Source organism: Maniola jurtina, chromosome 20 (assembly GCF_905333055.1).
Source record: "Maniola jurtina chromosome 20, ilManJurt1.1, whole genome shotgun sequence".
Lineage (NCBI taxonomy): Eukaryota > Metazoa > Arthropoda > Insecta > Lepidoptera > Nymphalidae > Maniola > Maniola jurtina.
The window spans coordinates 4,884,908-5,148,057 of record NC_060048.1 but is presented as its reverse complement, the minus strand read 5'-3'; the positions used below and the strand labels follow the sequence as shown (position 1 = coordinate 5,148,057).

Here is a 263,150-nt window from a genome sequence, read left to right as displayed (position 1 = left end):
TCAGCTTTTATAAAATAACGAAGGTCTGGCTGTCGCCGCCTTAACCTTAGTCCATACGACTTCTGTCAATTAGATTACCTACCTAATTTCTTAACCCAAATAATATTATTAATCGGTATGTACCTATTGCCACAAAAGACAGTTTCTTTCGCCCGCGTGCCACCTCGCCGCTTGCTCCAACAATCGGATATCAAACGCAGCTTTATCCGCCCTCTGCCATCCCGCCTTTGATCCGCCGCCACTTTGAAGTGCCGCCTTTGTGGAACCTGCACAGATTGAGATAACGTTAGAACACTATTTTTCTGTGATATTACGGAGACTTTGGGAATAATTATGTTACTTATTGTGATTACGTACTGGTTTAACGGATTAAAAACTCTATTCATTGCATTTTAAATTAGTTTTTTATCAACCCCCGACCCAAAAGAAGGGGGTGTTATAAGTTTGACGTGTGTATCTGTCTGTGGCATCGCAGCTCCTAAACTAATGAACCGATTTTAATTTAGTTTTTTTTTTGTTTGAAAGGTGGCTTGATCGAAGTAATCTTAGCTATAATCCAAGAAAATTGGTTCAGCCGTTTTAAAGTTATCAGCTCTTTTCTAGTTACTGTAACCTTCACTTGTCGGGGGTGTTATAAACTAATTTACACTTGTTCGTACCATAGTTCGGTGTAGATTTCATTATACACCGAAGCTAAGCGTGTTATAAACCTATCGCCCATCCACTACTGAGCACGGGTCTACGCTCAGAATTAAAAAGGCTATAAATTCACCACGCTAGCCAAGTGCAGATTGACTGACTTCGCACACCTTTGAGAGCATTATGGACAACTCTCAGGCATGCAGATGTCCTCACAACGATGTTTTCCTTCACTGTCTGCAAGTGATATGTAATTTCTTAAAGTTGACTTATTTCTGCGTGCCCGGGATCGAACCTCTGACTTCTCGAGTAAAAGGTGGGCATCGTTGCCGCTAGGCTATCACGGCCTATCCTAAATTTTGATTTAGGATATGCCGAGATGCTTTATATACGAGAGAACCTATATGCATTGCCTTCTATTGAAATCAACACATTAAAGTTAAAAAAATGTTTGATAAATTGCAAATGAAACCTCCCACGATAAAAATTAAAAGAAAAGAACAGGACAGAGTAAAAGATTTAATGTCGGGCGCAGAGCAGACAGTCGCAAACAAAAGCTCCCATAAATATGAAGTACAATTAGACGGCAAACAGTCTGGCGGTTACTGGCCACCTGTTGGAAAACTACGAGGAACCAAGAGTACGTATCCTACACCGCACGCTACTCTTTCCTTTCTTTTTCTTTTTAAAATACTTTTGTTATTTTGTTAAAGATTTTGTGTAACTGCCGTGTGTGAAGCATTTGGTTATGGTTTCTATCATCTATTTATTAAATTAAGGTATCTTTGATATAATTTCGCCTAAGCCACGGTAGCTGCATAATCTACATTGTTCGCGACAGGTCGACATAGCAATCGGGGTATGAAGTGAGTCGTGCAGGTGGAAGATCCATACACCCGCGCTGTCATGGTTTAGTGTTGAACGAGTCTGTATCGACCGTTTATCGATATCGTCGTTGCTTTTAGTTTTGTGTAATGGAAAATATATCTTCAGTTAAAATAACCAATGAGCCATTCTCAAACACGTTAATTAGCCTGAAAAGTGTTAGAATATTGTGACATGATGGAAAAATAATTGTTATAAATACACTGAATATGTATGGGGTACGTTTACACTAGTAGCATATCGAAAAGAAGTCTATGTCCAGAATGAAATCCGATTCAGAATCAGTAGGACCACATGAATAAATAATTTAAATCACTTTCACAGTTTATACCAAGTGTTTGTAGCTATGTTAGTTGTTTATGATGAATAAAATATCATTTTTAAAGAAGGCGCTCTCATTTTGTTGCATACCAAAAAATAGTCGATATCGACTACCCGATAGGTGATGTTGCTTCACTAGAAAACTGCCATGTCGACCTGTCGTGAACTATAGTTATAACTTCAAACAATGTCATACTACTATTCTAGATTTGCCCCGTTTGGATAAAGGCTCGGCGTTTGATACATCATATACAGCCATACGGTCTTTTCATTTTAAAGTTTGTTCTTACTTGCGGTACTTATGCTGTGTTTCAATCGTCAAATAGCTTTTATCCATCTTTTATCTGAAAATTAATTGACCGTTTTTGTATAGGAAACCTGTCCAAAGTACATTGTGCTGATTTGACACCAAAAAAGGCCCCAAGTCAAGAGAAGAAGAAGCAAACTAGACAAAACAAAACTTCAAAATTCGGCAGTTAAAGTTATCTGGTGAACAAAAAATCTGCTGTTAGTATAAAAAAAATTTTGCAATAAAAATGGATTTATTTAGAGTTCATCGATTGCCAACATTTTCATTTGATGCATTTTTTTACCCGGTGTAGCAAAAAAGCTTTCGAATAAATTCTATTGTTTCGTGAATCGTAGCACTCCGTAGCTATTGCGTAGCCGTAGCATAATAAAATTCTGGTGCAGAGTGTGGGCGATGGTTTTTCAATTTGTTCAGTAAATATTTGCAACAAACGATTGTTACACATATCTACGTGTTACAAAAAATAATGTAGGGAGGTCGCGGGCTTAGTTCCCAGAACAATTTATATTGGAGTCGTCTCAGGTCTAGTCAGGTGGGAGGCTTCGGTTGCGGCTAGTTATCACTTTACCTAGATTTAGTGATCCGCTTTGACACCAAGTAGTAAAATATGAAGGTACTATAGTAATCTTTCCAGCTAGAGCACTTCTGATCATATCACCACTTTACATCAGGTGAGAATTGCAGTCATACAATAAGTTGTAGTCTACTAAGAGATAAAGTATGTAATAAGTATAGCTAAGTAATCTCCAAAACAATCGATCCGATTTCAAATAATCTTTCACGGGTAGATAGAGAGATTAACCCCAAATTAATAGGTTGTAAAATATATATGTGTATCGCAGACGAAGCCACGAGCAAAAGCTAGTAAAATTTAAAAAAGTAAAAATACTGAAAGAATTTCAGCAATTTTTCCCGCAATATAATAAGCAAAAGTGAAAGCTTTCGGCTTACAATTCGTCCTGAGGCGAGTGGTCGTACAAAGCGAAATTAATTTTAAAATACACCAAAAGAAATTAACTTTCAGCCGCGACGGGGGAAGGTGAAACTTTCGAACAAGGGAACACTTGAAATACTTAAAAATAATAAGCAGACGTTATGTCTGTGGAAATTCCCACCTTCATTCAGTTCCTTGCTTTGGCATCCATTAGAGTTCGATTATAGGTTTTGCTGACAATTTTTTGCCAACTGCTATAACTGACGGATACCCCTTGCATGACAAACATCTGGAAAATTCTTTACTCTCTGTCATTCATCAGGTGATGAATGACTGATAGATGAGAGAATCAGTTCTTAATCATGACTGATAGAATTGTCTGTTTCTAACAGTCTAAGGTTTGTATTCCACTAGAGATGAACGATGTAGCTAAGCGGTGAGCAAAGTTAAAGATAAGCTACAAAAATATGCTATAGCATATATCTAATTCCACCAATTCTAAATGAGCACTAAGTAAACAGAGCGGGTAAGATCTCTAAGAAGATGCACTTAGCGCGAGATAGCTGTACAAGGAAAGTAGGCTTAGTCATCGGCTGCTCTACAGACATTCCACAGCTACTCCACTCATGCATCCCTAACTCACATCCTTACCTGGTGTCCTTAGCTCACATCCCTCGCTTCAGCTTATATATGTAAAAGACTTAGCTTTGTTCAAGCCCTTTCCATCAGAGCTAAAGTAAGCTATGCTATGAAAATTAAACGATGCTATTGGTGGGCTTACATACATCCGTAGATTAGTTGCACACCATTGGTGGACAGGCACCCATATAAATGTTTTACCGTGGGTAAAAACATGGCTGATTAATAATATAATTATTATTTCAAAGACAAATTATAATCAGTTTGAATTATAAAGGATAAGAAGAAAAATCTTAGTAAGTATAAACGAAAGAGTGTTTGTTAACTTTGACGAGTAGTACTTTTGCTATACCTATTTACCTAAAATGTTACAAATGTTAAATGATAGTTGTAATCATCTCTGAAAATGAAAACACAAACTTTCTACAATCCAGACTTCAGAAGTTTAATGTCCTCAGAAATAATCAAAAGATTTGTTATAATTAAATTTCGGATGCAGTACTTGGGAATGATCATTTTTCCCCGCGCTAAGCATTGCCATATTTCAGGACGTTTTAATTTTCCAAAGCTACAGCGCTCCCCGCGGAGAGCTTAAGGAGTCTAGAACATTACAGACTAATTTTTATATATCTTTTTACAGGAGCCGGATAATCGAACTGCCAATCTCAACGGTGAACAAAGGAGCCCGGATAAAGTGGAACTAATAAGAAACTTTCATATTCTATGATAGCTTTGTGTAAAGAGGAAATTTAAATAGCTTCTGGATTTGATATCAAGTTTGCACTGAAATCATTTTGGGCAGGAACCATTTAAACAATTCAATTTAATTCATTTTAGTTTTTAACTTTTTTTTTTTTTTGTTTTCAATTTATATTTGAGTTTATTAAAAGTTGATGAGTTTCTATAATAAATAAAATTTTTAAACAATTTTTTAAAATTAATGTTATAGTTACATTAGGTGACACAAAAACCACAGTCGGTTTTACTGTACACTCTAATAAAACTAGTATAATGACAAATCTCGGTGCTTAGGGGTAGGTAAAAACATGTTTTGAATGTAATGTTTTATTGCTTATTCATTTCAGTTTAGATGGAAAGTAACGATTAAATCTTAGAATGCACTAGTTTAGAACTTTACTAACAAATGTTATGCTCAAATAACGACACAAGAAGTTACCGAATCACGGATCAGCATAATATCTTAGCTGTAGCAGGATATCAAAGATCTAAATTTAAAAGCTACGATTACACTAGTTTAAATTATCTTTCGGTATAGTTATTCTCATTCAGGAAATTTAAAAGAGAACCGTTAATTAAGAGCTGGTCACTTAAACTTTCTTATTAGAATGTAAATTAACCGTCTTAGTGAAGTTACCTGCTCTAAAGTACCTTGTTTAACTTTACTTTTTATGACTAAGAACTTCGATCCTTGGTGCGACCGCTTAGCAATGATCAAAGTTTTTATTAGAAATCGAAAAAAATAGTTTCCCAAGAATACGGTCAATTTGACTTTAATTTTTGATCGGGGCATTTTTGATGGTTAAAAAGGGTTAGATTTTAAAACTATTGACTGCCATTGTACTTAAATTGAAAGTTTGATGGGATCTTCTTGCTCTATCTTTTGGTTTTATTCGAGACACAACCAATTACGATACGCTTTGGTCAGTTATATTCTATCATCTGTGCAGCTTAAAATAGTTCCTATTTAAAGGATGCAGTCTCTTACCTACCTATCAATACAACAACAACATGCAACATACCTATCAATAATAATCTTTTTAAGGAATGGTGAGAAGAGAGAGAAGAAGAGAAAAAGAAGAAGAAGAAACCACTAAATGATGTCCACGGCTTTATCCGCGGGAACCATGGGTTTTTACGGGATATAAGTACACAACACAAATAAACTTTCGCCTTTATAATATTAGTGTGATGATGTTAATCATGACTATTCCTCTTTCGCTACCAACTAAGCGTAAAGCTTGTGCTAGGAGTAGACACGACAATAGAGCAACGGATGGAGTTTGACCGCCGACCTTTTGGATTTCAATCCGCTCCTAACCGTTGAGCTATTGAGATTTAAACTGTAAACTAACATAAAACATGTATTTACATATGTTATTAGGTACATACAAAATACCGCTGGATTTACTTTCATCCAAGGTAAAGAGGACTTCATTTGACTTTGTATGTTATTCATTTTTCATTATGGCGCAGGATAGAGCAGTTTGCAGAGCGTTTTGCGGTTCATTAGCATTTTAATTAGCTGTCGTGCGGCAGACGAGCACCTGCGTCGCGGCCCTTTGCCCCGAACTGCAGCGCTGTTCATTTCTTGACGAACGTCTTTTCATGAAGCGCTAAGAGCAATAAATTATAAATTCGGTTAACTGTATTTTTTTTTTTTTTTGTTGACTTGAGTCTGTATCTTTTAACTGTAATTATTCATACTTGAATTCTGCATATACCTGTTTTATCTATACTAATCCATACTAATATTTTAAATGTGAAAGTGTGTTTGTCTATCTGTCCGTCTGTCTGTCTGCTACATTTTGACGAAATTTCATGCTGATTTTGACGAAATTTGGTACAGAGTTAGCTTATATCGCGGGGATGGACATAGGCTACTTTTTATCCCAGAAAATCAAAGAGTTCATGGGATTCCTAAATACCCATCCGCTTAACCGATTTGCATGAAATTTGGAACCGAGGTAGCTTACGTCCCTGCAATGACATAGGCAACTTTTTATCCCAGAAAATCAAATAATTCCCATCGGATCTTTAGAAACCGAAATCCACCCGAACGAAGTCGCGGGCATCCTCTAGTTAAGAATATTTTTGCCAAGATAAGAGGAGTTTAAAGAATTAAGCTATAATCTCATCATTGTAATTCAAGATTTTTATACCCACATTAGCTGTTTCCAGTGGCGTCGTCCGCATTTTGGAATCTCACGAAAATCGGCGACACTGCGATCGGCGACATCGGCGATGCCGGAACCATTTTTATTACCATTTTTACTACTTAATCAAAATTCCGTACCCTAAGGCATGCCTCTACATCTAGTGAACCCTACAAACGACACGTAGCATTAATCAAACTAAATCCAACTTATCAGACGCGTGACTGAAGTCAGCGGAGTCGAACAGATCAAAGGTTCAAAACCAAAATAATTCAACAGCCATAAATGAAGTTAATTACTCTAGTGTTGATTTTCTTGGAGCACCCCAGGGAGGGCAATTAAACTCTAAGGCCTCACTATCAACGTTCAAGTGCGAAAATTATACGTATCGATTTTATGTGTAAAATTATTAAATTTGTGTAATTCAATTAGGTTGATTGCGTGTGAACGTGATCTTTGGTCCTTTTATATATACATATATACCTATCTACATACTCGTGAAGTCCACGATTTCGTTCCCGTTTTTTCGAAAAAGGACATAGGATTTCGACAATCGATATTCCGTTTATCTTCATTTTAAAGACAACCCGTGTTGACACCCGTGCGTGTTTTTCGGTTTCAAAACTTTGAACTCTGCGTTGATGAGTCAATCAGTGAGTCAAGACATTTTACATATTTAGATGCTCCTGAAAAAAAGCATAATATTACGCCGTCGAAGAGTAGGTTCCTATGTACCTAAAAGATAAAAGAGCGTGGATTTGATTCACAACTTGCTCCAGGAATATATGGGACTGCATTTACTTACTTATAATAATCCTAAAAACCTAGTTACATTCGCGAGTAACAGTCACGAGCTCAAGAAATTCATAAAAATATAAAAACAAAAATGAATAATAATTGGTTTATATTAGATTCTTATTATATTGACTTTGAGTCTATTTGTCCGAGTATTTCCGTTTCGTTCGAGCCGGAGTCGTCTCCGCGTCGGACTAGCTAATCTCGACGCGTGTTGACTCTCCTCAATAACTAACTTCAAACATAATTATCCTCCTCAATTTGCCCTAAAATTGGCGATACCCTCCGAGGGATTCCCCCGATATTGCTCGGCAAATTTCTTGTGCCAACAAGACCATCGATATCAGGATATTATTGAGGGTCAATGTTTGCTTATTTCATTATGGCGGGATTGATTCCATCAGCGTTCATTAAGATATCGGTGTGACAATGCAACCTTCCCGTTATGAGATTGAGTTTGTTTAGGTCCGGGGCCAGATTTTCACCTTTTTTTTTGCTCTAGTGACTCTATCGGGTATAACTAGGAATGCTTTTTTTTTGGAAAATTTAAAAGATCGATTTCTGATGAAAGAATCGATTAATATTATTCATCATTACCAATTAATAGCTATTTATCCTTTCATTCATTTTACATCAGACCCGGATGCTTGCGTTGATTTATATCGTCCTAACAATGCCCCTATCTTTAACTATGATAGATTCATGAATCATATTTAGTAGTAGGCAACCTACCTAGTTAATATGCCATATTCAATTATACTTATTTTGTAAAATCAACAGCTGTTTACGCCATAAAATCTTAAATTCAGTTCGCTTGAACCCAATCAGAGGTTCCCACAGTCAGATTCTTTAAAAAAACAGGGGTCAAGACAAAAGTATCTGGGAAACACAGCAAAAGTACATATAACTATGCCGCCATATTATCTAGGAATCCATTTTTTCATATGATTGATTCTGAATTTTCTAGTCTTCACATCCTTATAGCCTTTTACAGAAATGTTATTACATCAAACGTTATGATAAAGCCTTAATATCATTACTACGTGTATGCATAGTCGTAGAAGGCAGACGTGCATAGAAGACGTGCAATTTTGCGGCGCATCGGCCGTTGGCGGTAATAAATTTAAAATATGTCCGCCTTGTCAGAGGCCCGCTGAATACTAAGCAGGGAAATAGCTCCTCAGACTCCCGATTTTTGTCAATAAGGGGAACTGCTTAGAGAATACACACGTCTTCGAATTTCAGACCTTTATGCACGCTTTAATTTTCATACTTCTTACCTACTGGTCCTATTACTATACATTACTGCATATTACTTACTAATCAAAAACATTTTCACTAATCAAAAATATAATATTATGAAATCTAGCGTCCAGGGTATATTTTCGATAGAGCTTTTTTTTCTTTTTACGTAAAGTATTAGCTTTATGTCAAAACTTTATCTACACTATTCATATTAGAACTATTATGATATGAATTCAACAGTAAGACTAACTTTCTATTTGTTAATATATTTTACAGTAAAACTGATATTGATGCAATTTATCACTTAGATAGCTGCTTGAAGGTTCAATACTATCGTAGGGTTAAAATAATAAGAACAATATCAAGGGCCACCAGAGACCAGAAATTTAAAAGCAACATCTTCTTCGGGTGCCATCTCCTACCGGTTGCCAAGACAACACAACCATTAATTCTGGTTGTACTTTCCACCCTAACACCTTGAACTTATATTAAACCTCTGGCGAAGGTTCTTAAGGTTCAAGCAACTAAAAACATTAATTATATAATACATATCTAAAGATATTAATAATAAAATATTGCGTCTAATACAAAACATTCCAGCTTTATTCTAATAAAGACCTAAAAAAATGGGCAAAAATCATTCATAATGATTTTCCTCATAACCGCCGCGTGCTACGTGCCAATATCCCCCCGTATGTTTTCAGTGTGCTGTAACTCGTTTCCCTACATTTAATATTCATTATTTTATATCAGGTCATACACTTTTACGAGGTGCTTAGCAATCAACCTGCGCAAGTTCAATCTGCTTTTTTACGTCGTTTACTCGCGTGATATTGCCTCAAAATATTTACCAAGGATTCAAGCTGAAATCTTTGGGATTTAAGAAAAATTCATCATCATCATCATCAGCCTGTGGACGTCCACTGTTGGACATAGGCCTGCCCTATAGAGCGCCACCACACCCGGTCCTCAGCCTTCCTCATCCAGATATTCGAATTAGAGAATAAGAAAAATTGCATGCGTCTTATTGTTTTACTTTATTCGTTACATAGAGATGGCTAAACGAATCTTAAAGGTGCATCATCACTTACCATCAGGTGAAATCGTAGTCTTGAGCTGAATTTTATCGAAGTAATAATTTATGTGCGTCCAGACTATATAATATAACAATATATTTAGTAGTTTCGACACAGGGAATTAGCTTAGCTTATAACTGGGCACATTTATCTTAATAAATGTTTATTCCAGCTCAGTGCCTATTTTTTCCGTACATGGCTTATAAGTCAGTCAAAATATATGTATACTCAAAATGTGCAATAATTAAAGAAACAAATTGATTTTCACCACTCGTTATGCAGCGAAAGTTCAAAAAGTGACTCCCCAATTTAACAGCACTGCATACTAAAACCGAATTTCCATTAACCGACTCTGTTTACGACGAAATTCTTTTTCGTCAAATGAGATTTATTCCCTCCAAAAAATATGTAAAGTTGGAGCGAGACACCTTTGGTAGGAATCAGGGCTGAGTGCTAGCTTTTCCGAATTCATTGAGATTTTGCTAGTTGACTAAGTCTAAAACACCACAGGCACAGATATTAGTTTCTAGAATATGTCTGCAAAATTTCATGGACTTTGGTTGCTTAATATTCAAATGAAATTGGGACTACGATTGTATGGAATAAGTGACGGAGAGAGCCCTGTTAAGAAGTTTTATAAGTACCATGTAACTATGAAGTACCTATAGCTGACCTGCCCCGACTTCGCATAAGTGGAATTTTGAGAAATCGGTGAGGGGGTGGAATTTCCAAAAATCTTGAAACGCGAATTTCTACGTTATTAACCGATATTCCAAATACCAATTTTCATAGATGTAACTTGAAAATGACGGACTTTCATACAAACTTTCATCCCCTAAATAACTTTTAACCCCTTGAGGGTGAAATTACGAATATAATTGCAAGTAAGTAGTTTTTCCGGGATAAAAAATAGCCTACAGGCTATCCCGGAAAATCAAGATTTCGCTTGGAATTTTTAGAAGTGCGGATATTAGACGCAGGCATCATCAAGATATAACATAATTAATTCTTCGATAAAATTAATATTATTTTAAATCTACTTACACAATTTCATTCAAAAAATATACAATATTACACCAACCCTAACTGGAACAGAGCGAAGAAAAGGGGCTGAAATTAAAATCATATCTGCGTAGTCGAGTCACGCGAAACATTAACTTTACCCCGCAATAAACCGCGCCCTTAAGAGCCTCATTGAGAATTAAAATTTGCCGGCTGATCTGTTCGCTGACGTCTCCTGATGGATTACGAACGAAGCAGGAGCCTTAGTACAAGCTCAATCCATCGACTGATTTCGAAAATCAAAATCAAAGCGCCCTTTATATGAGCCTCATTGAGAGTTAAAATTTGCCGGCTGATCTGGGACCAGGTGATTGCGATCATCACACTTTAGATTTATTTTACTCTGACATTGTAGTGTTTCGATGCTCAAAGTCTATCAACGTTGTCGAGATGTACAAACTCATACTAAGCCTACAGGCCGCTTGTTTAATTTCACTTTGAAAATTAAACTTAGCATTTATACCGAAATCATATTACTTACTTATTAAATTTCAGCGACGTTGATGTGCAATATTTTCGGGTGTTGTCGTCACCTGTCCGCTTGTAAACGTGAAGTGTAATTTAATTTAAAGTGTTTTAATTTGATACAAACTTCTGATTAGTTAGACTCTAAATTACTGAAGTCTTCTCGGCGCTTTTACAATTTATGCTATTTTAATTTTAAACCTAACAAATGATATTTATTAAATAAACGCACTGACATGTATACTGAAAAGTATCTACCTTATTAATTTCTATAGAAACTCCATGGCGGAATCAAAATGTATTTCATTTAGGGACGCATCTCACATCTTACTACGAGTATTTTAATACTGCGGTTTCTGGTTCGTTCTATATTCCGAGGCGATAATGACACTCGAATTCACCCCAACCGCACCCTCCAAACGACGAACTCGATAGCGTGTCTTAGGGATAATAAACTAATAAGAAGATTACTATACAGTGTAAACTTGTTGGCGAATTAACCAAAACAAACGACGTCGCGTGTAAACTTGGTCTTATTAAATTTAGACATACAACTTTGAGCTGAGTTGGATTCAGGTGCGCTCAGACTATAATGTACTCGTAACTTGTAGTGATTTTCGTCGTAACATAGTTGGATATTAAATTACTACCATGTAAGGCGAAATTGTTGTTAAGACAATTGTACAAGTATTATTTGTACAGGTATTTATTGTACAACGAATGTTGCTGTATATATAGTAGCGCCGTGTTCTCTACCAGGGTAGTAATAAAAACAAAAGAAATGAACACTAAAAAAAATATATATTATAATTCACTATTTAAAGTTACAATTTCTTTGGAAACAACAACACGCTACAAGAGGCTAGGGGCAACTAACGAATTACGCTACGTCGTGGCACGCGTAGCCTCTAAAATGATTACTCGCTAGTGCCTCTACATCACACCACCCCAAATTTTTATCTTAATAAAAATTAAACAAATACAAATTTCCGCAACCTTAATTTTATTTCACAATATTCGTTCTTCATTTTTCGACAACCCTAGCAATGTTTCCGATCCGCTTACCCAACAAATCATAATTTAAACACGTCACCCAGTTAAAGTGTTCCTTTGATTCGATGCATGGTACATCTCTTAACACATCATACTTGAGATGAGGTCACTACAACTTGAGCGGGTGGCGACGGGGTCGCTGTGGCAATACCACGTTCAATTGTTGCTATTCCCACGCCATCCAGCCTTCGTTGCACTCAACGCTTCGAATGTTGGTTACATTACATTTTACATTTACACACTATCCAATAAATTATAACAATCGTCAACCACTCTAACACTCTCAATAATAAGGTTTAGTTATGACTTCTAATAAAAAATAATACATGAATAAAATAAAAAATAATATATGCGGATCGGGGGCATTTTACAATACTTATTTCGTAATACTTATTGCTTAATTGCTAGTTGATACTCAAATTATTCTACTGATACCTAACGGGCGTTTTGCTGACTCTCCCACTCCGAGTAGTACGGATTGTATGAGTCGGCAAAACGTCATCGTCACTAAATCTACATTTTTTCTTACATGTCGTTTCAGCCGGTGTTTGTCGTGGATTTTTGATATCCAAGACAAAGGCCGGTTTCAACCTGTCAATTGAAATAAGTGCTTGTCTATTGGGTAACTGTACTAAGTATGCTTTTTCCTAATCCGTAATACATAAACGGTGGTTCCCTAATTCGACGCAGGTACCCACCGGTTCCACCTGCATCTCCACTAGTTTTCCTGCTTCGTATTCCAGGTGCACGGCTGTTCGCAGCGATTAGCTCTCTGCCTGTATCTAAAATGATGCACGCAGAGCCAGTCCGGGCTATCCGGGGTACGTCTGGACCTGTTGTCGTCTCGTCCTCTGGAACGCGAACGACCACGGAAACCTCCGCGACCTCGCCTGCCTCGCCAACTGTCTCTGTACTTGTCCAGCTGGTCCAACCTCGCATGGATCCTGGCTATTTCAGCTGTCATCGACGAAGTTCCGGGTACCGCCTCCTTAACTGCCACTTCTGCTATCGATTGGGACTTCATAGTTTCCATTACTTTGTCAGCAATCACGGCTAGTCTGTCTAGATTTTTGGCTTCTGTCGCAGCCAGAACGCCTCGTGCTGCTGCTGGTAGCAGATTCTGCCATAAAACACTTAGGGTCTCATTATTAATTTTACCCCTGGCCAGATCCTGCATTTTCCGGAGGAGGTGGCTGGGTTTCTGATCACCCAGTTCCATCTCCCCGATGAGCTTCTGTATCTGGCGGTTCTCCGACTCTTCATATATGTTCAGCAACCTTTCTTTAAGTACCTCGTACTTACGCACCTCCGGAGGATTGATCAGGATGTCCGTCACCTGTTGAATGACATCCTTACCCAGCTTGGATACCACTATATTGTACTTGGATGCGTCTCCTTGTTTTTGTGGTGCCAGTATTGCCTCCAGCTGGATAAACCAGACCCTAGGTTGGTCGGTCCAAAACTCCGGGATCTTCGACGTGAGAGATATCGACGCTAGATACGTGTCTTCATCCTTCACTACTGTCGTAGGTTGCGCCATTTTTAAAGTTTTTTAGTTTTTCACTTCCTTACACGTGTTAACTTGAGTTGCCCTAGCTTACGTTACGTTACTTTATTTTAGTAAAATTAACACGCGTTACCCTGGTAGTTCAAAGTCCGAGTCACCAATGTACAAGTATTATTTGTACAGGTATTTATTGTACAACGAATGTTGCTGTATATATAGTAGCGCCGTGTTCTCTACCAGGGTAGTAATAAAAACAAAAGAAATGAACACTAAAAAAAATATATATTATAATTCACTATTTAAAGTTACAATTTCTTTGGAAACAACAACACGCTACAAGAGGCTAGGGGCAACTAACGAATTACGCTACGTCGTGGCACGCGTAGCCTCTAAAATGATTACTCGCTAGTGCCTCTACAACAATGTTTTTAAGCAATTAAATATCACTTGCTTTAACGGTGAAGGAAATCGTGAGGAAACCTGCGTGCCTGAGAGTTCTCCATGTTTTCAAAGGTGTGTAAAGTCTGCCAATCCGCATTGGGCCAATGTGGCAGACTAAGCCTAAACCCTTCTCACTCTGAGAAGAGAACCGTTCTCAGTAGTAGGCCAGCAACGGGTTGTCAAGGCAAAATTAGGTACCTACTAACGCTATCTATTATCCTGAGGCTCTTAGGCTATCACGGGCAACTAAGTAGTGCTGGTAACATTAAAAAAGACGTTGCCAAGTTTGTAAAACACTGATTTATTCACGAGTCAATAAAACTATCTGTAAATGTATTACCGTACAGCATAAGCGAACCCAAATTATTATTTGCAGAATAATCTAATCCATCAATCTGTTTATAAACACCTAGTGACAGCCCGTGGCTTCGTTTCCGTAAGCATATCGAGAAATTCAGTATTTCCTTGTATTCATGATAAAAGAAACCTCTGTGCAAAATATCAGTTTTTTAACTCCAAAGCTTTGGGCTGGGTATTGATGAATCGGTTGGTGATTTAGAACTTTTCTTTTTTTACATTTAGGTAATCCTTTTGCAAAATAAAGTAGGTAGGTATATTATCAACGATTAGTAAATTAATCGACTGATTAAAATTGATCAAGAAACGTCCCGTTTCTAAAACCCCGTACAGTGGGCATTTCTCGAAGTACTAAGCTTATGCGGTAGTAAATGGCATAATAATATAAGGTAAAGAAGGCATTTCGCAATGTAGGGGGTACAGTACGAACGAGTGTGGATAAAGTGATGAGATCCGGGTCACCATTACGGCGCGCCGCATGGGAGGCGATCGAGGCGCTAGTGTTGGTTAGATTGCGATCACCTCCTGTGTGCGGCTAAGTGGATTGAAGTGGGATGCGGGACAGCCGAGACGATGCCTGTTGGATTGCATTTAATACGAAGTGAGCAATAGGTAAAGGCTCCTCGCAATGCAATCAAAGTTATATCACTTGGCGGCCTAACAAGGGCACGCTTCCCTCGTTAGCAAAAGCTTTTGTTTTCAACTTTTAGTAATAACTTCTACTATAATACTTTAGAATATGAAATACGTTCTAACTCTATTCAGATACTTTCTGTTCTATTATCACTGGGTGATGATAATCCAAACCCAATCTTATAAGCAATTAGACTCCTTTCTGAAGTTAGCAAGTGCTGAGTTGCGTTTCTGACAAACTTCACTGTACTTACCTTTCGGTTAAACGGATGGATCGTAAAAAGATAACAGATAGACAGACTTTTGCAATTATAATATTTATATGGAATATAGTTCCAGTACCTACCTACCTAACAGTATGAAGCAAAGTAAGTTAAAATTTAAAGCTAGCAATTAAGTCTGTTTTTACAATCACGCGCACCGATGTTCCAATACATCTGAGCGGTCATCACCTCTCAAAGTTTTTAACATTTCTATTCCTATTACTTAAATACTAAACTCAATTATTGGTACAGGGCAATTAAATGTCGCTGCTCTAGTACAGGTTCTAGCCTATTCTATGTTATGCGCTTCTAGAAATCCAATGGAAAACCATAATACTTACACTAATTCACACGTTGCGGTTAACCGTTTAGTCTTGGTTTAGGATAAGTGTGGACTGTGGTTAGGTCGGGTAACCGTTCAACTAATTTCACTAACCTTTTAGGTTACGGAAAACAATTAAAAGCAAAGCGAGTTTGCCTTCTCTAAAACTTGATAGTTTTCGTGAGTGGACATCCTGAGTAAAATGAATGTGAAACAGTTTAAATGTGTACAGGTTAGATCTATAATTTTATCGTTGAAATCTACGTGCATAATAAATAACTTGTTATTTTGGTACAGTTTGCAATGTTCAAGGTAGTTTTGAAAAAATTGTCTAAGAATATTTTTTTATAAATTTTAATTATTTTTAGTATAAACTTTTACGAACTCTTTTGAATAAATATTATTTTAAACACTCAAATATAAATACATGCCTGTAAAATCATACGTCCCTACACCCTAAGTAATTAAACATCTTAAAGGGGATATAGGAAATGGAACTGTTTCGTTCCAAAGCAAACGGGAGAAGCCGCGGGCGGTAAGTAACCTAGCATGAAATATTAAAGCGGTAAATAAAATTCATGCAGTTAACCTAAACAAAGTTAACACAAAGTGACGAGGGTAGATGAAAGTCGCCTGGAACGGCCGCTTTAAGCCAAGAAATCATCATCGCTATTACGATACAGGGCTGTCAAAACTAATTATTTACTTTTATTTAAATATAACTAAGTAAAAAAAAATACTTTAATAAAATAAAAATATTTTCAGAATGAAAAGGATTTTATTTATTTGGCCAAAATCTAACAAGTAGACCAAGATCGTGCATGAATCTCTGAATGAGAAAGAATTGGACTTTGGCCATAGTCTATCTAATACGCAGACCAAGATTGCAGACTTCACACACCTTTGAGAATATTATGGAGAACTCTCAGGTATGCAGGTTTGCTCACGATGTATTTTTCACCGTTAAAGCAAGTTACATTTAATTTCTTAAAACGCACATAACTCCGAAAAGTTAGAGGTGCGTGCATTCAACCTTCGTAAAAAAGGAGTTGTCAAAATCGGTTCAGATTTGACAGAGTTATGAAGTAACAACAACAAAAAAAATCAGTTCCCTATCCTGAAAGAACCCTGTTGTTTTTTGGTTATTATGTATAAGTGACACTTCAGTCAATTTTTTCTTGTATCTAAATTTAAAAAAAATCAACAAAGAGACAGCCCTACGTTTAACAAATAACCCTTCCCTATTTCCCAGCATCTTGTACGTATGGCTCCCGGTCCCTACTCGGTCACTGTACAGTCGGCAACAAAGGAACAATTTATAACAATTTGTAGGTAATCAGATTGTAAGGTTAGCGTGAAATTACGTACCTTTATTTATTAGCTTTACATATTTTTATGAGCTCTGAGAATAACTCTCTCCTTCTCCCAAAACTCAAATGAGAAATAAAGTGATCCCCAGAACTAGAGTAACCGATATAGCCCATCGGGTTGCTAAGCTGAAGTGGCAAGAAGTGATATAGTTTAAAGAACCGCTAAGTAAATGTTGGGGTTCCAAGGTGCTATAATAGTGACCTCGCATCGGAAAGTGTGTTGGCAGACCTCATGATATAGGTAATGGATAAACAAAACAACATTAAAAGAATCGCTAGATACAGGAGGTGCAAAACCGCGGCGTGTATAAATTCTTACAAGACGTCCTGTTCACCACGTTTAAAAAAATGTTTGGGGATTAATTAATTTCTGGTTTGACGAGCTTTATCTCAATGGTAAATTACTACTAAAACAGCGTTGTAAAATAAATTAAGCCTGAAAAAAGTATATTGTATGTTTTAAAATACTGCTTATAGAGAATGTTAAAGTAGACGAAGTTTTCAAATATTTTGCTATCTAATAAATAATGCATGAAACGTGATAGCCCTATCATTAACAAGTAACCCTTCCCCGGCGCCCGGCCCCGGTGCTGACATCTTGAATTCGAGCGATGTTATCTGTACTCGTCGCGGTTTCGTGGTTACGCTGGAAATTACAACGAGAGGTTGTTCCGAAATTATACAAAGTTAATTGACTATGATGCTGAATGCTGCTCTAAGACATATTTTTACTTTTTCATCATAGTCATAATGTATATGTATGTATGCATCTGTCATTGCAGTTATTTAATGTTTTACTCATTAATTCAAATTTATCCCTTCAAAAACATTTTCTTATGATATACATATTTGGTTTCGATAATAAAACACTAGCTAATGTTCACATCTTCATCTGCGTGGATTTAAGTTTTTAAAAAACCTGTGGAAACTCGTTGAACAAAAAATAGACTATTTCACGTATGCAAATAATCATGTCTATCCGTTGCGGCGTGAGGGAAGGAAACAAACAAACACATTTTTGCATTTAATAAGATTATGGATTTTTCAAAATAAAATAAATGAAAAGTTGCCAACCCTAACATTAACAGATAACCCTTCCGCGGCTGCCGTCGTCTTGTATTCGAGCGATCTCGTCTCCGCTCGGTCTGGTCTCGGTACATTTGGTGGTTAGGTTTAAAATTCAATTTATAACAATTTGCACGTAATCAGCAGGGGTGCACAAAAATACTTAGAGACTGTATATTGCTGTGCAAAGGCGTTTATTCCGTTAGGGCGGTAATGAGATACGCTATTACGAGTCAACAAATATCTTATTATACTTTATTTTGAACCGGAAATGAGACTTTTGGCTATTTTAAGTAAGACTATTTGTGAATGATTTCTGACAAAAGAAAGTAAGGATACAGATTTTTTTAAATGTAATGTTGATAGAATGTAAGTGTTGATATAAGTAGTCTAAAGCAATCATAACCTGTTAGGGTTATGGCAATTACATATATATTAAATAGTATCAGTTACCTATATCCATATCTATTAATCAATTTTGACACTGTATCGTACTGGAACGCTAAATCTCTTGGCAGTACGTTTTTGTCAGCAGGGTGGAAATTAGTCACGGCCAAAGCCTCTTCAAAGACTAAAAGAACATTTTTATGGATGGTTATTGTAGAAAAGTTGCCAGATTTCATTTTAAACTAACTTATAGTATACTTTTATTAATTGAATCAACAATGCTCATACTTGATTTTATGCACAAAAAGTCTTTATTCATATAAAAATATGTTATATTTTAAACCGGGAAATTCCTAACAAGAAGATATCAGTTCTAAATAAACGAAATCGTCCGAAACTCGCGCTTCCTACATCACTTGTCACAATAAAAATTCAAATAACTTGTGCTCGCACTCTTTGTTGTCTTTTTAACCCCCGACCCAAAAAGAGGGGTGTTATAAGTTTGACGTGTGTATCTGTGTATCTGTGTGTCTGTGTATCTGTGTATCTGTGTATCTGTGTATCTGTGTTTCTGTGTATCTGTGTATCTGTGTATCTGTCTGTGGCATCGTAGCGCCTAAACGAATGAACCGATTTTAATTTACTTTTTTTTGTTTGAAAGGTGGCTTGATCGAGAGTGTTCTTAGCTATAATCCAAAAAAATTGGTTCAGCCGTTTAAAAGTTATCAGCTATTTTCTAGTTTTCTTGTAGAAAAGAAGGTTAGATAACCCTTAGGTTCATAATATTCAAGTGTCAATTGACAAATGTCAAGCTGTCAAGATGGACGTTGCCTAGATATACATAATTATTTATTTGAAAATGATTTGTCGGGGGTGTTGAAAATTTTTAATTTACACTTGTTAAAAACGTTTTTAATATTCCTCCATCGTCTTTGCCCGCTCTATGGCAATTTCGCCTTGTTTTAAAGCAGACAAATTGAGCTTTTTTTGTTTATACAAGTTGAGAGCAGTTGGAGCGTGGGTAATCTCTTTTACGTTTGTTGGATTTGAGAACTCGAAGCGTATTCTTTTTCATTCGCTCGTCAACGCTTCCTTCTGTTTGTCCACGTTATTTCATTGCTTTGCCCCGAGCGGGAATTCTTCACGGGCGGGCAGGCGCTCACTATGCGTGTAAATTTTTAAACTTAGTAATGTTTCTGCCATTCTTTTTCTTGTTGCGTCTGGTTGTTTTATTCGCCCCTGTTTGTAGTTGTCAGTGCATTTCGCCTTTTCCACGCCTCGGATCTATCCAACTGAGCGACAAATTGCCTTCCCAACGAGATCTCAAGGCTGTCCTTGTTCCGAATAAGCGAATTTCTGTGAAAAATTGTTTTGTGCGGCTGCGTTAAGTTCATGATTCTAGTTCATGTATACATTTATAAATGAATGCTGACTGAAAGAAACTGAATACTGATTGACATATCAACATACGGTGGGTCTAGGAACTTGAAATATTGCTCGTAGGCTTTCTCTTTAATGTAAATGATTAAGAAGGGATTTTTAGATATTCCACCTGAGCTATATCAGTGCAGGTCAACTAGTTCAAATAAAATGAAATATGTGATCGTATCTTTCATTATAATAACTTGGGGTCTCTTAGAAGTCCGCTCAGAAGTATCACAAAATTATAAGTATATCGAATAAGTAGAATTTGTATTCTAAACCATACCTACTATAAAGTGTCCTTAGTATAGTCATTTGTAACGATACACACGTATACATTACAGTGTCAAATTGAAATGACTATTGAATTGCAAGGCACGAACAGTTTCAAAGTAGATGCAATTATTCGCTCGCTACCGAAGTAAATGCCAATTAGCGGGCTCAATGGTAGAACTAATAACATGAGTGTTCCCTAATTCTGAGCAGACGCTTATTAACATTACAAGGCTTCCTAACAAGATGCTTGGGTCCCAAACTCAGTTAATTTAAACTGTCATGTACTCTGTTTGCTTAGTACGAGATTTTACACGACACATATCTCGATAGAATTTGAGTGTTGAAACACTTCAGTGTTAATGTAAAATATCTCTTAATTGTCTAGTGTTAAAGCTCAAGTTCGACTATACGTTACAGCCAGCGCACCAAGCGGAAAAGTTGTGAAATTGAAGTCGGTGGTACTGAATTTTGAACTTAAACTCGTGGTACTTTAGGTTTATTTTACTCTGACACTATTATGTTTCGATCTCGAATTCTATCATCGTTGGGTCAGATGCTAAATCTCATACTAAACACACAGCTACACTAATACCACTCTGCGGTTGCTAAATGATAAACTGTTTATATTTCAGAGTAATCTAATCGAATGATATCATTATGTACAATATCATAATTAAGGCCGTGTTAATTGATATAGTTTGGCTTATTAACACAAAGGGACTTATTTTGGGATTAATAGAAACAATGGGAATAATTCTGCTGTAATACAATTTCTAAACTAAAATGACAGGTAGGTATAATTCTCTTGCTATCTCTTTCATAATGCTCCATGCAGAAAAGGATGGCACTTAGATTAAGACCAGTCAGTTTAATTTAGATATTGCGTACAATAGAATTAGCCACATTGTATAGTCACAATGTTTGAGTAAAATTTCTAGACAAGAGTTAAATTAATGCCGATTGCTTATTAGAAGCAAGCCGAGCCTTACTTAGTTAATTTCTCACTTTCAAATTGAAATTAGCCAAAGGAAGGTGGATGGATAAACATGGTAAACGTCAACATCAGTTCATATTGAAAAATGTACTGTTGCGTAATTTGCGATTAGTTTAAAAAGTTAATAATAAAACATTAACCGACGATTATAAAGATGAAAGAACTCGTACAATAATTGGAATCCTTAGGAGCATTTAAATAGCTGGAACAGACATAACCACTACGTCAAAAAGATTCATACAAAAACAAGCTCCTTAAACCACGTTATTAATGCAGAGGACGGCGACCGGCCAAAGGACACGCGCAGCAAAAAGACTCCAACCAAAACACAATTTAAAAGAGAATTCTTAAAGAGCGAAGACGCTGCGAAAAGAGATAATTTGGACGCTTTTCGCCCGGGGCCCGCGTTTGTCTTTGCTATTGTGAACTTTTGTTTCGCTCACTTTTATGAATTATTTTCAGTTGTTTTTATCACCGGCAAATTCAAATGGAAGCTGCGGGCGAAGTTTCTTAACCAACTGCACACAGAATTTAATTTTCAAAAGGAGCAGAAGTGCTGAGGTGAACACGCTACTCCTTTCAATAATAAGAATTTAATATAGTTAGTTAAGGTTATCAATATTGTTTTTTTTGTATACTTAGAAATCATATTTCATTTAAGTTTTCTACTAAGCCTTACAGCTATTTCCCTCATTCCCTTAATACGTATATTTTTGAAGTGGATACATTTGGGTAATTTTGGGATGGGTAAAAAGAAAACTTCAAGGTCGCTTTAACATACTATAAAGTTAATACTTAGTGCTCGGAATGCCGATAAATGTAAAAACTAAACTTAATCATAATGCCCAATGGTTTTAATTTACAATTTATAATATTTAAATTTGAAAATCCAAAAAGCATTGCTATTTCATGCAGTCTTAAGTTTTTACTACTGTGTGGAGTCCCCACTAACTGTCATTTTTTTAAGATTAAACTTGTTTTGTTTGTTTCTTTTGGTTTTTGATTTCATTCGCCAATCATCATCATCATCATCGTCTCTAGCTTATGGGCTTGTTGGGCATAGGCCTTCTCTAATGTGCAGCATACTTTCCTCAGCCTTCCTCATTCAGCCTCTTTATACCATCATTCGTCGGCCCATCGTGCGGGATGGCGTCCCACGCTACGCTTACCTACTCATACGAAGTCTCCACGCTAGGACTTTTTAGCTCCAACGGCTATCACCCCAACGCCAAGAATAGCCTGCCCGCTGCCTCTTGAGCTTAGGATTTGAGCTTCCTTTTTTCAGATTTTTTTATAAATATGCCTGCTTATTGTATTTCATTCATCACTGAGAACAAAAATTATTTTCTTAGGGAATGCGGTCTACAGTCTTTATTCTTTTACTTCTTTGCTCTTATATTACATTCCGAGTAACGAAGTGGGTAAAATCTAGCCTTATACTCAGCTTGTACCCCTTGCCAGCTCCCTCGCAGTATCTTATCAAATGTAAACACTCGTTCCGGCCATTGGGCGCGAAATGTGCGCTATTATTTTTATTTCCACGCATCTCTCGCTACAACGGATCGTTTGACTTGGCGGTTGCTTTGTTTTAACATAACGGCTATCATGGCCGATAGATTTTTGATTTTACCGTAAGTCTACCTCTAAAACTATATATTTATTGATATTAACTTACATACATATTTTATCTTTTTTTTAATTTTTTAAAGTTTTCTTCCAACTAAGCAATGAAACTAGCACGTGTTTGAACCTTTCGAACAGTGTACCCTTTACCCTTTTTAGGGTTACGTACCTCAAAAGAAAGAAACCCTTATAATATGATCATCTGTCGTGTCTGTAAAGAAATAGGTATTTTAGTTTTTTTCTCGCTTGGTCTAAAATACCCTATTGCAGTCCGCCCCTAAACGTTGAACTATTGGGGATGTTTTTTTTTTTCAGTTTTAGCATCGGCATCATGGAGTTTAAGATGCGATAACTTGGAACTATGTCCGTCTTTCTCGCGTGTTTTAATCATAGTGACATAAAATGGCACATTACATAAAAATTAGGCAGTTATAAAAGGAAATTTGTAGATTTTTTACGGTGCCACATACTACCGTAGATCATAACATACTGTTAGCGGCACATACGTTCCGTGGGGCGCGTAAAAACGTAATAAAAAAGGAATAAATCCGGCCCCTATACTCCCCTATGTCGCTTCCTCTATTATTATTATTATGAACACCAAAATATTGCGTCGCTCTCGCAAGATCTGAGGAACTAATTTTTAAGATATTTTCCCTGATCGTATTATCTTTTAATAATAGTTTTTTTTAATATCGTAAATTGATGAAATTCCATTCTCATTAAGGAAATATTTATTTAGATTAGAATAGAATTAATTTAAAATCCTTAAGTAATTAAGGAAGAATTCTTAATTTAAAGCTGAAAAATACGAGTATTTTCCTAATTTCCTTATCTTTGGAGCAGATACAAACTTATTAATCTAAAAATAAATAATAATTTGAGTAAATAAACTAGTAGCTGAAAAATATATTTACCCAAAAGTTCTTCAGTCGCCAATTACATAAATTATTGAATATCTTTTGTTATGTGTAACCTATATCTTCACGTATCAACTAAGTTTAGATATTTGTTGAGGTCTGACAATGATATTTATCACAAGTTATATTCATAGCACATGGCGTATAAAATTTACTCTCGGTGATGCGGAAGACAGAAGCTACAAAACGTACGAGAGTAAAAGAGATAGTGCTTTACAAATATGACCCAAGTGTCATAGTTTTCAGTGATCATTTTAGACGCAAGTTCGTATAAGTAAAGTTTTTATTTCAATCATTAAGATCTGTTGAATATTTTGCTCTATGTTAATAATAATAAATACTTTTTTTCTTTACTTCTTCAAGTGCCTAGAAGTATGAATGTTATACTAGGAGGATAGGATACTATTATCTTATGTTGCAGTATTGCCATCCATAGATACTGGTGGTGCTATTTTTATTTCAGTCCACTCATTGACCGTTGATCTAATGAGTATTATAGACGTTCATAAGATTATTTATTTGTATTACATACACACATACAAATAAAACAATCTACCTTCTTAATATTATATATCTTTTAATTATATACCTATGAACTTATAGGATTAGGATAATGAACATTTAATCAAACCGTACTGCAAATAAAGCTTCCTACTCAACTGAATATCCCGAGAGGCGATTCTGTGCTCTACTTAAATTTGTTCATAAATAGATAATAAAGGGTGGCGAGCGAGTTACCCGGCGGTTTACTAAACTGCTTTATTTGATAAAGATTGAGAAGCCGCGACGGCAAACTTTGCGACTGTGAGTGAACCCCGAAGTCTGCGCAATCCCTCAAAACCTACCCTGTGTGTTATCAAAGTATTTTCATCTCTATTGTTATAGGAGTAGAGTCTGTTTATGAATGAATATATTAGGGAAGTTGTTGCGGTGTACCGTACAAATAAGTTGAGCGAAATACCTGCCGTGCTATTCTCTAAAACACTGTATTCGCCGTTGAGTTCGTTGTCGAAACTTCTGTGGCTTTCATAATAAGTAGGTATATTTGTAGGTTACTCACCCTTTAGAGGACATGCAGTGATAGACTTGCGCAAATAAGTATTATATAAGTAATCTTGTACAAAAGTTATATGCAATCTTTTTAGCGCACACTGATAGTCTACACTCTACACCCACCTGCGTGGAGACAATCTCGATCCCCTTCAAACTTCTATACATAATATTCTGATTCATGTGATAAGCACATCTTGCAATTGAATGATAGAACAGCGTAGATTTGACTCTCGTCCACACGGCATGTGATTGCAGCGATAGTAATGCGCTAAATACTGTTATGATTTTTTGCAATGCAACCATCTAGTTTGATTTTTCTTTGCACATTCATTTGACTATTCAAGAGACTTGTAAAAGTTTTAATGAAATAAAAAAAATTCTATTCTATTCTATTCTATCCTACAAAGGTGACATGGTACAGTTCCCGTCAAATTTAAAACGCTATATAAGTCTGCCACGCCTTAGATGTCATTTTATTTCATCGTTGCGTCCTGGCTGTTAGAAAATAGCCCCGCTGGTACAGATTCATAGTTGAATGGATATTATTTTCCTATCAGAAAGTGTAAGCTGAGTCGATATTGCTTTTCGGTAACATTAAATTGAAGGTATTGTTGACACGTGTTCAATTTTGTTTAAACAAGACGTGATTTTTGTTCTTCTTTTATTTCTACGTCGCTTTTTGTTCAGATACGTTTCATTTTATCAAATAAACTTTGTTAATTTCTTATTCTCGAAAGACGTTTCAACTAAATATGAATGAATTCTTTAAATAAAAAATAACACATTTAAACAATACGTATCTCTAATCACAAGAATTATGCATAGTAAATACTAACTGACTCGCCCCTTAGTTGCAAGAATGATGAGCATTGAGCATACATACTACAGATTAAATATGATACATATACCTAAACAGTCCTCGTAAAATGTTGATGAAACCGCATTGAAATCTTAAATTTAGACGTTAGTAAATGACCCACCTGGGCTCTGTTCGGTTGGAATTTCGGAAAATTATTTCTCAGTAGAGATCCATACTATAGAGAAGAAGAAAGATTTTTAGTTTTCAGACCAATTATTATTTATTTGAGCTGTGTGTGCACGTTGACATGTGAATTTTTATCAATTCTGTTTTTTTTTTATAAGTATAGAAAAATGAGTAAGTACGCAGGCAAACGCGAATTGCAACTTTGTTTTACACAATCATTTAGAAATATTTCACCGAAAACAAACCTCCGCTTTTATGCTAGGCCTTTTTAATTAATTTAAGTGGTGGTTTCATAGTGAGGGGCGATCGGGCAGTATTTTGGAATGGCCCGCACTCGTACATATTTCGGGCACCGCTCCACCGCATTGTGTTTCGTATTTGGAGGTAGACAATTTTATTTTCCGCTTTTTGGGTAATCAATAGGGGAAACCCGACGCCCCTTAACAACTGAACGGAGATCGTTATGGGATGTGGAATCGATATACTTATGACTGTTTTTTTGCTAATCATCTATAAGAACTGATTTTGTAACTTAACTAGCAATCGCCCACGATTGCACTCCCGTGGGAATTTCGAAAAATGTGGTCTTTTTCCTTGTCTATATTAAAAAGGGAAACTGTGTCAAAATTTCAGTTTTCTGGGACCAAGGGTTCGAGCTGGGCGTTAATGAGTCAGTCAGTGAGTACGACTTCACTCTTTATATTTAGATAGGTTTTCTGGCTGGAATAGCACCTGAATATACTATTTCTGTGTATTTTCAATGAAACAGTATTACAAACCTTAACGGCTTAACTTTAACTTAACTTGTAACTTTAACTTTAACTTAAACGACTGTAATCTTAAACAGACAAAGAAATTTTTGAGAACGGAGCACCAAAAAGTTATTATTGTAACGAAATATTGTAACCGACGTTCACCAATGCTCAAAATCCGGAACAGCAATAAAGCTTCCTTACGCTCGAACGGAAAGCGAAAGACAAGAGGCAAACATCGCATTATTGCGCGAGCGGGTACGTTGAAAACTGATAAATTATTTCCACCGATTGAAGGTTTATGGTTTCCTGCCCAATAGATTTGTTACGTCGATAACAATCGGAATGAAAGCGACCGCCAGACGCGACTGTCTCGAGAGGATGATTGAGCCGGGAAATAGGTCCCCGAGCAACTTGCACTCTGCAACTTTGCCCAACGTATTTGTGGAGGCTTACGACCCCCAGTGCTCTAATGTCGCGGTCGTGAATAAGGGTACCAGTGTGTTTGTGCACGAATTAAATAAATCTGAGGTAACTATTTAAAAATAATGTGAGGTGTCTGATAATGTTTGAAAAAAAAAATACAAAATTATTACTACTTAAGACCGATTCACACCAAGCACGTAGTACGTACACGTGACACGTGCGTAGTGACGCGCGTAAACCCATAACACACCGGGTTACACATAGGTCCACGGTTTACGCAAGCGGTGTTTCATACAGGTGCCATGTTTCATACAGTTCCATACATTACAACGCAATAATACGTCTACACTTACGCAACGTATACGCAGTCTGTGTGAACGAGCTATTAAGGTGTAACATTTACATATTGTTTTCTGTCCAATACTAGACGATACTACAGTAATGATAATATTTTAGTATGTTACGCGACAATCTCGAGAGGATGATTGAGGCGGGAAATACTCGTAGATCCCCGAGCCGAACGCACTATACAACTTTGCCCAACGTATTTGCGGAGGCTATAATCCCTAGTGCTTTAATGTCGTGAAAAAGGTTTGTTTGCGCACGAATTAAATAAACCTGAGGTAACTTTTAAAGAGCGCATTATTTGAAAAATATGAAATTTTATAAATTACTAGCTGATGCCCGCGACTTCGTCCGCGTGGAGTTACGTTTTTCAAAATCCCGCGGGAACTCTTTGATTTTCCGGGATAAAAGTAGCCTATATGTTAATCCAGGGTATAATCTATCTCCATTCCAAAGATTAGTTTATAATATTGTTGAATAGTCCAATACACAATTTCCGAACACAATCAGTGCGACAAATCTCTCTCAGGGTTATAGGTACGCAAGAAGGCGTTGTCGTACTGGTTGTGCTTGAGCTGCTGTAACAATATATAACATTGCCAACAATTGGAATGTAAGCAACCGACAGACGCAACGTCTCGAGAGGATGATTGAGTCGGAAAATAGTCCCCAAATCGAACGCACTCTCCAACTTTGCCCGACGTATTTGTACTGAAGCTTACGGCCATAAGGTTCTCCATACTCCAACGCCAGCGAAAGGATCTGTTTCTGATACAATAAAATTAAGGTTTAATTTATATTAAACATTTTTAAAGGCTTTTTCTCTATGTATTATTACATAGAGAAAAAGCCTTTATACATTGAGAAAAGCCTTTAAAAAGCGTATATTCAGAGAATATTTTCCTGCATTAACACAGTGCTTAAAATCGACTTTTAACGTGGCTTTTATATTATGGCCATATAAGAGATCGATATGAAGAGTTTTTGTGTATCAAAAATAAGAAGGATAACATTTCTCATACCTTTTATTTCTCAATTATGCACAACATTGCTGGCTAATCACTTGTTTCAACATTAAGTATAAAAGTATATTTTGTTGGAGTAGGTATAATAAATTCAATATGATTTTTACTGAGTTAGAAGCAGGCCGGAGGCGGACAAGCAAAAAGAGCTTTTGGATGTTGTTGCTGCAAAATTAGTACTTGACCTTATATCTTATTCATGTAAGTATTATGTAGATTTTTACTTAAGGTAGGTATTTTTATGTAAAAATCTGCCCTGTGCCTTAATTTTCATAAATAATACATGTTGATCAATTTTCCTTGATTTTTTTTTTTAATAATATTATTCAATTGAACATTTCACAAGTACTTTTGAATCTACCACTGGTTCGCCTTCCTACAGAGAAGAACCAAGCGAGAAACTCGGCGATTGCTCTTTCAAAGATTTGAACAATATTTTGCCATGACGTATAATACATTATCTTTCAGCAATTTTTTGCACAAAAGACCAGCCTGCCTGTCCCTCGCGGAACTGCAGCCAGTATCCTTGGCACTATTCCACGCGGGCGCATGATTTAGTTGTTTAGTTTGATAAGGCTAACTTTAAGTTTTATTGTAAAATTTTCAAAAAAAAAAACATCTGTATTGTACCTATATTTAAAAAAAGTATTCTGAAGCATTTCATTATACATGTTACACTATCGTAATACTCGTATTCCCCATTCTTCTACAATCAAACGTAAACCCGGTACTAGAAGTAGGTACAAGATAATAAAAGTAATATTTCGGACTTTAACCTAAAACCTTGCTGATTTCAGTCACCGTAAACCATTGAACTAATAAAGCAAATCACACCTTGCTCGTAAATACGAAAGTGGGTTTTGAAAAAACCTTTTTACTTTCCCAAAAGGCACTAAATTTTGATACTCGATCAGGCGAAAGCGCAGTCGTTCTGTATGTTTGTGCGGCAGTAACTTTCAATTGGCCACTTTTTACCGGTTGCCGGTTTTCCGGTGGGCTTATGGAAACAAACTATCCGGATTAAACTGAAAACACATGAATAGGATTGGTTGGAATTGACTAGAAATATCGTATGCATTTATTTTGTTCCCACTGATTGGATAAAAAAATGGTATGCCGGTCGATCGATGTTTGAACTATGAAGTTACTTTATAGTTATACTAGGTACTTACATCTATTAGTAAGGAAAACCACAGGGTATTTTGTTTTTAAATCTTACCTAAACAGTCTTTTGCCTAAAAATTGTTAAAGTCTATTCAATTAATTAATTCGTACATTGACCTAAAACTTTTAGAGATTAAATAGAAATACTCTTACCTCTTCAGATATTGACATGATTTGTTGCACGAAATAGTTAAAAATAACATAGACTACTTTTATCCCTGAAAACCAAAGTATTCTAAGATTCAAAACACTAAATCAACGCGAATAAAACTCGGGCATCATCTAGTTTTTAATACTATAAGTATCCTTATTTTTACTCATAGTCCTCATAAACTTATTGCTGGCTCACAACTGAGCACGGGTCTGAGGTCTCCTCTCAGAACGAGAAAGGTTTGGCCATAGTCTACGAAGCAAGCCCAGTGCGGATTGGCAGACTTCACACGCTGTTGAGGAAGTTATGGAGAACATCATGAATATTTTAATTGCTTCAAAAGAACATAACTCCGAAAGAGGTGCGCGCCCGGGACCAAACCCTATGCCCTACCATTAAGAGGCCGATGTTTTAACCACTAAGCTATCACCGCTTTAATATTATTTTTACTCGACACCGAAAGCCCCCGGTGTTATTTTAACAGTACAAATAAACCGAGGCGCCTGCAATTAAAACGATCGATTACTCATCGAATCTCATCCGGTGTTGAGATGATACTGAAGTGAGTAGAAAGCAATTAGAACGCGAAGGCTCTCGGGCGTACGATGTTTTGTTGATAATTCAATAATCCAAGCTCCTAGCGGATCTCTTTTCACTACGCCTCTTGTCCCCCTCGTTCCCCTCTTTCCCCCCCCCCCCCCCCCTCTTCTTCTTTTCCCTCGGAATGGTTCCGATAACATTCTTATGTAATCAGTTATCTTGTTTTTTCGTTTCCCACACAATATTTAAGGACTTCCTAAGTACTTTGCGAGAAGTTATTTAAGTCCCAAATATTGCTCCGATACAAATAAAGTTAAATTGGCAAAGTTGTTTACGGGGAATATGGATACAGGTGACATCTATTACGATTTTGTAAAAATGTTACTCACTTTTTTATCGGAATAAATTAGTTTGGTAAGATCGCTTGAAACTTTTATGATACTTTGGGAAACTTTTGGTTTTTTACATTTACGGGTCTATGAACATCAATGTTTTTCCAAGAATTTCGTTTTTGCTTGTTTATGCCTAGATGCTGTGTTGGACTAATAAAAATAGATTTCTGTCTTTTTTTCATACTAGCCTTGAACGTCGCCTACATTCGTGGGAACTCTTTGATTTTCTGGAATTAAGAGGGCTCTCTCCGTCACTCGATTCCACTCGTTTCATACAATCGTAGTTCCAATTGCATTTGAATATTAAGCAACCTAAGTCCATGAAATTTTGCAGACATATTCTAGAAACTAATATCTATGTCTGTGGTTTTCCAGATTTCTGTCAAAATATTCGGTTTCAAAGTTACGCGGTCTTAAAAAATTTCATACAAATCTTTGAGCCACTGTAATTTTAAAACTACATATTTTTAGAAAAATCTAAAACACCACAGACACAGATATTAGTTTCTAGAATATGTCTGCAAAATTTCATGGACTTTGGTTGCTTAATATTCAAATGAAATTGGAACTACGATTGTATGAAACGAGTGACGGAGAGAGCCCTGTTAAGAGTCCCGAAAAGGGAAGAGATGAAAACTATCTCTGTACCAAACATCAAAATCGGTTTAGAGAACGGACCGTAAAAAGTTGTGTGTGATTGACAGACAGACAAACTTTTGCATTTATAATATAAGTATGGATAGTAAGTAAAATAATGAAATAGGAATGAGGTAGGTTTATAGTCGTGTTTTTCAATGCTGAGAGTCCTGATCCCTTTGTATTAATCACTAACAATTGGTAAGAGTTTTCTTAGCATAATAATGTGGTGGGTTTCCAGATCCTTCCACATACAACTCGACTAAGAGAACGAGATTTTGATTCTTAGGTTTTACAATTTTTATTATCATCAGATGTTAGTGACAATTATAACCGGGACTGATGGCTGAGCGTGTTCTCCGATGTACAACAAAAGAATCGCAATCGATTGATATGCGACCACTAGGCAACACGTAAAAATACATAGTATTATACATACATAGTAGTATATACATATCATACATATAGTAGTAGTATCATACGTAGTATTACATATATATAGTACAACGTATAGAGAAGAATGGAGCTTCCTAAGATATGCAATAGGTAAAGCTCCGCAAATAACGCGGTCGATTTGTTAGGTCTGCGCTTAAGTGAAAAATATCGTCGTCGGTTAGATGGCAGCATTGTACAGGGACGGCCTTCACTGCAGGGTAGGGGATGTTCCGAGTATGTGGGGAAATGAAACAATTAATTAAATTAGTAGTAAAATGTATGCTCACACCGCGGGCGCGCCTGTATCGGCCACGCGGGCTTTTATTAAAACAATATATCTTTAAAATTGTTCGCCACTTAGTGCGGCTGTTTGTTTCACTTTATATTATAATAAAGTTAATGGCTGTGTTGGCGTTTCAGAGCTTATTGTTATTGTTAGGTCATAATATGCTAGTGTTATATGCCTAGGTCATGCTACATTTTTGTTGCGAATTTTGTATGCTAAGGTTGTTCTAGTTTTTTTTTTTTTTTTATTGAAAATATTACAATATTACAAGGTTGTTCTCGGATATTGAATTTCTGGGTATTTTATTTATAAGCGAAAAGCCTAGTGTCTAATGGTTCAGACGAATGCCTCTTGTCCAGGAGGTCGGGCACGCTAACAAAAAAAAAAAGTTTCTAACTTTACTATAAAAAACACACTATAAAATAAATTACTCTTAATTATTCGGAGTTATGTGCGTTCTAAGCCAATAAAAATATCATTTGCTTTAACGGTGAAGGGTAACATCGCGAGGAAACCTGTCTGCCTGAGAGTTCTCAAAGCTGTGACAATTCTGCCAATCCGCATTTGACCAGCATGGTATGATATGCGATGGGTTAGTGATAATAATGAATGAATAATACCTACATATATAAAGTTTAATAGCTGGGAATTGGACACCACATAAGGTCAGTTTGGAAAAAGTATAGGTAGGTACCTATTATTTTTCGTAACAGCGTTTTGTTTGAAATTATAATTAACCTTAATTTATATGGTACTAGAGGATGCCAGCGGCTTCGCCCGCGTGGATTTCAGTTTTTTTTAAATCCCGTAGGAACTCTTTGATTTTCCGGGATAGAAAGTAGCCTATGTCCTTCCCCGTGATGTAACCTATGTCTGTACCAAATTTCATCAAAATCGGTTCAGCGGTTAGGCCGTGAAAACGTAGCAGACAGACAGACAGACACACTTTCGCATTTATAATATTAAGTACTAGGGGATGCCCGCGGCTTCGCCCGCGTGGATTCCGATTTTTTTAGATCCCATGGGAACTCTTTGATTTTCCGGGATAAAAAGTAGCCTATGTCCTTCCCCGGAATGTATTCAAAGTCTGTACCAAATTTCATTAAAATCGGTTCAGCGGTTGGGCCGTGAAAACGTAGCAGACAGACAGACAGACAGACAGACAGACAGACAGACAGACAGACAGACAGACAGACAGACAGACACACTTTCGCATTTATAATATTAGTATGGATGTATAACCTAAATGATTTTCCTTAAATGGCGTTAATGAAGGCTAAAAAAGATACTAGAAAAAAATATATTCATTAAGAGCGGCTAAACAATTCCGAAACAGTTTCGCAGCTAATCTACTTCAATTCGCGACCGCGCCCGCCATTTATCATACGTCACCATTTTCATTCATTATGCCCGGCTTACTTCGTGCCAATCTGTTTTAAACTTTATTCCATGTTAACCACAAGACACAAATTACTTTAGCTAAATTAGCATACCAATTACCCGCACTAAACTAATTTACACCCTATACATTTGGAATAAAACATATATTGCCTTAATAAATTTACAGCGTCACTATTCTAATGTGTTAATAGCTCTACCTTTGTAGCTTTTTTGTCCGACTCATTAGTCGATTGGTCTTGTTGAATTAATTAGTGAACCACGGTTTTATACATTTTATAACTGAATTCAAAAAAGACAATGAATTTACTTGATTCTTTGATTATTTTGAGTACGCAGTTGATGCCGGCTATTATCTTTGATTATCCGGGATGAAAAAGCCTCTTCAGGTCTTTAACTATACCTATGCAAAAAATCATCTCAATCTACTGCTCTGTTACGGCGTGATCGAATGACAAACCAACAAACAATCACACTTTCGCATTTATTATATACCTACCTAGGTAGTGATGGTTTTTATGGGGCTAACTTCTGAAGTAATTCAAAGAAAAATTATTGACTAACCAACCCGTGGTACCCAATAAAATATAGCCTATTGTGATAAATTTTAAAGTTAGTAGTAGTAAGGTCAAACACAGTAAAACTATGGGTTATTTAAACAATGTTCTCAGCTTTACCCATACTATAAATGCGAAAGTGTTTATCTGTTGGTTTGTCATTCAATCACGCCGCAACGGAGCAACTTATCAACGCGATTTTTGCATGGATATAGACGAACGTGGACGAATTCGCGGGCATTAGCTTATAAAAAGCGATGTACGATTTAATTTCTCCAAAAGAATTAATTAATGACTCTTTCTAAAAACGTAATCGTATCTACTAGAGAGAAATATAGGATTATAAGTGACCGTAGCGACACGGCGTACACTCTACGCCGTAGAGGATCCGCACGGCAAGATTTTCCGTAGTGTTTTAAGCGTAGCCCCGATGGAGAGACCGATCCGATACACGTTCGGCAAATTAAAAGCAGTCCATGCGTACGGCGCATTGTGGAGGAGGCCCGCGTTTTATTGTTACCGATTTGTCTGCACGGGAAAACACAAATGGCGTGGAGCAGGGTTAAGCTCTTTGTTAACCGAACGCGCCGATGTTAACGATAACGCTGCGGTCTCCGGAGCCCGGAGTCTGGGCACATCTCGTTGAGTGGATCGTAACGACTGTCCTGATTTTATCACATCACCATCTGATGGCACGGAAAGACGGTACTCGTTAACTATTTGCTGTAAATTATTTTTAAAAAGTGAAGTATATAGATCACTTTTAACCGACAGAACTTTTGAACAGAAGAATTTTTAATAAGTACCAGTCTATACCAATATTATAAAGATAAAAAGTTAGTTTGTTCGTAGAATCTCCGGAAATGTTGAACTGATTTAAAAAAAAATTCACCAGTAAAAAGCTACATTATTTATAAGGAGCAAAGGCTATATTTTATATTCAAAACAATTAGAGATCCCTACGAAAATATATAATAAGCTTCTCGTGAATTTTTCCCCGTATTTTATGAAGAAAAACATGTTTGAAAACCATAACAATTAAAATGCATTGGCTACTCCATTTATAACACATTTCATTCTAAACTGCATTTATTTTCTATTTTGTATTACCAACAAGGATATAAACAGTTTTGTTGACTTTCAAATTGATCAGATCGCGTAGAACTATGAAGGTAAAATTTAGAAGGATGTCTTTTGCCATTCTTTTGCGTCGCAAAATCTGCACATACGAGTATTATGGAACAAGATTCTTTTGCTTACGGCAATCCAAATGTGCTATACACAAATTGTCGTCAAAATATCGAGTAGTTATACGTAGTACATCTACCTACACGCGCTTTACAAAGTCCGTGACGTTTGCGACTCGACATGTTTTTAATAAAAGGCAGATTACGGAATCGCCTCGTCGCGCTACATTATACGAGGTGCAAAAGAATGTCATATAAGGCGTAGCGCGCTCGGATACATTTTACACCTCGCTTCACGCTTACCCTAAATCTGTTGTCATTTCGGCGCGATCCCGTGGAAATAGGGACAAGGATCCCCGGATAGTCGCAAGATATTTGAAGCTATTTCTCACACGAGTTCTTTCCGGGGGTAAAGGGGGGATGACATCCTAGCAACGCAACGGCGACTTCATCGTTTTAATATTTTAGCACGCTGAAAGTGAAGCTGTGTTATCTTGTTACGTGTGTTACTGTAATTTGAAGAGTCGGTAACAGATGTACGTTGTTCCATGGAATCTGATATAAAATAAATGTTTGTCTGTCTATCTGTTTTACCAGTGAATTCACTTATATTTCATCCAATTGAGCTGAAACTGTTACATTTGTTATTAAAGGAATTACGGGAGAAATTCACCAAACATAAACACTTGTCGCCTTTAAAAGAAACCTTCGCTACTGTTTGGGAATTCCTTATGCCTGAAATACACAACACGGATTTGTGCACGTTTTATAAGGCAAAAGTATGTTCAACGCATACTTCTCGCAGTGTAGCCTTTATAGTCATAACTTATAGATCCCTTTTTACACACTACTATACTTTATCAACGGAAAGTAGTTAAGTTAGTATAGTAGTTGGTTGGTGACTCAAAATTGTTAACACCCACTGAGATTTTTGGCTATGCCATTTGTATGGGATTATGTAACAGAGAGAACGTTATACTAACTTCTCTCCGTGGATGAACATAAGAACCCGCTGCCGTCTCACATTCTGTTTATTTTAGCTGTGTAGCTCTAACACGCGTTTTAATGGCGCCGATACTAAGTAATGTGAAAATTAATATTTAAAATCCAAACAAAAGTTGCAAAGTCTCCGCGAACGTGCGATACACACGGAGCAATTACCGCAAACACAAACAGTTTAACCTCGAAATTCACTAATGAAAATTTTCACTCAAGACCAATGTGGAGAATAAAGATGCTTTCACACGGTACCTGATTGCGCGAGCGGCAGCGGCCCCTGAATTGAAGATACCAACTTAAGTTGCCTAGAGCAGCCAAGCCACACTTTCCTCTCGGCATGCATCGGCTTGTTGCCTGGTAGTCCAGTTTTGAAAAAGTTGGTTTGCAGATTTACAATTATTCACAATTGTAATGTTATTAGCGCGAATGAGACGCGCTAGGAGCTGAGTGGAAAAGAAAATCGAGCACTTCTCCCATCGCGTGCTTCCGCAAGTCAGTAGCTCATGCTTTGACGATCCTTGAGAAATGACCTTAATGAAAATTGCCACACAAGTCCAAGTAGGGGTGCGCCTTATCGCTTATCAACGGCTTATTGCTTTGTCCGTCGGTAATTAATATGGAGTTTCGATGTATATGTGGATATACTCGTATGTTAATGTGTATGCAGACAACCTCGCCCCAACTAAGTCCGTTTAATTGAACCTTAATACACTTTTTCCGTTTTGTATTTTTCTTGTTAACAATTTTTTACACCAATTATTTATTAGCACATGCTAGCTAAAAGCTATATTTAACAAAATATAATCATTTAAAAAAACACGCCGAATTGAAAATCCTCCTGTTTGAAAGTGTGAAGTGACAGAGAGTTTTCGTGTAGAAGTAAAAAAAAAACTAAGTAAAATATTTACATACTACTTAACATAATTATATTATTACACGAAACGTAGTAAGTAATAAATTATCTTATTATATTTATAAAAATAACTACCTACTTACTACGAAAATTCATATTTACAAAACATATTAGGTATAGCTTCGAAAACAATATTTTCTAAATAAATAATATTATTTTAATAAATATTTTTTTAATAATTAATTATGAAAGTATTTTTAAAACAAAAAAAATCTAGCGCTCTATGAAAAATATAGAAAATAGTATTTTCATAAAAAAATTATTTACCGCTTTCTAAAATGAAACAGCCGCTTTGCAATACAAATTGTACCGTATAATAATATATCATCATTCATCGCCTCGAAAGTGAAAAGGGGAGAAGTGAGTGACAATTTAGCTCCCTCCAGAACAAAATGCCCCAAAATAAGGACACTTTTCCACTTTCAAATAGCCTACTTTACATTACTTAATTTAAAACTGAACGGCGCACGCAAAAAGGTTTTATTAAGGTTTTATTAAAGCTGCATTATCGCTGAATCTTTATGAATAAAGAACCCAATTGCCTTCATTAGATCCGATGTACAATAAGTAAATTTAAATGAAGCCACAAATAAATGCATGGGGTAAAAGCTTGGTAAAAGGGTGTTGAAAACATACCGCGTTCCCTACCGCTCGCCTGTATCGATGTCGTTTGCATCTGAAATCTTTAGAGACAGGACTATATTAGAGAGGGGAATCGGCTGGATCTTAATTTATCGAAGTTTTTATGGTTTAATTAACGGAATTCACTTAGGCGTGGGGCGGGGCGACGGCGCTCGTCCGTCTACCGGCGCGCGGCGTCGCGCGGTTGCTGTTTTATGTTAGGTATAAAGTCGAAGCCAGTTAATTTGTATAGAACCCTTATAAAAATAAAAATACCACCATTGAGAGTAATTGAATAAAAACTATCGATACTTGATGATGCCAGCGACTTTACTCGCGTAGATTTAGTTTAATTCGTGGATAAGTTTTATTTTGAACTCTTTGATTTTCTGGTACAAAAAGTAGCCTATTTAATTTACTGGGATGCAAGCTATCTCTGTACATAATATTGTCAAAAACAGTTAAGCACGTGCAGACAGACGTACACACAATCGTATTTTGTAATATTAGTATGGATTGCAAAAGTACCAACTTTCGCATTGGGCTGAATTAATTAATCCTTCGTCGACGTATTACAGATAATTTAGTGTCAACAGTTAGTAGAAAACTGCCAAAAGTAAATGCAACAATCTTTTCCGATTTTCTTGGATTATAGCTAAGAACACTCTCGATCAAAACACCTTTCAAACAAAAAAAAACCTAAATTAAAATCGGTTCATTAGTTTAGGAGCTACGATGCCACAGACAGATACACAGATATACGGATACACAGATACACACGTCAAACTTACAACACCCCTCTTTTTGGGTCGGGGGTTAAAAATAAAACGCTTAGAAAGGTAAGCTTTCTAAAGTTGACTGGGTGATAACTTGATAAGGTTCTTCCACCTTTTGTATTTAACTGTATTGGTGTTCGAATAAAGTGAATGAAAAAAGTGGACTTATAAGATAATAAATTATTATTTTTCCCTAAAGTGCTTACTAACATTATGTGACGAAATATTTCCCGTAACCATCCCGCCCGGACATCCGGGACAGGCGTCAAGATAAAGCGGAAAGCCACACCATCGCTTTAGAGTCTAAAATTGTTCACAGGCTATAAAACTGCACAAAGCCTTTTCAATTAAAACTTTCAATGGCGCCGCTGCTAATTATAGCGTAGACCAGGACGATGCTTAAATAGTCTATATTCTATACGTAAAATAAAACAGGTGGTTTGTTTGTTTATCAATTTTTTTTAATCGATTAAAAGTTAGCCCTCGAATGCCATCTCACTTGCTTGTAAGTGATGACGCATTCTAAGATGGAAGCGAGCTAACTTGAAAGGAATATGGAAGTTTTTAAATTATCTTTACCTACCCCTATCGGTTTCTACACGGCATCGTACTGAAAAACTAAATCGCTTAATGGCATCAATAAAATTTCTGTATATTAAATTCAAATTTCAATAATAATCTTATTTTCAAACAAAATAAGCCTGTAAATTTTTTACACTATTATTTATATTTATAAAAAATTATCTTCGAAACGGAACAAAACATCCCTCGTTTTGTCAGAATTTCGTAATAAATACTCATCATTCCTAGTTTGTTTTGTAACAACTTTGTTAGGAGCAAAGTAGAACCGGCATCAAAACCGAAAGTGTAAACACTCGCCGTGTTATTGTTGAGTTGTTCTTACTCGAAATTAATTCACCCTTAAAACTCGAAACTGTAAATTGTATTGCCCCAATTATTATAACATTTATTCTTTATGGGGTAAACAGATCTCTATTTATTAGGGTTCATTATTCGAATTAATTTGTTTGTGTTATGTTGCGGGGAAGAGATAGACGAAGTGAAGCGGCACGGAAGGCTGTTTTGATATTTAAATGAGGGTAAAGGCTGATTGTGGCGCTTCACCTCTGGGCAGAGGTCCTATCGGGTCACGCGGGTCCCTAGTTTTGCCATTTCCCGAATATTAATGAATTCATACCTTTAAATGCATATGAGTGCCTCGAGGATGTGCACAAACTTAAAAAAAAAACATCATCCATTAATTAGTATGTTGCCTTAATTCATATTTGTAGAAATTGATTTAGTTATAATTAGTTTTACATTTCTACTTGTATGTATATTTCTTTGCACAGATAGAAGCATTTTCATTCGAATCGTAAATAAGGTCATAGTTATCAAAAGCTCAGATCCCGCTGCATGATAATCTGTGTTATTTGATTGTTGAAATTCAATTTGTAGAGTAAATTATAAAGGGATACATTTTATCCTATCAAAATATGGCTGTATAGTTTAAATTTTTTTTTCTTATCAATTGCAATTTGTTAGTGACAAATATTACTGTCATATAGTTAAATAACTGAATAATTCTTTATTCTATCATCTTTTAGACGATTTATAATAGAATGGCAAAATATGTTATCAAAGTTTAAATTATAATTATTTCAAGTAAAGGTAAACACGTACATAAGTAAAGGTTCAATAATTAACAGGCTGTTTGGTGGTAACAATGGGACCGTAATATTTAATTAAGCCTCGTATTACAGAAGTTGGCAAGTTCGGATTACAGCTAATTACAGGATCGTCGCCGTCGCGGCCCTATCGTTGTTCGGGTGTCTTACAACTTTACAACTTTGATTTTCAAAGTTTAATTCCGGGTTTCCATTCAAAAATACGCCTTTAACTAAACAAAAATAACTTTTTTAATATTCAGATACAAGTTTGTCCTTGACTACAATCTCACCTGGTGGTAAGTGATGGTAGTCTACGATGGAAGCACGCTAACTTGGAAGAAGTATGACATACCCCTTTGGTTGCTTTACTGATAGTTTTGTTCAAATAAGTCAAAAAATTGGGTTTCTAAAAACTAACCCGTTACTAAAACCTATAAAAGCTGTTCACAACATTTAAATGTAATTAATCATTTAAAAAATTAAACTTATTCTTAAATTAAACAAAACTTGATTAAATATTGCTTGAGAACACACGAGTCTTATTCTACCCAATAAAGTTAGTAAGAACATTTATTTAAGTTAAGAAGTTCTATCAGTCGACGGAAATTCAAAAGAGCCAAGAATAAAGCAGCGCTTGGTCTATAGCAGACGCCCGCAACCGTTGGAAAGCTCAAATAAAACTTTCCGGTTAGGAAGCAAATCCGCAGAACAGATGTCGCCAACATTTTCTGCCAATAAAATCTTTTTCGAGCACGTTTACCCGCTTTGAGCGAAAGCAGTCAACAGGTGGCCCTTTTTATCAATTTGAATGTAATTGCCGTTTAGAGCGTTTTTGAAACTCTCGGGTCTGCTATTCATGGAGTGGCTATTGAAAGTTTCTCTACGAAAAGATTGGTTGCAAGAGCTAAATGATGATATCGCGCTGGGATTATTAAAACGTCTTTCACGGTTATGACTCATGATTACTAGTAGGCGTTAGGATATTTATTATTTTTCTAATAAAGTGGAAAGTCAAAAAAAGTATGTTTTTACACTACCAAGTTAATAATAAATAAGTTTTATAAAATCCATGTATTAACAAATAAATAGACAAACTGCTTTTACATTAGTAGAGATGTTAGCCCAAGTAACCTTAATAACTAAACTATTACCAGTAAAACATTGCAATTTTGCATTACAACGTGGTAGGGTAGCGCAGAGAATAATCACTTACAGACGTTAAGTCCATAGCTATGGCTTTTAGCGCTGAAAGCGGACCGAGCCAGTGTCAATTAACACTTAAGCCGACATCTGACCCAAAGGTGCCCCACTACTGCCAAAATGCCAACCAATTAGTGTGAGAGCCGGTGAATCCTAAATAATGTAGTGCAGATAGATGTTACTTACGGACAGTTCAGTGCAACACCTAAGTTGCCTTGCACATTTTTTTTTAAATATTGGGCATACTAAATATGGTTAATATTAACCCCCGTTTACGGTTTACAGTTTACTAGATTGCGATATGTTAACAGTTTAAAAATCCCGCGAATTCGGGGAACCGTTTGATTTTTCTGTTGTGTTTGTAATATTCCAAGGTTTGTGTGAAATAATTGTTTTGGAAGATCAACCGGAAAAGTCAATTCAGATGCTGTTTTTGTATATAAATCTTCTGCGGTGCCCGTAACACAGGTTTTCCTAGTACGGGTGCCAAAGTACTCACAAAAAAAAAATCTTTATTTTACTTTGTGCTTTACTTTGTTTTGTATTCTCCGTTTTGGAAGCCCTGTTTTCCGAGACACAGTTTTTACTAGTTCAGGAAACAGGTGCACATGCAGTAATGTTTATTATTATAACTAATTGTGTTTTGTTACGTTTATGTTACATTTGTTTCTGAGCCAAATAAATTTATCTTATTTATCTTTATACACTTCTGATTTTCTTCACTAGTATATTGCACCCGTGCGAAGCCGGGGTGGGTTGCTAGTTTATAATATAATAGTAAGTCATTGTATAGATAGCTGTTGCATTGAAATTCAGAAGAAAAACGAAACACTATTTTAAGATCTCAAAATGTGCAAGTTCCTCAATAAATATGAGTAGCTCGTCAAACAGAATATCAACGCACATAAGTCGTAGCCCCCTTTAGAATCACGTGAGATCTTAAAGGCTTTAGGTGTTCGTGTCAAGCGACAGATAAGCTGACACCGGACACAGCTTGCCAATTAATCTAAGAGCCAGTTGCATTGAAAACTGCACTATAAATTCACTATACAACTCCGGTCGTTGGCTTCGAGACGGGACATCAGTTTGCCACCTGATAGCAAATGCAAGTAGTCCAAACAAATAAATTACAGTAAACATATTACTCAAAGGTGTGTGAAGTCTGCCAATCCGCATTTGCCCAGCGTGGCAGACTATGGCCTAAACCCTTCTCACTCTGAGAAGAGACCCGTGCTCAGTAGTGGGCCGGTAATGGGTTGATCATGTCATGTCAAACATATTAAACAGACCAATTAGATCAGGTAAGACAGAAGGTAAGGAGAAAGAAGTGTCGCTGTTGCATTGATTGTGCTTGGGCTGTAGACATAAGTGATTTTATTTTAAGTTTCAGTTTATATCACAGCTAGACGCAGAACTTTAATCCACTCATGGCACAAGTTTACTCGCTGGTTTAAGTGGTTTACTATCGGAAGTCCCATCCTGCGGTCTGAGCTCCACATTCCACGCTCAGTTTACGCCAAGTTTCATGTCATTTCCAGTGCTCGAGGAATCTTTTCAACTTTCCAACAACGAGACGTTTTGTTTTGTACTCGGGCACTTGGAAGAAGTTGATCACTGTTTATGAAAACACATCTGGGTGCAACAAGCTGGATGTCATCTTGATTAGTTAATTGATTGATCGTGTAAAATATAATGTAGATACATTAAAGCGGTTTACATTTCTCGCTGTTTTCGTCATTAAGTAGTAGATCCAGCTCCATATTATAATCTATACATATAAGCTATACATAATATTGTAACAATGAAAAAAATATTTAATGAGGTTTATAAAAACAACCAATCAAGTTCGAGCCGGACTCACATTCGAATGGTTCTGTAGGTACCGTTATAAGATATTACATCTAGCTGACTGTGCATTCGTGACCTCGTGCAAATTCATGATAGACTGCACCATCTGTGTGCCATGCGCGGGACTTCAATTACTTTTATGCATGGCATAATATTGTAGGTATATCAAATCATTGAAAAGAGCAACCGCCGAGTTTCTTACTGGTTCTTCTCGGTAGGAAAGGTATTCCGAACCGGTGGTAGATGCTCTTGATGATTCAAAAGTACCTACTTGTAAAATTCTAATTGATTAAAACAAAAATATTTTGAATTTTGTGTTGTGGTTTAATATTATTTTGTTGTGTGATGGAACCACAAATTTAAGGTTTTTTTTTCGTAACCACACGTTATGGTGGTATACCGTAGACCCACCAGTGTATCGGTGAGACAAATCGGTGGGACGACGGACTCGTCATGGTATCTAGTTGACAAATTGCGACATCATTGCTATAATTTCTAACTGACGTGTCAAACCACACGTAAAGAGTTCCGTACCGATGTTAGTTGCTAAAAACTTTGCGGGCACTATATTTTTCATTTCCATTGCTCATAAAATCTTTTCTATCTAGCATTTTTTAAATTAATTTAACACAGCTGACCAAAGGATTTAAGCCCGCAGGCGGCTTAAGTTTACTCGCAGAAGATCTCAGTAGTTTACGAGCGAAGTCCCGTCGCTTCGGTCTGCACTAACTCGATAAGTATCGCAGAGCATTCTCAACTATGGGCAAATGCAACTGACTGCAGGCAAGCCAAAGAGGCTTTCCCTAACATAGATATACGACAAACTAACAAACTACTCCGCCTGGACAAAGGTAAACTTAGGAAGGTGGTGGGACTCATAACAGGGCATAGCCCACTAAACAAACACCTTTTCGTTATAGGTGTTACCGACAGTCCTCTGTGCAGGGCCTGCATGGAGGTCGATGAAACACCGACGCACGTGCTCCTGAAGTGTGCAAGCGTGGCAGAACATCGAGAACGCCATCTGGGATCCCCAACCTCACTTCATGAAGCCCTCGGCAACCTGGGCGGTCTACTTGGCTTCTGGAGCGAGCTTGGATGGCTGGAGTGAAGACTTCGGCGGGGAGGGGCAACGCACGCACAACAGACGGAAACGTTTAAGTGCGGAAACCAGCCCAGTGAGAAGAAGAAGAAGAAGAAGAAGTATCTCACGCTCAGTTCATGCCAAGTTAGATGTCACTTCCATTGCTCGCGAAATCTTTTACATCGATCTGCCAAAAGTAGCTTAAAATATAATATTAAAATTGTATACACAGTAAGCTGTCCTTTGTCAATTAGTATAAAACAGCTGGCCAACGGATTCTAAGAACACTCTCGATCAAGCCACCTTTCAAACAAAAAAGAAACTAAATTAAAATCGGTTCATTAGTTTAGGAGCTACGATGCCACAGACAGATACACAGATACACAAGTCAAACTTATAACACCCCTTTTTTGCGTAAGGGGTCAAAAACAGCTGGCGAACGGATTTAAATGCGCAGGTGGTTTAAGTTTACTCGCAGAAGATCTAAGTAGTTTACAAGCGGAAGTCCCGTCGCTTCGGTCTGCACTAACTCGATATCGCACGCTCACTTCAAGCCAAGTTTGATGTCACTTCCATTGCTTGCGAAATCTTTTACAAGTTAGTAGGTATGCAGCAACAAGTTGCTTCGTCTAAAGGTTTCGAGTAAAGATTTTTGTCTGTATTTTGAAATTTAAACTTGTTATTTTTGATTTTCGTACCTAGATGATGAGATCCGTCCGCATTGGTTGGTTGGTTTAGTTTCAAAAATTCTGTGAGAACTCTTTAATTTTCCGAGATAAAAAGAGTCCTGTATCAAACGTCAAAAGCGATCAACGAATGAGCCTTTAAAAATCTCGTAGAAACTCTTTGATTTGCTGAAGAGTGAAGACTAGGTATAGTACTTTTTAACCTATGGCCGCCTCCGTGATGCAATCTAACTCTGTTTCAAATTTCGTTAACATCGATAAAACGGGTGAAACATTTATAATGTAAGTATAATGTTAGTATAGACTTTTTCTTAACCAAATGTAGTAACTAAATATATTATAGTATCTTGTAGTAAGCATATAGGTATTGAAAGTTTTTTATTTTGAAGAGTTTATAAAGATACTCCCCATTAACTTAGATACAGCTACTTGTAATGTCAATGTGCTTATAATAGACTAACGTATCCTACTATAAAATGTTTACACCTCCCGATTGGAGGCATGTAAGAGGAAGCTACCGTCGCATTTACCCGGTCATTAAGCATAAAAGCAAACGGCTCTATTAAAGCTGAATTGATGAGTGTAAAGCAATCCGGTTTAAATGCCGGACGGGCGGGACTCAATCTGGGAACACGGTATAAAAGCGGCATTAAAACGCTCAAGTCGCCGCCGCTGGAGCGTCTGCGGTTCCAACTCATCTGTGGCCCAAGGACAAGCGAGAGCGGTCAATAAGGTAGTTCAAATAAGTACCTACCTACATATGGATGCAACTTATTTTTTTTTTTTCAAATGCTGTTTTATCAATTGACAACTTCAACTGCGGTATAAACTGGACACTGACAGATTTAATTTGAAAAAAAAATACCTTAATTAAACGGCACACTTACATACAGCTTCTATATCCAAATAAATTTGGGGAATGAAAGATCGGCGCTATAATAATTTTATCGAATGAAATCCGTTAAAAAGACGAATTGTATGATGTAGAGTGAAAGGCCGTAAGTCGTTTAGCACCTTAATGATTATAGTCGTATGGCACGGTTATGCACATGCGTTAGGTGTGTGTGGCGTGTATATAGAAAAAGGTCATAAATGCGACAGGTTTTTGATGCAATAGATTCGCGGAATTGCTATTAGAATTCTGAGGACCACCATACCTACGTAGCGAGAAATGAACATTTTACACAGTAAGTAAGTACTATTTGTCGCTCTAAAGTTCTTGAAATGCCTGAAATGTTTTCACTTTGTACCACAGCCGACAGGGGCGGTTATTATACCCCAATAATAATATGATCAGAGTTTGCATAATGCCGTCATAAGGGACTACTCGCCACATATTTGAAAAGTTGCGAACTGAACGATATGAATGCAGCGACTTCAAACGACTTTAACTTCAAGTGCAGATTTGTTGGTGAAACTATTTTAATAGTGACAAAAATCAGCCAAGTGCGAGTTGGATATGCACTCGAAGGGTTCCGTGCCATCGTACAAGATATAAAATAGGTATACTTATGGCGGCCATTTTGATTTTTTTTTTGTTTATTATTACCAGCAATAGAAATACGTTATGTAAAAATTTCAATTCTCTATTAGGTACGGTTCACGAGATAAAGCCCTCTGATAGACAAACGGATGGACGGGCGGACTTAGTAATATCCGTTGGCACACTTCAGGTACGGAACCCTAATATCACCGAGCACGTCTAATGAAGATTTCACTTCAACGATACCAAGAAGTAAAGTAGGTTCAAATGTTTACAAACTTTTGGTTTTGAGAATAAAATCACAGGAAACTTCATTTAAACATTTCTAATAATCTTTTATAAAAATCTCCTTCGACTTAGCGGTTTTTCACCTAGTTGAGTCCGCTTTCTTTAAAAATACGATACTAGAAGTTACCTATATAATTTCTAAATTTTCTCTGGTCTGGTCTGGTGGGAGGCTTCGGCCGTAGCCAGTTACCATCCTACCGACAAAAACGTGCTGACAAGCGATTAGCGTTCCAGCGATTAGTGTACCAAAGAGGCATGAGCTTAGTAAAAACTGTCATACCCCTTCTAGATCAGCCCGCTTTCATCTTAGACTGCATCGTCACTTACCACCAGGTGAGACTGCAGTATAACTAACTTGTATTTAAATAAAAACCTCACAAGCAAGTCTCATAATAGTCGGTAGAGCTTACTACGACTAATGATACGAGTAGGTATATATAAACGCATGTGACATCACGGACGGGACGCGCCAGACAAATATTTTTCCATTTCCTCGCAGACCCTCCGATTCCGGCTTTGAGTACTTATGGGCCCTGATACACTCGTTGCGGTGCTTATTGCTTATTTCTATTTCCGACCAATGGACGTTACGGTTTTTTTATATTGTCCTCGAAATCGACACCGGAATTTTCAATTAGCTTAAAGGAATCTTGGCAAATATATATTTTTTTTCGCTTTACCAAGCTTGCCTACAAGTAGAGTAAATTTTTAGTAACGACGAAAGTAAATTTTTTAAAATTCTTCTTTTGCTATTTCGTTACTGGCGCGTTTTTTCATTCCATTTGCTATATAAAGAAAATTTCGGTAAAAAAAATTATTATTTTCGTTGTATTTAGTTAACATGTGGATTAAATTTTTCGTAAAGACAAAAGATAATCTTTTAATAATTGTGTAATTTTATCCCATTTTTGTGACAAATCTCAATTCGGTTTTCTACATAAAGATGAGACTATAGATATTTTGAAATATTCATTTAAATTACCAAATATTGAAATACAAATTAAGTAGATTTGGGGAGGTAAAACAATTCATTTTATTAACCCCCGACCCAAAAAGAGGGGTGTTATAAGTTTGACGTGTGTATCTGTGTATCTGTGTGTCTGTGTATCTGTGTATCTGTCTGTGGCATCGTAGCGCCTAAACGAATGAACCGATTTTAATTTACTTTTTTTTGTTTGAAAGGTGGCTTGATCGAGAGTGTTCTTAGCTATAATCCAAAAAAATTGGTTCAGCCGTTTAAAAGTTATCAGCTATTTTCTAGTTTTCTTGTAGAAAAGAAGGTTAGATAACCCTTAGGTTCATAATATTCAAGTGTCAATTGACAAATGTCAAGCTGTCAAGATGGACGTTGCCTAGATATACATAATTATTTATTTGGAAATGATTTGTCGGGGGTGTTGAAAATTTTTAATTTACACTTGTTGCATGTCATTTGTATACATAACATTTTTGACTATTTAATTTTGGGACTATCTTAATTGTAAAGATGAGATTAGATTTAAAATATAAAACAAAAATGACTGCCTGAACTAATTACTAAGTACTTAGACATGCGTACACATGTAATGTTATAAAGTTCTTCGAGAATAAGGTAGGTAAATGTTTTTGTGGACCACTGATCTGTACAGTATACCTAATTGGCGTCGTGCATAGTTTCCAGAAATAGAAATTACCAAAAAGTAAAAATAACTATCCCAAAGTAGAAAAGCGTTAAGTGGGTAGGTTTCTTGAGAATGCATTAGCGGGCGTAGCCTGGGTACAAAGTAATATCGATCAGCAAACAAACCGAAAGCCAGGTGTCCCCCGGACAAACAGGCGACCCTCGGGCTCTCGGCTCCTCAGCGACACACTCCCGCCAAGGCCCCCAGTCCCCCAGGCTCGGGCCCCTACATCAAAATGACGGAAATCCCATATTGCCTACCGCGACGACGGAAGTACAATTTTATAAGTTAAGGGATTTGTGTCAATATTTTACTAGGACAGGAAGGTTACATACGTATAATGATACGTCATTTTATTCAAAGTTATGTTGCGACATACTTTATTAGCTGTAATAGCAAAATTTCTTAACAGGGCTCTCTCCGTCACTCGTTTTATACAATCGTAGTTCCAATTTCATTTTAATATTAAGCAACCAAAGTCCATGAAATCGTGCAGACATATTCTAGAAACTAATATCTGTGTCTGTGGTGTTTTAGATTTTTCTAAAAATATGTAGTTTTAAAATTACAGGGGCTCAAAGATTTGTATGAAAATTTTTAAGACCGCGTAACTTTGAAACCGAATATTTTAACAGAAATCTGGAAAACCACAGACATAGATATTAGTTTCTAGAATATGTCTGCAAAATTTCATGGAATTTGGTTGCTTAATATTCAAATGAAATTGGAACTACGATTGTACGAAACGAGTGACGGAGAGAGCCCTCTTAAGGGGGAAGATTTTTCTGAAGTCCATTATTACCATTGCCGTGGTTAACTTTTTTTATTTTAATTCTTAAAAATAACTCCCTTGACTGCAATCTCACGTGGTAGTAAGTGATGATGCAGTCTTAGATGAAAGCCGGCTAACCTGGAAGGGGTATGGCAGTTTTTATCAAACCCATACCCCTTGGTTTCTACACAGCACCGTAGCAGAACGCTAAATCGCTTGGCGGTACGGGTTTACCGGTAGGGTAGTAACTAGTCACGGCCTTAAGTTAGCCTAGTTTTAAGTTTACGTAATTAATTATCGCCACTGTATCATCTTACAAATATAACAATTCTGACCATCAAAATGAGTGCAATAGTACCTACTTTGAATTGAGTTTTGAGTTTTGAAATCGCGGGAAAATGCTTCTTATAATATGAGGATACTTACTTTTAATATGCTACGCCGTAGACACGGCTCTGTAGTCTATACCCCGACAGATTTGTTAATCGCGCCAGAAATTTTCCGCCAAATTGTTAAGTAAGTATTTTTGTTAGCCCCTTGTTTGAAATTCGTAAGTATATCAAGATTTATGGAATACATTTTAACGCTTGCGGAACAGGAAAAATACGACAGCGCGATCGGGCGAGATGAAGTTTCAAAAGGGAACTTTTGTCTTTGTTGGGCATGTTTGGATAGCTTTGTGATACGTAAAAACTTGTAAAATGCATGATATGAAATACGCCGTAACTGATACAGCAGAACTTATATTTTATTATTTTCGCTTTGAATATGTAACCGAAAATTACTGTTATTTTATATTTCGTCACAGCCAACCATATTATGTAATGTTCTGTTATGTTTTCACAGTTCGAGTGTGCTATCGGATCAATAGACCCGTAGATACTCGAGACTAAAGAATGCCCCAATTTTACCCCACCATTTTTAATATTCACCTATATTTATAAATAAATAATAAGTTAACCGGTTAATCTACATCACTGCACCTTTAAATTAAACGACTGAAGTGAACATTCAGAATCTTTGATCACCCCGAGCCCCGTGGAGACGCGAAACAAAGTTAGCTCGGAAGCCGCGGCGCACTTCTTAAATTATTCTCCAAAAGATTTTCTAATTTGCTCGCTCATCTCGTCTCCTTTTACGAGGAAGTGGGTGCCGCGAGCATGAACACATGCGGTTCTAACTCCACTCGCCAACCTAATCTCAACCTTAATACCCTATTCTAACGGTTCATTATTCAATGATCTCGATTCACACGTCCCCGATGTTACATTTACTGCCACGAAGTTCCGGCACACAAATGTGTACTTTAACACTTATTAATATGATTCAAATCTCGTGGAATGACGAGACACATGTTTTGTGGGGTATTCGTCCCGCGTGCGTCCTTTGGGTAATGTTACGTAATAGGCAGAGGCTGTGATTTTGTCAAAGGTAAGAAGATTGGCTGCGTTAGTGGTAATTTCCCCGACCGAGATAAATGTGGATTATGCCGGCGTTAATTCGGAATGGCAATTAAGATTTGATGCAAGTAATTACATAACATGTTTAGGAAGACTGAGATTGAAAATTAAATAGGTATAAAATATTTTTGTAGTTGAGTCTCTAGACTATACTATAAATTTTATGCCCAGGAACAATTAATGAAGTTAGTGCAAGAAAATTTATTTTCTTGATTATAATTTCTCGTCCTTAACATCATTCACACACAGGTGATCCATCATCACAATTTATGATACTAATCGTATTGTAATCAGTGTAGGAAGGGTCCACTCGTACTACTCCGCCAAATTTTTTTTTAATTCCATACTCAAATAAATTATAATTTGAAAAAAGAATCTTGGAAATACTTCTTAATTTTTGCCCTCCAAAGGAACTCGTACAAACGAGGCCTCGCCAAGAAAAATTCAAAGCGAAAATTTTAAAATGCAAAATTTAATTACATTAGGCGATTTTTCATCTCCGTAACAAGATGCAAGAACCCTCGAGTCACTTTGGTTGCGTGACCTAATTTGAGGAACCTTATTTTGTTCACTTAATTTACCGCATTCGTTTACTTTGCGAATGAGGGCGAAATTTTTATTTCTCTTTCGCAAAAACTTAATTGAGAGGGCGGTGGGGAAGGGCACAATCCACGCGTTGCAGCGATACCGTACCTTTCTACCTCTATAAACATTTATTGTCGCTCTACATCTCACTAACTTCACTTTTACAGAGTTTTATGTCCGAAAAATTTACGCGAAGAACATTGCTTGCGGCCTTTATTGCAGGGGCGGAATGCGGGCACAGTCCCCGTAATTGAATGTAATTTCGTTAGCTTCTTTCGTTTATTGCTGTAAAATAAAATTTTACGGCTTATTTATTGTAGCAACAATATCTGTGCTCTCCTGTCGCATGTACGATTGCTCGTAAAGGCATTGTAATAAACTTAAGTAGTGAGTGATTTTGAATTTACTTGCCGAACCTTTAGTATGTTTATATTGCAACTGGCTGACCCGCCCGGCTTTGCTTTGGTGGAAAATCTTGCAAAAAGTAAAAAAAAATTCAATCAAACGGCTTGAGCTGTATGTTTAATGTTAGTTAGATTCTTCTATAAATAATATGTGTAATGAATAGATGAAGTTGTTGATTTTGCTTACTCTAAGGTATATTGCAAACAAAATAGAGAATACGTGCAATGGCATAATAACTAACTTAAAACTATGTGTGCAGAGGCAGCCTTATTGCTTACAGAGCAATCTCCACCAGACAATCTTTGGTATCCTATTTTGGATATCTTGCGCTTTAGAAAATACTTGTATTGGTTAAGAGTTAGAATTTATGACCAGGGTTCCAAAACTTGTTCCAAAAACCAGATGACGTGGTGAAAAATGTGTGCTAAACTAAAGCCATAAAACTCTTTTTGACTGAAGTAAAATGCATGGAAATACGTATATAAACATTTCCAAAAATAGCTCGCGTAAATTTTACCACCAATAAAAACAGAGCGAGCTTCGTGCGGCACTCTTAAAAATTTAATTAATTTGATCGAAAGTGCGATGCAGCTCAACTCAATTAGTTGTTTTCCAAGTAAATATTATACAGAGAGAGCCGAGGAAAATATGTTTTCCGAGCTGTTTATACCTATTAATAAAAGCGGTAATAGCCAGTTTTGTGGTTAAGATGTCGGCCTCCTAGTATAGAGGTCCGGGGTTCAATCTCGGGCATGCATCTCTAACGATATCTATGCATTGAAGAAAGCTGGAACCTGTGAGTCCTCCATAATGTTCTCAAAGGTAGATGAATTCTGAAACCTGCCAATCGTACTTGACTTACTGGTAGACGATAGCCAGAACCTTTGAGTAGACCCGCTCAATGGTTCACAGCGATGAGTAGATGAAGATGGGCTTTCATGGGTGCTTTGATTTTGATCCACAAAGATCATCTAGATAAGATAAGTAGTACGATTAGAAATGTTGTCATAAGTAAGTTGATATAAACTTACTATTAAAGTTAAATAAAGAAAATAATATTCAAACTTCATCACGTTAAAACAATACCTCAAGGCACAATCATGTTAATGAAGAAGTGAATGAAAATCGATAATCGATTACTACTGGATGACGTTCTCGCACTCGTATATTAAAAAGTGACAGCTCGTAATAAGGCTTTTAAAATGCGCCATTCGTTATGGAAATGTAAACCAAACCGTATATTTATTTCGTGTTTAAAATAAATGAACGAATTGCCCATACATTATCGGTGAGGTAACGATATTATATTGTGAAACAAAATTTACCTACCTTACAGTAGTTTTAACAGTTTTCATTTCAGAAGAAATGATTAATTACTAAAATTATGTCATGGAACCTTCATGGAACTCATGGAACAACTGGCTTCAGATTTACTACAGAACATATTACAGTAATATTGCTATAAGTGTTATACTTTATTGTGATAAAGATAGTTGACTAGGATAGGGATTATATACCTGTACTATTTATTACATTAAAGCTAAGATCTTTAAGATAAGTCGGGCTTTCGTCGAATAAATACGTGAGTATAGCCGTAACAATCTATACTTATAAAATCTATAGAGTGTATCTTGACTTTGCTCAGATTTCAAAGTAAAATGAGACAGATTTAGTATTTCTCTTAAAAATAATTATCTTATGTGATTTAGTATGATATAAACATGTTTTGATTGATCTCTGTGCCAAATATGTTTAGTATAAGTATCACTCGCGTAATGTTCTACAAGTGTAAATTAAAAATTTATAACACCCCCGACAAGTGAAGGTTACAGTAACTAGAAAAAAGCTGATAACTTTCAAACGGCTGAACCGATTTTCTTGGATGATCGCTAAGAACACTCTCGATCAAGCCACCTTTCAAACAAAAAAAAAAACTAAATTAAAATCGGTTCATTCGTTTAGGCGCTACGATGCCACAGACAGATACACAGATACACACGTCAAACTTATAACACCTATCTTTTTGGGTCGGGGGTTAAAAAAAAAGGATCTCCTCCAAAAGCTATCTTTCAAAATGTATCCTTAATATTTTTAGTTAGAAATAAATAAGATAGATATTGCAAACGCTCCTGTACACGAGACCGATTAAACAAAGCCATATAAGAACAATAAAGACAATTTAAACTAAGAAGACCAAACTTTTTTTATTAACCGTGCGGTGAGAAATGTACGTGAAGGATTTTACATGAGGTAGAGACTAGAGTTATGCACGTAGTTAATTATCCCAATTAGTTTGCTCTCAACGATGGTTCTTGAGTTTGTAATATCTTCGCAAGTGCTTCGCGGTAACTATTTAGTAACAACCAAAGTCAACAGCAAATTCTTATATCAGTTTAAAGTTAAGGAGTGTTTGGATTGCGCGGTTTTGTACGCGTTACTAAACAAGTTACGGTGTAGAGTTATTTGTTAGATTTGCGTTTAGTGTGGTGATAAAACTGAATACCGTCAAGTTGGATGATTGGTTGCGCTTGTAAATAAATGGTGAATCAAGTCAATAACTGGAGTGGTGACCGACTTTAGATATTTAAACTCTCTGTCTTTGGCTACTAAAAGAAAACGAAGTCTTGCACCAGACTTTACGTGAGAGATAAATAATTAAAAAAAACCCAGTCGAATGCGAGTTGAACTCGCGTGGTTCCGTCCCACGGATATTTAAGACCACACACTGTAGAGATTTTTCCGTAATTTATAAGCAAAGTAGGTAATATTTGTTTGTCCGTGGTTTCGGAAATAAGGTGGAGGGTTCTTAAATGACTTTAAAACGTTGTATTTTAAAGCTATGAAAGAATACATTTGAAGCCGTTTTTGATTATATTATAATATGACTCACGATAGAATTTGCAACACTTTTAATTTTTTTTATTTACCCCCAAAAGTGGCTCCTTTATTTTCATTTATTTACGTTACAGGTCTGTGTTTAAGTCTATACTCTCAATTTTACGATATGTAAACTCTAGTTTATGCAAAATCAATATACACAAATGTAGGTAAACTGTGCAACTGTCACAATACACGCAATAGTCAGATTGCAACACCTAATTTACCGCTTAATTTCCGTTGTACTAATCTAGTTGTCTACAGTACAGCGCCGGAATGTGGCAACGCATAGCAATGCGCCGAGAATCTAATAAAATTACCCACCGCAATAGCACAATAACAATTATATTACTGTCATGTTGTATTATAGCATCATTATAGTGGTAATAGCTACTTGATAGGATTAATTGGACTCCTATTGTACGTGAGATTTAGTTTAAAGTTTTTTAAAGTGCAATCCGTAATGCGAACGATGGTTTTATATAGTTTCATAATATTTAAATGCGGATAGATTAGTGGTTAAGACGTCCATCTCTAATTCGGGAGTCCTAGTTTGTTTATTACAAATTTTCGGAGGTATAACATACCTATATTTTAAGCAATTAAAAATCATTTGATTTAACGATGAAGTAAAACATCGTGAGGATACCTGTACGCCTGAGAGTTTTCTATATCAGTCTTAATGGAGTGTGTCTGCAAATTCGCACATGGTCAGCGTGGAGGACTATGGCCTAAGCAGTTCTCAATCTGAGAATCCATACTTGTTAGTGCGCCCGCGATGGGTTAAGATGATCTTAAGTTTCCTATTTGACAGAACCACGACAAAACATTCACATATCATAGGTTCCGCAAAACAGATTTGTAGCTCGATGCTTGCCTTCTTTTTTTTTAACAGTATGTATGCTGAATCACAATACCGTGGTCACCAAATCAATCGCAAAATACTTAAAATTTTAACTGAAAAATAAATTTGACTTTTTTATAGGAAATCTGCAATTTTTCAGCTGTTATAAAATATATTGCAAATCGTCCATAGTCAAATAAAAAAAGACTTAAAATATTTTTTATAGGTAGGTAGGTGAGCCATAACCAGAAAACTTAAATAACTAATTTCATAACAAGAACTCAATAGGTATTTTGCCTACCCTGCTACGGAAGTGCTACACTGCTACGTCCGTAGATGCATCATATTATTATCTGTCTATCTACCAGTTTATACAAAACTCTATTTTGAGATAGAGAGCATTGGTTAGCCCTTCACTTATAAAATAGGTGCCTTCAAGTCAACTTTGAATAGGCATCTTCTAGGTAAGCGCACTCTATATTAATCACTTGCCAGCAGATCTGATTACAGCCAATGCCCAAGCGCTAGTGTATGAAAAAAATAGTTGAATTATTAATAAGTAATGGCATCATCACTTGCTAGCATGTTTGATTGCAGCCAAGCGCTAGTCTTTAAATCCAAAAAAGTAGGTAGTAATAAGCATGTCCAACCATTTATAAGTTTTTGATATTCATACAAGAAATATCACCTTATCACAAAAATACGATATAATATCTTGAGTAGATTTATGAGATGTTCTCACATTCTGCCATATTTCATATCGTCATTATTTCGCCTCACGCTTTGACTTTTCGGTGGGGTTTTAAAGGGCCCGTCGCTATGGCAACACCAGCTTTGGATTTGGCGAAAATTCGACACACGGCATACAGATTATCTTGTACGAAGAAAATAGGAGTAAGACAGTTGGAAAATATTTGGATATAGGTGGTCGTATCATATGCGCTAACTGCGAGGCTAGGATAGTTCTGGGACCACCTCATACGAGTACGGGGTTCCTTGCAAAATGAGAAGGGTTCCTCTTTATAATCCTACTAGATGATGCCCGCGATTCCGTCCACGTGGATGTAGGTTTTTGAAAATCCTGTGGAAACTCTGCTTTTCCGGGATGAAAAGTTGCCGAAGTCAATTTACGGGGCTTAAGCTACCTCTGTACCTTTCATATAAATCGGTTAAACGGATAGACCCTTAAGAATCCCGTAGGAACTCTTTGATTTTCCGGGATAAATGTAGCCTATTTCCATCCCCGGTATGTAAGCTAACTGTACCTCATCAAATTTGGTTCAGCGGTTAAGCCGTGAAAACGTAACAGACAGACAGACAGGCACACTTTCGCATATAAATATTAAGTAAAGATATTTCCTTAGATCGATATTTCAAGAACATGAGGTTAAAAGAAAAAATATTGCAGTTTATTCGTGCTTATTAAATAATGTAGAGTCTGAAATCTGCCCTGTGTCGTAAACGCGGCACCTCAAGGCATCCGGTCGGGAGGGAAACTTCAGCGGGCAAATAGTTTAAGCAGTTTAACTTGCCGCGCCTGTTGCTGAACAATATTGCGTTATAGAGTCGCTCCGTCGAATGTCACCGCTAGTTTACAAGCGTTTACAAGCTGAGCAGACTGAGTGTTACTACTTGTAATATTGAATTTTCGTGATTTTATTGGAAAACTTGCTTTGAGCTTCGTTTTTAGCGTCTCACTATTTTTTAACCCTGGTAAGTGGTGGTTTCACTCTATAATAACAAAAGCCTAGGTATAGGTATTTCTAAAATGTTTTTGTTCGATCTTGAACCAAATCAATCAAAACCGAATATTTATTTACTGTATCGTATTCTAGAAACGTACCGAAATAATCTCTTACAAAGTAATCCAATTCCGTGCTAAATAAACAACTAATAAAACATTTAAGACGCTCGCAATAACAAAAGAACGAAAAAAGGAGCAATTAATTCCAAGGAAGCCGCAGTTGCAATATGTGAAGCCATTAATTTAATTCAGTGTACGTGCGCCGGGACAGGGTTTTGTACCTTAATTGAGATTTAAGAAGAGCCTGCGGGGTGTTTTTGTTTAGAATAGGGCTGGCACACTAGTCGAGCGCGACTTGGCATAGACATATTCATAGTCATAGTCATTTAATCTTCATAATACATTATACGCCACTCTTAATTCAAATCAATTTTTATAATAACATGTCACAATAACTTTTCTTAAAAATCTTAAAAATATAAAATAAAATAAATATTGAAAATCAGTTTTGTTTTGATTCTTTCTAATAAGAATTTATTATAACTATTATATGGAAAGACTCCTCGACAAGCCAGCTTTTCATTTTTAACCTCCGACTCAAAAAGAGGGGTGTTATATGTTTGACGTGTGTCTGTGTATCAGTCTGTGGCATCGTAGGTCCTCAACTAATGAACCGATTTTAATTTAGGTTTTTTTGTTTAAAAGGTGGCTTGATCGAGAGTGTTCTTAGCTATAATCCAAGAAAATCGGTTCAGCCGTTTGAAAGTTCTCATGAGATTTTTAATAAATTAAATCTACGCAAACAAAGTCGCAAGAAACCTACATTAGTGTTTATAGTACGATGGGTACTCATTTATCTGGGTTCCGTACCTCAAAAGGAAAAACGGAACACTTACCCATAGGATCGCTTTGTTGTCTATCTGTCTAACAATATTTTCAAAGTAAGATAACTATACCAAGTGGGATATCAATTGAAAGGGCCTTTACCTGTACATTCTAAAACAGATTTTATTTATTTTTGTGCAAAATAGTTTTTGATTTATCGTGCAAAATGTCGGAAAAATACCCGAGTACGAAATCCTCGGTACGCGAGTCTGACTCGCACTTGCCCGGTTTTTATATATAAATACTAGATATATAAACTTGTAAGGGTAAATCTCAAACTAATTACAGAAAGTTTTAGAAATGTATATCTACTCGTCCCTCTGAGATAGTTATAATAACTACTTGAATATAATTTGGGGAGCCCAGTACGGCGGAAACACCGGGGCACATTGCGGAGGGAAGTGGTTCAACCCTGGCATAGTTTCCTGTCGCGGTCGCTTGTCTCCGTTAAACCAGAGCATACGGGGGAGTAATTTCGCTCTACTCCACCGCTTAGCCTTTCGATTTTTAGCGTTCAGTGATAAATTAAAACAAGTGTAAATTAAAAATTTGCTGTGATAGCCTAGTGGTAAGAACGTCCGCCTACTAATCGGAGGTCGGGGGTTCGATCCCGGGCACGCACCACTAACTTTTCAGTTATGTGCGTTTAAGCAATTAAATATCACTTGCTTTAACGGTGAAGGAAAACATCGTGAGGAAACCTGCATGCCTGAGAGTTCTCCATGTTCTCAAAGGCGTGTGAAGTCTGCCAATCCGCATTGGGCCAGCGTGGCAGACTATGGCCTAAACCCTTCTCATTCTGAGAGGAGACCCGTACTCAGTAGTGGGGCGGAAATGGGTTGATCATGATGATGAACACCCCCGACAAGTTAAGGTTACAGTAACTAGAAAAGAGCTGATAACTTTCAAACGGCTGAACCGGTTTTCTTGGATTATAGCTCAGAACACTCTCGATCAAACCACCTTTCAAGCAAAAAAAACTAATTTAAAATCGGTTCATAAGTTTAGGAGCTACGATACCACAGACAGATACACAGATACACACGTCAAACTTATAACACATCTCTTTTTGGGTCGGGGGTTAATTAAATTTGCTAACCACTAGATTTAGTCTGAGATCTATAGAGTGTACTTTAACTTTGCTCAGACTTAAGTCAGAGTTAAAACGAGACAAATCGATATAGCGTTGTCTCGTTTTAACAGTGTCTTAAGTCTGAGCAAAATCAAAGTACGCTTTAGATCACAGTCTAATTGTCAATGGGCAGGGTTCCTAGTTTGAATACACGATAGACGTTGGGGTCTCAAGGTCCTAGAATGGTGACCCTACGACGGAAAACGCAGCATCGGAAGACCTTCCACTTGGACAGACGACATCAAACGGATCACAGGCAGCCGCTGGATTCGGGTGGGGCAAGGCCGTGGTGTGTGGAAGTTCCTACAAAAAACTTAAGTCCAGCAGTGGACGTCTAACAGTTGATATGATGATGATGATGAACTAGTAGTTCATCATAAATTATAAATATTATATGTACCTACGTAAGTAGGTATAGAGACCAGTTTATAGTGTTCTACACATGTTCTCAATGGTGTGTGAAGTCTGCCAATTCGCATTTGATAGACTATGGCCTCTCATTCTGAGAGGAGACCGGTTCATAGTTATAGTGGGCGAATGATGGGTTGATCATGATGATAATACGATAATTTAATCAATTAAAATATCAAGAATTAAGGTATCAATAATTAGATTTTTCAATAAGTTCAATAAAGTTCTAAGATTCTTAAACTTTAAGGCACATAAATGTTATAAGTTATATTTCAACATTGTTTAAAGTTTAATAAAACTCCCAAAATTCATATAAAACCAGCATCCAAAAGCTTAACCACATAATACCGAGTAAAGAGGTTATTGTAAAATAAACCTAATATTTCATTCACAAAGCGAATCTATACAAGACGCTTAATATCTTTACTTCATACGAAATTCGTTGTATCTAATTCAGGGCTTATCTTGCCATTTGTAATCTCGCCCTACCGGGATGGTTCGAATACTTTACCTCGTCTCCCCTCTCCCCTCCCCGTCCCCCGGGGCCCTGGGCTCTTGAGTAAAAGTTCATAATACCCTATTAGTGGTACAAGACTTGCCGGCTACAACTTGACCTACGGCAACGGAATGGAGTCCTTAGTTACAGATACTGGGTACATAATAGCCTTTTAATGTCCCACTGATGGACAAAAGACTCTTTTGTCGTTGGAAGGAACTAAGTATATACGGTTAACGGTCCTTGTGCAAAATTTTGCGACTTTTGCAAGCAATGTTTATTTCACTATGCAATTATATTCCTCATGAAATAAAAACACGATTGGATACAATTTCTTCGATAGAAAAAATCCGAAAATTGCTCCAAATATCTAATTTTTTTGTATCAATCGGAAACATTACTTCATCATTACGATTTCCAAAAATAGTATGTAGCTGTCTTTTGTTTTTAAATACGCTATTTTTAAAACGCTATAAGTAATTTAATTTTTTAGTCTTTTTTTTTCGTCAAAATATGTACTTACATTTGACGCCTGCCAATAACATCGAAGCCTCGACGCTTTGTTAGAAGTTCCTAATCTAACTAGGTACCTATTCGCTAGGGACCTAAATATCTAGTAACCTGTAAGTGGATATGTCAGTTACTTAGTTTCTTCTTGAATTATAAACGTTATGTCATGCTGGAGCTTGCGTTACGAGTAATAAATACTACAGCCATCTAATTACATCGGATGAAATTTCACCAAGTAAGAACAGCAAGATCCATACTTTATACTATTATATTATTATAATTGCGAAAGTGTGTCTGTCTGTCTGCTACGTTTTCACGCCCCAACTGTTGGACCCATTTTAATGAAATTTGGTACAGGCTTGGGATACATCCCGGGGAAGGACATGGGCTACTTGTTGTCCCGGAGAATCATAGAGTTCCTACGGGATTTAAAAAAACCGAAATCCACGCGGGCGAAGCCGCGGGCATCCTCTAGTATATAATATAATTGAACCGCTGTCCCTCGAGAGCCGGCGTCAAGTTCACTGGAGCGAATAATAAATCTGTTGACAATCTTTAATTCCCTCTCAGATGGCGGTCCGTAAAAATATAGTACGGAAAATGGAATAAAATTAACTTGGAATTTACAAGCAAAGTTTGCCCAAAAGCGACAGTGAATACGACTTTTTTTAATATAGGTAGGTACCTACGCAATAAAATTAAGTGAAATTTTTATTCTTTTTGTACTTATTTTTTAAAGTATCTTTACTAAACAACATTATTACAAAGCTTTTCTACCTGCTTATTTTGGATGATAAAGTATTGTAAAGCTTATTATTATAATGATACTTACTTATAACTTAATTTTGGCTAGCTATTGCCCGCAACTTCGTCCGCATGGATATAGATTATTTTTCTTCCCGGGTAAACACCACTTCATGTCCTCACTTCTTGTATAGTCTTATTTCTGAATAGTTCTATATGACTGTACCTAATGTCCCACCAAAATCGGTTAGGCATTTGGAAGATTATCTATGAATAAATAATTTGAAAGTGTTAGGGTTTTTGTAAATAACCATAATAAATATTATTACGAAATTACTGAGGTCACTTCAGTTACATTTATGTAGTGTGTAATTTGTGCTTAGTGATTTATTGTTATAATACTGTACCGAAATTAATTTACAGGTTAGGTATCCAATTAAATAAACAAGTGTAAATTAAAAATTTATAACACCCCCGACAAGTGAAGGTTACAGTAACTAGAAAAGAGCTGATAACTTTCAAACGGCTGAACCGATTTTCTTGGATTATAGCTAAAAACACTCTCGATCAAGCCACCCATCAAACACAAAACAACTAAATTGAAATCGGTTCATTAGTTTAGGAGCTACGATGCCACAGACAGATACACAGATACACACGTCAAACTTATAACACCCCTCTTTCTGGGTCGGGGGTTAAAAACAACTAAAAACTTATATTTACACTTGTAAAACAAAACCATGAATTTCTAACAATCCGTAAAAATTGACGAAAACGCGGGTTGTAGCTCGCGCGTTTTTAATTTGTTTTCTTTTTTTTAGGGTTCTGTACCTCAAAAGGAAAAACGGAACCCTTATAGGATCACTTTGTTGTCTAATCAGTAAATAAGTTGTCAAATCTCTCTTGTTGAGCTCTTCTTTCGATGAAAAAATTCGGCGAAGCATTTCAATAATCTTCTAGTGTTTAGGGACAATTCACTTTTTACCCTCTTTTTAGGAAAGCGGGGAAAACTTGGTCCGACAACCTCCGCACCCCTTGCCTCATAATAAAATATGAACTACGCACTCGAAAACAAAGTCAACAAGCATAAAAATCTGTTATGACAAAATATAGTAAATAAAATAAGTAAACCTCTAAGTTACTGTATGACTACAAAATTTAATAAACTACATTTTTGGAAACACTCACTGTTTCATATTTTAGTCAGATAGACTTTCAGCCTACTACATATTATTATTTACTAGCGACCATTCGCGGCTTAGGAAATCTGGCTTTATCCCTTACTAGCTGATGCCCGCGACTTCGTTCGCGTGGATGTAGGTTTTTTAAAATTCCCGTGGGAACTCTTTGATTTTCCGGGATAAAAAGTAGCCTATGTGCTAATCGAGGGTATAATCTATCTCCATTCTAAATTTCAGCCCAATCCGTCCGGTAGTTTTTGCGTGAAGGAGTAACAAACACACACACACGCACACACATACAAACTTTCTCCTTTATAATATTAGTGTGATAGTGTGATTTATATTATAAAGAAAACCTTCGTATAACTATCCAAAGGTTTGGGCTAGGCGCTGATAAGTCAGTCAGTAAATGAGGCAAGCCTTTTCGTTTTCGACTACTTACACCACTAAAAGTGGTGTCAGTTAAGGGTAAATCGAACATCCCTTTCCAAGGTAATAAAATTAAAAGACTTAAATCTAACTTCACTATAGCTAAAGAATAAGTGACTACAACTCGTAAAACGAGAAACTGCAATCCGCACTTGCATCGCGAGTTTAAAAGCCGTGAAATAATTCAAAAGAGCACTCGTTAAAATGCAGTGGGAATTTACAAACCTCAAGGCTTTATCACCTGAACTCAGCTGCTTTATAGTGGGAGGGCGAAACGCGAATATCATAAAACCGCCGTAAGTAAACGCTCTTTTGCTGACATGAAAAATAGTTTACTGGATGTCTATCACTATGATAATATTTGTAGAATAGGAGCCCAAGTAGAAAATTGAAGTGCCTATAGACTTTTTTCTCAGCTAAGAAAAAAGGTAAACAAACCGCAGGGAACTTCTTACAGAAAAGACCATTTTACGACGCGGTGACGTTATTACCGCTAACGAACAATGAAACTATGATACAAGTGAAAAATCGAACTTGATAAAAGTCTAAATCTTTTATAACACCTTTTATACCAGACTATCTATTTTCTAGAAAGTTGTTTCCTAAATAATTCTTGTTAGGTTTTGGTAGACAGTTAGGTACTAAAGTACTAGGCAGGTATATGATAAGATTCACTACAGAATCGATAGACGCACTAAAGTTGAAGTGAGGTCACTAGGTTACATCTGTACCTGTACCGTATACCACACGTATAGTGTTATCATCGGTAGGAACCGGTGATAACATTGCCGTAAACCATGTAGGTATAGATAACATGACTAACATGACAGGATTCAGATAAGTCACACTGTGATAACAAAATAATAATCCTAATACTGGAACCAGACTAAGGTCTGCCTAATTCCTGATGCTAGTTTCTTACCTCAATAATTAAGGCACAAAAATTATTTAAAAATTGAGGTGTTAAGTGATCGCCTGCCACCTGCATTTAGCGTTTATTATCCACTGAAAAAGTACAAAACCATGATCCCCTGAACGCCTAATATGGATGCTATACAAAATTAGCGCACTATCCATGGCTACTTTAATATTTAGCGTTCAATAACATAATAACTAACAGTATTAAACCTTAGTGTGGACGAAGCATAAAGCAAAAATCTAACTATAAAAAAACTGTAGTAGGTATATTTACTGACAGTCAAGTTACCCCCTAATTTACTTGAAAGGTTCTTAGGCTACACGCGTTACACTCTGTTTATCTCAACTTTACTGCTCGATAGTACCACGACTCTCTAATCTCGAGAATAAAACTTTATACGCAATTTTTAGGGAGTCTTTTACGGTTAACACTTTGTAGACGGAATTAAACCTTAAATGCTTAATGAGTTGTTTGTGAACGGCACGATTAAAAAGTTTTTAAGGATGCTTTGAACGCAATTCGAGGTATTTGATGATGCTTGCTCGGTCAAGATACAAGATTCTATCTCCAATGGCTTTTTGATAGTTAAAATTGGAATTAAAATAACTATGTACCTACCTACTTAGTTGTGATTTTTGTTTGAATCAATCATGCGTTTGCCAGGTTTTTGATAACAACTTAAACTTAGATTTATGGACTTTCTATTGTATGTACCCTAAGTTGGCGCAAACTAGTCATAAACATCGAAGTGATGATATGTAGTAGTTAAATCCGAAATTGTCTTTCAAAAAGTGTTTGGTGTCCACGGATTTTGAATATTTTGAGTTTGAGTTTTATGAATACGTAAGTATATTGTCTACAGCGTCGTTTATTGTTTCAAGAGGGGGTTTCGAGAATCATCGATTTTAAGGATCTTTATAACCAGACACCGAATAACCAATATCGGCTTTTACGCGCCCCCGCCGGAAAAACTCTTATTGTTCAATAAAAACGTTATGAGGTAACTCTATTCAATGAACTCGTCTGTTATTGAAATCGTTTCGTAAAGTAGCCTTTCTTATGGGGGAGGAATAATAAACGGAGTCTGTATCGCTATTGTTGCTACTCTGATTGCTTTTATGATGATTTTTAGCTAAACAATGCGGCTATATGATATCGTGCGTTTCACCCTTCCAAATTTCTACTCAATGTATTTCTACCCTACAGTTTCAAAACATTTTTGGATATTCCTTTACATTAAATATCATTTTGGTATTGGTCTATAGATATTTCACTTTTCGATGGGTTTTTTATCTATCTTTTGGTTTGATATTCAGGTCTAATCACGATGTTTCACCGGTATAGTAAGTGATATTTAATTTCTTAAAATGCAAATAACTCCGATAAGTCAAAAGTGCGAGTCCGAATCCCGGACCCCCGAATAGGAGGCCAAAGTATACGTATTAACTAAGTCTTAGCTAAAAAATAGAAGACGAATTTTATCTCTATCATGATGAGATGTCGCCATTTTCCCAGAAAACAGCAAGAAACTGTAGGTTTTGGGATCTTTATGTGGTGGTTGACATCCAAACTGCAAGAAAAGTGTTTGTTCCATAATTCAGATACGTCTCCTGCCACGTATAAGTACGTGTAATTATAGCACCTTCAGAACAAGAGTGAATAAGTAGACATCTTTTAAGCATGCACGCTCCAACCTACATTTCATAATTGCTTTTCCATGTTAAGCATGAATGTCACCAAGCGCAAGCCTATCTTGATATAAAAAAATATGTTAATGATAGAAAAGGTAACCATAAAATCAACACTTGATCAAGCTACGTGATGTAATTCAAGATAAAAATGATCTATATTTAACTACTAAAACGTAAAACTAAAGCAGTAACCTAACTTGCTCTTAAAATACAAAAGAATTGGACAACTTAATATCAGGGGAGAGTAAATAAATTTGTTCAGAACTCTCATTCGACGCGTCATAAGTTTTCGAGAGACATGTAATATCCTAACCTAAAACTATCGCAAGCAACAAGCATTGGTGCAATTCCTTGAGGGCCGTCAGTTTTGTACCTGTGCTAGGGTGTTCATCTTTGTCTTGTACATTAAATTAAAACTCGAATATTTTTGATTTATAGACAATATTTTTTTCTCTCTTTCAATCTGCATTTTCCTGCCAATAAAATTAAAAAAATACTCTTCGTAATGCTAATTTTTACAGAAGACCAGGTAAAAACTCAGCAGTTACTCTTTTCAAAAAAGTATCAATTTTTTTATTTCTCGTTAAAAAAGCATACTTTAGTTGACTATGTGACTTTGGTAGTTCTACTATAATACTATCAAACTCATTTATAAGTTACCATAATAGGTATATCAATATGTTGAAATTATGTACTTATCTATAGGTATCTTATGATGCCTAATATATAAACATCTAACATATATATTATGTGTATACAAACGTGCATAAGATATCAAATAAAAATAAATTATGATGCTGAAATGTGAAGAGCAACTTCTGAGTTTCTTGATGGCTCTTCTCAATAGAATTTTCATACCAGACTGGCGGTAGAGTCACAGACTTCATCATAAGAGACACTAGTTGTCCTACATGACATATTTTTTTTAAATTATTATTTTAACAATCTTTAATTAGAATATCTAAGCTAAAATCATTTTTGAGTTACCATCTCTCTCTTACGAGCTTGGAGCCTTTACTTTCTACCGAGTATTAGCGAATTTATTTTTTAGTTTTTGTTGAAGTGGATAACCCTATTCAGCAGCCAGTCGATATGTCGTCAGATATGAGTTATTTTTCCATAATTCTGGCGTGTCGGCGCGCGGTGAATTCCCAAATAAATAATAAATACGTCGCGCTGTGGTGCTCAGACGTGTTCCGTTGCTGCCAATTTTGTTTGTTTCTACATTTAATATGCAGTGAAGAGGCTTAGTGTTTCCATGTGATGCGGTTTTGAGATTTTAGACATGAGGATGTTTGTGAATAAAATATTTCAGAGGTATATTTCGAATGAATGCTACTTGAATCTGGTCTTTGAAGAGTATTACAGTCGTCGTCTAGACTCTAGGTATTAGTAGCTTTATTACTCATTTTATCATATGTCAAAGTATATTGAGGAATATACATAATAGATTGATAATATCTAAGCAGCAATGAAGCTTATGTTTCAGTGTGATGCGGTTTTTGCATCGATGTAGGTTTCGAGATTTAAAATGAGTCTTTAAAATGTATCTCATTAAATTGTCGCCCAGTTTATAGGTTTCAGTTTTACGTCATTACTCATTGTATTAATATACAATAGTATATTTATAAATACGCATATATTTATTTTGATATAATTTAAGATTAAATAATTATTTAGATATTTGAGACTTGAAGGTAATGATTAATTTTTTAATCTCTAATATCTATGTATTAATATATTAATATCTATGTATACTACTTGAAACTTTTCTTTGAAATGTATCTCAGTTGTCGTCTAGACTCATGGACCTCAAGGATTTTAACGTTATATAATATAATTTATATTTAAGCAAATGTATATTTAAGAACAATTAAAAATTATTTTCAAGATATAATAATTATAAAATCTCAAAAAATATAATTTTTTGAGATTTTATACTATTAGGAGCCATACTGTGCGAGATTTTATTGATTTAATAGTTCTACCATTACCATTACCATTTTCTAAAGCGTAGGTACCTAATAGGTATATTAAAGATAATAAATAGTGTGAATTAACGAAACAAAGAACTCTACTTAGTTTCTTTTAGATTTAGTGAAAGATGTCTTTGAGTAAATCATTATCAAGTAGACCATTTATGGCATTGATTACTAGACGGCATTTACCTACCTGTTGCTCCGTCAATTTATTCTTAACAGGACTCTCTCCGTCACTTACTCCATACAATCGTAGTTCCCATTTCATTTGAATATTAAGCAACCAAAGTCCATGAAATTTTGCAGACATAGTCTAGAAACTAATATCTGTGTCTGTGGTGTTTTAGATTTTTCTAATAATATGTAGTTTTAAAATTACAGGGGCTCAAAGATTTGTATTTTTCTTTAAAAAAAGGCCCAACTTTGTGCTCGTTTTTCTAGACAATGGAGCAATTTAATGAAATTTGGAAAAACCACAGACCTAGAAAATTTAATGAATATTATGTAGTAAAAAAATTATCGTTATATATTTTATATTGTTATAATTGTGTGGGAACTACGAAAACCAGAAATTACACCCAGAAATCTTGAAAATTTCGTGCTGTCTCGATTTGTGCAAGCGGGGTGGTGAAGTGCGGGGGACGACACGTGAAACTGACAGAAACTGACAGTCTAAACACACGGGCCACATTTAGACTGCACCCAACTCCAAACTTGTCGATAGGTCTAACTAAATACACTGGTACATTTCAACTTGCGTTAGACGTATGCATTACCTACTCAGACGTTGCCTGTAGATAAAAATATGTCTCATGTTTGCTGGCAATAGCGCATGCATCAAACCCTGCAAGTTGCAACTCTCTTGCAACCTATTCCTCACGCAATACGCACAGCTTTAATATTATAATTTTTGACAATGTATACTATATGTAATGCCATATCACAGGTCACTCTCTGATTTATTGCTAACAATTTACTTCCAAATGCAAAGAAATCTAAGTGTGTTGAATTCACACTGCCCAATACCAGGACCTTAAATGACATAAGTTCATTGATAAATAATCATATGTTGAAAATAAAGGAGAACCCCGTGTTTCTCGGTATAATGTTAGATGCAAAGCTTCTATGGAACACCCACATATCAACACTTGATGGTAAACTCAGCTCTGCTGCTTACACTGTTAGAAAAATTCGACAGGTACTGACGTGGAAACTGCAAAAATTGTATATTTTGCCTATTTTCACTGTATTATGTCTTACGGACTCTTGCTATGAGATAAAGCGGTAGATATTGAAAAAAAAATGTATTACAGAAAAGGACAGGACGTGCAATTTATAATTTAAAACCGCGCGCTGCCATACAATAAAAATATAAGGAAATAAGTACCTTATCTATTATCTTATAGTAGCTTTTAAATATATTTACAACTAGCTAATGCCCACAGCTTCGCTCGCGTGGATTTAGGTTTTTAAAAATCCCGATCCTTTCATTTCCCAGAACAAAAGTTGCCTCTCCGTAATAGCCCGTCCCCGGGATGCAACTTGTTTCTGTATCACGTAAGAATATTTAAACGGATGATCCTTTTCAAATCCCGAGGGATCACCAGGATTTAGGAATGCAATTTCTTACAGCATCCTATACCTTCAATATCAATTAATAATCGACACTTTTTAAATCCCATTAGCTTTAGTAGTCAGGTCCCCTGCAACATCAGGATTGAGGAGTTGGAATCCAAATTTTTTATTGAACAATGTCGCAAACTTTCTTTATCGATTAAAAAAACTACCCAAAATTACGCAGTTAGGTTACCTGCCAAATTTCATGGTTTTGAGTCAACGGGTACCCTAGAGGTTTTCTTGACACACACGACAGACAGACAGATAGACAACAAAGTGATCCTATAAGAGTTCCGTTTTTCATTTTGAGGTACGAAACCCTAGAAAACGTAGGAACGGCATTCCGAACCAGTGGTAAATTTGTCTGACCATCCAAAAACACTTTGAAGTTTACCTAAAAGTTTACAGGAATAAAAATTTATCATTGTATTCCATTCCATTTCATTCTATTCCATTCTGTTCAAAGATAAATAGATAATAAAAATATTTGTCACCGAAACAATAATTTACGATACATCAACCAATATCAATTTTACTGATGACAATCTGACTATTACCAAAGTGAACGACTACTATAATATCTATTATATACGACTAACATAATATGTATTATAAATTGTGTGCCGTTTGCATTCTCACTAGGTTCTCATTAAGTTTGTTTTATTTGGTTAAACTTTCTGGCATTTATATTGTTATGACGTTTAATTGGCAAACAGTCTGTTTATTGGCTCAAACTCAAAAATTCAGCCAATCACAACAAAGAAAATATTGTAATAATGATTGATGCAGCTTTCTGTAATTGAAAACAAAATATTTGACATTAACTTGAATGTGACAGTGTTTTCCGAATAGGGTTGCCAGAGGCCCCGTATTTTACTGGTTACCCCGTATTTCGGGATACAGAAACCTGGCTGGCGAAATCAAACACTGACGTTATGTCCAGTAGAAAGAATATTTTCCTTTTGCGGCAATGCGTAGCCGAAACCCACTCGATATTGATCATGGTCGTAGCCAAGGCAGCGGGGCTTGGTTTGAGGATGTAAGCCTTTTTTTATACAAGTTAGCCCGTGACTTTAATCTTTTCTAGTGGTAAGTGATGATGCAGTCTAATTTCTTGGCCGTTAGGGCCATAGTAACCATATAACTAGCCATGACCGAAGCCTCCCATCAGACCAGAAATTTAGAAATGGCGACTGCGCCTGGGAATCCGTCAAAAACCTAAGCCTAAAATAATACTTACACTATTTCTTGCATTTGCTTACAAATTTTTTTTGGAAGTATATCAAACATTTCGCGCTCACTTCACTCGCGCTTTGAATTTGTATTACTTGGTGTAAACTCCGCAATTTCGTTTGCATGAATTTAGATTTTAAAAAATTCCGTGGGGGATTTTCCGGGCTAAAAAGCCGCCTAAAAAAAATGTCTGGGATGCAAGTTACCTCTGAATAGTAAGTACCAAAATTTTGGTAAAGAAGATGGGCCGTGAAAGGGTAGATAGGCAAATAGATATACTGTCGTATTCGTAATATTAGTATGGATAGGAAGCTTTAAAAATATAATCTTGCTATGGCTAAACTCGTTTCCCTTTCACTTTAATTTTTTCTGTATTGAACCAAAAACACTTACGCTCACTGCGCTCGCGCTTTTTTATTGTTGTATTTTATCTCACTGACAAATTGAAAGGCGAAATTCCACTAACCAGGTAATTAGCCCATAAAGTTGAGCGAATGTTTTTTTCCTCATGACAGGATTCAGTTCCGGCCCTGATAAAACCTCTCCCGCAATCGATTCCTGGCTACGGCCATAGTATTGATACTGTGAAGGTGGAATTACAAATTAAATGTAATTTTAAGTTAAAATGAAAAGATTGTATGCATGAAATGTATAACATTTTGCTTTACAAAACTTAAGAGTTTTTAAAAGCTATTTAAATAAATAAATCTTTTATTTAAAACCACATTGCAAACACAGTTCACCAATCAAGACACGGCAACATACGGAGAAAAAATACAAAACTTACAAATAAACTAAAATATCTAAATAGGCTTTCCATGCATTTCAGAGAGAACCACCGCCTATTTCTTTAAATACTTCAAATTTTCAAATTTCTTCAAATCTAAACCCCGTATTTTTGATGGTGGTAGCCTGTAAATCAAAAAGAGGCAGGTGGCAACCCTACTACTTCCTAGACAGAATTTAAAAATTGTTTTCATTACTCGGTATGCCTACTGCCATAGTGTGACAGAAAGTGTGACGGTAGTTGTGACCTCTGATTGGCCGACTCTCTTTCACTATTTGCTAAAATTGATGATTGCAACAACAATTTTTTCTTTTTTGTAATCGAAAACAGAACACGGACGTCAAACAGGTTGACTAATTGCAATCATTTCTGACCGGCTAACATTGTTCCGCTAGTGGCTCAAACTCACTGTCGCAGCAAGAACATGGTAAATTCAGCCAATCACAGCAATTTCAATTGGTTATCACAAATGTACCGATCTAGGAACCGAGAATGCACGAACCAGGGCAGATAGAGATAAGAACAATAATATCATACGTAGGAAATCGACGGGGGATCGTTGACAACGATAGCCTTAAAACTTAAAAAAACCAGCTGTTTCCGTTCCGTGACTTTATAAAATGAATTCTTAGCATAATAAATAATATTTTAATTTACTAATAGAAAACTGTAGGGCTTTATCGAAAGGGTTTCGAGGGCAATGTCTCAAAACCTATAAATTATAATCGCACCCTCAACCTTCCCCACATCAGGCAGTCTTACGACACCCTGATGTCCCACCCATTTTTAAGATACAGTGTCGTAAAACAACTTTCAAATACTTTGGTAAGAGTCCGCCAAACTGCTAGCCCTTAGGGACGTGTGGACTTTTTAAAAAGTTGCACATTTCGAGACTACCCACTTCTGTGAAAATCCCGAGGGTTTTTGAGTTATTGAAAAACAGTTAGCAGCAAAAGACCAAGATAAGTCAATAATAGAAAACTATCAATTTAAAAACTCTTTAGATTGCTCTAATTTTAAATTATTACCCATTGTATTGCATTTGTTTATGACACTGGTGCTTCGTTTTTATAGTAACTGGCAAACTATGACTTTTGATGAAAAATTATGTACAGATGAGCTTGTCGAGTATGGACGTCAAATCAAACAAAGTACGTTCACAAAGTATCCGCTCAGTCAAAGTTGGGTGAAGGTATAGTTGTTATTTAGGCGATTTATACTTTAAAATTATTTATCTAATTATATTAATAAACTATGTTATACAGTGCAATTAATAAGCACTTATGCCTTATTTATTTATTTTTTGTTCTGCTATAAACAAAATAAAGTCGAAGCGACAATTTTTTCTGTTAGATTTCTATTTTGTATGTCTTTCACAAAGGTTTATTCTAACATTTCAATAAAAAGTAAACATGTGAATATGTGAATGACAAAAAAAACTAAAAACATTCACTGCCACATTGACCGTCCCATAGAAAAGTGACCTTTCATGTTCAGCCGAGACGTATAATTTACTTCGCTTTAACTGTAATTCGGGTTCAGTCGTTCAGTGTCACTCCGATAGGGTCACCATCAACAATCGTGATTTTTGCACAAATAATAAACTTGCAATTATCATTACTTATGTAGATGCTCATTTGTTATTAACTACTACTACAATTGTTATTAACTAATACTTACATATTAATAAATCAAATGGCTAACATATGAAAGATAAAAAATATATAGTAATTAATGACGTACAACAGACAGTTTTTGTTAATATCGTCTAGAGCAAACTTAACGTCGACCTTCACCCATCTGTTATTCAAATAAAAGTATTTTTCTCAAGTTTTTTCAAATCAATTGTAATACACAAACAAACATACCTCGAATGGGTTACCTTATGACATCAATTCAAAGTCTTGTAAAGTCAAAGTCAATAAATTAGAATCATAGTTCTTTTTTTTTAATTTATATTTTCAAGCATTTGTTAAACAAGCTAATTCAATACCAAACAAACCAAACTGACAGCTGACTTTTTGCTGTACAGGAAGTGGCCATAACTAGGCCACACGTCCATTAAGGACGTGTGACAACGCATATCTACTTATTGATTATGATTGTTGAGCAACATTGACCCAAGTAGCGACTTCGTCCGCGTGGATTTAGGTCCACTCGTGGGAACTCTTTGATTTTTCGGGATATGTCGTACTCCAGGTCTTTAGCAATACCCATGCAAAAGATCACGTCGATCCGTATCATCACTTGTTAAGAGGTCCCAAGAACACACCAACAAACAAATACACTTTCGCAATTTCGTCATCTTTTTCAACTAAAAATACAATCAGTAATTGCGAACCCTAGCCAGACATGGAAAGCTACAATTTGCACCGGACGCTGGAACGATGGAGCGGTCTGTGCACGTGCAGTTAACAGCGAGCTGTGTCATACGGCGCGGCCTATGAGCCTATTTGCCGCACTCCGCAATCCGCATGCAGGCTCGTCTGCCGTTGGGTGCCAGTAGGATTAGTCGCATAATATCTCCTTTGTTTGTACTAATGATTTCGACGTTTTGTTTTTTAAAGAATGCTAGATGATGCTAACGACTTCGACCGCGTGGATTCAAGATTTTTAAAAATCTCGTAGGAACTCTTTGATTTTCTGGGATAAAAAGTTCCCCACGTTCGTTTCCGGAATGCAAGCTACATAATGTAACAAGTTTCACCAAAATCGTTTAAACATGGTGACATGATTAGATATAGATAGGCCTCCGAGGTAGAAAGATAACAGACAGACAGACCTTTGCATGGGTTATCAAATATTTAGTTGTCTATTATCTAACTTAAAGACTTAACTGAACTTTTTACTTTATTTTATTTTATTTTTTTATTTTTTATGAAAAATGAATCGTCTCAACAATACTTACCCATTTAAGAATCGTATCCTGATCTTAATAATACAGCCTTTTTTTAAACACAGATTTCTCTGTAACTATAGACTGGAAAAACGATAGATGAGTAATTTACTCGCGTCGCGATTGAGAGGTATCGTGTCGCAACTCAAACAAACACTCGACCTAAGTGAATAAATAGGTAACTCGAGACGCCTTTCAATATTTCTTGCTTCCTTACCCTACTCGGGGTAACGCGTACTCCATCCAGTATAACGCTTACCCTATTTGGGGTAAGGGTGCGTTTTCACTGAAGTGACGATGAGTGTTGCATAAAATAATTGTCATCTTATTTTATCAACTGTTTTAGTAGCGGACTGAAATCTAATAAAAAGTATGCCACCTCACATTTTACTGACAGACAAATTAAACGTCTGCAGTTCACATACATCTCTTTTCTCAACTCCACTTATTTGCGGTCCACTCATCACGTTTGATGACCTCTCTGTCAGCATGATAGCGCCCTCGCTGTGGACTTATTATGTTGGAGGTTCTGGTTTCAAGTAGAGCCAAGTAAAAATGTATAAATTGCCAAATTGTCTCTGGTTTGGGAGGACTGGGCAGTTTTTCCGCAACAAAGTTACCATTCCGCAGGCAAAGACGTGGTAACAAGAGGTATAGCGTTCTGGAACGATGCCACGTAGAAACCGAATATGGGTTTAATTAAACCGCAATAACGTTGATAGCTCAGTGGTTAAGTTATATGTAAAGGCTATGAACGTTTTAATATCCTTAAATATTAAGAGTGAAAATAAAACTATGTGAGGATATCTGCATGTCTGGGAATCTTCCTAGCAGTCTCAAAGGTATGACAATTCTGTAGACACACACTGTGGTAAGCTATGACCTAAACCATTTTTATTCTGAAGGCAAACCTCTGTACAGTAATGGCTTGTAATATATTGAGACGTTGATAATGACGATCTACTTTTAAGTTTGCTCGCTTCCATCTATCCTGCAACATAACTACAACCAGATGCACTAGAGGTCAAGGGCCTGTAACTTATCATTGAATTATAAAACTTGCAATGAAAACACACCCTTACGCTTACCGCTTACCCAGTTGGGGTAAACTCGGAAAACTCGATCAATCATCGGCGCACGGCGCGCGGAACGATGATCGTGTTTTGTGAACTCTTTCATTTATCTAATGAGCACCCCGCCCTGTATTGATGATTATGTTTGCAGGGCGCGTTCGACAAGTCTTGATGAATTAATCGGACGGAAGTTGGAAGTTATACAGTAATTACGGGCGATGTTTCACTTTATGATTTAGAATTTAGATGCCCAACATCAAGCTAAGTATACATTATAATATAACGTAATCACTAAGAATGGATTTCGAGGAATTCTTTAAAGCTTATAAATCCACAGCGAAGTGGCAGGAATAAACTAGTAATATTATAAATGTGAAAGGGTGTTTGTTGGTTTATCGTTCTTTCAAGTAGTGACAGATCGGAATTATTTTTTGAAAGAACACGGAGTGGGAGAGGCTATTTTTAATCCAGAAAAAACTATTCCTACAGGATAGTATCTATAGAAATCTCCAAAGCCTATATCATTGTTTCATTTAAGTATTTACATTTTTTGTCAAAAATAAGACATTTTGTGGATAGGAATATAGTTCAGTCAATTTGTAAATTGCCCTCCGAAAAAAGACCTACCGTAATTTGACATAATGAATCGTTAGGGGGGCATGTACATTTTTTCCTATGCATGGCATGGCATAGGAAAAAATGTTTTTTTTTATAATAATGTAAATTGGAAAGTTGTTCGTCACAAAATTAACTACAACTTTTATTTAAACAAAATTTTTATAAAACTTACCGTTTTCGAGCTGGAACTTGTCGAAGTGTACAAATTGTACATTATGTACCGTGCCGTTGCACAGTTCTCATGCCATTCAGTTTTTATCTTTTTTTTTTAATTCAAATGAAATAGCAGTAATTGTTTTCTTACTTTTTTATCAAAAAATTTGACCTTTTGTTTAACAAACATTTGAACTTAGGTGAATTGATCTATGTTTTGCATCACGTTTATTTCTTTCTTTTGAAACAAACACATTTATTCGACAATTTTGTTTTTTTCATTTAGTTAACTAAAAGTTTCTGTTAAATAAAATAAATTTCATATAATCTCAAGTGAAGTTTTTAGTAACAAAAGAACCGTTAGCTGTGCTCCGTTGTACTTTTTCACCTGTACATCGAGAACGATAAGTTTTATAAAAATTTTGTTTAGATAAAAGTTGTAGCTAATTTTGTAACAAACAACTTTCCAATTTATATTATTATAAAAAAATCATTTTTTCCTATCGAAAATAGCGTTGAAACACTTTTTTGATCCATTAGCGCCCTCTACTTTTTGTATTTCAAGTCGGATGACGTCACTCTAATGACAAAAATATAGTTCGCAATGCCCTCTACATTTTTTATTTAAAAAACTTTTTCCTAAAACCAATAGTTTCCAAGAAAAAAGCATTTCAAATTTTTTTTATTTATTTTTGAATTTCTCAAAATCAGCAATCAGCGCGACCTTTTTATTTTTCCTGTGACCTCTTGACATGCCCCCCTAACGATACATTATGTCAAATTACGGTAGGTCTTTTTTCGGAGGGCATCTAATTATTCCTTACATATTGACTGGGCATCTAATTATTCCTTACATATTGACTGAACTAATACACCTGATTTAATAGAATTACCGGTTTTAAACTGAATGATATTTCGTCAGGAATCTTTTTGACACAATTTGACAATGAATTTTTATTAACTACCTACTTTTTCCTGTTTTTCTGTTGTACTTTTCTCTGTTTGATTCAATCGAGTTTCAAATGTTTTGAAAATGTTAGTATGAAAAAGAAACCGGCTTTATAGAAACCCTTTTACGCAAAACCGTTTAATGAAACAAAGGACAACTATTCCCACCATATTGGTTGTTATTGCCTTTCTATGGAATTTAATTCGAGAAGTTACAATACAGCAGAGCCGACCCCTTTCACTACTACTTCAAAGGGTTTACGGGTCTGATATTTAATAATAAATTTGTATTTGGGAATGTGTGTCAAGCTTGAAAAAGTTTCGGGCAAACTAGAGTGTATTAGGCTCTATATTTTGTGTTCAAAATTACCTCATTGTTTCTGACGGCTGTGACGGCTATAGTTTTTGACGCCACAAGAGTGAAGGTCTTGCTAATTGATTCAATCAAACCCAAAAGATCAAACTAAGGCTAAATGCACTATTGTCGTACCTACTCCTAGCACAAGCCTGACGCTTAGTTGGAGAGGAAAGGGGAATATTAGTCATTTAACATGGCTAATATTCTTTTTAAAAAAAAATAAGATCGCTAAGATCTTATACCTATAGTATTACAACCCCGACACTCTATAACTACAAGCAAACCGGAATCGGCCTACTACCGGAATACCGGCCTGTCCGCACACGACTTCTGAGTAGATAGCTTGGTCTGACCGAAGGACAACACAATACGTAAGCATTCCTTGCTCACGTAAAAGCAAGGTGACAACCAAGTGACGCTAGCGAAGCAGTACCATTAGCTGTGCCATTACGTTTCGAGCGACGGAATTAGCGTGGAGGAGTGAGTGTCGCTTCTGCACGTTGTATCTGATAGTTAGTGTTCTAATTATAGTATAGTCTATAGTACAGCGGATTGGTGAGTTAGGTACTTCAATCCTAGGATTTCTTTTAAGAAGGCATTTTTGATATCCTTATGGCATATCATTTTACTTTAGGTACGTAAAACTATGTAGTAATCTCCTCTCTTTGCACTCCAAATATCTCTTTGTGGATACAGTACATTCATTCAACCTGGATTTCAAATAACGTGTTCAATTATTAATTTAATACCTAACTTATCTATGTCCTAAGCATATGTAGTTTTGGTGTTATAGTTTACCACACATTTCGGTAGCAGTAATTATAAGAGAGTTGAAGAGTCAAGCAAACAGAGAAAGTTCCCAACGCACTGAGCGGATATTGGATTTCTAACTCCAGGTTAAAGGTTACATACACCGAATTTTAGTTAAGGTCCACTCACACACGTTTTACATACGCTGTGCTTTTTAAGTGGCAGGTACTTGGTTGGATTATTAATTAAATAGGATATAGGGAACTTATTATTGAGTATTTCTAAATATATTCTGCTTACACTCGTCTACTGCAGCTAGTTACCACTCTGTAAAGTCATATCACAAAGCGTACATAGGCCATCGACGTAGGTATAAAGATAAGCCTTCATAGATAAAAAGTCACAGTCATAAAATCAATCTGATTAGCAAAATGAGATTGATTTTATTATTAGTCAGACTCATGTTCAGTTGTTCAGGTTATGTTTTTGGCACCTATTCATAATAATAATGCCATCTATGTGCATATATATTTAAATCTTCAAAGAAATTTTCCCTAAACACAAAAAGATACGAAAATAAAACTTTCGCTATATCATAGAAAAGAAAGGGATTTGTTAAAAAATCTAGCGAATTTTAGATATACCTATGTAGTTACATAAATTTAACAATACCTAGAAAATAAATATTTACAAATTAAAAAACTTACCACTAAAAATTCTTAGAACATTTTCCAGGACGTACCTACCTATTTATTACGAAATATGCCTGTTTATAGATCTAAGATAGTTTTAACATTCCAACATCCTGATTCTATCTTAGATGGGTCATCATTTACCATAATGCGAGATTACAAGTCAAGAGAGTCAAGCATCAACCTGACATTAAACAAACACCGCGTCAAAGCCGTGAATCGCAGCTGCTAGATGACTCGGTGTGTAAAGGCTCTAATCGTGTCCGCAACGGGGTATTAAATTTTGAAGCGCTCAAACTTGCCTCCTAGTGTTCATTACAGAAAGTTGGTGAAAATTCATACAAGTCTGAGTTCTAATGAACACCGCACGGGAAGTTGCTCGACGTCCGTGTTGCCGCCATACGCCGCCTTTTTGAAGAATGCGCTGTGCTTTATTTAACAAATTAAAGCAATTTTGGTGTAAGCAAGTGGAAAGTTGTTTAGCGAAAATGTGATGCGGTTTTTCCATCGCATATATTCATTAATATGTGTAGAGTTTAGCATAGGTTAGATGAACGGGAAAGTTTGGATAAGTGTATTAAGAGTTTACAAGTTATTATATTTTGTTTGGCTTCGCTTGTGTGGTTTTACCTACCTACTCTTGCCTAAGCAGATATCTTCGTGTTATCGTGATGAGAATAAAGTGAAGAAAACTCGGTCGTACTAGTATCGATAGTAGTACCTATAGATTTGGATGGACACTGTCGCATTAGTAATATTACTGTGTATGTCTGTCTTTGTGCAAGTTTTTCATGTCCCCTCCATTTAATAGATTTTGGCAAAGAGATAACTTGCATCTCGGGGAAGGACATAGGCTACTTTTGGTCCCAGAAAATCAAAGAGTTTCCACGGAATTTTAAAAAACCTAAATCTTTGAGGATGAATTTGCGAGCATCATTTACTTACTTGGTACAGAGATATCTTGCATTATTAAACTACTTTTTATTCCGGAAAAATCAAAGAAAATTTACGACAACAAAGTTCATATATTATTATTAGGTATAGTCCACCTACATATATTTCCTCTTCTTATGTATTTGTATTTTTAAAACGTACGACGTAATCATAAAATCGAATGGTCTGTAGTCAATTAACTGATTAAATGTTTTTAAAGCTGAAGGATAAAAAAATCTATCCGGAATCTTATCTAAACCAAAAACTCAAATAAAACTTTCCACGAAAAGCCTTTTTCAATCGATATAGGTACGACTTACAAGATACGAATTAACTCTGAAACCGATAATCTACGCTAATATGAGTAGGAGTAGAATAAAAATACAAAACGAATAATTGTATATCAAGATACCGAGCTAAACAACAAAGGAACATAATAAATTGGTATAAAATCCTATAGCACGGATTTTATATCAATTTATACAAAGACGGCAAGCAATAGAGCGGCTGCGGCAGACGTTAGCTGTTATTTTAAGTGGATTAAGGACAACGCATTTCAGATCTGGTTAAGCTTCCGTTTTAAAGCTGCGGGAACAACGGTTGCACTTTGCTTCGAAATCCCCTAAATTTGTTTAAGAAATCTTGCGGTTTTTTTTCTTTTGTCTTGAGATATATCTTGTGGGTCTAAAATATTTGATTCAAAATACGAAGTTTACTCTCTAGCTAGTCCTACAGATATCCTACTACTTAAATAATATAAAATAAATATGCGAAAGTGTGTGATTGTTGGTTTGTTAGTTCATCCTTGAATCACACCGCGACAGAGTACCGGATCGACTTGATGGTAATGTTACAAATGCATACAGTCAGATTACAAGACCGAGAAGCTCATTCCTCCATAGAACCTACAGTCCAGCAGTAGAGAGTCATTGTTTAACATTATTTTTGGTCACTAGATTTATGTATTCAACTGGCAAGAAATTCCTGAAAAGTAGGTAACGCATTAGCGAATTTTCTGGTACTACAAATGTTCATGGGCGGCTATAATCACTTAACATAAGGTGATCCGCCTGCTCGTTTGCTCGTTAGGTATGTTAAAACGAGACCAAATTATGCTGCTGACCAAAGCAAGCAACTACACTAACTAGTTCAGCTAAAATTTTGGAGTTAATCACTTTGGCTCAATTTCCCCCAACGATAGGTAGGTATCTATGGATTTTCTGATTACGCATTAGAAACTAATGTTATTTTAGAGTGATTCAACGTTCAAACGAACGTTTTTAGACGTGCACGAGGAAACAAATCATGAGGCATGTGGGCACTCGGCAAGCACCCGCATGGCGTTATCGCGGACGCGCGTCGCCTCCATAATGTGCCGATCGATACTCTTATCACCACTCCAGGCTGGGGTTATGAAAGTTGTGAGTGTCCCTTATTAGCCCTGCCACCTGCCTAAACATTGCAGATACTTGACTTAGTCAGTACTTGTAGGTACTAACGACTGCCCAAAAAGGAGTGTAGGGTTGTACCTAATGTTTTCGGTGTTCAATTAATGCATGAATAACTTTTGTTACACACCACAAAATTTATACAGAAAACGCATACAAAGCAAAACAAAAATATAGGCAGGTACAATTTTGCGGCCTTATTATGTATGTGAGTTTCTTTATCCCAGAATAACTTCTAAATTCCTGAACAGACTTAGACGTATGGGGTATTCCAGCGGTCCTAAGGGCCTCGGCGCGTGCGGCTCGCACTCTAACCGCGACGCGCAGCGAACCGAGTCCCTATGAAAAAGGACCTCGGATGGGTTTGAATTTTTGAAACTAGTCGGGCTTACATCGACTAAAAACATGAGTAAAGCCGGTAATGTATATACTCAACATGGGGTATCGTTAGAATCTTTACATCATCCTGAGTGAAACTGGATAGTGGATATAAATTTTTCGAAAGTTTGAAGCAATTAAATATCCCTAGTTTTAACAGTGAAAGAAAACATCATGAGAAAATCTGTGAGAGTTCTGCATAATGTTCCCAAAAGTGTGTGAAGTTTGTCAATTCATACTTAGCCAGTACAGGCTAAACCCTTCTCATTCTGAGAGAAAACCTTCTCAGTAGTGGGCTAGTGGTGGGTTGACCCAAATCCAGCTCATCTCAGCAAACAATAGAATCCTTTTGGATTTGCACTTGCAATCAATGTGCTACTATTAACCCAGGTCAATATAATAGAATAGATTTTTATTCAAATAAACTTTTACACGTGCTTTTGAATAATAAAAACCCTAACAATAATAATTATATTGTTAGGGTTCCGCACCCGAAGGGATCCTATTACTAAGTCTCCGCTGTCCGTCCGTCCATACGTCTGTCTGTCAGTGGGCTGTATCTCGTGAGTCATAATGGGTAGAGAGTTAAAATTTTCACAGAATGTTTATTTCTATTGACGCTATAACAACAAATAATATAAATTTCAAAATGGCCGCCATGAAAGTTTTAAAAAACACTCTTCATGATAGAGTCCGACTCGACTTTTTAATTGCATGTGTATTTAACTAGTTTTTCGCCAATTCAGTTGCAGACTGATTATACAACGTACTATACTTAACTATATTTTTCTTGAGACTATCGCTTGAGTTGTTGAAAAAAAAATTAAAAAAGTAGACTAAACTAATTTAATCACGAGATTCTATAGGTTTGGAATAAAAAAAGAAAGACTCTTTATTCAAATAAACTTTTATAAGTACTTTGAATCTTGTGATTTTGTGATAAAATAAGTACTTAACTACACTTAAATTTTCAATTCGTTTTGAAAAAGTCAGCGCAAGACGCTAAAAAAGTTAGCCTGTATTTAGAATGTTCTCTACGAAAAACCCCTTTACAGCCACTTTAAACTACGTTAAACTGTTTCAAAGATAAACTTTTTGAGACTTGACCAAGATCAAATTTCGAAATTGGAATCAACTCGGCAACTAAAGCTAAAAAATCGTCTTTTCTGTAGAAGTTACTTTCCAAACCGGTGCAGGAGTAGCATTGGGTGCAGGGTGGAGAATGTCTAGAGATGTCATAAAATTTCCTACACAAACCTCCATAAAATAAATGATTATCTTTTTATTGCAATTTTGTAGGTACCACTAATAATAATACGTCATAGTTAAGAGTTGTTAAGAAATGTGCCTACTTCTTTTACTTAAGAGACTATACTACACAAGAAAGTCATTAAACTGTAAGCCATTGACCTAAATGTACTCGTACTGATAATGTTAAAGGAAAATCGATATTTGTCCTCATTTTCATACTCGTGGTTACAAAAAATTGCGAAAAGAAAAAGAAAACGCGATACTATTGACATTTAACTATTTCGTTTCATTAAAAAACAATCCATACATTATTAATTTCAATGTAAGTTTTAATTTAAGTTTAATTTTTTTTTTTTAAAAGAATATTAGCCACGTTAAAATGACTAATATTCCCCTTTCCTCTCCAACTAAGCGTCAGGCTTGTGCTAGGAGTAGGTACGACAATAGTGCAACGGGCGGGGTTTGAACCGTCAACCTTTCGGTTTTCAGTCCACTCCTTTACCGGTTGAGCTATTGAGATATAATATATATATTTATTTTCATGTACCAAAATTGTAGTTACAAAGTTCTAATAAATTAAGCTAAGTACTTGTAAGTAAGTAAGCATTATTAGCTGGATAGTATAAGTGCATTTTTTTTCACAATTAATTCTTCATAGTTTCTTTTTAAAAAGAATCTAGATCTTATCTGAAATTATCTCGTTCATAAGCAACTATAGGCAAGGAAGCAGTGTTTCGAGTGGGTATATTTTTATTACGCAAAAAAATAGAGAATTACTTAATTAATTTAATTCATTTACTATAACATTTTTTTTCTAATTTTAGGAGCAAGTTGCCTGTGAAATGTTCAGTTCATATTATGTACGAAATAATTAGTTCCTAGTTGATAATAATTAGCACATAATCCTGTTTTCTGTCGAGTTTATTACCAGTTAACAAAATGTCGAGGTGCGACGGGCGGAAATTGCTCGCCGACGCCTGCAAAGCCTTGCAACCTGTTGCCGACGGGACCGCCTTCCGCCCATCGCTACAAACCTTTTCCGGTGTGAAGGAACCAACCGAAGTTTTATTTCTTCGTAGCCTCGTAGCTCTCGTGAGACCTTCTGAAACTACTATCATACTAAACTAACTTACCATCGACGCACAGTGACCCTCTGGCATTCAGCGGCGACGATTTTTTTATACACAAAAATTAATTACATAAAACAATCAAAATGTGTAGTTTTGTCAGGCATTTTATTTAGTTAAAAAACTGAAAAATACGAAATCACTCCAGAAATAATATTCGTAATAAATTAAATAGTAGAAGAATTGCGAAAAAAACGAACGAAGGAAAATGGTACGGTTTGCTCGCGTGTGGCGGCTGAGTTATCGCGGTACTAGGAGTGCAGGTGTTGAGAGGAGTTGGAAGAAGACGCGCCGCCGCCGCCACGGCCGACTACAGAGTGCTAGCGGGCTGAACGGACACGGGCCCCACCCCTAGCGCAGGCGCGATGAACCACCACCAGCGCGCATGACCGACATCCTACCGAAAAGTGGAAAAGTGACTCCTACAACGTAGATATACCATTATGTAGTAAATAAATATTGTATCATAATAGGTGCCAGCAAAAGTACATAATTTTGACCCAATTCAATAATTATTCACCCTCCATTTGTCAACCAGGAACCTTAAACCTTCATAACGAGTTATTCTCGCAAGATGCATGGCAGCTTACGTGACCTATTTACTCCTCGGGTAATCGTGGTGTGCTTACATAAACAATTTTAGAGGTTTCATAACTTTATTTAGCCCTTCTGTTTTGTACTCATATCATTAACTAACAAATTGTAGACTTCTCTGATACCACTAAAGTATCCTGTTCTGAGAGAGACTTCGTGTCCCTTCGGTAGACTTTGGAACTTTGACATTATACGATTGTCTGTTTCGGGAAACACACGCATTTCAAAGGCGTATTTGATGTCATACTTGTTATACGCTAAGTCAACGCTATGGCCGCAATGTTCTTTCCCATTCATAGAGAAGATACTTTGATTAACAAACCACTGAATGCCCCCAGCTCTTTGATTGACCTTCGCAGCTATATCTCCAGCTCTTTTTCTCACTTTATCTATTGTAGTGATTGTGTTATTTCGGCTGGCGAACGGGTACAATATAGCATGACCGTCACGTCTAAGCGAAATATACGTGCTTATCCTGGATTTGTATCTGGTAAAAACGTCATTTATAAAAGCGGTTTCTATTTCTGAGTTTGGTTTTAGACCAGGATAATCTTGCGAAAATGCATTTTTGACAGCGGCACAATTTCCCCACGAGTCATCAAAGTTTCTAGTTATGTCTACTCCAAAAGATAAAACATCTTTGCCGTTAGGACTGTAGTTCTTCTTCCATGGTTCGCGTCTCTATAAAATAAGCAAAAATATAATATTAGTGTAATATTAGTTGGTACACTTATATCTCTTTTAGTGGTAATTTCCAATATAATTGTTTATTCTACAAGTTGACCAAAAAATGTTGGAAGACAACCGTCCGGTTCGCATTGGTCCGACGATAAGTATCACCAAGCTTGCGGGGAATATTTGGAAATTGTTTGCGGAAAACACCGGGAAGAATGGCGTGCACGTGAGGAGGCCTATGTAGATCGCAAAAGATCAGCCTGACTGTCCAGCGCGTTTTAGCGTACTAGCACACACCGGGTTCCACTGTTTTTAATAAACATTATAAAAAATAAATCTTCACATTTACAAATACTTACAGCCCTAGCATATTCCTGGCCGTCCGGATTAGTTGAAGGTAGGATAACCCATTGAACTTTCTGGATCATATCCTTGTTCTCGCCGCAAGCCACCAGCTGTTCTATCACAAACAGCGCCAACTCTACCGACTCTGTGCCACCATCCTGACCAGCTTCCAAAAGAATGACGGGTCTCTTCTCATTACGATCATCTGCACCCGAAGGCAGTGTACTGTTTATTACTACCTGAAAAAGCAATAAGAGGCACTTTTACACAATTAGGTACCTTTTTGTTCTTATCTAAATCCTAGACCCACTTCGCTGCTCAGGTTGAAGCTTATCTCGCTTTTCTTAATTTATTTTCTACTTTTCCTTCCGGTAAAAAAACATTCCATGTGAGTGGTAAATCGTCACGAATAATATAGATCTTTTTAGGATTTCGTACCTTAAAAGGAATCTCTTATAGAATCACTTTGTTTTCCGTCTGTCTGAACCCTTTTTCTTACCTCATACAAATTTCTGCCTTCGTGGGTTGTGCTGTTACCGTACACTTTGACGACAAGTTCACAGTATTCACTTATTGCTTTCAGAAATATTGTGACCTGAAAATATTTTCCTGATTATAGTGTTTTAGTGTTTGGATGTTCTGTGTGGAAAACTACATCGATGGGAAAAGGGCATTGAAATCAGATTCCTTTGTAATGTGTACCCACTATTGGTACCCTGGAATGACGCACTGTTTGACATGTTAAAACCTCGATGTCTTTTTCCCTGTCGTCGATTATCCAATTAATCTCAATAAAGGTTTTGGTCTAACCCTAAGCCTATAAAATTACTATCCCTTAGCTATATGTAGGAAAAACCTTATACGCATTGCTAGAGCTTAAGCCATACTTACGAAATCGGTACTCTTTCTCACAATCCAGTTAAAACATACGCATCTTCTAAATATTATGACTCATCCTAGACCACATGTAGTCAAATATGAGGTATGATTAAGGATTTTTTACGCTTTACCTGATTTAAAAATTCAAGAAGAAGAATCTTTGCAATTAGGCATTGTAAGGTCTACATCTCCTGAGGATGCTCCGGTGTCGGGGCGAAACGTGCATCGAGTGGTGTTGGGATTTTTGTGGTGCTGCGTGGTGGTGATGCGTGCTTGGTGGCTGGCTTTTCCCGCATGTTTATCAGTAGGAGGGCGGGCGGTGCATGTCGCATGCTGCTTGTTGCAACATACAGATTTCTTTAGTTTGGCGGATTATGGCAAATTAAGCTTTTGGTTCCTTGTTTGCCATAAATAATATTCAGATTGTGGCTTCGATACTTACAGTACTGGCACCAATCGAAACATTTTCAATACACGGATCCTCATCGGCTTGTAGCAAATTTTTTAACATCTGTTTATAGCACTGTCTTAAGTATTTACATCTATAAAGACATCAATGGGCTTAGCTAAATTTAATAATTTACTTGTATTCGGGACTCGGAGAGGTATAACGTTCGGTCCCGGTTATTATTTCCAATGTCTGGTGGTCTGATATAAATATCAATAAAAAAAAAAATATTGAAAAAACCAACTTCCAAAACCACTACAAAGTAAAAAATGTTTTTTGTTTCTACACGTGTATGTGTGTTGAAGTCGGGCGAGCTTCACGCTTAGTGTGGTTTTATAGTGACGCTTTCGCCAGCGCGGTTGGTAAGCGTCGCGGGCCACGAGCTTTGCGTCTCTTTTGGATCGTTACATAGTCGCGCGGATGGCCTGCGCTGACGGCTATTCGGCCACCGCACTTACCACCCGCGCGGACGGTAAGCGTCACTGTAAAACCAGCCTATATTTTCTAGTTTCTTTTATTATGCTCGCCCGACTTCAACATACAATAATTAATTAAAAGCTACGAGAGTGTCTTGGTCTTTTAGTATTTCGTGTTCAAATTTGGTTCTAATAGGCTCTATATAGAAAAATCGACAGATAATCGAAAGATTAGATAGATTTTTTACATACCCACAATGAGTCGCAGTAGCTGTGTCCAATATCAATAACACTATAAATAAATAAAAAATAGTTGATATCAGCAATAATTTAATCAACATTCACGTTAATCTATATCTGGTTATATTAAAATTGTACAATACCTGATGCAACAATGAAAACTAGTAAAATTTTCATATTTTTAGTTTATATTAAATTGATTTAAAAATACCATGTTAGTTATTTGCTTAGATAAAGGATCTAAGGATTAGAGGAAGGATTGTAGGCAGAATAATTCGATTTCGTGCGCTTTTGCTAGCATAAAAATAAATACGTTAGAAATAAAAAGGTTAACTTTCAAACTGGATTTACAAAAATAAGTGACAAGAAGTGTAGTTTATTGAAAACAATAAAAAGAAAACAAATGATTTTCCATTATATTTTTATTCGCGTACAAACATATGTATTTACGATCATAATAACTACCTACCTACGATATTACTCTCGTATGTGTTGCGAAATATTTTATTTATTTAATAAATTCAACGGTTGAAAAATTTGTGAATTGGGCAAAAAATCCATTTTTTTCTGCATTATAAGTTAAAGTTGTTATTTGAAAGTTAGGAACATTAATAATGTAAATTGTATTGGGTGTTAGTTCAAACTAGGTTTCATTGGAGATGACGAAGGGATTTTGAATAATTGGTTAAAAGCCTTTATAAATAAACATTATTCCGCGGTTTAAGCTGATCGTACATTAGATTCATATACCGTACGCGCCATACATTGAATGAAATTAGTAGTACTATTAGTATAGTATTAGTATAGAAAAGTAGTATATAGTATAATATTATAAGGGCGAAAGTTTGTTTGTGTGTATGTATGTGTGTATTTTTGTTAGGTACTCTTTCACACGAAAACTACCGAACAGATTTGGCTGAAATATGGAATGGCGATAGATTATACCTTGGATTAAAACAAAGGCTACTTTTTACCCCGGAAAATTAAAGAGTTCCTACGGGATTTTAAAGACCTAAATCCACGTGGACGAAGTTGCGGGCGTTAGCTAGTTTCTAATCAAAATCGTGTTCTAAAAGCTGTGAAAATTATTATGACACTGGATATCAAGTAGGTAAAAGCAACGAGTTGCTGCCGCATTTGTTCTAAATGACATGGCCTGTGGTTAGATACTACGTAGAGGTCGTTGACTTCAGACGTGTGTATTGCACATATCACACTATATAAATGTGGCTAATTCTGTTGTTCATAATCTATAAATGTAACTTAATGACGGGTCTTTTTGTGCCATCCCTTACCAAATCCTACTCGTTGTAATATTATCATACCTACTATTAACACAAGTTATGCATATAGAAGCAGGCGTTATTTTGTACTAACGAGTAACATACTTGGAGGAAGTAAGAGAATTATTAGTTTGATAGTTATAGTAATGTGGCCACTAGTATTATGTAAATTCGCATTCTTTCAGTTTTTGCGGCGCAGTCAATGCGTGCGGTGCGTTAGTAGAACATATTCGTAATATACGATCAGCATTGAGGTCATTGACCAGTTGGACGCCTTTGCTCCACCCACTCGCAGGTTTAAGCCTGAGGTTATATTTTTAATTTTCCTCCGAGACTGGTTCGCTAGGCTACCTGGGAACATTGTAATATACAATTCGCACTAACGATCACTAAGTAGCTTGCAAAGCATTTACATAAGCATTTATTATATTCAAAGAAAATCTTTTGTGCCTCATTTTTAAACAGAGGTAAATAGGTATTTCGCTAGAATTATATTCACGAGTATGTAAGACCTTTTCATATAACCTAAAGCCTTTGTTTTATACTACAGGGATATATCCTATTGTGTACAAATCAGATATACTTGGTTAGCGACGTGGCAGCGCCTTACTTCATACAAACTACCTAGGCATATCTTTAGCATATCTATATTGTTTTTGAGTTATTTATCTAACATAGCTGCTAGCTGATGTCTGCGACTTCGTTCGCGTGGATATAATTACATAATATTCTTAAAATCCCGTGGGAACTCTTTGATTTTCCGGGATAAAAGATTAGTAGTCAGAGATCGTATACTTATTTTTTACACCAGTTTTACGCTTATTTAGAAATTGGGACGTCAGTTTTTTTACATGGCAATTTTTTTTTTTAAGAAAATGCTTCACTTGGTATCTAAAGAGAACATTATTTACTTCAAACTGTTTTAATTTGCTATAAAGAATTTCAACTAAGTACCTATACCTATATAAAGTTTAACATTGTTATCTATCAAAAATTTTAATACTCTCCACTCGAATTATTCGAGTTCTCTCAGTAATATTAAATATTATTTTCGAGAGTTATATCGGATATCGTGTACGGAAGCCATTCGGATGGAAAATTAAAGGTAAATCGTAATATCATCGAAGTATTCTAGGTATTGCATCCGTGCAATATTGAGTCAGCTTCATAAGTCCTTCACGGAAATTGAAAATACGTTGGCTGTTATGTACCTTAGGTACATATTTCACGTGGAATATTAAATTTAACATACTGCATAACATTTTTAAAGTAGGTTATTCTGGAAATACATATAAGTGGGATAACACAAAAATCGTAGTTGATCATAAATATTGAATATGAAAAAAATATTTGGCTTTGGCTAGGTTTAAATTTGACGAATTCCATTGAGCTGTCCACAATATAACCAAATCATTGATAAGTTAAGTTTCATAATGTAACATTTGCTGTTTGAAAAGTTAACTACTAAGTTTCTTGCCGGTTCGTCTAATGCCCATGCACATGAGGAAACCCCGTATGGGTTATATCCAATGATTCATGAACAATGAATATCTATTCAAAAAGATTATGAAAAAGTGTCGGTACCTATTTGTTTGCAAAAATGTATCTAGGTTTACTCAAATGAAACAATAATAAGTTCTTATTTCTTTATTTCAAATAATTTCTTTATTTTTTCTTAGCCTAACGCATGAAGCATAACAAAATTAGCTGATTTCCTCTCGAGTCATCTTCGAGATTGAACATTCCGTCCGGCGTATTTCGGTGAAAATTCCATCTTAATTTGCTCTGCAAATGTTCTGAAACCTTCGTAGAACTGTGGTAACACAACGCGTAATAGTCTTTCAGGGTATATGAATTCGTAACCATCTGTAAGTTCCATTGTAAAAGAGTATGGGACTCCAACTACTCCGTAGGCGAAATCATCGCTTCCTCCTGCGGCCGGGTACCATTTCCCTGCACTCAGTACCCTAAAAGGTTCTCCTCCTGCCTTCTGTACTGCGTCTGATACAGATCGTGCCAAGCTATCCAACTTTTTCCACTCTTTAGGCAGGAAGTCCCCTGTGTAACCCCAGGGATACACCAAATACTGCCCATAAGAATGCAAGGATACATACAACTTCAACCGTTCACTATTTTCCAGCATGATATTCCGCACCATCTGAGTCTCAACTTCTGAGAAGGGTTTCGGTCCAGCATACGTCTCTGTATCGCACGGATTTGAGGATACACCGCTGACCGCCCATTTGAAACCATAATTGCGGTTGCCGTCGACCCCGAAACAGCCCAAAAGATTGTTCTTTGACCTTGTCTTTCTCCACATGCGGTGCTGCAAAAAAACAGCAAAAATATTTTTAGCGACTTTTTCATTCATCTTTATCTTTAGACATTTAAAAAATCGTTAAACATACACACTTACAATTAAAAGTAACGCAAATAGCAATAATTTCATTAAATTACATTAAGTACTTATGTTATTTTTAATTGTAAGTAGGATTGATTGAAATTATTGTAGCGTTTACGTTGATGAACTCGAGTTTTATTACGATTTATATAACTTGCTCTATTGTGTTATAAGGAATAGTCAAGCTAAGAATAGGAATTTGAAAAACGTAGCCGCCTATAAATATGTATGAACTAGCTGATACCCGCGACTTCGTTCGCGTGGATGTAGGTTTTTTAAAATTCCCATGAGAACTCTTTGATTTTCCGGGATCAAAAGTAGTCTATGTGCTAATCCAGGGTATAATCTATCTCCATTCTAAATTTCAGCCCAATCCGTCCAGTAGTTTTTGCGTGAAGGAGTAACAAACATACACACACATACACACTTTCTCCTTTATAATATTAGTGTGATTTTCAAATCGTAAGAATTAGAAATTCTACGAAGTAGGAATCTAGCATATCTGTACAACTAGCAATTATTTTGTGCACATATACATGCACACAAACTTTCGCCTTTATAATATTAGTGTGAAGTGTGATAGTGACTTACAGCTCGACTAGTGCGTGTGTACTCATAGCCATCAGGGTTGACGACGGGCAGGATGTACCAGTCTACGCCATCGAGCTCCTGGCGGGCCTCGGGGTCGTTGACCAATCTATGGATCAGATACACGGCCATCGCCGGCGCCACCCACTCACGCGCATGGATGCCTGTGAATCAACAATAACTGTACATAGGTACAATGGAGATGGAAGAGATGGAAGGACGAAGATTGTACAATCAATAAATGGACAAGATAGATTGGACATAGCGCCGACGCATACAAACTGAATGGCGTGGAGCCGACTTTCTTTAACAACATAAACTCAGCGTTATTGCTTTGGTATACGATTGAAATTGGCATAAAACAAAACGTAAGAGGACTCTAAAAAGGATCCTCACTTGCGACAAAACATAAGAGGACTGTAAAGGAGAATCCTCACTTGCGAGCTGACTAAATGCATACATACATAATGTACTCAACATATAATATAACTTTAGGTACGTTAAGCAATTTCCTGAAAAAAATTCAGAACAATTTTCACGTATCTAAGCTGTACCTACTCTGTATATCTTTGGCTTTTATCAATGCTTAAAAAGTAGATGCACACGTACCTACCTATGACATGAATGGAACTGATTAAGATCTTAATAACGGGATGTGTGATGGATGATGACACATTAGGTTTTTGTTCATCAGGTTTTTTGTTAATTTTTTGTTTTAATTTAGAGTGGTTTCGATTGCATTATTTGAAACAGTGACACAAACTGATTTATTGAAGAGGTCCAGCACATTATTATCACTAAGAAAACCTCTACCGTTATAGTTTTTTGTAAATAACAAGTGTAAATTAAAAATTTATAACACCCCCGACAAGTGAAGGTTACATAACTAGAAAAGCTAAGAGAAGGTATGTAAAACTCACCAGCGTCAATAAATATAATAGGATTTCCAGCATCGGGGTTTGAGGATATCTTGACAAGTTTCATTCGCCGTCCCTGATAACTGGTCCCTAGATTTTGCAGCGTAACCAAATCAGGGTGTCGTTTTGCTAAATTATCTATGAATTCTTGAATCTGTTAAACAAATTAATCAATAGGTATTAAAAAAAGTGGTAAGATGAATAAAATAGATGTTGTCTTATTTGTTTATTCAACTCATATTAAACGTACCAACATTTACAGAAATTAGGTGCGTTTTAAAACATAACATACATAAACAACAACTTCATAAACCTTGGAACCCCAATATCAATCGATTTTTCGAGCTATGTGCCTCGCTTATTGCCATTTCAGTTTCGCAACACATTGAGCTTTGTTGGTACTCTGGTTCTCTACGAATCTCTTATTCATCTCATTTCTCTCATTATTTATCTCATTTCTATTTTAATCACGTAGAGAGACGAAGGCTGGGCTTCATTCGAGGTCCAGAAATCCATACTAACCGCTTGGAAGGAGTGATATTCAAATACACCAAACCCTCGCAGAATTCTCCTCTTTGGCGTTCTCTCAGCACTTTCGAGTGATCTAAAACAAACAAAATAATTAATTTTCGATGGAAATTTTGGATGGAAAATTTCAATGAAAAACCTACAAAGATTGGAAATTGTAAAATTGGTAAACAAATTTTTTCTCGTCGGTTGATTTGGAATACTGTAAATATATTAGATACTCGTAATGAAGGTGGAATCGAGCATATAATGTTACTTCAATATTCAATTTCCTTCTATTCACTTTTTGGGATTCCGTATCTCCAGAGAAAAAATATATCCATAAAGGATCACTTCGTGGTCTATTTGTCTATCGAGATCCGTCAAGGGAGTTAAACTTATAGAGTCGGTACTTACATCTCGTTGACCAAGAATCATGAAATTTGGCAGGCAGCAATATCATAATGTACAAGTAAAAGGAAAATCTGGGAAAGAAACCCGTAAATCTGTGGTTACATTACAAAAAGAATAAATAAAAAGTGCTACTTCTTGTGCAATGGTACAGAACAGAACTCTTTTTTTGCGACTCGACTTGCACTTGGCCTGTATTTTTTTTTTTGGTTTGTTATTGCTTCATTGTATGTAATTAGTATAATATGCTGCAGTCCTTCTAATAATTAAATATAGGATTATCAGATGTGTAGGTAAATTAGTACCACAGTTTTACGATAAAACTGTGATATTGCTGGTAGTTTTCACACAGGCCGGGAAAAAATTGCCTTGAAATTGTATTAATATTTAAATAAAATAATTCTGATTTTACACAGGATCAATTTTACGAAAAACCTCCGGTTGAATTTTCAATCCATTTATTTGTAAGATTGGAATTAAATTAGTAAAATACACAGACCTCAACTAATACAAGTAGGTACGCTGGACTTGCGATTGCCAATCTGTTTTTGAAGCAATTAGATTTTCGCCATTTTGGCGCTGCTAGAAGCAGTGAGCGTCAAGTGAGCGTACTCGGAACTAAATATTAGTGATGAGACAACTGTAAACAAAGTGTAATACCATTTGACACAAGTGTCATTCCTAATTCCCGGTACGCTGAGCGCAGCGTGGCGCTTCAAATCGGCACAAATAAAAAATAACTGTCATTTTGTACGGTACACCTTTTCCAGCGTACTTGTATATGTCCATTTCAGTAGTAAAACACCTACCTGCCGTAATTAGGTTTGACATCGTAGTCTAAGTATTGACTCTTGAGAAAATTTTGTACATTAGGAATTTCATCAGGCGGTACCAAGACATCAGTGCTGTCGTTAAAACTTCGACTTCTCTTCAGAAACTCTAGCCTGTATTCGGGGTCTCCAAGCCTTCTTAGCGCTTCGATCTGTTGTGTGTTTGTTGGGTAGATTTTTATTAGAGCATAACTGAAATATAAAACAAAGTATACTTTAACATCTACACTATCTTTTGTAAGACACTGAATTCACTATCCAGTTGTTGTGATATGCTTAGCTATCCTTCATGCTATTGGTTTTATAGCTAGATTTTTTAGCAAAAATGTGATATACAAACATAATAACATATTATACATTTAACGGTGATAGCCTGGTGGTTAAAACTTCGGCCTCCTGTTAGAGGAAGTCTAAGGTTTGATTAGGATACCTACTTACCTCTTACTTTTCGGAGTTATCTATTTATGTGCGTTTAAAATAATTAAAGAGGAAACATACATGCCTGAAAGTTCTTCATAATGTTCTCAAAGCTATGAGAAATTTGCCACTCCACACTTGGCTAACATTAGTACTACGGTCTAAACAAACTCTTAACGTTTCTTGTCCTGAGAGGCCATACGTCCGCAGTAATGGGTCGGCAATGGGTTATGGTAATGATGATGATGATGATGATGATAAACATAATATTCATCCTCTGTCTGTGGTAGGTATTTTGTAAGGATCCGGAAGGTCTAACCTCAATGCCCTATATAATCCTAGATTTACTCAAAATTGTACATACTCGTCATAATTATTGTCTTCTGTCCTGCAGCCCACTTGCCAAATGCTCACTAAGCCTGCAAAAATAGCAAAATGATTCTTAAAATAATTTGTAATCCTACAAAGTAGTATCTATTTGTTATATAAGATCCTACGTAATTGATACATTTCAACATAATTTTTTTTATTTATTTGATATCAAAAAGAAATGACTGTCGTATGCATCAACAATGCTCAATTTATTATTATGTAACACTGATCTCTACTAATATATGTACGCTGGACTTGTCGACCTGTTTTTGAAGTTCATGATTACCGTAATTTTGGCGCTGATAGCAGTAGTGAGTGTCATGTGAGAATACTCGGAACTAAATGTTAGTGATGAGACATCAGTCAATACATTGTTGACACGAAGACCATTTGATACAAAGTGCCAATCCTAATTACCGATAGGTACGTTCAGTGGGGCGCGGCGGCGCTTTGAATCGGTACAAAAATATTAAAATGATTATTTTGTGTGGCACACCTTATCTAGCGTACTTACTTGTATATCTATGTCTGTATTATGTAGGAATTTAAAATGTGCGATCGAGCTTTGAAAACCAACGCAATTTCTCTACATAGACATATAAATAAATGAGGTAAATCCCTTAATTCCCTCTAATGGGACGAAGAAATGGAGGTAGTTCCTTTAAAAACCCACCATTAAGAGTCGAGGACACGACGTTTGTAACTTAAATATCTTAAGGTAGTATTCCAACTTATCATTACAATCGCTTACAGTTTATGAGACATGTCTAGAGGTAAGGCACACCATCCAAAATATTATAGGCAAGTAAAAAAAATCTTTGCTAATTTGCTTCTGAATTCAGTACCAAAAAGTAATGAGACTATCAATAAAACACGTAAGTATTTGTTCAGATAAAAATATTACCCTGCACTATAAACTAAATATCTATAACCCTTACTCTGCAGTAACCTATGTCTAATATTATGTACTTAGGCCAAACTATGAATTAGGACTAAATATAATTAAAACATTGCGGTGCAGTTTTATTTAGTGAAAACGAAAGTAGGAATGTAAGAAAATAATGTATTTAAGCCGTAAAACCGCAGCGTTTTCACTACGGGTCTGTTGCATATAATGCGGTTGAAGTTACATTAGGTAAGCAAATATTACATCTTTAACCTTTGACCACCAATAAAAAGCAAAAGAGCGTCACGTTAGTAGAGAACAAATGTTAAGGCCGATTCACACCAACCACGTACACGTGACACGTGTGTAGTGACGCGCGTAAACTCCTAACACAGAGGAAAAGGTCTGTGCTCCTAACACACCGGGTTACACATATTACGTCCACGCTTAACGCAAGCGGTGTGCCATGTTTCATACAGTTTCATACATTATACCACAATGGTACGAGCTACGTCTACGCTTACGCAGCCTGTGTGAACGAACTATTAGAGAGAGCGCGCACTTCGGTGCGGCGAGTTTCGGTGTTTTAAAATCCGTATATTAGAATTTAAATCAATTGAAATCCGGCGCGGAATTATTTCCGGAGTGCGCGCTGCTATGTAGTTGTATAGTCCACAGATTTTGTGGGTAAAAAACGCACGGAAAATTACCGTGGTGCACGCTAGCTCTAAGGCTGAAATCAGAGTTAAAATGAAACAAATTTTATACAGAGATATAATTCAATTTTATTTATCTCTGTCTTAAGCATGAACAAACTCAGAGTACAGGGTAAGTAGAGTAGTAGTACCTAAGTGAGATCTATAACAGAGCTCGGGACAAAACATTTTCATGTCATGTCGCAGGACACTCGGAAGTCACAACGGCTATCGATGGATTATTATTTGATTGATATATTAGTTTTGAATTAACGAACTGTAAACCGTCTGCATATAAAGGCCTTATGTATTTATTTTAGTGGGGCCCCAGTTTTAGCCCTAATTCGCACGAGCGTTAACAAAGCGTTGCGATGACAATACAAAGTGCGCGATAAAAAAGCGTTGACGTGTGAACAGATACTTGGGAATGCATTTGTTCTATTTGAACGCTTTTTTAACGTTTAAAAAGCTCTCGTGCGAATGAGCCCTTAGTGTCGCTGCCTCACAAACGCTGACGTCCGCCACGTATATTGGAACGCCATCTTAACGCGGTATTTACGTGGAGCGATTCTTTAATTTGCGGCGACTTTTATCGTGTTTCTTTGGCTTCGTGTAATTGAGCTACAACAGCCCGATTCGATCTGGCTTCAACTGTGGACCAATTCCGAACCAATATCATTAGAGCCGCCCTTTGATCGCCCGAATCCCCGATAATTTTAATTTAATACAGATGGAATTTTTCGATTGAAATTAACTGCAACGCTCTATGGAACGAAGCCTGGCCGGTCCTTTGATCAAATATTACTCTATTATGTTGATTTTATATTAAATTCTTACCTAATATTCATCATCGGCCCAGTTTTACTGATGAAGAGCTTTTGACTTTAACGTTTTATTCAGTTTTAATATATTATTCAGTTAACTAGCTGACCCACCCCGGCTTCGTTAAGAGGGGTCTCTCCGTCACTCGCTCCATACAAACGTAGTTCGTCTCTCATTAGAATACTAACCAATCATACTTAGAAACGTTCCAGGAACTAAACGTTCTAGGATCTATGCCTGTGGTTTTCCAGATTTCCTTTAAAATATTCGGTTCCAAAGTTACGCGGTTTTAAAAATTCACATACAAATCTTGGAGCCCCTGTAATTTTAAAACTACATATTTTTAGAAAAATCTAAAACACCACAGGCACAGATATTAGTTTCTAGAATATGTCTGCAAAATTTCATGGACTTTGGTTGCTTAATATTGAAATGAAATTAGGACTACGATTGTATGGAGTAGGTAAGTGACGGAGAGAGCCCTGTTAAATGAAATTTGCTACTATATCGCATTATAACCCAGTCATACTTACCTAATTGATTTATGGAATAGGTATAATGAAAAATCCGTACCTCATTTCACACTTATTTAACGCCTTTGGATTACGTATGTATAGCAATCAATCATGTTTTTTTCTTGTTTATGCATTTTTACGTAAACGATTCTATCAATTATTATTATGATAACTAAAATTACCGTCTTTAATACTAGGTACGTAAGATACGGACAAAATAATAATTCACAGCTTACGTTACTACAATAAGAATAATTATAGCGTGCAGGTTACTAATGCTTAATTACTTTTTAAGAGGGGTCTCTCTGCCACTCGCTCCATACAAACGTAGTTCCAATTTCATTTGAATATTAAGCAACCAAGTCCATGAAATTTTGCAGACATATTCTAGAAACTAATATCTATGCCTGTGGTTTTCCAGATTTCTGTTAAAATATTCGATTTCAAAGTTACGCGGTCTTAAAAATTCACATTCAAATTTTTGAGCCCCTTTTAATTTTAAAACTACATATTTTTAGAAAAATCTAACACCACAGGTACAGATATTAGTTTCTAGAATATGTCTGCAAAATTTCATGGACTTTGGTTGCTTAATATTCAAATGAAATTGGAACTACGATTGTATGGAGTAAGTGACGGAGAGAGCCCTGTAGGAAGTAAACTCTGGAATTACTGAACCGATTTTGAAAATCCTTTGATCAGTTATAGAAAGCTATATTTATTCCTGAGTGACATGAACTAAGTATATTTTAATTTAAAAAAAAATTGAGATCTCTACGAATATGAACAACAACGACCGTAAATAAAGCATTCAATGTTATATATAATTAGCAAGAAGATAAGAAGGTTACTGCTATTTACGATTGGAAATTCACGAAAAATGTGCATTGCTGGTAAAAACGATTTATCTCATTTCTTTTAATTCCTTGAATATAAATGTATTTTTTCAGATGTTAATAAAATTTATAACAGGTAACTAATAGCACATATATAATCATTGTTATTATTGTTTATATAAACATGGAACTTGAGAATTTAATAAGGCTCCTTTGCGTATTTGGATTTTTTTTCTTTCTAACTCCGGTTGCAATATATTATATAATGAAGTATTCATAGCTACTGACTCAAAGTAGGTTTGGTGTAACCTCAAATATGCTTTCTTGTACTTGATCAGAGAAAGTGCTTTATTTATAGCAAGACTTAGAGAAATGTAGCTCAAATCAAGACCAAGGAAACATTGGTAGGCACCTACTAAAACAACCACTAAATATTAAACGCACAAGTACAAGTATTTATTTTTAATAATAAATAAAACTTTTCCAAAAACAAATAGAGGATTTGGTTATATAGTTTAAAAAAAATACTCACCGAATACAAATGCGATCCACACGGCCATTATAAATTATTGTTATCCAATGGAACCACATAAACCACGCTAATTAAAAAAAATTGATAGTTAATTATTTAATCATAAAATAAATACTTAGATGGTAGTTATATTATTTTAATCGCACGCACATCCGTGCTCACGTGTGAAGGCTCGGTCGAGCACTGCAATAAAATGCGCAGACGCCGATCTTCAAGATCTCCCCAATTTGCGCTTAATCGGACAAGTTTTCCTAAAAGGTCTTTTACCCTTGCAAAACAAACCCTTTGAAGAAGCCTTTTGCTTATAATGATACCTACCTATTTATTTTAATTTCGGTCGTATGTGCTAACCGGTCCTTTGATCACAGTTCTTATACAAATAAAAATAAATCGGTCAAGAGCGAATTAGACTCGCGCACTAAGGGTTCCGTACCATCGTACAAGAAATAACACTTATATTTTTACAGCAGCCATTTTTTTTTAATTATTTGTTATATAGCGGAAATAAAAATACACATGCTGTGAAAATTTCACTTCTCTGACTTAATAGGCACTTAATTAGGCGGTTCACGAGATACAACCCGCTGACAGACAGACAGACGAACGGACGGACAGACAGCGAAGTAATAGGGTGCCTTAGGGTACGGAAACCTACAAAATTGTAGGAACGCCATGAAGCTACACTTAATTGCACTAATTATGTGTACGTAGCCTATCGAATTTATTTACATGCTTTTAATTTATATTCCTCTGTTGCAAGTGTAAAGCATGGTTTAATGGCTTAGTCGTAAAATAAATAATTAAAACTGTGCTATCAGTTTGTACGGTGTGGTTTTCTTAATAAACTTTGCTTGAAACTTGTTAACTACGTAGGTACCTACATAGTGATTTCCAGGAGAAGGAAAAGTACCCAATTGTAATCAAAAAGATATTTGGAATATCGATCAAGAATATAATATCTTTAAAACAAGTAAATTCTTACCTACATGATTCAAGATCTGCTAAAAACGTATTATCCAAGTTTTAGAACATCGTATGTAAAGGAAAATTTTATTGTAGAATCAGCAAAGATTTTTGAATGATTCAAAAAGTGTTGATGTCCTTAATTAATATTGTGTTCTACATAAATAGGTATAATTTTAATTGTCATTGAACTCATTAGTCACGAAACCTGATTTAAATCAAGTAGGTACTAATGACCGAATGAACTCTCATGGGATCTAATCTTTGAAAACATAAGCGTGAGCTATTGTTAAGAAAGTTCCGTCCAATCTATTAAGTACTAGGGGATGCCCGCGGCTTCGCCCGCGTGGATTTTGATTTTTTTAGATCCCATGGGAACTCTATGATTTTCCGGGATAAAAAGTAGCCTATGTCCTTCCCCGGAATGTATTCCAAGTCTGTACCAAATTTCATTAAAATCGGTTCTGCGGTTGGGCCGTGAAAACGTAGCAGACAGACAGACAGACAGACAGACAGACAGACAGACAGGCAGACAAACTTTCGCATTTATAATATTATAGTATATAGTATGGATAAAGGATAAACTGACTAAAATATTAAACTCAATCGCTAACCGCTAGATCTATAAAGTGCATTCGAGATGGATCTGCCCGCGAAATTCAAATTTAAAGAGTTTTTGCTTCACACACATTAACATTGGATACACACATATTCACACAATCTAAGTTTTATTATATTAAAAATGCTTTGATAGCAAGGAACCCAAGTAACGGGTTTCTATTTTTACTCCCGAGAACAAGAACAGAGGACAGCCCAGCCCACACGGCATTATTGTGACATTTATGAAAGACAGTGGTACTGATTCTAAGCACAACTAAATTTTAGAGTATTTCCTCTTCTTACTAATGAAATATGAAAAGGACAGACAGATTGACAGTTTTAAATTGAATTTAGAGCTGTCAAACCTCGTAACTTTAGCTGCCAATCTCGAGCCCTATTTAAATTTTAGCGTGCAAAAAAATGCATCTTTAAATGTAAAATTCATGTTCCGTCCTTTTTTAGCGATATTAAAAAGAAAATGATGCGGATACTCTAAGTTTAGTTTATAGAAAGACAACAGAATCAGAGCCAGTATGTATTTAAAATACCATAATTAAGTGTAACAATGCAATTCAGCTTTCTTCCTTTCCACATTTTCTATCTCCTCATTCTATAATTTCCTAGTTATTATAAATTGACAGAGCATGATTATATCTATATGGCAACAAACTTCGCTAACTTGGACTTGGGCAGAAGATGGGAGAGGGTGTCTAATAATAACTGTTATTCTGGTGATTTATCTGCTTAGAACATTAGAAGCTTAAATACCTACTCAAGTGATAGAGGCACCAGGATAACCTGCCTTAGGTAAAGCTGGTTAGGTGTGGCACAACTTGACACCTTTTAAAAGCATACTTAATACGTTCAGTACGAAACGTGTTGGATATCCTAAGTATCGCTGGTTATTTTACAAACCTGCGAACCCTCAGAAGTGCCTATTAGTAGGTACTAATAGGCACTTAAAGTACGTAGAACAATCCGAGTTTAAGATAGCGCAAGACAATACATAGGTAAGCATTAAGCATTAAGGAGCATGCAGTAGGTATCATCATATAAAGTGGTCTAAATAATGATCAATCAATTATAAAAAGAACAGTTCTGACTCACTAACTGACTGATTCATCAACCCTCAGCCTTGGTGGATATATAAAATTTTGCACAGAGGTTTGCAGCCAAGAAATAAAGGTGTTTTTTTTCAAAATTCCCACGGGATAGAGAATAAAGAGGATGTATAGTTTTTCCGTGTAAAATCTCGGCCTATCGCTGGTATCACACTAATATTATACAGGAGAAAGTTTGTATGTGTGTGTGTGTATGTTTGTTACTCCATCACGCAAAAACTACTGGACGGATTGGGCTGAAATTTAGAATAGAGATAGATTATACCCTGGATTAGCACATAGGCTACTTTATATCCCGGAAAATCAAAGAGTTCCCACGGGAATTTTAAAAAACCTACATCCACGCGAACGAAGTCGCGGGCATCAGCTAGTGTAATATAAAATGGCCGAAATTCATTTAAATGTGACCAAGAAGGAAATGCGCCATCGTTTTATGGACCTCGAAACACACGTTCACTTTCTTATACTCTCTCAACTTCCTTTGTATGCATGACTAGCAACAAACAAAAACAAAACTGACACACTTAAAACAAAGACGATGCGATCTACGTAATGAATATTTTGTTTTCATTGATGGTTCATATCTATATTAACTTTTACTTCTCTATACTACCCGAGCGTTGTATAATCATAGCAGAAGTGTTATCTAATAATGAAGATAAAACAGGAGGTAAATAATAAGAGTGACACAGTGATTGGTGACACATGCGACTCGATAGGTGAAAGTGTTACCATAATATTGGCCAAATACACGTATTTTTGGTGAGTCATCCTTTCTATTCATTCAAGTAAAACGACCTTAATTTTATCTCTACAGTCGAATAAGATTTTTGTAGATATGTGTGCTTTAGGTAGAAATTTCCTTTTTCCATAATCCATGCTTCATACCTACTATAAAAAATATTATAAAAGGAGCCCATATTCATCTCCGCATTACAACTTATGTCTGTATCTTTCACCATAACCGGATAAACGGATGGACCGTGAAAAGCTAACAGACAGATACTTTCGCATTTATAATATTAAGTATGGATTGTAATATTGATTGTAAAATTGGATTGTAATATTAAGTAATATGCGATGTAAACAAATAATTAAACCGTCTAATTGCAGCGTATCAGTTGGGACATCTCTCGAAATGAAATCACTTACTCGTATGGACATACTGTGTATTAGATACGAGTATAAATAAAAAATTATTCTGTCTATATTTAAACAAAATACAGTTGATCACCGAACTTCCATGCCCTTGTTTGTAGTCTTCCATATATAATTGAATATCACATCAATGACTCTACTCCATACCTGAGTAAGAGCACTCTCCGAGAAATTTTCGCTATATTCATCTACGTTTTCATTATTATACAGTTGCATTACTATTTCTAGAGCAAACGGAATGCCATACACCTACGGAAATTTAAAAGTTATATATATCTCTTTGTCTGTAGACATATTATATTATAAACTGAGGGTTGTGACCTCTTCCCATTACTTACATAAGGATATCAATTTTCTAGAATAGACTCAAAGAGTTTACAGTGATAATCATGACATGGTCCCTAAGACGCTGACTATGAAAGCTCAGAATTACTCAGCGGGCGATCGTGAGAGGTATTCTATTATTCTATAATCCTACATGATAAGGTAGATCCGTAGGAGAATTTAAGTAACTGACTGACTGACTGACAGCAGATTGCGAAGCTTAAGTGGCAATAGGTAGGGCACATAGTTCGAAAACCGTTAGACCTTGGGGTCCAAGCCTAGATTGGTTACTTCTTACCAACGCAGCGTTGGAAGACTCTCCCACAGGTGGACATACGACATCAAACACTGAGTGACAGTAGGTACTTGACGCTACACCGCTTGCAAAGGAAACCCTAGTTTTATAGCCAACATCAACAAAGTATGATTTCAATAGTCGTAACTAGTTAACATTATAGGGGAAATAAATGATAGAATAAATAAATGATAAAGGGAGGGATGATTTTCTTAGACTGCATCATCACTTACCACCAGGTGAGATTGCAGTCAAGGGCTAACTTGTATCTGAATTAAAATAAATATACTTAACTAAATTATATAAACGAAGAAAGAATGACGTCGTGTCCAGCACCAACGAGGTAAAATTTCGCTCGCTCATTATTAAACAGGTTTATAATGAACGAGCAAAATTTTATTTATAAATAATAAACCATATACCGTAGCAGCGTAATCCACGCTTGATCCAGAAACCTTGCCATACCAATTATAAAGAGTCTCTACAGCAACTGAGAACACTTGAAAACTTGCGTTTCTGATCGCCTCGTCAATTTCTCCTTTCAAATCTATATACTTATCTTCATCTGTTATAGAATCGGTGTAGCCTTTGGGGTATAAAACTGCATCCCCCTATAAAATAAACTTAAAAAGTTCATTAAGTACACATAATATTTCAAGTTCTCTATCTTTAGAGAATTTGTTATTTGGTTGATATTACTGTTTTGTTAAACTACTGTTAAAATTTTGATGGGTTCATCGACAAAGAACAATTTATTATTGACGTTCATTGCTAACTCATTTTTTAACCCCCGACCAAAAAAGAGGGGTGTTATAAGTTTGACGTGTGTATGTGTGTATCTGTGTATCTGTCTGTGGCATCGTAGCTCCTAAACTAATGAACCGATTTTAATTTAGTTTTTTTTTTTTGTTTGAAAGGTGGCTTGATCGAGAGTGTTCTTAGCCATAATTTAAGAAAATCGGTTCAGCCGATTGAAAGTTATCAGCTCTTTTCTAGTTATTACTGTAACCTTCACTTGTCGGGGGTGTTATAAATTTTTAATTTACACTTGTTAAATTTAAAAAACTATCACTTTTATATCGAATCAAACAGTCAGAGCAAATTAGATTTTCAGATTTATATATGAATAATGAATACCTTAAATGTTTCAGGTCCGTAGGTGCCTGCATGTACGTTCAAATAAGCAACAATCTTGTGGCTGTACTTATGAAATACGCTACGTATGGCCTGAGTTTCTTCTTCCGAAAAGGGCATCATGCCCGGATACTCTTGACTACATGAGCTGATAGAATGGCTATTATTCCAAGCGACATTAAAATTGCGATCCAATGCAACGCCTGCGCACTCAGTTTGTGGAGCGACGTTTTTGTCCCAGATATTTGAAGACTAAATTAAACAAAATTATAAGTTTATTTGATAAAGATCTGTAAGATCCTGTAACATCTGATCGACTTGAAGTTGCGCAAGATATGTGCCGGATATGCTTTACCGGCAAAGAAAAATATCGCGAGGAAACCTGCATGTCTAACGGTCTTAAAGGTTTCTTCATAAGGTTCTTGTCAGTAGAACCTACAAGCCAGTGACAGAGCCACAGACGTAGCATAAAAGACACTAGTTGTCCTAAATGAAACAAATTTGGTTGTTGGAAAAGTTGGTTACTTGGTCGATGATACAGAAACTTTTTAATTTGAACTTGAAAACAGAATAAAATACGTACTTGAAGGAAAGCATAACCGTCTGGATTTGCCATAGGTATCAAAAATATATCAAATTCATCCAAATGTTCAACATAGTATGACACAAGTGTAAGAAATGATGGTGCCCATGACAGGCACGGTAGTGATCTTATGCCCATAACGCTTAAGCCATGCACGATAAATATGATTTTCTTTTGTGGCTGGTCATCGGCATACTTTTCGTCATCAGCCCTAAAGTATCTGCCACTTTCCTTTGTAATTTTAAGTAAAACAATATCTTGATACTCTTTAGTACGACCAATCACTTCCAGGGTTACATTTGAATGCGGTATATGTTTAGAAATCTTTTCAAGTTGTTGCTTTATCTAAAAGATTTGTCTTTATGTAACAAAACTCTTAAAAAATCTTTATATTTAATGAGCATATTTACAAAAACAATCTACACCGCAAAAACTAATTCTTAAGTTATTAAGTAAACGATTTAATTGGAAAACTTACACTATATGAACTTAGATATTCACTGATAACTTGATTTTTTTCATTCAATTGATTTAAATCAATAATCCTGAAAAGTTTTGTATTCGGGTAAGTAGGTACCTAATTATTTTGTTTTGTCTTAGTGTAACTTTACTGCAGTAATATATTGTGATACAATTAATATTATGTTCCTCCAATAAAAGTTATTATAAAAAAATAAAAGCTAAACGTATTAATTAACTAGCTGATGCCCGCGACTTCGTTCGCGTGGATGTAGTTTTTTTTGAAATCCCGTGAGAACTGGTTGATTTTCCGGGATAAAAAGTAGCCTATGTGCTAATCCAGGGTATAATCTATCTCCATTCTAAATTTCAGCCCAATCCGTCCAGTAGTTTTTGCGTGAAGGGGTAACAAACATACACACACACATACAAACTTTCGCCTTTATAATATTAGTGTGATTACTTACGTTGTTTTTTTTTCCTCTTGCATCAAATGCATTTTAGTCAGCCTTGCCGCTCTAAAAGAGTCATCAGCCATAATGAAAAAATCTATTTTACTTTATTCGTTTATTACTCAACTACTCAGCTTAAATATTATATTTTATAGTCTATAATAATAATCAGTGTTAATGTAGCTATTTATCAGTGAAATAATTACGAGTATCGGGTCTTTAGTTCCGGAGATTACACACCACATCCAAACTTACAAACTTTACCTCTTTATAATATGTAGATATGTGATACTGTGATACTACAGGATCGCTGCTACAAATATACTGCGATTAATTAGCTACATAATAAAAACGAGCTTTTAAATATAAAATTTATATAAAACGGCATATGTAGATATTAGATTAATTATATTGTTAATTGTAGACTTACGATTTTGTTGTAGACTTTCGCAGTATCTTTGGCCATTTGCTCTTGGCCTCGTATTGTCTGAAAATATGATAAATAAATGCCAATTAACTAAACCAAACGAAGTGTTAAGAGGGCTCTCTCCGTCACTCGTTTCCACTCGTTTCATACAATCGTAGTTCCAATTTCATTTGAATACTAAGCAACCAAAGTCCATGAAATTTTGCAGACATATTCTAGAAACTATTATCTGTCTGTGGTTTTCCAGATTTCTGTTAAAATATTCGGTTTCAAAGTTACGCGGTCTTAAAATTTTCATACAAATCTTGGAGCCCCTGTAATTTTAAAACTACGTATTTAAAAAAAATCTAAAACACCACAGACACAGATATTAGTTTCTAGAATATGTCTGCAAAATTTCATGGACTTTGGTTGCTTAGCATTCAAATGAAATTGGAACTACGATTGTATGAAACGAGTGGAAACGAGTGACGGAGAGAGCCCTGTTAACCAGCTTTAGTGTGAGACCCTGCCTCCTGTTGAACTGAAAACTGTGTTTCAGGAGGAATAAAGTCAGTACTATACTAATTATATTTATAGTTAAACATAGTTAAACAACTGTTAACAACCAATCAGCCGTAGACTATTAACTTTCTTTTGAATAATAAGTGTACATACCAATCAAAATCAATGAAAATTTTCGGATACGTTCTGGGAACTAATATCAGCTGTGTTCGTGGTTTGCCATATTTCCGATAAAACATTTAAGGCCGATTCACGTGCATTTATGTAGACATAACTGCATGCATTACGTCTACGCGAACGTTCACGTCACGCAAGAGGTATGCCATGTCTCATACAGTTCCATACATTACAAGGCAATGGTACGCGCTACGTCTACGCTTACGCAGCCTGTGTGAACGAGCTGTTAATTTCAAAATTCAGGGACTCAAAGATTTGACACAGATATTTTAAACCCGTACCTTACAGATCTGGCAAACTTCAGACACAGAAAAGGTAAGCTACTAGAACGTGTCAAAACAATATTCCATTGAGTTTGATTGAATAGTACTCAAATTAATGTCGGAATGCTAGAGAACGAATTAATACAATTTTTTTTAAATTCATTATTGTATAACTATAAAAAATCCTACTTAAAAACTGTTGAAAGGCATGTTTGAAAACCCAAATCTTTAAAGTTTAGAACGGAATTTGAAGTTTTCTCCAACATAAATTATTATAGTGTATTTTGGAGAAATTCCTATGTACATAAATTACTTACTTAAAATATTATGAAGCTGGCTTAGTACCTATAGGTAGTATAGTAGGTATATTATAGTATAAGAATACTTACGTGTATAAGTTTTGCCGAAAAATAGGCTTATCATTTTTAGTGAACTGCCTTTGTCTTTTCATTGTTGATGGCAATGATTCATTAAAACCATCATCAGGTTTCCTTAAAAACACATTATTTAAATTTTTTCACTAATTTCAAATGATCGAATAGTTAGGAGATAGGAGTTGTTTAGCCTTACCAAATTTTTACGTCATCTTTTGAATTAACCGCTGAAATATTTTTTTAATTTTAATTTAATTTAATACAAATATATCATGAACTGTTTTCTTAAAAATATTTAAAATAAATAGTTCTGTCCGATTTTTTTTCTTCCGATACAATGAAGTGAAGTGATCCTTAAATGAAACTGAGCCCATCAGCATTAAAAATAATTTAGTCAGTTTAGTTTATTTTTATAGACTACTCAAGCTTGGCCAAAAAATTGACAGTTACCAAAATTGTTTTTACAAAAAAAATCTAATGTTTCCTAACACCGTTTTCCTGTTTCTCCTATGGTTTTGGATTTTCCCATACTACTGTCTCAGTTTAAAAAAACACTGTATAGTATACAAATTTTACCCGAGTGAAGCCGGCTTGATCAGCTAGTTTAAAATAAGATAAAATCTTAACTATGTACTTTGACCTATTTTCGTGTAGGTACTTAATTAAAATAGTGAAGTAGGTACCTTTAGTTATTTTACATTGAATTTCAACAAAAAATAATATTGCGAATAAAACTATTTGCATTGTAAAATTACAATCTTACTATAACAATAGGAAAATATTATGACAAGGCATATCAAAACTACTATTTCTATAAGTTATAGGAACGACTATTAAATCAAATTGGTTACGGATGCATATCGGCTGCTTATATATTTTATTACGGTACCTATGCATGCTAAAAATAAATCGTTTTCAAATTTATTTTCCACATGAAATTGTATTGACCAAGTAAACTCAAGAAAAATAAAAAAGAGAAAATATTGACAGTTGATCTATAATAATTTAAACACGAAGCTTTTTACCTACTTATTATCACGAAATTTGAAAAACGACCCTACCAGAGGTGTTTAACTTTCGGATAGCTATGAAAAATTCTATTACGAGCAAATAGTTAAGTACTTACTTGTTTTAATATTACCTATAGTGCCATTTTTGAATTTACTAAAAAGTAGCTCAACGTAGCAATTAAGAATCTAATCGTTGTAGAAATATTGAAGGTAGCGGATTTTTTGTATCTAAATTCTTCCTTCGAGTAGATATCTACTTATTTTATATCATACATATGTAAAGTTTACCTACCCTAAATTCTAAAGGTATAAAAGGTTCGAAACAAAATGAGCTATATACCACATCTTAAATCTTGACCGCGTGGACATTAAAAATCTTACGAGCCTTGGAAGTGTTGGTTTACTGGTCATAGCCGTTATACCATGAATCCAAAGGAAATGTTTTTGGCACAATAAGTTACAAGATTAAGCGAAATAGCGATTTAAAAAATCAGAATCGTTTATTGGTTTTTGTTCCGTAAGTACAATACTTGAATGGTGCCGATTGCTAGTCCGTCTTTGCTATTGATTAGTCCGTCCATCTGTCTGTCAGCGGACTGTATATCATAACAACAAAATATAGTGAAAATTTCAAAATTTACTTGTTATAAATACATTTAACATTCTTATCATTCATTGTTAGATAGCTAATAATGTGAAAATATTTTTGAGAAATTTCGTAAGCTATGAAGAAAAATGCCAATTTTGTGAAGAGAAAGTCAAAATCAAAGTTAAAATCATTTATTCAAAGTAGGTACAATTGTACTCCTTTTGATGATCGAAATTGTTAAACTGGTACGATATAGTGGTGATAATTAATTACGTTACATAAAACTAAAGCCACGAGGGTTCCAAACGCGCCTAAGTCTGAGAAGAGCCCACAACAAACTCAGCCGAGAAGAACTGGTAAAGTCTCAGAACTTTAAATAAGTAGGAAGTTTGGGATGCGTTATTGAAAATCCAATTAAGAAAGAAATATAGAAAGGAAAAAGAAAGAAATAACTATAACATATCGCTACATCTTATAACTTATCCACCACATGTAAGTCCTCGTAAACGCGCATTAAGATTTACGCCAACACAAAAAAACTGTTAGGGCTCCCTGCCCAATCTTCATCCGAAGGTTGGACTGTAATCGTCCTTAGGGCTTAAAACGGCTATTAAAAACAACCTGAAATAACCATTAGAGCTTTTTGAAAAAAATGTGCATTTTATTGGTCTGACCGTTTTAATCTCTCTTTTATAGTTAAAATTTCAATTATTACGAAATAAGGAAATGGTGAACAGAACCAGGTTCTAGCTAGTCCTTTTTTAATTCAAGTACATTTTTTTTTAAATATCTTATTGTATTTGTTAAAATATCTTATTACGCCGATCCCTGTTAATCAAAACAGGCTCAAAGACCAAACGTAGGCCTCAAAAAGTGCGTTTTTAAACAAGACTGGATTAGCCCGACACAAAATATCGAAAAAATGCAATCGAAATCTCAAATTTTCAAGAATAAAAAAAAAGTAAAAAAGTAAGTAAGTAATATTCGTCTTGCTGATGTTAGTGATAATCCTTGTTGACATTTGTAACTATCGACTGGAATTAATTTCTATACTTTTATTAGAATTAATTTATTGAAACGCCAAAAAAACTAATTTTTCCTTTGTTTCTTACCATTTTTACAATGAAATCACATCGCCAGTAGGTAAACTATATCAAATTGTGCATTTTGTTTTAGTGGCACTCCGTCGAAAGAAGTGTGTAATGAAGCCAAAACGACGACGGTGGCAACATTGTGTTTTTTACAACCAGATTTATAAGGTGTTAAACCTCACAAACACGGACTGGTCACGAAAGTCGACGCTATATTGACCGAAAGTGCAGTAACATTGAAACCACTATAGCGACGTAAAATGTTAACAAACGAGTAACTTCCGTCGTAACGAAAATGTTATTGAAAAATGAAAATGCTTTTAAACATTTTTGTGAGCTTAGACTTAAAATATTGTCTTCATGATCACTTTGATCACTATACCCATATATTTTAAATGTACAAGTGTGTTTGTTTATTTTATTGGTTTGTCCTTTAATCGACGTGACTTTTTTTGCATGGATATTATCAAAGGCCTTGAGAGTGACATAGGCTTAGTATCGCGAAAAATCAAAGAGTTCTCACGAATTTTTTTGAATTTCGGCACAAAATCTAAGTCCTACATTCCGGTAATCCTATGTGTTCAAAGAGACAGTGCTAACGGACCTTAAGCTATTCACTCATCGGTCTAGACTCTAGACTCTAGATCATTGTTCAAAACCATCGAACTTAGTGTTGTAGCTTGATGAAAACGCAGAGTAAAATTACAGCTGGCATACTGTCACCAGGAAATCGTCAAAGCAAAACGACCCAAGCATGAGTAAAAACTTCATAAAAATATAAGGAGGTGATGACTACACAAATTGCCATAAAACTGCAACAAACAGCCGAAATATCAAATATATTACACAATTAAGTTCCTAGGCGGCCAACTGAGCTTAATTCATTTTTCCCTTTTTTCACGAGGAAAATTTATTTTCATAACTGATAATAAATGTCAAGTCATTGTAGTAATAAAGTAAGTGGGGCTCGGAGCTCACCCTTCTATGAGCTTGGTCGCGTTTTTATGAGTGTATTAAAATACTGTGTGAATTTATGCGTAGCGTACGCACCAGCTTTTGTAACTAAATGGCTGATAAAAAGCATAAAATGGGCGCCCAATATTTCGAAACTTGCAAGATGGTGATATGATATTACAAGTACATTCTAAGTTTGAATAGAGCTATTGAAAAAGTAGATCAATAATTATAAGGGTGACAATAGCATGGGATTATTCAAGGGGCGGACCAATAAATTCCTGAAAGGCCAGCAACGCATCGGCGGTGTTCTGGTACTGCAAATGTTCATAGGCGGCGGTAATCACTTAACACCAGGTGACCCGTTTGCTCGTTTGCTTACGGTTCAACATGCACCGCCCTACCCTAATACCCTACCTAAATACTTACACGTCATGCAAGAAGAGCAAGCAATACCTACGCAAGGTACCACGCAACAACACCCTACGCACCTTTTATTCCAAGCCCAATACTTTTAAAAACCATGAAAATCTTTGTGTAAAAAATAGAAAAAATGGTAAATATTATATTTTTTCCTAATGTTTGCTTTCAGTTTTCCCTTTAAAGATACTTCGTGTTGATTTCACTGAAACCGCACATAAAGTTATTTTCATATTTTTTGATGTTTTAACGGTATGATAGGCATTCATTTCATAAAATTTCACGTCGAAAACAAACCGGGCAGTAAATAGCACTGTCAGTCAATTTACTTTGGGCTCTCTTTGAAAATAATTTGGGAATTCGTGAAATAATTACCTACGCAGCACGTTGCTGTTATGAAGCCTACCTTTCACGCGAGTTTTTCAGTACCTAGTTTATTAAAAGGATTAAGTATAAAAGGAAACCATATTCGATTATTTTTCAGAGTTATTTAATAGGTCTCTATTTCCTTCTCTCTCCAACCTGTAACGTCGAAGCGATGCGCGTTTTAAGCAATTTACTTGGTTTAACAGTGAAGAAAGAAATCGTGAGAAAACCTGTATGCTTGACAGCTGTTCTCCATATTTTTTTCAAAGATGTGTCCGCTAATCCGCATTTGGTAGATTACGACCAAGCCCTTCACAATATCGTTTTTTTTTTGCAATCTACGCTCCAAGTCAGTCAAACAAAGGTTTTCAAAAGCTATATTTACTAAATTACCCATATTATAAATGCTAAAGTGCAAAGTGTATGTTTGTTGGTGGTTGGAGAGTGAGATGGGTAACTTTTTATCGCGAAAAAATAAACGGATACTACACAGCGTACTATATTTCAGACATGCGACCAAAAATTATTGAAAACTGTGTACTTTGCACTAGTGCAGTCCTTACTATCGTACTGCATCACAGTTTGGGGTGGCTCCAATAAAACTGATATGTTACGACTGGAGCGCGCCCAAAGAGGTATTCTTAAGGTTCTGGGTAGCAGACCGCGCAGGTATCCCACGTCGGCACTTTACCAAGAGTGGGACGTTTTGAATGTCCGGCAGCTCTTTATCTCCCAGGTTATTTTACGCAAACACTCAGAAACAAAAGCCCAATCCGAAGCAAATGTTAATATAATAAGACGCAAACCTAAGATATTCTCAATGTTGCCGAGGAGAACCGCACTTGCCGGAAGGCATTACCACTTCATCAGCCCCAAACTTTATAATAGAATAAATGACACACTTAATATATCTAAATACAACAAACCCAACTTAAAAAAAACGGTTAATGCTTGGTTAAAGAAACTTAGTTACTATGAAGTTGAGGACTTGATCGCCGAAGTGAAATCATAGCAAGTTGTCTTTTACACACCCGTCGTACCTACTATAATTTACATCATACATACAAATAATATCACACACACACACACACACACAGACACACACACACACACACACACACAGACACAGACACACACACACACACTTGCACACTTCTGTTTTACATTACTATTCTACATAATTATTATTTTTAAAATCCAAATTTGTATAGTTAAGTTCTAATCGATGGATCCGAGGGAAGGCTGCGGTGCCCGTAACACAGGTTTTCCTAGTACGGGTGCTAAAGCACTCACAAAAAATCTTTATTTTACTTTATTTTACTTTATATTATTCACACTTTTTTTTTTTTTTTTTTCGAGGCCTACAGTTTCACATTATTCATTTAATTACCTATTATCATTTCAAGGACCTAAATAATCTTGCGATTGCCATAGGATTACTAGGTAATTGTATTATTATTATCAGTACCTAACTAAATATTTTTTACATTTATCAAAGTTTTTGTCCATACGTCGAAAATAGTAATCTTTAAAATCAGGTGGTTATGTAATAAGCATTTTGTTGTTATCATTTAATAGTGTCATACTTATTTTTAAAATGGATTTAAAATAAAAATTTATTATTATTATTATTATTATTAAAATTTATCCATCAACCAATCATAAAAAAATTACTATCGCAGCAAAAAGTATTGTAAGTACCTCAACCTAGGTAAGAAAGTAAGAAACCTCAATTATTCTTCCCTTGAGCCACGCGAGCGAAGCCACGGGTAATCCCTAGTTTGCTATATTATTAAAATATGATAACAAGGTAAAATAAAAAACAAGAACCTGAAAAGTAATATGAAAAGGATTTTAAAGGGTTTATAAGCAACCGGCGCGATGGTCATAGAAGATACACGAATTGTTATCTAAATTCTACAGAACTAAGTAGGTATTTATTTTCCGTATATCACGATTAACAGCACAAAACAATGAATTTTAAGTAGAAAATCCCGTATTCAAAATCGATATCATTACCATACATCCCCCAGCGAGCCGTGCTGAAACCGTTGTAGGGTTTCGCTCTGAGGGCTTAGCATGAGATTTCATCAACGTTGATAGTATTTGACCGTCGAAAAACAATAACGTTAGAGTTAAGTACACCTAAAACTCCTTGATTTAGGATTTAGGATAATCATAGGGCGCGTCCGCCCGCTATTGGTTGTTGTTTCGCACGCAGATAGCACAAATATAGATTGTTTTCTTTGTGTTTAAAATCTTAACGTCAAATAATAAGGTCGGTATTACATTGTTTACATTTACGTTACGCTTTTCTGTGCAATCAAATTTTGCCGATGCGAGCTATAAAATTGGTGTCGCGCTTTCGGGAAGGCTTATGTCCAGCAGTGGACGCAAACAAGCTGATTGATTGAGTGATTGAGTTATAAAAGTGGTATAAAATTGGATGCCCACTTACCCTGAAAAACCAGAATTAGGCACTAGGCTTCAACAGCAAGGTTTTCACTTGGAGCGCTGACTGTAGATGTATGGAGGAACTTGGGCTTTAAAACCAGACAGCCACAACTCATTTTACTTAAACGTTGAAGTATTTCGATGCTCGAATTCTATCAACGTTATCGAGATGTAAAAACCTATACTAAGCCTACAGCACGGAGTATGGTCGAAACAATCTCATTTCCATCCGTCAATTACATTAGAAATCTCACTCCGGCTACATTTACATACTGGACTGATGCATGCACTTGTCCTGATTGCTTGGATGTCGATAGGAAGTTGGTCAGACCAATACTCGTTTTATATCTTGCAAGATAGGTAGATATTTACTTCTTAGCTGCTTTTTAGAATTCCGTACTCAAAAGGTATAAAGGTATATAATAGGATTTCAGATTATATTCGGGAAGTCTTATAAATACTTAGGTCTATGGCCCCTTGGGTCGTAGAATCCAAAAATAAAGCTTCAAAGTCAACACAATTGAAAAATACGGCTGTCAGCCTAAGCGAATACAGAGACGCAGGCCGCGCGTGCAACACAGTTCAGCACAGCGCAGTTTTTTGTGTACAATGTGTTATTATCATAGAAGAGCGTATAAGTACAGTGACACGCGCGCATGCGGCACAGATACGTACCTGTGCAGAACTGCGTTGCGCATTCCATGTGCTGTGCTGCGCGGCCTGCGTCTCCGGGCTTAATGCTCTATATTTTGACACTTGCAAATAAATCAAAACATGTACCTAGGTTTTTGACCTACAACCATTAAAGATAAGAAGCAAGGTCTCACAGCACACGTCCAGAAAAATATCTGAAAATTATTATCCATCTCTAGTAGGGAGATAAAAAAATTGCATACTTACGCAGTTGAAGATAATTTTAAAAAAAAAACACAATAATAATTATAATTTACACGCATCCATCCAAGGTACGGAGCCCTCGGTGCACGAGTCTGACTCGCATTTGACCGGGTTTTCTCTGTATTTGTATGGCAAACCAGTGGGACTAAGGGTTTTCCCGATTGCAAAAAGCACCCTATGAGAGTGTCCATAATGTACAAAACAGAGAAAGTATCTGTATGAGGTAATTTCATCAAGACCTTCTCGCTATCTAGTACCTAACCTAATTTTGTGAGACTGAAATATGATAGACAATTTATAGAAATGTACCTACATACGTGGAAGAAGCCTAAGGTTAGTAAAGGAATAAATCCAGCGACAATGCGACCTATACCTAATACTTGATATACCTACCTATTTACCTGAAATGAAGTAGGCTCACATTTTTTCCCACAACAATTTCAGTGAAAATATATTTTAGATGTTAAGTATACTTATTTATTATGTAATCTACAGATTTATGAAATATAATTTTCATAATTCCCATGTTGCTCCCGTATTTTGGAAATCTAAAAAATAATATTCCTACCTATTAAATTGTATGGAAACAACATTTCATAAGCTCCTAAGCCGGCTTGTATTCCGCACCCCGCATTACATTTCGTATAACAAAACCGAATACTCTCATCATTTGCATCGCTGTGTTCATCGCCTACGATACACTTGAAGTTTTTAAGCGTCCTCGTCTTTTTAAATCATAAGAATTTAAACTGAATCACTATTATTAAATAAGATTGAAAATCGTATGGTTTTCATATTGTAGATACGACATTTGTATCGTATGGTAATATAATAGCCATGTCAAAAGCACTGCTCGAGTGACGCGAATACTTTCCGACTGCTTGCCTTTATTTTATTGCGCATGTTTTAATATTAATTGTAAGTTTTCTGCTCCGATGAGCGAGCGACGACATAATGCAAATGTTGGTACACGCCTGTCAAAACGTTTAAGCAAAATTCATAGCCATTCGTTGCACGTGCGATTTAATTTTGTTTACACCTAAATAAGTTTTCGTCATGCGAGAGTTTATCAGTAACATAAGCTTAAAGTAGGTACCTACATAATTCCATTATAAGAAAGGGCTATGGCAAATTTCCCATAAACTAAGTAATAGGGAATGAAAGTTTGTAAATATAAAATATGTCATTTTAAAGTTATTACTTACTTATTTTTAAACTTGTTTAAAGTCAGGTCTAAAATTGATTGTGGAATTTCGTTATAAAATATGGACGGGCCGGCCCTGACGGTAAAAAGAACTCAAAAAAAATATTGAAGAATAATAAATAAACTGCAAATCGTAGTCAGTAAACCCATACAAACTCACTTTACAAAATAGCTAAAGATTTTTTTTTTTCAATTTTTCTTTGAAAGAAGTTTTTAAACCGGCCACAACTTAACGAAATTTTACTTCGCATTTTGTTAAGTTTCCCGGGTTGGTGCCTACCTACTGCAAAAACAGTAAGTAACTTTGGCAAACATTTAACAAAAGAAAACGTGAGGTTTTTAAATTTCTTTCAGCCATCAACTGAAGCCTCAGGACTTTTGCCACGTGATATCTTACAATGGTGCCAACTCGAATATAGGTAGGTATCTACGTGTTTTAATTCTATAGATGCCAAATATAAACGGGCATATTTGGGAACCAATTCGTAACGTGAAAGTTATAAGCCTTTTTTGAAACTTTGCACCAGAATAAGATAAAGTTGAAAACTAAAACCCGACTGCGATCGTCTTAATAAACGCTGAAATATTATAGTAAAATAGTTTTTTTGTCGCTTGGTATATTTTAATGTTGTAGTACATTTATATTTATGAACTCAAAATTTTCTCCTCTTTCATTTGACACCCCACTCGATAAAATAGCAAAAAAAAAATTTGGAGACCCCCACTTTTTTCATGTAACATCCGTTAGGTCAATTTTTTTCGTAGAAAATGTAGCCTATGTCACTCGGACCTTTACGACGAATCGATTGACACCTCATTCATCATAATCGGCCCAATAGTTTAGGCGCTACGGTGCACACAGAATCTGGATACAAACATACATACATACATACTGCTAAAATCATACCCCTTCCTTTTGGCTTGACCGGCGGCAGTTTGAATATTATTACAACTGCTGCCCACAATGTAACTTTTTTTTACTGATGTATGTTTGACATTTACCTAAGTAAATACCTACCTATTCTTTTATCTAGACTAACAACTAGCAATTGACACTTCAATTAACAACATCGCATCGACAGATTACGAATGAGTAGTTTACGAAATATCAATGGAGCTACCCAAACAGCTGCAGTTATTTTATATTTTGGTAGGTAGAAGTAAAATAATCGCGGTTTCCCACATGTTGCAATTCCCACCGGCCGCCGTCTCGGCTTTAACAACATGTCATACAGTTGTGACAGCTCGACGTTGAAGACTTGTATCTCCGACTTTCATCTATTCTGAATGGACTCATTATTTTTGATTCGTCGCCCATGTATTTTAGATTCAAATCTTGACTTGCCTTAGTACAATACTCTCTCACAATAAGATTATCACTTGCCTTGTCAGTTGCCAAGTAATCATCACCATCATCATCATTTCAATCCATCGCTAGCCTACTACAGAGAAAGGGTATGAGGTTTAGGCCACAGTCCACCACGCTGGTCTAGCAGATTTTCAGACATCTCAGATCTTTGAGAATATTAACTACTAGCTGATGCCCGCAGCTTCGCCCGCGTGGATTGATCCCCTCCAGCATCAGGATTGAGGAGTTGGACTCCAAATTTTTTATGAAACAATGTCGCAAAGTTCCTCATATCGATTAAAAAAGAAATGACGCAAATCGGTTCAGAAATCTCGGAGATATCGGTGTACATAGGTAGAAAAACACAACTCCCTTTTTGAAAGTCGGTTAAAAAAGTAGCCTATGTTACTCCCTGATCAATTCTCTACTTGTCTGTGAAAATCCCGTCAAAATTGGTTCAGCCGTTCCCAAGATTAGCCTTTTCAAACAGACAGACAGACAGACAGACAAACAGACAAAAATTTTAAAAACGTGTGATTCAGTTATAGCATCATTCAAATAATCATATGATCTTAATATGCGGTAGTTATTTCGAAATTACAGACAGACACTCTAATTTTATTTATTAGTATAGATAGGAAACTCAAGACATGCAGGTTTTCTCCCAATATTTTCCTTCACCTTCAAAGCAAGGTGATTTACTTAATTGGATAGGTACTAATTCTAAACTCTATGCAATTGATTATACCTACCTACCTACTTTAGAAATTTAGAAGAGTGTGCCAAAGTAAAATTCGAATCTGGACCCTACGATTAAGAGGCCAAAGTCAAAAGCTATCACTAACTCTACCACTGACTAGCTTTAATTTTATTAGGTACTTTATAAGCTACCACAAGTTAGGTAGCACACCTAGTAGTACCAACTGTATGTACATTTGTACACACTAAGTGCACAAAGTACCGATCTGTATTTGTATAAGAGCGACTCGTGACCACTGGTCATCATGTAGTTTTGATTTAACCATAAAAAATATTATGCAAATCAGAGCACTTTACAAAAAACATTGCAATTTTTTTATTGTAAAGTGATAAACTGATAACAAATAAAAAATATATTTGCAAATACATAATATGAGCCCTAATATGTACCTAAAATTAAAATTATATTTTTATGAAATGCTTAAGTAGCGTCATCTTTTGACGAGTAGATTAACTAATTCACTAGAGCCATCTATTAACAATTTAAGTAACTTTTACACAGCTACTTGACGACAGATGGCGCTATAACTTTGAAAAGCTACATAAAATAATTTTTCTCTAGCTCACTAGATGTCGCTAGTAGTTTCTTTCTAATAAAGCTAGGGTTGCCATAATTTTGATTTTGGATGGGCTGAGGCAGGGCAAGTCAGGCAAGGGCGTCTCCTTTGTTTTATCTGCGGTCTTGAGCGAATGACCTGAACGAAAAAAAATGAATGAATACAAATCCGGAATCCCTGAAGCTTGCTTGCTGTATGCCAGGCAGTGCTCCTCGTTTGACAAGTTGAATCATTGAATGCATCCCAATCTGAAGAGTGAAGAGTTTGGACTGGAAGTGGTACGCACTACGCCCGGTGCCCGGGAAAGTGTTATGTGGTGTGTGTGATACTTTTTGTGTTGTGTTTTGTTTATGAATCAAGATTTCTTTATTTTAACCTGTCCATCTCACAACAACAAACGAACGAAACGTAAGTAATCATTTGTTTATCTTTACATTAGTCATTAGGATCCCCTTTTAGTCTACGTAAAATGTGAACGTAAATGAGGTGGAAACTGAATGGAGCATGGTGTTCTGAATCTTTGATTCATTACACGACAAACTAATTCAAATTTTCATCACTAAAGAATCGTCTTTCTGATTGATTTCGCTCTCATACACTCTCTCCGACTACTATAATAGTGATCTGATCTGTGATTTCGACTGGCTGTTAAACAGCAAGAGTTCCGAGTTATAAACAAACTCACGTGATGACACAGTCATCATTTCAGAAATAATCTTGAAAAACAGAAAATAGCCAAGGTAAAACACTAATCTTTCTTCAACAAGCACAAAAATATGGATAGACTAGGTACCTATCCAAACCATACTTAAGTATCTAAAAACTTTTATTTAAGTACTTAAGTAGGTAGGTAATGAATAGAATTTCAAAAAACTGGCCCTACCTACTTAATCTATTTAAAACTGTTATCATATTTGAATAGTTTAGATTATAGATTCACATTGTAACAACTGGTGAGCATTTGAAGTTGCTATCTAGTAGATAAAAATATAAAAACACTAAACTATAAATAATTTAAGTAAACTGTCCTTAACTATTAATATAATTTTTAAAAAGTACCTACTTATTAAACTAAAATCATAATCCCATTAATCTTATTAGGTATAATGTTTATTTCAATATGTTTTGATTTGATTCTTCAACCCATCACTCATTCACTACCAGGTCTCCTTTCATAAGAAGGTGCACCACGCCAAGTGCAGATTGGCAGCCTTCACCCACCTATGAGAATATTATAGAAAACTTAGGTATGCAGATTTCCTCATGATGTTTTCATCAACTATTAAAGCCCCGGGCCATCAAATTGATGTTAAGACCATTATATTAACCACTTGGTTCACTCTTTGATTTAATTATAAGTCATTAGTCATTACTCATTTACATCCTCAATTCATAGCCGACTCACTACTGAGTATGGTTCTCTTTTCAAAATGAGACGAGTTTTGCCATAGTCCACCACCCTAATACTTAGACAGACTAATAAATACTTAAATAGAAATTAAGTGCAGTACTTACTAAATTACAAGATAAAACTAAAAAGTTGCAATTTCCTCATGAATAAGTAAGTTATTAAGTTCTCTTCAAAATTAACACAATTCTTATCATAAGGACATGGATCAACAAATTATTTACTTACTTAAATAATAATTAAGTACCCCTATGTAAATACTTATGTGATAAATAAACATTTATTAAGTAATTTACCTTATAATATATGTTGGGAGACTGTAGGTAAATATGTAAATACTTTTGTACAGTAATAATAATAATTAATTTAAGTAATTGATAAGTAGATTTTTGTTTTGTATACAAAATGAATTGAATGTTTATGTTAAATATTTATTAAAGTTAATGGCTAAAAATTGTTTGAAGTAAATGGCATCCATAAAGCATGATCACTCTTTCTACATACAAAGGTCCATGATGACTCTTCCCAAAAATCTCATATGGAAAGAGTTTTCTTGAATAATCTAGTGGGTTGAAATGTATTTGTACGTACTATCATACAAGAAACTAACACTTTTTGTTTTTATTCATTTTCTTTATTTTTTTATTGGCGCCTATTTGGACATCTTTATTACTTACTAGCTGATGCCCGCGACTTTGTTCGGGTGGATGTAAGTTTTTTAAAAATCCCGTGGGAACTCTATGATTTTCCGGGGTAAAAAGTAGCCTATTTGCTAATCCAGGGTATAATCTATCTCCACTCCAAATTTCAGGCAAATCTGTCCAGTAGTTTTTGCGTGACGGAGTAACAAATATACACACACACACATATACATACACACAAACTCTCGCCTTTATAATATTATTGTGATATTGATTGTGATGTGTGATTTGTTGTTATAGTGGCAACAGAAATACACATTCTGTGAAAAAAATTCAACTCTCTACCTAATACAGTTCATGAGATACAGCCCGCTGACAGACAGACAGCGGACCGATAGCGGAGGCTTAGTAATAGGGTCTCCTAGGCACCCTTCGCGTACGGAGCCCTGTAATTTTTTTTTTACTTTGTAGTGGCTTTGAAAGTCGGTTCTTTGAAAAAAAAAAAATATTAATCAGACCTAGTTTTGGTAGGAGTTTTTATTTTTATTTTTATAAAATAACGCGGTGGGCATGCTTAGATTTAAACGCTTGTTCTTTGCGATCGTCGAACTCTCTGCGCTAACTCAAAGCTGACTAATTGGCATCAAGCAATCTTACCGCCAAAGTGAACGATGTTTTTAACCAATGAAATGCATACCGTTAGCAGCAAAAATAGGTTACACAAGTGTTGTGGGACCGTTTAAACCGTTAAACAAATGGTGTTGTATTACCCAGGCCGCATTTTAATTTAGGCATTTGTAACCGATTCTATAATACGTCTGGCTCTTGCCACTTGAGATCGAATTAACCCAAATACTTTCATTTACATTGGCCCTTATATAAAGCAAATGATCTTGGTTATTCATCATGTAACAAGTTGCTCGTGTAAATTATGATTTAATATTATGCGATGTGCCTTACGAGTTATGCTTAAGACTTACGATATTCTAGAAATTAATCAATTGTTCTATAATCTAGGTAGAGGTACTACATTAACTTAATAATAATAATTAATTTTGTGTAAAATAAATAGCGCCCGAGTCATAAAGCTAGTCCAAGAATTGGGGATGCTATTTCATAAAAGTTGATGGACTACAGCTTGTATAGTACAGTCAACAACAAATCTGGGTTAGCAACCGTCAGTAAAAGCAACTATGCGCGGGTAGAAACTAGCTTTGTTGCTGACTGTACACCTACCTAATAAAATTCTTAACACTGACTAACAGACAAGAGACAACGCAACTAGAAGAATCAAAGTACAGTTCCTTATGTAACACTCGGTGAAAAGTCCTTCATTTTCTTATTCTGATACAAGTTAGCCCTTGACTGTTATCTCACCTGATTGTAAGTGATGATGCAGTCTATGATGGAAGCGGGCTAACTTGGGAGGGGTATGGCAGTTTCATTAAACCCTTGATCGATTTCTACACGGCATCGAACCGGATTGCTAAATCGCTTGGCTGCACGGGTTTGCTGGTATGGTGGTAACCAGCCAAAGCCGAAGACTCCCACCAGACCAGCCCAACGAAAATTTAAGAAATATGAAGTCCCAAATCCTGCCAGGAATCGAACCTGGGACCTCCCACTTATAAGAAGGGAACTCCAGCTGTCATGTGCAAAATATCAATGCTTATAGAGTCTAGATCCGTTCCATCAATTCCAATTACACTTACAAACAATGATTAACATTGATTCGCCGACGTTTTTGCGACGCATGGATTTCTCAGGAAGAGTGGCGAGGCAAAGGTATAGTTAGATTACAAAGTAGGTAGGTAAATCTATGTGGTTTTCTAAAAGCTAATAAATATAACCTCCATATAACGTTAACCAGACAAATGAAATTGTTTCACAATAGCCGGCTAGACAAGTTAATTATCCTAATGCGTTATATCCACCGTTATTGGGTTAACTACATTTATAGGAGTGCATGCACGGTTCAAAGTAGGTACCTACCTACCTACTTCAAAGAAGCGCTTTGTACCTAAAAATTCGCAAACATAAAAGCCTAAAAGCTTGCTAATTTATTGTTTGCTATCTAAGAATGACATCACTCATGCTTTTGAAACGTCTTTCATAAACCCATCCAAAATTTACACTGAGTTGCACTCTGCGTCATTAAACTTTCTCAGTTGTACAGTTTGCCTTATAAGTATTTGTTTCTAAGAATCACTATTCTGAGATATTGTGATTCTAAAAAAAGTTCTTCAAATTTCTAAAAGTTTTCCTTCAAATTTTAGAATCGCGATATCTCAGGAATGGTGATTCTTAGGGAAATAAGTGTAAGAACAATTTTTGTAGATATGGTCTACAATTTTTGGCTGACATATTTTATGATTAAACTTACCGTTTAGCTGGAAAATGCAAAAATCCCATTTTTGTGAACAACTTTGACCTTGAATATATTTTTTGCAAATGTGGGATCGATGGGGACTAGTTAAGTTAATTTATAGTAGGTACCTACAGACAAGTTATTACCGTACCAACGTGTGAGTATGAGTACTGTTGTAGTTAGGTATGAGAGTATAATACGCATAGTTTATTTGCTCAATCAGTAAACTAATTAAATACAATACTTCTATTGGCGCCAGTTATCCTCCTATGATAATTAATTCACTGTATGCGGCTAATCAGTATTGTAGGTAAATTTGTAAATTATTAAAACCGAGATAAGTTTTTGTAACGCTAATTTGTATTGCCTATTAATATTTTCCTGGACGCCATGTTCAAAGCTTCCGGTTTTATATATTTTTTCATAATTATCCATGTTAATTTTTTTATTTAATTTTTATATAATAGGTATAGCGAGCAAACGAGCAGGCGAATCACCTGGTGATAAGTGATTGCCGCCGCCCAAGTGAACATTTAGAGCTAGCGCGCACCGGTAAATTGCCGTACGTTTTTTCCCCCCAAAATCTGTGAACTATAGAACTTAATAGAAGCGCGCGCACTTCGGAATTAATTCCGCAACGGATTATGACATTTATATTTTTACGGATTTTAAAACGTACTGCAACTCGCCGCACCACAGTTCGCGCTCTCTCTTCTCAGCAACAGAGGAACCCCAATGCGTTGCCGACTATTTAGAAAGTTGATCAGCCCTTGAAGAACTTCATGCAAGGTGGATTTTGCTAGGGGAAAAATGTAGGTTCAACTTATTTAAATATATTAAAGATTGAGGAGGAAGTCTATTTTCTCGTTTTTCAACACATAATAATTGTTAGGTTTTGAAGTATTATTTTGTATCGGTCTGTATTTTATGGGGCATTAGATATGAATAGTACTTAACTACCCGCAAAATAGCTTAGCTTTGCAGCTTTGGTTACCTATGAACTGACGTCACTCAGGGTATCTGTGGACGTCATATCGGAAATTGACCGCTAACCTATCACATGTCACCACTATATTAGTCACTTCCTATCCGCGTTAAGGATTAAAGCCATTTATTATTTCTTTATGGAGCTTGCGCTGAGAATTTATTACACCTTTAATAGGCATAGCATCTATCTACAATTCTATATTTTGCACGCAGCCGTTTGAAATTCCTAAGCTATATCCACGTTAGATCTACGTTATTCTAGGTACAGTAATAGTACTTACACTCAAGTACTTAGTAGTTACGTAGTTATTTTTTTTAATTCGTACACAAGTCAGCGCTTGACTGCAATCTCACCTGGTGGTAAGTGATAATGCAGTCTGAGATGGAAGGAGCTTGGCAGTTTCCATTATACCATACTCCTTTGGTTTCTACACGGCATCGTTATACTGGAACGCTAAATCGCTTGGCGGCACGGCTTTGCCAGTAGGGTGGTAACTAGCCACGGCTTAAGCCTCCCACTAGACCGACAAGAAATTTAGAAATTAAAAAATTCAAAACCCCTACCGAGAATCGAACCCGGGACCTCCGACTAATAGGACCACAGCGCTTACCACTGCACCAGGGTGGCCGTCTAACTTCATTCTTAAAACTTTCTTGTATGTAATGTACATGAAAGCAAATAAATAAATCTGAATCTGAATCTGAATCTTCTGGAAATGTCTAATGAATGTTATGCAGTGGGTCCAAAACTATAATGTACTGAACTATAGTTCAGTACATTATAGTTTTGGACCCACTACAGTAAACTAGATTGATGTGCGTGGATATATCCACGCACATCAATCTAGTTTACTGTAAAACTGTCAATCACTTTCGTCCAATCAGGCATTAGCATTGGGTACCTCATTCAGTTTGGCAAAACGACTGTGTGGCCAGGCGCATCAATTTATTTTTACAATCTTCTTTACGCCAAACAATTATGGGTCAACAGTCGCTCCACTTTGCACAATAGAATTGCCTCCACCCGTTGCCGTTCATTGTGGCCATAGTGATTAATTCAGGACAGGACAGAAATGTGTTCCGACGATCTATTGGGAATTAAGGCCAACGTCACTGGATAGCGTCATCGAATAATGACCACTAGCGCATTTCGTAATAATGCGAATAAATCATAATCAACAATGTAGCCTGTATGACTGTCTGGGTTTATGATCTACTAGAATCTAGTAGATCATAAACCCAGACAACTAGATTGATGCTCGCGACTTCATCCGCGTGGATTTAGGTTTTAAAAATCCCATAGGAACTCTTTGATTTTCCAGGATAAAAGTTGTCTATGTGCTAATCCAGGATATTATCTATCTCCATACCTTTCAGCCAAATCTTTCTACTAAATTTTGCGTGAAGGAGTGACAAACATACATACACACAAACTTTCGCCTTTATAATATTGGTGTGGCTAGAAGTGAAGAGCGAAGTTTTAGACTAGGTACCTAGCCTTACTTTAGGAACCTTACCAGTTAGGTAACCTTAGGAACTGGGATGGACACCAATCTCTAATCTAAGGTTTAGCGTTTTATTTGAATTTATACCTATGTTCTCTCGCACACTAATAAAATTAAGTTACATAGATAATAATATCTTCGAGAGTAGAGTTGAATGAACTGTTCAATTAGCTTGCATATAATGAGTGAGATATTGCTTATCATTTGAGAAAAAAACATTCACATGATAATTTCTTAGTTCTTTACAATTCTTATCTAAGTATTTAATTACATTCCGTTTCGTTTCTATGTTGTTGTTTTATCCCGTTTCTTGAACAGGATTTTCGGATTAAGATAAACCTATTTGTGACAAATACAAATAACATGCAACCACAAAACGAGTGGACTGTTTGGTTGATGGAATTCGGTCATTCACCATTCAGACCCTAACATCTGTTGAATTGAGGAATCCTTTTGTCTCTGAAATGTATGTAAAGGCCGAATTTGACACAATTTGGCACCTGATTGTTCCCCTGGAGGAGCCCTTATCTTATGAATACCAATTTACAATCTCTGCGTCTGCGTCGTATTCCTCATTTCTGAGAGACTCCTTCTATTATTTAAATAATGATGTGGGGTTTTCTTGGTATAATCCATACTATCCATACTAATATTATGAATGCGAAAGTGTGTCTATCTGTCTGTGTGTCTGTCTGCCTGTCCGCTAACTTTTCACTGCCCAAAAATTGAACCCAAAAATATGAATATATGAAATTTGGTACAGACGTAGCTTGCATCCGGAAAACTGACATAGACAACTTTTTATCCCGGAAAAATCAAAGAGTTCCTACGGGATTTTTAAAAAACCTAAATCCAAGCGGATGAAGTCGCAGGCATCATCTAATAATGACTAAATCTAATCATTTTCAAAACAGCTTCCGTTTAGGCTTGCTACGTTGATCTGAAAATGTTACTTTAAAACTTATGAGCTATTTTCAGAAATTGGGTTGAATGAACTAACAGTTCCGCTATTTACTTAACATGTTTCGAAAGATTTGTAATATCTAAGTCCTTTTACTACTTAAGTCATTTCTGGACGGCGGCGGTCAGCCCACACTAGCCGCCTACTCGAACCGCATTTCTTCCAGTAAAACTTGTTGTAGGAAACTCAACTGATCTCGCGTTAATCTCGCAATAAAACTCTGAAGTTGTAGGTTTTCGTCTATTTAATACCATGTTCTCGTTGTTTTATCTCGTTTCTATATCGATTCAGTGGTTGTTACTGTCAGTCAAGATTTAGAAGATATTACAATTAAACTGACTCTTGGGTAAAATGTAATCTGAGACGCATACCTACAGACAGAATTAATGCTTAGTTATGTCGCGTTGTTTTGTATTTACAAGGAGACTAGTAGCAGGCGGGCCATGAATGTACTTATGTTATCAACTTATCAAGGTCCAATAAGAAACACCATTGTTATGTAGTTCTGCCAAAATTGTATAGAGATTTATAGGCAGAGATCCATTACAGATGTCAAATCAAGTTGTTGCCCGCGAAACGCATTTATATGTCAAATCTGTTCACTAGAACCGTGGATGTAGTAAATAATAATAATAATTCTCTAAAACACAAGGGAGTAGGGACACGGGCTTTGGAGAATAGTAAAAGACCACAAAATTACTCTCATTTGAAAATCGTTGATCATTAATTTATCAACGGTAACTACAGCATAACATCAAATCTCTATCTTTCTAGCTCGCCTATATAGCTTGCCGTCATATTGCATAGAGTGTTAAGTAGTAGGTATAAGTAGTGCACACAAAACAAGTAGTCCAATCTGAAGTTAAAACATGGTAGTTTGCATAGGTCATAAACTAAGTTAAGGATTAAATAGTAAGCTCGGCTCATTGCTTTTGTAAAATGTGTAGTATTCCTATTACTCGTAGAATTGAACGAAGTACATATTATGTAGTTGAATGTTTGACGAGCACTAGCAAAGCCACCTCACAGCCAAAAGATGTAATTACTATTACTTAGTTGGTTAAGTACCCATTGGCCACTCAATAAATACACTTTTATTATGACAGTATCTTTCGTATCTTTTCCTCAGTTGGCACTAAAGATGTCACCAGGAACTGCGTCATATATTAAAACGAGCCCGATTCGTCAGCCCAAACTGCATCTGGATTCTACATTTGTGACTTTATGGGTGCTTTCGGTTAAATAATTATGTGCATGTTGGTTTTGTATTCTGAAATTCATGGGAAAAAACGAGCATAAAATATTGACGTCGAATTGGGCGTATAAAACGAAACGTTTCAGTTCTGCGCATCTGTTTTACTTCTGTCATTAGGTAAGTAGAGATTTAACTCGTATTTAAGTAGTTCTGTGATTATTAACTATTGCATATATACCATTATACCATATCTATACTTTTGGACTACCTGTATAGTAATTTCCTCTTGATGGTACCATCTGGTAGTCTACCTACCACCTTGAATTGACTATAAGCTGCTTTGTCACTTCTTGTGGAATTGATCCTGAGGGGGAGAGTGGTATACCTAATATGCCCTATTTGACAAGCAGAATCATTAGCTGAATATTTCGCAACTAAGTGATGCTCGCGACTTCATACGCATGGACTACACAAATTTTAAACGACTATTTTACCCCCTTAGGGGCTGAATTCTCAAAAATCCTTTCTTAGCGAATATCTACGCCATAATATGATCTACAGCTACACGCTTTTCAATTCGATCCGTCCAGTAGTTTAAGCTGTGCGTTGATATAGAATCAGCTTTTCCTTTTATTGTTTATGTGTTCCTCGACGAGACGCAGATATACCGCCTATAGGCTGTATTAACTTAATCAGGTGAAGCCGCAAATAAATGTAGTCCACTATATTTCCTAATCCCCGCCGTCTGTGGACTGCACATGAAGCCTGCGTAGGCTTAGCGCGCTTTAAACACATTTAACCCTTTCTATCCGCTTAGGGATCGTGTTGCGAGAAATCCCTCCTTAATGGAGTGTTTACTTACTGAAAGAACGAAACTCTACAAACATATTGACTTTCTAGGTCTTAAGGCTCAGACTTTATGTGAAGTGGAAACAATTTTCAGTTTGTATTTATCGTTCTTACTTTTTCTGCCCAGCCTGTTATAAGTAAAAAAGTCATGCTCTGCCCCAACGGGGTTCCAATATTGTTATAATGTAATCTCCCCTATAATACAAAAATTGTAATGTAATCATATGTAGGTACAGGTATAAATTGTATAGCGGCAATAGATACACACTCTATGTAAATTTCAACACACTACCTATTGCGGTTGACGAGATTCTGCAGCAGGGACTTATTGTTATTGAATTAGATATATACAAATACTAACGTAAGCACAGAAATTATAATGTTTCCCAGTGGATCCCATTTATTCACAGAAATTGAAGCCTACTTTTAACTAGTACCATGAAAGTATTCTTTAGTGTTTAATTAAAAACATGTCTTAAAACGAAATTGTCCATTAAGCTCTCTCAAGTCAAATAGAATCAAGAATATCTAATTAAAACTTGTTTTCATGTCGCCCAGTGGTCCCATTCTAGTCTGGAACTGGAAAACTCAAGCCTACAAAGTTTTATCTCGTAAACTTCACAAATATTCGCCGGGGCTTTAGTAGCGTTGCTTGGTGGCTTGGTGGTCATTAAATGGGTAGTCTAAGAGCAAGCGACGAAAATAAACATAGCATCTATTCGATAAGATTGTGACCTATCAATTAAATATTATAAATTGTATGCGGTAAATCGGCGGTTTTTAAGAATGATCAATCTCTTTGATCAATGCTAGCCTTTTTTAGTTAAATCTGCTTTCCGAACCGGCGGCGCAGCGGTAGTAGAATGTTGGCCTCCCATAAGAGCCACAATTTGAATTTAAGTAGGTAAGTAAATATAATAATTGATCCATAATTTCTGTTGGAAAGCATTTTATAGTTTTGTATATAAGTACGCAATAAAATACAACTAATTTTATTTTCACTACCCGCACTCGGTGTCTGGTGCACAGGCCATCAGATGAGCTTTTTATATCATAACGAAGATATGTATTTCATATAACATAGATAGAGAGCACAATCAGACAAGTTAGAACCTAATTAAATTTGGCTCATTGGCTTTTTCTGTATTGTCAATTATTGTCAACAGCTGGTTGCATGATAAAATAAATGAAGAGAATGTCAACAATATTAATAACTATTAATAATTAGGTAAGTAGTAAGGAAAGCGTAAAGCATGGTCCGCACACCATATGCACATGGTTGACGACCATAGCAATGTCCGACGTTGCTTTCACACATTCTTTTCTTGAATGTACTTATAATAAACGACAGCAGCGCGGCTTCTGCGCCTGAGATCTCTTTTTTTTTTTTAATTCACTATAGGCAAGCGCTTGACCACACGTACGTCTTTTGCGTACTTTGACTTTTCTCAGACCAAAGACAATTAAAACGAGATAGATTTATATTTCTCGCATAAATCTTTCTAGTTTTGACTTTAAGTAAACTGAGTTTGGCTGAGAAAAGATAAAGTACGCTCTATAATAATAGATTTTCGCCTACGAGCGCTGTGTGTGCTTTTTCATTATTTAATACACATATTACAACTTCTAGGAGGGGCACTAGACAGTAGACACATCGCATCTTCGTGCGTTTTATTTGATCAAGGTTTTAAATAATTAGATTAGATTAGGTAGCATTACAAACTACAAAGCCACTCTATGTTTTAATTTAAGTAATTCTCTTCGTATTTTTATGATACCATTTTTTTTCTCTACATCATACAATCCTGCAGTGGCCCAGCACATGTGCTTAACATTGACTCAAATCAGTTCATGTTGTTTTATTCGTGTACAATTTGTGGTAATAACGAACTGATACGAGAGTTAGAATGAGTGTATAAAACTATTCAAACAAGTGTAAATTAAAAATTTATAACACCCCTGACGATCCAAAGTATTTGAGTTTTCCAAAACATCATTTTCAAATAAATAATTATGTATTTAGGCAACGTCCATCTTGACAGCTTGACATTTGTCTATTGACATAATATTATGAACCTAACGGTTATCTAACCTTCTTTTCTACAAGAAAACTAGAAAAGAGCTGATAACTCTTAAACGGCTGAACCAATTTTTTTAGATTATAGCTAAGAACACTCTCGATCAAGCCACCTTTCAAACAAAAAAAACTAAATTAAAATCGGTTCATTCGTTTAGGCGCTACGATGCCACAGACAGATACACAGATACACAGATACACAGATACACAGACACACAGATACACAGACACACAGATACACAGATACACAGGTCAAACTTATAACACCCCTCTTTTTGGGTCGGGGGTTAATAAACTTTTCCGAAGTGCAGGATTCGGATGTATTATGATTTTCGCCACAGTATAGACATTACAGTAAGTAATCTGACGCGGACGCCTTTGATCTTGTGATAAATGACCACTACGATGAGCCTTCAATATAGAGCCCTAACTACGTAGGCTAGTTCGGGTCGCACTTACAGCACGATTGATCTGACGAGAGTCCAGATGGCTTTATCGAACCTTTGTAGGTATGTAATAACATACCTTACTCTGCGCTAGATGGCGCTATGCTAGGTATTAGGTAGAAAGTTCTGTGCTAGTAAATTCCTATTCTACCTAACTTACCACCATTTCGTTCCACACTCCAAACAACTTCTTTTACCAAGAAAGTTTTTCGCCCTTTAAATAAACAGATATCATCCCACTTCTGACTAATTTAAAATTCAAAATATACAAATTGGTATTCTAAAAGCTACGAGTAAAAGTACAAAATAATGAGTCAGATTTTATTTTGCATTTGAATACAATTTTATCAATGTTTATATCGTATCTAAATATTTGTGAAGGCCCTTAGCGGTTTGGTTTATTGGGAGATGAGTTAAGTTGAAGTCACCATCTCTTAGCTTTATAAAACAGGACATTGTGATGATTATTATAAGCAGTTAGGAAATCATGTTAAGTACTCGGGTTTCGATATTCAATTTATTAATAGACCTATTGATAAATTGAACATCGAAATTAAAAATACCATAAAAATTTTGAGAATAGGTTTAGACAGTAAACGTTGCAAAGTAACTTATCATAGATAGATTGAATATATAAAGTAAGTTGATTATAGTGCGTTTCATCGGATAGTACCTATGGCGTTATGTTGGCTCCCCTGTCTGTTGGGTGGTCATTGGCACCATATTGGCATGAGAAGACGCAGATTTTGTTTATTTTCATTTGATTTTCATTTCATTCATTCAGGAAAATCAAATGAAAATAAACAAAATCTGCGTCTTCTTATGCAAATATCATGCCAAGGACAGACAGGGGAGCCAACATAACGCCATAGGTACTATTCGATGAGACGCACTATAGGTTAAACTAGTTTCCTAGTATTCAAATGAACTTCGCCAGAGATTCGCAGATGGCGTTTGTGACAACAATCTGAACCGACATATTGAAAAATCATTATTTTAGACACGTGGAATACTCTCTACATTATGTGCACTGGGTTGCTTTTGGTTTCCTTTAATCATCTAAGAACCTTTTAATGACGTTTGAAATCAAGATTGAAAAACCTTTTGAAATGTGCGTGATGCATTGGGACAAGTATTTTGAAAACAGAATTTTGGTTATCGTAGTGTAAGTTAAACAAACGTTCTGACGGGCCACACGCAGTGGATGAGTCAGTGGCTACCTCCATATTATGATATCGCCAAATGGCATTGAGCCTTGAGGTCATATAAAACAGTTTTAAAAAAACAACTACTACTTAGTAAAGGACACAAAAATATTATTTTTACTCGAAATTCTTGCCATTATCTAAACCGGATAAGTGTTTAAACAGAACTGTAATTATTATTGGCAGGTTTTATCTAACGAAATGCCATCAGCATAACGGGCATAACCTAACATCGATCTTTGGCCATTCCTATCATAACAGTGGAGTGATGGTCATTTTATCTTATTCATATCATTGGCGTCAAAGACTCAAGTTTTTAGGTTTTAAAAGCCCCGTGGGAACTCTTTGATTTTCTGGGATTAAATGTCCATCTCCTAAATCTAGGCGAGTTCGCGGTCTCTCAACTCGTAGTATATCTAGGTACTAACATTCGGGTATTATCGCGGCCGTGAACTTGTCCGCGATTTGCGCGTGAACTCTGCGTGACATAATTAATTAATAATGATTGTTATGACCTCTTTTTAGTCTACACTCTCAATTTTTCGCAGACAGTTTTAGTCAGTCCCTTTGTTGAGGACAACAAAGATATCGGACGCCGCGAAATCTACCCGCGCGATCGCAGTTTGAGTATAGAGCGGGCTTATCATAACACAGCTTAAATATAAAATGCACAAAGAATTTTTACATAATTTTCTCAATCTTCTAGATTTTATTTATTCTCTAGAGTCTAGCGGGATTGACAAGAGCGCTCTGCGCTATTGAAGTAAAGGCGATTAAAGATAATGAAGGAGCGTCTTCTTTAGAACAGCACACAATATTAAGTTTTAAATGTTAGGCAGAACGATGTACAAGACACAAGGACCTCAGTAAAAGTAACTATCGATTATAGAGCTATTAAAATTATCATCATCGTCAACCGATAAGTATTCTTTTGCAGAGATTTCCACAGGCCACGATCTTGCGCTGCCTGAATCCAGTAGCTCCGTACGATTGTTTGATGTCGTCTCTCGACCTAGAGGAAGTTCTGCCAACTTTACGCTTTGCGATCTCGCCAGTATAACATCCTGAGGGACTCCAATGTCTATCAGTTTTTCGAGCTATGTGCCCCACCCATTAACACTTCGGCTTCGCAACACGTCGAGCTCGATTTCGGTTAGATACTATAACTCTGTTACAGATCTCATTTCTGATTTGATCACGCAGAGAAACTCAGCATAGCTCTCTTCATAGCTCGCTGATTTATCAAAACACCAAATTATACCTATTATTTCATGTCGTGTTTGGAGTCTATAATTCAAACTAATCCTCAAACGGTTTATGGTCGTTTTACATCCATAATGTAATAAATGTCAAATTTTACGTAAATACAGGGTGTTTGGTAATTAGTATATAATGACGACACGTACCCATGCTACTTTGATCTGATAAGTACAATGCTGAAGTAAAATGACGAAATAAAATTTTGACATAATTTTTTTTTTAAATTTTGTATGAAATTTTTTATAATTTTATTTCGTCATTTTACTTCAGCATTGTATTTATCAGATCAAAGTAGCATGGGTACGTGTCGTCATTATATACTAATTACCAAACACCCTGTATATTGTAAGTACTTACTATGTATTTCGCCCGATTAATAGCAACTAACAATATACGTACAAGGTTAGCGAACCTCAGCACGTGTCCATTGATATATTATAGCTATTGTAGCTATTGTAAATATGTCTTGTAAGTGGCACGTGCCAAAATAGTTTTGGTACGCAATATGAAATACCTATCCAATAAGTATTGGTTTGCGGTTGATGCAGACTGTATTGTACGGGACTCGAAAGGGTTCGAATGTTTTCGATACTTACCGATAAGCTGATTATGATGACATTTTGATTATGCAATAGACCACCTCCATAAAATGAGGTCAAATTAATTATTTTTAGTAAGCTGCAAGTAACTGCGACATCGGAAAGTTGAGAAATTTTATACCTGTATAAATAATTATGTAGGTACTTAATCTGCGCTTTCATAAATGCTATGTGAAATTAAGTACATAAATTAGTCATAAAGTTATAATCTAGCTTGACTTGTTTATGTTAAAGCCTTGAGTCTATTAGGAACATAGAAACCCTTTAATAAAGATGGAAAAGATCTAATGAGAATATTTATGGCAGACGGCAGCACCAAAAAGATAGCCTGTACAGATTCCGAACTAAAATTAATTTCATCATCATCATCATCATCATCATTTTAACCTGCGGACGTCCACTGCTGAATATAGGCCCTTCCTCAACCATCCACTTCCTGCCACCTTCTTTATATCGTCGGTCCATCTTGCTGGAACTGTGTTACCTTGTTCGCGGTCTTCGCTCTAGAACTTTACGGCTCCACCGGTCGGCGCTCCTCCGACATGCATTGCCTGCCCATTGCCACTTCAACTTGCTTATGGTTTGAGCTATAACAATTGTCCTGCGGATCTCTGCATTTCGAATCTTATCCTTCCTTCCAAAGAAGAATGGATACACTAAACTCTTCTTATTCCCGTGTTCAGGATTGGGCCAGTTATAGGTTTATAATAACTGAGATGATGATACAGACACACACACATCTACACTATAATAATACTCGTTTTGCACATTCAACATAATATGTCGTCTATACTTACACGTTGGAATTATTCCTTAGTTATACTTTAACTAGGGTTCACTTTTGTCAGAGTTTAGTATTTCATAGGCTTCGTTCGAGCAAGTCTTGTTACCCAAACGAGGTGTTGTACCTACTTGTTCTTTACTTGATATTGCTGGATCCCTTTCATAGCGCCTTTTATGCGCCACTGTGCCCGATTCTCGGCCATTTGACACCAAGCCGAAGGGCATCCTACGCAACGTGTTACTTTAGTAAATGGCCACAGTACGTTGGCGACAAGGTTCACTAGGTATTTCAACCGATTTTAAAACAAATCGCATGCAATGTAATGCAATGCAAATGCAGAAAAAAGGAGAGAGAACGACTGAGGATCAGCACGAAGTAATTGTACTTAATACAGATCCGTGCTGATCTCGCAGAGCTAGAGGGGGAGTTAGTTTTAGTCCATGGCCGTCGGACATACTCTGTCGACAGGCAGAAGTCCGTAGGGATTTGTCCTCCTCCTCGAAGCCTATGAAAAAAAGTACATTAATAATCAATTATTAATTAAGTACGTAATTAAGTATTTATTTGGGGCAACCAAAAATATAGATCATAATATAAATAGGGTAGATACACGCCATGAAAAATAAGGATAAAGGTCAAATTAATTCGCAGCGAATGACTAAAAATCCTATAAAACGTGACGTAATAAACATTGAACGCCTCCAGAATAATATAAGTCAATGAGAACGTAAATACAAACATGTATTATAATACAAATCACATAAATCCAATTCATATTATGTAATTTACTTATGAGGAAGACGGGGAACGGGATTATACGAAGAGAACAATATAAACGTTGAATGTGGATAAGATATAAACCAAGTGCTTATAGTACAAGAGCCAAATTAATAAATTATTTAGTAGATAGAAGTTGAAAGTGTCTCTTCATCGTCATCAAACAATACGTCTACTGCTGAACATAGGTCTCTTGTAAGGTCTAGGTATGAGCTAGTCTGCTACTGATTCTAAGAGCACACAATGAGTATTAGTACATAGACAGTACGCAACCGATATCAGCGCAGGAACATTACAGACGTTCAATGTAATCCGTTCAGACTAAGGTATCATCGACGGCTATACACGGCGAGCCCTGAATTGAAAACCTTGATTTGTTTTCTATATATGTACTAATTTGAACTGTATGTCTATATACATAAAGGTGATCAAAAAAGACTCGACTCCATTCCACTCCATTGGTATACCCGGACCTTAGTCTATAAGACACTGCACAAAGTTTGCTCTGATATCGCGTGTTCAAACAGTAGGCATTGTGTGACCCAGTTACGTTGCCAGATACGATCTAATCAGAACGGAACCGCCTGCCGGTGAAATTTACTAAAAAGCCTTTCTGATTCACAAACTTCCACTAATCTTGGCGTGCAAACTTGACTTACAGTACCTAACTACGTCTCTACAAGTAAAAATATTCTTTTGCTGTGTCATACATGCTCTTTAAACATTTTCTGTTTGTTTTACTAAGGCCCAAAACAGACGGCGCAACGCGACTGCAACAAATATTTACTATCTAATAAGAACGAAACTGCCCACCAGTGAAAACTAAAAAGCCATTATGTTTCACAAACTTGCACTAATCTTGGCGTGCAAACTTGACTAACAGCACCTAACTACGACTCTGCAAGTAAAAATATTATTTTGCTGTGCCATATATGCTCTTTAAACATTTTCTGTTTGTTTTACTAAGGCCCAAAACAGACGGCGCAACGCAACTGCACCAAAAACTATCTAAGAACGAAACAAGACTTAGACTAGGGCGCGTTTGGAATCCTCGTAGTTTTAGTTTTAAGTTTATTTAATTGTTTATTATTTATCACCTTCATAATATATACATACAACAGTTGACAATCAAAAAGTGTACAATGGTACCTACCTATTTTCTATAAATGGCTTTGATTTTGAAACCGTGATCGGCACACGGTGCAATTGTTCTGTGATGAAACTCTCTCAGAAGTCAGAATAGGATTTTAGTTCATTCGTTTTGATAAAGCGCGCCAAATTGTATGAAATTACCGCAAGACTGTTTCAATGCAACCAATTAGTGTTGCGTTTCAAACGCGTCTCAAACTAGTTGCAACATATTATGTGTTTTCATATAAGAAAATACAGGCATGAAACTGAAAAGTAACTTGAGTTGCAGTTACATATTTTTTTAAGTTGCGTTGTGTGCACTGGGCCTTCGTACGTAAATTTGTTCTTGCTAACACATTCTTGCAAAGGTTTTCTTGAATAAAAATTCCACTTTACGTCTTTAAGGTCGCGACTTGCGTGATCGTACCACGAAATTTACACAGAATCCGTTTTGTTTTGTTTTTTAGGGTTTCAGCTAAAAAGGTGATCAAACTTCCTCTCGCCAATCTGCATACTGATTGCATATATGCATATTCCGTATAAGTTAGGCTCCGATTTACATGACACGGACGTGAGCGTTTGAGCAACCACAATCTGTAGACTACAGAATATCTAAACTATAGACTTCATCCTTTTTCAAACCATTGAACCAGATTCTGGTTATTAGGTATTTAAACGGCATATTTGATAGCCTTCAATCTTAGATCCTTCTATTCGGGAGGTCGGCGGTTCGATCCCTGACACGCTCCTCTAACTTCGGAGCTATATACATGCGTGTTCAGCAATTAAATATCACTTGCTGTAACGATGAAGGAAAACAACTTTAGGAAACCTGCATGCTTCTCCATAATGTTCTCAAAGATGTGTGAAGTATGCCAATTCGCATAAGGCCAGTGGCTTAGTCTAAACCGTTCTCATTCCGAGAGGTGATCCGTTCCTAGTAACAGACTGGTGATGGGTTGATCATGACGAGGATGAATCTTGGAATAAAAATCATACTTATAAAGATAGTCTTTACCTATTTATCTAAAAGTGGTCTTCATTCAACGTCATTAATCTATTTTAAACCTATATCAATGTTCAACGTTGAAAGATCGATCGTATAGTAATGATCTATCGATCAAATGTTGCTTTATTAATTCGGGAACATCCTACCTACTGAATCTGGGTATCGTCATTAGAGGAGAGATAAACTTATGATGGCCCCATACTTTTACGCCTACGCGACGTCTCGCTCGAGTATTTTAAATTAAAATGAATTTAAATACGAGATAATAAACATATCTATTTTTTGATTCACCTAAACTGCTTTAATCATAAAAATATAATTAATCAATTTCTCTATCTCGACCATAATGATTATTTAAAGAATTATGACCGATATTATAACTTCGCCTCGAATCTCGTCTACAGTTAATTAAAATGGGTCATCTTGTTTCTAATGTTAATTAATTATTACAATTATCCGCGTAACTCAATTGTAATCTATGCAGATTGTATTACAGGGCAACGTGTCACATCTGGCTACACGGTATTAATTAATTGGATAATCAGATTGTTTGTCTAAAGTAATTTACCTATTTCGTACTAGATTCGTATTTCGTTTTCCAAAGCAGAGATTTTCCCAAGTTACTGGTACCGCGCCATCGTCCCGCGTATTAAGATTTTCGAAAATCCCGTAGGACCTCTCTGATTTTCCGGGATAAAAGTAGTCTATGTCCATCTCCAGGATGCAAGCTATCTTTGTGCCAAATTAAACAGTCGGGCCGTGAAAAACTAGCACACAGATAGAGACAGACACACTTTCGCATTGATGGTATGAAAGTAGTATGGCTATGGATTTGACTAAGTAGAAAGTACCTCCTATTAAATTCACCTAGAAATCTATAACCTAGGTTTCTGTAAATTGTATTCTACGAGTGTCAGACCCGTTTCTGTAAAACTGAATCCATACTGTCTGCTACGTTTTCACGGTTCAACCGCTGGACCGATTTTAGGTACTGAGTTAGCTTACATCCCGGGGACGGACATAGGCTACTTTTTATCCCGGAAAATCTAAGAGTTTATACGGGATTCGTAAGGGTCTATCCGTTTAACCGATTTATATCTGGTACAGAGGTATCTTACGCCCCGGAAATTGACTTCGGTAATTTTTTATCCCGGAAAAGCAGAGTTCCCACGGGATTTTTAAAAACCCAAATCCACGCAGATGGAGTCGCGAGCATCATCTAGTTTACTAAAAAGGAGTTTAGTTACTAAAAAGGATTTTTAATTTAAAGTTGATATTATAAGCGTAAGTAGATAGGTGTCCGCTAATACTCAAGTCGTGTTTACCGTCTCGTAAACTTGGCAACTAAGTCTCGAATTCCGAAACAATCCTGCTTACAGCTTGTAATTAGAGGCTCCATATAACACTTACCTATATCCATTCTCTAATTACACGCACTCCGTTCCGTTGCTAACGTTTAGTTTATAGTCAAACATGCCGCTACTGGTGTGTTTAATTTACGATAATTTCCAAATGTGTTGAATATGTGTAAACTTACATACTTATCTATAACTAGCTATTACAACGACTTCGTTTTTAACCCCCGACCCAAAAAGAGGGGTGTTATAAGTTTGACGTGTGTATCTGTCTGTGGCATCGTAGCTCCTAAACTAATGAACCGATTTTAATTTAGTTTTTTTTGTTTGAAAGGTGGCTTCATTTAGAGTGTTCTTAGATATAATCCAAGAAAATCAGTTCAGCCGTTTGAAAGTTATCAGCTCTTTTCTAGTTACTGTAACCTTCAATTGTCGGGGATCGGATGTTATAAATTTTTAATTTACACTTGTATAAAAATTCTTTGTTTTTGCGGAATGAAAAAAAACTAGATCACCCCTCATATTCTACTACTTGTCAAAATCAATGTCGAAGATTTGTACCTCGGTCAAACAGACGGAAAATTTTAAAATGAGTGTTTAGGTTTTGGTAATATAATAAATGATTTTCGAATTCCAACCACAAATATCTCAATTGGGCCTCTACTTCTAACTACTCGTTACTCAAAGCCGATACTAATTTGACTCATCGATCCAATTAAAAAGTCTGTTCAGTATTGTTAACCAAAGCAATTGCGTGCTACAAACTACCTCAAATATCAGTGTACACACGTACCTATAACCCCACAGCTATTTTCAATTCAAGATAAGGTTTTACGCAATATACAGAAAATATTTCAGTCAAAACCATTTTCATGTACCAGGGTATCATAAAATGTCTAGCAGCTAGCGCCAGCCGCCTGCATCATTTATAATCATAACTTATCCAGTGAACACTTTGACTTCGCACCTCGGAGCACTCAGCGTGATGCAAGGTAGAGGGCAAAATATTTCCCCAGGCCCTTTGTGCGTACCTCCTTTGAATTCTGACTATATTTGTATGAACTAGCCTGTAAGTTGTATTTGTATGCGTGTCTCTTACAAAACTCGTTGTTCTGATGTAGGTACCTAGTCCCTAAGTATTGCGTGCGACAAAATTGGCTTTTGTTAACTAAAGTACATGGGGTAACATTGTACGAAAATGCAAAATCCACTAAACATTGTAATGATTAAAGTTCAGATTTGAAACATGCTTTTAGGGACTTTTTAACGCAGTTAATCACAAAGGTTTTTTTTAAACATAGGTTTATGTTGTACCTAAAAAACTTAAATTTACCTTAATTTTACGTAATTTTAAGCTTATCAAGAATCTAATTATAAACTAAGTGTATTTCATGTAAAAAAAAAATTGTGGTATGACAAGTGAGTGTAATTTTGATTTTTTCAACAGTAATATACCTAATATTTCATTATATTATATTAATACCCTTTTCAGTGACACCATGTTGCTAACCTAACTACTATTACAGTCCTAATTCTAATCCCATCCTATTAATATTATTCTAGAGCCTCGATAGCTCAACGGTTGAGGAGCGGACTGAATTCCGAAAGGTCGGCGGTTCAAACCCCACCTGTTGCATTATTGTCGTACCCACTCCTGGCACAAACTTTACGCTTAATTGGAGGGGAAAAGGAATATTCTTAGAAAAATTCTTCTGATTTGGCTGGGAATGGAGGTAGTTTATACCCTGGAAACACATTGGCTACTTCTATCCCGGAACATCAAAGAGTTCCCGTGCGATGTTTAAAAAACCTGTATCCTGATGAAGTCGCGGGCATCATTTGGTCATATTATTTTTCTTTCAACCACAGAAATACATGACCGTTTCGTCTCTCTGTCTCGGTTACTAAGCTGCAACTTCAATTAAAACTGTCTAGAGCTCTTCAAAACTAATTAGAACTCTAGTTTCTTTCTATGAACGCTGCGAAAAATATTATTCTCAAAGTATGATCACGTGACTCCCTTCAGGTTACAACCCTCCGCTGATCCATAAAACTTTAGCGCAATGAAAGGCGTGCGTGCCAATCGAGAATGCCAAAGGTCCCGTTTAAACTTTACTACCTTCAGGCTAATGGTTGGTATATATCAGCCTATAGGGCTACCGGTGACCTGACCGACCTACTAATACCCTTTATGGTGTCATGACATTAAATATGCCTTATGTGGGTATTGGAATGTATGAAAATAGATGGCAGACATTGGATTGAGTTTTTAAGTGAAAACTTCTTTATAGGCGCGTTGGGCGGTTTTAGGATGGGTAAAAACTTCAAGGTCGCCTCACATACATGCTAATGCTAATAGTAAGTATATGTATTCATGTACATGTCATAAGTATGACATACTGCGCGTATGATAATATGAACGTTTGCTAATAATAATAATCATACCTATAATTTTGATTCTGCATTTTTTCGAAAAAAGCTATTTTTTGTAACAATTTTGCGATTTGCTGATTAGTTTAGGGATAACCATCTATATGTATCTATAGAGAAACCATGGGATAACGCAATTTGGGAACGTGACTACGTTAACATAGACCTGTAAGTGAATATGGTCGCGAAAATAGCGACCATTTTTCCGTCCATTTCCCGTCCTTACAAAGTTAACGTTAAAAAGTTACATTAAAGACTCTGAGATGTAATACAAAGAGCATTAAATAATAACAAAATGTACTTAAATAGCAAGTTTAAAGCACTTTTTGATTCTGAATAAAACCGCATGATTTTTGTTTTGTTTCAGGTCAATTATTATACGCAGAAGTAAGCTTGAAATATTATTAAGGTAAGAAACACGTTTCTGTTTAATGTAACCATATAAAAATTCGTAGTAGCTACTTATCGAAATATAAAGAACTCTAAAACGCTTGCACGCAGGCAAAATCAAAATAATGTGGCATATCACGCTATTCGTACTTTAAACTTGAAATTGTTTCTCTAAAAGCAACATGTATAAGGAGAAGTGGCCTCACTGAAATAAACGGACTTTAAATACAAGTGGCAGCTCTGAAATCTTTGTTATGATTCAAATTTCAGTCTATGTGAAACTTTTTGTCTAGTGGGAGGCTTCGGTCGTAGCTAGAACAACCCTTTCGGCAAAGCCGTGCCGCCAAGCGACCTACATGGTAAGATGCCTTGCAGAAACCGATAAGGAAAATCATATGAGTTTAATAAAACTGCAATACCCCTTTCAAATTAGCCAGCTTCCACCAAGACTGCATCATCACTTGCCACAAGGTGAGATCGCATTCAAGAGCAACGAGTATCTTGTATCGGAATTGAAAAAAGACTTTCGAAGTTATTTGACGTTTGAGTGATTTTTCTGATTACATAAAAGTCCAACATAATTTTAAAAAAAAGCTCCGTACCGTTACAATTTTTTTATTACTGAACTATACAGAACAAACAATACTTTTCGTTGAAAAAAATATAATTTTATTAAGTCTGCTAGATTTTCCCAACAAAATAATAAATTGCCTCACTGTAAATAAACGTATTTTAATAGAAGTAAAGCCTCGTCGGTACTTTCATGTAATCTAGTAAAGCCGTCGAAAATGTCTACAAAACCGAGTTTCAGTCTACGTGCAACTTTTGCAAAGCGTTTTACGCTCTGCTAATTTTTCCGATTACATTAAGTCCAACCCAATTTTGGAAAGAACGTTAAATTGTTACAATCTTTTAAAATTAACATTTGTGACTTCGTTATAGGTACCTACATAATTTATGTACCTATTGTTTAAAATGAAAACACAGTCTGTACTTGAAAATGAAAACACAGTTCCGCAAATTAAATTAAACCATCTTTCCATATGCATGCGGTTTTTTTTACTAAATATGCATGTGCAATCCGAAAAGATGCCGTGTAAAAACCAAACGGGTTTGGGTTTAATAAAAAGTGCCATACTCCTTCCATGTTAGCCCGCTACTTACCATATAAGACTGCATCAGCACGCACCACCAGGTGAAATTGCAGTCAAGGTCCACTATGGAACATATCGGTTCTTCGATATACATTGCCTACTCACTCAATACCTGTTTTAGAATGTTTTTGCTTGAATTATTGTTTTGGAACGTTTTCCCAAAAGCAATCGTCCAAAAAAAGTCCACATTCAAGTGACAGCCCACAGGAAACTGCGATGACATCAATCAACGAAAGGACGGCTATCTGCATACTATAAGTATCATTAAACGCTCTACACTAATCAAAAGATCTAGAAAGCTCTAGATTCGAGACTAATTTTCGCCACTACAGCCGCCAAGTTTTTGTTCCGAGCCAAGACCTTGATAAAGGCTTCCTCCCTCTTGAGTAGGGCTGTGGAAATCAGATACTTCGAGATCTAACACCGGATATTCTTTTTATAGCCCAAGTGCTATAACAACGCTGTGTGCATTATTTTTATAACAGAACAGATCTCTTTTATAAGACTTATTAACTTTGTAAACACGTGGTACTGTCGGTCAAGAAATATGTCCATTCCAGGGCCATCAACCTTTTATTTTCTCCGTATGTTCAGACTTTTGAGTAGGCCCATCAGCAAATCAAATCCAAATAAGACTCTAAACACTTGTTCAAATCCTCTTGAGGTTTTAAGGTTTCATATTTGAGCCTTATTGTACTTAGTAAGAAGTTAAAAAAAAATTGAAGTGAAATGAATCATTTATTTTCAAGCCGTAGTAATAACTTTATAGTTTAAAAATTTGAATTTAAAACATTGGCTAAGTAAATGATAGTTAAATTCGTCGAGTTAGTCCTCCTGTGTACCTCGTGCTTTCAATAGACATACTCGTAGTCTCAAGTTCTTATAAACATGTTATTAAAATAATGATTCCTAGTTTTAAGTGTTTCTCATTTAGCTAAAGCAAGAAAATCTTAGAGAGTCGATACCATCAAATGTAGGGTACATTTGATGGTATCGGGCCTGAAGATAAAGATTACAGCATTGTGTCTAATGGACGGCGAAATACGAATTTCTTGTGTCCTTTTACTTTTTGCAGACGCTTTAGTGGATAAGAACAACGTTCTGCCTTGTTACGAATTTGGCATTCTTACCTGATCTACCTAATTAAGGATTAAAAGAAGTGTTTTATCTGTGACGCAAATTTAATGTTGGGTAAGTTCACAAAAAATGATACTTTACTTTTCCGTGGGGAAAATTGCTCAAAGTATGACACCACTTTTAGTCCTCTGTGAACAACAGGTTTTTTTTAGGTTTATCAGGATCAACAGGTTTAACAGCAACGTTCAGCATGCACAGCCCACACTTCCTCTACCTACTACACACAAGGAAAAATTGAGCCATATACGCTCTAGCACACATCCACTGAGTCACACTTGACTAGAGATAGTAAGCGGAAGTTACGAGAAAAAACGATTATCAAATTATTTATTTACAATCTCGCTCTATTTGTCTGTATACTGTGGATGTGACACTGAATTCACAAACAGTGACGTCATGAAAAGGTGTTGTGGGTGATATTATCTTGATTTATCGTTTGTAGATGTTAAAATGCGCGACCCGGCGCCGACGCAGTCTTGTTTGGCGCCGGCTCTTGCTAAGCGATGCACCAGGTAGACTAGACGATTTAGATCGATAGATAGAACACTTGAAGGTCGTTGCATACAAGTTTTTAAAGATAGAGCTAACAAACTATTATGGAAAAGGCATGTAAAGGTGGTTTAATAAGGACACTTAACTCCCGATATTACGATAGATGAGTATTATTTTCAATATTTTTGAGGTAGAAAAGTATTTCTAGTGTCTTGCTAAAATGTAAATTTTACAACGCTGTGAGTTGCGACTGTGATTATTCTAGCCTTACCTTCTCATTTACATAGGTTTAACCTGCCATGGAGGTCACTTGCAATTACTGCATGCAAGAAATAGTTGGTCTATACTCTCGAATATACATTATTTTTAATTAAATACCGTAAATCTACATGAAAGAACGGGTTCGGCTCGCCAGAGAGGCTGTCATTTATGGAAAATAATATTTATGCGTAGACGAACCAACAGTCTATGGCCTAGGCCCAAGGCTTCACTGTTACCGTATTCCAAATTGTACCATCACCTACAGCATGTTGTAGTCCACTGCAGGACAAAAGCCTCTTCATTCCACGCCATTTACTTTTGCTCTTGCTAAAATGAAAGAGCTGGACTCTTCTAAATTGTATCACAGAATATAATTTTTCCCCCCTGTCTTTGATTCACAAACAAGACTGGCGCCAACGATATGATGCATATTTAACGTCTGTTAAAGATCTACAAGCTGTCGATCAATTCCACGTCTAACGGAAGACGATAGGGAGAAATGCCATGACATCATCACTCGCGTAATGCATTCATAACTGTTAACGTAATTGCTTTGTGCGTATAACAGATACATAACTATTGCGGGCACGTTTTAAATGAATAAACACAACTTCCGCGCTCCATTATTAACTCGCCGGAATTGTTAGGTTGTTATTTTGTTAAGATGGTTGGGTTGTTCCTAGTTTCTTACGTGTATATCTAACCGGTTTGTTCATTGTAAGGATTGAGATGTTACTTCGGATTGCAGTCAGATGGTGATTCGTTACAATTTCATAAATAAATCAATAGTTTATTACGCTATGACATTGCGCTAAATGTGAACTACTACTGCATGGTCTCTACACGAGCAAAGATCTTGCAGGGTTTCACATAACAGCATGTGAGCCTGCTGGCTATCGTGCACTTTGTCGGCGTTTGTCCGTAAGCGGCGCGGGCGCACCAGGGATGCGTATCACTGCAAAGGAGTAGTCTATCCATACTCCATACTTAATATTATAAATGCGAAAGTGTGTCTGTCTGTCTGTCTGTCTGCTACCTTTTCACGGCCCAACAGTTTAACCGATTCTGACGAAATTTGGTACAGGGTTAGCTTATATCCCGGGGACGGACATAGCCTACTTTTTATGAAATTTTTATAATGACATGTTGATCGGCATAATCTATCTGCAGATGAGATAAGATGTACATTGTACAAAGTATGATCAAAAATGTTGATCCCTAACACTCCATTACAAAGCTTTTGTCTTCGACTCCACCTGTATTGTAATAACCGGAACATAAAGGTACGCCAAACAATACTCAATTTATGATTACAAAATATGGGGTATTGTAATATTGTTAGACATGTCACCGTACCACCGTACCGTAGTTTAGGAGTTAGATACGTCCGGTCGAACAGTCAAATAAGCTAAAGTTTGAAAGTGAAAAACTGTTTATTGTATAAATTACTCTACGAAGTTTACTAAGTTGATCTTACTAATATCCAAAATTTTAACTGCAGAAAGTTTTAGTTTCTAGCTTTTTTTGGCATCGGCTTGGCCCCCATGAAATATGAATAAAGATATAGATGCGATTTTTTGTTGGCCAATTTTTACCAAAGTTAGAGCAATAAACATATTTAATGTAACAGTATTAGACTAGATATATTGTGGATTTTGCGTGTATGTATACAATAATCTATTTAATTTTATAATGGTGGGTAGAAAAGTCGATCCAATTAAATAATATGAATACTGATATTAATGCACAGTAGTATGAGATAAATCTGTCTCCACAGCAGGCGACGACGGTATAATTATTACAAAGTATAAGAAGCAGACAGTTGACATTGATATGTAGTAAGTCGCCGACCCGATGGTGCCAGATAAGGGAAACAGTGCGTGCCAGTTTATATAAGTACCATAATACCTATTAGTTATGCTAGTTGATCGTTAGCTAGATAAGCCTTTTGTATCAATTGCTGCTTTTGTTGTAGTAAGACGTTGTAATATTTCCAGGAGAGATAAAACGATTTGCTAAATTAATTGGCACACAGCAGGACTATAATATAAAGCAGTAGAGGTGGTCTTAGCATTATCCTACATGCAAAACACAATTTAATTAATCTAAAGCCATTATTTAAATAGGGTCTTGGACTGTAGTAATAAAATGATGTGATCTTTTGTACAGCGGTAGTTTATGGGACTAGAATAAATGTAATTTTAAAAATTTAGATTTTTGGAATTTTTTAACATAATTAATTATTACCCGCGCTGTATGAAAGAAATATTTCTCCGCCAAAATTACTCTATTTTTAAGTTAAAAAATTGAAAAATATTTGTCGTGTACGCCCTGTGACGTCATTGATCGCCTTCCATACAGCATCTTAAAAATAAACAAAAATCATGATATTTATCTAATTATCATTTAATTTCATTTATTTGCATAGATTGAGGAGTACAACAGATGTTATGCTTATAAGTAAGTAACTACAATCCTCTTTAATGATAATGAACTCTAGCCCCCATAAACTACCGCTATACAAAACATCACATCATTTTATTACTACAGTCCAAGATTCTATTAGAAACCACATTTGACAAGACTAACCTAATCTAAGAACTAACTGATGTGCAAAGGAGATTACCTTACAGGAATCTTCATGTTTCCATACAGCCTACTTATCTAATACTTAACTACATCATCGCTACACTTCGTCTTCTACTTAGCTATCAAAGTATGATTATAAATCGATTATAGGTAATCAATTTATTTTGCAACTAGATGATGCCCGCGACTTCGGCCGCGTGGATTTAATTTCTTAATCCCATGTGAACTCTTTAATTTTCCGGCACAAAAAGTATGTCCTTCCTTGAAAAGCAAGCTATTCCTGTACCTTCAGTCGAAAAGGGTTTAACAGATGGGCCATGAAAAGTTAGCAGTCAGATTGGACATAGATTTAACTACCTTCATGTAAATGTAATGCATGTTCACGTAAAAATACATTAAGGCTAATGGGAAAAATACTTTTAACTTTTATCTACTGAATTCAATGTTCGCTTAAATAATGTTGCTTTATATAAACGGGTATTCGTATAAAACATTACGGAAGTCGCTAACGACACGGCACGACATCATTTTATTTTTTGTTGAAAATGAAAATTCCTATGCTTCTTTTGAACAACATTAGTTTGTTCTGCTTTCTATTACGTTTTTGTGGGACTCGAACAATTAAAAATGCAACTCCGCTTCAGTAACTAATGAAAGGGATTTACTTTTATGTCCCTGTATAATTATAGCCTATCTCTTTTAATAAAGCGTCAAATCGATCATGTTAAAGAGGGACGGACGCGTTTAAGATCTGTTTTTATTAAGGTGGAAGTCCTTAAAGGCAGCGTCCTCGTTAAAGAAGCTTCTTCCATTTTAGACGCTCGGCATTTCCAACTGGTGTCCCAATATGGAATCAAGTACCTGTATTATCTAATCCTGTTCCTCACTTGTGATTTCTAATGAATACAAGGAGTGTTCGCGGGACAAGCAAGTAGCAACCGCCGGATATATTATTTCTTCTTCCACTAATTGGTACTTATATCTACTTACCTCAAGTCGCTGTATTTACATAGCAACCAATGACAAACGTCTACAAACAAGAAATTTCTAAGTTGGGCTAGGTGAAATCTTTATGATCATCATCATTTACTATTAAGTGAGTAGGACAGCTGAAATTGTCACCATAAAAAAGGACGTGAAAAGTTATGTGAAGTGCACAGAACTTTTTATTTGCATAATTATTTGCAATCTTGCGCCACCATTTAAGAGGGCTCTCTCCGTCACTCGTTTCCACTCGTTTCATACAATCGTAGTTCCAATTTCATTTGAATATTAAGCAACCAAAGTCCATGAAATTTTGCAGACATATTCTAGAAACTAATATCTATGTCTGTGGTTTTCCAGATTTCTGTTAAAATATTCGGTTTCAAAGTTACGCGGTCTTAAAATTTTCATACAAATCTTGGAGCCCCTGTAATTTTAAAACTACATATTTTTAGAAAAATCTAAAACACCACAGACACAGATATTAGTTTCTAGAATATGTCTGCCAAATTTCATGGACTTTGCTTGCTTAATATTCAAATGAAATTGGAACTACGATTGTATGAAACGAGTGGAAACGAGTGACGGAGAGAGCCCTGTTAAGAAGGATGATATAAATATCTATCAAACTAGGGTCGTCTTTGTCACCTTTATATTATACTAGCAAGTTACTCAATCGACTAACAGTTTATTTAAAGATCACAATGTAAGTTCCGCTTTGGTTTACGAACGGAGCAAAATGGCGTTTCTTTTTCACCGCCAACGCACCGAGGCTTGGTCGGTGAGTCAGGGGCTATTTTAGGTTCTTTGATGCGCGTGCGTTGCTGTTACTGAACTGAACACACTCGACTCGCTTGCAACTAATTTGTATTACGATCATTTAGGCAGAGAACCTATTGGATACGACTAAACGTTTTGTTCTATGGTCTGTGATATTTTCGCACAATATATTTGCGCTGCTGCTTTGATAGCTAGTTCTATCTATTGACTAAGTTGTGGATGGGGTTAGGATTACATTTTATCGGATCCATCACGAGCTTCAGTATTCATTTTCGCTTAGTGTGAATAGGCATTATTTTCTAGGCAAGTGCCTTCAACCTAAATCTTATCAGTTATCACTTATCACTTATTTTTATAAGGTTTGATTGTCGTCAAGCGCAAGCCTATTTTGCGATAAAAAACCTTAGCTGAGCTGCCACACGAAGACTCTTCTAGGACACCGAATATTCCGCATAACGCATATTCATTCAAGACTCAAGTCACATACATTGTTTGCTGCAAAAGAAATACGGGATATCTATATGATCTTTATTCTCGTATGAGTCAGGGTGTCAGGCTGGTATGCGTGCTACAGGATAAGCTTTTTTAATAGCCATAGGGGTCCTATATCTGCTTCCACCTGCCTCGATAACCGTTAGAGATAAGATTTGTTCTTGACCATGACTATTGTAATAAGTATAGAGTTTTTTACTATAATATGTAACTGTTTGCAGTTTTGTAACTGTACCTATGTTCAATTTAACGCCTATATCAACGCCGTGCTGCGAGTCATGTCGATCGATACTATCTATCATACTCGTTAGCGTCGGACAAGGTGCGTTGCGATAAAAAACCGGTCAAGTGCGAGTCGGACTCGCGTGCGAAGGGTTCCGTACCATCGTACAAGATATCCCTAACACTTTTATGTAGAACTCTGCAAATTATTAACGGTCTGCATCATCTATATGAGATTTAGTGAATTAATTTTTTTTTGTGACGTAACCACAAATACACGGTTTTCGGATTTTTTCCTTTACTTGTGCCATAAGACCTACCTACCTGCCAAATTTCATGATTCTAGGTCAACGGGAAGTGGCCTATAAACTTGAAAGACACGACAGACTGACAACAAAGTGATCCTATAAGGGTTCCGTTTTTCCTTTTGAGGTACGGAACCTTAATAACTTGCTATTCATAATGTAGATTGTAGATAAGTTCATTCACGTATTTATATATCTTTTACTAGCACTTTATCGGTATGAATATACGGAGTGCAGTTATCTACTCACTGTATGATTAGGCTCCTGCGGTACGTTTCTTGTAGGTAATAACCTCAGCTGATTCCTAGACCCATGGCTTCGATAAAATATCAGACCCTTAATAAATTTTCGTTACTACAGACTGATTGGTTATTATTGGTGGCTCTTAAGAGCTTGTAAAAGTCTTATTTCAATTAAAATCAACTGTGGCGGAATCATATTAATACACTCTATCATTTGAATAATACAACCTATCAATCAATACTCAATAGTATGGAGTCTGATCGAATGTACCTACTTGTAAACTTGCTGTGTATGTTGTACGTTAACCTATTAGTTAAGTAGGCATTGGCATTAAGCATAATCTTAATTAAATCCATTATTCGAACGTTTCTCAATCCTTATGATAAGTCAATATCTCTACTACTGGTTTTGAAAGCAAATTCTACTTAGAAGTTTCATGTGATAGTAAAATTACAGCTTACTCTTCGGTTAATTTTATGAGCCACTCGTCTTTTTGTAGCTCTCTCCATAATTTCCTGTCCTTGGTCTTTTCTTTCACTACACTATAAGTACCATGCTACATAAAACTTATCTTAATTAAGATACCTTACATACAGCTGGTTACAAAAAGCAGTTCCAAGGGAAATCCCTTTTGAAAAAGTTTAAGAGACATTTCTTGGAAAGGAAAAAGGAAATGTCTATAATAAGTACACTGATCTTCTAAACGAGGGCCATTCACAGTTGGGAGTAAATTTTTATTGTGGTTTAGCAATTAAGGCAATTAAAGAGCATCGACGGTCGACGCGCGTGGTACTGATATTATTAGGCTTCACGCAAACGGGCCACCAACCACAGCCACCGGTCGCTGTCGAGCGTCACGTCCTTTGGTATCTCGCAAACAAAGGTGGTTGGTGGCTGCCAAGAGTAGTCGATAGCCGCCACTAGTATTCGGTGGCTGCTACAATATGTAACACTCCTGCTGTAGGTGCGAGTGGCCGCCACATTAACTCGCAAGCGGCCGCTACTGCTGGCATGTCGCGAATACTGATGTTGAAATCTATAGAACGCACTTTGACTTTTCTTAGACGGCAGTCTCGTCTGTCAGAACGCTGTCTCGTTTTAACAGTGTCTTAAGTCTGAGCGAAATCAAAGGCCCGTTCCCGTTTCCCGTGGCCCGTTTGTGCGGAGCCTAAAGTTGAATCAATTTCATCGCGAGCAACTGAGCCGGGTCAATGACACGCTAGATGCGCGCTCTTTATGATATAAGCGCTGCCGTGCTAATTATCTAACTTACTATCTCTCATTCACGATTTCATGAATAACGTCTTATGTAATTGCACTGATTAATTCAAGAAACTGTACTGAAAAAAGATATTGGTTAGTTCGTTTGCGTTTTGTAAAAATTAATTTTACTTAATTAATGTGACTAGCGAAAAGTATCATCAAGATCAATATTCAGTATCCCTTGTATGAGTTTGTGATGTACGACGACCATAAGTAGGTAGGTACCTTTTTCCGATTTCTTTTGCAAGTTTTCAATATAATATTAGGTATGTGTTAGAATTTCGTTTCCGAAAACTATAATCCATACTAAATACTAATATAATAAATGTGAAAGTATTTGTCTGTCTGTCTACCTGTCTGGCTTTCAGGGCATATCTGTTTAACCGATTTTGTCGGGGATAAAAATAGGCTTCATGATCTACCTATTTCATAAAGCGTCCCATTTAGGGATATATTATAGGCTATGCTTTATGATTTTGCTGGATAAATACCGCATAATCAATGAGTTCGCTTGAGATTTTTAAAAAACATAAATCCATGTGGACGAAGTTGTATCTCGTATCATCATCTAGTAACTCATATAATATCGTAACTAATTTAATGAGACGGAGTAACTGACCGTTGAAGACGTTCTGAAATTGTGGACCAACCTAAACCTCTCTTCTGGGACTGATTGATATCTTTTGTTTGTCATTCTCAATGCTATGCCTAGTAGATATATTTTTTTATTAATGGCCATGGTTAAGTAAACAATTTAATCCCGCCTTTAGATATTTTACACTTTCATCAAACGCTTGACTACAGCAACGGATGATTTCAAGTTTCAACACAAAAAGAATTAATGGTGCGTGCAGTGCACTTAGACGTTTTATAAAAAATTGAAATTGTGATTTGTAGATCCGTGTTTTAGATTTTTTTTCTGTTCATGAAGAAGTTATTCGTGGTCTATAAAAACTTATTTAAAATTACTTTTAAAGTTTTTTTAAAAGAACACCATAAAATAAGCAGATGAAGTACTTATATACAACATAGAACCATCATCATCAAACGATCACCAGCCTACTACTTAGAACTGGTTTCCTCTTAGAATGAGAGGAGTTTTTTTTGTCTGTCTGCCTGTCTGGTTGGCTGGCTGGCTGGCTGGCTGGCTGGCTGGCTGTCTGTCTGTCTGGCTGGCTGTCTGCCTGGCTGTCTGGCTGTCTGTCTCTCTGTCTGTCTGTCATGATGTATTTATTTTTATGCATAATAGTTTTTGATTTGGCATTTGAACATCAATATATTGAAATAATGTACCTACATTTTATTGAAATAATGTACCTACATTTTATTAAATAAATAAATTAAAATTAATTTATCGCGCAAAATGTCGGAAAAATTACCCGAGTACGGAACCCTCGGTGCGCGAGTCTGACTCGCGGCCGGTTTTTTTCTTCACCGTTACCAAGTGATATTTAATTGCTTGAAACATACATAATTCCGAATAGGTTGGGATTGAACCCCGGACCTCCCCAAATAGGGGGTCGACTGACGGCTTAACCACTAGGCTATCACCGCTTCAGGAGACCATCTCTGTCTACTAATCTCAGGTAAGAGTTCCGTTCTACCTTCATAATATAGGCACAAACCCCTAAAATATACGCACACGTCCATGGCTGACGGCTTTTAGTTGTACAAACGAAGCACAATTTACTTCAACAATGGCATGTATGGAAAATAGAAAATGTTGAACATACAAAATCAGCTGCAACCACGTTTGTGGACTTCAAAGTGCAAATGTTTATACTAAGGCTGCGTTCAGAATTGCCTCAAGAACCGTTAGGAACGAAAAATTCAATTTTCAATTATTACGTAAACCAGTCTCTACCTACTTTGGCTTTAAATTAAAATTTCTTGACATCATTGTAATGATAAATCTACTGATATATATTTTCTAATAGATTATCAGGTCCGTACCTAATGAAGAGTAAATTATGAAATTTTCACCTGATTATAACTGTAAGTATTTATTATATCTTGCGTAATAAAAGCTGAATTTATCATCATTTAGGAAAGTTTAGGTAAGAGCCAGATGCAAGCGCTTCCTTAATCCTTAATCTTTATCATAACGAGAAAGCTTGCAACTGCTAACAGACACTCAATAACACTATAAAATAGTGTTTTATTGTGACTGCAAAAATTATTCAATATTCAATACATGATATTGAGACAGTTCGATACCTACGTAAAACAGAAAGCAAAAAGTTAAGGTTGTCTGGAAGAGATCGCTATTTAGCGATAAGACCGCCTTTTTGTACCTACCCCACATTTTAAGTTTTCTTTTTTGTAACCTGTCATTTGTGTCTTGTGGTGCAATAAAGTATATACATACATACATAATATTACATGCATACATACAAAATTCTCAACCAATGTTTTTATGTAAATGTTCCGTCAGTACAAACTCACGGTATCAATAATAATATTGAGAAATATTAATACCGCTATGACGGTATATTTTATTCCCTGCCTAACCCTTGTTTAACGTCACTACCACTAGCCGGCAGTTACTTGAAAAATGTCCTGACATCGTTTGCATACAATAACCGGTTGTGAATAGCACGAGCGGGACGTGCCTTGGCTGCGGCCGTACGCAGGAATTACACATTTTACTTTGGAGTCACGTGACCATTTCCCATGCCATTACAGTCAACTACGAAAGAGTGATTTAAAAAAAAAACTGGCCAAGTGCGAGTCAGAATCGCGCACCGAGGGTTCCGTACTCGAATATTTCTTCCGACATTTTGCACGATAAATCAAAAACAATTTTCCATAAAAATAAATAAAAATCTGTTTATGAATGTACAGGTAAAGCCCTTTCATATGATACCCCACTTGGTATCTAAGTTATCTCACAGTTTTTTTTTTTCAAATTTTTTTTATGGTGTAACCACGAATTCACGGTTTAGTGCTTGTGCTATAAGTCTTACCTACCTGCCATGATTCTGGGTCAACGGGGTCTGGCCTACAGGTTTTCTTGACAGACACGACAGACGGGCAGACAGACAGACAACAAAGTGATCCTATAAGGGTTCCATTTTTCCTTTTGAAGTACGGAACCCTAAAAATGGCCTGTGATGGCAGCAATATGGCACATTCCAGAGCATAACAAGAGATACACATGACGCTGCGCTGCTATTGCAATGCTTTGTCGAGTAAACCACGATTGTCGAAGTGTGTCAAGTGTGTCACACTATGCGTGAGGCGTGAATAGATCCGAGAGTACTACAAGGAACTATACAGTGCCTAGCCTTTTGAGTACCAACTCCCTCGACTATTTCCCATACAACCGAATATAGTCTGCAATGGAACAGTGAGCACTTTTAGTTGAAACAGGAAATGGATATTTACCGACAAGTTTTAATTTTGTCACAGTGCAATCAACGTTTTAAGGCCCTTCCATACGACAAGAGTAGTGCCACTGGATGAAGTTACCGAGGCTTTGTCAAAGTTCCCATCCACCTATTTAAATTTCATATATTATAATGAAATCGCTTAATCGTTTAGATAAAAATAGAATAATAAATAATCTATCAGATAGATGCTAAAAAGAAACATATTTTAGACTCGAGAGAGTTTCAGGATGTCAAATGGAATTATGTACAACAGCTATTATTTGAGTCAAATACAGAATTTAATAAGAAAAATAAAATAAAATAAAAAATAAGAAAAAAAAAACATAACTACACATATTATGGTAGAAGAAATGGACTAACTGAGATATCAAAATACGAACCACTGCGCTGGGTCTAGAAACTTGAGATTTTCCATGTTCTCTCTAGTCTATATTCAACGTAGAAGGAAGGACTTTTTTGAAGAATATCTTTAAAAAGCCCAAATACACGTGAACGAATTACACGTCATACTCGTACCTATGAATAGATCAAACTTCAGCGGAAGTTCGGTCGTGTGGATGACGCTTTACGTTTTACTAATTGTGTATGTGGTCGGTCATACGTATATGCACTTGTTGAAAGCTTTTTAACATTTCACATTCATTGGCATTAATTAGCCGTGACCATTTTAGATAATTTCAATATTTGTTCAAAACACGAACAATGACTTGATTTTCAAGCAGTCATTTAAAACTTTTTGGAAGAATGTATGCCTTGATTCTGAATGTACATGAAATAAACAAGACTTTTAAAACCAATTTAACCATGGACATAGGAAGTAATTCTTAGGACTTTGTATTAAGAGGGCTCTCTCCGTCACTCGTTTCATACTATCGTAGTTCCAATTTCATTTGAATATTAAGCAACCAAAGTCCATGAAATGCAGACATATTCTAAAAACTAATATCTATGTCTGTGGTTTTACAGATTTCTGTTAAAATATTCGGTTTCAAAGTTACGCGGTCTTAAAAAATTTCATACAAATCTTTGAGCCCCTGTAATTTTAAATCTACATATTTTTAGAAAAATCTAAAACACCACAGACACAGATATTAGTATCTAGAATATGTCTACAAAATTTCATGGACTATGGTTGCTTAATATTCAAATGAAATTGGAACTACGATTGTATGAAACGAGTGACGGAGAGAGCCCTGTTAAACAGAAATCACCTGTCATTTTATTTAACATTTATGTTCATATGTAACATTACAAAAAAACCTAAAACCTAGATTAAAATTCATTGAGCTGTTCTAAAACTATAGAAAGGTTCTTTACAATAGCGGCACAAGAAGCTTTCTCGAAAATCTTATCTCGACACATTATTTCATCAAAATTCATAAGTAACGCGATGTTTAAAAATTAATCTATAAACATTTTAGCGTCGCTTCCTACTGCATCAGATAACTGGCAAGATGTATCCCGCTAAGTGTTTTAAAGCATCTCTTAGTGCTCGACAGTCTGAACACTTTCAGTTTATTCATGTTTAAGGACTATAGACAAACAAAGCGCGATGGTAATGAGAGCGACGGTACTAGCACGGCAGAACCATACACAGAATCAGTATACGATTTTATGGTAGGTATTAAGAGCTGCCATGGAGCACTTCACTCAACAGATCTCTCGCAATGTGAAAACCTAAACCGTTCTCTCTTTGCATTATAATCTTCATTAGATACTAACTAAGAGTTGTGAACTCTTTACTTAAGACCTTGCGGTTGCGATGCCACAACATGTAGAGCATCGTGGACCTTGGTGTTGAAAGCAGAAAGAGACATTCTTCCTTGTTTCTTCCAGTCCACGTTGCCAGTGGTCACTATTTCCTAAAAAGTTGTATCAGTAATTTATGGTCAGACCGCATTAAAGATCCTCGGTAGAGTGTTTGTTTACCTTTTGGTTATTAACATTTGTTTCAGTATATTTGCGTTCATACTATTTCTTATATATTACAACTGCTAGGAACCGCGTGAGACCCGTTACCGTCTCGCTTTGTATCTGCCTATGCCTTTACAGCGACGCGCTGTCTAAAGTACTGCTTGGTAATTTGGTTAGCTTTGAACCTGTAGTCTCTACGTCTTGTGCAAATTCTTGTACGAGTTGCGACGAACATATTTCAAGTTTGCTGAAACACTCAGCTTGTGTTAGCAACTTAGGCTGCGTAAACCGAAAGATGTAGAACGTAAGTATAGGTAAATTGGTAAAATATGTATTTCGGAGCAGCCCTATTGTAGGAATTTAAGTTTCTTATTATTTTTGTAAATAAAAAGACTTTAGATTAATAATAAACTTGGAGTGTATTCACTATGAAAAAATACAATTTTTAAGATGACATTTGACACAATAGACAAGGTTGTCGTAGACAAGGTGCGTTCACTTTTTTTTGCTCTGGCTTCCAACATCCTGTCCTGAACGCACACCCATAGCTGAGGAGCAGAAGGTATGCTTGGTGAGAGGCAGCCCTTTGGTTAGTACATCAGCGACCATTGCATCAGTGCCCTTGTAGTTGATGGTAACCTCGCCACTGGACACCTTTTCCCTTATGAAGTGGTACCTCACATCAATATGCTTGCTCCTGGAGTGATAAACATCATTACCTGAAAGTCTAATGGTGCTTTGATTATCACAATAAATTATAAGAGGTTGAATTGCTATGAAGGACCGCAATTCAGCATCCAACTGTTTGAGCCATAGGCCTTCTTGAATGGCTGAGGTCAATGACATGTATTCAGCCTCTGTCGATGACAATGCAACGGTTAGTTGTCTTTTTGAGTTCCAAGTAATCGCTGAACCCTGAAATAAGAAGACATAGCCGGTACAAGATCTTCTGTCTTCTGGGTTCGATGCCCAGTCTGCATCACAGTACCCAGTGATATAATCTTCTTTTGATTTAATGTAATTTAACTTCATGTTTATAGAGCCTTTCAAATATCGCATCACTCTTTTAAGTGCTATCCAGTGTTCTTTAGTAGGCTTATTATTGAAACGACTCAGTGTGTTCACAGCATAACTTATATCTGGTCTTGTACCTTGAGATAAATACAATAAGCACCCCACTGCTTCATGATAAGGTATATTAGTGAGTATTTCACTGTCATCCTTTGCAGGTATCAATTTTGAGCTTGTATCACATGGGGTATTCACTGGTTTGCAGTCCGACATGCCAAATCTTTGTAACATTTTTTCAATGTATAAGGACTGATCTAATTGTAATTTTTGTTTATCTCTATGAATCCTTAAACCAATGCAATGTTTAGCCTCACCTATATCCTTCATGCTGAACGTTTCAGTTAATTTACTTCTTATAAAATGTAGAGTTTCTTCACAATTATAAAAACATAGCAGGTCATCTACATATACTGCTATGTAAAATATATCATTATCTCTTTTTACCAAATAGTAAATGCAAGGATCCACTTTGCTTCTTAAAAGTCCAATATCAATCAACACATTATTCAATTTTTTGTTCCATTGCCTGCTGGCTTGCTTGAGTCCATAAATTGATTTAATTAAATGACATACTTTGTTACCTTCTTGTTCATACAGAGGTGGCTGACACATATAAATTTCCTCTTCTACATCACCTTGCAAAAAGGCTGTAACAGCATCCATTTGATAAATTTTTAGCTCATATTTAACAGCCAGGCTCATTAAATATCGGAGGGAGGAATAGCGAATATCCGGAGCAAATACTTCTTGATAATCTATGTTTTTCCTCTGTTTATAGCCTTTTATAACAAGCCTTGCTTTATATCTTGTTATTTCCCCATTTTCATTAGTTTTAGTTTTAAAAATCCACTTACATGGTATGGCTTTCTTTCCCACTGGAAGGTCCACAAGTGCCCATGTATTATTCTTTATTAAAGATTCATATTCAACGTCCATGGCATTCTTCCATTGTGCAGCCTGGTTGCTCTGCAATGCTTCTTCAGAACTTTGTGGATCACTATCTAAAACACTCATAGCCATTTCATTATTAAAACACATAAGTGATAAGGGGCTGTCATCATTCTGCTTTTGCCTGCGAGTCCGGACTGTTACACGACTCATGGATGGGATGGGTGATATGCTACTATCAGACGTACAGTCAGTAAAGTCAGGGTTGTACTCATCATCTTTGGAGTCATCATAGCTAGTGGATAAGTTGGGCTCTGCAGCTTCTGAGGCAGTTGAAGTGGACGGTAAGTTTGGAGATTCAGATGTAAGTATGATATCAACCTTATTATAATTCTTTTCAATAGGTTTTACAGTCTCAGATACCTTAGCCAAGCTTTCAATAAACACAACATCTCTACTCATTATCACACGCTTAGCTTTAGGATTATATAACCTGTAACCTTTAGTTGTATTGCTGTAGCCGACAAAGATCATTTCACTGGATTTTGAATCCCATTTCAACCTGCGCTCCTTCGGTATATGTACCATTGCCTTGCAACCAAAGACCCGTAAATGGCTAATATCTGGCTTAAATCCTGTCCATTTTTCATAGGGAGTTATGCCTGCAAGTGCACGAGACGGAGAGCGATTTGTTATGTATGCTGCAGTTAAGATTGCTTCTGCCCAGTACTCCTTCTGTAAACATGCGTTAAACAACATACATTTAGCCCTTTCTATAAGTGTTCTATTCATTCGTTCTGCTCTCCCATTTTGCTCTGGTGTATACGGATTACTAGTTTGATGAGTAATTCAAAAATTCAAAATTCAAAATGTTTTTATTCAATTAGACTTTTACAAGTTCTTTCGAATCGTCAAAAGCATCTACCACTGGTTCGGAATGCCTTTCCTACCGAGAAGAACCAGCAAGAAACTCGGCGGTTGCTCTTTTCAAAGATTTGATATACAATATTATGCCATGTATAAAAGCAATTGAAGTCCTGCGCATTGCTGGAGCGAATCGAAGTTCAAATCCACGCTTTTTTATCATTTACATAATCTTCGATAGTATAATATGCTTTTCTCAGGAGCATATTTTTAATAGATTTTTTGAACCTGTGTAAAGGCAAGTCCAAAATTGACTGAGGAATTTTGTTATAGAAGATTATACCCATTCCCACAAATGACTTTTGGACCTTCCTGAGACGGAGCGTAGGAGTCGCAAGCCTGTTACGGTGTCTAGTCAGCCTGTTGTGTAGATCGCCAACCCTCTTGTAACTAAGAATATTTTGTCTTACAAAAATTATGTTGTTGTAAATATATTGAGAGGCTACGGTAAGGATACCTATTTCCTTAAATTTTTCTCGAAGTGAATCGCGTGGTTTTAAGTTATAAATTGCGCGTATTGCCCTTTTCTGTAATACAAAAATTCTCCCAATATCTGCCGCTCTACCCCATTCCATAAGACATAATACTATGAAAATAAGCAAAATATACTATCTTTGCGGTCTCCACGTCAGTTAATTGTCGAATCTTTCTAACCGCGTAAGCAGCAGAGCTTAGTTTGCCAGCAAGAGTTGATATATGGGTGCCCCATTGCAGCTTCGTATCTAAGGTTATCCCCAAAAATGTAGTAGTCTCTTCTATTTTCAAAATATCATTATTTATCATTAAATTAATGTTACTTGTGTTCTTGGTATTGGGCAGTGCGAATTCAATACACTTAGTTTTTTTTGCATTTAAAAGTAGATTATTTACAGTAAACCAGTGAGTTACCTGAGATATGGCACCATTTATATCGTCAAAATTGTCCTTATTTCTATCGACTTTAAAAATCAAAGACGTATCGTCAGCAAATAGTACGATATCGCAAATATTTTGGACTACATATGGTAAATCGTTTATGTATACTAAGAACATGAAAGGACCTAGAATAGAGCCTTGAGGAACACCCATTAGTGAGGCTGATCCGGATGACTTCACATCATTCACACATACTGTTTGAATACGATCACTAAGATAGGACGCAATGAGACCAAGCGCAGTGTCTTTGATTCCATAGTGGCTCAATTTAACTAAAAGAGTCTCGTGCTCAACGCAATCAAATGCCTTGGATAAATCACAGAAAATACCAATGGCATTCTGTGACCCCTCCCACGCATTGAATATATGCTTTAACAGCATTGCGGCCGCGTCGGTTGTTGATCGACCTTTAGTGAAGCCATACTGTTCAGAATGGAGTAGCTTATTTAAATTGAAATGCTGAAGCAGTTGGTTGAGCATGATTTTCTCAAATATCTTGCTCAGTGTTGGCAAAATTGAAATTGGCCTGTAATTGTTTGGGTCACTTTTGCTACCCGATTTAAAAAGAGGTATCAATTTACTACATTTCATGAGATCTGGAAAAGCGCCTGTATCCACAGACTCATTAAAAATTAAGGCTAGATATGGCGCAATAATATCAATAATATTGTTAATTATTTTTACTGATATTCCCCACAGATCTCCGGTTTTTTTGCTTTGTAAAGATTTGAACACTTTAACAATGTCATATGGAGTAACGTATTCAAACCTAAACAACACACCGCATTCAGTGACATTGGCCCTGAGAAGATCATAGGCTTCTGTTGGTGAAGAGCTAAGGGAACTAGTAGTGATGACTGGAATGTTCTGGAAAAAATTCTCAAATGTATTTGCAATTTCAATATTGGAGTCAATAATACGGTTATTAATTTTTAGCTCCAATTTATTGTTATGCACTTTTTGTTTCCCAGTTTCATCCGTGATGATATCCCAAGCTGCTTTAATTTTACTATCAGAATTAATAATTTTTTGCTTTATGCAGAGTGACTTTGCTTGTATGCAAACCTTTTTGAATAATTTTGAATAATTTTTTACATATTCAACAAATGTGGGAGTGTAGTTATATTGTTTTTCTGCATACAAGTCGAACAACTTATTTCTACTTTTATAGATGCCAACAGTAGCCCAGTCACTAAATTTAAGATTTTTAAACAGTTTTTTTTCTACAATTTTAAAGGTAGAATTAAACTGAGAGTTTATGAGATCAAAAAAAGCATTATAGTGTTCATCCGGACCACCCTGAGTAAAGTCAAGTTTAGGTAAAGCAGTTAAAACCTTTAGTTTGAACTGCTTTACCTTTTTAGTGGTTACTGGCCTATACTTTATTAACTTTGTTATGTCTTGATTATCACTGGGAACAGATATCATTTGTCCACAGTGATCGGATCTTAGATTCGTCATGATCGATTTTGCGACAATCTTACAGTCACAGAAAATATTATCTATACAAGTGGCTGAATTTGCAGTTATCCGTGTTGGTTCATTGAAAATTTTCTGTAAATTAAAGCTTTTAAATAAATTGAGTAATCTGTCAGTAAAAGAAGTGTGAAGCAAAATATCAATATTGAAGTCTCCACAAACTAATATCTTTTTTGATGACCTACATATCCGCCTCAAGGCCTCTTCCATAACGTCCTCAAACAGAACAAAGTCACCTGAGGGGGGTCGGTACACGCAGACGACAATATAGCGCTCCAGCTCAACACAGGACAGCTCAATAGTGCGTTCCAATGAAAGATTAACAATGTCTTTCCGTTCTTTATAATTGATATTGTTGCGGGTTAATATTAAAGACCCTCCGCGTATAGCTTTCTTTCTAGAGAACGCACTTAACAATTGATAATGTTTTAAATTTACTATTAATTGATAACTATTGAGCCAATGCTCAGTGAGGCATAAGATGTCAATATCAAATTTTTTAATAAATAGTTCTACCTCATGTTCTTTGCCAGATAAGCCCTGAATATTTTGGTGTACAAGATTGATTTTACATAGCTTATCTGTTGTCGCACTACTTAGTTTAAAATCTTATTACTGTTTACAGTAGTGTCCATGCAACTATTTGTATCCAAACTATTATAATAGTTTGTATCCAACGTAAAAAAACTGGAATTAGTAGTATTACTAATTAGGTCTATATTATTAGTACAACATGTACCGTTTTCAAAAGAACTCATGCTAAAAATAGCTGTGTCTTGTATATTACAAGCTACCAAGGTAGCTATTTGTTTCTTATAACTAAGGGGCAAGTACATTGTATCCTTTGTCAGTGAAAATTTTTTTATAAAATTATTCGTGTCTATTATGTGAATATAATCCCTATGGCCAAAACTTAAATTATTAATAAGCATGTTGAGTTTATAGACATACCTATTTTGTGCTGGGGTTGAAGTGCAAGAGTAAGGAAAAGTGCACAATATGAATTTACAACCCGTATTTTCTTGTAGGTCCAATAGGTATGCAAAACTTCTCAAAATTTGTTTTTTTGTTATTTGCATGCTGTCACCTATCAACAAGACAACTGTACTATATTTATCTAAACAGCAGCCTTTTACATTTTCAATTATATATTCATATGGTGCCCCTGGGTTACATATGTTGATCACTGTTTGATGTAATTTATTACTTATTAAATGACCAAAGTCTTTTCCCAATCCATCTGAAACAACAAATGTTTTCCGCTGAGGGCAATGTAACGAGGAACCATTGTTTTCACAGCCTTTTTGTTGTCCTATACACTGACTAATGCCTAATGCCAGAGTCCTTCAGAAATTTTTCAAATGAACGATTGACATATTCCCTGCCATTATCGGACCGGAGTATCTTAATAGATTTATTTAATTCATTTTCAACACTGTTTTTAAATTCTTGAAACTTTTCTAAGGCTTCGCTTTTGTTGGCTAAAGTATAAACAAACACTTTACCTGAATAATCATCGACAAAAGTTATGAAGTACCTGGCACCTCCCAGCGACAGTGTCTCCATCGGACCGCAAATGTCAGAATGGATCAGTTCTAGCAAATCATTTGCTCGGGAACCAACATGCTTGAAAGGTTGCCTGGTTTGCTTGCCTTGAAGGCACGGTGTACATAATACATCTTCTTTCTGCTTTGTCAAGTTAATACCAAGTGCACAGTCTTGTAATTTGTACAAGTCATTAAAATTCAAATGAGCCAATCTTTGATGCCAAAGAAAATTAGAATTATCTGTGACAGCAGAAAAACCTCTAGATTCACTTGTGTTGAGTTTATAAGTCCCATTAAAACAATTGGCTGTTGCAACAATTACTTCTTTGTTGTTCAAAATCCGGCAGCCATTATTAGAAAACTCAATTTTACAACCATTTTCAATTATTTTGCTCACTGATAATAAATTGGTTGCTAAATCAGGTACATAAAATACATTGTTTACCTTAATCTTGTTGGATGAACCATTAGTTCCCGGGATGGTTATAGTGGTACTTCCACACAATTCGACTTTGAGCACCTTGTCATCTGCTATACGTACATGAGATTGACTCGGCAAACATACATCTGATAGCCATTCCTTATGTTTGGTCATGTGTACCGATGCTCCGGAGTCTATGTACCAACTATGTTCATCATTGACTGAAACGGCTGAAAATGCAGCTACAAAACCACTGTTATTACTCTTATTTTCAGATTTTCTGTCCTTATTTCTACAAAATTTGCTAATATGACCAAATTTATTGCAATTATAGCACCGTGGACCCTTGGATTTGCCTTTATTACTATTGTTCTTAATATTCTGAGATTTAGAGGTATAAAATGCTGCAGATGATGATGGTTTTACATCTTGCAAAATTTTTGTTTTAACAGCATCAGCGGAGATAGCAATGCCTGAGCTTTCTAAGGCCATGAGCATAGGCTTATACGTGTCGGGTAGGCCCGCTAACAGAAGTGTGCCTAGCCATTCGTCATCGATTTTGAAATTAATGCTACGCAGCTTATGCGCAGTCGACATTATTTTATTGACATAATCTTCGATGCTGTTACTATTATCCAATGTAGTAGTTATAAGTGTTTTTAACAATCCAACTTTTCTCGTTAGGCCAGAATCACTAAAAGCTTTAGATAAATTGTCCCATACCTGCTTAGCGGACGTGCATTCTTCGATGTGCACGTAGTTTATGGGGTCGACGAGCAAAATTATTTTTGATCTTGCCTTTTTATCCTTTAATGGGTCCACTTGCTTGCCCGTGATACACTCCCAGAGTTCTTCATGTTCCAAGTAAGTTTGTACAGCGAACTTCCATGTCGAATAATTGTCTCTGCCGCTTAATTTCTCAATGCTAAATGAGTTATTACTTATCAACGACATTTCGAAAAATAATTACTTTGTGCCGTGTACAAAATCACGTTGGCAAAAATTTTTATCTTTTTTAATCTTTGGAATCTTTACACTTCGTGCTGAAAATAATATATATATACGCTCTGCTACCATGTAGGAATTTAAGTTTCTTATTATTTTTGTAAATAAAAAGACTTTAGATTAATAATAAACTTGGAGTGTATTCACTATGAAAAAATACAATTTTTAAGATGACATTTGACACAATAGACAAGGTTGTCGTAGACAAGGTGCGTTCACTTTTTTTTGCTCTGGCTTCCAACACCTATCTTAGTAATTTGTTATAGGTAACTAACATAAAGCAAATGATTTGAAAGTAAGAGTGAAAACCTTTATAACCAATACTAATTCTTTAGTAAATTACACTGAACACGTACGAATATTATTGTTGCAGGACTTAATTGTTGGCTGTAATTGCTTACAATAAACAGCTTCACATGTGAGGGTAATAGCTTATTGAGTCTCGGACAATACCGCTATTCTGTGGCCAGCAGCATATGGAGGTTTCTCGTGTTTCGCTCGAACCAGCTGGCGTGTAGGAAACTAATAAAACAATCAACATTTTTGAACGGCACTCACCGAAACGCTTTTGCTGAATAGCCCAAACATTGTTTGGTTAGTAAGTAAAGTTTTGTTTGTATTAGAACTTTAAATACTACTCTGCTTTTTAAATCTGGATTCTAGACCACTCAAATAACTATGCAATGCAGCCATTTTGATAATTATTATAACACTTTGATACAATGCGATGTAATAACAGGTAATCTTTAATTATTATTGGACCACATTATATTGGTATCCCTAGGTCAGTTTTCATTACGACTTACGAGAAATCTCAGTCAACTTTGCGTTACTATCGGGTATCGAGCGTAAACTTTCCGAGATAAGGAAGACATAAATAATTCGCCAATTTAAACTGCCACGCCAATTTAGCAGAAACTTTCCCGTCACATATGGCACGAACCGACATAATGGGGGCCGATGTAATTTATGCGTATAACAAAAATTGTTTTGCATCGAATCAATTCACTTTTGCTAATGCAGTAGATGGTTGACAGTGATGAATCGACGCCATATAGACACTGTCAAGATAAGCTTTAATATATTGCCTGTGTACACTGCACCATAAATGAGAACACAGTCACCGCATAAACCGAAGGACGAGCTAATACTGAAGGTAATTAGATTTTTACTTAAAGTCTAACAGTCTTATTCATAAAAATTTGTAGAAGCTTTATTAGCTTGTTATAAGGGCTTTTACGCCCTGCATCCGATCCGAATCCGAGAATTCTCAATCCAAAGTGGCCGAGGGGTTGCGCACTAGATCCGAATTGAGTTTTCTGAAGTCGAGGAGAACAAATATCTCAATTGGTCACGGACCGCATAACCTTTATTTTGTATCAAAAATTAGAGAAAGTAAAAAGAAAAACCATAAAAAGTGGAAAGGGACGCTCTTATTTCTATAAGAAATTTCTATTAGTGACCCTTGGCAGTGGGAGAACTGGGAGAATTACTTTATATGAATGTTTGGACACTGCGTCCAATCAAGCGTCAGGCAGGCAGGCACTAAATACGCAAACAACATTCGTAGAAACGGACACAGTGTAAAATCGACATCCAGTTCCGATCTGAGATATCTAGGGATAAACGTTCTCAGGTTCAGACCGGACTCAGTGCGTAAAGAGGCCTAAGTACATACACAATTTTTTGACGCATGGTTTTGGCATAGATTTTTGTAGGTAAATGACTAGTGTATATTTCAATTCAATTCAATTAAGTAATCTTTATTGCGAATTGGGGTTAGTTAACATGCATGTTTAGGGTTATCCTAATCACCCTCCATGTACCATTGTTCCATTTTATACCAATCCACCATGTATCATTAATTAAAACGCTTGTTAGAAATCTTAACTATAATATATCGGGCTTGATTCTGATTCTGTAGCATTCTTTTAAATCAGGGTACATTTTCAGTGATCTCATTAATTCAGAATGGAGCAATCGTCCCAATTGGTTTGATTACAATAGCCTACATATTATATACAGTCTAACTCTGAGCATGAACATAAATGTTAGAAATGTATATGATGATTATAAACATTGAACATGTGAATTTTTTACAGGTCTTTGTATGTGCTGAATCTCATAACTTTATTGTTGAATTTCTGTTTGCACTCCAGAAAAAGTGTTGAAACAAAAGTTCCTAACGAAGTTCGATACATTGCAGAAAACAAAATTTTCAACGTTTTAATGTAAATGTTTCATCACAAACTCACTGTATCTATCATATCATTTTCAGCGGCATTATTATCAGAAGAACTTTCATTATTAAATTAATAACACAGATTTTAGTAACCTTCATCATATTATTTTTTAGCAGATGCTAAAGATACGGTAAACTAGATTTTCCACATGTTAGCTATTTCGCTTTCGTAAATATAAATTATATTATATAATTATATTTCGATATATAAATATTATACTAGGGATTCTATTGCCTAAAACAGGAGTATATTTATTTAAATCCGATTTATCAAAGTGGGATTTCAAAGAAATTAATAATATTCCTTCCATATTGGAAGAATTAAATCTAAAGAAAATCTGAACCTTAATTAGACATATTCTCATGTATTTTGATAGGTGTTGACACATTAACGACATGTCGAAAGTCATCGTTGGGGCAAGCGACGAAAGACATAGGCCATGAGTGCGACCAACGCATTCTATTTCTAACACAAGACGTTGACCTGTTTCTACGTGCATCACAGGATGAATCAGATTTACAAGAGATACATAAATAAACTGCACCGAATACCTCGCGTTTGTATCGTAACACCGCTGTACAGAAATAAACTCATTTTACATCTGTGACTGGTTAAATTATTTGGTTCTATAACGTAACTCCTAACATACGACCGCATTGGCATGGGTATCTCTTCCTTCTCGGCTGAAATATATTTCGGAATTTAAATCGAAACTCCGAATTCGAAATAGAACATCCACTATTCCGCACTGGAGTACGTTTCTCTACATTCTTTTTCTTTTTGGATTGTTCATTTTTCGCTGTATGTATATATATAATATGTATGTATAATGTATATAGTACTGCTAGTTGCTACAATATACTTGTATATATCGTATTTTCAGCTTATGATTTCTGCTCATTTTACCTGTGCAAAGTGTTGTAATTATTTATCTTTTGAGTTGCAAAGAAGGTTTGTTTGGCATCGCCGTTCACCCGTTCATCTAAATCTTATTTTAACATTAGTCACATCTTGTATTTAAACTACAATTGAATTGCATGCCAGTCATCTCAAAATACAAGTAGCTCAGATTAAGTTTATACTATGTATTTGCATTATTTTGAATATTTTTTACCATTAAACACTACGACAAAATATTTCATTAATGTTATAAAAACTACTCATGTCTTACGATAATTTATTTATACTGGTAAATAAAAGCTTGAACTTGCTCTTTGGCATATTACATGTCCAAAGGGCAAGATTCCAAAACTCAATTCGCGATACCGTTGAGCTACTATAAAAGAGACCTTACGTTTGAATGGCAACGGTTACTATAAATCGTGCCATAAATAGGCCCAAATGTAGCACATTGCATTGCATACAATAGACTAGAGACAATGGAAAACACGGTCTCCCGGACGGGGGACGACAGGGGACGAGAGCCTTTTAGACCCATACACACAAAGAAATACAATTACGTCACTGTACATAATTAAAAAGCAGTCAAGTGCGAGCAAGGTTTCACCCAATTATGTTGCGGGATTTACTTACGTTATTTCTGTAGCATGTACCATATTTCGTGTTGAGGAGTGTGGCCTAGGCAGTATCACGTATCATAACTAATCTTTGCGAATTACTTGATGTGACTTTAGATGCGATGGACAAAGGTTTTCAGGTTGACGCCGTGTATACCGATTACTCTAAAGCTTTTGATAAAATTTCACACGATATCTTAATCGTGAAGCTAGAAGCTATTGGTATACACGGTGATCTCTTGAGGTGGCTTACATCGTATTTACGGGAGCGCACCCAAGCGGTTGCTGTTAAGGGCTTTACAACTACATTTGTCCCTATCACATCAGGTGTACCCCAGGGCTCGCACCTTGGACCATTGCTATTTAATATCTTTATAAATGACGTCATAAAAAGTGTTAAAAACTCTAATATATTATTATATGCAGACGACACCAAAATTTTCAAAGTAATTAGAACGGTAAAAGACTGTCAAGATCTACAGGAAGATCTAGATCGCATTAGTCTATATTGTACAAATAACGGTTTAGAGTTAAATGTGGATAAATGTTGCACCATTACCTTTACGAGAAAAAAGAATTGGATTTGCCATAATTATAATTTATTTAAAAAACCGGTACGCAGAGTCAAGGAGGTGCGAGACCTGGGAGTTCAGCTGGATAGTCAACTATTATTTGACTCACATTTAACTAAAATAAGAAATAGAGCCTATAAGATGTTAGGATTTATTCTCCGTCAGTCAGTTGATTTCAAAAATCCAAATACCCTCATTTTACTTTATAACTCATATGTAAGATCTCATTTAGAGCATGCTTCTACTGCATGGAATCCACAATACGCTGTTTATATCAATATGTTAGAATCTATCCAACGTAAATTTTTAAGATGTCTATGTAAAAGATTTAACACCTTTAATGGTACCGAATTAATCTCTTTGGAACTCAGAAGGGAACACAAGGACCAAATCTTCTTATATAAAATTGTAAATGATCTTATTGATTCTCCTTATTTGTTAAGTAAAATAATGTACTTCATACCCAGAATGTCCAGACGAAACGTAAAAACCTTTTGTCTTCCACAAATCAACACGAACTTTGGCCATAATAGATTTTTAGTGAGAACATGCGATAAATATAATAAGAAATATGTACTTTTAGACCAATTTCAACACAAAATTAGTAAATTTGTAAATGAACTTAAATTTTTTAAATAATACTTATAAAGGCGTGATTTATACTATATACATTATTACTATATCCACTATTCATAACTATTTTATAAATACTTGATAACATACTAACTTCTTGTAATTTAATTTTACTTAATTTAATTACTTAGACTAACCTACTAACTCCCGCACAGAATTGAGATTGTATAGACTATTAGTGAGCACTTTATGGGCGACTGTAACATCTAGAAATGATTGGCTAAGTGGTATTGTAATAAGCTGTATGTGTTCCTACAATAAAAAAAAAAAAAAAAAAAAAAAAAAATCATTTGTTGTCGGAATGGTGCGCTATTTTCGTCAACTGTTGTCTAATGGTTGGTTTGGGTAAGTGATGTAAAATTCAAGTGGGAAAGTGACTGGATGGATTACTTAGCCGCAGGTTAGTCGACTCGGTTCTATGTGAAATTGTGGTTAAACTGAGGTGGCTGCATTTCCGTGCTGAATGGCCCAGCTCATTATTTCTTGCGTAAAATACGACAACCCTTCCAAGTTCCTGACACCTGAAGAGGCAATTACGCATGTTGCTGTCACTTAAGTAGTTTTGCTTCAGTCTTCTGACCCCGAAGTCTTACTGTAAACAGTGTTAACACCTACAGCGTGTTTGATAAATCATATAACATGACAAAATGTAAGGTATGTACTTTGTAGTACCAAATATATTACATAGTTAGTGTTTTCAGTAGTACTCTTTCACTGTCTCTGTTCTTCGAGTTCACAGAAGTTTTTTTACAAGTTCATTTCTGCGATCAGCTGTTTACAGGGTTGTACTATTGGAGTTTATCTCACGCTGCAAGACTTATTATTTTTTGCTGCATCTATTATACACAGGCCCTAACCTTAGCTTGCCGGGAAGCTACGCCTTATCTAGCACGTTGTATATACAATATTCATAACTCCTGATTAGAGATATCTATGTACTTATACGACTTTTTTCTGCCTTTTGGAATACCCCTAGATATTCGAGAGTAACCAAAATAATAACAAAGAGCACTGTTTATTCTATCTTGGAAGGTGGAGGTCGCCCGCTTTTCATAGCCCCACGAGTATTGATTTAGCTCCCGGCGAAAAAGTTCCTCTTGTAATAATAAGGATTCGGCTCCTCTTTGAAATATGAATAAGGGGATGTTTATTTTCATACTTATGTGTAACCAAGAGACGCCCCAAAATACGACTGTAACTCACTTGAATCTCTATATGGCTCCTTATTGCCAACAATGTTGAAGTTATGTACATAATATAATGTATGATCTTCATTCTAACTTGAAGATAGTTTTTCTCCCTGAACTATTTTTGGGTTTTCTTTGAATTAGAGTGCGTTGATTTTCAAACTGTGCCATTAAAAGTAACACGCATGAAACTACGAATATAATCCTAATATAGAAGATTATAAAGTAACTATGTACTCTAGATATCTTCGTGACTTCTTACTGGTTACAAAGTTGAGACATAATTTTGTGCTTTAAAATCTTATCAACGTTTTTGTCTTATAGTTTTTTGAAAGACAAGAATTGCAGAATTTTAATTCCACGTTTCAATTTTTAATATTTCCATTGCTTCACATTGCATCGTCATTCGTAATTATTTATCGATGGTCGTAAATGAATGCAGAAACGGGCGTTGACGGTTTTATTATCCCCAACGGATATGTACCATTTCCTTGACAAGCTTTCGTAGAAGCTTCATCCGTACCCTGATGCTGCACAGAATCCAACCATACATCCCGTTCCATTCAATTTTTTTTTAAATTCTGCTGAGATTTGTACGATTTCCATTACAATAACTTTGATGAATCTATTCGGTTGCCCAGTTTAATAGTACTTTTATACCAAGTTCAGAATAACTTTGCGGGCACTGAATTGCGTCATTGGATAAGTTCAGTAACGCTCTTTAAAACTTATTCAATTTTAAACCCCGTCTAATTTGAATTGAACTCTGGTGAAGTGTTTATGAAGTCAAAAAGGTGTAAGGGCACGTTCGCATTTTGTCGTGGCGATAATAATCTTGAAGTTTACGGCGTTATAGTTTGTATATTTGAATGGAGGTGTTCACACGTAGGACGACACGACAACTGTCTTCCACGACTCTTTTCCAAACAACGTTAAGTAACGTTAAATTACTGTGACGACATAAACGCATCGTAACTTTTTAAATGTGTAAAGTTGTGTACCTCTGTATATGTAGTATTATGAAGTTTATTAGTTTTCTTCATCTATACAAAATGAAACCTCTGAAGTTTGTAACCGTGAAGTCAAAAATTCTAAGAGTTTAAGCATACATTTTCTTAGTAATAATAATCCACGGTACGTACCTCGAACCTAAACTTATTACTTCTTTCACAAGCGTAGCCTCGAAGTATTTAATTTTGTATGCATAATTTATGAGATAGAAATTGTTTCTTCCCTCCTGTTTTTAAGAAATTGATTCACATAATTTACGTAATAATTTAAGAAGCATTTTTATGAGCCGCTAGCAATTTTCTTATTTACTTAGGTTACTTGTAATAAAATTGAGGTGAAGAAAGTACAACACTTTTTTTTTTTTTTTTTTTTTTTACGCTGGGGAATGCATTTACGCATCCCCCCCGGAGGGAGGGTATGTGGGACTCGCCGGCCGAGAGGCGACCGGAATACCCACTAAACCCCAGCGGCGCTACTGCGCGTCGCCTGGCGACTGGGTCACGGGAACGGCCGAAGCAAACAACCGCGACCCAGCCAGCGACGTCTGCTAAGGCAGACCCTCCACCGGGGACCTGCTCGGTCCCCATCGACGCACCTCCGGGACGCACCAACGAAGTGCGTCCCCCGACCTTGGGACGCGAACGTCGCCCGCGTCCCATCCTCCGCTTCATCCACTGTGCCCTCTGCTAGTCAGAGGGACACGCGGAGAAACCTCCCCCCCTGCCAGGTCATTAGCCATAGTCAACAATATCTCTGAAGAGAAATTATGGGGCAAACCCCTAAAGTTTCTAGAAGAAAAATCAACGTTTCTTTATTTTTTTCAATAAATTCATAACAAAAATATTTAAAGAAATATTTATAAACCAAGTTTTGTTTATAAACCAAGACTTGCTTGTACCAAGTATTAGACATAAAAACGAACCTTTCATCATATTCAAAAAAAATCAAAATTCAAAATGTTTTTGTTCAATTAAACTTTTACAAGGACTTTGTCTGTGGTGGCGTTTGTTGGCGCGCGTGTTGTGACTTTTTGGAGTGTTTTTTTGTTAGAAGTGGCCGGTTTTTGTGTCCCGCTGGTGTTTATTGGTGGTGGAACTGACCGAGGAACTGACTGAGAAGCGCTCTAAAGGGGCGCCGCGTGTATGTCGGCGGGCGCCAGCACAGACGAAGTCCATACTTATACATATAGTTTTCCTAACTTGTAAATAACTACACACTTGACATTGGCTAATCACTGTAAAGCCAGACCAGAGAAGAAAAAAAAAAAAAAAAAACTTTTACAAATGCTTTTGAATCGTCAAAATAATCTACCACTGGTTCGGAATGCCATAGGACTATTTGTATGGTAGCTCACGCACTAGATCCGACTTCCGTCACCCGATTTCTGTCCGTCATCCGTGAGAATATCTCGTATGTGGCTCGGATTCAAATTGGACACATGACGTAGATATGTCAAAGACGTCAACTGAATAGGATTTGGAACCGTAAGCAATATCCGAATTCGCTCCGAGTTTCTTATATCCCTATTCTCACGGATTCGGATCGAATGAGTAACCGCTCTTAGACCCATGTAAATAATATGCATGTACCATATTCTAGCAAAATAAACGATTTGGTTATTATGAAAACTCACAATAACATTTATATGTATTTTATTATTTTGTAAGAAAACTTCTGTCCATAGAGTATTAATTGATGAGTTGCAAATAATATGCAATTTAATAGTGGCTACACAATGGGGTCATCTTGCTAGAGTCTATTGTTACAAAGCCGATCTGATTCAGCTGCTAGTACAGCAAAACAAATGATGCGGATCGATTAATCCGCGATTATCTACTCTAACTACTAGGTACCTATATTTTTCAAGCCATGCAACTTTGTAACTGTAATAACTAATTTTGTTATATGAAAATTTTCCCCTGTTATGTTTATTCATTTTGACGAACAGGAAGAAACTATATAGTAGTCTTAATATATAAAAGGAAAAGGTGACTGACGGACTGACTGACTGATCTATCAATGCACAGCTCAAACTACTGGACTGATCGGGCTAAAATTTTGCATGCAAATAGCTATGACGTAGACATCCCCTAAGATAAGATTTTTGAAAATTTAACCCCTAAGGAAGTAAAATAGGGGTTAGAAATTTGTGTAGTCCATGCGTTCACAAGCATAGACTACAGTAGCGTAAGCTAGTTCATACATATTATACACTCTATCTTTACAGTTTTAGAAGCATCCTTTAAAATACTTGGCAGGTAACCTACTCTTCGTCGATGTAATCATCTTGAACGTCTTCGCAAATGACCCAGAAGATTAGATCCTGGACGATGTCGTAACTCAAGCACAAAACTTCGAATAAAAATTGAATAAAATATCTCTACATGGATGGAGATTTACCACTTAATGGACAATACCTACTGGAGTAGGAGGCTGCCTTGTTTAGATGCTCTCAGCGACAGAAAGGGAAACCAATAAGGGTTCGTAATCATCATCGGGTTAACGATATGTACTTAATCCATCTCAATTGTGTTATATACTTATATGCGCAACGCTATAGCTAATTATGCCAAGCGTTGTTCTTTTCAGTGCTGAGTTTCATATCCAAGTATCGATTTTATTGCATCTAGTCAATTTGCAATTTTATTCATATTTCAGTAACTCGATCTCTATGATTCATGATTATTATTTGATACTCAAACAAAAATTGCTTCTCCGACTACTAAGTGTACAACGTTCTCAATTACTGTCTGTAATATAATTTAGTCGATATGCCCCTCTGGCGAACCGCGACCGGTCTAACCGAAAACTATAGAGTTACATATTAAGAAAACAAACCTATGTAATTTCAGTTCTGACCGCAGCATTTACGACCTGTTGCGTTTGTCTAAAGCTTGCTAAGTTGCTCCTTTGTTGGTTCCAATCTGGGGTCACATTTCTCTTCCTTTATTATCTTCACGCTTTTCTCTTCCTCATTGTGTATTTGCATACTAAAATGCTAAAACACAGGACTTCAACGTTGGTTCTTTAGAATTACCACTTTCATAATACCACAAATTATCTAAAGGACTTCCGTCTATTTTGTACTTGGATGAAAACTTCTATGTACCTACGTTTATGCACGATGGAACGGAGACGGTATATACGTTTGACGTTAGAAGTTGTGTGTGTGTGTGTGTGTGTGTGTGTGTGTGTGTGTGTGTGTGTGTGTGTGTGTTTGTGTTTGTACGTTTCTCTCAGCATATTTCGCGATTTTAATGCGGTTTTTTGCACGTGTCACTTTTGGATAGGTTAGATGTGTTTTGTTTTTTCCTAAAAACTACTGGATCAATTTCGTTTATTTATTACATAAAAAGGCTTGCTGTTTACGACAATCATGCTTAATAAAAAGTAATTTGAGGTCTAGGTCTGAGCGCGCTTGCCTAGAACATGCCTATTCACTCTTGTCTTGAAGGTATTTGAATTATTCGTTGCAGGAAACACGGATGCCAGTATAGCATTCCACACCTTAGCGGTTCGTATTAGAAACGTTGAGCAAAAACGTTTATTTTACATTACACAGACATCACCTCAGAGCAGGTTCTTAGATAGGTTTATTGTAAGGTTATAGGGTCACCAGGGAACGCTTCAGTTCGTCTTGGGTTCTTTAAAAAATTTAACTCTACGTCTTGCGTCGTATACAAGTTTGCTATTCTAATCTGAAGCATTGTTGCCAGTGGGTAGTATTATTAGTTCTGTGCTACGAGTAGTGGTTGCTTAGGTACATAATATTTGAATGTTGCGTGTGTTGCGAGAAAATTACATTCAATACGCCAAAACTTCGATCAAATTTATATGAAAAAGAGAATCCAGATATTTGCCACGCCAGCCGTGCCTGGTCTAGTTAGTACCGTGCGATAGTAATGGTAGTAAAAACTAATTGGAGACCGTTGGAAAAGCTAATAGGGTTTAGGAATGTTGCCAAAACGATTATTTTTGTAACGTAAAATGTGTATGCTGCACACTGTGTATTGGTGTCAAAAATGCAATACGATACCTATTCATTTTTTAAAATCTGACATGATAACGAAATCATACAGTCCTAGTGATAATGACATCGGCCTCCTTTTCGAGAAGTCGGAGGTTCGATCCTGGGCACGCACCTCTAAATTTTTGGAGGTATGTGCGTTTTAAGTAATAAAATATAAATATCACTTGCTTTAACGGTGAAGAAAAACATTGCGAGGAAACCTGCAAGTCTGAAAGTTCTCCATGATGTTCCAAATATTTTATGTAAAGTCAGCCAATCCGCACTTGGCCAACGAGAGATATTTCTTTATTACCAAGGGTCGTTGTTTAACAGCTACAGTTTGACAATTGCGATCTCATCTGATTGGATGGCATTCCTAAAATGTATTGTTGCAGCAAAAATACCACGAATTCAACCAATCTTCAACAAAAAAATGAACACCAATCTTCCGCGATATGTGTTTCCTACCAATTAGGTATAATCCGGGTATCTTTGGAGCAAGAGTGAATAGGCACCTTCTAGGTAAAGGCATCCCATCTTAGACCACATCATCACTTTCCATTAGGTGTGATTGTGGTCAAGCGCTTGCCTATAGTGAATAAAAAAATGATTGTAGCAATGATTGATGCACTTTTTCCTTTCGACCAAAAGTAATAGAAAAACATACGAGTATAAAAATCGTTTTAATTCGTTCGCTTTTCGTACGTTTTAATCAAGTACGGGTGCCGTAATAAAAGTCCGCGTCACAAAAAATTTCGTCAAGCAATAGCGGCGCGTCTTGTTTGCTTTTGCTTGTCTGACCTAAATTTCCAAGTTGATAATGAAAAGCTTCGTCGTCTTCTCTCCGTAATTTCACTCGGGCATTCGCCGGGGACCGTTTGTTACTTTCTGTAATCACTGTGCACTGAATATATTACCACTTTACCTACCCGTACACCTCGCCCTTCTACGAAATGTGGTCACGTAATTATTTTATGACTGAAACCCATTTCGAAATAGTAATCACTTGTCAGTAATTAGTGATTACACTATGGTAAGGGACCATACAGTCTGGGAGTGCGCTAACCTAGAAGTTGCTAATAAGTTATGACATATGACGCTTTCACTAAACCCTAAATCTATTACTATAATATACCTACGTATGTTGTATGACTTCATACTGAACTGCTTATCGGTAGATATGACTTTGCCGATTTGAGCCAATTTAGCATCTCCTAATTGATTTACTTGGGAATCGAACGCGGGACCTTCGACTTAGTAAACTACTGTGTCGGAGAGCTTGCATAGTTAACTTTTTATTTAGATTTTAAATTTTTATTCGCGATGTTATTCAGTAGCAAATTAGCAATGTATGGACTCTTTAGAAATATCATAATGTATGAAAGACATGCATTTTGTACTAAGCTTTCTAATTAGTTCAACCGTCCATTCATATCAAGTTACTGTGTATAACTAACAGAGATGTACTAACACTGTCTGAAAGGAAACCGGATAATATGACATAATTAGAAGATGTTACCATACTGGCGGTATTAAAGTTTCAAAATTGAAAATATAATGATTAAATAATAAATATGATTAAATAATAAATGATTAAATCCAGTATTTCTGTGTAGCCACACAAACAGACTTCTCATACTTATTCGAAAAACGAAAATTGGCATTAGGGGATAGTGAGAACACAATTCAATTTTTTTTATGGGAGTTTGAGCTTTTTAACTTCTGATTGGCCCGTGTATCCCATATAAATATAAACATTTAATTATTTGTTCAGAATTATTTGCGTTTTATTCAAACTTGCTATGTAATGTCTATACATACGAGTTTCGACTTTCGAGTAGGAAGATACTCCTAGTTTTTTTGCTCATAGGTAGTGATGAAAATAGTGTGTCCACCTCTGTTTCATTTTGCCACTATGTGACCCTCGCCTGCTAAAAGGATGCCGACCGCTGACATGTAGGTACAATTGCTGTAGGTACAACTGAATCCAGAGTTCAAAGTAGTTAGAAATGGTAATTGATGAACTTCGCTTTTAATGTAGTCTATAAAAGAGTCCATCAAAAGGCTTTGTTAAACGTTTCATCTGAACACGACCAAATGAACTTAATTAGAGATGAAGCATTTCAAATTCAATCAAATTAAACAAAAGTTAAAAGACTTCTTTTACTTTGAAAAACTGATTACTCCTCAAAAGGCTTTTTACGAGTCCCTACGTAATAAAGTAAACCAGTTTTTTCTGGCAATGTTCTTCCTTGATGTCAGTCAGGAAAAGCTTAATTTTATGCCATTTTATCACTAACATTTTTAATAGTAATTCGAATAAATTACGAACTATTTTGGGTAACATCTAAACATCAATTTATTTTCGAAGCACCTTGTGCTGAAGGTTAGTCAAGATTTTCATAAGAATCCTGTCTCTAATACTATTACGAGTTAATCCATATAAATTGCGAAGTGTATCACCATGAGTCAGTCACGATAATAAACTTCTTGGAATTAGGTACTTCAGTCATCAGTGTTGACGATATCAATTGAAAATGCTTCTCAATTTCACACTTGCATTCATAATTTGTATCCATGTTATTTGGAAAAAAACGTATCCCTGAATTGCTGAAACGAAGAGTTTTGTGATGTTTGTGATGTTAACTACTTAAATAACATCTTAAAGTTTTTGCCCTAAACAAAAGCACTAGAGGCCATTCATTCATGTGCCACTTTATGGCCCAAAATATTTAACTAATCGGTGTGTTCAGTCGTAACTATGTATTATATATTAGATACTTCATGAAAGTTAATTCTACAAATATAATTTTCTTCCTTTTCATCATAATTAATTACTTCAATCAAAACATCGCAATCAGTCACAATTCATGATTAGTATTATGATTATAAATAATACTTAGTAATTTTTTATCGATGTCATTTGCACAGATTCAAACGTTTGGTCTCAACGCTCGGACGCATTCGCTTGCGTGATTATGTTAACAGACTTCCTTTTGGAAGATTTCATTGAAAATACCGATGTCTCATTAATCAAGTTTCATTTATTTCACTACAAAATACACGTAGATTCCTCCGACATCAATGGTAAAACTAGTATTAGTCTTGAACTAGTGTTAAATAAAAACTAACGTCTGGCAGGATCGCCATGAAATATATTTCTTGGGTTGGTGGATAATGACGAGACGGCGTTGTTATAAACGTCTTTATTAGTTGATGGCTTATGATCTGCTACTTATGGGCTAGCAGTAACTATATCAAAATCTTACATGCTATTGTCTAAATAATATTTCCATAATTTTGCATTACCTTTTGTTCTTATTCAATGCGTAAGCAACCTACATAATATTACAGTTGGTCTAAGTCTATAAACAGTGCTTCATCATGAAATTGTATCTCTAACGCGTAAAGTTAGAGGTAAAAGAGAATCAATTTTTTTTTTATACTTTCTTTGAAAAATCGTCAAAGTGCAGTGATAACATTGTATACCCTGCGAATTGGCCGGCAATTCCCGTACATATAGCTTAGCTATCCTCTAAAGAGTAGATAGTAATCTTCCTTTTACAGCGTCCATGCAAAAGTTCTACCCGGGCAAGATTTCAAGTTAATGAAAGCTACATAATATGCTGCTAAGCTATCTTGACTAATTTGAAATAACACATTTTCTTTCGACGCTTTTCACAAGGCTATCGTGAAAGTTAACGGACGAAAAAATTTAAAGGTGATTTTTATTTATTGGATGGAACGGAAAACGATGTGTGAAGACTGCAGATCAAGTGAAACTTAAAACCGCGCCATGATTAACCTTGGAATTAACCGGTATAAAAGAAAATATATAATGGCAATCAAAATATTATATACTCGTACTTACCTTTGCGTTTTATTGGAGGATCGAATTTCTTTACCATGACAGTGATTGATGGCGTCAAAGACGACCTACTGAGGAAGTTGCTTGTGAAATAACAGGTAGCTTGATTAAAGAGTAAAGTTTTGATTATATTTGTATGAAGTTTTATACTTTACAAATAGTTCTACACTTCGAGATTCGCAAGAAGTGAGTAAGTAATAGTGGTCGAGTGTCGACTCTAGAATATATCATCGTCCCAACCGATAGGCATCCAGTGCTGGACCAAGGTAATGGATATTTGATAGCTTTCATGGTAATTAGCAATTATAACGCCACGGCCGTGCCCATTGTGTTCCAAACATCCCAATTCGAAAATGGAAGACAAACAAAATTATGATACGAAGCCCTTTTGCTAGTTACCAATTCACAGAACCAGCCCACATAAAATAAATTATTATGACATTAATATGGCTGCTAAATTAATAAGGACTCAGCTGATCTCCAGGGAAAGAAGTGCGTACGAGGTGCGGGGCGGGATCCGAGTGCAGTCGGCCAGTCGCCTTCCTCGCGTCAGCCGCGTCAGTCGGATCATTGTATCAACCGCGCCGTTCGCCGATATTAGTGCCACAATCTGTGAATGCCAGATATTGGATTGAAACTGTGTGCAGTGTTGCCCGAAACCCAAAATTTGTGCTGGAATTTCAATCGTTACACCCTCCAACTACGATTGCTGTTACGGCAAGCACGTGAGTGCCTTGAGTTTTTGTTGCTAAGTTATCTCGAAGTAAAGTAGCATCTTCAACCTAATTAAGATTTTATCAGTCACCGTGCGAGATGTAAACATCTAAATCTAAAGTTTCAAACTAAAAAAGCAATTTCAATTTTAATATACTCAAATCCTTCGCCGCGATTTATGATTTCTTTTGAAAATTTGGGGTAGAATGTTTGGTCGTCTATTGATTCGTACCCCTAATAAAATTCACGCATTGAGAAGTGCCCCGTTTCATCCTGTGTTATTGGAAGGGAAGCGAACGCCTGGGGGCCGAACCGGGACTCGATCCGCGAAGTGTAATTTGAAAATTCTCTAACCAAGCTATTTTGTCGTCGAAATTACATTTTGGGTTGTTTAGTATTTCAAACACATCGTAAGGAAACAAATTCTACAACCTCAAAGTCATGTAAGATTTTATGAATGCCTAGTTGATGCCAACAACCCGAAAGAGACAACTTTTTGATTTTCCGGGATAAAAACCTAGGTACCTATGTCACTCTCCATTCTCCAAGTCTTTAACGACGTGATTGAAAGACATACCAATAAATCAACAAACAAACACACTCGCATAATTATAATATTGGTTCATGATATACACAACACATCAGCTCGTATCAGAAGATGGATTAAGATGGGAGAAGCTTATGCAAAATTTTGCCAAGCTGTGGAATAGTTACGTCGACCTGATAAAATAACACTAAAACAATCAAAAGTATACGATGAATGACCATTACAAGTTTAAGATGCTATTAGCATATTTATCAATGTGTCAATGCTATGAAGATATTTAATGTCCAAAACTTATAAACAAAACGATTTGGTTAATTGATCAACATAAATGGGTACCCAATTAGCAATGAAATGTTATGACTTTTTATTACTTACCCTTATATCATTATTAATAGTAGTAAATATGTCGGCTAAATTGAAAGCCGATTGAAGAAATTGAATTAATTTAAATCGATTATTGCTCTTCATCTAAAATTAATCCTCTATCTTCAATCAATTTTAAATTTACTCTAGTATTACTTACATAGCTCCATTTTATCTACAATAAAATTCATTTGAATTCTGTTTGAAGTCAACATCTGGGTGAATTACTTCGATTTGTAATTGTATTTCTCTTGTAAATGTATTCCTGAAAATGGGAATTTTATCATTTAAGTTTTAGAATTTAATAATATCTGTAGTGGGATAATATTTTTAACGAAATAATTCCCTGAAAATTCTTACGATATTTTCTATACCCCTAAGTACATTCCGTAAGAAAAGCTGACAATACTTATACCCAGGTACTTTGGAATGCCATTACAAATTCCTAACTACGAGTAAGTAGGTCTCCGTCATCAGACAAGAATCTTTTTTTTTCCTTTCTTCCAAAGTCTTTTGCTATTTATCGGGTGATTTCAAGGAATAAGGGTAGATCTGATATACCGATCTGTCTGAAACCAGACACTATCAGTGTCTGATTTCGCAGAATATTCTGATTTCTCCGGACTCAAAACTTTAGCAATGAACATCACAAACTAGATTTTAGGTAAGTTGTATTAAATGTTATTTGTTGGTTTACCTATTGGTTGGTTGGTTTGATGGTTTATTGGTTTCTCCTTACAGTCAGCGTGATTATCTGTATAAGTAGTTATAATAAAGATTTGGAGAGTAACATAGATATACTTTTTATTCCAGAATATCAAAAAGTTCCCACGGGATTTCAAAGCCTAAATCCACGCGGATGAAGTCACAAGCTTCAGTTAGTGCAACATGTAGGTATGTGAAACAATCTTCGCTCAAAGATTTCCCTAATACATATACCTATTACTTATCGTAGTCTTTACTGATGACCACGCAATACCGTTGTATTGTCAAATCAATTCTCATCAAGTGCAATTGTCGACATGTAAGCGTGCGAATATATTACCCGTGACATATAATATCACTATATTATCACGTTCGTCTCTTGACAGACAGTCGCGTAGACGGTAGAAAATTACAGGTTGCTATAACAACGGTTGAGGCACGCAAATCGTCATGCGCTGTCGCTTCGAATTCTACTCGCTAGGTGATATTTATAGTATCTATTTTAAAGTAGACTATTAGAAGGGTTTCTTTATTTTTCTCACCACTCGCTCAACATTGCCTTATTACAGGCCTGTTATCTAAAGGTAAGCATGCCATAACATTCCTATGACTTAGCCAGGTTGTGTAAAGCACTGTAAATATGACTGAAATCCATTACGCCTTAAGGGATGTAATGTAATTTGAATTTAGAAAATCCCGCATCCGAAACAAATTCTGTTCCTTTCGCTCGCGTGATTTAAATTTTGCTATCTTGCTTTGTTGAGTGATAGCGTCCCTTTCACTCGCCAAAAACACGAACCATAGAATAAAGACTAAAGATTATTAAAAATTACCTCCAAAACTTATCTGCGAAACGTTATATTGTCGTGTTATTGAAATTAATTATTATATACTAGCTGATGCCCGCGACTCCGTTCGCGTGGATGTAGGTTTTTTAAAATTCCCGTGGGAACTCTTTGATTTTCCGGAATAAAAAGTAGCCTATGTGCTAATCCAGGGTATAATCTATCTCCATTCTAAGTTTCAGCCCAATCCGTCTAGTAGTTTTTGCGTGAAGGAGTAACAAACATACACACACACACACACACACACACACACACACACACACACACACACACACACACACACACACACACACACACACACACATACAAACTTTCGCCTTTATAATATTAGTGTGATTTAACTTGAAATTGAAATGTCGAGTAACAACGATGATGGCAGCAGTAATTAACTACCGGAAACTGTTAATGCTCAAAGTGTAATAAACGATTAGCTCCCAGAAACTTTTAAAGACAGATAGGTAGGTACTAGGTACTTATTTAAGAATACGAAGATTTTGATTTTATTGTCTCGCGAGGTGTGAAAAGTAGAGTATGAACGCGAGGGTAATGCTGTCTTCATCTTGGGCACCCATAAATCCCGCGTTTCACTCAGGATTCTAGATGCAACACCATCGCTACGCTCGGGAGTTACTCTAAAATCCTTCGTTACGCTTGGGATTTATCCAGGCGCCAGTAACGTAAGACATTGCATTACCCCCATGTTGAATAATCTACTATTACGCACTCTAATCTATCACTAGATATTATATTACACGAAACGGCGCATGTATGCATTGCAAATAACCGCTATTTAACAGCAGATGGATTCTAACATGTCTCTCGAAATGGAAATAGGAGTCTGGCTAAATTACCTAGGCACTTTACAAGTCTGACACTCCTCATTGTTGCCACTACATTCCAAACTACGCACTCAGTGTGAGGGGGAACAGCAGCACAACTCCGAAAGAGACCCTTTGACATGTATAGAGACCCACAAAAGTACCTGCAAGCTTATTATATTATGAACTTTATACCTTAGATGTTAGAGGTTATATTAGGGCGTGCATGTACATATTAAAGAGTGCACCTTCTAACACCTTTGTAGTTTTTGTAAGTGATTTTAAAGAGACGTATTGTCGCGACTTACTCTTACGTCTCCTACACGGTAAAAATCGTGTTCTTGTTTATTTTTTTCTGTTATTGCTATTAATTCTTATTCTTATAAAAAGACGTGATACAAAAAATGTGTGCACGCTACGATTTCTCTAGAATTGAAAAGACAGTAAGTATATTATGCTTTTTCACCTTTAATATTGTCTTTTTTTGTTTTAATAACTTTCTTGTTTGTGATTAATTAACTTGTAGGTCAGTTACATCCCGATTATTTCTTCCTCTTTCAATTGTTTATAGCTACATACTTACTTAAGATTTTATTTTCCTTGACTAACAATATTATAATATTATGTACCTATATTCATTCTGTGAATTTAGGTGGAAGTCAGTGTTAAAAATTAAAAGGATCATACAAACCGCATACCTACCTATTTAATAAATTACACTTATTTATAAATTAAAATTACCTAATTACAAATACCATAATATGTACATAAATCTTGAATACAAAAATAATTTAATTGTTAATAGTACCTACCTCAATTATTCTATTGTTTGCACGACAACTCAGAGTTATTAAGCGGAACACAAGTTTATTTATCATTGTTTTTATATTAAAGTAAGAAATAAACGCAGCTAAGGTCATTGACGTTATATTATCTCGTACTAGAAGATTCTCCGACTTAGCTTGCGCTCTAACAATATTCGGTTATTTTGAATTATTTTATTTTACGTATTAGTTAAGTACGTAGTTTAAGTTTTATTTTACTCCTTTTATAATATTGCCTAACTAGACGTAGTGACTTCGTCTGCGTGGAATTTATTATTTTTTGAGTCTTTTCGGGAATGAAAATGAGTCTTCAATACTGCCAAGTGCCGCCCTATTTATAAAAAAAGCGGTTGAGTAATAATTACAAAAGATAATTTTTGAGTTATCATCAAAAACATGGGTATTTTCAAAACTGATGTTTCTTAAAAAAGAATGATACATAGATCCAAAGTTTTTTTTAGTATGGTCCTACGTAGCATTATTTTTAGGAACATCACATTTTGAAAATTCCAACTTTGACGATATCTTAAAATCGACTTTTTATAAAATAGGACGGCAGAATATACAAAATATTTAAATCTCTTTAAGCTCGGTTGCGTCTGACCATGAAAAGGTCATAGAGAGAAAGATCAATTTCGCAATTATAATATTAAAAATAGCATCGATAAGAATTATTTACAATGCAGTTCAAAAGTTAAAAACATTACAATAATTATATGATTGAAAAGAAAAGACAATTTAGCAACGCTAACACGTAGAAAATGGGATAATTTTAATTCGTATATCTATAAAAATACTGAACATCTTCTTGTGTAGAAATTCAATACATCTCTCCTTATTAAACTCTTTAGTATTTATTTGATGCTTTGTGATATTCTATTATGAAGAAAACGGTCAATATTTTCATTCATACTAAAAATACAGAACATTTTCTTGTATAGAAATTCAACACGTCTCTCCGTAAGCTCTTTATCAAGTATAAATTTATTTGATCCTTTGTCTGAGGAAACAAAACGTTAACCAATTTTAACAAATCCCTCTGAAACCTGGGGAGGCTTTTTGTGAGTAGGTACGTGTCGGAAATCTCCTTTGAAGTTATATTCCCAAGATGGACGGCATAATAGATTTAAATAATTTAGAATTTAAAGTACAAGTACTAGGTATATTGCAACGTTCTTTGAAATCCCACTTTCCCAATAGAACGGTTTGCGTCTTCATTCCTCATTCGAATGGCTAATGTTTGGAATACTCTTCCGTGAACTGTGTTCTCTACCAATTACAAACTTTAAAACAAGTGTGAATAGGCATCTTCTACGTCCCATCGCCATCGTTCCATCTTAAGCCACATCATCACTTTCCATCAGGTGTGATTGTGGCCAAGCGCTTGCTTATAATGAATTTAAAAAAATAGATTTTTCTTGTACTCTCTCTATCTCTTCTATCTGCAAGCTTTTCTTAGACTATAAACAAGTTTGGGATTCTTAAATGTTTCTTTTTTCCCAATTATAGGTAAGGTTAATTTCTATGCTGATATTTATAATACCTACTTTAATCCATAAGAAATTAAGACTAGGTAAAACAAACTTACAAAGCTTGTTAAAGACTTTTCGTGGTCAGATTAACATTTCAAACCGACAGTAGATTGGTAAGTAAGTAAGTAATTAGAAACTAGCGAACCTTTGATAATGAGCTTAAAGCTGGCAAAGTTAAAATATAGTTCGTTTTAGTTAGCATTATAATAATATTTAAATTGCATAAATGTGAACGGTTTATATTACTTATTATAATAAAAAGTAATATGAGCATAAATAAATTTATAAAAGATACCTTTTTATATGATTTGACATTATTTTCAAAAACTTTGAAGTCTGCAGAAAACTGATTTTAATTTTCATTTCTCGCTTACTACAATGTCTCTATCAGCCGACAAATAAACTCTTAGACACAGCCTTAGTATTACAAGAAAACCTTTGGGAAAAAATAGGTCATAGGGTTGGCCACCATCTTGCGTATCTTATAATCTTTTCATTCAAGATAATATTTAAAGTATTCTTAAGTAAAGAAATCTGTTTGTATAGTCATCATTCATAAAAACAATAACTTACAAAAACCATTTTGCAAACTTAAAGAAAAACGCATTACTTCGTAACTTTCTGATTTTAAATTTTATTGCAGTGAATTACCAACCCTTAGCGATCTCTTTAAAGGTGAACGCACACTTATCCGAGCCGAACACCTCGAACGAGTCGAACGAAACGATTTTTAGAATTCTATGTATGAAATCTCATGAAACCTCGCACATTTCCCCGCGTCGAATCGTCCGAATCGGAAGAAGATTTCATATACAGAATTCTAAAATTCGTTTCGTTCGACTCGTTCGAGGTGTTCGGCTCGGATAAGTGTGCGTTCACCTTAAATTCCTTACGCCTAACCCTATTACCGCGGATCCTTTATCAGATGCAAAATAAATCGAATCCGTTCCGAATTCATGTCGATCTACGAAGCATGAAATAAGTAGCAGCTAAGAGAAGCTTCTTACTTTGACGCAACGTAAGATTGGATTTCCATCGAACTTACCTATTTGTTGATAATTATAAAAATCGATAGAGTTTATCCATTTCAAATTCGAGTCTATCTGATTCTCATGGAATTAGGAATTAGCTTAGCTTATTGATAGACTAGCGTGGGGCGGAAATGAATTCTCAAAGCAAGCCACACAAATCTTGTAAATATAGGATGCTGGCATAAAGAGCCAGGTTTCCGGTACCAACAATTCGATGCGGTTAAAATAGCCTTATGTTATCTTATGCCTGTTACCCATCTCTTTATGTAAGAGCCTTAGACTAAGGCAAAAGCTCATAAGATATATATTATTTAAAGAATATTAGCCATTTTAATCATGACTAACATTCCCCTTTTCCCTCCAACTAAGCGTAAAGCTTGTGCTAGAAGTGGGTATGACAATAGTGCAACGGCTGGGGTTTGAACCGCCGACCTTTCGGATTTCAGTCCACTCCTATAACCGTTGAACTATTGAGGCTTTTATTAATATGAGGCTATTTTACCTGCACTGATCAGTACTGACCCGCACCAACCTGTCGGTACCGAAAACCTAGTTCTTTATGCTAGCACCCATGGAGTATAGACCTACGTTTGGAAAAGTAGGACATTGAAAGAAACAAAGAATACCCGGCTGGCTCTATTTGTTGTGAGCTTCTTCTCAGACCGGGTCAAGTTTGCAACTCTCGGCTAGCAAGATTAAAAATATCACTACTATCTAATATTATTTTTAAAAGTCGAAAGAGGCCATAAAATCCTAATTGAATTCTGGCTTTGACATACAGGTAAACTTCTGTTGGAGTGCCACTCTAGAAGTATGTTGCGTGAAAAATTTAAAGAGATTGGTATTCTTACAGTTGCTTCGCAGTTTATAATAATACTTACAATTTTTGTGAGACAAAATATTAATCTTAGTGACTCTGCTCATTAGAATCTTCACTCCGAATCGCGAGTAGCAGATGTAGCATGAAAGACACTAAGTAGTTGGTCAACATGAAAGAAATAAGTTTTGATTTTGATTTTATTCTATAAAATATCCTCAGGTCACATAGGTAGGGTACAAGTTATGGGAAGAGTATGCTGTAGCCTGAATTTTTGATATAAATAAAGCGCAATCGAACGGGGTTTCCGCTTAAATACGTTTTAAAATAAAGCTGCAGCAAAAACTGAAATATAACCCTCAATCCTCAAATCGTAACGTTCAGCCATTGAATGTACGTGTAAAAGTGAGCTATGCTCCTTTATTGAACCGAGCCGTCCAAGCGGAAATGTCGACGGGCAAAAACGACTATCTGACCGAGTAATTTGTAGCTATTCATGGCCCTGTAGGGCCGTTTGTGGAACGAACTGAGTACGCTATATCAATTAAAAAGGAACGTACCTAATACGATTACCACAATGACCTGGCACGAACGTTGCTTTCCTGATTTTATATGCTTAAAAGCAAATGATACATATGTTAGATTTTTATCTCTCTTGATTTTGCTTTGTAATTTACCGTCCATTAGAATATGGCGCAACGAACTTGTGCTGCGGCGAAGCCCAAAGGAGGGTTATTTGATAACATTCTCAAACTTAATTTTATTCACTTTGGCACATAAGCCCCATGATTCAAAGTCGATAAAGTTGAGTCTACTGGGCATAGTGGTCTCTTATAGAGACTTCCACAATCCACATGCCATGCCGTTTTCATTGCATTGAATCTTACTAGCTATGTTTTTTACTGAAATTTGTCTCGTCGACTTGAGCATTGATTTACGCTTTGTCATGCATTGGCTGGACATCGTCAAAGTTTTCTACACACTAGAGGATGGATGTGGCCCTTTCTAGTTTTACCATAGATAAGCGAAAAGCGAGGTAGGTTCGTGAAACTCATCCATCAGAGCTTAATTAAGCTGTTAAAATGAAGTGATCCAATCAGAGGGTTTCATACAAAATCTCTAGCTGCACAAGTGCACATGCTTGATCATCCCTCGTGAAAAGGCATGTAAGTACCTACTTTACGGAAACTAAATGAGGTTTTGCTTATTCATTAGAAATTGTTAATTGGACATGAGGAAGCTACCGAAATGCCTCCACTGTACCACATTTTACATCCGTATGGCAATTTACAACAGGAATCAGCTCATTCAACGGAACATAATGGATTATCGAGTTGATAAATATTAATCGATGAATCATGATGGTTATTGATCGCGAAAGTCTTTCAACTATAAAAAGTACTCTGTAAGTCTGTAACCAAAAGAGTGTAGGTATTTCATTCGGAAATCGGTAGCAGAACATCTGTCTTTAAAATAAAAAGTAGGACAAGGTTATACATTGGTTTCATGTAAACGACCGGATATTATGTAAACAACACTAGAAGATTTGAAACCCAATGCATTCGTTTTATCTTTACATTTCTCAGACCTCCGATATTTCAGCCCGGCTAGCATGGGCAGTAGATAAAAATTATATCCCCGATTATATCCACTGATTTCTGTGACATCAGTGGATATAATCGGGGGATATAATTTTTATCTACTGCCCATGCTAGCCGGGCAGTAATGGTTTTGCTGGATACAATTTGGGCTCGATCATTTTAATCGTCTATAGGCACCATAAATCAATGAGTCATTGACTGTGTTCAAAGTTCGGACCATAAACGTATCTAGTTCTAGTACATATTAATCGGGTGCCCAACTCATACATAGCTACGGTGCCCCCCCCCCCCCCTTTGACGGGATTTGTGCAAATTTTATCTCTTATGAAAGAGAGATAAGAGTTGCGATAGAAAGAGATGCGTTTATTAAATTTTAGGCCGCAGCACTGTATAATATAGCGCTATAAATCTCCATGGTCCATAACGAATTCATTGGCTTGAGGTGAGTATCAGAAGGGTTTGATGAATTTTGTGAAATCTAAACATCGTCTACATCAACTAGCAAGGCTATGTTATTTAACTAAAGAAATCACATGTGGGGAAGTAAAGAGTTGCTTAATTGAATTAATACAGGGAATCAGTCAAGTGAATAGCATCACAAATTACAATACAATTAAATAATACCTATTCACGTTTAATTTGTTGGTTTAACAGGATAAGAAAGTAGTCGCATGTTAGTTCAGGGTGACTAAGCGCGAGGGCAATGCCTCCGCATCTCCGATTCAGTCTATTGATGCAATTGATTTGTCACGTAACATGTGGACTTTGCCAATGATCGTGTTTGTAATATCTGAATACGCTAAACGTCCAATCCTTTATGCGTCTGCCTGTCCTATTTAGTTATCTGTTGGACTAGGGCTAGACTACTATGTTACGCGACAGGTCGAGATGGCAATCGGGGTGGGGATGCTCCGCGCTAACCCGGGGCGGGTGACGTGCGAGTGTGCGCCTCCTCGTTGATGTACTAGTCCACGTTAGAACAAGTTCGATGTCTTCTAAAATGTATTGTTGTATAAATAGCGTTGTATTCGATATTTCAAAAATTCACTTCATTTTATCTAAACCATTTTTAACCCCCGACCCAAAAAGAGGAGTGTTATAAGTTTGACGTGTGTATCTGTGTATCTGTCTGTGGCATCGTAGCTCCTAAACTAATGAACCGCTTTTAATTTAGTTTTTTTTTTGTTTGAAAGGTGGCTTAATCGAGAATGTTCTTAGCTATAATAAAAGAAAATTAGTAATTAAAAAGAAAGTTATCAGCTCTTTTCTAGTTACAGTAAACTTCACTTGTCGGGGGTGTTATTTAATTTAAACTTGTTATTTTTAGGACCGTAATTTGTCGCTAATACAACTGCCTTGTCGTATTGCACTAGGTTGGTGATTTCCACTAACTTTGTTTCCACTTTTACAGTTTTTTAAAATTTATTATAATGCACTAACAAGTGTAATTATTACATGTACGAGTATATCTCGCCAATGGTGGCGATCATAAGTACAAGGATCTGACACGTAATCTTTAAGATTATGCCTCTAAGCCAAAACTTTACCACTAAAGTCTAGGTATTAATACCTAGCTAACACTAAGCTTCCGAGGATTACACGCATTACAAGCTATCGTGTTGTTGAGATTTATAAATTTGTTTTTTTATCCAAATAGGTATCTTTCAAATAAGGTTACCCACCTCATGTTTGTCTCGAAAGCTTTTATCACTTGATGAACAACATTTTTATGAAAAAATCCATAAAATATAGTTTCTCAAGTAGATCCGTCCCTCCCTTCTTTTTATGTCCCGTATGTAAATAGCCTTCAATGCTGGACCAAAACAATTTTTCACAAAAGACCGGAGAAAAAGCTTTTGCATAAATCTATTTTGCTGACATGTCCAATCCATATCACCTTCTTGCCTAGAAACGTAGGTACTTTTTATCGGAAAGCAGTAAATATCAATTGAATATAAAAAAAGTCAGACGTGCTTTGCCTGGTCATAAATCCACGATTCCTTAGTTATGGTAGAGAGAGAGGCAAATGGGCCATGACGATTCAAATAACTGTAATAGGTACTTACTGGTTATTTATAAGCTGAGTAAAATTTCCACTAATGTCTTCGAGTATCGACTCAGTTTAGTAGATACGCTAAGGCCGTTGAACTAAATTAGTACCTACTTATAGAAGGGCTATTTCTAACAAAAATCGTGTTCTATGAAGCTATCAAAATTAGTAAGACTGGGCACCAAGTTGTAAGCAAAAACTATGATTTTTGTTCAGAATAACTCGTCTTGTGTGTTAGGTACATAGAGGTGCTCTTAAAACGGACTAGCTTCTGACCGAGAGTAACCGCTTATTTTCCATCCCTACTGTCATCCATAGTACGTGTATTAGATTGGTCCATATTCCACGCGATATTCTTAGCGTTCCTAGCGTATTGATAAGTTTTCGTCAACAAGAAACGATGCCATACAATCAAAAGCAGAGTCACGTAAGGCTGGCGCGCTTAGTGCGTACCCTGCTACTGAATAAATAAACCATTGCTTTTAATTGCTCATCAAGAGGTATTTTAATAGTCCTTTTATGAGCCCCTTGAAATGTTAGTTTAAAACTGGTGAAATTATTGATGTTGCGTACACATCGCAGCACGACGACAATTGACTGCTGGCCCAGATGACATCATAAACGACCTCCATAGTCCACACATAACTCACAACCTCACAACCTACTAATCGATGGTGTCGAAATGGGTAACAGCTTCAGACCGCTCCTATAGTAATTCGCCACGCGCTGTTAAGCTTTTATTATTAAGGCATTTCTTTTATTCAGGGCTTGAACGAAATTATACGTAATTGACGGCTGACGAGTCCTTTTAAGACTGACTGGGGTACTATAGTGCGCTGAGTGTTGATCTCGAGTATATTTCGGCGGATTTTCCAAAGACATGCTTTTCTTTGTTCATATTTTCTTCGGTGTAGAATCATGTGAAAGATTAAATACATGTTTCGCGCTATTTATTTTTATAAGGTAAATAAATGCGTATAAAAATGAAACATCCATTGTTAAATGCAATGCAAAATTCAACAACAAAATAACTACAAATATAACACGTCAATTGTTCATAAAATAAAATACGATACGATAACAAACGTATAATTTTGTAGTCTCTAGCTGTTTCCATCGACTTCGTTAGCGTAGAATTTTTGGTTTCTTCAAAATAAGAAGACCAAAGTCTTCTTAACAAAATAAGAAGACCAAAGTCTTCTTATTTTGTTGTCTAAAACCACAAAATAAGAAGGTATTTTGTGCTAAGACATTATGCGCGAAATAATCTAAATGACAGTGAGGATTGCATTAAAATCCACTTTGAAATTATTAGCTAAACAGACTAATGCAGATTGCGGCTTTTTCATATTATGTAGAAAAGAGATGAAATAGACAAATATGGATACTTATATAATCTAGCTTTAAGCAGATGGAACTTTGTGTATGTAAGTACTTCTCTATTTACAATAAAACTATCTGTCTAATTGATTTATTTATCTTCAAATTGAAGAAGACCCTTCTAGTTTTTCATTAGGTTTAAATATTTTTGTCCCTACCTTGTCCCTACCATTTAATTTATTGGTCCATAATTGTTAAATGTCAATAAAATTGATCGTCCACGAAACCAGTGACACGCTCCATAACATCCCCCAATTTCAATTTCTCTTAAATTGGCACTCAAATTAATTTCAGCAACAGCTGCTATCGATTTACGATCCAATCAATGTGTTGTAAGGAAAAATGGTCCCCAGTTTTAGCTGTTAAACAATTTATGGTAATGAACTTGGGCGCTTTGAAAGTGTTTACTCAGAAATTGCAGTTTTTAAATATTTTTTAAATTGGCTTTTTTACACTTTTTTTTTTTTTGGAAAAATAGAGTTTCATTTGCTTACACCATTTCAATTTTCGTAGTCTGTCTCCTATATGAACCGAAGTGGTGGTGGATATGGTCTTGTATTGTAGCCTTCTAATTTCCTATCGTTTCATTTATTACAACATACGAGTATTAATGAAAACAATCATCGATACGGTTTACAACATTGCCCCATTTTATATAAATTGGCGCAAGAATAAACTTTAATAACATCAATTGATCAATCGATTGATTAATTTGTTAATTTAAATCAATTTGTAATCGCTCAGTGTTGTAAATAATTAATTTATCGTTATACGAGTATACCTATCCTTAAAGCTTGGAAATTCTTATTGAGAATGTTAAGTGAAATATAATTAATTATACTTATTCGAAGTACGAGATATAAATATAAATTATATTCATAATTTTAATAATCAATTAACCCTTGCGTGAGTGCACTGTGTATTTTTAAAATGCAAACAATAAGACTCATGGTTATAATATGACCTCATATTGAGTCATCTTAGTAAGCAAGTAGAAGTCTCATAATATGATGTGTCATGTTTGTTTTCAAAAATCCTAACTTGGAACATGTTATTTAATTCGTCTTATCATTTTTTAATAAATCACTGACAATATTTAAGGAAAAACAACTTTTTTAAAGCTTTTTTATTATTAATTTATTTTCAAAAAAATGGTCTTATAATAATCACTGGAAGACGAATGCCATAAAAAATGCCATACAAAATTTTAAGCTCGCTTCATCAAACCGCCGTACCGGGAATTAAAATTGACACTGTGTCAAACGGTCGTCGTATTGACACCGTGTTGACAGACATGTCTCATCACTAACATATTTAGTTCCGACTCCGAGTACGCTCACATGACACTCACTGCTGCTATCAGTGCCAAAAATCAATTTGCTGCAAAAACAGTTTGGCAATCGTAGGTTTAGTGTATAAATTAATAGAGGTCAGTTATTTAAGGTTTTAAAATACTAGAGTACCATGATGATTGATGCAGTTCATTGACATTATTTTAGCAAATGAAAAAGAGAAGTACCTGAAAGTAGTGAAAACAAAAATAAGCACGAAATGAGTGAAAAAATACAAAATGAAAGTAGAGTACCTACAAACTGTAAAATGTTCCTTTCAACTATTTAAAAAGTTAACTCTCATTCACCAGTTCAAGTTTTAAACATTTTAGCGGCGAATCTCCGCCGCTTCGGACCAAAGGGAATTACGAAACTTTTGGAATGAATATGCGAAAGCTTTTAAATGTTAGTTTGGAGCTCACAGCGGTGATAATCAAACTTACCTACATGAGGAATTGTTCGACCCGTCGAAACGTTTCCTAGTGTTTTAGTTTAGCCTTTTATGGTTGAATGTACTTAGGTATAGCTACAAAGTAGTAGCAGCGTAGCTATGGAGATTAATAATAATAAATTGCCATACTGGAATCTAGAAACGTTATTTTATCTGATCTTGAGCTATATGCTAATACATAGCACAGTCGTTGTCGTGCCAATTAATGGAAGCCCATTGTTGGGCATAGATCTCTTGAAGGAAATTCCACACACCATTTTTCGGGCCGCTTGTGTCCAGCGGCTCTCTGCGAATTGCTACTTCACACATAAAAAAATATTTTCGGAGAAAAATGTCAATGTATTAAAATATAAGTTCGGTGACTATCATTCAGTGTTAGACACTAAGTTAGCGAATCACCCCGCACATCCATGGTGCCCCATATTACACTGACTGAATAGTTACGAGTAGGTATCTCAAGTCTTTGCTTGAGTTCACTTTCAGAGGTTTGTAACACGTTTCAACAATCGCTTTAACAGTTTCCAACTTTAAACCACATATAGCTGAAGTATCAAATACAAAAGGCTGACTCAATTTTGGCGGCTTCGCGTAGTTTGAACGATGTCGAGAGTCTCAGCCTGTTGTCTCGGCAAGCATTTAACAAAGACGATGTGGGAACATTCTACGAACAAACTAAGAACAAGGCTTTTACTTGAAAATTGGGTTATTCACGTTCCTACTACTAATGAGTCGGAAAAATATTTATTTAGAGAATCTTTTGCTGATTCACAGTGGATACAACCTACTTTACTTTACGAGCATCTAGTAGTTTATCACTAATCTTTTATCTAGGATATTACACTAATCTAATTTTTGGAGCGTCTTTTTTCAACTTATGGCCGGACATACTGTATGCTGCATCCGTCACTCGTAAATCTATGACACAGTACTCATAATTTTCGGACCTAAGATTTTTCTAGTAGGTACTTACTACTTACTTGCCATTTTTCGTCTGCATGAAAGTAGATGTGACCATCGAATTTTATATTTAAATCACCTAAATTGCGCATTGTTCCCGCAAGTAACACGTAACATAAACCGCATGGCTAATGTAAATTAACCGACGTAAACGCTGCGAGCCTACGTCATAGCCAATTTTCTGAAATAGAACTGTTGGTTGAATATTCATCAAACTTTGATCACACTACCATGCGGGAACACGCATACATGTAGGCCAGTTTTAAAAATTGAGCGTTTCACCGTCAATCCAAACATAACCATTTCAAAATCTAGCGACCGTCCGCGACTTTTCCTCGGCGAAAACGTATATCCTCTTTAATCCCTATCCAGTGGGAATTTTGAAAAATTAGGCCTTTTCACTTGTCGACATTAGGTAGGTATAACAGGAAACGCTGTCCAAAATTTCAGCTTTCTAGGGTTCTTCCAAGGGTTCGAACTGTACATTTATGTGTCACTCAGTCAGTGAGTGAGTCAGGACTTGTTTTTTTTAAATGTATGGATTTGCATTGTACAAAACTTAAATGTTTTTATAATAAGAAGTAATCTTTGTCATAATATGAGTATCTCGAGCAAGCATGCCCTGCCTAAGTACTAAAAGCACTACTAGGGAGAAATACTAGTGTTATATGGCGTGAGCTTATAGTGCTAAACTATTGATTTTTCCGTGCTACTCTTTCATTACCTATTTATTTTATTTATTTTGAACCAAAATTTAACAACTAAAACATAAACATTGAAGGGACATGCCCAAAGGTACCCTTATCGCCTTAATAGATTTCTACCAGAAACCTGGTACTGGGCGAACAAAGAACTTAGAAAATATAAAATAGGTATTCATTATAATGAAGAGCAATAAAGTATGGATATACAAAAGCATTGTATCTAAAATGTTGGGCGAAGTAACCAGCATAATAGTATTATCAAATACCGCTCATACAATATACTGTTTCTCATATAGAACTCATTCATATTCTCTAATATATAAAATGTTCCACACAGTAAACTGTTATTGCCACATCCTTTTATCCGAGTTGGAAATAGGTCAGGATGAGGATAGACTTCCGACGTGGCGTTGCCCTCAATGCCTTCCGAGTAAAACCATAATCTTAATATAAATAAAACCTAATCCTAATATCAAGGTTTCCTTAACACCACAATAACAACCGATTTGACTGAAACCTAGAATAGAGATAGCTTATACCCTGAATTAACATAATATAGGTTACTTTTCGTTCCGGCAAAATCAAAAAATTCCCGCGGGTTTTTTTAAAACTTATATCCACGTGGACGAAGACTCATCAACTTTTTTACGGGGTACAAAACTAAATAAATAAGATTTATATTATCTTCGCTAAGCAAAGCTTTTAAAAAAATCATAGCGCATGTATGATTTTTCCCCTCTTTGTCATTTGCTATTACTGTAAAGAAATATATAATGCTAATATGTATAAAATAAAATGGTTCTCTATCTAAAACTTCATATTCTGTAATATACAATTTTATGTTCTACACAGTAAACTGCAGTTGTTGCCACATTGGAATATCCTTTTATCCGAGTTGGAAATAGGTCAGGATGTAAGGACGAAGTTGGTGCGGAACAGGAAGCTCAGCTCGTACGCTCACTCTGCGACTAGTTTTAATACTGATGTGGAAATAAAAGAATTCTATTCCCGGCTCCGAACAGAAGTGCATTCGCCAGCTTTTCCGATAAGTAACCAATTGTGAACGTGGGATGATAGGAAATTCGATTTTAGTTCACTTTATTTTAACACACTAATCAAATATCTACCTACCATTATCAAAAAGTTTTCCGTCTTGAAGAAAAATCGGGTTGACAATCAAACAGTAATTGAGTCGGTATAGTGTGATTTATACAGAAGTGATAAGTGAAGTGGCGCGGTTTCGAATTCCTAGGATCTCCTTTAAGAGTTTTCCCCTAGAGATATGCTCTGTATTGTTGATTCATGTCTTCGGTACATAAATACCCTACTAAACATCGAAATATCACACTAATTCTACATAATTATGCGTTCTTATCGGCTCTTCGCCGTCACACAGCGGGCTACATCTCTACTCACCGCCACGCGGCGCGCCGCGCGCCGATGATTTGAAGTTCTATCTGCTCCTAACGTACCTACATATCTACCTTTCATACGTACTTTACATGGATACAAATCTTCTTGTCAGGACAAAGGCCCGATTCCATTGGTTGTCTTAACTTTCAAGACGGTGACAAAGGCCCGAATTAATTTCAAAATGTGTGATGAAGATTAATAGTCTTCTCCATCATAATTTTTAACCCCCGACCCAAGTAAGAGGGTGTTATTAGTTTGACGTGTGTATCTGTATATCTGTCAGTGGCATCGTAGCTCTTAAACTAATGAACCAATTTTTAATTTAGTTATTTTTGTTGTGGCTCGATCGAGAGTGTTCTCAGCTATACCTAATCCAAGAAAATCGGTTCAGCCGTTTGAAAGTTATCAGCTCTTTTCTAGTTACTGTAACCTTCACTTGTCGGGGGTGTTATAAATTTTTAATTTACACTTGTGTTACATTATATTAAATATCTTCTAATAAGAATCTTTCTGCTTTTCCAGAGTGTGCCAAACACGTATCGATTTCGAAAAGATTGTTGTAAAGAATGTACCTAATTAAATTCAATGAAAGTTGATACGACGGATATAAAACTCGTACGTTATTCGAAACTTTGTAACTAATAGCCATCATAATAGCTATAAACAATTGTATCACAAAAGGTGCGAGGCATTCATCACGCGAAAGAAATCACGGCATGCGCTTGACCAGTTCGGTTTATCACCGTTTCGCGTGCTGGTTTTCGGTGACTTATTTTCGTTTTCGACTTCTCTACTTAATCCGTTACTCAATGCTTACGTAGTTAACACAAGCCGTAAGTTTTTATTTTGGTTCTTTACTTATTAAATTCACTCGTATCTATACGCTTATTTCGTTTAACTGACTTCCAAAAAGGTGGGAATTGTTAATTCGGTATTTTTTTCTATATTATGCTCACCGATTTCTCCGAGCTTTCGGGGTCGATTTGCAATTTTTTAATCCATAGAGAAGGAATGTTTGCGAAAGGATCCCATAAAAATCTGGATCCAACTCCTTAATCCCGATGCTGCACCATCGATATATTATACATAGTCACACTTCCTTCTCTAGGTACGAATTTGAACTGTTTCGTTAAATTATAAACGTTTGTGGTTTTTTAGGCCTATCGATTACAAGTGTAAATTAAAAATTTATAACACCCCCGACGATCCAAAGTATTTGAGTTTTCCAAAACATCATTTTCAAATAAATAATTATGTATTTAGGCAACGTCCATCTTGACAGCTTGACATTTGTCAATTGACATAATATTAAGAACCTAACGGTTATCTAACCTTTTTTTCTACAAGAAAACTAGAAAAGAGCTGATAACTCTTAAACGGCTGAACCAATTTTTTTGGATTATAGCTAAGAACACTCTCGATCAAGCCACCTTTCAAACAAAAAAAACTAAATTAAAATCGGTTCATTCGTTTAGGCGCTACGATGCCACAGACAGATACACAGATACACAGACACACAGATACACACGTCAAACTTATAACACCCCTCTTTTTGGGTCGGGGGTTAAAAACAAATACAGTTTTGAGATGAGAAGTGTTTTTCAAATTTAGAATACGGAACCTTGAAAATAATATGCTGGTTTTGATCGTTGAAGCTCTTGACATCTTACGAGTATCTGAACAAATTATTCCATGGAAACACGAGTGAAAATATCCAAGGGAGATATATCTTTATCTACAGTATCTAGTGAAGTGAATGAGAGGAATCGGTAGGTTGGTAATATACAGGATTTAAGAGGGCTCTCTCCGTCACTCGTTTCCACTCGTTTCATACAATCGTAGTTCCAATTTCATTTGAATATTAAGCAACCTAAGTTCATGAAATTTTGCAGACATATTCTACAAACTAATATCTATGTCTGTGGTTTTCCAGATTTCTGTTAAAATATTCGGTTTCAAAGTTACGCGGTCTTAAAATCTTCATACAAATCTTGGAGCCCCTGTAATTTTAAAACTACATATTTTTAGAAAAATCTAAAACACCACAGACACAGATATTAGTTACTAGAATATGTCTGCAAAATTTCATGGACTTTGCTTGCTTAATATTCAAATGAAATTGGAACTACGATTGTATGAAACGAGTGGAAACGAGTGACGGAGAGAGCCCTGTTAACGCAAAAAATGTCAATAACCATTTGCCTTATCTTGTAGTTTTAGTGATTTGATACTTTTCAAACCCGCATTGTATAGCGTAGGGTGCAAAACTCGGTTCAATACCGGCATTGGCTTCGAGTGACCTATTTACGGAACGTTCGTTGATTTCTAGCGTCAGTCAGATGTTTTATTTGCAATATATTGTGAATTTAAAAAAATACAGTTTTTTAATTTTTTTCGTGTTTTTTATGGTATCTTATCAGTAATCATCAATACTATCACTTGTCTTCGTTTTTGCTAGAGTTCTGGTTACATCCTGTATACCTGCAATATGCATCCTCATAGTACAATGCATTGAACCTTCTATTGTAGTATCACCTCACACAACGCAAACTTCACATACAGGTACGCATTTGCGAACATAAAGAAAGAGCAATGTCCTATAAAGAGCAGCTAAACCCTTGTATTAGAAAATTACGTTTTATGATACAATGCGTTTTTCTCCATGAACTTTTATTACGTTCTACATATCTTTTTACTTTCCTTTATAATCGTTTCACCGATATTCAGCTTTGTGACCACATTTCTATACTTAATATTATCTGTTTATGTGTCTTACCTTCTACTGAACCGATTTGAACGAAAGCTGGAAACAACGTGGAAAAATGATACTTTTTTATCCCGGAAAAACATCTGCACCATGCAGATTAAATTAATAGTGATCCATTAGTTAACCTTGTATAACATCTATACTAATAAATAAAATTGGAGTGTCTGTCTGTAATTTCGAAATAACTACCGCATATTAAGGTCATATGGTTATTTGAACGATACTATAACCGAATCACACGTTTTTAAAATTTTTGTCTGTCTGTCTGTCTGTCTGTTTGAAAAAGCTAATCTTGGGAACGGCTGAACCGATTTTGACGGGATTTTCACAGACAAGTAGAGAATTGACCAGGGAGTAACATAGGCTACTTTTTTAACCGACTTTCAAAAAGGGAGTTGTGTTTTTCTACCTATGTATACCGAAATCTCCGAGATTTCTGAACCGATTTGCGTCATTTCTTTTTTAATCGATAGAGGAACTTTGCGACATTGTTTCATAAAAAATTTGGAGTCCAACTCCTCAATCCTGATGCTGCAGGGGATCTAACCAATCCACGCGAGCGAAGCTGCGGGCATCAGCTAGTTTAGTTATAAAGTACATTAGAGTCACCAGTTCAGAGAAAACTGTAATTTTCTTAATTAATATTAGTTAGCCAGTTATTTCTATAAAAATATTCCCAGTATTAATAAAAATTCTCTTTGTTGTTGCAGGTCATACATAGTTCCTGTTACGCCGTCCCCCGCGGCTACCAATTAAACAAGTGAGTTATTTACTAATAGCAGAAAATACTGACAGAAAATGCAGTCGAAAGATAATTTATTAAATTCTGAAACGAATGAAACTGGAACATCGGAACGCAGGGAATTTTAGAGAAATTATTATAATAATGTATAAATAATATTTATTTAAGCATTTACATAAGTCTTATATCGGGGTATAAGGCGGGGGGATTGTCCCCTCCCCGATTGCCATTTCAACCTGTCGCGTACTAAAGCTATTCTTCTTTCTTTAGTGCATCTCCCACTTCCAAGGAACACTAGTAGAGATTTCTTATAGAGATAAGTGCTTCTCTGTCCACTTTTTGTAATTTTTTTACACTTATTGATTTTTGGTACAAATAAAAAAATCCTGGGTATAACCATCTTTATATTAGGTATCTATAAATAGGAGCGACCCGAACTGGCCTTCGTAGTCAGGGATCTCTGTTGAAAGGGTGTCGTAACCACGTGATCAGGCGTTGGACTACTGGTATCCGCACCGCTGGATCCAGCATCAGATGCTGGATCCAGCAAGCCCCAAAAACGTGCTGGATCCAGCTGGATTGCTGGATTGCGGATCCAGCATTGCAATCCCTAATCTCTATATTATACTGTGCCAATACTGTTCTTTCCAGTACGAGGTCACCATTGTAGTACTTACCTTCATTGAGACCCCGATGTCTATCGGCCATCCAAACTATAAGTAGGTTAATAATGCATATGCCCTGACTATTGCCTACATTGCGTAGGTTACTCTAGTTCGTCTGCATATATCCGAATTTGGTCACGTAGAGAATTCCGAACATAACCAGCTCAAACTGGACATCATAATTTAATTATTTACCTATAATTAATCATCTAAATAAGAGTAATAGATACATATTTCATCTATTAAAAAACACAACCACTGTATAACTAAACATAACTCATTGTACCATCATGAAAATAAGAAAGGCATGCGCTTTGGCTCAAGTTTATTACCCTATTTGCATGCTATACTCATAAAGTTGCCTACGGTATCCGTACTTATGAGTTGTTGCATAAATTCATATTTTCTGGACTTGGTTTTTTGTATACATGCAAACATTCACACATACATATTCACTTATAGATTTTTAGATGAAACAAGCTACCCGCGCAGGCTTCGCACGAGTGCTATTTTCCAATAATTTTCTTTCATACAAACCGTGCCCTAACGCTACAAACAACAAAAATCAGCCAAATCAGTTGAGCGGTTCACAAGAGAAGATCTTTCCAAACAAGCGGCTATTTAGTTTTATTTATATAGATTTACTACCACGTTTTTCAGTAGATACGAAATAGCTCACTTAGCACTCACATAAAATATTATGTGATATTGATAATATCCGCCATTTGGCATAGCTTCGGCTGCAGCGTGGCACATTACCAAGATATTACGCTGCGATATCGAATATTGCTAGCATGGCCTGTCTTGAAAGTAAAATTATATAGCATAGCTTCTCTTATTATATTTTATACTATGTAGAGTTGTTACTACCCCCACTTCGCTAAGGTCTAAGGGTGAGATATATAATTATAGAAATATACTTTGGAATTTAGATTTTTGAATGTTAATATTGTTATATTTTATAAAGAACTAGCCGATGTCCGCGATTTCGCCCGCGTGGATTTAGGTTTTCGGAATCCAGTGGGAACTCTTTGATTTTCCGGGATGAAAAGTAGCCTATGTGCTAATCCTGGATATTATCTATCTCCATTCCAAATTTCAGCCAAATCCGTTCAGTAGTTTTTGCGTGAAGGAGTAACAAACATACACACACACACACACACACAAACACACATACAAACTTTCGCCTTTATAATATTAGTGTGAAAATCAGAAAAAAATGCGTAAAATGAATCACCTATTATTTTTTGACTGTCTTACGCTTAGCTTACCACCAGGTGAATGGCAATCAAGGGCTAATCTGTATCTGAATTTAAAAAAAACTTTTTATCATTAGGTGCATTGGTTCCAAATAGTCATTCAACTGAACGTGATAAAAAGAAGTAGATGATGTCTTTTTGTTTACGAACTCCATACCACATTATTATATTTATTTCAGTAAGGTGGGTACCAAAATGTCATTCAAGTGAATGGAAGACGAAATTTTCGCTGTACATTTTTCGCATTACAATTTTGTTAAGTATGCCAGCAGTCTGATGTGAAATGGACTGAAAAATAATCTCACTCGAACAGTTCACCTCTAAAGGCTAAAACAATTGGCATTTGAAAGACAGCTGTATTCATGCCAACTTGAGAAAATAAAAACATCTTTCGTGCTAAAAGCAGACGTCAGCTCATTCGATAGAAAAAGGCCTTTCAAACACTCACACAAAATCGACAGCCTCGATAGCTCAACGGTTGAGGAGCGGACTGAATTCGGCGGTTCAAATCCCACCCGTTGCATTATTGTCGTACCCACTCCTGGCACAAGCTTTACGCTTAATTAGAGGGGAAAGGGGAGTATTAGTCATGATTAGCATGGCTAATATTCTTTTTTTTTAAATCCTTCCACACAAATTAAAGATTTAAAAAAAAAGCTAGTAATGGCTCTCTTGCTATCAATATGAAACCAACACCATCGTGCAGAGTTTAGCGCCCCGTCTAGAGTCTAGACAGAGCGCGGGGGACTGCCGTAAATCACGTGCTGAGCTATATGGATGGTCCGGATGTGGGAGACTTTACAGACAAAATGGCCCTGGGGGAATAAAGAGCGTTTACAAAAATTAATAAAAATGTAAATTATACAGAGAGACCGTATAATGAAATTAGTTTTAAAAATCTTTTTAAAAGGGTGAATGCTTTGGAGACGTCGTTTGTAAAAAAATTATAGGTGTGATTTGACGGCACCTTCGAAATTGCTCACACCTGTATAATTATTCTCTTGGTGCCATCGATGTTAGCTTTTCCAAACTGATCCACAGTTCAAAATAATACCATGTAAATATTGGGTAGGTAGAAGATTAATATGATGGTTTTGAACTATCGATATTTTACATGAGTCGTGGTTACGACTGTTACGACGGGACTGAGGTGCTGCGTAAAATGCAGTTGAAGCTGTTACGGGTAGTATCGAACTAACAGCTTGTTATTTACGCTGGAACTTCACGGAAGCTGTCCAGCAAAATATCGGATACGTACCCGATATTTACATGACAATAAACCACAAAATGAGCCTAAAATCGTTAGTTTAAAATGACTTTTCAAGGACCAACTAGATACTTTTAATGAACCCTGTCTTGAGTTTTATTGTAAAGGAAACAAATTTTCTCTCCCAACTCTGCAAGTAAAGAATTTACCAGCCAACTGTTAAAGCAATTCACCAACTTTCATCCCATAACGAATTCCATGCAAATGCATACAATACAGCCAAATGCGCCACAAAGTGGGCGCGAAGTGAGACAAATAAATTCCCGTTCCCGGAACCAGTCTGAAGTGCATACCCCATTCACGCACATCAGACGATCCGATTTTAAGGCCTGAGTTTAGGTATATTGACGCTGCATGAGTAAACTCTTGGCCGTGGTGTAATGTAACCCTTTGTTCCAAAAACATAAGTTATATATAACTTATGTTATATAGTATAACTTGCCTTAAAATTAAACACTACTGCACCATTATCCTAATACACTCGTTATTTCGTTTCCTAGTTCCTCGTTTCCACTTTCCAGTGAGTAGAGTTAATGGTAGGAAGAAATTTTATGAATCTATTAGTTGTAAAATGTTTCAAAGAATATATGCATGCAAACGATGATATAGGGCTGGGTTCGGAGACTAGTGACAGAACACCATGGTTGTACAACCGGTTGTACAGAATTCGAGTAGCAATTCTGGGAAACTAATGCATCAAAAACCTGTCGCAATTATGATCTTTTTCTATGAACACACCACACACTCCTAACGCATGTGCATAACCGTGCCACGCGAATACGATCATTAAGGCGCTAAACGACTTTCAGCCTTTGACTGTACATTCTTAATTAAACTAAATTATGAAAGATATGGGAGATACTCGTAAGAGTATCATGTTTTCCAGAAGGTATTCATTAAGTTAATATTGACACGGAACTCTTCGACATGTCCTATCACAAGCGTAGGTATTTTACTTATGTTCTCTTTTGTCTATGTACTTAGATAACAACTTCATATCCATTGATTTTGAAAGTCATATCACACATGAAATATACAATGAAAATGCAATACATTCAACGAGGGCGGTTCTTAAAGTCAATAGGAAGTCCTTTTGAAAATAAATGTACCGAGTGGTGAACAGCCCGCGATACGAAGAATCGTTATTGGCCACGTATAAATCACAGTGCAGCGCAAAGCTGACGTCCACCGACGCGGACGCAATATAGCTTTTATATAAATATCGTCGTATCTGTTATGATTGCCTGGTAGACTGTGAACGTACATGGCGATATTGAACGGGCTTGAGTAAACATAACAGTTGCAGTAAGTAAATGAAATGTGCCATCGCTGTTTGCATTGCAGCAATGACACGTTCTATACTGCGAGTCCTCTTTACTTATTGAACAGTGATAAAGCATACACAGCCCTAACCAAGAATAAGGTGTACCAGTTATGAATTTTGTGAAAAGTTCGCCATTTTTAACCCCCGACCCAAAAAGAGGGGTGTCATAAGTTTGACGTGTGTATCTGTGTATCTATGTATCTGTCTGTGGCATCGTAGCTCCTAAACTAATGAACCGATTTTAATTTAGTTTTTTTTTTGTTTGAAAGGTGGCTTGACGAGAGTGTTTTTAGCTATACCTAATCCAAGAAAATGGTTCAGCCGTTTGAAAATTATCAGCTCTTTTCACCTTCACTTCAGAACACTAAATCAAACCTTCATGTTAGGTACGTAATATTAGTGAAGGCGTTTGTTCCCACTTAGCATCTCCAACTAACTATACGTTGGATGGAGAACCAAATAAACGTAGAATAGAATTGTATACAATTGAATTTTTATTTTTCCCGTGGCATTAATTAATGATATGCAGGCGTTATACAGTTCGCGCTCTATTGCACTAAAAAGCTCAGTAAACAATCAACAATTCAACCTTGGCCGACGAAAAGCAGGGCCGCAGCCACATGTTACCTTGACCAGAAAAATATAGGTTACTCTTGGGTAATGGGTTGCCCGACATATCCCCTTTGTTCTTTGTGGAACACAGGAAAAAGAAGCGCAAATACAAATCTTAGATCTTTAGCGGAATGGAGGTTTACGCGTATTGCGGCTCGTACGCCCAAAAAAGGAAACGGGAAAAGAGAATAATTCTGCGAAATAACGAAACGACGTAAAATAAACGTAACTAGGTAGGTATGTATATAAATAAGCTCGTGTGATTTTTATAGTTACGTTTACTCAAAATTAATCAAGCCCACTTTTGCTTAGGAAGCGAACGTATTTTTTAAATTGTTATCTAATTACTATTCAAATCATGCCCAATATTCAATAATGGCAAGAATTAAGAAGATGAAGGCTGCATTTTCGCGTTGGACAGCCAGGCTGATTCTTTGCGCAAAAAATGAGCAGCCATTGACCAGACCAATGAGGCAATGGTGAAATATATCGTAAACATTTTTTAGCACTAAGATGCTATAAAATGTTGAAACAGAAAAATGCGACTCACGATAGGAGAGGCATATTAAGTATATAATATGTAGGTACGATTAAGTTTTTTTATATATTTCTTATTATTTATTAATAATCTTCATTATTTTTAGTGAATTTACTTGTTTATATCTGCAATGTTATTAAAAAATATATTAATTAGTTACAAAATTTACGTATTACCATTCTAGAAGTTGATAATTCGCAGATATTGTGACTATAACCTTCACCTCTATAGCCGGATGCTGTCTGTTGTTTATCATTAGCCTTATCAAAGTGACATAGTTCGACATAAAAATAAAATTGTGCCAATATTTTTTTGCAAATGTTACCTACTTAAATCTTTATAGGTATATACAAGTGTAAATTAAAAATTTTCAACACCCCCGACCAGTGAAGGTTACAGTAACTAGAAAAGAGCTGATAACTTTCAAACGGCTGAACCGATTTTCTTTGACTATTCCGCGCCTACGATCCAAAGTATCTGAGTTTTCCAAAACATCATTTTCAAATAAATAAATATGTATATCTAGGCAACGTCCATCTTGACAGCTTGACATTTGTCAATTGACACTTGAATATATGAACCTAAGGGTTATCTAACCTTCTTTTCTACAAGAAAACTAGAAAAGAGCTGATAACTTTTAAACGGCTGAACCAATTTTTTCGGATTATAGCTAAGAACACTCTCGATCAAGCCACCTTTCAAACAAAAAAAAACTAAATTAAAATCGGTTCATTCGTTTAGGCGCTACGATGCCACAGACAGATACACAGATACACAGATACACACGTCAAACTTATAACACCCCTCTTTTTGGGTCGGGGGTTAAAAATGAGAAATTGTGGCAATCTGTAACACACTATCTCTAAACTAAATTGATAGGTGTAAAATATACATTGATGTATTGCTGTCCCATTCATAATAATGCTCCCAGCGGAAGAAGATAGCACAAGATTTAAGCGTGTAAACGTTTAGGGTTTGTGTACAGCAAAATTAGCCGTACTGACTGACTAACAAATTATTATCAAATATCACTGGGTCTAAAAACTTAACATGCTTTATGTAGGTTTCCTTTATAATGTACCTAGACCCCAGTAAGAAAGGATTTTCAGTTTTACCCGAGCCAAGGCGGATTGTGTCAGTTAGTATTTTTAATATATAAAAAGAAAACCTGACTGACTGATTTTTCAACGCACAGCTCAAAGCACTTTCACAGGCAGGTAGAGGGGCTATACAAGAAGTGATAGGTATAGGCAATACGGGATTTTTAGGAACCTGAATTTCGCGCGGACGATTCCCGGGCAAAAGCTAGCATGAAAATGAACGTATTTTTAATAACCGTCTCTATGTATTTTAGAGATTATCGATCGAATAATATTGATATATGTTAATAAACGTCATACATGCAGAATGCAAGCCGAAAGATGAATAAATAATTTATAGCTGCGTTAAAATTCTAATAAGTACCTGCGACAGGACGCGACGGTAAAGTCGTAAAATTAGGCCCCAGAAAACCAGTAATTTCTTAAATAATAACAGTAACGACTTGGCACACGTCCTGGATACGATCTCAGTGCCACCTTGCAGCCCTGCCACCTCATTCGAGTTGCCAATGCATTAACCTATAAATCAAGGCTATTTTGAAACGTTTACTATTGTTCTGAATAGGTTTATTGCTAGTTAGCTTCAGAAATAGATGAGATGAAATTTAAAGTCGGCTACTTTATTACTGAGTTTAAAAATAGTTTTCATTTATGATGGATTTCTGTAAAGAATGATTTTCTTTAGGGTACAAGGAACCATAAGCTTAATTTGCTATAATTCGCTCGGGTACCTACTCGGGTATTTTTCCCGACATTTTGCACGATAAATAATAAACTATTATGCATAAAGTTAAATAAAAATATGTATTAGAATGTAACAAGTAAAGCCTGTAAACAGGTAAAGCCCTTTCATATGATACCCCACTTGGTATAGTTATCCTACTTTGGAAATTGAAAATACTAATTTATTTGTTCATTTTAGTGATTTTATTTGTTCATAAACACATCCTATAGGTTTTCTTGATAGACACAACAGATTAACAGACAGACAGAATACATACAAACAACAAAGTGATCCTATAGGGGTTCCGGTTTTCTTTTTGAGGTACGCAACCCTAGAAACCAATAGATGTCGGCGTCTCAAGATGCTAAAACGGCGACCTTGTACCGGAAAGTGCAGCATTGGCAGATCCCCTCATTAGGTGGATAGACCACATCAAACCAGGCACTGGAAGCCGCAGAATTAGGTGGTGTAAAACCGTGGGTGTGGAAGTCCCTACAAGAAACCTATGTCCAGCCGTAGCCGAGACATCAATTGATGATGAAGATGTTGTTGATGATTTAGCTCTTCAATACAATAAGGTCTACTTTATGGTGATCGCATGGGATGAGCTGACTTGACTTTAGTACTCATGCCACTCGTCTCGCGAGTTCTGGTATGCAATAAATAACCTTAATCGTGCCTATCTACGATAATATTATTAAAAGAGATAAAGCCTAAGTTCGGATGCAGGGGATAACCTCCAGAACTAATGATGCGCTTCTGAATACTTATTTTTTTTTACTGATAGATACATATTATCCTGATAGATACATTATCCCCAAGTGATATAGGTTATAAATTACGCGAACTAAGTCGTGGGAAAATGCTAGTGTTTGTATAAAATCAAACTACCTAAGTACGTAAAATAAATCAATGAATAGGAAAAATATAGATTTAATTGCGTACATAATTAAATTATGCTAAACTAATTATATTATCCTATTAACGAGGAAATCAGCTTAATTAATAGATTTCAATTAAATTCATGAATTATTATGCCAAATACATTTATGGAATTAATGGAATGGCGAAATTCAATTCGTGTCTATGAAATGCAGAAATTCAAATACATATTTCAATTATTTTACTTATGCGTTTTAACTTTTAACCAAAGGTTTTAACCAGTTTTTACCACATAATTTGATATTAAATTGATTGGATATACTTGAGTTTTACTTGTTATTTTCATAAAACAATATTTTCACTATTTATAAACAACAGAAATCAATTTTTTTTTCACTACCATTCATTAATAAAATTTTTAAATGAGGCAAAACTTTTATTGCCAATTTTTTGCTACAAATTTTTTCTCTACGTGGCTTTCAAATAGGACTTAGGTATTATTGGCGAACTAGGTACGTACAAGAACGCCTATATTATATCCTTCACACTAATATTATAAAGGCGAAAGTTTGTATGTGTGTGTGTGTGTGTGTGTGTGTGTGTGTGTATGTTTGTTACTCCTTCACGCCAAAACTACTGGACGGATTTGGCTAAAATTTGGAATGAAGATAAATAATATCCTGGATTAGCACATAGGCTACTTTTTATCCCGGAAAATCAAAGAGTTCCCACGGGGTTTCGAAAAACCTAAATCCACGCGGGCGAAGTCGCGGGCATCGGCTAGTAATAGTATAATTTTATAAAGAGGAGGGATTTGTTTGTAATCGACAAACTCTGAAACTATTGAACCGATTTAAGTAATTTTTCCACCATTAGAAATCTACCTTATCCAGGCTATATACATATAACGTATATACATATATGAACTCAGGGCGGCACCTATATTATATACATGTAAATACTTCACCAAACACTTTTTGTTAAAAGTTAATAGGAAATATATTACGATATTTTTATATTGCAAGTTAAAACAGTGAAATGTTGGCTGGTCAAGCTGGGCAATACACCTGATTTATTTCAACTTTCTCTGTGCCTATAATGTCAGAACTTGCTGCCGAGTACAGAGCGATGCCTTTGCCCATAAACTGATGTTTATCATCAAAAAGCTTATAAAAAGCCTTAAGTTCCTTGGCGCCCTCACCGTAAATTCCACCTTCTTATAAGCTACTTAGTTACCAATTTAGCCCGACCTTTTTATGTTTTAATTTCGAACGTCACCTACGTAAGGTACTATACACCCTACGAAAGAACAATGCCCTTTTCCCTCTTAGAAATACGGCCGATGAAGTGTGGGTGGCCTTCGATGGCCGATGATTTGTTATACAAGAGAGCGCATAAGTCACACAATATTTGAATAGTACAGTCGGCGTCAAAATACTAAAAAATTAACTGAAACGTATTATACATACACAAATACACATCATGATTCATGGTAAACACCTGGGTAGAGGTGTTCTGTGACTAACTACAGGTAGCCCAAATTGTGTTTCGTAAAATAATACTGATGTCAATGAAAATATTGAAGTTTTCCAGTTTTTTAAGAAAGTTTTCGAACAAGATTACAACAATGATGTAGGCACGGTGTTGATTAGAATTTAACAAATCGAAATTGTCACCTTGACATTCATTTACAGCCGAAATGATCAGTCTATCTGTAATCTATCCATAAGTTACTTAAAAACGTTGTTCCTTGTTAATTGTTACGTTGCTAAATAAAATTTATCGCCAGTTTACAGATAGATTGATTACTAATTTCGTCCGTATATCAACTCTAATAAATCACTACCTATATCATAAATGCGTAAGTGTGTTTGTTTGTTGGTTTATTGGTTTGTCCTTCAATCATGTCACAACGGAGCAACGGATTGACGTCATGTTGTCGTCACGATTTGTTTGCATGGGTATAGATTGAAAACATGTTTGTGATAGGTTGGTGCCTCAAAATGGTTAACGCCCACTGAGGTTTTCGTCTGTCATATTTTGTATGGGATAACGTAATATACAGAGCCCTATACTTACTAACTTCTTTCCGTGGATAAAGTATAGCAACACATTTATTAATGCCCACTGTACCTCAGTACTGGGAACTACGACATTATGGTGCAGACTGCAGCAGTGGCGAGAAATGGCCGCACGTGATTTCCGCTTTCGAAATAGAATGCTTTAACTTTGAATATTACAGCTTCAAAGATTTCAATGTACGTAACACATCATAATATAACAACTAAGGCTAAGATCTGATGCCTGCGCCTTTGTTCGCTTGGATTTAGGTTTGTAAAAATCTTGATTTTCTAGGATAAAAAGTAGCCTATATCACTTCCCTGGTCTTCAGCTATGTCGTAGCAAAAAATCACATCGATCGTTGCTCGATCATACACAGACACATAAATAAACTTCCGCCTAGGGTAAATAATCATACTAATACATCTTATAAAATATTATATTAGTTTGATATTATTTACCCACTATACTTACTGATCAATTTTGATGTTATATAAGCTTGGATTACAAATATACCTACCTACTATGGTAAAGTTTATAAAATAGTTTTGTTATCCAGCGAGAATCTCTATAATATATTAAAGATATTTATTTTATTATCACTCTTCAATGTGTAACATGCCCGCATTTGGCCCGCATCAATTTTGTTTTTATACAGCTATTGATAAAATAAACTAAACATTGAATCGGTAATATTGTAAGTACTATTCATATTGTAAAACCTACGTAGTATTTGTACGTAGGTTTTTACGTTACGCCTCTTTACCTTCTGAATTGTTGAGAGAATCTTTATATCTTCTTTTTGGGTTACATTTCCTAATACGGCCCACTTTATATTTACATGCAAATGTTCGGGGTCTTTTGACCTTAGTCCCAAACCCCGCTTTGGAGCAATACGTGTATAATTTTGTAGCTGCAATTTTCTCAGTGTTATCACAGATAAGCAAGATTACAGTTCGGGAACATTGTGGCTAGTTCTACAAAATCGGATCCCACAACATAAAATTCCCGCTAAGAATCGGATGTGTCAGTGTGAACGGGACGTCAGACAATACTGACGTATCTGTGATACGATGCAATCGTACCCGTAAACTAAATCGCAAGGTAGAAAGTTCGCTAAGAAAAACCTTAATATGTTTTCAAAAATCCAGCCACACGGTTACAGCGCACGCCTCTGCAGAATTGAAAACGCAAAAATTGCTTTGTGTTGACTTTGTGCAAGTAGGTTTAGTTGTTTCTAAACTGTAAGTTCGCTAAACTGTGGTACTATCCCCTTTTCATGTATTCTCGTAATGTTGCCCCCGATCTATTCGAAAGCAGATTCTGTGAGCATTCACCAGCGCCCTTCAAAACATCCATTCGCTTATAGATTAGTAAATTCCCATCCCAACTAAGAAATACTAAAAAAGAACTCCCCCTTTTATGTTTCCTGCATAAATGTTAGGTTAGTATAAGAAATTATTGTTGGAAATATAAGTAATGGATTGGAAAAGTTTGGTGCTTTGGTACTTAGCAAGCTTTTACTCCACGGAACAATTCATTTTCAACTTTGTTTGGCCGATAGGGATTAAAATAAGCTCTGCATTTCTCATTTGAGAGTGTTTGTCGGTATTGATATAAAAACCAAAGATAAGCTTACTTACGTCCTCAAAGTACTGTTTTCCTATGCATATGTAACGAATAGATATGTCCTAATATGTGAAATAAACCTACGATCTTGCAGAAAACGTAAATAATGCCATGAGATTTCTTTCTGACAAAGGACAAACCAACAAACTTAACATAGCTCAAGTGGAAACCAAAGACCCTTGGCCCTTATAATTTCGCCATCCTCACAGGAATCTTTATAGTTTTTAGAGGATAGCTATTCGGTGAATAATTAATGTTATTGGATAGATATATAGATACATAGATAAAAACTTTATTGCACACAAAACATGAAAAAAACTAAAAACAATTGTATGTTTGTGAACAATAAAAGAAAAAAAAATTAGACTTATTGAGGGGAGCCTGCGAAAATCTTCACCAACATTTTCGCATTTATAATATTCGTATTGGACATCATGAGCTCCACCGTCATATCTGGAGTTTTGGTGCTTATATCAACGGTTGTGAGTTATTAACCGATGGGCGGGCTGAGATTATGACGAGTCTGATTGCCAGCTGACCCAAATATGCATTGGAATGTTTTACCCCGCCCCGCCTTCATGCCGGGATGCGCCTCTCACATTAACCTCCTGATTTTAAACCTAACTAAAGCTGGTATAGTTTTGTTTCACAAGCATTTACCTATGCCTCTAAAAATAACGGAGCTATCTTAAGCCATGAATTTTCTGCTTAGGACCATAATATTGTGTTGAATTTCAGTCCGCCTTTATAATTAGACTTATTGAGAAGAGCTTGCCAAAGTACTCGTATTTAGGCCTATCAAAATATAATAAGTGACTAGCTGTGCCCGCGACTTCGTTCGCGTGGAATAGTGACTTTTCGCGCTTTATATAGCCACGGACGCTCAGGCGCGAGGCGCCGTGATTCTTTAAATTGACATAACTTTTTTATTTATGAACCGATTGACATGAAATAAACACTAAATCCTAAGTGAAGCTTACTACAATATATTAGTGAAAACCGTATCTAAATCGAATAAGCCGTTTCTGAGATTAGCGTGCACAAACACACAGACAAACAGACAAACAGACAAAAAAAATTTAATTACAATTTCGGGTTCGGCATCGATATAATAACAACCCCTGCTACTTTTTTTTTATATATTTCCATTGTACAGACACCACTTTTCTACAATTTTATTATATGTATAGATAAAGAGTTTTTACTACCTACCTACCTAACAAAACCTACCTTTAAACAATAACCTATTAGCAATATGTAGGTACTCCATTCGGTAGTTTATGATTTATTGATGACGTCCATTTTACAAACTAATAAAATAATCGGAGTTGATAATATTTTCAAAATAAATACATTTATTTTGAAAATGCAACATGTTGTCGTCATTCAAATACTTTGATATCCACAAACAAAGAATATTATTCCCAGCCACAAAAGGTTTCAGATAAAATGAAAACATATCATTGAATGACAAAAACGAAATCATTTGAAAGATTGCATAATCGCGATCGTCTAGTTAATACTGTTAGCATTAGTAGGTAGAGTATCGTTTGACCGAGCATAGCGACCTATATAAAGTTCTAATTAGTACTACCATCAAGGTAAATCGGAGAGGCTGGTTTTGTATCCGCGAGCTAAATCAATAGATGCTGTTTCAAAAGCATTCTATTGATTTTACCGATCGGAATCTCTTGGTTAAACTGTTTTAGTTAACTTTACTAAAAAGAGATTTGGTTTTTATAAAGAGTTTGAATAGCTAGAACCCTACGGTATGCACTGCATATATGGATAATACAGATTGCACACCACTTTATATCGTAGTATATTTAATTAATATTATTGTAATAGCGTGGTTTCATGACCGTGCCTTCCCTACCTCCATTTGGAGGGGGACTAAGAGGGTTAGTACAATGACACCACACACCCCTTGCAAATCTCTGCCAAAATGTATTTAGGTATACTATATTTATGTAGCGGCTCTATCAACAGATTACAGCATAGGGTTGCCGTTCTTACAATCACTTAGTTAATTCCTGTGGTTAATCCTGAATGGATTTGAAGGTACTTAGGTATTTACTTTTTTCCTCTTCAATATTTTCAAAACTTAGAAAAGTAGGCGCTTATTTGCCTTCAGGCCTAAAATGTTGAATTTGCAAAATGTTGAATTTTGGAATTGCAAAATGTTGAATCCCTAAATGTTGAATTCGCAAAATGTTGAATTTCAATTCCCAAAACGTTGAATCTCAAAACTAATAAGCTAACCCTGTACCAAATTTCGTCAGAATCGGTTAAACTGTTGGGCCGTGGAAAGCTTAGTAGACAGACAGACAGACAGACACACTTTCGTATTTATAATATTAGTATAGTATGGATGGATTTTAGGCCGACTTTTTGTCGCCGACTTTCGTCAGGCAAACTGTACAATCGTTTGACTGCGATAGGCGTTAAATTGCAGACACGTTACATAAGTACAGTAGGTAGTTACACGTTACATCGATCCTCTGCCAAGTGCCAACGCAAACCGTATATTGACTCAAGAGCCTATACAAGTTTAGTAGACTATAAAATGATTCGAACAACTGATGAATAGGTCTTGTGTTTGCTTCTGGGAAAGTAACGTGATAACAAAGGTGAAGCTACATCCGCCATTGTTAATTTATAAACAGTGCACGTAATCTCTGTTTACAATAAATTGTGCGAATCGTTCTAATAAAATCAGGATTTTTGTGTATCATATTCATAAACAACACGCAAAAATGATATTAGCGAAATTACTTTTAGCTCGTTCTATCGGCTCGCTGAGTGACTCAGAGCTTTATCTATAACTAATTGACGTTAGGGTCCGAAAGTGCTGGAATGGCGACCTCGCACCTGAAAGTGCACCGTTGGAAACCCCCACTAGGCGGACGGGCGGCATCAGGCGAGTCGCAGGGGCGGCACAAGACCGTGGCGTGTGAAAGTCCCTACAAGAGACCTATTTCCAGCTGTGGACCGTCTATCGGTTGTCGATGATGATGATGATTTGATCGTTTTATCAGAAATCTTTTCCTGAGCTGTTGTGTTGTGGTGAGTTAAGGCTTGGACAAACAATACGCGATGGAAACTTGTCCAACGCGTTTTAACTTTCAATACAAGAAATTGTATGTAGAGTTCTTTAGAGTTGTCATTGCTAAACGCTCTTAGGAGCCGCTCAGTGTGACATTCAGATTACAGATCGTATATAATCTATTTTTTCTTAAATTAAAAAGTAAACCAGCAGTTTCCGTTGTAACGCGTAAAATAGGTATACACTATGCAGAATGCACTTTGCATATAAAGTTGTTACAGCAAATTACCCGTGATACGAATAAAAAACCTAAGCCAAAGGTTGCGAACGGTTTCCCCTGCCTAGTACCCTACTTGCTAAGTTTGACATAAATCTTATACCTATCCTTATAGTAACCTGAGTTCTAAAGCGTAGAATTTACTCACTTTGCTTAAACATAAAACGATACACATTTATGTCAGAGATACTCAGGAACGCTGTATCGTTTTAACTGTGTCTTTAGTCTGTGTAAAATTAAAGTAGGTACTCTCTATAGATAGCCTAACACCTTTCAGGCAAAGAAAATCACTTCGTGGTATTCAAAACTTTAGAAATTAAATGTTTTCATAAAATTAAATCGACACTACCAAAAGCAATCCTTTATTCAGAACCGGAGCTTGTTATCTAAAAACATTCTCTGAAAATGGAATCCCGTTTGATTCTTGGAATATCTTAACCTGATTTCACCATGGTTCCATAGCTAAAACTGTCTTATTTGAAGGAAATTTATCTTTCCTTCCGTAGTTGACTCGATCTTGAGAATAATTGGAGCGGAATTATATTTTGAATTTACGTCTCCTATTTAAATGCTCCCTGAGGCTTCCAATTTGCTTAATTAAGTCAGGAACATAAAACTGGAATCGCTGTTTTGGTTACATTGCTCGAATTTAAATGAGACAAACATATTATTAGTGTTAAATGGTAATGAATGAATGAGTTAATGAATATCTTATCTATGTACGTCACAACGAATAATTTCGGAATTAAAAGGTCCTCCATACCTACTATAGAGGGCCACAATGAATGTGAAACACTCAATATTTTAAACGTCGGATCCGTATTGTGTTCATTTTTAGCGATCTAATATTTGCTCACCATTAGAATCTAATGGAACCTACTTGTGGCAGTTGTCCGACCGTCGACAATTCAATTTAAGAGAAACGGGTTGAGCCAAAAACTAGAAATAAGTTGGTGAGCAACGAGAAGCGAGTATGTGTACCGAACCAGTGGTAGATGATTTGACGATTCAAAAATACTTGTAAAAGTTTAATTGAATAAAGAATATTTTGATTTGATATGTGAGAAGCTGGGCTATAAGTAAGTGTACGAGTGCGACCGGCGAGTAATTCCATTAATTAAACTGCGCGAGTGTTTGGACCGTTAAGAGAGCGTCGTTGAGCAAATTTTTCTTTGATAACTTTTGTCGCTGCAACCAATCAGTGGAATGAGAGTTCTCGCCGGCAATATGCACAGTCAGCTATCAAAAACCATTCAATATTTTTATCTCTTTTATCGACACAGAATACATCGATTTTACGTTTCTTGAGCGAAAAAATAGTCGATAGTCGGTTGGTTCCTCGGCAGCAGTGGGGCGACTGCCTGCATTTGGATCTGCTTACTTGATTGGATCATTCATTGTATCCGAATTACATCTATTTTGTTGAATTTTAATATTGTACATCCGACAATGAGCACAGTCTCAGATATCTGTGTACAGAATAATGCGCTGGCTATATTTATAGCAATTTTCTGCTAGTACGAATATAAAGTGGTTTCGCGACAGCATGCTAAAGGAAGGCGGGTTCTCACAAAAGCTCATTTCTATTTGTAAGCGATCATTATGCACCAGCACGCGCCTTTAACTGTGCAACAGTATCTTACTCGTTTCCGTTTGGACGCCCTACTCTTTTAACTGACTTGTTTATTACCAAGCTATTTGTAGATATTAACTATTTTTAGTGTTACGGAAAAATGTATTTTGCTAAGCCATTTACTAATGGAATATTCCCTCTCGCTAAAGAATTTTCACTGAGGCGACATCATTGCTGAAAGTTTTATGGCACTTTTGGTACAGATACCTAACTTATGAAACGGTGATTATTATTTAAGAAGACTTCCAATTGTCTTGACTAATGATTTAACTACTTGTAGGTAATTCCCTTAGATTTATTGCCCTCAATAAACCCTCAAGAAAAAGTTAGTTGAATGGGGTTAATGTAGAGACGACTACCCAACTGCTTTTCTATTTCTTAATCTAATAAAACTAAGTAGAAACCGGTTCCATCGAACTTTGTACTTGAACGAAGACGCTTTGAAAGAAAATTCAGTTTTATTAAAGGTTTATTCTCTTTGCCAACAGATGTACAGAATGATTTTATGAGAGCGCCGCGACTTTTGTCGCACTTTGTCACCGCACGTCGACATGGAGTACTGGCGGTATGTCGCGTGCACGGTCCTGCTCCTGTGTCCGCTCGCCCTCAGTCGGCACGATGATGACTTTGCCTTCGACAACAACGAGGAGTTCCAGGTCAGTGTAGTGAAACTTTGAATGATTTTATGAGAGCCACGCGACTTCTATCACAATTTATCAATAGGTAAGATCAGGTTATTGCTTCACAAGTGTAAATTAAAAAATTATAACCGACAAGTGAAGGTTACAGTAACTATAAAAGACCTGATAACTTTCAAACGGCTGAACCGATTTTCTTGGATTATAGCTAAGAACACTCTCGATAAAGCCACCTTTCAAACCTTTAAAACTAAATTAAAATCGGTTCATTATTTTAGGAGCTACAATGCCACAGACAGATACACAGATACACACGTCAAACTTATAACATCCCTATTTTTGGGTTGGGGGTTAAATATAAATTTGACAACAATCATTTATTTTGAAGCAAGTAGGTATATTGATTTCTCAAAAATGTTGTGAATCTGTGTTTAGAGTAGTTAGTCTACAATAAAAGGAATTGCAAAGAGCTTATAAGGTAAAATTAATTTGGTTAAGTATTATTTTTCTGTGAATTGTGTGCTCCTTTTAAATTTTCAATGAATTTCTGATCCTGTCTCGATTTTTGCAAACAATACTATCCATGACAACATCGCTATTATCACAAAGACTTTAAACGTACATACAGCAAATTATTTTGCATATAATAAGCCCGAAATAATGTGTCGAATTTCAATTATATTTTGGCCAACTTCACAAAGCAAAGTCGAAAGTTCACTTACATCTTAGTTACCTACCTATAGATAGGGCTTGCATATTACCTTGTTTTTGTTAGATATATGTACTTAGGTACATGTAATATAAACAGGTGGATCACTTATGCGAAGAAATCACTACCGCCTTATTCAGGACGAAAAAACCGACAATGCCTTGCTGAAAAAATTTCTTTATCTGCCAAGGCACACCGCGAACTATACCAATTTAACTTAGCTTTCTTAACTAAAAGAAGCTCTACAGTCCGCGGTGTGAGTGAAGTATGAAAATGAAGTTTCCTGAATCAGCTTAGCTTATTACTAAGCACCGAAGCTACCGGAGCTAAGCCGTTAGTTTAGTTCACGGTGGGTTGCTCTTAAAAGGCTCGTACGTGGCCAGTAAACCTTCTACTGGTTTTCGTATAGTATAATTAGTATTTCTAGGTTTTCATATTAGTTTAAATATATTAATTCTAGGTGGAACTAACAGCGAATCACTCAGAAATAGCTAAGAATGGCCTAAGAAGATTATGGGGTGTTCCTGATACTTCGGCCTACGTAGGACACCTGTTCAGAATGGAAATCCCCAAAGAAGCTTTTTCTGGGGAGGTGTTAGCATATAAGGTATCTACTTTCATTTTCAATATTATTTTATTTTTTCGACCTATGAAACCTTTGATAAAAGATACTGGTTATAATAATAAACGAATAGCCTTCGAATAGCTAGGTATGTCAGAAGACATTGGTTGCTACACTACATAGAATTTACTCTTACAGTAAGTCGTATAGCCTCAATAGCTCAACCGGTAAAGGGGTGGACTGAAAACCGAAAGGTCGACGGTTCAAACCCCGCCCGTTGCACTATTGTCGTACCTACTCCTAGCACAAGCCTGAGGCTTAGTTGGAGAGGAAAGGGGAATATTAGTTAAATGGTAGGAGGCTATTACAGAATAATGGCAACATCTTTTATGGTCCTCGTACACGGCTGACAAAATAGACATCTAAAATCAATATTAGAGCCATATTCAAACAGCCTACAATGCAAAGTATCCACGTGTAAAATAAAAAGCATAGGTTTTTATAATTAGAGAATATCTCGCAGTCCTTTTAAAAGGTAGATTACTACAGAATCTAGAGTACCAAGAGTCCATCCGAGTTTAGATCAATGTTAAAACTGCTTTGTAATCGATTATATGGTGTCTGAGATCTGACGAGCAAATTATGCACGCCGTAGCACGGCTAAATCTTGACAGTGTACCTGCAAAGTGCCAACCCTTTTCTACCATTCTTGAATTACTCTGTTACGTAGAGCGATACGTTTGTAATAATTACACTATCCTCAGATGATGAGATTTAAAAAGCAAATTGGTTCCGACGTACCATGCCATACCCACCTAGACCAAATCTTGACAGAACTTGACTTCAGACTTGCCCACCTGTTTTGACGTTCGTGAATCACTCTCTTGTGTAGACCGAATGTTTGTACTCAATTACATTGGCCTCGGGTTAAGCTACTCTATAATGTACTATATCCTGTTACAGGTACGAAGTCAAGACGGTCACCGCTTGCCGAGTTGGCTGGCTGTGGACACGAAGCACGGGCTGGTCAGCGGCGTGCCCCAGAAGCAGGATATAGGCGCGCACGCGTTCACGGTCATCGCGCACGGACGCACGCGCGGCCTCACCGCCACCGACTCCTTTACTGTCGAAGTGAGAAGCATTATATGTTAACGAAAAAGCACTTCTCTTCTGAAGTGCCTTGATATGTACAAGATTTTCTTACATGACGGATATGAATAAAAATATAACAGGATTTACGAAAATTCATTCCCTAAAGGTCGATTCACATTGGCATTTATTCTTGGTAGAAATTTTTGTGCTTTACGTGGTGGATATAGAGATCAATATTCTATGTAAATATATTAATTCACTGCCAATGTGGGAGGGAGTTAAATAAAATATAAAATAAATAAATAATCATTTATTTGCGAAAACGTTGGTACAAGAAAGGTGGAAGTATTCAATATGGGTGCAATAGGGAATGATGGGAAAATACTATACTATCGGGCATGCGGCTTGTAACTAATACTATAATAAGCCTACTTATAATAAATTAATTCTAAATTATGGCAAAATTCCAATGAATCATAATCGATACAAAAAGAAGAAAGCTAATATGTTAGTCCAGATTATTATTAGTCAAGAACGCAAGAAATTACTATCAGTCTCTTTAATGTATAACTATTATCTGTAGAAAATGGTCTTCCTTATAAGAATTACCTAACTTGCCTTTTATAGGTTACAATGTCGACTAGTCTAGACAGTAAGATACCAAATTAAAGTTAATATTAACCATAATTATTGTAATTTAGACATATTTATATATAATCATAGAATTAACTTAATTCCTTCCTTACAGGTAAAGCGAGCGGATGAAAAACCGCAGTCCAAGTATGGTACTTGCTTTCGCAACGAGAACAGGCTAGAGTTGGTGATCCTAATAGATGGGGCATTCCATAGGATTTCGCACAGGCAGCGGATCCGAGCGCTCATGGAGCTTGCAAGCTTCATGGCACTTGATGGGGTATGAAGACACTTTTATTTTTACCCTGTCCCAAAAAGTGTTAAACTAGACATAAATCTGACTAGACATAAAGTCTAGTTTTAACTCTTAGTGAAGTCTGAGCAAAAAAGCTCTTAAGATGTCAGCCTTAGAATTAGAGTACTTTAAACTAAAATGAGAACACTAAAAGATGCAGCCTTTTTGAATTGATTAACGATCTTGAATTTGATCACACAAATCTTTTTAAAAGGTATTCGCCAAATATTCACTTTAACATTCTTAAGTATGTAGATAAACGTATAAATTTACCCCATTTAATTAAATGTAGGTATAATAAATTCAAAAGGAAACGTGCTTTCGTGGTTTGACTGTAAATTATGTATGCCTTGCGTGCTTGGTTCGCATGTTGATCTGCATTACTTATTCTTCGTTGAAAGCCTTCTATTAAACTGATATCAATGCTAAAGTTGCAGCTTTAAACTCTATTGATCTTTTTCAATTAAGTAATCGTACTACCTTTTTTATTTCAATCAGAGAATCTTTTCTGTAATCTGATATTATGTTAACCAATAATTTCACCTCTTTCTTAACATTAAGAGTCTCCCAAGGTATACATAAAGGACCATTTTTGTTTCACATATACATCAGTGATTACTATCTTTGGTTAATAGTATCAATTGATGCAAGAATACTTTTGTTTTAGGATGAGTTTTGGATGGAACCATACAAAACTGAAACTGCTCAATCACATGTAGTACTTATGAGTGGACCGGGATCTACAAAACGGAGAAGGAGTGAAGCTACCACTGCCATTTATTTGAACGTAAGTTATAAGTTTTTAGACAAAGATGAATTTAAATTTGTTTATTAGTTATTTCGTATAAAACAGCATGTGCCACTTATGATAAGTCAAGACTTTACAACTGCATCGGTTCGGAAAGCGGGTAAAAAAAAGAAGCCCTATTTAATATTACGTGATTTTGTATAAGGCCCGTTATCCATTTAAACGGAACGGATTGGACCTTAAATTTTTTCTTGGATTGGATTCTTAGTAGATGGCGTGATAATTTTTTCACATTTGTCATGAATCTGATTGGTCTTATAAACACATCTACAGATGTAGTACTAAGTACAGAAAAAGCTTGCATCCCAGAAATGGGCTACTTTTTATCCCTAAAAATCAAATAGTTCCCATGAGATTCTTCATTCCTCATACGCATGGCTAAGGTTTGGAATACTCTCCCGCGATCTGTGTTTCCTACCAATTACAATCCGGGTATCTTTAAAACAAGAGTGAATAGACACCTTCTAGGTAAACGCGTCCCATCTTAGACCACATCATCACTTTCCATCAGGTGTGATTGTGGTCAAGCGCTTGCCAATAGTGAATAAAAAAAAAAAAAAAGATTTTTAAAACACTTTATTCCACGCAAACATCATCTAGTTTTTATAACATATAACTAGCTTGTGCCCGCGACTCGTCTGCTGTACATATGTAATTAATGGACTATGCTACTCCTTGATAAAGTACCTTTTTAATAGTGAAAGAAATATTAAAATCGGTTCGGTAGTTGTAGAGTTTATTGATTATAATAATGATTTAAGGTGGGTTGCGGAGAAAAGTTATGGTCGCGTCACAAAGTGCTGGTCGCCGGATTGAGGGAACAGTCTCGAGATGGAACTCTTCAGCAGCTGCTCAACTTGCCCGTGCTGGGCTGGCGGCTCATCGGCGTCAAACCCTTGCCACGGCTTAAGAGACAGGTAGGCATACCAGTATTAATAACTAAGCAATAGTATAACTCGATCGGGCTAAGTTTGCACCTCGCTGGAATGCGGCATACGGCGGTAATGAATTAAACACATTTCATCCGAGGCTACGGATGACGTTAAATCAAAGAAACCTAGCCGTTTCATACTTCATAGCCTACCTAGCGATAAACCGCACGCATGTGAATGTACTATTACTCGCGAGAAATATCTAACGTATGATTTGCCTAATTGGTCGGAAGCTAAAAAAAATTACTTTTTCTTTTAATTATTCTTTTCTTAACCAGTCACCTATAGATGAAGGCTCGGGCGCGTACGACACGTACGACGGCGAGTACGACGCGGACTACAGCGGCGACGACGAAGACGACGACGACGACTATAACACGCAGATCGATGGCGACCCCGTGCCTGTCAATGTGAGTTAAATACACTAACAACTATACTAATTGTACGTGTCCTTTCAAAACCGTGTCTTAAGGCGGAAACAAATTATCGGATGCGGCTGACGGATAGGTATCTAGAATCTAGACACAGTTCAGTGTAACTACTATGTACTATCTAAAATCTAGATATGAACTGTGCAAACTAATGTTGACTACTCGGATGCCCGAGAGATATCTCGCAAGCCCAGTGTAACGACACGCCAAACGACTGTGCACACTGCATACCTATCAGTCGTGGTCCGCGTATTACGGACGCGTCCAATAGTTAGTTTCTGCCTTTATACATAAATGACGCCAAGCTTGAAGAGTGGTTCAACCACTCTTGAAACTAGTGTTTTTTCTACGTGTCTTATGCTCGTATTGGCATAATATTATCTATTTAGCTAAAAAAACTCAGTCTTGTATAAGTATAAGTTTCGCTCAGGATGTGCATTGCCCGTCAGATTTCTAATCGATGTGCTCTTAACAGTGTTATAGTGTGTACATTTTGAGATCTCATTCGCCATTTTAGCTCTATGTGTCAACAATTTTATTTTATTTTAGTTTTATAGTTTTATTTTGGAGACACACAGTATTAAAGCAAAACAAAAGGTAACACACACATAAAACACACAAACCACAACTGTCTCCAAAGAAAAGTTCACACCCATTGAACAGTTCATGAACTATCACCTTTAAATTGAAGACTAACTTTTAATTATATAACTTTTGATAATACTAACTACTTTTAATATGACAGTTGACACATAAAGCTAAAACGGAGTGAGGGCTCAAAATGTATGGATTATAAAAGAATTTTAACTAAAAAAATAATTATTGGAGTGGTTTTTTACTAACTTGCAGTAATCAAAACATTGAACATGAATTATTATTAAGACGTCTACTTTCATAGGTATTATTTTATATTTAAGCAACAAGAATGGGTATAAATAAACTCGTATGTCGAAAACCGTCCATAAGTTCAAGGAAGTGTCTAGACCCGCACATAAACGGTTGTTTAATTTAAAAAAAAAATTACAAAGTTTTTCGCTATACAATTTTGTACCTTAATGCAGCCTGATAAGGTTTAATTCTAATGAAATTGTATGTTATGCTCGTGGTCATTTCATAAAAAGAAATATCCTGCTGTAAGTTACTAGATTTCAACTGACCGGTTTTTTTAAAGGAAGTGAATTCTAGAATTTATGGAATACAATCAGACTGCACCAAAACTGAATAGATGATATCATGGTGAATCAAGTGTGAAGTTGATGCTGTTTTTGACATACTCATACCTTAAATCCCCATTAAACCTACCATACAAACATAATATTATGGTCATGCATAGCATAGTCTTTAGTTAAAAAGTGCATATCAGACTGTACTATGTTTTTTTATCCCCCATTTCATTTATTCATTGGAATATCATTCATCATATCATAATAATAAGAAAATAATGTAAGAATTTTTACATTGGAAAAGACCTTCGCATATAAAATTGGTTGGTAACATAGATTATGTTATATTTATCAAAACTCATAATATGCTGTATATTTTAAGTATATTTTATGTAATTCTAATATTCCTAAAGTGGTTTCCAATGAATAATAAAGGAGGTGAAAGAAAATAATTTTATTAACAGATTTATAGCAGTTACAGCTATGTTCAAAATATTGTTGTTCTAACGTTACGCCGGCTTCATGTACTTACAACTTTTTCTGTGCATCTTTACATTTCAACTATTAGATACAAGAGTTACTTGTTTTGATTTATTTAATTTTATCTATTCATTTTAAAGTTACAGCGTTTTAGCAGCGCAGGCTGTATAGTTAGTTGCCTTTATCATTAAGTTTCGTAGGTTTGATTATAGGTATGAAAGTATTCAACGATTTTTATTATGCATAGCTAGTTCCACAGATGAATACCTCCCATGAAGTTGTGGTATCTCCAAAATTGGAATTTTTGAACAGAGCGTTCTAAAACATAAAAAACGCCATCCTCTTTCGAAAAAAAAACATTATGCATCCCATAAGTACTTTGAAAATTGTATTTTTGGCATTTTTTATTTTAATTTGAAAGTAAAATAGATAAAAATAGACATTATTATTTTATTTTAAAAACGTCCGACACTAAATTTACAGCCACAACTTACGTGGGAGATATAAACATACCTAGTATCTACTGTCTAGTTCTTTCATTTTTTATCAAATTGTTTCATTTTTCAAGTTAGTGCATCAAGCCGGCGTAAAATAGTTATTCTCAGTTAAACGCAAGAATATATATATATATGAATAATAATAATATGTCGGAAGTTTGCAATAAAATGTTAATAACATTAAAATGTATGTGGAATGAAGATCGTGCACCCAAGGTAGACACGGCCTTGTTGTAGACAATAATAAACTGTCGGGAACCACTGCATGGAATGTTACCAACGAATGGACTACCAACTCTTAAGTTATTAACTAGGTGTTTCCTTCTAGGCTCAAAGCATATTACCGCAGAGCAGAAGCAAAGCGACGTGTCTTTTCTAAAATATTACAAAACTAAACTTCATCTTTACCATGTAATATAATAATAATTAGTTTGAAAGCAAAATGGAAATAAGTCGCAAAAACGTAAGTCGATGCTTCCATTCGCAGTTTTCACGCGTCTCTCTAAATAAATTAGTGAGGGACGCGTCTGAATGAAAACATGAATAATTAAAAAAAATGAACATAATTTATTATTATGATCATTACAGTAGAGATAAAGTTTAATTTTATTGTGTAATATTTTTGAAAAGATGCGTCGCATCGCTTTTACTTTGCCGCAATATGTCTTGACCTTAATCCCTACTATAAGTCAATTATTCAACGCCAAAACTACAAGCAATTTTGATTCTTTCATGGGGAAGCATTCAGTCATATACTTTACAAGTATAGGAATACCTACTATACCTTTTAACATTTACTTCAAAATCAACCTCATTTTGCAGTATTATTATGGGTACCTACTTAAAATTGGCATTAATTCTGTTTCCTACTTATATTAAGAAAAGCACACATCTCATTATCAACACCTCTTGTTCATTCATATTTTGAGTAATCCAATATGCGAGCACTAAAAATGGGTTAATCTAGATATTAGCAATGTTATCATTTCAACAGTTTTCAAAAATTGGATCTCAAATAGCTAAATACAACAATAAGTTCTTATGCGATGAGCTAAGAGAAACAATGCAGGTTCTTAGAGCATAAATGATTATTATTACTTGTAATAATTATGTGTGAGTTTCTTTCACACAATTAAAGCCTATCGCATAAGAATTTACCGGTTCTTGAACTTTTTTGTAAAAATAACATTGCTAGTATAAAAAATAAAAATGGGTGGCAGTACTAACGTAGTGTGTACCGCGCGGCGGCAGGTGGAAGAGCCCCCCAACCCCCCGCACCCACACCGCCACCACCACGGCCAGCCCGACTTCGCGCCACACACCACCACCGACACGTTTCAGACCGAGCCCACCGACTCGCCGCCGACGACCCAAACACCCACCGTCCCCGACACCCCCCCGACACAACCCCCCAGCCCCCCCGACCCGAGCCCCTCCAACTCCGCTCCCCCTACGACAGCCGCGACGCTTTCCACAGAGGAACCGGGCGTCGAGACCACTCCCGACTCCGCCACTAATACGTATACCACTGAGGTTTGTCGGAACCTGGTCTCCAGACTTTCCTTTGCATGCTTTTCGTGTCCAATTTTTTTGGTGTTAACTGATTGCGTAGTTGTGTGGTGGTTTGTTCTTTACAAAGTGTTTTTAACTTTGCACGTCTAAAGTGTGTGTTATTTAGATAAATTTCTGCATCTCCAAAATGAAAGCCATAAAACTCTGGTCAAAAGTCCTTCGGTTGGCTAATGCTCTCCTAGTACCACTAATAATAACAATTGCGATATGCCATAATCCCAATTAAGTTTCCTGCTAGGAGATCTGATCTTACTAGGCCTATGGCACTAAAACTGCTCTTGTAGGTACCAATCCCACAAAAATGGCCCATATATCAGCTCGCAGAAATTTATCTATTGCTCAAGTGATTACTTACAGCGAATGTTTGTGATATTGACTTACTAAGTAACATAACAATGTCGTTCCTAGTGTTTCATTATTATAGATTTTAGATATGCTAGCCATCAATAGTTTTTGGTATGATTTCATGAATGTACCTAATTAAAATCGAACATTGCATTTTGCCTAAATATAGCTAGATGTATTAGTTACCAGCAAAAAAACCAATTTGGTAAAATACCCAAGTTTTCTTAGACACAGTAGATTTCATTTTTAACGCAAATTTTGAATTCTTTTGCTGTTAACTATTTGATTGATTTTGATACTTTTTAAACAGGAACACAAAGTGAAGATCACAGCATACTCAGAGTCTGCGTCTGAAGCGACCAACGTGAACATCCTCAAAGAGCCAATAGCAGTTGATCCTAGAAGGCTCGAAGAACACTCCCCGATAATTATAGTCCCTGAAGAAATTACTACAATTGAACCTGAACCGGTAAGTCCCATAGAAATTACGCTTGGTGTCTTCGCACACGGTGATATTTTCACGTGCAGGTAAAGCGCATCAAATGCAATCAATACGCACTGCAAGTGCGATGATTACTAGTCTATTTAAAGGTTTCTATACCCAGATTTGCTCGATTTTTGACGATCAATAGGGTCTATTGTCAGCTTCTTACAGATTTCTCGTTTTATCCATCATTACTGTCGTATGTTAACGATCGATAAATATCAAGGTTAAAATCACATCATTGGTTTATCGATCGGCAGTGACGATCGACAAAAAATGCAATGTCTATCGCCTGTTGCTTACACATTTACTCAATTTGGTTTGATCACACAATATGTCGATCGATCGTCAAAAATAGAGCAAATCTCTAGGTACCTTAACTATGTATAGGTATTCAATGCAGTTTGAAACGCTAGGTACCTGCGCGTGATAATGTCGCCATGTGTAAAGACTAAAGACTCTTAAATTTAATATCACTGAATCTAACTCACATTTTGTAGATGTTTGATCTTACACTAATTTATCTGTCTTGTGTGGAAGTGGATTTTCTTAACATTGGGGTAGTATAGAAACGGACGCCCATTCAAAGTCACTTTTTAATCTGTATATACATTTGACTAATCTTTTGGACATAAAGACAACAGTAAACTGATCGGATTCATGAAAGTATTATATATACCTTAATGGCTAGCACGAAAGTTGTAGTTATCGCTGTGATATTCGCAATTGTTGGCATTGTTTATGGAATTCTTGCTACAGCTATGAATTTTAGCCTATAGCAAGAAACCAATGCCCAGAGTGATTGATATCATCAGTTTATAGCTATCAGACTTTGGTGTTAAGACTGCAAAGCCCTAAAGTTTGACAGCTACAAAGTGTTGATTGCAATCGATTCTGATCAGCTGCTAAATAGCGTAGTTATAGCAAGAGTCACAAATTCAGTCGATGACAACGATTGTGATAATCGCAATGTGATTATCATAACTTTGATGCTAGGGCTTCATAGTTTTGCAGCAACGCTTCTCTTTCTGAGCAAAACGTTTTGTACAATTAATTGCCATAAACACATGAAAAAATTAAGCTGATGAAGCAAAGTTGTCTTTACGTCCGCAAATCACATCACGTTGTGAGCGTCCGCATGGCACTTTCAGCATACCATAGTAATCAAAGAGTCCAACGAACTAACGCCGATGTCGTCCGAAACTCCGACGTCGCCGGCGCCGACCGAAGAAACCGTTACCGTGCCAATGTCCACGTCCACGTCTACCACGACCACGCCCGCGCCCACGACAACGGAGACCACGTCCACGACGACCACGACGTCCACGACGACGACGACGCCGACGCCGCCCACGACAATTGTCACGACACCGACAACCATCCCAACCACTACGCAAACACCTGAGGTTACTACGCAAGAGGTAACCAAGCAGGTCTGTGAAAAATTGGTTTTACTGCATGCATCTGATGTACAAAAGTCAAAACTTTTACAAAATATCGAAACACATTTTGACTTTCAATATAGCTAATGGTGCTAATTTGTTTGGTTCTAAGAACGCTTTCATGTTCGCATCCCTCTCTCTCGCACATCCTGATATATTCCGTGATTGTAAAAGGCCTAGTAGTATACTTTGCCTCGGTATAGTTTTAGCAAGTTTTTGATACAGTAAAATTGATGAGGTTTTCTCGTAATTTTTCTCTATCAAACACTTGATGATAAAAATAATGTGTCTAAAATTACCGTTATTTACTGTCAAGGACTAGACCTGGACCACATTTTAAAATACACTGAGTGAGACTTGAAACTATTGAACTATTGAAAATGTTCAAATGTGCGAAAGAGAAGGTTACAAAAATAAAAGCGCTATTAAACAATCACTTAAACTAAAGTAAATTGATAGGTCAATAAGCAATGCTGTCCTTTTCCGCAGGGAACATTGTGAAAGGGATAGCTTTATATTTAGATCTATCAATTTGATTTATAGAAATTGTGTGCAACCAAATTAGCCCCAATGTCAATTTAATGACCAAGAAATGAAAAATTGTAAGTATTTCAAGTGTAAATATTCCTTACATTGAGTGCTGGTGTGCTATCATTTCTTAACTTCATTATTAATTTAACGGCGTTTCATGGTTTGGAATTAGTTGGAAATCACATTTTAATATAACTCAAACAACTACAGTAGATGCAATTTAGATATACAACTATTAGGCACTTTTAATTAATCTCGCATAGTAAACTAAAATATCTGCACCACACTATCTCAACAAAAATATAATTTATGTGATTCATTTGCTATAGATTTTAGAAGTTACAGCATTCATCCAATGACATCGTCATTTGAACTACAGTAGGCACCTTCTAGGTAAGCGCGTCCCATCTTAGATGACTTTACATCAGGTGTAATTGTGGTCAAGCGCTTGCCTATAGTAAATAAAAAAAAAATACCTTGCCTGCGATATGCGATCACATTAAATGTATTGAAAAATTGTCTTTGTAGTAGTAAATTGATGAAGTAGACGTCAGGTAGAAAGAACTCTGAGCTGAAACCTGCGCAGTGAGTAAATTTATCGGCCTATTTGATGGCGCGAAGTGTGGCGCAATGGCAAGGGTATCTGTTTTGCAATGCTATGGGTTTGTCAGCCGACCTTTTAATTCATATAGGAAAAATACAGTAACTGTACAGCTATGGGCAGAAATATCCCCTCCACAGTCGTCTAGATGTCTTTTTACCTGACAGCATCTATAACATTAAATGTGGCCAATTATGTTGTACACTATCTCTAAACTAAATTGACACGTTCAAATCTAGTGCTATCCTTTTCTACGAGGAGCACTATGAAAGAGATAGCAATACATTTGGGCCTGTCATTTTAGTTTAGTGTATAGATTGTGTACTACAGAATTAGACACAATATCAGATATTTAACAATAACAGATATCTATCAATAAAAATGTTCTTCAAAGTGAAACAACATGGTATTTTAGGAGACTATGCCATCGACGGAGCGATCGAGCACGATATTCGGACGTACGACCGAGACCGTGCCGTTCCCGATTCCAGTCAACCAGCCGCCAACGCTCAAACACCATATGAGGAAACTTGCCATCACAGCAGGCAATGCTTTCAGGTGACTATTGAGATGAACTTTGTCCAGTACGCTCAGTATAGATTATACTTTTATAAGATTATAAGATTTTACTTCTCAGCAACGTTGATAGTATTTGAGAGTCGAAACACTCCTTCCCTTCGAACCTTGATTTAATGCTCAAGTTTGCTACATATATTTACAGTCAGCGCTCCAAGCGGAAACATTCCGAAATTAAAATCAGTGGTACTGAATTGTTGACTTTAAATCAAGAGTCATTAGGTCCATTTTACTTTGACGTTATTTTGTTTCGATTCACGAAAAATTTTGGTAATTTTGATATGGTCGTTAGAGTTTAGTGTCAAGTCCAGAAATACCTTGTAACAAACGCAGAAAAATTACTTTGTATAAAATATTCATAAAGTTTTTGAGACTGTGCTAGTGCTTTTCAAAATAAGTTAGTATTACCAAAAAATCTTAAAATCTAAAAAAATCTTATCATTAGAATCTGTAGGAATTCTACATTCCAACGTCAGCCATCAGACAAACTCAGTAAACTGAAGTAATAAATTGAATAATCTTTTCAGATACATTATCCCGGCTGATCTGTTCACGGACCCTGAGGAGGGCAGTAATCTCACGTTCACGATGTATGAAGCAGAAAACGTACCACTCAGTAAGAACTCTTGGATACAGTTCCTTCCATCTGAACGAGAAGTCTATGGATTGTAAGTTTACTCGAATTGCCTTATTTAATTATTCAGCGTTTTTTAAGTGCTCCTGATGATGACATTACTAGGTACTCATGATGTCACGATTTTCAGAGAAAAAATATTTAGTTCTGAGTCATTTAATGTTACCAAATAGATCTTTTTGAGGTGGTCAGAAATCGTTTTTAATTATTTCATCATGTTTGTGTTATTTGATTTACTTCATAGTATTTACGTTCTAATTGAGGTCGATTTTGACTAAAATGATTAATTGAAAGTTTGGTCCAAATCCACCACACGTCGTATTTTAACTGTAGTCAAGAGTGAATAGTCATCTTTTAGGCAAGTGTTCTCCATCTTAGGCTGCATCATCACTCGAACTGTATAAAACATGGCACACCGCTTGTGTAAAGCGTGGAAGTATGCGTAACCCGGTGTGTTAGGGGTTTACGCGAGTCACTACGCACGTGTTACGTGTACGTGCTTGGTGTGAATGGGCCTTTAATAACACTAACAGCATTATTGCACCTGGAATCGTGCAAATAAATGATATGTATTTGTATTTTATTCAGGCCCTTAGAAGCGCACGTGTCTCGCTGGAACTTCATAGTAGAAGCGCAGGATAGCGAAGGACTCGTCGCTCGAGGGCCCCTCGACATCACAGTGCAGCAACACAAGAGCGGACGCACCATCAACCACCAGTTCATCATGCAGTTCAAACTGCTCAAGCAGTACGACAGCGCCGTTGACTGGCAAATACGGGCTTTAGAAGGCATCGTCAACCTCTTCCGAGATACGGACATGGACCATTTGATCGTGCTAAACGCCACGCAAAATGGTGATATGGGCGAGTTCGTTTGGACCAATGATACGTTGCCGAAGGATTCCGAGTGCCCTATTGATGATATCAACAGGCTTATGAAGGTTAGTAACATTTGCTTTCTTCGTGTAATATTATTCAACTACAGTACTGAAACAGAGCAATACAGAGCAGCTACAAAAGTATAGTCATCATCATCATCATCATCAGCCTGTGGACGTCCACAGTTGGACATAGGACTTCCCTAAAGAGCGCTACCACACCCGGTCCTCAGCCTTCCTCATCCAGCCACTTCCCGCCAGCCGCTTTATATCGTCGGTCCATCGTGCTAGAGGGCGTCCTACACTACGCTTGCTTAAACGCGGTCGGTCTCCACTCAAGGACTTTCCGGCTCCAAAAGTACAGTGCAGCAACATAAAAGCGGACGCACCATCAACTATCAGTTCGTCATTCAGTTCAAACTGCTCAAGCAGTACGACAGCGCCGTAGTTTGGCAAATATGTTACTGTATTTTTTAGTTAATTACTCTGTTTTTCACCCTTTTTCTTCGATTACCTAAAACTACCCAAAAATGTAGCAAAACTAAAGCATAGAGCAGCAACATATAAAAGCGGCTTCACCATCAACCACCAGTTCATCAAGTAGTTCAACTGTTTAAGCAATTCGACAACTCCGTTGACTGACAAATACGAGCACTCAAAGCCCCAAAAGGTTCACAACGTTCTGCGATTGCCGATTTGGTTTTGGAGCAACTTGATTTTCGTCTTTTTGACGCTGCTGATAGCAGCAGTGACCATAATGTGAGCGTAATCGGAACTAAATGTTAGTGACATCTGTCAACATAGTGTCAAAATGAAGACCATTTGACACGAACTGTCAATTTTAATTATCGTTACGTTTGGTGAGGCGCTTTGTATCGACACAAAAAATAATAATTGTTATTTTGTATGGCATACCTCTTCCAGCGTAGTTGAATTATGCCCATTTCGCTAAAAGCTTCGCTTCAAAAATTCTTACACAAAAAAAGATTCCGACGAATTGAGAACCTCCTTTTTTGAAGTCGGTTAAAAATATTATAATCCATTAATTTCAGATCATGGAATCAGATACAGAACGAGGCAGTCCATCTGCTGGTTTAGCTCGCGCGATGTGGCCCGAACTCAAAATAACTGAAGTGAAATGGCACGGAACCGAGCAATGCTTGGGCCTGCCTATCGTCCCGACAACGGCGCCCGACACCTACCCGCCCGTCTCGCGCAACCAAGTCGACCACGTCACCGCTACGGTCGGACACCTGCTGGTCTATAAAGTACCTAAGGTAAGACATAGACCTTAGTTAGATTAGTGTACAGTATACTTCTAATTCTATGACCACTTTTTACCCGACTGCGACAAAGCCAAGAGGAAGGCTTGTGATTTTAGCAGTCTATGTATGTATGTATCCAAATTCTGTATGTTCCACTGTAGCGCCTAAACTACTGAGCGGATTTCGATGAATGAGATGTCAATTGATTCGTTGTGAAGGTCCGGGTGACATAGGTTACATTTTATACGAAAAAAATGACCTAACGGATGTTACATTAAAAAAAAGTGGGGGTCTCCAAATTTTTTTTTTTGCTATTGTATCAAGTAGGATGTCAAATGACAGAGGAAAAAATTCTGAGTTCATAAATATAAATGTACTACAACATTATAATATACCAAGAGACAGAAATACTATTTTACTATAATATTTCAGCGTTTATTAAGACGATCACAGTCGGGTTTTAGTTTTCAACTTTTCTACTTGTCTAAAATATTTGTCTAAATTTCAGGATACGTTCTACGATCCAGAAGACGGTAACACCCGCCACTTGCGGCTCTCGCTCCGCTTCAGTGATCGTTCAGAGATCCCTCCCGACAACTGGTTGCAGTTTGACGCTCGCAACCAAGAGTTCTACGGCGTGCCCTCGCCGAGTGACCAGGGAAGCGTGGAATATCAGCTGGTAAGTCAGCTAGACGTTATAGCAAATGATGTGGTATTGGATTGAAACATCCTAACCTGTAAGGCAATAATATAATCAATAGACCTGTTCTATTGCAATGTTTTGCCTTTAGGGTGCCTTTATCGAAGCCTTCACCAGACTAGATAAAAGCCATTAAAAAAATCCTAGGAACCCCTCCTGTTAAGGAACTTGAAAGTTCTTCCTTTTCGGGTACCAGTGCCCACTGCTTCGCTGGAAATGTTTTCAAAATGATTGATTGTATCACAAGAAAGGAAGACTTTTGAGGTTTGCTGAAATGACTCCGCTTGCATTACAGATCGCTGAAGATTCCACCAAAAAGAGCGCCTACGACAGCCTCATAGTGGAAGTTGCTAAGGCGCCCACCATCCGTCCCACTGTGGAGTTCCAGATGACAATGGACCCGTCGCCCAACCTCGCTGACAGCGCTGCCAATAAACGAAAGGTTGTCGAGAAACTCGCCGCCCTGTTCGGCCAGGAGGAAACCGACAATATCAGGATAGAGAGCATATCTGACAACCCTACGACGATCATTTGGTAAGTTTAACAAGGTCTTTTCTAGATAACTATATATCAATTGCAAGCACCCACAAAAAAAAAACCACAAAATAGCCTCTTATTGAGCGAAAGGAGAATAAAAAAAAATATTTAGAAAGGAGAATCATCACCTGATTGTAATGTATTTGTTTCTATAGTCATACGTCTTTGTACCCCATACCCATAGTTAAGAGATCATGTTCGGAAGTTTGATAATGACAAATCAAATAATCAATTTCAGGTACAACACAAGTCTACCAATGGACAGGTGTCCCAAACGTGAAATCGAGGAGCTCCGAAGAATGATAATCGTCGACGAAAGAGGCTCTGTCGGAGGCAATCTCAAGGAACACGTCGACCAAGTTTTCGACAAAGACCTGAAAGTTATGTCGATCCGTCTAATCCCTCTTGGGTTATGTGCAGAACAGAACACTAAAATTCCTAAGTCAATGGTGCCACCTCCACCGGGTCCAAACCTACAGAATAGGGCAACGAACGCCAGTCCGGAGTATTCGGATTATTTGGTGACGTTCGTGATCCCGGCCATTGTGATCGTTTGTATGATCGTAGTAGCGGGCATCATTGCGTGCGTGCTGTATAGAAGACGGCGCACTGGTAAGTTACACTTCTTTTACAGTTACTTCCACAGTTTTCTTCTACAGTTAGTTACCTAAATAGCATAATTATTATGGTTTTGGGAATTATTATTGCATTAAAAAGAGGTTTTCTAAGCTCTATAGGCAGTTTAAGACTACATCTCACCAATGTTGATAGAATTCGAGTATTGAAACACTAGTGTTAAAGTAAAAAGGACTTTAACTGCCATGTTTTAAACCTCAAATTTGTCAATACAGCAACAGCCAACGCTCCAAGCGGAAACGTTGCGAAATGATAGTAGATGATTCTTAATTTTTGACTTTAAATCAAGGGCATTTAAGTCTATTTTACACTTCTAATTCTATCAACGTTAGTGAGATGTAAAATCTCATACTTGAACACACTAATGTCATTTTTCAAGTCCATAGACGTGTTGTCGTATTGACGTGAACGAGACGAAAAAATTCTGTCTTTTTCTCGTCCATACTTGTGATTCTTGGGTACGGCAACAATACCTAATCTTAGGATCAATATTAATCTTATTTGTCCAAGGCGCAATAGATGGTATTTTTGAAACTTTAAACAGTAAAATAATTAGGACTTAGTAAATGCGTGGGTAAATTACAATGTCTGTATGTAGAACAATCATATGATACAAATATATACTTTAATGTAGTAAATATTTTACCTGATTATTTGAACTAGCTCATATTTTTTTCTATTAATGTATTTATCTCATAACATCAGTATTTACTAATTAGTAAAGACCAACAATTTAGATAGTTAATTAACTTATTATGTCGAATATTATTAATTGTTCATTAATAACTAAAGTATTTTAACTATAGCGGATGCGAATTCTTGACACGAAAAAGGTGATTAGATATTAATTTTATTATAGCACCTGAATTTACTTAGTATACCTAATCATTTTATAGCATTAGATTTCGCTCTTATAGAATGTGATGTTCGCTTAAAAACAATACCAAGTGCACTTTTCTATATGTTTATTCTATGAAATATACTATTAACACCTGCACATTTTATCGATTAGTGTACTATTCCTTGGTAAGCGCTAAATACCGTAGAATAGAGTCTTTCATTAAGAATTTCTTGTATAATATGTAAAAAATGTCTTAAGCATACCGACTGGTAGAGATAAACAGCCAAGCCTTCAAGGCAAGAGTTGCATAGGCATTTTCCAGGTGGGCCCGCTCCAATACCTATCTACCTAATAACTCCATCATTGCTTTTACTTGATTTCAAAAGACTCTCTAGCCTTTTTTACATCAACAAGCTGTTCAATTCTTTAATAAGTAATGTTTGTTATTAAATTACGTTAGTTTCATCAGATAAATCCAATGATCACAGAAATAGAATTTTAATTAAAATGATTTAAACAACGTTTGCATATCAAAATTAAAGTCATAGTCTTTGATTCAAAATAAATACCACTGAAGTACCTACATAATATTTTGATTGTACTGTAGGTAGACTTTTGATTGTTATCAGCTGTTGTTGATTGACTGTAATGGGGATATTATTAAGTAAACTTAGAACTAAAGGTACGAGGGTTCCAAACGTGCGCTGTCCTTAGAAGTAGTCTACAACAAATTACATAAACAAATACCCAAGTTTTTTTTAAATTAACAATACAGGCAATTCTTATTGGGAGACTCTTTAATAGGTACTTTAAATTATGCATTTATTCAACAATAATTTTAATAATTTTTTTTTAACAAAAACAGGTAAAATGAGCGTTGGAGACGAAGAGGAACGTCAAGCGTTCCGGTCGAAAGGAATCCCCGTCATTTTCCAAGACGAGTTGGAGGAAAGAGCGGACGCCGAGCCGGCGGACAAGAGCCCCGTCATCATGCGGGAAGAGAAGCCGCCCCTGCTGCCTCCCGCCCCCGACTACCGACAGGGGGACGACGCGCCCTACCGCCCCCCACCGCCCTTCGCCGCCTCCCGCACCCCGCCGCGCCCCAAAGCCACGCCCACATACAGAAAACCCCCTCCGTACGTCCCGCCATAAAACTGCCTAAGCTTCTTTTTTAGTATAGAAAACCCGTTTACGCGTTATGCTCGACGCACACCTGCGTAGTGGAGTGGCGCAGCGTTTTGTTTTAACAGACTAAAAGGAGATTCTGTATTCGACCCGCGCCTACGTATGTTCGCGATCATCTCGGAAACTAATAAAAATTTTAAAGGTGTATTTTCAGTAACATATAATCCACATACTTTCAGGAAAGTTTCAGTAAATAATACCTATACTTAGTTGTTCTCATATACGAAATTATAAGCATAAATGTGCATTTGTATTACTACCGATTACTCCCAAGTTGTTAGACCTATTTACGTGATTTGAGAAGATTCAAAAAGCATCGCCGCTTCATGCCAAAGTTAATATACTGCGTTTTAACTAACGACTTATAATATGTACTTCGTATATGTCAGTGTCGTTTTGTTCGAAACAGCCGTTCTATACATTTAATTCAACGGCTCTAATACTAAAATAGGAATGAAAAATAATTGGAGTGACTTTTCGATGACGTCTAAGTAGCTGAAAATATGATTCAATATATTTTTGGTAGCTTTTGTAGTACTCAATTAAGTTAGAAAAAAATCGGTACGTATGCAAAGCATTTTCTTTGCAAACGTAATTTTCAAGTGACAGGATGACAGTAGATGTCATTGACTTTCCATTTTATTTCAAACACATTACAAAGCTTAGTTTGAGTTTTTATAAAAAGACGCTACGTATCGACTCCACTCCGCTCTGCAGGTGTGCGCGTTAAGATAGACGTAGCTGAAAGCTTAAACGACTATTTTTACCCGACTGCGGTGCGCCCAAGAGGGTTGTGTGTTTGACCTGTCCGTATATATTATGTCCGTTCCTATGTCTGCTCGTCACACAACGGCTCAACCCAAAGATTTACATACAAATCTTTTAGCAGAACATGTTATAAAACTTTTGTTGTATTATCTACATTGTTGTTACTATATACCATATTGCCCCTAGATCAAAACTGTTTCAACTCAAAAACTTTGCCTTTTGATTAACCTTTGTATCTGATTCCTGACTCGATTATCTGCACGTGAAAACTGAAGTAACTAAGCTTTTATAATATTTAAGGCAGAATAATTTCTTCTTAATCTTTTCTTATAATTTTGATATATCCTGTAGATTAAAAAAATCAGTTTTATTATTTTCTGAAAAAATATTTTTGAGTTGAAACAATTTTGATCTGGGGGGGCGTGAACATATATCACCCCCTAAAATTATACTAGACTAAAATTATAATACCATATTTTGTAACATGTTACATAGTTTTATAACATCTAGTCTGGGCATTGAACGCATCGTTACTGACAATAAATCGACGCAACTCATTTTGTACTGTTCAGAAAAGTATCCTATCTTTAGCAAGCAGTAAATGCTTTCTGGTTCTTACTGATCTCTTTAAAAAAATCACATTATAGTCTAGCAGATGCTGCCTATACAGATACTAGGTCAAGAAATTTATTTCTAGCCAGTAAGAACCTAGAATCACCACAATCTTCACAAAGCTTTCGGTTACGTCTAGCTACCAAAAACTGCCAAAACGGGCAAACAAATTATATCTTAAATTTGTCTATAAGGAAACTAGTCGACTCATTCGTTTTCAGCTATTCGATTTATTCATTAATTCGATTATTTTGATCAGTTAAGTTATTTTTACGAGCATTTAAGGGAAGGAGTTTAATAAAAAAAATGCATTTATTACATACGAAAAAATTGTAAAATTAAGGTAACGTAAACGAACCTCATATCGACTAAAAAGGAATTGTGCACAATTAAAAGTGACTACGAATTTCTTGTAGTATAAGTTTTGAAGCGTAGAAAGTACTTTGTGTACGGTTATGGTCTTGATATAAGAGATTAATCGAATCGAGTACTTCAGTATATTACTAGGATGTTATTGTTGGGATAGGTAATGTTACATTAGCTCTTTAGACATCATTTTACAAGTATTACAATTGGTATCTGAACTGAAACAGTGGTTAATATAAATCGGGAGAAAGTACCTAAAACAATTTTCCATATAAAAGTAAAATTTGCTGAAAGTGCGCTAAAACAATATTACTAAATGTTATGAATAAATTGTATTCGACTGCCATTCAAACTGATAAGTATGTTTATGGATTAACGAAACGTATTATAGTCGATTAAAATAAGAGTGTTTTAGTTCGTAAACAATGTATTTTATGTTTAACACAATTATCTAAAAAACAAGTTATCTTGTATAGTTAGTTTTTTTTTAAATATAAGGTGTTAAAATTACTAATTATGTGTGTCTCAGATCACTGATTACTGACGATCGAATTTAGGTTATCTGTCTTGAAAGAGTATGATTTGTGACATTTTAAATTCATTTTAACATTTATGTCAAAAAGCAGTCACTTAAATAGCGTTTGGGACGTTTTTAAGTTTCTTAAGTTTAGAGCCTCGATAGCTCATTGGTTGAGGAGCGGACTGAATTCCGAAAGGTCGGCGGTTCAAACCCCACCCATTGTACTATTGTCGTACCCACTCCTGGCACAAGCTTTACACTTAATTGGAGGGGAAAGGGGAATGTTAGTCATGATTAAAATGGCTAATATTCTTTTAAAAAAACTAACTAAACTAAAAAAAAAATACGTTGTATTTGGGCACAAGATACTCTTATTTCAATCGATTTTACCTAATTATGCAACAATAACAATGCTACATAAGTAAGGCTAGACCAAATAAACAGTTCTTTAAAGTGTTGGCTAAATTCGTGCCATTTTTCGAAACATTGTTATGTAATAAAGTAATTTAAAAGAACATATCGAAAATGTAACATTAGCCTCTAGCGTAGTTCTTCCATACACAAAATGTTATAAGCTATGTATGTGTGTGTATGTAACAGTAGAAACACATGATGTAGAGAGATTGTGAACAAAGACTTGAGCACACGTTTTTATCTCTGTTGATGAGACGACGTTTTGCCTTTCACTTTAAGGCTTTATAAGCTCCGTTTTGGAGTTTTGTGTTATGTGTAACGCTTTTAGCACACTGACGTATTTAGACGCGGTCGCAAAACGATTAATGCCTTTATGCCTATGGCTTAAAGGCCTACCGCGTGCGATGACGTTGGTATGTTAAAGGTGTAAGAGTATTTCTTATGCAAAGGCAAATGGCCACAGTTGCTACTGTATCTATACAGTTATTACAGGTCTTCAGAAGCATAGAATCAGCCTAAAAGTTTATAAAAAATAAAAATAAAATACAAAAGCCTTTTATTATCTAATTCGTTTTCCTAAAGGTTTAAGTACCTAACAATTCAACAAAATAATCGAAAATTACGATTAATTAGGATTTATTGAATGATTCAGTAGATACCTATAAAAATGTATATGTGGTAGCAACTGTGAAGGTTTGCCGTAAGGCTCCAGGCATATTGCAGGGCAGTTGAAGCGGCGCGACGCGTCTTTTCTTACAAAGTAAACCAAACTATTTCCACTATGTTCCTATATGCAAATTTGTGTGAAGCTAAATGTTCATCAAAAATGAAGCGACATGCTTCGAATGATTTCGATTTTTTTTTAATTTGTTGGTCACTAAATGTTTATTAGGTAGCGGAGATTATGTTTAGCACCCAGCGTAATATTAGAAAAGACGCGTCGCGCCGCTTCGCTTCACCCACAATGTGCCTTGTTCCTGAGCCGACTCTTTTAACCAGTAAATAAATAAAAAACGCTTGCACGCTACACACATTTTGTAAATCGTGGGTTGTTAAGGATTATTCAATTAGCTGGCGTGTACATTGTAATGATAATATAACATTGTGTTATACAACTGACTTTAGTTTTAGGCTACGAATAGATATTTTTTAAGAATAAAGTATCATTTTGTACTTGTCTAATTATTACCATAGCAGTAAGAATAATCAATTTATGTAAACGATAGGGACTTTTAAACGAAATGAGCTATAAAATAACATTTTCTTTGGATGTATTTTTTTCTATTGTATACTTACTCATTTAGAATTTTTGCATTTATAGATCTTTTTAGCCTTATACAATTTTATAGGACAGCTGAATGTTTCTTTAATTTTATTATTACATCTTTATTTCTTGGTAGTTGTACTTAATAGTGGTACTAATTTGGTTGTACACAAATCTCAAAGGCCATGTCGCGCCACAATATAGTGGACTTGCTCACACGCGCGTGTTCGCGTCAATAGTGTGAGAGAAACCTCTATAGTGCATTTCATAAGTCACGCCTTTGTAACATACCACGGCCTAAGTTGTGAGATGTAAAATAATGCGATCCTTTTTACAACGCAGATAAGGATAACACTATATTTTTAGATTTTTCAATCCAAAGATTTGTGTACAACCGAATATGCACCAGCGTCCACAAAAACCGAACCATGTTAATATAATTTCATAGTATTGTGTTTATGACAGCTATTTTATGTTCAATCAACACGCACATAATAATTTATGTAATTATTGAGTTTTATTCTAATTTAATAAAATGGTCTAGTGATCTTTTTGTTTTATTTGTCTTTCGTTCTCTTTCGCCTTAAAAACTGAACTGTGTTCAAAAACATCTTTAAAACCAAATCGGGAAGACAGCTTAATCACAATGCATAGAAATTTTGATAACTATAAATGCATACGAAAATCGCAGCAGGAAATCATAAATCGATAGGTAGTAACTAGGTACCTGATATTTGAGAAAAAATATAATGAAAAATGTTTAGAAAACCATGTCACCCAGCAGAAGCAAAGCTGTATCTATCTCACTCACTCATAGGGGAAAATGAAAAAGCGAAAATACTTACTTCACTTCTATCATCGTATGTCCCACGGACCTTCATCAGTGCGAGCTTTTTCATTTCTTCCCTACAAGTAACAGGTTCGTTTAAGCCAAAAAAGATACCTACCTAAGCTTTGTTTACTAAATTCGGGTATCGTTGTCATCACCAGGAAGGATTTCATTTTGTACTAGATGCCCGCAACTTCATCCGCGTGGATTTAGTTTTTTTTTTTATCCCGTGGGAACTAAAAATTTTCCGGAATAAAAGTCGCCTATGTCCTTCCCCGGGATGCAAGCTACTTACAGAAGTAAAGTACAAGGTACAGACCTTAAAAATCGGTTAAATGGATGGGCCTTAAGAGTCCAGTGGAAACTTTTTAGATTTTCAGGGAAAAAACGTAGCCTATGTCCTTCCCTGGGATGCAAGTTAATCACTGTGTACCTTTCATCAAAATCGATTAAACTGTTGGGCCGTGAAAAGGTAGCAGACAGACAGATATGCTTTCGCATTTATAATATTAGTATGGATATGGATTAGGATTAGCTGATGCCCGCGACTTCGTCTGTGTGGAAATTACCTTAACTATATCTATACAAAAATCACGTCAATTCATAGCTCCGATGCGGTAGGATATTGAAGGACAAATAGACAATCCATGTGGACGAGGTCGCAATCAAAAGCTACAAAGTATATACAAATAGTTCAAAGAAAACTACAGTAGGTAAATATTTTTTTTATAAAATTTATTAAACAAAAACATAGACAAAGTAAATATTACGTAGGTTACTAGGTATGACTTGGAAAAAATATCTAAATACCTATAAAATACCAAGTAATAATTAGATCACTTTTAATCACATCAAGATGGCGCTGTACGTCACTAAGAGGGGTCGCTCCGTCACTCGCTCCATACAAACGTAGTTCCAATTTCATTTGAATATTAAGCAACCAAAGTCCATGAAATTTTGCAGACATATTTTAGAAACTATTATCTATGCCTGTGGTTTTCCAGATTTCTGTTAAAATATTCGGTTTCAAAGTTACGCGGTCTTAAAAATTTACATACAAATCATTGAGACCCTGTAATTCTAAAACTACATATTTTTAGAAAAATCTAAAACGCCACAGACACAGATATTAGTTTCTAGAATATGTCTGCAAAATTTCATGGACTTTGATTGCTATTCAAATGAAATTGGAACTACGTGTGTATGGAGTAAATGACGGAGAGAGCCCTGTTAACTTGAAAATTTTTAGGATACGGGTTTGAGATTTAATGTACGATTCGCACTTGAACCGTTTTTTTCCAATCAACCAAATTATTCTAAAAATGCGACTGCGATCTGACCTTGGCCAAAATCAAGGAAAATCAAGTATCCAACTTTAGATATTTTCCAGTAAAGGCTTACGGATTACTAGGTACTGTTAATTATTATTTATTTTATCGGTGATAATAACTGTGACTGGCTTAACATGCTTCTTGCAAGGCACGTTGGAAAAGGAAAGGCCAAATTCAGATCACCAGTCGTTCGTAACCTACCCACCGACTTACGTAATGAAAATAACGCATTTGGCGACTTTTTATCTTCATACTATATTCATGCAATAACTTAATATTTCAATAAGTGCTTTTTGGGTACGCATGAAATGAATACAATTTCTTCGATAGAAAAAAAACATTCGATAACTGCTCCAAATATCTAAATTTTTTCATTTCAATTTTTTATTAATGTCATGGTGGCTAACATTGTTTTAATGCGATCTCTTTCTTGGTACACAAGAATGATTAAATCTATCCTTCTTTCTGGCCTGTTAACTAGTTAAAGAAGGTGAATAGTCTAAAGTCTAAACTATTAACCTTATCCTTGACGATCGATCTCACCCAACAAGAGACTGAGAAATGTTTAACTTTGATCGCCTTCTGTCGTGTTACAAAATATCATAACTTCAACCCTATAACTTATAACTTCCACGCAAAACATTGTCTGCAACTTTACAATTTTAGTAACTAAAAGATTATAGATTTTTAAATCCCGCGAGACTATTTGATTTTCCGGGGTAAAAAGTATGACCTATGACCGTCTCCACTCTCCAGAATACAAGCTATCTCTGTATCAAATAGATGATGTATCTATTTCCACTAGTTCTGGGATCGCGTAGGAACTGTTTGATTTTCCGGGACAAAAAGTAGCTTATGTGCATACCCGGGATGTAAGCTAACTCTGTATCTTTCGTTAAAGCCAGTTAAACAGATGGATCATGAAAAATTTGACATACAGACGGACACACTTTCACATTTATAATACATATTAGTATTATGGATTCTTAAACCAAAGATACATTGTAGAGATCGCTGTTTTAGCAGACGACTTTAAATTGTGCTTAACTTACTAGGAACATATTTTGTACTTCAATTACTTTTTTTGCTTTGGTGTACAATAAAGAATATTTTACCTTAATACTTATACAAAAAAATAAGAAAACTAAACATACTGATAAACTTTCTAGAAAACTTAATACCAACAATAGGTACAATAAAAATAATAATATATGTAATATATTGTTAATAATATAATTGCTATAATGTTGTATAATTGTTAATAATATAATTATCATATTTTTGAGGAAGATTATAATGTTAAGTACCTACCTAAAAGTACTTATAGATATACTTTTTTTTTCAATTTGTCTTCTTAAGGTTAAACAGTTTGCACATACAAGTAATGGTAAAATATAGACAGGAAATTAATATTATTACAAAATAAATTACGATATCTACTGATAAAATTTCTAGAAAACTTAATATTTCTTACACTAATAAATATAATACCTACTTATATAATAAAAAGTATAATATATTATTTTATCACACTTTTGAGGAAGATTATAATGTTAAGTATGTAGGTACACATTTTTTGTTTTGTCATCTTAAGACTAAACAGTCTGTACTTAAAAGACTAATGGAAAAATATAGACTTACTATGCCCTATCCACGGAAAGAAATTAACGCTTAATAACGCTTTCTCTGTTACGTAATCTAATACAAATGATAGAGTCTATCATAGATAGAATGATAGATAATATCTTACACAAATGATGACAAAAATCTCAGTGTGCGCTAACAATTTGAGGCACCACCCAATCACAAACGAAACTATGTTTTTTCAATTAAATTTCGAAAGATTTTTGAAAACATTTTGGAATATTTTTTGAAAATATTTTCAAATATTTTTTGAAAACATGTTTGTTCTTTGACATTATAACTATAAAAATGCACTACTCAAAAATTGCGCGCCATTGCGTGGCAGATTGTAATTGGACTTTTATAATTTGAAGACCCATTTGTACATACAATTTTGCATTTAATAATCAAATCTAATCTAATATTGAAATGAAACCCAACTACGTTTATATGGAGAGCGCGCTAAGGAAACTTCTCAAGTTTTGTTGGTAAAGCTAAATGAAAAATTTTATGATTTTTGCTGAAGTGGTCAAATATGATTGAGGATGTCATTATGAGTAATGAAGTAATAATTATAATATTCAATTATATTGAATTATAATGATTTAAACTAATATCACAATCAGTCTTAGTATCTTTAGTTTTAAGTTTACGTATAATTAATAATCATCACCTTACAAATCTTACAATTCTGACCATCAAATGGAATACAATAATAACTACTTTGAATAACTGATTTGAGTTTTGAGTCCTAGTTCTCTTTTTTAATTTAAGTAGTAACCCTTGATGCCGTCACTCTCTTACTATAGCCTAAAACACATTGTCGCAACTAAAATAATGTGTTAGATTCAGTCAGTTCCAATAATTCAGATCAAAGTTCCTTGTTTTAGTAGGGAACCTTAAAAAGGCGTAATATAGACTATAAAATACTTGTTTGACTTATATCTTAGTACTATTTTAAGGCCTCTGATATATAGCCGAACGCTATGCGCGTATATTCAAATTGCTCCAGGCAACGTTCAATGCACTCTCTGAAAAAGAAGTCAAAAATTAGCTTTGTTGGGTGGCCTTTAGTAGGTAATCCTTTATGGGGTCTTTCTCAGAGAAAAACTCTTTCTTTCTATTTGTGAATGAGGGATATGTGGCCTGGCTGTGACAACGCATATCAATCGATTACGATTGTTAAGCAACGTTGACCCAAGTTGGTCTAAACTTAATTATCATTAACATCTGATAATAACTGTAAATTAACCTAAGAGTTGAAATCTCGTTCTCTTAGTCGATAATAATGCGGTGGGTTCCAGGTCCTTTCGCATACAGGACCTGGAACCCACCGCATTATTATCCCAAGAGAACTCCTACCACTATGGGATTAATGGAAAGGGGTCACGACCAGCAGCAATAAGGAATATAACTTAAAAAATCGAATCAATAACTACTAAAAGTAAAATTTTGTATATTATTATTCTATACGTAACCGTATTTTTCATGACTATGGAACTGGACTATGGAATATGACATTCCATAAAGTCGAATTTTTCAAATATTACAAGTTATCAAATAGATATTTCCGGGACTGCCAGTTTTTTCCGAAAAGGTATTTTACAATTTGACATAAATTCTATTATAGGCATACCTACATAGACAAAACTATGAAAAAAGCAATGCCTCATTTGTTAAAATGTAACATGATTAGTGCGCGACAGGTTGAAATGGCAACTGGAGTGGGGACTATGAGCGTGCGGGTGAGCGCGCACGACGTGCGGGTGTGCAGGGCGTCCCCCGCCTCAAACCCCGATTGCCATCTCAATCTGTCGCTTACTAGATAATAAATACTTACGTGTATAGGGGATTTTGGACAGCAAATGTTTTTCCAAAGTTGGGGTCATTAGGATTTTCCCTCTTTAGAATTCTGAAACACGAAATTTCAACAGTAAAACCTTACAACTACATAGTATGGTCGGCAGATCCTACTCCTCACATTTTAGATGGCTAGTCTTTTTAGGATCTAAAAAGAATAAGAAAAGCTAGTGGAGGGTGACATCGGGATCTTATTACTAAGCTTCCGCTGTCTGTCTGTTTGTCTGTCTGTCAGGTTTATCTCGTGAACCGTAATATGTAGAGAATTGAAAATTTCACAAAATGTCTAATTTTATTGCTGCTTTAACAAGAAATACTTAGTGAAATTATCAAAAGGGCCACCATTGAAAATTTAAAAAAATTATAATTGTTACTATACTATATTCACGTATGATGGTACGGAGCACAATATTTTAAACGCTAAAATAAATAATTGTTTCCCAAGAAATGAAAGTTAACGTACTGTTTTAATGAATAGACCAACCCAGTGGTACAATCTATAAACCTGTCGTTTGTCTCTCTTAAGCGTTCCTTTCTTCTCTCGGGAATTTCGCCTTTGTTTAATTCTTCCATTACGACTTCACTATGGAGCACAAAAAAATTATCCGCATTATTATTTAGGAATTTATCTAAATAGAAATAGGTAAATTGTACCTACCTGCCTATATTTTGTAGTGCTTTGTATGTGTTTTTTCTGTACTAAATTTGTAGTGAACAAAAGTATATTCATTCATACATACATACATATTATGAATTTTACAACTATGCTGAGGCAAAATCCATTTTACCGAAATCGAACCTTGTAACTTGTATTATGAAGCAATAGATTGAATGTTGTTAAAACTGTGTTCTTTTATTTTTGACTAAAATAAAAGATTTTTAACTTGTATATATCAGCAGGTTTTCTTCGATATTCACATTATATTATAATTCAAAATACACGTAAGAAAGCGCATGCGCGGCCTGACAACCGCGTAGCTTAAGCTACCACCCCCTCTCCTACGTCGATCGAAGTTGAAAACTAAAACCTGACGGCGAGCGTTTTAATAAACGCTGAAGTATCTGAGTAAAATTGTTTTTTATCGCTTTGTATATTTTAATGTTATTGTACATATACACTCATGAACTCAGAACTTCCCCTCTTTCATTTAAGACCCCACTCAATACAAAGGCAAAAAAAATTTTTTTTAATCAAAATGTCACCCGGACCCTTACAACGAATCAATTGACATGACACCTCATTCATCAATATCGGCCCAGTAGTTTAGGCACGACGGTGGAACACAGAAACTGGATACAAACATACATACATACATAATACATACATAATATATAAAATATGTATATAATATATGTATACATACATAGACTGCTAAAATGCAACACTGCTACTCAAATTGATAAAAAATAGTCAAAAACTCACATGAAACGCTTCATTCTGGTTAAAGCTATTCTCATAGTGTCCACCATGTTTTCCAATTTCTGAAACACAGGGTCGCCATTGTCATTTCTTTGCGAGATGCCATTCGTTCGGATGTCTTCGTTTTGGATGTTACTGGATCCAGATTCATAGCTTACTACATTACTACTTATTAGCATATCTTGATTGTGTTGCAATATTACATCCGATTTATTCTGGTTGCATGGTATTGATTGACTAATCTCGTCTTGATTTGAACCAGATGATTGAATAGTCTTGTATTGATTAAAACCAGTTGATTGAATAGTCTTGCCTTGAGTTGAGCCAGTTGATTGAATGGCCTTGTTTTGATTTGAACAAATTGACTGAATAGTCTTGCCTTGAGTTGAGCCAGTTGATTGAATGGCCTTGTATTGATTGGAACAAATTGACTGAATAGTTTTGAATTCATTCGAACCAGTTAATTGAAGAGTCTTGTATTGATTTGAACCAGCCGATTGAACAATCTTGTCTTGAGTTGAACCAGTTGATTGAATAGTGTTGTGTTGATTTGAAGCAGTTGATTGAATAGTCTTGTCTTGATTCGAATTATTCCCATCTACCACATCATTACGAAATAGCTTGATGGATCCACTGCAGCCTTCTACATCGAAAAAGTTGTGTTGATTCTGTTGCAGCAGGGATATGTTGTAATCAGGTTCAGTATTGGTGATCACCTGGGGACAGCGCCAAAACTGTATAAATGATAAATGTTTAACCGCCGAATATTACGGCTATACTCGTATTTAGTCGATGTAAGCCCGACTACAGTCCGACAAGGCTCTTTCGGTACTTGAGTGAGGGTGCAGTTGTGGCTTTTTATGCCGACACGGCGAACCATTCTACTCTAACTCTAGATGGCGGCTTTAGTTCCGATTATGTCCACGCGCCAAAAGGACCTTGTCGGACTGTAGTTTCGAACCCATCCGGGATCCTTTTTCATAGGGACTCAGCTCGCTGCGCGTCGCGGTTGAGACTGCGAGCCGCACACGCCTAGTTTCTAGCCTCGGATGGGGTCGAAAGTAGTTGGGCTTACATCGACTAAATACGTGAGCACCTATAGCCGTTACATTCTAAACTTATAGTGGAAATCACTCATGATAGTTTAAACATTAAAATATCTGTTATCTGTCGGTAAACCCCTGAGCAACATTGAAAACCATACTTCCATACAATAATATTATAAATGAGAAAATGGGTCAGTCTGTCTGCTAGCTTTTCACGTCCCATCCGTTTAATCGATTTTGTCATCATTCCTCATACGCATGGCTAAGGTTTGGAATACTCTTCCGCAATCTGTGCTTCCTACCAATCACAAACTGGGTATCTTTAAAACAAGAGTGAATAGGCATCTTCTAGGTAAACGCGTCCCATCACACAGTAGTTAGGCCACATCATCACTTTCCATCAGGTGTGATTGTGGTCAAGCACTTGCCTATAATAAATAAAAACATTTAAAAATGGACTTAATCCGTTCTACAACGAACATGCCTCTCTGCATGTGTGCACATAATGCCATGAACACTGTCAAGAGTGAACGATTGAGAAGAAAAATTTTAGTGGCAATATTAATTTTGAAATACCTATATAAATTATACCTCGTGCTGGGATGTTCTTTCGGTGCGGCTGACGAAACGGTCGCAACTTGTGTTCTCTGCAGCTGAGAAACAAAGTTAAACACTAAAATCTGATTTAAAAAAACACTTTAATGTGTTAATAGTCAGTCAGTTTAATCTTTGATATGTATATGCCATAGTACAAAGCGAAGCCACCTCATCGCGATTGACAAGGTTATTCTCAGTTTTAGTCCAAAGTCAAAACTTCGGATTCTGCCTAACAAGTTTTAAGTTTAGTTTGGGCTTAAGTCCAAAGTCAAAAATCTACTGTGTAACTACGGTTTTGGACTAGGCAATTCTGAAAGAAGTTTTAATTCTTAGAATATAATTCAGGTTGTTTAGTCTCAAGTTAAAACTCAATTTTACTTATTTGGCTTTGTGCTAGTTATTTAGGCATTTTTTCATGGCAAGTTTTGGCTTAGGACTTAGCAAGCCAGTGCTCTGGACATTCCTGAGGATTGCCTAGGCCAATCGTGGTGTGCCGGCATTTCGGCTTTGGATAACAGAGGACACGCGCTCTTTCGTCAAAAATAATCACGTTTTTATCATGACTTTCTAGTAGGTATTCTAGTCGGGTAAACAGTTAGGAACTAAGGTTAACTTACTCTCATCTCTTTCCATGCGAAAGGTAAGGTCCCCGATTCGCCGACGGCGTTTTAAGCTTATATACAGTTCTTCTGGAAACTCCTCAGACGTCTGTATGCTTTCAATCAAGTGTGTTAACATTTCTTTACTCTCACTTAACTCTGGGAACTGTGATATTTTCTGGAAAAAAGCGCGATTAATTTGCTGGAAAATATTTGAGCTGATCATAAAAGCTACTAGTAGTTTAAAAGCGTCAAAAGTCTGAACCAGATTAATATATAGACACACATGTATATGTGTAGACTTGTTAAAGAAGCATAAGGTTGTCGCCATATTGTCACAGTTTAGTTTGCGTTGCTTTTTTCGTCTTGCTAGAGATCTTTGGTATTATTTTTGTAGCGATTTGCCCAAAATTGGCGATACACGGTCAGCAGTTGCAATATTATTTCTATTACTTACTTCTAACTCCTTAACAAGTAAACTTCCAGCGCCCAATATTTGTATGAATTGGTCGGACTTTATATTTGGTCGCAGTATATCTGAAAATTTAACAGAAAAATTTAAAAACCTGTTTAATCTACAGTGTACTACTGTAAAAATCACGGGTAACTTTAATTTTTTCAGGATAAACCTTTGTTGAAATCGATTAAACAGATGGGGCATGAAAAGGTAACAGACAGGTACGCTTTAGCATTTTATAACATTAGTAGGGATGTGAAAGGAACATGTATAGATCAATCAGCTGAAAGAATAAAATAATTTTTCAAAACAAAACCTGGGATTTACCAAGTGAATGCTGGGTAAATATTAATATGGAAATCACAATTGGATAACAAAATTAGGAGGATAGAGACGGCTTAAAATCAAAAAATATTTACCATTGCTTACATAAAATCCACACATCGATATCAAACGGTCTACGATTTCGCACAGCACTTTATTTTGATAATAACGTTCTTTTAAAAATCGTAAGCCTTCGTATAACCAATATGGCGGGTCGAACTGCGTTTCAGGAAGGCGCTGAAAGCAAACAGGGCTAATAATAGAAATTTCTCTAGTGGGAGTCAGACTTAAACACGAAGGGTTCCATACCATTGTACAAGAAATAACACGGGACTTCGTCTGTGTTGGTGTTGGCTGGCGGGCGTGCTCTGCCTTTTTGGAGTGTTTTTTTTTTGTTAAAACTGACTGGAAAGCGCTCTAAGGGGGTGCCGTGCGTGTGTTGGCGAGCGCCGGCACAGACGGGGTCCATACTTGTATAGTTTAACTAACTTGTTACAAATAACTACAAACTTGACATTGGCTAATCTTTGTAAAGCCAGACGAGAGAAAAAAAAGAAAAAAAAAATAACACTTTTTTATTTTTATGGCAGCATTTTTAATTTTTATTATTTGTTAATTTAGCGGCAATAGAAATACCATTCTGTGAAAATTTCAACTCTCCAGACGGAGTGACATTCAGACAGCTTAGTAATAGCGTCGTTTTGGCTCCCTTCCAGTACAGATCCTGAAAAAGATTATATCCTAAAAAAGATCACAATATACCTGCCTGCAATATGTTGTGCAAACAATATTCCATTATCTGCAGGAAGCTACAAGTGCACTCATCGACTATTTTGTCAACATTTGCCTGCAAATTTGCGTGTTTCGTACAGAATTCCCGTAAATTACTCTCTACAGAGTGACCTTCAAAGTTTATTTGAGCTGATGTGCTGACATCATTTTTCTTTACATTTCCTTCAAAGACGTTCATTGAATTTTCTTTTTCATCAGAAGTAGAACTAAATAGGATAAAACTTCTTTCACCACTTTGGTTAACGCAAATTTCGAAATTTTCGTACGCACTTTTTGTACTATTACACTCCTTAGGGACGGTCGGTGATGTCGGCCATTTAAAAGTTTCAGCGCTGTCCGGGTCGAGAAGAAACAGATTTTCCTTTGGATTTATTATTTTTAGCGCATTCAAATAATAGACGTGAATGTCTTTTCTTCTAGCTTGATCCCACAAGCTCTTACTCTTTGTAATTATAACCTGAAATCAAACAAATAAATAAGACTCAATAGCTCAACGGTTAAGACTGAAATCCGAAAGGTTGCTGATTCAAACCCCACCCGTTTTGTCGCACATATCGAAAATGTTAGTCATTATTACTTAACATGGCTAATAACATTTTTTTTAAATTTCTCAAGCATTTTACTACAGTGACATATATTCTAACAGCGTTATTAGAACCAGTGTACTGTCAGCGGAAATACCAAGCACAGGGAGAGCCTTGCATATACCATCACCATGTCCATCCAATCCAATACCAATCCATACCAATACCGTACTTACTGTGTAACTTTAAACTGCAGTGCTGTCAGCCTAAATTGCACTTTATTGTGTTGTAACAAGAGTGTGGAATGAGCCTTCTGTACCAGTGAGGTATTAAGTATTCTGTGGTCATAGTAACGTTTAGCGAACGCAATATGTAAGCGTTGCGTTGTTACGTATGCTCCAAGTAATCTCTACCTTCAAGTCAATTACATATTTTTTAGGAAACCACTAAATAAGCGACTAATAGTCCTTTTTAATTAATAATAGAATAAATGCCAAAAATCGAGAAATAAAATATAAATACTCACCAAATGGAATGTGTTCGCTTGTATACAATATTCAATTATTTGTTTGTGCACTGTAACATTATCTAGAGAACAATCTAGATGATTGTTAGTTTCTGAAAAAAAAAATTAAACTGTAAAGAATGTTTTTTTTTATAAAAGAAAGAATATTAGCCATGCTAATCATGACTAATACTCCTCTTTCCCCTCCAATTATATTTCTTGAGGGTTCCATATCTCAAGGATACCAACGGGACCCTATTAATAAACATCCGCTGTGCGTCCGTCCGTCCGTCTGTCAGCGGGATGCATCCCGTGAACCGTAATAGGTAGGATTGAAATTTTAATGCTGTTTTAACAAATAATAAAAAATATAAAATGGCCGCCATGAAACCTAAAAAAAATGTTATTCCTTGTACGATGATACGGAACCCTTCGTGTGCGAATCTGACCAGCAGTTACAGATTTATATTGTAAAAGTGTAAATAAAAAATTTATAACACCCAACAAGTGAAGGTTACAGTAACTAGAAAAGTGCTGATAACTTTCAAACGGCTGAACCGATTATCTTGGATTATAGCTAAGAACACTCTCGATCAAGCCACCTTTCAAACAAACACTAAACTAAATTAAAATCGGTTTATTAGTTTAGGAGCTACGATGCCACAGACAGATCCACAGATACACACGTCAAACTTATAACACCCCTCTTTTTGTGTCGGGGGTTAAAAATAGATAAGTAAATGTTTAGAAAAATAGACTAATTATTATTATTATCAGCTACTGATAACACGTACCACACACGGAGTTTTCAACCAGCCACAGATATACTTGGCCAGCGTTTGGCGTACGATAGTCGTCGCGTAGGGATTGCAGTTTTGCTAGCACAATAGCTGGTGTCAGCAGCGAGCATGTTCGATCTACAAGAACAGAAGTCTTTATTATTATTATCACTACAAGGAAACCAGAGGCGACGCTAGACATGTACACTACACACAAAAGGACAAATTCACTGACTGACATAATATATTATCTACGCACAGCTTGAACCACTGGGTCTACAAACTTAACATGTCTCTATAATTTACTATCATGGATCCTGAATAAGAAAAAAATCTGAAATTCCACTCAAACGAAGCCAGGTATACCACCAAAGACTTGTGATTTCTCATTCACTTACACCTAAAACTTGGCTTCTGTAATTAATTGACTAGTGTAAAATAGTGCTATCGAGGCTCTAACTCTCATTATTTTGTACTAGCTGATACCCGCGACTTCGTTCGCGTGGATGTAGGTTTTTTAAAATTCCCGTGGGAACTCTTTGATTTTCCGGGATAAAAAGTAGCCTATGTGCTAATCCAGGGTATAATCTATCTCCATTCTAAATTTCAGCCCAATCCGTCCAGTAGTTTTTGCGTGAAGGAGTAACAAACATACACACACACACACCCTCACACACATACAAACTTTCTCCTTTATAATATTAGTGATGTAATCTCTAATGCTCTAATTATTTTGTGTGTAACTGACAAATGTAAAAAATGCAAACTTAACAGGGCTCTCTCCGTCACTCGCTTCATACAATCGTAGTTCCAATTTCATTTATTGAAATGAAATTTTAAATTTTTCCAAAAATATGTAGTTCTAAAATTACAGGGGCTCAAAGATTTGTATGTAAATTTTTAAGACCGCGTAACTTTGAAACCGAATATTTTAACAGAAATCTGGAAAACCACAGACATAGATATTAGTTTCAAGAATGTGTCTGCAAAATTTCATGGACTTTGGTTGCTTAATATTCAAATGAAATCGGAACTACGTTTGTATGAAGCGAGTGACAGAGAGACCGCTCTTAAAATGGCCGCACAGTAATTAATCTAAACATTAATTATTTTCCTTAGGTTCATTACATACCTCTTGTATCATTTATTCGGGCCATAATTTGTTCTAATATCGCTATTTCATACCACACAATTTTCGTTGACCCAGAAAAATACTTACCGCCAGCAATGAATTCTTTAATGAAATTTAAATTTTCTAACAGGACCTCTACGTCGGGTACTAAATACCAGGCATCTGTGTACTCGGATTTTGAAAGATTGCGCAGAAAATTTATGCAAACTTTCACCTAAAACAAAATACAAGTTCACAACTAAAATAAAATCAGACTCAAAATACATATCCAATGTTAATGTTCCAAAAAATCTGAAACAGTTCATTCTTTCTATTCATTTGATTTTCGAGAATATAACAAACACTATATTTCTTTGCTACTCTTATATTATAGTCCTAGTATGTACATAATGGAGGTAGTTTTCTTGGAATAATAATGCCTCTTGATTTTTTTAGGGTTCCGTACCTCAAAAGGAAAAACGGAACCCTTATAGAATCACTTTATTGTCTGTCTGTCTGTCCGTCCGCCCGTCGAGTCTGTCAAGAAAACCCATAGTGTACTTCCCGTTGACCTAGAATCATGAAATTTGGCAGGTAGGTAGGTCTTATAGTACAAATAAAGGAATAAATCCGAAACCCGTGAATTTGTGGTTACATAATTATAAAAATAAGATATAAGATAACTAAACCAAGTGGGGTATCATAATATGAAAGCACTTTACCTGTACATTCTAAAACAGATTTTTATCTATTTTTATTATGCATAATAGTTTTTGATTTATCGTGTAAAATGTCGAAAAAAATACCCGAGTACGGAACCCTCGCTGCGCGAGTCAGACCCGCACTTGGCCGGTTTTATCAGAGTTAATACTCTATCATTTAATTTTTGCCCTGTTAAATTTATTTTTGATATTGCATGCTGGAAATATATTTTACCCCAAAAACTATTTTAATCCCAAGTAAAAATATAAAGATGTAAAATCATAATTTCATAATATGGGGAAGACCTAGCCCAATTAAAACAAATATACTTACATCTTCATTTCTGTGCCAGCGATTTCGGGTCGTCGATGATGACGAGTCGTCATCAAATTCCACAAGAGTTTTTACTTTATCTGGATTCCATTCAAAATTATCTGTAGCAAAAAAACACAATTTTCTTTATTAAATTTGCTCTAGACTAAACTAATATTATAAAATATATGAAGGTGTGTGTTTTTCCTGGAAAATCAGATTCTGCAAGATTTTTGAAAACCTAATTCCACATGAACAGAGTTGTGGGCCATAATATATATATACATTTCGTACAGAGATAGCTTGCATCCCAGAACATCATGTAGCGCAAACTGTTAGGAACTGGAAATTCTAAGCGGCGCGGTTGATGTTACAGAGAAAACATATATGTATGTATAATGTACTAGCCGATGCCCGCGACTTCGCCCGCGTGGATTTAGGTTTTTCGAAATCCCGTAGGAACTCTTTGATTTTCCGGGATAAAAAGTAGCCTATGTGCTAATCTAGGATATTATCTATCTCCATTCCAAATTTCAGCCAAATCCGTCTGGTAGTTTTTACGTGAAGGAGTAACAAACATACACACACACACACATACATACAAACTTTCGCCTTTATAATATTACTAGCCGATGCCCGCGACTTCGTTCGCGTGGATGTAGGTTTTTAAAAATTCCCGTGGGAACTCTTTGATTTTCCGGGATAAAAAGTAGCCTATGTGCTAATCCAGGGTATAATCTATCTCCATTCTAAATTTCAGCCCAATCCGTCCAGTAGTTTTTGCGTGAAGGAGTAACAAACATACACACACACACATACACACACACACACACACACACACACACACACACACACACACACACACACACACACACACACACACACACATACAAACTTTCTCCTTTATAATATTAGTGTGATTATAGTGTGATAGTGTGAAGTGTGATAGTATGATATACTTTACTGCACCACAAAACACGAATAAAAGATTACTGAAAATACAATAAGTATACCTACATACATACAAACATATATGTTTTCTCTGTAACAAATATATTTTTTATTCTTTTTTATCTTAAAAACCAGAGCCATCAAAGTTGTCAGTTATTTACCATTTTAAGGAGACAGCTCAAAAACTAAACTAGTGAGGAATATGAAATCTTGGTATATTATGTACCATAATATACTGTATTTTAACAACAAATACTGAAAACAAGGATTTATAAAGTAGTTTGTACTGTGACTTACACAATCAAATATTTTTTGGTTTTTTCTTTCAAGGTTTATGGTGATGTTAATTCTAGCTCAAAAAAGAAATATTTCATACACCCGAAATATGATGTTCATAATTATGCATGGAACCCTAAAAAGCCCATGTCTGACTCGCACTTGACCAATTTTTTGATCTGATTTCCTTTTGATGATCAAATGTCAAAAATCATACCCATCAACAAAAGCTTTAAAAAAATATTACCTTTCTCCGAGATACTTGAAGAAGGGGAACATATCCGAGCTTTTTTCATGGCTTGACCAAGTTCATCAATGTCTATGCTTGATCGACGTTTTGGTAAAAAATTATCATCAAATAAAGGTTCAAAAACACTTATTCTTGAATGACTCTCTTCACAAAGTTGCTTACTGTCTGTCTTTAATGATTCTGAGTGTCTCAATGAAAATGGATTATTCAAAATTGATTTAAACTGTAGGTGTTCAGATTTCCTGCTTCCAGATGTTAGATTTGGATTATTTACAGGGGCATTTGGTTTGTTGAAATTACTTTTTTTTAATGCACAATTTTTCCTAAGATTTATGGCCTTTTTGTGAAGATATTTAGGAAATTCAACTTTGCCAAATGAGGATTGTGTCTTTTCTGCTGTTCTCCCATCTGGAGTTTGCGTCTGTCTGGTATTTTCTACTGCTCTCCCATCTGGAGTTCGCCTCTGTTTGGGATTTTCAGCTGTTCTCCCATCTTGAGTTTGCCCCTGTTTACAAAATATAAATACTTTATTTAGGTAGGTGCCTACTGTGTGACTTAAAATAACTTATGCTGCGAAAAAAAAAAACTTAAAATAACAGGCACTAACTTGTTTTGCAGCTTTTTAGTTAATTACCGGATATCATCATGATCAACCTTATAACTAACTCATCGCTGTCTCACTTCTGAGCATGGGTCTCCTCTCAGAATGAGAAAGGTTTGAACACAGCCCATTAAGCTGGCCAAGTGCGGGTTGGCACACTTCACACATATTTGATAACATTACGAAGAACTTTCAGGCATGCAGGATTCCTCACTATGTTTTCCTTTACTGATAAAGCAAGTGATATTTAATTGCTTAAAAACCCATGTAGCTCCGAAAAGTTACAAGTGCGTGCCCAGAGTCAAACCCCAACCTCCAGAATAAGAGGTGGATATCTTAACCACTGGGTTATCATATCACAGCTTGATCGATTAGAGAAAGAATATAATATAGTCTTATTACTTTTATTAACGAAGCGCGAAAGTTCAGTTTGTTCAAGTTTATGGTCAAAAATTTAAAAACGCATACTTACTGAAGGCACAGTCCAAGTCCACGCGTTCTCTCCAGTTTGAGTGTTGAAATAATAATATCTTCCAGGAAACTTCTTGGAAGGGCATAAAACCCACGCAGAATGATTTTCCATAATTTGTTCCATGAATTTGATAGCAAAACGAATGTATTATACCTAACAATAATATACCGATGTATCAAGGATATCATGAAAATAAAGGAAAGCTGAAGAAAGACTTCTCCATGAATTCTCGCTTCAATTCAATCTGGATTCGGCAGGTGGGCGCGTACCAACCCAGTAATAGATTGTAAATAAATTACCTATACCAGGTTCTTACATATATATTTCTTATCATTAAAACTATTAGATTGTTTGAAGACTTGAAATCTTGAAATAAAGAAATTGGAATTATATGTGGGAAATAAATTTACATAATGTCTAACTAAAATCCCGCACAGGATACCCATGTATTTGTATTTTGTATTATTATCTATGGGAGGGATAGGGATATCCTATCCCCATCCCGTACCCGGTGAGCAAAGAGTATGTAATCACTATGTTATGATTTTTTTTAGGGTTCCGTAATTCATAAGGAAAAACGGAACCCTTATCACTTTGTTGTCTGTCTGTCTGTCTGTCTAGTGTGTTGTCTGTCCGTCGTGTCTGTCAAGAAAACCGATTGGGTACTTCCCGTTGACCGAGAATCATGGGCAGGTAGGTAGGTCTTATAGCACAAGGAAAGGAATAAATCCGAAAACCGTGAATTTGTGGTTACATCACAGAAAAATGAATAAAAATGTGTTTCAATTTTCAAAGTAAGACAACTATAGCAAGTGGGGTATCATATGAAAGGGCTTTACCTGTACATTTTAAAACAGATTTTTATTAATTTTTATGTATAATAGTTTTTGTTTTATCGTGCAAAATATCGGGAAAAATACCCAAGTACGGAACCCTAGACGCGCGAGTCTCACTCGCACTTGGCTTGTTTTCATAGACCAGGAATCCGCTAGTTTTTATTT

General features: G+C 36.0%; 4 protein-coding genes across 12 annotated transcripts; 1 reads left to right on the top strand and 3 right to left on the bottom strand.

Moving 5' to 3' along the window:
• Positions 1-83,889: 83,889 nt before the first annotated feature.
• LOC123875876 (zinc carboxypeptidase A 1-like) lies at positions 83,890-87,757 on the bottom strand. Its single transcript, XM_045921940.1, has 6 exons — positions 87,523-87,757; positions 87,392-87,431; positions 86,718-86,817; positions 85,896-85,991; positions 85,411-85,635; positions 83,890-85,057 (listed from the first exon to the last, which is right to left on the bottom strand). The coding sequence occupies exons 1-6, from the start codon at positions 87,554-87,556 to the stop codon at positions 84,443-84,445; spliced, it is 1,110 nt and encodes a 369-aa protein (XP_045777896.1). The 5' UTR covers positions 87,557-87,757; the 3' UTR covers positions 83,890-84,442.
• Positions 87,758-90,294: 2,537 nt separating this feature from the next.
• LOC123875839 lies at positions 90,295-109,466 on the bottom strand. Its single transcript, XM_045921887.1, has 17 exons — positions 108,909-109,466; positions 108,422-108,452; positions 108,241-108,342; positions 106,911-106,967; positions 106,496-106,546; positions 106,048-106,114; positions 105,570-105,914; positions 104,990-105,238; positions 104,275-104,463; positions 103,309-103,482; positions 99,392-99,425; positions 95,098-95,152; positions 94,296-94,508; positions 93,091-93,172; positions 92,572-92,722; positions 91,655-91,815; positions 90,295-90,988 (listed from the first exon to the last, which is right to left on the bottom strand). Exons 1-17 carry the CDS (start codon positions 108,967-108,969, stop codon positions 90,386-90,388), a joined length of 2,625 nt encoding a protein of 874 aa, XP_045777843.1. The 5' UTR covers positions 108,970-109,466; the 3' UTR covers positions 90,295-90,385.
• Positions 109,467-119,963: 10,497 nt separating this feature from the next.
• On the top strand, positions 119,964-245,336 carry LOC123875875 (dystroglycan 1). 6 transcript variants are annotated; one of them, XM_045921937.1, is made up of 21 exons: positions 119,964-120,282; positions 143,229-143,270; positions 203,330-203,379; positions 220,867-221,034; positions 222,186-222,332; positions 223,251-223,418; positions 224,128-224,292; positions 224,975-225,094; positions 225,877-226,032; positions 226,326-226,457; positions 229,960-230,151; positions 230,846-231,004; positions 232,171-232,452; positions 234,009-234,151; positions 234,697-234,837; positions 235,392-235,743; positions 236,733-236,957; positions 237,454-237,624; positions 237,941-238,179; positions 238,421-238,794; positions 240,525-245,336. In XM_045921937.1, the coding sequence occupies exons 4-21, from the start codon at positions 220,930-220,932 to the stop codon at positions 240,809-240,811; spliced, it is 3,558 nt and encodes a 1,185-aa protein (XP_045777893.1). In that variant the 5' UTR covers positions 119,964-120,282; positions 143,229-143,270; positions 203,330-203,379; positions 220,867-220,929; the 3' UTR covers positions 240,812-245,336. The 6 variants fall into 6 exon arrangements, with proteins under 6 accessions (XP_045777893.1, XP_045777889.1, XP_045777892.1 ...); XM_045921933.1 differs by having other exon boundaries at positions 229,870-230,151; XM_045921936.1 differs by lacking the exon at positions 143,229-143,270 and having other exon boundaries at positions 229,870-230,151.
• A 2,966-nt stretch (positions 245,337-248,302) lies between these two features.
• Positions 248,303-262,655, bottom strand: LOC123875431. Of its 4 annotated transcripts, XM_045921248.1 has the most exons (16): positions 262,150-262,655; positions 261,538-261,581; positions 261,074-261,495; positions 259,621-259,721; positions 258,694-258,820; positions 257,490-257,612; positions 256,717-256,808; positions 255,641-256,123; positions 254,970-255,111; positions 254,551-254,630; positions 254,112-254,271; positions 253,489-253,550; positions 251,855-252,567; positions 250,895-251,014; positions 250,412-250,483; positions 248,303-249,602 (listed from the first exon to the last, which is right to left on the bottom strand). In XM_045921248.1, exons 1-16 carry the CDS (start codon positions 262,270-262,272, stop codon positions 249,524-249,526), a joined length of 2,943 nt encoding a protein of 980 aa, XP_045777204.1. In that variant the 5' UTR covers positions 262,273-262,655; the 3' UTR covers positions 248,303-249,523. The 4 variants fall into 4 exon arrangements, with proteins under 4 accessions (XP_045777204.1, XP_045777202.1, XP_045777203.1 ...); XM_045921246.1 differs by having other exon boundaries at positions 261,074-261,581; XM_045921247.1 differs by having other exon boundaries at positions 250,916-251,014; positions 261,074-261,581.
• Between the last annotated feature and the right edge of the window lie 495 nt (positions 262,656-263,150).

Excerpts from the sequence above, each read along its gene's own strand:
- LOC123875431 (XM_045921246.1), bottom strand. The coding sequence starts at position 262,272 with ATGGAACAAATTATGGAAAATCATTCTGCGTGGGTTTTATGCCCTTCC. Across the intron at positions 254,631-254,969 it reads TGGATTTTATGTAAGCAATG|ATATACTGCGACCAAATATA; the intron begins GTAAATATTTTT and ends TTAAATTTTCAG. Across the intron at positions 252,568-253,488 it reads AAAGAACATCCCAGCACGAG|GTGATCACCAATACTGAACC; the intron begins GTATAATTTATA and ends CGCTGTCCCCAG.
- LOC123875839 (XM_045921887.1), bottom strand. The coding sequence starts at position 108,969 with ATGCAAATAGTTTTATTCGCAATATTATTTTTTGTTGAAATTCAATGT. Across the intron at positions 106,547-106,910 it reads CGAAAGTCTACAACAAAATC|AGCGGCAAGGCTGACTAAAA; the intron begins GTAAGTCTACAA and ends TGACTCTTTTAG. Across the intron at positions 93,173-94,295 it reads GTCAAACCTAATTACGGCAG|ATCACTCGAAAGTGCTGAGA; the intron begins GTAGGTGTTTTA and ends TGTTTGTTTTAG.
- LOC123875876 (XM_045921940.1), bottom strand. The coding sequence starts at position 87,556 with ATGAAAATTTTACTAGTTTTCATTGTTGCATCAG. Across the intron at positions 85,636-85,895 it reads AAGGCAGAAATTTGTATGAG|GTAGTAATAAACAGTACACT; the intron begins GTAAGAAAAAGG and ends TTGCTTTTTCAG. Across the intron at positions 85,058-85,410 it reads GCCAGGAATATGCTAGGGCT|AGACGCGAACCATGGAAGAA; the intron begins GTAAGTATTTGT and ends CTTATTTTATAG.
- LOC123875875 (XM_045921936.1), top strand. The coding sequence starts at position 220,930 with ATGGAGTACTGGCGGTATGTCGCGTGCACGGTCCTGCTCCTGTGTCCG. Across the intron at positions 224,293-224,974 it reads GCTTCATGGCACTTGATGGG|GATGAGTTTTGGATGGAACC; the intron begins GTATGAAGACAC and ends CTTTTGTTTTAG. Across the intron at positions 226,458-229,869 it reads GCGACCCCGTGCCTGTCAAT|GTGGAAGAGCCCCCCAACCC; the intron begins GTGAGTTAAATA and ends GCGCGGCGGCAG.